Source organism: Oncorhynchus mykiss, chromosome 10 (genome assembly GCF_057628025.1).
Source record: "Oncorhynchus mykiss isolate SJ-2025 chromosome 10, ASM5762802v1, whole genome shotgun sequence".
Classification (NCBI taxonomy): domain Eukaryota; kingdom Metazoa; phylum Chordata; class Actinopteri; order Salmoniformes; family Salmonidae; genus Oncorhynchus; species Oncorhynchus mykiss.
The window spans coordinates 33,642,798-33,931,155 of NC_143031.1; the positions used below are offsets into that span (position 1 = coordinate 33,642,798).

General features: G+C 41.7%; 8 protein-coding genes across 16 annotated transcripts; 7 read left to right on the top strand and 1 right to left on the bottom strand.

The window, feature by feature from the left end:
• Positions 1 to 40,978: 40,978 nt before the first annotated feature.
• Positions 40,979 to 66,565, top strand: samsn1b (SAM domain, SH3 domain and nuclear localisation signals 1b). Of its 4 annotated transcripts, XM_090186389.1 has the most exons (17): positions 40,979 to 41,187; positions 43,336 to 43,494; positions 45,287 to 45,421; positions 45,537 to 45,583; positions 46,893 to 46,936; positions 47,216 to 47,296; positions 48,131 to 48,228; positions 49,498 to 49,560; positions 50,924 to 51,044; positions 51,260 to 51,669; positions 53,667 to 53,747; positions 59,123 to 59,254; positions 62,784 to 62,919; positions 63,546 to 63,703; positions 63,866 to 64,072; positions 64,320 to 64,470; positions 65,593 to 66,565. In XM_090186389.1, exons 7-17 carry the CDS (start codon positions 48,133 to 48,135, stop codon positions 65,781 to 65,783), a joined length of 1,746 nt encoding a protein of 581 aa, XP_090042515.1. In that variant the 5' UTR covers positions 40,979 to 41,187; positions 43,336 to 43,494; positions 45,287 to 45,421; positions 45,537 to 45,583; positions 46,893 to 46,936; positions 47,216 to 47,296; positions 48,131 to 48,132; the 3' UTR covers positions 65,784 to 66,565. The 4 variants fall into 4 exon arrangements, with proteins under 4 accessions (XP_090042515.1, XP_021473796.2, XP_021473797.2 ...); XM_021618121.3 differs by lacking the exon at positions 45,287 to 45,421; XM_021618122.3 differs by lacking the exons at positions 45,287 to 45,421; positions 53,667 to 53,747.
• A 183-nt stretch (positions 66,566 to 66,748) lies between these two features.
• LOC110533678 (glycerophosphodiester phosphodiesterase 2) lies at positions 66,749 to 111,220 on the bottom strand. Of its 2 annotated transcripts, none has more exons than XM_036990086.2 (16): positions 111,050 to 111,220; positions 82,498 to 82,675; positions 74,188 to 74,291; positions 73,893 to 73,986; positions 73,729 to 73,788; positions 73,515 to 73,613; positions 73,330 to 73,423; positions 72,992 to 73,137; positions 72,662 to 72,744; positions 72,120 to 72,270; positions 71,708 to 71,929; positions 71,441 to 71,586; positions 71,098 to 71,245; positions 70,627 to 70,709; positions 69,780 to 69,892; positions 66,749 to 69,517 (listed from the first exon to the last, which is right to left on the bottom strand). In XM_036990086.2, the coding sequence occupies exons 2-16, from the start codon at positions 82,615 to 82,617 to the stop codon at positions 69,441 to 69,443; spliced, it is 1,740 nt and encodes a 579-aa protein (XP_036845981.2). In that variant the 5' UTR covers positions 82,618 to 82,675; positions 111,050 to 111,220; the 3' UTR covers positions 66,749 to 69,440. The 2 variants fall into 2 exon arrangements, with proteins under 2 accessions (XP_036845981.2, XP_021473802.3); XM_021618127.3 differs by having other exon boundaries at positions 110,707 to 111,174.
• Positions 111,221 to 118,638: 7,418 nt separating this feature from the next.
• On the top strand, positions 118,639 to 123,705 carry serpinh1a (serpin peptidase inhibitor, clade H (heat shock protein 47), member 1a). The gene is made up of 5 exons (XM_021618128.3): positions 118,639 to 119,399; positions 120,764 to 121,385; positions 121,510 to 121,608; positions 121,757 to 121,989; positions 122,269 to 123,705. The coding sequence occupies exons 2-5, from the start codon at positions 120,788 to 120,790 to the stop codon at positions 122,569 to 122,571; spliced, it is 1,233 nt and encodes a 410-aa protein (XP_021473803.1). The 5' UTR covers positions 118,639 to 119,399; positions 120,764 to 120,787; the 3' UTR covers positions 122,572 to 123,705.
• A 6,257-nt stretch (positions 123,706 to 129,962) lies between these two features.
• LOC149979996 (tsukushi-like) lies at positions 129,963 to 134,535 on the top strand. The gene has a single exon (XM_090186391.1). It carries the CDS (start codon positions 132,775 to 132,777, stop codon positions 133,363 to 133,365), a length of 591 nt encoding a protein of 196 aa, XP_090042517.1. The 5' UTR covers positions 129,963 to 132,774; the 3' UTR covers positions 133,366 to 134,535.
• A 6,525-nt stretch (positions 134,536 to 141,060) lies between these two features.
• On the top strand, positions 141,061 to 159,293 carry LOC110533681 (alkaline ceramidase 3). Its single transcript, XM_021618129.3, has 11 exons — positions 141,061 to 141,932; positions 147,128 to 147,238; positions 150,580 to 150,632; positions 150,896 to 150,948; positions 151,326 to 151,407; positions 152,460 to 152,495; positions 153,272 to 153,330; positions 153,757 to 153,858; positions 154,227 to 154,331; positions 154,548 to 154,593; positions 156,827 to 159,293. The coding sequence occupies exons 1-11, from the start codon at positions 141,830 to 141,832 to the stop codon at positions 156,878 to 156,880; spliced, it is 804 nt and encodes a 267-aa protein (XP_021473804.3). The 5' UTR covers positions 141,061 to 141,829; the 3' UTR covers positions 156,881 to 159,293.
• A 22,083-nt stretch (positions 159,294 to 181,376) lies between these two features.
• Positions 181,377 to 186,093, top strand: LOC100136017 (collagenase 3). The gene is made up of 10 exons (XM_021618131.3): positions 181,377 to 181,506; positions 181,869 to 182,113; positions 182,377 to 182,525; positions 183,867 to 183,995; positions 184,135 to 184,296; positions 184,475 to 184,610; positions 184,770 to 184,903; positions 185,196 to 185,355; positions 185,459 to 185,562; positions 185,699 to 186,093. Exons 1-10 carry the CDS (start codon positions 181,405 to 181,407, stop codon positions 185,797 to 185,799), a joined length of 1,422 nt encoding a protein of 473 aa, XP_021473806.1. The 5' UTR covers positions 181,377 to 181,404; the 3' UTR covers positions 185,800 to 186,093.
• A 7,917-nt stretch (positions 186,094 to 194,010) lies between these two features.
• acat1 (acetyl-CoA acetyltransferase 1) lies at positions 194,011 to 211,037 on the top strand. Its single transcript, XM_021618132.3, has 12 exons — positions 194,011 to 194,194; positions 194,574 to 194,621; positions 194,769 to 194,886; positions 202,212 to 202,307; positions 202,399 to 202,499; positions 202,911 to 203,054; positions 203,249 to 203,399; positions 203,579 to 203,674; positions 203,997 to 204,110; positions 209,738 to 209,802; positions 210,397 to 210,554; positions 210,685 to 211,037. The coding sequence occupies exons 1-12, from the start codon at positions 194,144 to 194,146 to the stop codon at positions 210,803 to 210,805; spliced, it is 1,263 nt and encodes a 420-aa protein (XP_021473807.3). The 5' UTR covers positions 194,011 to 194,143; the 3' UTR covers positions 210,806 to 211,037.
• Positions 211,038 to 229,411: 18,374 nt separating this feature from the next.
• On the top strand, positions 229,412 to 243,153 carry tmprss2 (transmembrane serine protease 2). 5 transcript variants are annotated; one of them, XM_021618133.3, is made up of 14 exons: positions 229,412 to 229,909; positions 230,059 to 230,109; positions 230,347 to 230,542; positions 230,758 to 230,850; positions 231,134 to 231,250; positions 234,197 to 234,326; positions 236,010 to 236,123; positions 236,277 to 236,317; positions 238,434 to 238,602; positions 238,933 to 239,105; positions 239,534 to 239,629; positions 239,786 to 239,928; positions 242,430 to 242,582; positions 242,791 to 243,153. In XM_021618133.3, the coding sequence occupies exons 2-14, from the start codon at positions 230,095 to 230,097 to the stop codon at positions 242,797 to 242,799; spliced, it is 1,449 nt and encodes a 482-aa protein (XP_021473808.1). In that variant the 5' UTR covers positions 229,412 to 229,909; positions 230,059 to 230,094; the 3' UTR covers positions 242,800 to 243,153. The 5 variants fall into 5 exon arrangements, with proteins under 5 accessions (XP_021473808.1, XP_021473809.1, XP_090042520.1 ...); XM_036990091.2 differs by having other exon boundaries at positions 229,796 to 229,909; positions 230,037 to 230,109; XM_021618134.3 differs by lacking the exons at positions 234,197 to 234,326; positions 236,010 to 236,123; positions 236,277 to 236,317.
• Positions 243,154 to 288,358: the final 45,205 nt, after the last annotated feature.

Consider the following 288,358-nt stretch of genomic DNA (forward strand, 5'->3'; position numbering starts at 1 on the left):
CGCTTATTAGCAGCCCTCACAGTCTGCGCCCTATAACGGCAAAGTGCAGACCTGACCCTCTTCCAGGTGCGCTCGCAACGTTGGACAAAAGCCTGAGCGGAGGGGACGCTGGACTCGGCGAACTGAGATGAGAACAGCGGAGGCTGGTACCCGAGGCTACTCTGAAAAGGAGATAGCCCGGTCGCAGACGAAGGAAGCGAGTTGTGGGCGTATTCTGCCCAGGGGAGCTGTTCTGACCAAGACGCAGGGTTGCGAAAAGAAAGACTGCGTAAGATGCGACCAATAGTCTGATTGGCCCGTTCTGCTTGACCGTTAGACTGGGGGTGAAAGCCGGAAGAGAGACTGACGGAAGCCCCAATCAAACGGCAAAACTCCCTCCAAAATTGAGACGTGAATTGCGGACCTCTGTCCGAAACGACGTCTGACGGAAGGCCATGAATTCTGAAAACATTCTCGATGATGATTTGTGCCGTCTCTTTAGCAGAAGGAAGCTTAGCAAGGGGAATAAAATGAGCCGCCTTAGAGAACCTGTCGACAACCGTAAGAATAACAGTCTTCCCCGCTGACGAAGGCAGTCCGGTGACAAAATCTAAGGCGATGTGAGACCACGGTCGAGAGGGAATGGGAAGCGGCCTGAGACGGCCGGCAGGAGGGGAGTTACCGGACTTAGTCTGCGCGCAGACCGAACAAGCAGCCACGAAGCGACGCGTGTCATGCTCCCGGGTGGGCCACCAAAAACGCTGGCGAATGGAAGCAAGCGTACCCCGAACGCCAGGGTGGCCGGCTAACTTGGCAGAGTGAGCCCACTGAAGAACGGCCAGACGAGTAGGAACGGGAACGAAAAGAAGGTTCCTAGGACAAGCGCGCGGCGACGGAGTTTGAGTGAGTGCTTGCTTTACCTGCCTCTCAATTCCCCAGACAGTCAACCCGACAACACGCCCCTCAGGGAGAATCCCCTCGGGGTCAGTGGAGGCTACTGAAGAACTGAAGAGACGAGATAAAGCATCAGGCTTGGTGTTCTTAGAGCCCGGACGATAAGAAATCACGAACTCGAAACGAGCGAAAAACAGCGCCCAGCGCGCCTGACGCGCATTAAGTCGTTTGGCAGAACGGATGTACTCAAGGTTCCTATGGTCAGTCCAAACGACAAAAGGAACGGTCGCCCCCTCCAACTACTGTCGCCATTCGCCTAGGGCTAAGCGGATGGCGAGCAGTTCGCGGTTTCCCACATCATAGTTACGTTCCGACGGCGACAGGCGATGAGAAAAATACGCGCAAGGGTGGACCTTGTCGTCAGAGAGGGAGCGCTGAGAAAGAATGGCTCCCACGCCCACCTCTGACGCGTCAACCTCGACAACGAACTGTCTAGTGACGTCAGGTGTAACAAGGATAGGTGCGGATGTAAAACGATTCTTGAGGAGATCAAAAGCTCCCTGGGCGGAAACGGACCACTTAAAGCACGTCTTGACAGAAGTAAGGGCTGTGAGAGGGGCTGCCACCTGACCGAAATTACGGATGAAACGACGATAGAAGTTCGCGAAGCCGAGAAAGCGCTGCAGCTCGACGCGTGACCTAGGGACGGGCCAATCAATGACAGCTTGGACCTTAGCGGGATCCATCTTAATGCCTTCAGCGGAAATAACAGAACCGAGAAATGTGACGGAGGAGGCATGAAAAGAGCACTTCTCAGCCTTCACAAAAAGACAATTCTCTAAAAGGCGCTGGAGGACACGTCGAACGTGCTGAACATGAATCTGGAGTGACGGTGAAAAAATCAGGATATCGTCAAGGTAAACGAAAACAAAGATGTTCAGCATGTCTCTCAGGACATCATTGACTAATGCCTGAAAGACAGCTGGAGCGTTAGCGAGGCCGAAAGGAAGAACCCGGTATTCAAAGTGCCCTAACGGAGTGTTAAACGCCGTCTTCCACTCGTCCCCCTCCCTGATGCGCACGAGATGGTAAGCGTTACGAAGGTCCAACTTAGTGAAAAACCTGGCTCCCTGCAGGATCTCGAAGGCTGAAGACATAAGAGGAAGCGGATAACGATTCTTCACTGTTATGTCATTCAGCCCTCGATAATCTATGCAGGGGCGCAGGGACCCGTCCTTCTTCTTAACAAAAAAAAACCCCGCTCCGGCGGGAGAGGAGGAGGGGACTATGGTACCGGCGGCAAGAGCTACAGACAAATAATCTTCGAGAGCCTTACGTTCGGGAGCCGACAGAGAGTATAGTCTACCCCGGGGGGGAGTGGTTCCCGGAAGGAGATCAATACTACAATCATACGACCGGTGTGGGGGAAGAGAGGTGGCCCTGGACCGACTGAACACCGTGCGCAGATCGTGATATTCCTTCGGCACCCCTGTCAAATCACCAGGCTCCTCCTGTGAAGAAGAGACAGAGGAAACAGGAGGGATAGCAGACATTAAACATTTCACATGACAAGAGACGTTCCAGGAGAGGATAGAATTACTAGACCAATTAATGGAAGGATTATGACAAACTAGCCAGGGATGGCCCAAAACAACAGGTGTAAAAGGTGAACGAAAAATTAAAAAAGAAATGGTTTCGCTATGATTACCAGAAACAGTGAGGGTTAAAGGTAGCGTCTCACGCTGAATCCTGGGGAGAGGACTACCATCCAGGGCGAACAAGGCCGTGGACTCCCTTAACTATCTGAGAGGAATGTCATGTTCCCGAGCCCAGGTCTCGTCCATAAAACAGCCCTCCGCCCCAGAGTCTATTAAGGCACTGCAGGAAGCTGACGAACCGGTCCAGCGTAGATGGACCGACAAGGTAGTGCAGGATCTTGAAGGAGAGACAGGAGTAGTAGCGCTCACCAGTAGCCCTCCGCTTACTGATGAGCTCTGGCTTTTACTGGACATGAAGTGACAAAATGACCAGCAGAACCGCAATAGAGACAGAGGCGGTTGGTGATTCTCCGTTCCCTCTCCTTAGTCGAGATGCGGATACCTCCCAGCTGCATAGGCTCAGCACCCGAGCCGGCAGAGGAAGATGGTAGTGATGCGGAGAGGGGGGCAACGGAGAACGCGAGCTCCTTTCCACGAGCTCGGTGACGAAGATCAACCCGTCGCTCAATGCGAATAGCGAGTTCAATCAAGGAATCCACGCTGGAAGGAACCTCCCGGGAGAGAATCTCATCCTTTACCTCTGCGCGGAGACCCTCCAGAAAACGAGCGAGCAAAGCCGGCTCGTTCCAGCCACTGGAGGCAGCAAGAGTGCGAAACTCAATAGAGTAGTCTGTTATGGATCGATTACCTTGACATAGGGAAGACAGGACCCTGGAAGCCTCCTCCCCAAAAACAGATCGATCAAAAACCTGTATCATCTCCTCCTTAAAGTCCTGATACTGGTTAGTACACTCAGCCCTTGCCTCCCAGATTGCCGTGCCCCACTCACGAGCCCGTCCAGTAAGGAGAGATATGACGTAGGCGACACGAGCAGTGCTCCTGGAGTAAGTGTTGGGCTGGAGAGAAAACACAATATCACACTGGGTGAGGAACGAGCGGCATTCAGTGGGCTCCCCAGAGTAGCACGGCGGGTTATTGATTCTGGGCTCCGGAGATTCGAAAGCCCTGGAAGTGGCCGGTGGATCGAGGCGGAGATGGTGAACCTGTTCTGTGAGGTTGGAGACTTGGGTGGCCAGGGTCTCAACGGCATGTCGAGCAGCAGACAATTCCTGCTCGTGTCTGCCTAGCATCGCTCCCTGGATCTCGACGGCTGAGTGGAGAGGATCCGAAGTCGCTGGGTCCATTCTTGGTCGGATTCTTCTGTTACGGTGCGTGAATGAGGACCCAAAAGCGAATTAACGTAAACAGAGCTTCTTTAATAACAAAACAAACGTAGGCTCAGATGGACCGGCAGATTCCGACAGGACAGGACAAGGTTGCAGCAAACATGACGATAGTCTGGTTCAGGCATGAATAACACAAACAAGAATCCGACAAAGACAGAAACAAAAACAGAGAGAGATATAGAGGACTAATCAGAGGGAAAAAGGGAACAGGTGGGAAAAGGGGTGACGAGGTAGTTAGGAGGAGACAAGGAACAGCTGGGGGAAAGAGGGGGAGAAAAGGTAACCTAATAACGACCAGCAGAGGGAGACAGGGTGAAGGGAAAGGACAGAAACAAGACACAACATGACAATACATGACACACATGCCATTTACCACATAGAAGATTCATATGGGGAGACAAGCCTATACACAATCTATATACACACATGCCATTTACCACATAGAAGATTCATATGGGGAGACAAGCCTATACACAATCTATATACACACATGCCATTTACCACATAGAAGATTCATATGGGGAGACAAGCCTATACACAATCTATATACACACATGCCATTTACCACATAGAAGATTCATATGGGGAGACAAGCCTATACACAATCTATAGACACACATGCCATTTACCACATAGAAGATTCATATGGGGAGACAAGCCAACACAATCTATATACACACATGCCATTTACCACATAGAAGATTCATATGGGAGACAAGCCAATACACAATCTATATACACACATGCCATTTACCACATAGAAGATTCATATGGGGAGACAAGCCAACACAATCTATATACACACATGCCATTTACCACATAGAAGATTCATATGGGAGACAAGCCAATACACAATCTATATACACACATGCCATTTACCACATAGAAGCTACATATTTTTACAATTTAATTATAGGTAGCCCTTTTTCTTTTATTCCAGGCTTTATCTAAATATTACACAAACGGAAATACACAATGAACCAAAAAAAAATGGATTTCTCCTCATCACTCAGCTACATAATGCCAGGGTATATCGGGTATGCTTTCTGGAATAAGCGCAAGCGTATATAGTGGTATAAAGGGCAATAGAAGATACAATTAGTTTTGTTCTCTATTTCTTTGAGGTCACAATAGTTACATAATCTTTCCTCTAACAAATGCTAATCAAAATAGTGGTAACACTTTATTTGACCCTGGCTGGCATTAGAACAAAGTTGCCTAGTATTACATGGAAAACAAGTATTATTACTATGGGTATGCATGCATAGCCCAACTACTGCATGGATTGTGCCATTCATATTATTATGATTATTATGAAAGGGCAATATGACTGACCACCTACAATAAGAGTTACCATCATTTTTTACTTGAATAATAACATGTTGTCTGACCAACACAGAGGAAGGCTGGGGGCATGTCTGTAGTCTGTAGTCAAGCCATAGGTCCTCTCTCCTCTGGGTAACCCCAGCATCATAGCAAGGGTAAAGGCTACCAGTGAAGCAGTATAGTGGGGCTAGTGAGGCTAGAGATGCTATAGAGGCTGGAGAGGCCACCAGTGCAGACAATCATTGACCTCTTCATTAAAGTGGACTGGGGCAGACCTCTAGGGTAAGGGCTACACTTCCAAAGTAACTCTGCGGCTCTGACCTCATTTGCAACCAGACAAGCCTATTGTAACAGCAAATATAACAATATTGATTTTGCAAGTCGCAACAGTGCTGTGCGTCTTATTGATCAGGATCAAGCACTTATCACTCTAGAGACCCAGAGTGTGCCAGTGTTAAGCGCAGGTCTCAGGTCTTAATTACGACAGTGGCCTTCGCTGGGTTCCTGCCCTAATGATGGACCAATAATACTACTGCGTTTGACCTTAGCTATTGGCTGCATGACCAATGCATGGGATCAGATTAATATCACCCTACATGCCTGACAGCTTATAGTTCAATATTTGAGTTGATATGTGTTTCTCTGTAACATTGAACTACATCTACAATTGATATACTTTGTCCATGTAGTGTGATTTAGATTGTGAGTGCTAGTGGTCAATGGTGAGAAGTTCCCTTGGCCTTGGTGTATTATCCACATACCATATACAGTAACACTATCTTACTATGGAAGCTCTATGGCACAGTCATGATTTTCTCTTCTATAATCAGGGCTCTAGACTAACTCTGTCCACTACTTTTTCAGTTGATGGCACCAACATATGATTTGGTCGCACCAATTTTTCACCGCTGTGCGACAATAATGACCTGACCTATGTCCCCATAATGTACCTGCATTCCATACAGAAACAGGCTAATAACCATATTTTAAATTAGCATGCCCTTGCAGGGCTTGACATTCATATACATTTGCCAGTGGCACATCGGACCAGTGTCAACTGAAAACTTCAATTCTTTGTTGATGGGGTGGTCCAAAATAGGAGAGAGTTGTCAAACTTTTTTTTTGCTTTGGGGAGTCTTGTGTAGTTTTTTGTTGGGCACAGAGGAGGGTAGTGCGTTTTTTCCCTGGTTTCCATTTGCTCTTTTGCATGTTTTTCTATATAACTTTTATCATCCTAGACACATTTCCTCATCTGCTTGCATGCGCTTCCCCATTATCAAGGTTGTTTTGGTACTTCCCTTATGCGCTACACTTTTTTCGCAAGCTAACTTTTACTATACAATAGGTCAATATAGTCTACCAGTCTAACTGTCTATCCTGCCCTGTATCAAGTGGTGCAGTAGAGTGTATAAGAAGGTATATGCCGTATACCCACTTATTTTTCAGTGGGCAATGCGTATACTCCCTTCTTAATATGCGTATCAAAGTAGTGTAGTGGAGGTATTCGCCCTATCAATTAATGAGGTTGATGCAACAGATTAGAATGTTTAGCTTAAAATGTTGATAAACTATTCATGATTCACATTTTAGCCACAGCAATGTGCACACAGTGGTTGGCCTACCCTTGAATGTTCCAAAGTGCAATTTGCAGGAAAACACTGTTCTAAAATGCGCACCGCACATGCGAACAGGAGATGGGAAATATCACTTAAAAATGTAGAAAGTGTGTGTGTGTGTGTGTGTGGGGGGGGGGGGGGGGGTGAAGATGCACCAGCTATCATGGGTTGCTAATATGACTAAGATAATACCTTTGGCTACTAGACAATGAAAATCAGGATAAAGAAAACCAATAGAACAGGAGAACGCAGACAAGGACGTCTTTGCCACTATGTTTATATGGTGGGATTTTGGCTATAGGCTACTTTGAAGCAAGGTAAGACATGCCTCATAATATGAAGTAAAACGTCCAGGTTTTAAACAATTAAGGAACAATTAAGGAACAGGAAAAATATAGCGATGCTAATAACTGTCTTCTGGTAGATTAACTGCTTTCTCAAATACCTTCTCAATTAAATGTTAACTAGCTACAAAATAGCCCATGCCTACCTGGCAGAATGATATCATGATTATTTTCAACAATCCAATGGCCATTTGTTTTGTAAACTCCATCTCATGTGCTACAGAAATACCACTAACCAAACAACAGTGCAAGGTGCCTGCATACCTGAATTAAATGGTAACTACACTAAGAAATATACATTTCCTATATTTTTTCCGTGGTGGTCTATTAAAGTGGTTTAAGCATAGTTATGGACTTAGAAAATCCAATTTGTTATCCAATTGGTTTATTAATACATTTTCAAATTCATAATTGGGGGGGGGGGGGGGTCCCATAGATGTTAAACACAGGGCACCTTTCCTTTGCTGGGCGGGCCGTTTGGGCCATTTTTGGCAAGAATTGATTCACTGCCTCCACTGTCCAACATTCAGAATGACAATAGCGGTAGGTTGATCGTTTGTCCAGATCTGCAAAAGACTAACTAGCAATCATACCACACATAAAAGCATTCACAACTGCATCAATTTCCAATATGAATCCACAATAACAAATAGGAATAGCTGACTGGCAGCGTAGAGGCCTGGTGCAACATTGTGCATGAAAGAACAGCGAAGACGAGATATGCAGCTCAAAAAGCTCCCCTATTGAGCTTGTTTGGGGACAATAAAACTATCCTACCTAGACTAGCCTACAACACCACAATGCTGTGCATAATTGCGTTATTGTTTTAAAGTGAGTACAAAATCCTACAATAGGCTGCAGTGAAAATGTAATTTGAATACTGGCACAAAAGCCCTGTTATTTGAATGTTTCATCACATTTGGATCAGTTGTGGGTCTAGACTAGAGTGTTGGGCCAGGAACCTAAAGGTCGCTGGTTTGAATCCCTGAGCCGGCAAGATGGAAAAATGAGCTGTTCTGTCACTGAATAAGGCAGTTAACCCCGAACAACAACTGCTCCCTGGGGGCCGATGGTGTCGATTAAGGCAGCCCCTTGCATCGCTCTGATTTAGAGGGGTTGCGTTAAATGTAAAAGACACATTGCATTCAACTGACTAGGTATCCCTTTTCCATCAACAGTTTATAAAGTCAGTCTGGCTGTATTTTTACTTATGATACTGAAGTGGCAAAGTCGATTTAGATTTTTTTAATAAACACAGGGTCGCTACAGTTATTGTTATTTGTGGTCATAAACATTATTTTGAGTTCCTTCTATGAAGAGGAGGGTGTGCAAAAACATTTTAAGTACAAAGGGATTGTGATTGTGAAAATATATTTTTATGTGGGGAGGGGAGTGGATACATTTTTTAAGGCACCTTTTTATTTCACCTTTATTTAACCAGGTAGGCCAGTTGAGCACAAGTTCTCATTTACAACTGCGACCTGGCCAAGATAAAGCAAAGCAGTGCAACACAAACAACACATGGAATAAACAAACGTACAGTAAATAACACAATAGAAAGGTGTGTACCGTGTGTACAAATTAAGTAAGATTAGGCAGGTAAGGCAATAAATAGGCCATAGTGGCGAAAATAATTACAATTTAGCAATTAAACACTGGAGTGATAGATGTGCAGAAGATGAATGTGCATGGACTGGGGTGCAAAGGAGAAGAAAGAAAAAAATATGGGGATGAGGTAGTTGGGTGGGCTATTTACAGATTGGCTATGTACAGGCGCAATGATCTGTAAGCTGCTCTGACAGCTGATGCTTAAAGTTAGTGAGGGAGATATGAGTCTCCAGCTTCAGTGATTTTTGCAATTTGTTCCAGTCAGCAGAGAACTGTAAGGAAAGGCGGCTAAAGAAGGAGTTGGCTTTGGGGATGACCAGTGAAATACACCTGCTGGAGCGCGTGCTACGCGTGGGCGTTGCTATGGTGACCAGTGAGCTGAGATAAGGCGGGGCTTTACCTAGCAAAGACTTATAGATGACCTGGAGCCAGTGGGTTTGGCAACAAATATGAAGTGAGGGCCAGCCAACGAGAGCATACAGGTCGCAGTGGTGGGTAGTATATGGGGCTTTGGTGACAAAACGGATGGCATTGTGATAGACTGCATCCAATAGTTTAACCTTGAGTTGGACCAGCCCAAATAATAGTGAATCAGCAATTCAAAACGTTTGAGTTGATTTTCTGACCGATGCATGTTACATTTGGATTGGTATGGGGTCTGCCGACCGATGCAGTCATATCTTAAACATTTGAATCAGGGGCCAATGCGTATATTGGTATTGCTGTCTAATATAGTACTGTGTTACAGCGGGGGGAAATCAAATAATTTTTCTGTTTGCTAACTTAGCAAGCTATGTAACTAGCTAGGCAGCGAGCTAAACAACTACCAACCACTAACAACCATTTCTATTACTAAAAGTAGAAGAGGTTTTACCATTGGATATCTTTTGTATCTTGATTGTAAAGCCTATTAATTTTATGTCCTAGATAGGGTTGGCTACTAAACAGCAACCCTTACAAAAATGTACTGTACCATGGTACTACTATGGTACTTTCACTTATACCATGGTAGAGTTTGAATCATGGAAATGTACCATGGCTTTAGCTTTGAAGTATGATGGTACTACCATGTTACTGCCATTGCACCTAAATATTACCATGGTATTGCATCATTTATACCATGGTATAGATGTGAATCATGGAAATGTACCATGGTTTTAGCTTTGAAGTATGATGATACTGCCATGCACCTAAATAATACCATGGTATAGCTTAATTTACACTATGGTAAGTGTGGATCATGGAAATACCATGGTTTTAACCTGAATTATACATTCTACCATGGTAACGCACAATTATGATAAATGGTCAAATTATCATGTGGTAGCATCTTTATCAATTGTGCGTTACCATAGTACAATGGCGGTATAATGCATTAAATAAATAAACCCCCCAAGGTCAAAAGAGGTTGGTTGGTATTATATTGATGAATTTACAGTTGAAGTCGGAAGTTTACATACACTTAGGTTGGAGTCATTAAAAATTGTTTTGGGTCAGAAGTTTACATACACTAAGTTGACTGTTCCTTTAAACAGCTTGGAAAATTCCAGAAAATGATGTCATAGCTTTAGAAGCTTCTGATAGGCTAATTGACATAATTTGAGTCAATTGGAGGTGTACCTGTGGATGTATTTCAAAGCCTACCTTCAATCTTTGCTTGATATCATGGGGGAAATCGAAAGAAATCAGCCAATACCTCAGAAAATAAATTGTAGACCTCCACAAGTCTGGTTCATCCTTGGGAGCAATTTCCAAATGCCTGAAGGTACCACGTTCATCTGTACAAACAATAATACGCAAGTATAAACACCAGGGGACCAATGTTTGACTCCCCGTACCTGCTTCTCATCCCCGGCGTCGGTCCTTACAAAATGCAGAAGCCATCATATGAAGCATCGGGGAGTGCTGACGTTCCGGTTGGTGGTGACGTCGGTTCCGGGGCCCGACACCAATGAAACCGGTGGTGCCTAAGCCAGCTCGTCGAGCTGTCACGCCCTAGCTGGCTCGAGAGGTTTCTTGCCCCATTTGGCTCGGAAGGCTGTTAGGCCTCAGCCAGATCATCAGGTTTTTATGCTCAGCCAGCTCGTCACGCCTCCGCCGGATCATTGGGCTCCCACGACTCAGCGGGATCAACAGGCCTTCATGCCTCAGCCGGCTCGCCAGGCTCTCAGGCCTCTGCCGGCTTGTTGGGGGTTCACGCCCAGCCGGCTTGTCCAGCACCCGTGCCTCGGCCGGCCCGTCAAGCTTGCCCAGGTGGGACGCCAGGTTGCACCCATAGAGAGGGGGAAGGGGTACTGTCATACCTGCTCCTGCTCTTCCGAGTGCCAGGCTCCCCAGCATTGCACACTCCTGCCATCATCATTACGCACACCTGCCTTCCCGCTGTCACGAGCATCAGCAATTATCGGACTCACCTGGACTCAATCACCTCTGTCATTACCTCCCCAATATCTGTATGTTTCCCCGCTCTGTTCCCTACTTCAGCATTGATTGTCATATGTCCTTGTATACCCGTGTGCTGACGCTGTTTCTGTCCTGTTACCTGTCTGATCCTATTAAATGTTTGACTCCCCGTACCTGCTTCTCATCCCCGGCATAGGTCCTTACACAATTGTACAGGTTAAAATCTTATTTCCTGCATTTCTATACATTTTGCCATGAGATGGTTACTTTTTGTTGCCATTTTAAAGCACATTTTCTGCAATTCTACACATTTTGTCATGGGTTGCAGAGAACATTTTCCAGTTTTAAAGCTAATTTCCTGCAATTCTACACATTTTGCCATGTCTCATGTGTGTTCATGTGATATTTTAGTGACTCGAACATTACAACAAAATCAATGGGCTAAAAAAACGAGCTAAAAAATGTTAGCTGACATGGGCTAGTTGATCTGTAAATTTATGACGTGTTATAAATAAATCAAATCAAATCGTATTTGTCACATGCACCGAATACAACAGGTGTAGACCTTACAGTGAAATGCTTACTTACAAGCCCTTAACCAACATTGCAGTTTTATTAAAATTACCAAAAAAAAAAAAAATTAAAGTAACAAATAATTAAAGAGCTGTAGTAAAATAACAATAGCTAGACTATATACAGGGGGTACCGGTTAGTCTAGGTAATTGAGGTAATATGTACATGTAGGTAGAGTTATTAAAGTGACTACGCATAGATAATAACAGAGAGTAGCAGCAGCGTAAAGGGGGGGGGGGGGGGGGCAGTGCAAATAGTCTGGGCAGCCATTTGATTAGCTGTTCAGGAGTCTTATGGCTTGGGGGTAGAAGCTGTTTAGAAGCCTCTTGGACCTAGATTTGGCGCTTCGGTACCGGTTGCTGTGCTGTAGCAGAGATAGCTCTCTAAGGTCTGCAATGACTGACATGACAAGAGGAAAACTGCTGATGCACTATCCAATTTTGAAACTGCACCTAGTGCATTCTACTATTACAATTTTCAGCAGTAAGTTTAAAGACAGACTGAGTTTGGGAACCACTGGTTTGGAGTCCATGAACCTTTAGCTCCCACCTCCCTATTGTGAGATGGTTATTTGCAAAGGCTGTCAATGATTTTACCAGTGGTGATTTTAGTATGTAAATCTTGGAGGGGCAAAAATAAATTAACAATACTTTAATTATTCTATAATGGTGACAAACGGTGCCCACAAACTGTTAGGGCAGACATGAAGGTGTCCCAAAAGCAGAGCTTTCATTTCAGCACCATGGAGTGAATCCGTACCACCACTACACATGGCTATCAGCAAAGCCTTGTCTGGCAGCGAAACAGTTCATTCAGCCTCATTTACTGCCTTTTTTAAAAACATAGCTGATATGACTGACTTACTTAAACACATGTGGTTACTACTGACAATTGAGATGTACAAACCATGGCATAAGGGAATGACGAGCAGATAAGAGGCAATCAGTAAATTTCAATTAAGACAATGAGCGAGCTAGGACGGACATAGTCAATATAAGCCTGAGTTCCTGACTTGGAATTCTGAGTTGGATGACTTTTCAAAATGTATTTTCCCAGCCGGGGCTAGTTTTTTTCAGAGTTCCCAGTTGTCTTGAACTCACTGAAGTCTGAGATTTCCCAGTTCCGAGTTTCCACGTGTTTTGAATGCGGCAGAAATCATGCTGGATTGACAGCAAGGCCAATGTATTCAAACTTTTCTGGCCCATGGTGTTGCATGTGAATGTTTATCCTTTTAAGCCTGGAAAGGAGACCCTTAAACCCAGACTTGGACCACACACCCACTCGACTGAATAGCAGGCTAGTTATTGCAGCGCTTGCAGTTAGCTACTGATTCCTTCCAAACCACACATTGTTGAATTTGCGATTTCCAACTTGTTTCGTAATGTTTATGTTCAATGGCCAATGAACACCGAGACGTTTTATTTATATTTTCTCTTCATATGACAAGGATTGAAAAGGATTTGCCAATAGATTGTCAACTTGATTCATGATGATGACTGCTTGTCTAGCTTGCTAGCTAAGATTTTGAAAGTATGATGTTGACATGATCAGTCCAATCAAATATGATGTGATGTAATTTTATCTGTGGCCAATGACCTTGAGCCTTCTTAAATGGGCACTAATGTAAATCTATAGCAAATATTTGTTTTGGATGACAATGAATGTAAAGAGATGTCTCAGTACCAGATGAACCGTATTATGAGAAGAGACCATCCAAATCTCATGAATACAGTATATTTATCTACATTTGAAGCCGGAAGTTTACATACACCTTAGCCAAATACATTTAAACTCAGTTTTTCACAATTCCTGACATTTAATCCTAGTAAAGCTTCCCACATTCCTCCTGACAGAGCTGGTGGAACTGAGTCAGGTTTGTAGGCCTCCTTGCTCGCACACACTTTTTCAGTTCTGCCCACAAAATTTCTACAGGATTGAGGTCAGGGCTTTGTGATGGCCACTCCAATACCTTGGCTTTGTTGTCCTTAAGCCATTTTGCCACAACTTTGGAAGTATGCTTGGGGTCATTGTCCATTTGGAAGACCCATTTGAGACCAAGCTTTAACTTTAACTGATGTCTTGAGATGTTGCTTCAATATATCCACATCATTTTCTGTCCTCATGATGCCATCTATTTTGTGAAGTGCACCAGTCCCTCCTGCAGCAAAGCACTCCTACAACATGATGCTGCCACCCCTGTGCTTCACAGTTGGGATGGTGTTCTTGGGCTTGCAAGCATCCCCCTTTTTCCTCCAAACATAACAATGGTCATTATGGCCAAAAAGTTATATTTTTGTTTCATCAGACCAGAGGACATTTCTCCAAAAAGTACAATCTTTGTCCCCATGTGCAGTTGCAAACCGTAGTCTGGCTTTTTTATGGCGGTTTAGGAGCAGTGGCTTCTTCCTTTTTGAGCAGCCTTTCAGGTTATGTCGATATAGGACTCGAATAACTGTGGATATAGATACTTAAGTACCGGTTTCCTCCAGCATCTTCACAAGGTCATTTGCTGTTGTTCTGGGATTGATTTGCACTTTTCACACCAAAGTACGTTCATCTCTAGGAACAGAACGCGCCTCCTTCCTGAGCGGTTTGATGGCTGCGTGGTCCCATGATGTTTATACTCGTGTACTATTGTTTGTACAGATGAACGTGGTACCTTCAGGTGTTTTGATATTGCTCCCAAGGATGAATCAGACTTGTGGAGGTCTACAATTTTTTTATGAGATTTTGGCTGAATTCTTTTGATTTTCCCATGATGTCAAGCAAAGAGGCACTGAGTTTGAAGGTAGGCCTTAAAATACATCCACAGGTACACCTCCAATTGACTCAACTGATGTCAGTTACCCTATCAGGAGCTTCTAAAACCATTACATCGTTTTCTGGAATTTTCCAAGCTGTTTAAAGGCACAGTCAACTTCTGACCCACTGGAATTGTGATACAGTGAAATATAAGTGAAATAATCTGTCTGTAAACAATTGTTGGAAAAATTACTTGTGTCATGCACAAAGTAGATGTCCTAACCGACTTGCCAAAACTATAGTTTGTTAACAAGACATTTTTGGAATGGTTGAAAAACAAGTTTTAATGACTCCAACCTAAGTGTCCGTAAACTTCCGACTTCAACTGTACATACATACATAACATAACATATACAGATAAATAAATACAGAAAAAAACAGAAGTCATTTGAACCCAGTCTGGCACAAAGAGAAGATTCCTATGGGTAATCTCCCATTTTACAAGCATCTCAATTTGTTTGTCTAGGAACACATCATTTGAGGTCATTTTGTGAAACAAAGCTACTGGTAGAAGCAGGATGTTGGTCATAAAGTCTAGCTGTCACACTAAGAGGGAGCATATGTAGCTCAAGGTTCTGCTGTCAATCGTTAAACCTCAGAACCATGCAGGTCAATCAATCTCTCTCTCTGCACCCCTCTCCCCCCTCTCTCTCCTCTGTCCCAGATCACTGGAGGAGAGGAGAAAAGAAATCTATGGAGTAAAGTAATCAGTGGACGGAAGAAAAAGGGAAGGCCTCAGGCCCGCTTGGCTACCTGAGTTCCATTTCACGCATCAGCAGTTGCAACACAAACACACAAAACTCTACTTGCCTGTCCTTCCATCCTAAACAACACAAGCAGCCCTGCGCAACACACCCCTGTGACCTACTCCTCCCCAGAGGAAACTCCCAGAGCACACTGCAGCACACAAGTCTACTTGCTCCACTGCCTGGTGACTGTTATTGATCTCCAGTCGAACACATCAAACACCCCGATACGACAGGCTTCTCTATAGTATACTTGTACAACGATCTCCTATAATGTCAAGAGGCTGTGGTGCTAGACAACTGCCCCTATCCTCTCCTTTCCCACTCCCCTACTGACATCATCAGCTAATGTACATGAGACAATCTATGCTGCATCTGGTCCGTGCGTACTGTTCAATAGTGAAACGTTTTTTTATGGCCCTACCGTCTGCAAAATGGTTCAGCGAGCCATTTGACGAATTAAACAAAATGGCTCCACATAAAATGTCTCATCACACTCAGTTCAATGGTCCCTGGTACATCCATGATACTATGGAGGAGTGATCTGTGTTCATTCAGTACTTTAGCGGTATATTTCTCCTCTTAGACCAGGGATGTCAAACTTATTCCATGGAGGGCCTAGTGTCTGCAGGTTTTTGTTTTTCCTTTCAATTAAGACCTAGACTACTAGGTAAGGGGAGTTCTTTACTAATTAGTGACCTTAATTAATCAATCAAGTACAAGGGAGGAGCGAAAACCCACAGACACTTGGCCCTCCGTGGAAAGAGTTTGACACGTGCCATAGAATATATCTAATTAAATCCTTTGGCTATTTAAAGTAACATTTTTGGTTTTGAGTGTATTCCTTCTTGTAGTATGTCTTACAGTACCACCATGTGACTGGTTTTATCTTTAGGTGACATGGATGGCTAGTAATGCGTGCAGGGTCACAGTGGGTGGTAGAAGGGTGACTCATGGGTGGGTATTTGTTTAACAACTGTAAAATGCAAATGACTGTATACCCTGAACCACTGTTGTACTAACAAAGGACTTGAGGGAGACGTCAGCAGTGTTTACAAGGGGCCAAGGGAGGAGGGAGGACAGATGGCTTTGGCATTAAATCTCAATTAGATGGATTTAAACACTAGATGGGTTGGGACTATCCATGGATACAACAACAACAACAACAACAACACACATGATCTCACCGTTAATCTTGTTTTCATATATAGTATCTAAACAGACAGTGCCAATAAAATAACATCAACTGAGTGGATACAATGCAAGAGCTGATATGACATCGAATTTGGAATGAACTTCAAAGCGACCAATGGAAACCAGGGTTAGGGTCAATTCCCTTCTAATTCAGTTAATTCAGGAAGTAGGCAAAAATATCAATGTTCCTCACTGAAGTGGAATTGACCCCAACCCTGGTGTAAACATCACATGGTAGCTTAGTCATCTAGTGACCCTCTAAACCAGCCTGTCATCACAGGTGTGACAGACAGTGCGTCTTTGATCGGGGTTGTCCGAATGTTCCTTCCTGCCTCTCTTCACATGGTCCTAATGGGGTCTATATGAGAGGGCAGGTGGACATCACAGGAAGCCCTGTCTCTCTAATCCCATGGACTGCTGTCAGGTCAGGATGGAGCTGCTGCTGCTGCTTTGATGAGCGTTTTGACCACATGGTTCCTCAGAGTCAGAGTCATCCCATTCTTCTGTGTTGTGGGACTGGGAGAGCAACGTGTTCTGTGGAGAGAGGTCGGTCGGCATCAAGGCCAACTCCCAGGGTTTGTGACGGTGGTAGTGAGATTACTCATTGGCGTCGTTTTGTTAAGGCTTTTCTCCAGCTTCAGCAGAACATGTTCCCGAGTGGCTTGCGCAGGGTCACCCTGATCCCTACTTGCCCATTCTCTCCTCCTCCTCCCTCGTTCTCCTCCTCTTCCTTCGTTCTCCTCCTCCTCGTCTCTGTGTTTTTTTGTGATGTTATCTTTTCACTCTCCTCCCACTCACTGCTGTTCCCTGAAGCTGTCTCGGGATGAACAGCTCATTGTTTTTGTCCTTGTGCTGGTTTCCAACACAGCATGCCTAGTCAGGGTGTTTAGCTGTTTCCTACACAGCCCCCTTTGAAAGGAGGACAGGTCAGCAGCAGGCCAATGCCAACTTAAAGACAATTTATCCTCTCCCAGCAACACGCAGGCTGGAGCCTAAATGTCAGTGTTCATTGTCATGCAGCCCTGTTAGCATGTGATGTATAGATCTATGCACTATGCATGATTCATCTTCTTACTGTAAATAACATCTACAAAACACCCTCCTGTTTATAGGCGAGACGTAACATAATGAAATATATGAACGCCTGAACACAGAAGGGTGTACAGCAGTTCAATTGCTTTGCTTTTCTTGTATTACTAACACAGGCAGGCAGTGAGCACAGGGTCATGACAAGATAAAACAAGTCCTCTTTTCAGCTTCATCTGTTCACATAAGTTGTGTCACATAAATTGTGTCTCCTTTTGTCTTCATTTCATTTTCATTCTTTACACAAATCAAGAAGGAATGCTTTGCAGATGGGTTGATGAAAGCAGCTCTCTCTGCTCAGTGGGGGGTGGAGGGGGGCTGAGTGATTGAGGAGAAGACATGTTGCTCCTCACGAGGGCCCTAAAATGTATGTGCCCTTTTGGCGCTGCCAGGGGTGACCTTAAAAATCAGGAACTCTCGACGAAAGGCACGGCCACTGTCTCAGCACTGATCAATCTCCATCCTCAGCTCCCCCTCTGTACCATTCACACACAGATACCGCTACTCAAATAATACAATCTGTTGGTAAAGCTGGTGGCATGTCATTAATAACAGGTTATAGCAACAGTCATGGAATCTTTTGATTCAGGTTAGCAAACCTGCTGTTAGCTTGTTGGGAGCTATCTATCTAGGCTGAATTCTCCAATATCATTATGTCACCTTTGTGTGAAGGTACAGTACCAGTCAAAAGTTTGGACACACTTACTCATTCAAGGATTTTTCTTTATTTGTACATTGTAGAATGATAGTGAAGATATCAAATATCATATATGGAATCATGTAGTAACCCAAAAAGTGTTAAACAAATCAAAATAGATTTTAGATTATTCAAAGTAGCCACCCTTTGCCTTGATGACAGCTTTGCACACTCTTGGCATTCTCTCAACCAGCTTCATGAGGAATGCTTTTCCAACTGTCTTGAAGGAGTTCCCACATATGCCGAGCTGCTTTTCCTTCACTCTGCGGTCCAAATCATCCCAAACCTTCACAATTGGATTGAGGTTGGGTGATTGTGGAGGCCAGGTCATCTGATGCAGCACTCCATCACTCTCCTTCTTGGTCAAATAGCCCTTACACAGCCTGCAGGTGTGCTGTTGAAAAACAAATGATAGTCCCACTAAGCGCAAACCAGATGGGATAGTGGTTTCTTTGCAGCAATTCAACCATGAAGGCCTGATTCACACAGTCTCCTCTGAACATTTGATAATTGAGATGTGTCTGTTACTTGAACTCCGTGAAGCATTTATTTGGGCTGCAATCTGAGGTGCAGTTAACTTTAATGAACTTATGAAAAACATATTTAAACCAGGCAGGTGCGACACGAAAGTAAGAAATCGCGATATAAAAAATGCCTTTACCTTTGATGATCTTCTTCTGTTGGCACTCCAAAAGGTCCCAGTTATATCACAAATGGTCCTTTTGTTCGATGATGTCCTTTATATCCATAAAAACTCAGTTTAGCTGGCGCGCTTCAGGCAATAATCCACCCAGGTTCCCTCCATCAAAATGCACACAAAATGAATCCCAAACGTTACACTCCAATTCACATACCGCCCCAACAGATCCACAGATGACACAATTTATATTGCACTCCACACTGCCCTTTCCCACCTGGACAAAAGGAACACCTATGTGAAAATGCTGTTCATACTACTCAGCGTTCAACACCATAGTGCTCTCAAGCCGTCAGGAAGGCAACAACACCTCTGCCACGCTGACACTAAACATGGGTGTACCTCAGGGGTGCTTGCTTAATCCCCTCCTGTACTCCTTTTTCACCCACAACTGCTTGGCTACACACAAGTCCAACACCATCATTAAGTTTGCAGAGGGCAAGACGGTGGTAGGCCTGATCACCGACGACGATGAGACAGCCTACAGGGAGGAGGTCAGAGACCTGGCAGTGTGGTGCCAGGACAACAACCTCTCCTTCAACTTCAGCAATACATAGGAGCTGATCATGGACTACAGAAAACAGAGGGCCGAGCACGCCCCCATCCACATTGATGGGGCGTAGTGGAGCAGGTCAAGAGCTTCAAGTTTCTCGGTGTCTACATCACTAAGGAATTATCATGGTCCACACACACCAACACATTTGTGAAGAGGTCATGGCAATGCCTCTTCCGCCTCAGAATGCTGAAAAGATTCAGCATGGGCCCTCAGATCCTCAAAAAAGTTATACAGCTGCACCATTGAGAGTATCTTGACTGGCTGCATCACCGCTAGGTATGGCAACTGCTTGGCATTCGACCATAAAGCGCTAAAGAGGGGCCAAGCTCCGTGCCATCCAGGACCTCTATACCCAGCGGTGTCAGAGGAAGGCTCTAAAAATTGCACCAAGTCTGGAACCAACAGGACCCAGAACAGCTTCTTCCCCCAAGCCATAAGATTGCTAAATAGTTAGTTAACCAATTGCTACAGTATGTCACATGTCTAGTTTGTCTAGTTCTATGTTTGGCCTGATATGGTTCTCAATCAGAGGCAGGTGTTAGTCATTGTCTCTGATTGGGAACCATATTTAGGTAGCCTGTTTGGTGTTGGGTTTTGTGGGTGATTGATCCTGTCTCCGTGTTTGCACCAGATAGGGCTGTTTTAGGTTTTCACGTTTCTTGTTAGTCTGTTCATGTGAAGTGCTTTATTAAAGAACCATGAATAGAAACCACGCTGCGTTTTGGTCCGCCTCTCCTTCAACTCAAGAGAACCGTTACAAGCTATCCAGACTATCTGCATTGACCCTCTTTTGAAATCATCATATGCGCTGCTGTTGCTGTTTATTGTCTATCCTGTTACCTAGTCACTTTGTCCCTACCTATATGTACATATCTACATCAATTACTTCATACCCCTGCACATTGACTCAGTACTGGTACCCCGTGTAGACACTGAGTGTACAAAACATTAAGAACAAATCAAATCAAATGTTATTTGTCACATGCGCCGAATACAACAGGTGTAGTCCTTACAGTGAAATGCTTACTTACATGCCCTTAACCAACAATGCAGTTTTAAGAGAATACTAACAAAAATAGTATGAGATAAGAATAACAAATAGTTAAAGAGCAGCAGTAAATAACAATAGCGGGACTATATACAGGGGGTACCGGTACAGAGTCAATGTGCGGGGGCACTGGTGTCAAGGTAATTGAGGTAATATGTACATGTAGGTAGAGTTAGTAAAGTGACTATGAATAGATAATAACAGAGAGTAGCAGCAGCGTAGAAGAGGGGGGAGGGTTGCAATGCAGCCTGGCTATCCATTTGATTAGCTGTTCAGGAGTCTTATGGCATGGGGGTAGAAGCTGTTTAGAAGCATCTTGGATCTAGACTTGGCGCTCCGGTACCGCTTGCCGTGCGGTAGCAGAGAGAACAATCTATGACTAGGGTGGCTGGAGCCTGACAATTTTTAGAGCCTTCCTCTGACACCGCCTGGTATAGGAGGTCCTGGATGGCAGGAAGCTTGGTGCCGGTGATGTACTGGGCCGTTCGCATTACCCTCTGTAGTGCCTTGCAGTCAGAGGCTGAGCAGTTGCCATACCAGGCAGTGATGCAGCCGTCAGGATGCTCTCGATGGTGCAGCTGTAAAACCATTAGAAGATCTGAGGACCCATGCCAAATATTTTCAGTCTCCTGAGGGGGAATAGGTTTTGTCGTGCCCTCTTCACAACTGTCTTGGTATGCTTGGACCATGTTAGTTTGTTGGTGATGTGGACGCCAAGGAACTTGAAGCTCTCAACTTGCTCCACTGCAGCCCCGTCGATGAGAATGGGGGCGTGCTCGGTCCTCCTTCTCCTGTAGTCCACAATAATCTCCTTTGTCTTGGTCACGTTGAGGGAGAGGTTGTTGTCCTGGCACCACACGGTCAGATCTCTGACCTCCTCCCTATAGGCTGTCTCATCGTTGTCGGTGATCAGATACTGTTGTGTCATCGGCAAACTTAATGATGGTGTTGGAGTTATGCCTGGCCGTGCAGTCATGAGTGAACAGGGAGTACAGTAGGGGACTGAGCACGCACCCCTGAACACCTGCTCCTTCTATGACATAGACCAGGGATCATCAACTAGATTCAGCCACGGGACAATTTTTTAGCTGAGCGATGGTCAGGGGCCCAGAACATAATTACAAATAATTTGTAGACTGCATTTGATCGCAAGAATCCCAAACAAATATAATATTTGACTAAAGCATAATAATTTCAAGCCTTGTTATATTTGAATATGATCCCGTGTCTCTCTATTATGTGTGGGAATACTTGGGAACAGATTTCCAAAATTAAAATCACTTGGAGCTGATTTCCTGGTGATTTTACAGTCTTTTACGTCCAACAATAAAATGGCCCGTGGGCCGCCAGTTGGGGAACCCTAACATAGACTGACCAGGTGAATCCAGGTGAAAGCTATGATTCCTTTTTTGATGTCACTTGTTAAATCAGTGTAGATGAAGAGAAGGAGACAGGTTAAAGAAGGTTTTTTAAGCCTTGGGATAATGGATTGGATTGTATATGTGTGCCATTCAAAGGGTGAATGGGAAAGACAACATATTTAAGTGCCTTTGAATGGGGTATGGTAGTAGGTGCCAGGTGCACCAGTTTGCTTCAAGAACTGCAACGCTGCTGTGTTTTTCATGCTCAACAGTCTCTCCTGTGTATCAAGAATGGGGCGGCAGGTAGCCTAGTGGTTAGACTTGTAACCGAAAGGCATGATCAAATCCCCGAGCTGACAAGGTAAAAATCTGTCGTTCTGCCCCTGAACAAGGCAGTTAAGTCACTGTTCCTAGGCCATCATTGAAAATAAGAATTTGTTCTTAATTGACTTGCCTAGTTAAATAAAGGTGAAATAAAAAATAAGATAAAAAATAATCCACCACTCAAGGGACATCCAGCCAACTTGACACAACTGTGGGAATCATTGGCAGGGGGGTGTCCTCAATGTTTTGTACACTAAGTGTATAAAAAACATTTATATTATATACATATTTTTCTCTCTGCATTGTTAGGTAAGTAAGCATTCACTGTTGGTCTACACCTGTAGTGTACATAAAATGTATGTGACAAATACAATTTGATTTGATTCGAATAATCATATTTTTTTCTCCCTGGCCTTGCGTTGCATTGTTACTCGATAATTACTGTGGTCCCTGGAGGATTCTCATTAGGGTGTTGACCTTGAGGAGGTTCATGCACAATTGACATTTTAACTAAAGACCGGAACACTCTTCATTCCATTCCCCAATGCACAGCTCAGGCAGGCAGGGACACACTGATCACATTGTCTGCTGTGAGCCAACTGAAGCGGAAAAGCCAGTGGAAGTCCAGGAAGCATGGATAAAAAAAACTCTGAATGTGATGAGGTGCTGCAAGGGCAAGATGTCTTAAATTACCCCCCCCCCCCCTTCCCCTCTCTTTTCCCTCAGCCCCCCTTTTACCCTGACAGTCCCAAGCACCCATCCCCTACTCATTACTCTCTCACCCCCCATATTTATAGATTTTTTAAATCTCTCAACCTGTTCCAACCCCCACCTCTATTTCTCCCCTCCTTCCACAAGTTTGTTTTTCTGTTATTGGCTTGGTGAGGAGGAACACAGTAGGTTGAGTAATTCTCCCGGTGATAATGCCTTCTGACCTTTCATTAAACCTTAAGCAAAATAAGGACTTTACCGCTCCTTATCCGCCATGACTGCCATTGGTGCATTGTGGGTCTGTGGCTGAGTGAGCCCCTGGAGTCAGGAGGGTCTGGAAGGGGGTGGCTCAGTGCTGTCACAGTGTGAAGCGTCAGGTGGTGGGGTCAGAGGCTGGGGCAAGGGCCCTGGGTGGCATACAGGCTGACAGCAGACAGACCTGCTATTTGTTGGCTGTAATACCTCTGAGCTGAGGAAGATGTCAGCCAGCATCCCAACCGACGGGGCCATCACCTTTCCCCTCACTTCCACCCCCTGCGGCCTTTGGATGTGCTCTGCCTATAATGCAATAAAGATCCTCACCCTTCTATAGCAATAAAAACAAGTGACGCTTTGCACCTTATAATACAATGACCATGGCCCTTTGGATAGCAAACATGATTGGTTCACTGTACTACACCAACGTGATAAATAAACATAGGAGATGATACATACCACATCCATCGTGAATTCAAAGTCCAGAGAGCAATGAACTAACCAGTGATATTATTTCATAATCCGATTGTACAGTATGAATAGTTTGGTCAGTCAGTGCTGTGACAACTAAGATCATTAAGAGTTTCCTGTGTCATGTGGTTCCGATGGAGTGGATAGGAAGGGCTTGTCAAGTCATGACAACCAACCATATAGGCTCCACATAGAAAACAGTCAAGCAGCCAATTCATTAGACCCAACAGAACATATACAGAATATACTCTTTCACTAGCTCAGATAACTGAAAGGAGATGGTGCTGGTTGTAGAGGCTTTTCAGAGAAACCCACAGGGAAGTGATTGGTAGTAGGACTGACTGGCAAGATAGAAAGTGGCTAGCTAAAAGCATTGCTGCCTGCTCTGGAAGAGTGAGTGGCCCATGGGGGTTGGGGTAATCGACAGAGCCCGAGCAGAGGCAAGGCTGTATATACTGTATGTCACAGTCATACAAGGGAAGCAACCCCTTAATTTGAGACCCTGTTTACAAAGCCTCTTTTATGCAGCTTTTCCTAATTTACACCAGGCCAGAAGAATGAGTAATTGCTAACCAGAAAACAGGTTTATTTTGCTATCCTATTAAAACATACATGGTGACAATGACGATGTTCCTCTTCTGGAGAGAGATAAGCAGGGAGGCAGCACTACGACGACAAAGACACACATGGGTGGGACTCTCAAAATTAGAACAGGGATCACATCCGTGGCACAACAAACATCACTTTTGGAGGGAATTGGGTGCCGTACACTTGTGCCTTGTGCTCCTAATTTCCTCCCGGTCCCATAATAACAAACCCCTTTGTCAGTGATTGAGGCTTTGTAGATATTTACACGCCGGGGGAAATATGTTATTTTATTATACCAAACAATGGGGCTGAAATGGGTCACAAACCGATTATAAATCGTTTATGTTTGTTTTTTTGACTTCTTTCATTCTCTATTTTTAGACATAGTAAGGAGTTTTTTTTTAAAAACACTTATTTTATTTTATCTATGACAGAAGATACAGTGGTGAGCAATCAATAAACACTGTTTTTTAAAAATTATTCTCTAGGAACATCTCATAATATGCCATTAAAACAAAAATGTCTGCTGATCCCAAACCATTCATGGACATTCTGTGTGTGAAAGTGAGGACATTGACAGAGCATTATACACTGCTTAAAAAAATAAAAGGAACACTTAAACAACACAATTTAACTCCAAGTCAACCACACTTCTGTGAAATCAAACTGTCCACTTAGGAAGCAACACTGATTGACAATAAATTCCACATGCTGTTGTGCAAATGGAATAGACAACAGGTGGAAATCATCGGCAATTATCAAGACACCCCCAATAAAGGTGTGGTTTTGCAGGTGGTGACCACAGACCACTTCTCAGTTCCTATGCTTCCTGGCTGATGTTTTGGTCACTTTTGAATGCTGGCGGTTATTTCACTCTAGTGGTGACATGAGACGGAGTCTACAACCCACACAAGTGGCTCAGGTAGTGCAGCTCATCCAGGATGGCACATCAATGCGAGCTGTGGCAAGAAGGTTTGCTGTGTCTGTCAGCGTAGTGTCCAGAGCATGGAGGCGCTACCAGGTGACAGGCCAGTACATCAGGAGACGTGGAGGAGGCCGTAGGAGGGCAACAACCCAGCAGCAGGACCGCTACCTCCACCTTTGTGCAAGGAGGAGCAGGAAGAGCACTGCCAGAGCCCTGCAAAATGACCTCCAGCAGGCCACAAATGTGCATGTGTCTGCTCAAACGGTCAGAAACAGACTCCATGAGGGTGGTATGAGGGCCAGACGTCCACAGGTGGGGGTTGTGCTTACAGCCCAACACCGTGCAGGACGTTTGGCATTTGCCAGAGAACATCAAGATTGGCAAATTCGCCACTGGCGTCCTGTGCTCTTCACAGATGAAAGCAGGTTCACACTGAGCACATGTGACAGACGTGACAGAGTCTGGAGACGCCATGGAGAACGTTCTGCTGTCTGCAACATCCTCCAGCATGACCGGTTTGGCGGTGGGTCAGTCATGGTGTGGGGTGGCATTTCTTTGGGGGGCCGCACAGCCCTCCATGTGCTCGCCAGAGGTAGCCTGATTGCCATTAGGTACTGAGATGAGATCCTCAGACCCCTTGTGAGACCATATGCTGGTGCGGTTGGCCCTGGGTTCCTCCTAATGCAAGACAATGCTAGATGTGGCTCATGTGGCTGGAGTGTGTCAGCAGTTCCTGCAAGAGGAAGGCATTGATGCTATGGACTGGCCCGCCCGTTCCCCAGACCTGAATCCAATTGAGCACATCTGGGACATCATGTCTCGCTCCGTTGCACCACAGACCACAGAGTTGGCGGATGCTTTTGTCCAGGTCTGGGAGGAGATCCCTCAGGAGACCATCCGCCACCTCATCAGGAGCATGCCCAGGCGTTGTAGGGAGGTCATACAGGCACGTGGAGGCCACACACACTACTGAGCCTCATTTTGACTTGTTTTAAGGACATTACATCAAAGTTGGATCAGCCTGTAGTGTGGTTTTCCACTTTAATTTTGAGTGTGACTCCAAATCCAGACCTCCATGGGTTGATAAATTTGATTTCCATTGTTAATTTTTGTGTGATTTTGTTGTCAGCACATTCAACTATGTAAAGAAAAAAGTATTTAATAAGAATATTTCATTCATTCAGATCTAGGATGTGTTATTTTAGTGTTCCCTTTATTTTTTTGAGCAGTGTATTTAGCCTGGCTTACAGTGATAATTAGAAAAACATCAATACCCAGCCATTCCCCCTCCTACATGGTGATCCCAAAACAAATCCAACTTGACAGCTTGTGATAACTTTCTAGTGAGTTATAATGATGGATTTTAACGTGTCATTTTTATAAATATTAGATGTTATGCTTTTAGTTACGCACACACACACACAGAGGTATTCATTAATAAATAATGAAGGCAACAAGAACACCACTAACAGAACACTAGACACTAAGGTGCTTTGTCATCCTGAGACATTAGTAGTTTTACAGTCCTCCCAGGCCCACTGTGTGTAATTAGCCTGGCTGTCGCCACATCTCTGGGAATGAAAGGGCACCTCACGACCCCAGGGTCATGCGGGATCAAAGGTCACAGTGGAGCCATCATGAAAACTGGTGAGCACACATCAACATGCACACACACTCAGGCATGCACACACACTGAAGCAGGCAGGCACACATTGGCACACACAAATGCAGGCATGCATTTATCTTAAATGCATGCAATGTCTTTAATGTCCTTAGGTGTCACAGTAAAATATGCAAAGCAAATAAAATAAAACGCAACACTGAACTATTTCAAAGATTTTACCGAGTTACAGTTCATATAAGGAAATCAGTCAATTTAAATAAATTCATTAGGCCCTAATCTATGGATTTCACATAACTGGGCAGGGGTGCAGCCACCCACTTAGCAGCCAGGCCCACCCACTGGGGAGCTAGGCCCAGCCAATCAGAATAAGTTTTCCCCCACAAAAGGGCTTTATTACAGACAGAAATACTCCTCAGCATCCCACCACCCCATCTCAGACAATCTCGCAGGTGAAGAAGCCGGATTTGGAGGTCCTGGGCTGGCGTGGTTACACGTGGTCTGCAGTGAGGCCGGTTGGACATACTGCCGAATTCTCTAAAACAACGTTGGAGGCAGCTTATGGTACAGAAATGAACATTCAATTCTCTGGCAATAGCTCTGGTGGACATTCCTGCAGTCAGCGTGCCAATTGCACGCTCCCTCAAAACTTGAGACATCTGAGCCATTGTGTTGTGGGACAAAACACCATTTGAAGTGGCCATTTATTGTCCCCAGCACAAGGTACACCTATGTAACGATCATACTGTTTAATCAGCTTCTTGATATACCACACCTGTCAGGTGGATGGATTATCTTGGCAAAGGAGAAATGCTCACTAACAGGTATGTAAACAAATAATAATATTTTTGTGCATATGGAAAATGTCTGGGAGTTTTTATTTCAGCTCATGAAACATTGGACCAACACTTTACATGTTGCATTTATATTTTTGTTCAGCGTACATGTAGTGAGCATAGATATTGTGGATTTATGTCCATTTGAATGTGTTAAAATGAATTACATTTTTATGATGGTAGTAGGATAAATGTACATCAAGTTTCTGACATTTACATTTTTAGATACTAATAATAAAGGACCAAAATACCTGCAAAAAAATCTAAATTGATAAGTTGATGCAAAAATGTCATTTCAGCCTGTGGTGCCTCGCCTTAATGAAGCTAAGTAAGGCTGTCCTCTCTTTTACTTCATTACTGTAAGGTTGAAGGGTGAATGTGGCCCTTAGGACAGGGTCAAGGAAATGGTAACGGGTCGACTGTGAGTGACATTTCAGATGGAAATGACATAGATTGTGCCACCCACATGCCCCGTGGCATGGCATTGAATGGAGGCAATGTCAGCCTGATCTTATTTAGCTACAAAAGCTGCTGATAAACACCCCACCCCCAATGACACACACACATACACACGCATGCATGCTTGTGTATATGCTTTAACACTTACACGCATGTACACGTGTGCACATACACACACATCTCTGACACACGTGATTGTCAACCTTATCTCACGTCAAGTGACAATTAACAAGACACGCCACCTTCCAGATGTGAATGCGCCATCCAAGCCACAGATCAGGTTCAGCTGCAAAAGGTTTCAGTGAAATACATTCAGTTGTCTCGTCGCGCTCGATGTCGAAGTACTGTTTGACATGGTAATGGCTGAAGGTCAAGCTGTCCTTGTTTGTGTAAAAAAATAGAGAACAGAAATGTGTTTGTAGAACTAGAAAGTCGAAGAAAACTGTGATCACAATGTTCAGAACAAGTGAAGGTGCTTCTTAGTGGTGCTGTCATCGTGAATATAACTATATTTCTAACAAAATGGGAACAAAACAAGCAAAACACTGAATAACAACTGTTGGGGAAGGAATTCACATCCACCTATAACCTCATAATAACAAAAGAGTACAACATCCAATTACCTTATTCATACATGGAGCAACGACCTTTAGCTGTAACATTCAAATGGTCAACTCCAATATCACTCATACCGTAAAAAGTCACCATAAATAGTTTTCCCCCTCTAACAAAAGCTTATCTTGAACTGGGGCTATGTTTGATATGGGATCTGTTCTACATAAGTCATCTGAACTACAACTCCCAAGGAGAACGGAGATCAGATATGGAGGTCAAGCATCAAGGACAGTGAAGCTATTTAAAGGTAACGTTCTCAGTCAACGCAAAACAGAACGCCAATCTATCTTCCCTGTTTGCTATATCTTCGTGCTTCTTGTTTCATCCCTCTCTCTCCTTATCCTGCTATTTTAGGCTTTCCCCTGCTCTCTCTCCCTCTACCCCCCCCCCCCCCCCCACATGCTGAAGAGGCAGCTGTGAGGAAGCAGGGTAATAAAAAGAAGAGCTAATGAAAGGTCGTAAGGGGTCAGCGTGCTCACATACCTTCACCGGACAAGGGGATGAGAGGTCAGCCATTCCAGGGAGACAAACTGTTTAACTTTTTGACTAGAGTGCGTCAAATGTTCGAAAGGTCGCAAGTAAGGGTACAGGGTCATAACCCCTGGGTTAAGATTCCGAGTGCCCTGCGGGTCAGAGATCAGAGAAGGAATGCTGTGTAATGGGGGGTTGGAAGTTTGGTCTCCATCCTCCTTTTCGACGAATGATCGAAGGCTGCAGTGTAAATGAACAGTTGTCTATCCTTGTTTTACCTCAGTCTCACCAACATCACCATTTGGGATATGATGAATTTGTAATTCGAATGAAATATTTCAATAATGTAGACAGTTCATGGGTATATTGCGAGTATCAATATACTGAAATATTTCCAAATCATAAGGAATTTTTCATTGAATTTTAAATTGAAAGGGGAATAGTAAGAAAACTCATTAAAGCTATTTTAGTTTTACATTTCAATAGCGATTTAGTTATCCCCTGAGACGTTAGTTGAAAGCTTAGTTGAGCCTGACAAAATAAAACAATATTCAAAATTCCTCCACTTAACGTCGCAACAAAAATCACACCCGACAGCTTAAAATAATTTTTATTGTGAAATGATTGACATAAACTGTTGATTTGATTCCAAACAAAAATACTTCTCTCAATACCACACACACCAAAGTGTTTTGCAAGTGACAAGATGTGTATTACATCAGTCATAGTGAAGGTGGATTATTGCCAACAATAAGACATTAAACCCATTTCCCCCTGTGTTCTCTTGTGTTTTAACTATATCTGAGACATGTGACAGTTCAGATCTGCTGAAAAGCAGTAGGGGTAACACTGCCATCTTGAGGAGAACATTAAAAACAGACACCAACATGCAGTGTGGTGCAGAGGTACAACTCCCAGTAGAGGGCACTGCAATGGCACCTACCCAGTCCAATTCAACATGATTTCAACCCACTGCTAACAACAGCATTTAAAAATCTATTTGAAATGTAAAGTCCTTTTAGGAAATCATGCTGTATAAGAGGTGACAGCACACACACAAGTTAAGTGTGTAAGTAAAGTTACTTGGGGTAATTGATATACTTGATACACGGTTGAATTCCTAACATCATTTGCTAATTCTCCTGGCCTGCTTATTGGATCTCAACTGTAGTGAATAACTGGATAAAGCTGAAGAGACATGATACATCTGTGTGTTTCCAGTGGACTAGCCACCTCCTCCTCCTCATCCCAGCTGTCCCATTAGATTCATGAATCAAATTAGCTGCAGCAGATGAGTAACACCGATATGATCATTGGCAAAACATCAGATCAGGATTTGACCATGTACTCTAGCAAGTCTATCCATGTCAAACATACTGTACCAGGGATTAGTCTGTTTGAACCAATGGCAGCTAACTGCCGGACAGCAGCCACTGTCAGTCTGCAATGCTCAGAGTGTGGCATTATAGTAATGAATGGGTTTTAATAACTAACCTACCATATGAACTGCACTCCTCAGCTGTATACTAGCCTAATCAGTAGTCACAACAGAAAACATAGTTAATATTGGGTTTATAAATTGGATTTTCATTGCAGTACTGTTCGCTGACCAATTGATGGGTGTATTTTCTTTGTATCTGACATACTACAGTGCATTTGGAAAGTATTCAGACCCCTTAATGACAAAGCAAAAACAGGTTTTTAGAAAGTTTTGCAAATGTATTGAAAAAAAACTGATTCAGACCCTTTACTCTGTACTTTGTTGAAGGCCCTTTGGCAGCGATTACAGCCTTGAGACTTTTTGGGTATGACACTACAAGCTTGGTACATCTGTATTTGATGAGTTTCTCCCATTCTTCTGCAGATCCTCTCAAGCTCTGTCAGGTTGCATGTAGAGCGTTGCTGCAGAGCTGTTTTCAGGTCTCTCCAGAGATGTTAGATCGGGTTCAAGTCCGGGCTCTGGCTGGGCCACTCAAGGACATTCCGAGACTTACCAAAACCACTCCTGCATTGTCTTGGTTGTGTGCTTAGGGTCGTTGTCCTGTTGGAAGGTGAACCTTCGCCCCAAGTCTGAAGTCCTGAGAGCTCTGAAGCAGTTTTGTTTCATGCTCTGTTCATCTTTTCCTCAACCCTGTCTAGTCCCTGCCGCTGAAAAACATCCCCACAGCATGATGCTGCCACCACCATGCTTCACCGTAGAGATTGTGCCAGGTTTCCTCCAGATTTGACGCTTGGCATTCAGGCCAAAGTATTCAACCTTGGTTTTATCAGACCAGAGAATCCTTTAGGTGCCTTTTGGCAAACTCCAGGCGGGCTGTCATATGCCTATTACTGAGGGGTGTCTTCTGTCTAGCCACTCTACCAGAAAGACCTGATTGGTGGAGTGCTGCAGAGTTGGTTGTCCTGGAAAGTTCTCCCATTTCTACAGAGGAACTCTGGAGCTCTGTCAGAGTGATCATCGGATTTTTGGTCACCTCCCTGAAAAGGCCCTTCTCCACCGATTGCTCAGTTTGGCTGGGCGGCCAGCTCTAGGAAGAGTCTTGGTTCCAAACTTCTTCCATTTAAGAATGATGGATGCAACTATGTTCTTGGGGAGCTTCAAAGCTGCGTACATTTTTTGGTACCCTTCCCCAGGTCTGTGCCTCAACACAATCCTGTCTCGGGAGCTCTACGGACAATTCTTTCAATCTCATGGCTTGGTTTTTGCTCTGACATGCACTGTCAACTGTGTGACCTTATATAGACAGGAGTGTGCCTTTCCAAAATCATGTCCAACCAATTGAATTTACCATAGGTGGACTCCAATCAAGTTGTAGAAACATCTCAAGGATGATCAATGGAAACAGGATGCAGGTGAGCTCAATTTTGAGTCTCAAAACAAAGGTTCTGAATACTTATGTAAATAAGGTATCTGTTTTTTATTTTTTATATATTTGCTAATAAAAAACTGAAATACCTTATTTACATAAGTATTCAGACCCTTTGCTATGAGACTCGAAATTGAGCTCAGCTGCATGCTGTTTCCATTGATCATCCTTGAGATGTTTCTACAACTTGTTTGGAGTCCACCTGTGGTGAATTCAGTTGATTGAAAATGATTTGGAAAGGCGCACACCTGTCTAAAAAAACTGTTTTTGCTTTTGCATTATGGGGTATTGTGTGTAGTTTTAGAATCAGGCTGTAACGTAACGTGGAAAAAGTTAAGGGTCTGAATACTTTCCGAATGCACTGTATGTACACTGAGTTAACAAAAACATTAAGAACACCTGCTCTTTCCATGACAGACTGACCAGTTGAATCCAGGTGAAAGCTATGATCCCTTATTTATGTCAATTGTTAAATCCACTTAAACCAGTGTAGATGAAGGGGAAGAGACAGGTTAAAGAAATGTTTTTAAGCCTTGACACAATTGAGAAATGGATTGTGTATGTGTGCCACTCAGAGGGTGAATGGGAAAGACAAAATACTTAAGTGCGTTTGAACGGGGTGTGGTAGTATTTGCCTGGAGCACCAGTGTGTGTTAAGAACTGCTAGGTTTTTTATGCTCAACAGTTTCTCGTGTGTATCAAGAATGGTCCACTACCCAAATCACATTCAGACAACTTGACACAACTGTGGGAAGCATTGGAGTCAACATGAGCCAGCATCACTGTGCAACGCTTTCGACATCTTGTAGAAATGTTACGATTAATCCAATAACATTATCATGTTATTATTAACATTATCATATACCACGCAATAGACAGCATATCTTACAGTATCTTGCCGTGCAGTGAGCAAAGCTGCTGCTATGTGTGTCGGAGTGAGAGTGATGACAACGGAGTTTGAGTCTTGCTCCAGCACACTAATCTAAATCCTGCCCCCCCAGGCAGAAGGAGCCTAGCGTGAAGGCCACAACACACAGACAGACATGCAACGCTCAGCTGAAGGAGTCATACACAGCTCCAATGGATTTACAAGCGATACGGCTATCTCTCTGAACCCTGACAAATGCATGCATTTTACATGAGTGGAAAAAGGTGACATAAGGTATATAACTGCTACATCACACATTACATTAGCCCGCTTAGCTTAAGACTAGGTACTAGTTCGGTGAGCTACTGCAAGTCTCCAGGTCTCAAGCGACTTCCCAGCAAACCAAAAGTGGTTCTGTGAAAGTACTCGTTCTTTAGATGATATAAAACATTCACCTGATGTTGCAAAACTGTTTTCAAGAACACGTTTAATCTGTTCTATATTAAAACAATTTCATGATATCCAATTGGTAGTTACAGTCTTGTCCAATTGCTGAAACACCCGTACGGACTCGGGCTTCTTGACACATGCTTGCTTATCCTGGAAGCCAGCCGCAGCAATGTGTCGGAGGAAACACCATACAGCTGGTGAACGAAGTCAGCGTGCATGCGCCCAGCGCCACAAGGTAGCTAGGGCGCGATGGGACAAGAACATCCCAGCCAGCCAAACCGTCCCCTAACCAGGACGACGCTGGGCCAATTGTGCGCCGCGTCATGGGTCTCCCGGTCACGGGTGGCTGCGACAGCCCGGGATCAAACCTGGATCTGTAGTGACGCCTCTAGCACTTCAATGTAGTAGACTGCTGCGCCACTCGGGAGGCCCCTAATCTGTTATTTAAAGACTCCCAGAATGTTTCATTAGGTTGTGGGAATAATCTGGTGGGAAAATCGTGGGAACATCACAAAATAAACTGCCAAGTTGTGCAGACAATTCTACAATGTTTATTTTAGGGTGCACAAAACAGTAGCCTGATGTTACAAGAACACTTGTCATCTGTTCTTGAAAAGGTTCCAGTATGTTTCATTAAGTTGTGAGATCCGTCTGGTGAGAACATTGTGAGATATCACAAACGATATGTTCCCAGAACACAAAAACTGTCAAGTTGTGCAGATGATTCTACAATGTTTCTTTTAGGGTGCAAAAACATTCACCTGATGTTTCAAGAACGTTCCCAGAAGCCATTGTGTCTGTTCTTTAAAGTTTCCCAGAACATTTAATTAGGTTGTGGGAACAGTGTGGGTACATGACAAGTGATAGTTTCCCAAAACACAAAATATGCTCAGTTTTGATGACATTCACGCAATGTTTAAGTTAGTTTGCAAAGGACATTCATATAATGTCATCCCCCTCTTCAAAGGGGGAGACACTCTAGACCCAAACTGTTATAGATCTATATCCATCCTGCCCTGCCTTTCTAAAATCTTCAAAAGCCAAGTTAATAAACAGATCACCGACCATTTCGAATCCCACCGTACCTTCTCCACTATGCAATCTGGTTTCCGAGCTGGTCATGGCTCAGCAATGCTCAAGGTCCTAAACGATATCATAACCGCCATCGATAAAAAACAGTACTGTGCAGCCATCTTCATCGACCTGGCCAAGGCTTTCGACTCTGTCAATCACTGCATTCTTATCGGCAGACTAAATAGCCTTGGCTTCTCAAATGACTGCCTCGCCTGGTTCACCAACTACTTCTCAGACAGAGTTCAGTGTGTCAAATCGGAGGACATGTTGTCCGGACCTCTGTCAGTCTCTATGGGGACGACACAGGGTTCAATTCTCGGGCCGACTCTTTTCTCTGTATAGATCAATGATGTCCCTCTTGCTGCTGGTGATTCTCTGATCCACCTCTACGCAGACGACACCATTCTGTACACATCTGGCCCTTCTTTTGACATTGTGCTAACAAACCTCCAAACGAGCTTCATCGCCACACAACACTTCTTCCGTGGCCTGCAACTGCTTTTAAATGCTAGTAAAACTAAGTGCATGCTCTTCAACCGATTGCTGACCGCACCCTCCAGTCCGACTAGCATCACTACTCTGGACGGTTCTGACTTAGAATATGTGGACAACTACAAATACCTAGGTGTCTGGCTGGACTGTAAACTCTCCTTCCAGACTTAAGCATCTCCAATCCAAAATTACATCTAGAATCGACTTCCTACTTCGCAACAAAGGTTCCTTCACTCATGCTGCCAAACATACCCTCGTAAAACTGATTATCCTACCGATCCTCTACTCAGCAAGCTGGATGTAGTCTATCATAGTGTCATCCGTTTTATCACCAAAGCCCCATATACGACCCACCACTGCAACCTGTCTGCTCTCGTTGGCTGGCCCTCACTACATATCCGTTGCCAAACCCACTGGCTCCAGGTCATCTGTATGTCTTTGCTAAGAAAAGCTCTGCCTTATCTCAGCTCAGTGGTCACCATAGCAACACCCACCCATAGCATGCGCTCCAGCAGGTATATTTCACTGGTCATCCCCAAAGCCAACACTTCCTTTGGCCGCCTTTCCTTCCAGTTCTCTGCTGCCAATGACTGGAACGAATTGCAAAAATCTCTGAAGCTGGAGTCTTATACAGTATCTCCCTCTCTTATTTTAAGCATCAGCTGTCAGAGCAGCTTACCTATCACTGTACCTGTACACAGCCAATCTGTTAATAGCACACCCAACTACCTCATCCCCATATTATTACTTACCCTCTTGCTCTTTTGCACCCCAGTATCTATACTTGCACATCATTGTCTGCACATCTATCACTCAAGTATTAATGCTAAATTGAAATTATTTTCACCTCTATGGCCTATTTATTGCCTACCTCCTTACTCTTCTACATTTGCACACACTTGTTCTCAACTGGCCTACCTGGTTAAATAAAGGTGAAATAAAAAAAATACTAAATGTTGTAAAAATGTTGACAGAACACCTGGTCTAAGTTCTTTAAAGGTTCCCATAACATTTAGTTATGTTATGGGAGTTTAGGATGTTACAATAATATTATTATGATATTCACATAGGTTGCACAGAACATTCCCACAATGTTGCACAATGTTCCACAATATCCAAAATAGTCTGTATTTATGTTGTAGATAGCCTGCATTCATGTTCACGCAATATACAATTAACCTTGTCTTGGAGATCCTCAGAACATCTCAAAAACATTTAGTTAATGTTATATTTAAGTTTGACAGACTGTTACTACAACATTCTCAGCATAGAAATGTGTATCTCCATAAAGCATACTCTACCAAAAGAGAAGATGTCTTTATTTCATCCAGATTTATACATCCAGTCAGAAATGCAAATTTAGACTAACTGTAAAATGTTTTAACATTGTGTAAAAGATAGACTGTTAAAAAACACACCTAATATAATTCCAACTTTGAGACACTTGATATGGTCGCCCGTCTTATTTTTCATTATCTGAAAAGTACCTTGTAAATACAGGCCCAGAAGTATGCAGCGTATAAAGACGATGGTTGAGTGATGGTGAATAACCCACTTACCAGTATTTCCCTGGGTTAGTTATGTAGAAGGCTAAAAAAGAAGCATGGAATTCCTGATGTTACAGCCTGAATTTAAAATTGATTAAAATGTGATTTTGTGTCAAACCGCAGAACATGTGGCAAGGAAATTAACTTTTTGTCCGAAATACAAATCTTTATGCTTCGGGCAAATCCAACACAACACATCACTGAATGCCACTCTTCATATTTTCAAGCATGGTGGTGGCCGCATCATGTTATGGGTATGCTTGTGTCGTGACGTTGTATTAGTTAATGTGATGACAGTTGTTCATCGAATGATTAAAGTTGCTATTTGCGTGATTAACTGAATCAAGCAATTATTAACTCATTAACCTGGGGCACCATGGGAAAACTAGTTTTTATTGAGTTTCTATTTCCCAAATTAACTAAAGAATATCAGAATATCGATTTTACAACAGCCTCTAATTAACCAGTTGCCTCTACCAATCTCGTTCTGAACGTCGTATAGCCCGTGAATATGCACGGACCCGGGTCTCACCAATGAGTTCGTACCACACCAATCTTAGTTGAATATTTATTTACTCAAAAGCTAAAATGATGATAAAAGATACACATAGACAAAACACATGATAGGCTATTGATTAGAACTTAGTATAACGGGCCAACACACTATGGCGCGTTACCCACAATGGGGATTTCAAAAGAGAGAGGAAAAAGAAAGTACACAAGAGAAATATACATTTGGGTGAATTTGTCAGCTATGCTATGCTAACCCTAGCCTCGCCCCAAACTGCCACTCTTATGGGTCAGAACAATAATGATGTAATTACGTGGGGATGATCTCCGAGGATTCTCTGCGTAGGCCTTCAGGCTGCTCGATGACGCACTACTCCGGCGCACCTCTCTGGTCGTCCTCCCGATGTCAGTGTCCTTTTGGCTTAAGAGTCTGTTCCCTCACCCTTTGCTCTGGAAGGGGTCTTCTGAAGACAGACAGCTCTGTACCTCAGAGCTCACAGTATAGGAATGAAACCCTTTAGATACCACGATTCGATGCGAGATAAAGGCTAGATGGTTCGACTTGAATTCACCCGCTTAGACACAGCTACTCATCCATAGCTTGGGTAGAAAAGGATTTCTTTGTCTTCAAACTTGCGTTGCATTCTGGGTTCGTTGACTTTTTAGACCTTGCTGCAGCTTGGGTCACGTAGTCTCCGCCTTTAGGGAAATTCTCTGGGCGTACCAAGTTAATGAGGCAAGGTCTAGATTTGATTCAAATCCAATTTTAGACAACTAACTTAACATTTCATCTTCCCCAAAACATTCTCTTTGATTTTGATATTTTCCATACAACGTACAATGTATAAACATCAAACATATACTAGGAAAACTCTTCACATTACAATGTTTTTGTAATAATGTAATCTATTAACCTTTAATAACAAAACAAAAATGACATACATTTTCATATTCCATCTATCGTCATGACCACCATTGTGGCTGACGGAAACCATTGTTCCAAAGTCCCTTTATTTCATGTTTAATGTTCTGAGGCTGGTTCTCCATAGTAACAGGGCAAAGGAATTTGTCTGAGGCCAAGGATTCACCAGCGGACCGAGGGGTCATAAAACCCCCCACATCTTCAGACCCTTAGATCTCTCCTCCTCTGTTGGGGTTGAGAGATAATCTGTAGGGTTGTGGTCTCCTGTAACCTGACCTGGTCAGGACAGTCATGACACTTGTCATCGGCAAGGGAGTTTTTTTAAGGATAGAAATAAACAGAATAGAGCTAAGCACAGGCAAAATCAGACAGAAAAATTCACCTTTCAGCAGGACAATAACATAAAACACAAGGCCAAATATACACTGAAGTTGCTTACCAAGACGAAATGTAATGTTCCTGAATGGCCTAGTTACAGTTTTGACTTAAATAGGCTTGAAAATCTATGGAGAAACTTGAAAATGGCTGTCTAGCAATGATTAGCAAACAACTTGACATAGCTTGAAGAATTTTTTCAAGAATAATGTGAAAATATTGTAAAATCCAGGTGTGCAAAGCTCTTAGAGACTTACTGTACCCAGAAAGACTCACAGCTGTAATCACTGCCAAAGGTGATTCTAACATGTATTGACTCAGGGGTGTTAATACCAATGTAGATGAGATATTTCTGTATTTCATTTTCAATACGTTTGCAAAAATGTATAAAAACATGTTTTCACTTTGTCATTATCGGGTATTGTGTGGAGATGGGTGAGAGAGAAAAACATATTTAATCCATTTCTAATTCAGGCTGTAACACAACAATATCTGGAAAAGGTCAACGGGTATGAATACTTTCTGAAGGCACTGTAGTTTAATGTTCTGGGAACCTTTAAAGAACTCAGAAAGGCTGTTCTATCAAAATTATTGCAACATCAAAGGAATGTTTTGTGCATCCTGATTGTGAATGTTTCTGAATGTCATTCCAAGGATATTTCATTTAAGAGATAAAACAAATCAAATAAAAATGTTCATTATCAAACACATTATTGGTATGTTTTTGTGATGTTATCATCCAAATGTTAGAACAAAACCCTATCTAGAACTTAATGGGAATCTTAGCTAATGTTCTGGGAATGTTCCCGTTTTGCTGGGTTATCATACATATACAGTGAGTGTACAAAATATTAAGGACACCATCCTAATATTGAGTTGCACCCCCCTTTTTTCCATCAGGACAGCCTCAATTCGTTGGGGCATGAACTCTACCAGGTGTTGAAAGCATTCTACAGGGAAGCTGGCCTACAGTATGTTGACTCCGTTGCTTCCCACAGTTGTGTCAAGTTGGCTGAATGTCCTTTGGATGGTGGACCATTCTTGATACACACGGGAAACTGTTGAGCTTGAAAAATGCAGCAGCGCTGCAGTTCTTGACACAAACCGGGGAGCCTGGAGCCTACTACCTCACCCCGTTCAAACGCTCTTAAATCTTTTGTCTTGCCCATTCACCTTCTGAATGGCACATATACACAATCCATGTCTCAAGGCTTAGAAATCCTTCTTTAACCCTTCATCTACACTGATTGAAGCGGATTTAACAAGTGACATCAATAAGGGATCATAGCTTTCACCTGGATTCACCTGGTCAGCCTATGTCAAGGAAATAGCAGGTGTCCTTAATGTTTGGTACACTCAGTGTATGTGTTATCAGTGCTGACAGCAAGACATGTTGTTTTAAATATTTCAGACCTAATTCTGTTGCAGTGACCCTGTCATAGCCAGATGGAAAATGGTGTTACTGTCTGGATTAAAGACAAAGGGGTGAGTGATGAGTAGATGAGAGTAGATGCCCTGTAAACAAATACAGCAGACAACATATACTGTACACCAATTCCCTTGCCTGAGAAGACAGTGACTTGAGGCAGATATGGACAAGAGAATAGGAGGGACGCGGAACAGAAATTCAATACACATGTGCCCAAGAATAGAGAAATGTGCTGAAGTTGTTAGTGATGGAGTAGAAGTACAGTAGAGGACAGGGAGAGGAAGGATTCACAGAGGATTAACCCTGCGCCTCACATCAATAATAATAAAAATAATGTTATTTTTCTGAGGGCAATCCTCTACGGAACCTCTGCTTAGAGTAAATGGGCCATACAGCCTAGTGAAAACAGATATATATATATATATATGTGTCATATCTGTCCTTGGAATGGAGAAATAATATCACTTTAATGCTGACAATTCTATTTAGAGATTGACAGGATTTGTTTAAGAAAGATGTGGACAGTTTATCTGTTTATCTGAGTGGATTGAAAATGGTGGTATCATATCTTATGCGTTTAGTCTTTTGTGTTGTCGTTTCGTTTTATATTCAGAGTAGTGCATGACATGTCTGCTGTGTGTGTCTGCTAACATTGTCCACTATAACTATTGAACAACTGAAATCTAAACATGAAGAATTAACATCAGGGTTTATAAGAGATTATACAAAAGATGGTTTTAATGTCTCGGTTTGCCCAGTCGCATACACATACCAATTAACTTTACATGTAAAAAATGTTTAGCATGTTTAGCAGGCCTGCAATGTTTGGGTGGGGAAAATATTTTCTTGATTATTTAAATGTTTTGTGCCCTCAAGAAGGGTATAATATTGCAACAAATGTAAATACTGTATTTTTTTCTATAAATTGTAAAATATAATTTATGAATAAAATAACTTTGCTAAGTGTTCACTCAGGAATATTAGAATTGTTTTAATTGGCAAAAGTAACCATCTTAACACCTTCACTTATATCACTAAAGCCTGACTAAAAGATCACAACCCCATCAAGTCAAAATCCCAGTAATGACAAAAACATCCCATAACAAAAGCGGCGTGAGCTGCAGCACTGTTTGTTGTGTGCAGTTAGCCAGCCTGAGCCAGCGCCTGCCTGCTGAGAGTGTGATTATGGGTGGCCTGCCTGGTCCAGGCCGGCCTGCCTGTTTGTGAGGGCTGTCTTGGACAGTAATGGTTCACTGCTTCTATTGGATTATGAGAGGGATTTTAAACTGGTACTAAGCCGCAGGGCTGTAGACAGCCTGCGGAGCGCAGGAGCTGTGTGTTTGGGCATGTGTATATAGGGGTGTGTGTTTGTGGGTGTGTGTGTGCATGTGTGTGTTCTGGAGTCCCCAGCAGTCAGCTTGTCTCTACTGTTTTCCATTGTCTGTGGCCAGAGGTGGAGAGAGGCACAGCATCTGAAATATGAACCTATTCTGCTTCTCTCTGGTAAGACACACGCTTGCTTTAATGAACCTTCTCTTCCTTGTATTTTGTATGATTTTTTTGGTGTCTCAAAAACTCTTACATCTCAGACAGGGTTGTGGATGTTTACTTCCTGAATTGAATGAATTCAAATGGAATTGACCACATCGCCAGGACAGACTGTCTTGTCTCAGCGTTCCCTGTCCAGTCCCTCTCATAATCTGGCAGATTGCTCAGTCAGGGAAAGGATAGGTAGCACAGAGATGTTATTGCTGTTGACAGGGATCTGACATGGACTCTCTCAGAAGGAGACATAAAGGAGATTGAGCTTTCAGTTGTACTATGCTTTAGAAAGTTATCAAAAGACATTTGTGTATTGTAGTTGTTGGTCACGTCTGGTTTTAGAGCTGACAGATCATTTTAATAGGAGGATTAAATGTTCTGAATTGATGAAGCGGCAAATGTTTTATTAATTGGTCCTAAAATACAATGTTTCTTTGACAAAGTAGGTTTCTCTTCAAATACATACTTTTATAGAGGTTGACAAAGAGTCAAGAACTTAACATTTCCTTTGTAATGTAACTTGAACTTTGAAGAAAAGTTTAAAATAGTATTATTTGAATACTGTTGACATAGGGGGGTTATGAAAGTGGTTAGGACACAGTTAGAGAGTCCATTTCCCCCATACACATCCTGGATGAGTCTCCAAAAACTGGTTAGCAACCTGTGACAATAGCCCACATTTAAGAAAAAGAAAAAAGCATGACTTGTTTTTATAGAATGGACATTAGATGTCAAATTTAAAATACCTTTAAAAATAAGAAAAAGTTCATGTTTTTTGCATAAATATTTTTAGCCTGTTTGGGATTACTGGGTGAATGTGGTCGACATGGAGCTCCATAGAACAGATCACGGCTCACTAGGTTATGTAGAGAGGAACATGTCCTATTCATGGATTAGGCCAAAGTAATCACCCCAGAGTCAACATTTAATCCCCCATGCTCACTGTGTAAAGTGTCAATGCAGCTACTTCATTTGTTGTTGGCATGTTATGTACACTTCAGGTCTGACTGTAACCTAAGGTAGGATTTAAGACACAGGTAACTAGGTTGGTTTAGCACACCATAGGGATTCATAACAGACTTTAGGGGTTTCCGAGACTAACCAACCCCGAATATGAATACAAAAATTATAGTACTAGAGCAGTGCTCAAACACACTCAAGGGTCAAAGGTCAGAAGGACTGTGTCTTACTGTGTGTCATACTATAATCAGATGTATTTTATCAAGTCTCCTAACCTGACCTGGCTAACCGCATTCCCCCTGATTGGAAGAATCCAGCATGTCATTCCTATCTAAATAACACGTATAGAACTTGCAACTAGACAGTGAACTTGGTGAAATGGTGTGTTAAGATCAGAAAGAAAAAGTGTGGCACTGCAACTTAAAGATTTGACTGTTTTCATCATCATCATGCTTATGACAACCACAGTAACAAGTCACGGAACTTGGCAACAAAAAAATGAACATTATATATTTTTTTACATTAATATCACTAACAACAGATATAACGAATTCTGCGCAAGGGATCTGTGGAAAAAAAATTAGAGGGTGTAAGACAATACAATACAATACAACATAATGAAATATAATTAATCTATAATGTATCTTCGTAACCCTGTGCAACATGGGCCTGGGAGGCTCACAGGGATATTGGTATCCATAGTACTCCATTATACATTTTTCAACTTAATACTTCTTGTGTTACCCCAAACAGTTTAATTTACTTTCTGTTTTACATAAATACACTGTAATTTAAGCTTTAAAATGGCAAAATGATCTCCCTGTCTCATGGCAAAATGTGTAGAATCGCAGGATATAATCTTTAAATATGAAACAACAAAAAGTCTCTCTGCAAAATCTCTCTCTGATGCAAAGAGGTGGGCCTTTAAAATATTACTTCCCAAGGCCCGAATCTTGGTTTGTTCGGTCATGCACTGCCGAAGTCATAGTAAACCTATGAGGGGGTCCATGATGAATTTGCTATCACAAAAGACGTCCTCGACTCCCAAAAGTTTAAGAATCCCTGCTGTAAACCACAGCATTCAGTGTGTTTATACTGTTTTATGTCTTTCCTGTCCCTGATCATGTTGCTCTCTTTCCTCTGGTCTAGGAGGGCTCGACGGACAGCCTGTATGAGCCTGCTCTCAACAAACACCCAGTCATCCAAGAACACAGTTGTAGAGTTCCCAGTCGACACAACAGCCGACATAGCAGCCCTGCTCTGAGGGACAGGGCTAAGTGGAGAGGCTCAGATCCATGTATACCCACAGTGAGTTCTACCAAATATTTAACAAAATATCAATACACTAACTAATGTACTCCCTAACCCTAGAAAATTGTTGCACATCAACACTGTTGCAGTTTCTAGATTGAGCATATATACAGTGCCTTGCGAAAGTATTCGGCACCCTTGAACTTTGCGACCTTTTGCCACATTTCAGGCTTCAAACATAAAGATATAAAACTGTATTTTTTTGTGAAGAATCAACAACAAGTGGGACACAATCATGAAGTGGAAGGACATTTATTGGATATTTCAAACTTTTTTAACAAATCAAAAACTGAAAAATTGGGCGTGCAAAATTATTCAGCCCCTTTACTTTCAGTGCAGCAAACTCTCTCCAGAAGTTCAGTGAGGATCTCTGAATGATCCAATGTTGACCTAAATGACTAATGATGATAAATACAATCCACCTGTGTGTAATCAAGTCTCCGTATAAATGCACCTGCACTGTGATAGTCTCAGAGGTCCGTCAAAAGCGCAGAGAGCATCATGAAGAACAAGGAACACACCAGGCAGGTCCGAGATACTGTTGTGAAGAAGTTTAAAGCCGGATTTGGATACAAAAAGATTTCCCAAGCTTTAAACATCCCAAGGAGCACTGTGCAAGCGATAATATTGAAATGGAAGGAGTATCAGACCACTGCAAATCTACCAAGACCTGGCCGTCCCTCTAAACTTTCAGCTCATACAAGGAGAAGACTGATCAGAGATGCAGCCAAGAGGCCCATGATCACTCTGGATGAACTGCAGAGATCTACAGCTGAGGTGGGAGACTCTGTCCATAGGACAACAATCAGTCGTATATTGCACAAATCTGGCCTTTATGGAAGAGTGGCAAGAAGAAAGCCATTTCTTAAAGATATCCATAAAAAGTGTTGTTTAAAGTTTGCCACAAGCCACCTGGGAGACACACCAAACATGTGGAAGAAGGTGCTCTGGTCAGATGAAACCAAAATTGAACTTTTTGGCAATAATGCAAAATGTTATGTTTGGCGTAAAAGCAACACAGCTCATCACCCTGAACACACCATCCACCCTGTCAAACATGGTGGTGGCATCATGGTTTGGGCCTGCTTTTCTTCAGCAGGGACAGGGAAGATGGTTAAAATTGATGGGAAGATGGATGGAGCCAAATACAGGACCATTCTGGAAGAAAACCTGATGGAGTCTGCAAAAGACCTGAGACTGGGACGGAGATTTGTCTTCCAACAAGACAATGATCCAAAACATAAAGCAAAATCTACAATGGAATGGTTCAAAAATAAACATATCCAGGTGTTAGAATGGCCAAGTCAAAGTCCAGACCCGAATCCAATCGAGAATCTGTGGAAAGAACTGAAAACTGCTGTTCACAAATGCTCTTCATCCAACCTCACTGAGCTCGAGCTGTTTTGCAAGGAGGAATGGGAAAACATTTCAGTCTCTCAATGTGCAATCTGATAGAGACATACCCCAAGCGACTTACAGCTGTAATCGCAGCAAAAGGTACAAAGTATTAACTTAAGGGGGCTGAATAATTTTGCACGCCCAATTTTTCAGTTTTTGATTTGTTAAAAAAGTTTGAAATATCCAATAAATGTCGTTCCACTTCATGATTGTGTCCCACTTGTTGTTGATTCTTCACAAAAAAATACAGTTTTATATCTTTATGTTTGAAGCCTGAAATGTGGCAAAAGGTCGCAAAGTTCAAGGGGGCCGAAAACTTTCGCAAGGCACTGTAGATAATCTATAGGTGACTATCCAGATAAAGCAGGACCTAAAGTAGACCTCATATCAGGCCAACAGCTTCCAACACACTGACGTTAGTCTCCAACAATAACAAACCAGTCAGACATTGCTGGTGACCTGTGACTGCAATCTGCTGCTGAAACTTCAGGTCATTGGATGGGTGCCTGAAGACCAACTTTTCTGTGTAAGCCTATATCAATCTCTAAGTTTAATCAGGGTATTTGGAGATGGCCTACTTGTGCAATACATTATGTGTGCCAGTTCAATGCAGTGTTACATTACATTTATTTTCTTCCCAGGAGCTGTCCGAGGCTCACAAATCCCATTTGAAAAAGAAGAAGAGAAGGTATGGAAGTTTGTATTGTTTACGGCTTTCAGTCAATAAATGCTTTGGTTAAAGAACGAGTGAGGGGTTTAGTTAACCCCTGAAATGGATACTAAGGGGTGCTGCTTACTGTATACCTCCAGGAGATGATGAGTTAATCAGGAGTTCTCAGCAGGTCCACCGTTAATGTTCCTGTCCTTTCATGGTGGCCTTCACTCTCTAAGCCTCCAGGGAGCTGTCTGTTTGGACCTTGGTCCATTGCTCAAGTCCATTAGAGGGCACCTATTCCATAATTTTCACATCGGAACAAGGCCATAGTTCATAGTCTGGTTTGACCGAGGATTGGATTTTTTTTAAATGACCCAATAGAGGTTGAAGTTCAAGGGTGTTCCTAGGGATGTAATGTAATGTTAATTCAAGCAGAAACGCACTGAAAGCTGAAGACTTTTTCTATATATTTGACAAATTACAAGCAGTCTACCTGATCTCCTTCACTTAATTCTACTGTAGTAAACAATTAAAGATTGAACTCTTTTCTTAAAGATGTACTTCTCTCCAAAGATCCACAAACAAATTGGCAAGCCCAGTCCATTTACTGACGTAGGTGGAACATAAAACATGTTTACAGTTGTAAACATGGAGCCTATAGCTAGCCTGTGGTTGTGTTTAACTCTGATATTAGATCAATGGTGTGTATTAGGTGTTAAGGTGCAATTTCACGAGAGTTGGGTGGGATTAGGATTAGATTAATTGGGATAAGAGTTGGGATATATAATATTCTTTCTCGTTTACATTTATTGCATGTACTCACCTATTGTAAGTCTAAAATGTAAGATAAAATATTTCACAGAATGTTGTTGGAAATACAGTACCTTGGATTTGGATTTCCCAGAATTTTTATTTAGGCTAGTGGTTTACAGAATGACACAGACCCAAACTGTTAAAAAAAAAATGCTATTGCATGCAAGGAGATGGGTCAAAATGTAGAATTGTACTGTGGAAATGACTTGTGTAATTTTTGATTGCGAGTGAATCAAACAGTTGTGTTATGACAAATCTTATCAAGCACTTCATTGTTGTTGAAAGATAAAATCCAGTTAGTATTGTGTGTTTCATGTGTTCATATTGCAACCACAGCACCAGACTTCTCCTGAGGTGTTGTTAGAGCCATAATATGTCATCATCATAGACCGTTAGTGACATTTAACTAATATGGTTAAACAACAACATTCTGACAAAATGTCTGCGTATTGAGTGAATGCTCTGCTGGAGACAACTTGTAGAGACAACCTCAACATTGACCGGAATCTATTTTCATTTGTCATTTCAGATCACATGTACCAACAACGTCAACATCGGACAATGAAGCCATAGGTTAGTACAACAAAAATGATTGCAATACACTGACGTACTCAGACATGTTTGAGTGAGCGTAAAATCACAGGCTTCTTACTAACTTTGCTTTGATCCTGCTCTCCAATTTATTTGGAGCTGTATAGTGTGCACCCAATGCTGCACTCAGTATTAGTAACCTACTTGGCCGTAGTAACCTACTGGCTTCTGTACTCTATTTGATTTCACTTGGCTCCCTCTTAGCCTTGCAGCCACTAATATAGTGGCCTCTGTTTTCTTCCCCTGACCCCTCTATTGCAGATAAGACAGACACTAATGTCTACTGGCAGTCACTCAGAGAGAAGCAAGATTTTGTTCACATCAAGAATAATCACAAAGAAGGTAAACGGCCAGAAACATATGTCAGCCAAAGAACATAAACCCCATGTTTCATTTAGGGTATGCTTGCTAAGGCCCGAGAAAGACACTATGTGTGTGAGACAGACTTGTAGGATTTAGTTAATGATGACAGATACAGACAGACCTACTGATGCTCCCCATGCTTTTCCAAAGTCAGTGAGGAAGGAAAAAACCTATCGCAGTGTTTTATGATGAGGGATTATGTTGAATGGGACAGCTGAATGAGAGCAATGAGAGGGTGTCTGTTGGCTGTAAAAAAACTAACTGAGGCTGAGACAAATGGCCCAGACGGTTTCCTTTGGATTCTGGTTCATGAGGCATAGTTACAGTAGGTAACCCTACACCTGCAAATCTCCAACCAAACAAGTCAAGATTGTGGTGTGTGTGTGTGTGTGTGTGTGTGTGTGTGTGTGTGTGTGTGTGTGTGTGTGTGTGTGTGTGTGTGTGTGTGTGTGTGTGTGTGTGTGTGTGTGTGTGTGTGTGTGTGTGTGTGTGTGTGTGTGGGGGGGGGGGGTGTGTGTGGGTGTCTGTTGGCTGTAAAAAACTAACTGAGGCTGAGACAAATGGCCCAGACGGTTTCCTTTGGATTCTGGTTCATGAGGCATAGTTACAGTAGGTAACCCTACACCTGCAAATCTACAACCAAACAAGTCAAGATTGTGGTGTGTGTGTGTGTGTGTGTGTGTGTGTGTGTGTGTGTGTGTGTGTGTGTGTGTGTGTGTGTGTGTGTGTGTGTGTGTGTGTGTGGTACTGACAACAACCTACTGAGTACCAGAAAAGTGGTCTAACCTTGCATTCTTGCCTGTGGTTCCTCAGAGATGGGTCAAGGTCCTTGTCAGAGAAGCGTGCTGGCGGTAGAGGACAGAGTGGAACAGCTGAACTCTGAAAGAAGAGAAAAAGAGCCCACAACTCAGGTAATACTATACATATCATCATCATCATCATCCTCATCATCATCATCATCAACCTCATCAACTGTTTGACAAAAGATCAATTGTAGGCTAGCACGATACCACAAATTCGATTAGAGATATTGGATTTTACTTTTCAAATGACAAAGGCAACTGGATAAACACTTTTCCCCTGAAATGAGCAGCATTGGCTTAATTTACCCAAACAGGTGAGCTCAAATCACCTGGCCTTGCTCATTTCATCAGTGAGGGATATATGGTACACATGCAATATTCTCTAAAAGTCACATTTTGAATTTCCGACAGGCTTTTTCTTCCCTCTAATGCCCTCCCAATCACACATAAATCTCTAAAACGTATTGGCCTTGTTTTTCACTTTCTGTTTGAGATATAATCACTTCCTGATTGAAATGCTCGATCATTTTACTAATGAATTCCCCAGACACAGCTTTTTGGTTGTGTAAACATTTTGAGTAATCTTGAAATACAGAGAAAGCAACCTACAGTCCCTCGATAATTAGCACCATAGCCTACATTAGGCCTACTACAGCTGCAAATATTTAAGGACTTGGTGATGGTTGTGGTGAAGTCCACCCTAGGCTCCTATCCTCTTACCACAAATGTGTTCTTTGTCTCCCGCCAATTCGGGTGCATTAATTGTTTTATTAAAGGTGAATTATCTGTTTATCAATTCCTGCGATTGCCGCTAAATTTACCGTTAATTCCCGCCATTTCTCAATAATCTAGAACGATAGTGTTCGGATAACTTATTATTATTCACGGAATGTATTATCAGTAGGCCCATCACATTCATTTATTTAGTCTCATTCTTGGAGCGGACCCGTTTCCAGAGCTCACAAACCACGATACACTTGTGAGAAATACGTTTTGGAATATTTCATTTCATTTAAGACTTTTCTGTCAATTTCCAATTTTATTTGGAGAGCTCCATGTTTGTTTGCATGTGTCTGGTTCCTCCATCCTGCCAAAATGTTCAGTGATCACACATAGAAATACACACGCATGTCACGTTTGGGAGTCAGTAGGTCTATTGTGAGTTGAGATACATTTGGGAATAGAGATCAATTTGTGAACAGTCATGAAATAGTATGATTAAGTCTGATTTAGATGAATTTACCAACGTAATGCATGATATATAAATAGCCTTTTATGTAGTGCCATGTTGAACATTAGGCCTAACCCTGGTTTTCACTAAAAGCATTGAGGATATAAGTAACTCATTAAACTTGTATTGTTATTTTGTTTATGCAGGGGGTGAACTTCGAGGCCTGGAACCCAAACTATGAGCCCCCTGACAGCCATCAGCAGAACATGGTGAGTGTTATTGTCAGCAGGGGCAGCCAGAGACCTCGTGCCCATTGAATGGTGTATGGTGGTGTACTGATGGTGTACCTTAATACATTTTCAGTATTTATCTGAAAGATATACACAATAAATACAATAAATACTCTCTTGTTTCATGCAGTGCTAAATACTGACCGTATGCTACAATAGACGACACAGTAATTGTAGATTGAGAGAAGAACAATGCACTATGGCATTAGCACAATCTCCTGTGGGACAAGCAGGCAGCAATCACTTTAGCAGCACAGTGATAATTATTAGTAATGCAGTGCAGATGGCAGAGCATGGAAATGGTAATCCCTCACCCACATGGCCCCTGAGCTGCACACAGATCGGTCTCTCTGTGTTAGTGTGTTTGTCTGGATGTGGCACGCGGATCGGTCTGTGTGTGTTAGTGTGTTAGTCTGGATGTGGCACGCGGATCCTTGTCTGTGTCAGGACATGTGCCTTTATGTTTGTTTGTGAGACCAGAAAGGATGTAGCAAGCCCTCTCTGTGCTTCTTTCTCTACATATAGTATACCCAGCAAACCGGCAAGGGGAATGTGAGCACACATGGGTTATTACATGTTGTGTCCGTTTATATGGTTCTTCTGTATTTGGTTCTATCTATTTGAGATTTTGGCACAAAAACCATTGCTGTAGCTGGCATATGTGTATTTATTGGGCTCCCGAGTGGCGCAGCGGTCTAAGGCATTGCGTCTCAGTGCTAGAGGCGTCACTACAGACACCCTGGTTCGAATCCAGGCTGTATCACAACCGGCTGTGATTGGGAGTCCCATTGGGTTGCGCACAATTGGCCCGGTTTGGTCGGTGTATGCTGTCATTTTTAATAAGAATTTGTTCTTAAAACTGACTTGCCTAGTTAAATAAAGGTTACATTTAAAAAAAATATTGAGTGAAATGTACCTTTGCATTTTATTTTGGTGAGGTTTAAAAATGTCCGGTCCATCCATTCCCTCATCCCGCCAGTTGAATTACAACTAATAGATCAACCAACGTCCTCAGGTCTCTGGGAAGGCACCATGTGGTACAGTTAGACCTACTGCCCTGCTGGCCAGGATTGTCAGGGTGGTTGGGGTGAGGAAGAGGTAGGCTGTGAACTGAGGGTAGGAGACGTCAGGTGTGTGTCTGCGGCGGCGGCCATATCACAGACACTCCTCCACTTTAATCTTCATGCTGACTCTATAACCAGTGCAAAACTAAAGACAAATACAAATAAGACAACTTGACATGCCATGTTTTTTTCACTTGACAACTTGAGAGTACTAGGCATTACATAATGCACACTGATATTATGGACACTGATAGCCTACTCATATTATTCTGCTGCAGACTGGGGATGCTGAGGCTGACATGGCTGAATCTAAGGGAAAGCTGAAGAGGTTCCAGAGGCTAGTGAAAGTGAAGAAGGGAAGCCAGATGGGACTAGATGATGGAAAGACTGACAGCAATTGTGAGTTCTAATGGATGCACCTTGGCTCCAAATTCAAAGACAGAGCTGCCTGCCTGCTTGAAACACAACAAATCCTATGAATACAAAACCCTAGAATAATAGGGGCAACTCTCATTAACAATTGAAAGCTGATGATTTTATTGTTCTTTAAAGAATAAATGACGTATCTATGAATGAATAGGACTAAAAAGTCCTTTATTTCTCTTCTTGTCCAGGTCACTTGGCAGACTCTGTGTTCAGTAACGACAGTCCCGTCATCACCTGCATCGGGCTGGGGAAGAAGACAGAGAAGAAGTCCTCGAAGACTGACCCACCATCGCCACAGAAGCAGCAGACTAAGGAGGCCAATGGGAAAGCTGTGGAAGGACCTTGGAGCACTGGGGTTCACGACCACCACTGGGGCCTCACAGAATTCCCTCCACCCTGGGATGTCCCCTACCACACCTGTCACCGGCCCCCAGGCGAGCCCCGGAACTATGGCTTTGACTTCACTCTGCCCCGAGGAACAGCTTGGGACCACTTTGAGAGTCTGGTCCAGGAACTGGACAGCAAACAGGCGCCGCCAGTGTTCTCACACCAACGGGTCATCCGCTCGATCACAGATCTGGACATCTCAGAATCCACGGTAAGATACGGTTCACTTAAAGGAGCTTACATACAGGTCTGACAGAGGTATTGTGGGAAGCTGTGGGACTGGTGTTTCCCAAATGATTGCTTTGTAGGGAACACTTCCCCCTACACAGGCACATTTCTATTTGGTATTCATTTAACAATGAACAAGCTTATTAAGGTAATAGAACGGAAACTGCAATATACAGGCTTTGTGGTAATTCACCCCTTCCTGTGCTCACCAGTCGCTTGGTCACTTCCTCATAATTCATTTTACTGGTTACAGTGAACTATCAAAACAACTATGAAGACAACAGTTTGTGACATAGTCTGAAAAGTCTTTCAACCTTAAAAAAATTGCAATTATGGCAAAAAAATGAATTACTCACATTATTACAACCCCAATCAAGCAGTCATCAATGAGGCTTTCTGGGTGCACTGAGGATTATTCAGTGTCTGTAGCTTGTTGACCAGACTTTCCACCTCCCACCTAAAAGTACAACACATGCATGTCTTTCATCACAGACTGTGTAGAGACAGTCACATCCTGGCTGCCTTAGAGGAAATGTAGCTGCTCTGCACAACTGTTGCAGTACAGTAGGTTGTTGATATGATGATTGGTTAAATAAGCAACAGCACAGTTGTTTTTTATCAACAACAAAAAAACTGACCAGCAGTTATTCAGATTCAGCACTATGCTTCAGAGGAAACCGTCAAATGTCTCAAACAACGACACGAAGAGCAAGACAAAACCAAAGGTGAGATGATTTAAAAGTCCGTTTTTTTTTTGTATAAAATGTGCTTTTCGATTTGCTGTTGTAATAACAAAAAACAACGTTTTATATGGCTGAGCATTTTGTTTAAACATTTTTGAACTTAAAGTACTTGTTGTAATTTAAAAGGAAAAGTTTTAAAACATATTTGCCAAACATTAGGCTGTATTACAGCGGTAACTCAGGATATTGAAAATTAAGATTCACTCAAAAGTTTGAGTTCATTATAAAAGCAATACTAGCATTTGTTGCTCTTGCTATTTGACCATTATTTCTGTTAGAAATCATTAGCTTTCCCCAGTAGGTGACAGTGACTGCAGCCGGCCAAGGTTCACGGTTCACTAACGGTCAGATGATCATTGCGGGGCCACGAGCCAGGGTTTAATGTAACAGATGTTGGATGAGAGCCTCAGAATGACCACAAAAACTAATCTAATGGGCCGCCAGTGAACAACGGACCATTGCTTTTCACACAGTCACATTTTTTATGACGTTTATGCAGATTATTATCTTTCAATTAGCATAGTGCAGATGAGCAGATGACAGGTTTAAGGGCGAACAGCAGGATGTACTAGAATAATAAAATCCATAACAATAACGCTATTATATAACAGGAATACAACACACACAAAAAATTGTAGCACAAGAATGACATGAAATATTATAATATTCAATGTATTACATTGGATTTAGTATAAGAGATTTACATTACATCACTTTACGGCAAACAGCCGACCATAACTGATACAAACTCCATTAGCTGTAGTGAAGCTGAACACCACTCAATACTCATCCATTACCATACAGAAGTACTCATAATACTCATGATATCAATAGTAGTAGTAGTACAAAACAACAATACTACAAAGACAAGGTTTGGTTCGGTAGCTTTAGAAAATACATCTGTAGAGTTCAAACTGAACCTGCAGTTATATCATCAAATCCAATCTTAGTCAAATGCAACATAAGACACAATAAGTACAAAAAAGATTAAGAGAAATCTCATAAAATGCCTTAATGGAGCCTGGTGGTAATACAGACAGTACTATGTAAATACATGACCAGAGGAAAAGCCAGGTTAGATGTATGGTTTACAAGGTATAGGCCTACTACAGACATTACTTGTTTATATTGTGCTGCTTTGAGTTCAACATAAACACGACAGCCAGACAACATGTGTCCTGCTGTTACCATCTCAAACACGTTTTAATCTGTAAAGTTAATCTCTCATCTCACCCAGCGCTCCACCAGCTTTGGCCGATTTGACTCACTCAGACACCAACCAGCCCCAGTGAAGCCAGAGGAAAATGGAGGTGCTTTGGTATGTGAAGCATCTGTCTGATTTTGTCAGCTACTTCAACAAGTAATTCCTTATAAGTGATACTGTAAACTTTCTTCATTGTTTCTAGGGATGTGACGGTCATGGAATTTTGGATGACGGTTATTTGTCAGCCAAATGACCGTGGTCACCGTTATAGCCGTTTGAATAGCAAAAAAAATGAACAAATACATTTTCTCCTCTCCTCCACTCATGACCTATCTATGGCATGTGCTGCCATAGAAATAGAATGACTAGAACGGTCATCCCCATTCAAGTCAATGATGGCATAATGGATGGACTGGGGGCCATTGCAAGCGTACCCATAGCAGAGATAATTTTGAGAAGAGGGGAATCTCACTCGAATCGTATTAACACCCATTGTGTACGTTTCCCATATGTCGTCAATGGGCCACACAGTGTATTATGGGTGATTCTGGGACAGGGAGATCACTCCTTCAAGAATGGGAGTCAATTGGACGCTAAACTAAAAAAAACAGCATTAGCATGAATTACTTGAACAAGAAGTACAACATTACAAATCTTTTCCAAGATGTGAGATAATTAACTTATTCTCTGTAATATCGTACAGCTTTGAAATCATGACATTGCGTACTTTCGAAGAAAATAGGCAGGTTTCTCAACTCATTCCCACAACATGAACGCGATTGGTCGACAGTCTGTTGGGTGGGGCGTTTATACGTGTCTACATTCATTGGCCACTGGGATTCATATCTTCGCCTTTCTAAGTATCTCTGCCCATAGGAAGAAAGCAGTAAGTCATAGCAGGAAGTGAACCCATCAATATGTGCAATGATTTTTTTTATTAAACTCAACTGACATTACTTAGGTGATAATGCCCGAAAAGCCGGTGTTTGGTGGATATATTGGCACGGGTGTTGGCAAACCGTGCCAATATATCCATCAAACACCGGCTTCGAGGGCATTATCACTTTTATACAATGAGTTATATCAACATATCCAAATAATGATTCACATATTTTCATAAAAAACATTATTTTGATGAATTTATTCATACTATTTCATCCTCCCACAAGACATAGTCCCGACATAAATCTAAGGTTGCTACCCAAGCCGACTGGTCGTTCGTTCTATTGGTTCGGTTGACAGAGTAGATAAGTATTTTTGTTCTGTATCTATGGACGCGACCCAGTCGTTCAGTCTTTTTGTTTTGTATATATAGACGTGACCCAGTCGTTCAGGCTTTTTGTTTTGTATATATAGACGTGACCCAGTCGTTCAGTCTTTTTGTTTTGTAGATATAGACGTGACCCAGTCGTTCAGTCTTTTTGTTTTGTATATATAGACGTGACCCAGTCGTTCAGTCTTTTTGTTTTGTATATATAGACGTGACCCAGTCGTTCAGTCTTTTTGTTTTGTATATATAGACGTGACCCAGTCGTTCAGTCTTTTTGTTTTGTATATATAGACGTGACCCAGTCGTTCAGTCTTTTTGTTTTGTATATATAGACGTGACCCAGTCGTTCAGTCTTTTTGTTTTGTATATATAGACGTGACCCAGTTGTTCAGTCTTTTTGTTTTGTATATATAGACGTGACCCAGTCGTTCAGTCTTTTTGTTTTGTATATATAGACGTGACCCAGTTGTTCAGTCTTTTTGTTTTGTATATATAGACGTGACCCAGTCGTTCAGTCTTTTTGTTTTGTATATATAGACGTGACCCAGTCGTTCAGTCTTTTTGTTTTGTATATATAGACGTGACCGAGTCGTTCAGTCTTTTTGTTTTGTAGATATAGACGTGACCGAGTCGTTCAGTCTTTTTGTTTTGTATATATAGACGTGACCCAGTCGTTCAGTCTTTTTGTTTTGTATATATAGACGTGACCCAGTCTTCAGTCTTTTTGTTTTGTATATATAGATGTGACCCAGTCGTTCAGTCTTTTTGTTTTGTATATATAGACGTGACCCAGTCGTTCAGTCTTTTTGTTTTGTATATATAGACGTGACCCAGTCTTCAGTCTTTTTGTTTTGTATATATAGACGTGACCCAGTCGTTCAGTCTTTTTGTTTTGTATATATAGACGTGACCCAGTCTTCAGTCTTTTTGTTTTGTATATATAGACGTGACCCAGTCGTTCAGTCTTTTTGTTTTGTAGATATAGACGTGACCGAGTCGTTCAGTCTTTTTGTTTTGTGTATATAGATGTGACCCAGTCGTTCAGTCTTTTTGTTTTGTATATATAGACGTGACCCAGTCGTTCAGTCTTTTTGTTTTGTATATATAGACGTGACCCAGGACGTGACCCAGTCGTTCAGTCTTTTTGTTTTGTATATATAGACGTGACCCAGTCTTCAGTCTTTTTGTTTTGTATATATAGACGTGACCCAGTCGTTCAGTCTTTTTGTTTTGTAGATATAGACGTGACCGAGTCGTTCAGTCTTTTTGTTTTGTGTATATAGATGTGACCCAGTCGTTCAGTCTTTTTGTTTTGTATATATAGACGTGACCCAGTCGTTCAGTCTTTTTGTTTTGTATATATAGACGTGACCCAGGACGTGACCCAGTCGTTCAGTCTTTTTGTTTTGTATATATAGACGTGACCCAGTCGTTCAGTCTTTTTGTTTTGTATATATAGACGTGACCCAGTCGTTCAGTCTTTTTGTTTTGTATATATAGACGTGACCCAGTCGTTCAGTCTTTTTGTTTTGTAGATATAGACGTGACCGAGTCGTTCAGTCTTTTTGTTTTGTGTATATAGATGTGACCCAGTCGTTCAGTCTTTTTGTTTTGTATATATAGACGTGACCCAGTCGTTCAGTCTTTTTGTTTTGTAGATATAGACGTGACCCAGTCGTTCAGTCTTTTTGTTTTGTGTATATAGATGTGACCCAGTTGTTCAGTCTTTTTGTTTTGTATATATAGACGTGACCCAGTCGTTCAGTCTTTTTGTTTTGTATATATAGACGTGACCCAGTCGTTCAGTCTTTTTGTTTTGTATATATAGACGTGACCCAGGACGTGACCCAGTCGTTCAGTCTTTTTGTTTTGTATATATAGACGTGACCCAGTCGTTCAGTCTTTTTGTTTTGTATATATAGACGTGACCCAGTTGTTCAGTCTTTTTGTTTTGTATATATAGACGTGACCCAGGACGTGACCCAGTCGTTCAGTCTTTTTGTTTTGTATATATAGACGTGACCCAGTCGTTCAGTCTTTTTGTTTTGTATATATAGACGTGACCCAGTTGTTCAGTCTTTTTGTTTTGTATATATAGACGTGACCCAGTCGTTCAGTCTTTTTGTTTTGTATATATAGACGTGACCCAGTCGTTCAGTCTTTTTGTTTTGTATATATAGACGTGACCCAGTCTTCAGTCTTTTTGTTTTGTATATATAGACGTGACCCAGTCGTTCAGTCTTTTTGTTTTGTATATATAGACGTGACCCAGTCGTTCAGGCTTTTTGTTTTGTATATATAGACGTGACCCAGTCGTTCAGTCTTTTTGTTTTGTATATATAGACGTGACCCAGTCGTTCAGGCTTTTTGTTTTGTATATATAGACGTGACCCAGTCGTTCAGTCTTTTTGTTTTGTATATATAGACGTGACCCAGTCGTTCAGTCTTTTTGTTTTGTATATATAGACGTGACCCAGGACGTGACCCAGTCGTTCAGTCTTTTTGTTTTGTATATATAGACGTGACCCAGTCGTTCGTTCTGAATGTTCCATTGCCACACTGGCTGGTAACGTTCTTATCCCTTGCTAGCTAGGTAGCCAACTACGGCTAACTTACAGTCATGTCAAAAAGTGCATCCAGAATAACAGCAAAGTAGCTGCATTTGTTTAAGCTGTTATCTAGTGTTATTTATTTGGATACAGCCACAAAAATGAGGTAATAATGCGCGATTTCGCCTGCATAGAAAATGTGCTCTCTCATCAAGACACTGTTGTTCAGAAGAGCTAGCCAACAAACACAGCTAACACAATCACTTCAAACTGAAGCTGGAAAGACTGCAAACCAGCTGCATTTCATTTAGTTTCACCTGTTTTCTATTGACATTTATTTTTATATATCCATAAAAATTATGCCAGCTGATTCATGAGTTCGACTAGCTGAGAAAAGCTGTCCTACTGTCTGTCTCGTCCCAAACTCCCTACACCTTCATTACTATGGGACAGCTGAAGATCGAATTTCAAAATGTAAACAATGTTGCATGTTGAGGCATACAGCAAGGTTAATACAAATCTCCCTGTTGAAAACCAAATGCTAGTCTAAAATAAATGGGAGATAATGTCTAGATGCTTTTTATAGTGGAGATCTAGTTTATAAATTGCCTGGCAGGGTTGATGAGACAGTGAATTGCGCAGTGAGATGGAACAGAGTAAATGGGCATTTTAATGTCATAGCTGGTGGTAAGTTGTGGAATAATTTTTTAAACAATCATCATCCAGGATTAGATCCACCCGTTGTATAATAAAAATACATTCCATTGCATGAGCCACATAAATTAATTGAACATTCCAGTTGTTGTTACACGTGGTCAGCCACTGCGAGGACGATCAGCTGTCCATCCTGTCTCCCTGTAGCGCTGTTTTAGGCGCCTCACAGTACGAAACATTGCAATTTATTGCCCTGGCCACATCTGCAGTCGTCATGCCTCCTTGCAGCATGCCTAAGGTACGTTCACGCAAATGAGCAGGGACCCTGGGCATCTTTCTATTGGTGTTTTTCAGAGTCAGTAGAAAGGCCTCTTTAGTGTCCTAAGTTTTCATAACTGTGACAATGAAGATCTGTAAAGTTATTTGGATTTTCACAAATTATCTTTGAGAGACAGGGTCCTGAAAAATGGGCGTTTCTTTTTTTTGCTGAGTTTACATTACCATGGAAATTATAGCATCACAATACCAGGCAGCCATTGCGAATGTAACCATGAGTTTACCAGTCAAATTCCAATCCCATTCTATTCATTCTATTTCCATGGGTGCTGCTGCTGAAGTGAAGGGGGCTTTGCCTAGGCAACCAAAGACTTGTTTGCTACAACACCTTGCTTTTGTCAGCAAGGAGCAACAAAGTTTTATCGCATTGTAAAGAGTTCATGTTACCGCAGAAACAGATTCAACCGCATGAATGCCTGGCTGTCCTGTCTTCAGATTGTTCCACAAAAAAAAACGATGGTTTCAAATGGTTATGACATCTGTTTTTGGAGGGGGGGTTGATTGGTCTTCATCCATAATCGGCGGTTACACAGTACGGTTATTGTCCCAGCCCTAATTGTTTCAACATTAGTAGATTTGTATTTATTTTTCCTTTATTTCATCTTTTTAAATTATGTTGCTGTATCGTAGTTTAAGCATTTCAACTATGTAACAACAAGTGTATGTTGATATGTGTGCAGTCTGCAGAGGGGGAGCAGGTTAATAGTGACCAGACCAGATCAGGAGGTATAGGCAAGAAGATGAAGGCCATCTCACTGACGATGAGGAAGAGGATGGGCAGGCAGTACGCTAAAGCCCTGTCAGAGGAAATGGTGAGTGAGACGAAGCACGTTGTGGCAAACAGATCAACTGTGTTTTCTTTTCTTTATTTTTTAGTTTGAATAATTTTAAGCAGAATAGGCACCTTCTGTAGAAAACAACCCCAGAGCCCCTCTCTTGTTATTTTCAGATTTTTACCTGTTGTTTCTTGGTGACGGGGGGAAGTATTGAGTAGCTTGGATGAATAAGGTGCCCAGAGTAAACTGCCTGCTACTCTGTCCCAGATGCTAATATATGCATATTATTAGTAGTATTGGATAGAAAACACTCTGAAGATTCTAAAACTGTTTGAATGATGTCTGTGAGTATAACAGAACTCATATGGCAGGCAAAAACCTGAGAAAAATCCAACCAGGAAGTATAGGTTTCTGTAAAAATGGCTGTATGTTTTTCTGTGACTTGGTGGTGACCTAACATAATCGTTTGTGGTGCTTTCGCTGTAAAGCCTTTTTGAAATCAGACACTGTGGTTGGATTAACGAGAATTGTATCTTTAAAATGGTGGAAAATACTTGTATGCTTGAGGAATGGTAATTCTGAGATTGTTGTTTTGAATTTGGCGCCATGCACTTTCACTGGCTGTTGGTGAGGTGGGACGCTACCGTCCCACAAATCCCAGAGAGGTTAAATCACTGCTTTCACCCAAACTATAGAATTGATTAAAAATAATTGGAAATGGTCAAAAACGTCTCTTATTCAAATATTTGTACCTCTGTCCCAAATGTCCCAATATGTTGCTTACAGCCTGTTTGAATTCAGTGAGTACTTGTCACGTTCTGACCTTAGTTCCTTTGTTTTGTCTTTGTTTTAGTATGGTCAGCGCGTGAGTTGGGGTGGGCAGTCTGTTCTTTTTTCTATAATTTGTGATTTCTGTGTTTGATTAAGAACCATACCAGGCAAGAGGCAGCTGTCAATCGTTGTCCCTGATTGAGAACCATACTTAGGTAGCCTGGTTTCACCTTTGAATTGTGAGTGATTATTTTCTGTTCAGTGTTTTTTATATTCACCGTCCAGGACTGTTTCGTTTCTTTCTCATTAATTTGTTTTGTGTTCATGATAATAAATGATCAATATGGACACTTACCACGCTGCGCATTAGTCCTCCTCTTCTTCCACCAACAATGGCCGTTACAGTACTACTTATTTTCACCGGTGGCTTACCTATTTGTCCACAGGAAGCTTTTCTCTAACCAAAACACCAGATGACAGCCTCTAATATAATATTAGTCCCAAGGCTCAATCCCTCTGTTCGTCATGTGACCTTGTATTGAAACATTAACTTTTTTAAAGATATTGCATTATTAGAGTGCGATCTGAATGCCACTAATATTACCATTCACTTTGTACTTTCACTAGTCTCCATATCTGTTTCCTTCAACTAGGATCCTTTCTTCCCAATAGGAAGACCATCCCAATCACTACTGCTAATACACACAGATCTCAGAAATATTTATATTTTACCCCTATTGTAAGGTTTAAAAACAAAACAAACTTTACAATTTCTCCAAAATTATAAAATACATTGGCCAATAGAGAAGGAGAGAAGAGAACTGGGCTGGCACTGTCTATCAGTCCACCGTAGATAGCATACTCTGTCCATAATATGTCTGGCACCTGAGACAGGATAGACTGGGCCTTAAATTTAGTTAAGGTAACATCTATTAAAACAAAATCAATATTGCACTTCAATTTTTACATTGCAATTATCATTGTACAGTTTTTCTATACATTGCAAACAAAACCGACAACCCCCCCAACCTCAACTGTATTTTTTGACATTCAGTGTACCACAGACCTCTGATAAAAGCCAAACAAGTGAAATGAAAGTTTAACTAAAAGAAAGCTGATGTTTTAACATCTTGAAACTAGAGGGCACTATTTTTATTTTTGGAAAAATAACGTTCCCAAAGTAAACCGCCTATTTCTCAGGACCAGATGCTAGAATATGCATAAAGCTTAGGATAGAAAACACTCTGTTTCCAAAACTGTCAAAATATTGTCAATTAAAAGTAAAAAATAAAGCCTAAGAAAAATCCAATCAGGAAGTGACTCATGTTTTGAAACCGTTGTGTTCCTATGCACCCCTATTGGCCACTGAAAGGGATATCAACCAGATTCCCTTTTCTACGTATTCCCTGAGGTGTCTACAGCATTGTGACGTAGTTTCACGCCTTTATGTTGAAGAATGAGCGTAAACGACTACATTGCGTAAGTGGCCAGCTGAGGGCTCTCAGAGTGATTCTTGCGTAAAAGACAGAGTTAGTCATTTTTCCTCTCGCTCCTACTGAAAAGCCAATTGTCCCGGTTGATATATTATCAATAGATATTTGAAAAACACCTTGAGGATTGATTATAAAAAACGTTTGCCATGTTTCTGTCGATATTATGGATATAATTTGTCGTGACCGCTATTTCCGGTGGATTTCTGAACATAACGTGACAAACAAATGGAGTAATTTTGGGTATAAAAATAATCTTTATGGAACAAAAGGAACATTTGCTGTCTAACTGGGAGTCTCGTCATTGAAAACATCCGAAGATCATCAAAGGTAAACGGTTAATTTGATTGCTTTTCTGATTTTCGTGACCAAGCTTCCTGCTGCTAGCTGGACATAATGCTATGCTAGGCTATCGATAAACTTACACAAACGCTGGTCTTGCTTTGGCTGTAAAGCATAATTTCAAAATCTGAGATGACAAGGTGATTAACAAAAGGCTAAGCTGTGTTTCACTATATTTCACTTGTGATTTCATGAATATGAATATTTTCTAGTAATATTTTTTGACCATTGCGCTATGCTAATTAGTGTGCGTAGTTGATGACAATACTCCCGGATCCGGGATGGGTAGTTCCAATTAATGCAGAGGTATAGGCTGGTATGTAGGAAATGTACAGTAAGACCAAGTCCACATAAATTAACAATATAAAACCAACAGAACAGGAACTTTGGAAGTGAATAGTATAGAATGATAATACAGTGATCACAGAGTGGTAATAGAATACAGTGCATGGCTCCTCAGGAAGTAAAGAAAGGAGGACTATAAATTATGACGAACAAGTTAGGCTTTTAGTCCAGTGACCAACATGTCCAAACACTGGTCAGTACAGGACAAAGACTCATTAACACGTCACCTGGTAACCAACGAAGCTAAAAAGACACAACCCTTCTCTCACAAAGAGAACAAGGGAGGTACAGTCAGAGTAGGTATAGGGGGATTACACACAGCTCCTGCCTATGTCAAGTCTCAGTTATAAATGGCAAGGCAGCTCTGTGTGGATTAAGGACTCAGAGAGAGAGGAGAGAAGCTCCTCTGTGTTCTTGCACAAACTGCCTGGGATACTGAGCCGTTTTGGCACACGGAACATCTTAGAACCCTGCCCCCACCCAGCCCTCTGATTAGTTTAGCTTTCTCCTTTCCTTCCTCCTCAACCGCCATGCTGTGAGAGGAGATGAGGAGTGGCGAAGGAGGGCAAGAAGAAAATTAAAAAACATGACCTGTTCTGTTGCTTTTTTACTGGTAGTGCGACGAGACGGAGAGAGATGAAGAAGGAGAAGGGGATGTTGTTTACGGCGTCCATTCATTTCCAAAAGGACACAGAAAGTCCAGTCACTCTCTGGAAAGCCTCTACAGTCTCAATAGTGGACAAAGCTCCTCCAGTAAGCACACAGCCAACACCTTACTGGATTAAACAAGTTCTCTCTTTACTAATGCAATTTTAGTTTAATCTGCAGTTGATTAAAATCAAGTGTGTAGTCTCATCTGCTAAGGCATGTTGTTGGACCTTGATTTACCCAACAAAGGATGCCTGACAAACATAATCACAGTCAGAAGTCTAAACTGTCCATATTTAATTCACCGCCATAACCATCATACTGTAACTTAATATTATAATTGTTAAGTAGACTACTGTTAGACCAGCATCAATCATAGGAGGCTGCTGAGGGGAGGACGGCTCATAATAATGGCCGGAACGGTGCGAATGGAATGGCATCAAACAACTGACAAACATGTGTTTAATGGATTTGATACCATTCCCCTAATTCCGCTCCAGCTATTACCACAGGCCTGTCCTCCACAATTAAGGTGCCACCAACCTCCTGTGGCATCAACACTCATGAATAGACATCGCATTAAGGAGTAAAAAAACTACCTCACTCTGTAGCATGATGTATGACAACACCTACAATGCTCATCGTAACACATTCGGCCCTGTGTTTGTAAAGGTTGTTTTGAAGCTAACATGATGTCTGTCTCCTACCAATCCAACTGTGCTGCGCCCTAGGTGGGGTTACCAGTGGATCAGACGGCTCCAGTAACAGAGACAGTCTGAGGCTGGATGAGGAGCTGCCCCTTTCCTACACAGGCCAGTTCTGTGGCAGAGCCCGGGTCCACACTGACTTTGTCCCCAGTCCCTACGATACTGAATCACTCAAACTTAAGGTAACCTACCTGACTGAACCACCTGACTGAATTGTCAAACATGTCCTTCAGCACATCCTCGTGGATTTTTAAGCAGTTGAGATAGAGCCAATGTCTTGCAAAGTAGCTTGTGTAGACCTAATACATGCTTTGCTCATGTAAAATGCCAATTTCTTCTTTCAGGTAGGGGATGTGATTGAGATCATCAGCAAGCCTCCTATGGGGATATGGACAGGCATGCTGAACAACAAGGTGGGAAACTTTAAGTTCATCTACGTAGACCTCATAGTAGAGAAGGTTCCTGAACCGCCTCAGAAGATGACACACAGGAGGAGCAGGAGACCCCGGCCCAAAACGCTACAGGAACTCCTAGAGCGCCTCAATTTGGAGGTAAACTGTCTCTCTCGCTCTCTCCTTGTCTCTCTCACACTCTTCTGTCTCTTTCCTCAAACCTGCTGTCACAAACAATCGCTCTCAAAAAAACTTGTTTCCTGCATTCTTAAAAAAAACTATAAATTGCATCTTTAGAGAACCATACATTTCTGATGTCAACACAGTGATGACAGACAGGATTGAGATGTTTTTATTGTAACATGATGGCTTGCTTACCGATTGGTATTGTTTCTCTGTGTTGTAGGAGTATGCCTCCTCCCTGCTCCTTAATGGGTACCAGACAGTAGATGACCTGAGAGAGCTGAAGGAGCAGCATCTGGTGGAACTCAATGTGACTGATTCTGAACACAGACATCGTCTGATGGCTGCCGTCGAGTGCCTCCAAGAACCCCAAAGTGAGTCAGGGCAGTCTTTTCTCTACTTTGATTTCCAGATGGGATGCAAAGGCACTCAAGACAACACCTGGGCCTTCTGGCATCAACATTGCCAATTTAAACAGATAACAATCCATACTCTTAGGTGAGGTGCTCCAGAGCTGCTAGTTCTGACAAAAACTGTAGGTGGGGAGGAGATCATAATTCCCTCTAAGCATATGTTCTGTATTTAGATTGCCAAAGGTCTGGTTTTAGATATCAAGCAGATAAGGAAGGGTATACCGTCAGCGGAGGAAGTGCTGTATCAGGGCCGTGGTATCAGGGACACAGATAAAGAGGCTAATGATAACTGGATAGCCAGCACTTACAGCACAGAGAACACAATAGGACAGTTACCACACATAGTTCAATACAGTCACAACCAATCATTCAGGACAGTTACCACACACGGTTCAAAAGAGTTACAATAAACAATTCAGGACAGTTATAGCAAACAGCTCACAAAAGTTACCAATCACAGTTTAAAACCATTATAACAATACTGATAAATTGGCAAACTGTCTATTATAACAAAGTAATATCACCGCAAGAAGTGAACTTGCAAGAAGTGTGAACTTACACACAGTGTGTGTAAATTACAGGATATCAGCCATCTTGTCCTGGCCATAGCTAGATAAAGAAGATGTCTTACACTGCTAATACCTTTAGAGTCAGTTGCTAGAAGGACATGAAAGGAAAGGCTGAGTGGTAGTCAAGAAACATAACATTGAGTGATGCAAGACAAGACAAGCTACTAACAGGAAATGTAATTTTCAGAAGCAACTGTGGTTTGGGTGTTGCACCAGCCCATATATCTTGTTTTTCAATCTTATGCGAATACTTTGGATCTTTTGAACTTAATAACCTTTAGCTGCAGTAACCAAAAGTAACAAGGTCTCAGACTCAGAGATTCAACAGCCTACATTCAAATTAAAACATACCAGCTGCAATAGGCATAATATTTCAGTTCTTGAGAGAAAAATGAAACTATGAAAAAAGTTATTTCTGCAACTCTGATATTGTGGGAACATGTCAGATTTGTGGACATAACATTTAAATAGACCACTATAAGCTCTCTAAGCCCCCATGTCTGTTCCATTCCAGGTGATGGTCAGAAGGAGGGAGAGTCAAACAAGGAAGCCAAGTCCCCAACTGAGAGTATTAAAGCTGACCTGAACTGCCCCAGAGACTCTGGCTGCTACATGCCTTCTGACTGCTCAGACAACAGCAAGGAGGAGACAGACATCCACGTGCCAGCAGCACTGAACCATCATCCTCCCATGGCTCAGACCTAACCGCCACCAGCAGATACACACTCCTCAGGGCCTTTCAGAAAAATGATCGATGTGGATCCATGCAACAATTGTCTCATGCGAAATGCCCTTTACGTAGGACAAGAGCACTCCTCTTTGCTTTCACACTGCATTCAATATCAGTAGCCTATGTGGCTGGCATTGCAGTTATGCATTAACCCACTATTTGCACATAATTTCAACCCCCAAAAAATCTGTGATGACGGTGAATCAACCTTTAACATACATCCAATGACAATGTTGATTTCACGTTAAATTCACATTAGTTGACAACTCAACCAAATGTAAATCAAAACTAGATGTTGAACTGATGTCTGTGCCCAGTGGCTATCTACTGTACACCAAAGGCAGAACAGGCATTTCCTGAGTTGGCTTGGGTGCTGGTTTGTAATTGTTGATGATGTATCCCAAGCCTTTACAGTTATTCCTCAAGTCTCGTGAGTCATCCTGTCATAGGACCTGTGAAATCATTGCAGTAGGCTAGGCTTTGTTTTTAGCACAATGTGCAATGTCAACATTACGGTGTGTGGGTGTACAGTACATTTTCAGAGGTGCATGTGGAAGAGGGAGATATTAAATGAGGGTTTAAAGCATTTTTCTACTGTATCTCAGATTTATGGTATTATTAAACATTTTGTTAAAGTGATTTGAGAGTTAGCAGCTTACTGACAGTTTTTTGAAAGCTCTCCTTTATTCTAGCAATTGTTTTACCAATGTACCAATGAAACGCAATATTTTTCCAAAAATAAAGTATTATAATTTTCTGCAGCTGTTAAATCATTTCTGGTGAGAATGGCACATGGGAATACATTGTTTTTCTTCTGAATTTTCATCAGGAAGAACAACCAGCAGAGGTACGGCAATATAGGCCTACAATTGGTTGGTAAAATGATTCATAATACAGTAATTTATGAACATTTGCATAGGCATGAAATAAGCACACTGGATACATTTACATTCTTTATTTAAGCAAGTCGCTGATTTCAGATGGAAATCTGAGAGGAACATCACTCCACCCTTACTTCAGAGCAGGAGTCCACATGGTGGAAGTGTTGTCCAAATCCTTCATTAACACCATATATCCTGGATTGGGCCTAATCCAACACAGGCCTATTTATTCCTAAATGTATAATCCTAAACTGAACAGATTTGACCATTCTGTTGTTAGCAGTGTGCCATTTATAATGAATGGAGAAATGTTTATAATAGCACAATCAGGACTATTAAGGAACAGCTCTGTGAAACACTGCAATTTAAAAATATACTTGTTTTGCCAACTCACACAACTATGGGGTTTAATATTGACTAGAAACACTTTAAAAATGACAGTAAGTACATTTGCACAGAGGTAAAAAAAAAAATATATATATATCCATAGTGTATGATGTACAACTACACAGTCATGTTTCCCCAAGATAAAGGGACATCTATTGCTTTATTTCCACATATGATCCACATATACTGTAGTTCAAGTCAAAAGATCTGAAACACCTACTCATTCAAGGGTTTTTCTTTATTTTGACTATTTTCTACATTGTAGAATAGTGAAGTCATCAAAACTATGAAATAACACACATGGAAACATGTAGTAACCAAAAAAAGTGTTAAATAAACATTTTATATTATAGATTCTTCAAAGTAGCCACCCTTTGCCTTGATGACAGCTTTGCACACACTTGGCATTCTCTCAACCAGCTTCACCTGGAATGCTTTTCCAACAGTCTTGAAGGAGTTCCCACATATGCTGAGCACTTTTGCTTCACTCTGGAGTCCAACTCTTCCCAAACCATCTCAATTGGGTCGAGGTCGGGGGATTGTGGAGGCCAGATCATCTGATGTAGCACTCCATCACTCTCCTTCTTGGTCAAATAGCCCTTACACAACTTGGAGGTGTGTTTGGTCATTGTCCTGTTGAAAAACAAATAATAGTCCCACTAAGTGCAAACCAGATGGGATAGTGTATCACTGCAGAATGCTGTGGTAGCCATGCTGGTTAAGTGTGCCTTGAAGTCTAAATAAATCATTGACAGTGTCACCAGCAAAGCACCATCCCACCTCCTCCTCAATGCTTTACGGTGGGAACCACACATGCAGAGATTATCCGTTCACCTACTTTGCGTCTCACAAAGACAGAGCAAGTCTCTTCTTATTGGTGTCCTTTAGTTGTGATTTCTTTGCAGCAATTCGACCATGAATGCCTATTTCACGCAGTCTCCTCTGAACAGTTGATGTTGAGATGTGTCTGTTACTTTAAATCTGTGAAGCACTTATTTGGTCTGCAATTTTTGAGACTGGTAACTCTAATGAACTTATCCTCTGCAGCAGATGTCATGATGGGAGCCAGTCATCATAGCGCTTGATGGTTTTTGAGACTGCACTTGAAGAAACTTTCAAAGTTCTTGAAATTTTCCGGATTGACTGACGTTCATGTCTTAAAGTAATAATGGATTGTCATTTCTCTTTGCTTATTTGAGCTGTTCTTGGTATAATATGGACATGGTCTTTTACCAAATAGGGCTATCTTACGTATACCACCCCTACCTTGTCACAACACAACTGATTGGCTAAAACCCATTAAGAAAAAGAAAGAAATTCCACAAATTCATTTTTAACCAGGCACACCTGTTAATTGAAATGCATTCTAATTGACTACCTCAGGAAGCTGGTTGAGAGAATGCCAAGAGTGTGCAAAGCGGTCAAGGAAAAGGGTGGCTACTTTGAAGAATCTCAAATGTAGATTATATTTGATCTGTTTAACACTTTTTTGGTTACTACATGATTCCATATGTGTTATTTAATAGTTTTGATTATTCTACAATGTAGAAAATAGTAAAAATATAGAAAAAACCTGGAATGAGTACTGTAGGTGTGTCCAAACTTTTGACTGGTACTATTCCTGAAATACTATTTATAGGAGTTGTGTCATATAACAATATAAGTACTGAAACACACTGCCGCTGCAACAGACTGTTATTGTAACATAGCAGGAAACTAGTTTACAAAAAGGCAGCCACGTGAAGAGATAAGGATATAATAACTTCAACCTAAAGCAAACCAATCATGGCATGACAAAATAGGCAGAGAAAATATGATTGCAACATGGACTATGTTGACTATTGAATTCCCTTCATGTTCATACCTGTATAACCACAATGCAAGAACAGTGTACATTCCCAATGATGCTAAATGTCCTTCACACATCGATAGGACGACACACACTACTCATCATGAGAGTGAATTCAGTCTTATAATAGCATACTATTTAGAACACCAAACCATGACAATCCTCTGAGGGAAAAGAAAATCATTGAAAAACAGTCATATTTTAAAAAAATGTACAGTTGAGAAGAAAAAACATCCCATGATCCTGCTTGAAATACAACTTTTAAAAAGGTCACTCCAGCAAGTAGATCAACAGTCTTCAAAACATTGAACATTCACAACTTTTAGAAGTTCAAAGTTCTAACATGTTGGCGGAAACATCTACGTTTAAAGTAGCAGCCATTGTGATTCTGTCTGTTGCAGTCTCCGTGTGATGCCGTCATAAGTGTAGTTAGCACAACCAGCTCAAACAGGTACAGAGACAATTCATCTGTAGTGTGTATTGTCCTGGCCATTCTCCAGGTATACAGACACAGCTCACTTGTACTGCCCAATGTCATAGCCATTCTCTGGATATAAATGTTCATCTGTATTGGTTACTCCATTGCTTACCTCTAAAAAAGGAGAGAGAAAAAAAAAGAAGAGTTCAACTTTGACCCTCACTCTTTTCCATTCTTGATTTGGTTCAGTGGGTTAGTTAGTTAGTTAGTTAGTTGAAGAATAGTGCTGGCAACATCAGGGTTGTGGGGTTGATACATGAATGGACTACATACTGATTATACTGTATGTTTCCGTGTCAACTTCCAACAGTTCTGTCAGTTGCTTTGGATAAAAGTGTCTGCTAAATGCCTATATTATATTTGATTTATTACGGACCTGAGAATATGAGTTTCTCCTTCATGATGTTGACGTCTCGGCTGGGCCGGCGTGTCACAGCACTCAGCATGATCTGCTCTGGGTTGTAGTTCTGCATGCCACTCATCCTCCATCTGACAGGGCGACACCGCACAGTCAGAGACACATTTAGAGTCAATATAAGCATAGTCAAATGATGAATCCATATTGATGAATACATATCTAAAAGAAACAGTGTACACTGAGTACAACCGTTAGAGCTTCAGGCACAATTAAAGCACAAGGACAGAAAACAACAAAGCAACATGGGAGTCACCCCAGTTACCTGATCAAGTGATAGCTGACAGACGCCAGAGTGCAGCAGAGAAACGTAGCATGCAGATCAGGCAGAACAAAATCAGTCAGAACAGATCAGGCAGAACAGAGGACAAATAGGGAAGAACGAGAGAGAGGAGGGAATGAAAGAGGACATAAGAAAAAAATATGATATGGACAAACAGAAGGAGAGAAATTGCCAGATGAGGAGAAGAGAGACAGGGCAGTGAAAGGGAAAGAGCAGAAGCGTCAGTTCAGAAGCAGAAGGCTACGCAACACAAAGTTCAGAACACACAGACCTTTACATTTACACAACAGTCCTAAGAAACACTTAGTACATCAGACTAGACAATGGAGCAGAGCAGACATATCACCGAAGTGTGTGCATCCAGCTTTCATCAGGGATCAGTGTAGTAGAGAACTCTGCATTGTTATTGCAATACTCTGGAAATACTCAAAAGTGTGAGGATGACGGCTATGCTGCAAATACACAACCATTCACAGCTAAATGAAAGGAGATTCAGTTTGATCGTAATGGAAAATGGGTACTTACTTTTGAAAGATGAATATTCCTGTAACTATGGCGATGGAGACAAGATCTGAGGTGATCCAGACTAAGCAGTATTCATATGGGCTCTGGAAACAAGAACAGCTGTTCAGAACCAACATCCACCACTAGATCGCAGCATCACCACAAATATACTGTACCTCTCATCATGATGAACATGCGATGACGATCAGAACATGAATGAAACTACTTGAGTTTTATGTCCTAGTCTCGAGCTGTGTCGTTGGGTCTGCTGCTGTGTCCCCATGCCTCACTTCGCTCTTACCCAGCTATTCTGCTGTTCCCTAGTCACTATCTGTACTCTCCCCTGCGGTCCCCAGCCTCTGTACTGTAGCAGTTAAAAGGGGTACCCAGTCATAGAAAATTGACTGTTACACTCATGGGTATCTTCCATACATCTATACTGTACCAAAAGTGTAGTTAATGCAATGAAGTGGTGTAGACGGAGATTCTTACCATGAGCCAGATGGGGTAGGGCACCTTGCGGAGGACCTGGGGGGCGTCGGAGGAGACAGAAGGCACTCCGCTGCACCACAGCACTGAGTAGAGCCACGGCTCATTCACCGGGTACACCATCACACTCATGTTGTTCACCAGGAAGTCCCTACAAAGATAAATAGTTATTGGACATGCTAGCCTGTGAGTAACCGTAACGCAGGGTGAGGTTAGGGTTAGGGATTAAGATAAGATTCTAGGACTTTTTAGATTACATGTTTGGACCTCCCAGATAACATTTTGGACAATCCCAGCAGGTGAATGGTTAGGGTTAGAGTTTGAGAGTAACAGTAGTATGTCTTACTGAATGTCCTTGTTACTGGCCTGTGAGTAGCGCAGGGTGAGGCTGCTGATGCCCCTGTGTCTGACCTCCTCCCCTGACAGTTTCTCTAAGGAGGTCTGCTGCAGCCCCCTGACACGGCCCCTGTCTGTGTCCGGAGTCCACGTCACCTAAAAAACCACAGGGCACAAGACACAGGGTAAGAGTCTGGACCTGCTTTTTGATTTACACATCTCTACCAATGTTGCTAAGGACTCAGTGACAGATAGATACACAGAAAGTCCTCCTCACCCTCTTCTGTGATATCCCAGACCTCTGGACGGCCCACAGGGTGTCCATGATCCAGGTCTTGTAGTGTGGGTGTTCTGGGGGAGGTCTCTGGAGGTTTAACAGGGCTGAGCGGTTGGCTCTGGCTGTCAGGCGGAGCATCTCTACCAGGCTACACACTGTCAGGTTCCCCATTCGGTTCCGTTCCCTCCCTGTCAGAGACCCAACCGTCCAGTAGGGGTCGCTCTGGAGAGAGAGGGAAGAGAGGTGTTTTATTTGATGAAGTGATGCAAAGTGGAGTGAAAAAATATACTTGGTGTGGGGAGAGGGAAGGGTAGACTAGAGAAGGGGAGAGACTGAGAAAGAGCAATACAAGGAGGGAGAGAGACATATACCCAGTGAGAGGGAGAGAGAGACAGATGGGGGAGAGAGGTACCTCCAAAAACCACTGCCCCGCATTTAGAGAGCGAATCTCTGTCCAATTGAAGAGAGAGGCGTCCTCGTGCTGTTTGTCTGGAAAGACCTTGGCGATGTTAGTGGTCCTTCTCAGGGTGCGGTCTCGCATCAGGAAGGGCACCCCGTCCAGACTGTAGAGGACAGTTGGGACCACAGACTGACATCACTGAACCAGTAACATTTATGTCATTTATGTCACTGCTTTCATAAATAAAATAAAGAGGTTCTGTGGCAATGGGAGTACTAAAATGGGCCTGTAATAACAGGCTATAATGCACTAGTGAAAAGGAATGGATGTGAGATTAAAATTGTCTTAAAACAAGTTGACTATGTCAAAGGCAGGGTCAGAACGGGGGTGTTTAGATTTTCTCCATAACCTTTTACACGCTGTGAATGTTGCTATGGCTTCATTACAGAAAGGCCCACCTGCCGTTACCGGTCTATTGTAGAGAACTCATTACTCCTAACATTAAGGTGGTAGGGTGGGGTTAGGTTATAGGCTGGTAGAGTATGGTTGGGTACCTGACGGAGACGTCGGCCTCCAGGGAGCTGACCCCCTGTTGCAGGGCCTTGTTGAAGGACATCAGGGTGTTCTCTGGAGCCAGCTACAGCACAGGACACACACACACAGGGGGACAGACAGAGAGACAGGAGGTACAATGGGTTATCATGGGTTGTTAGAATTTGATGGCAGTCATTTGAGCTAGAGGTGGAAAGGCAAATTATTTCAGCTTTAAAGAAATAGGAAATAGGTTAGCAGCCGACTGACTACATGTGGAGATTCCTTAGGATCTACATGAAGCGGCTAGAGAGTAGGAGGCAAGAAGATTCTGTAGGGAGACACAGACTCACCATTGGAGCCCCCCGTCTTCCAATGACATCAGGTCGAGGTTTGAGGCTGTTCCTGTCCATGATACAGGGTGAGGTGATGGCAAGGGGAACCATGTAGAGGACCAGCAGGACACTTAGGTAGACAAGCAACACAATCATGTGGAACTCTGGGAAGGAGGAAGACCATAGAGTGAGGACATTAGGTCCCAGATTTCTGACTGCTGCTGCAATCATTGTTCATTATCAAAAATCTTTATGGTTATAATGATAATAATCATGAAGTAATGTAATAATGTATACTATTGGTATCCTGATTAGAGTTACAGTGAAAGCCAATCAAAATCCAACCCAATACTTACTGGTTCTCCCTGCACGGATCACATGTCCAGCGACCAGCCAACCCAGCGCTGTGACAGCAGCCAGAGCTCCTATGTGCAGGAAAGGACCTGTGGACTGAATTACAACACAGAAAGACAGGAGTTTTATAACATTGTTCACCCACACACACACACGCACAGAGAAACCAACAAAGAGAGATGTAGACCTGTAGCGATATAAGAATGATGTCCCATTCGTCCCCCCACACATCACTGATGGAGACCACACCACTGACAGTGGTGATCAAGGCAGCCAACACACCAATCTGTGGGGACCAACATATCAACAGTTTGATTTGTTCTACACATTCCTATGCAGGGCTAACAGTAACATGGTATTCATTTCCTCATCAGTAGGTCAGAGTTCATTTGAAGGCCTACCTTGTGGATCCAGTAGAGGTTCAGCTGCTGTCCCAGTGAAATATGACAGAGTGCTAAAATCTGGATATGAACAGAGCCACAATCAGGTTAGATCTTACTGAACCTGCAGCAACAACATGTGTTTTACTGTGTGTACAGGCATTTAACCAAAACATGAAACTTACCATTAAAAATGTTATGTAACTAAAGCCAACTGCGGTGGTTGCGAGAATGGGGACAGTGCCGTCCTTCCATTCCCCAGAACGGTTGTATAGTAACCTGAGAAAGAGAGACAGAGGGTGGGGAAGTTGAGCCAGTGTCTTGATAAGAGGACCAGCCCTGATAGGACATATTGAAATACGCACACATTAAATTACTAATTGAAAGCTGCTCAAAAAGACAGAGACTGCTTCTGGGGGACAGAAACAATGGTGCAAACTCAGCTCACAGCCACTCTGGTAAGGACTAACTTGCACTCACCAGTTGAATTGGTTGTAGTCATTGTGGGCCTCCAACCAGAAGTAAGCCCAGAAGAGGAGCAGGGAGAAGGTGCTGCACAAGATGATGAACCATGCACATTCCCACTGGTGAACACACAACAGAATTAAGAAGACATGTACTTTCTATAACACTTTTAACATAACGTTCCACAACTTTCAGCTTAAACAATCACACAATGAGTAAAACAAGCCTAAAACAAATCACATCTTAAAACGAAACTGTATAAAAATATTTTTTTTATGAATTTCCCCTTGGTAACCCCTGATTGGTAACATAACTTCCACCTTTCATCTGTCCTCTGGCATGACTGGCTTGAAAGTTTGGTCAGATTACCAGGCACTTCCCCCATAGTAATTGACTGGATTGAGGGGGGTAAAACAGGTCAGGGGCGCATGCAGAAAGGGAACAAGGTTGCAAAAGAGAAAATTTCCCAATTATAATTATTTTATTGAGGGGAAATGTGGTTCTCTCACCTAGCTATCTTAAGATGAATGCACTAACTGTAAGTCACAAATGACTAAAATGTAAATAAGTAATTCTAAAGAATATGGAATAATGTCAGCTGTATTCATGACATCTCTATCTGCCACGTTTTACAACGTTTGCGTACTGAATGTGGCCCAGGTCAGACCACAGCCAGGTGTAGTTGACCAGTAGTCAGCTTTACATCTCATGATGGCCAGACTAGTGCTGCACCTCATCCACATCTCCTACAGTCTATTATTAGAGGCCTGGCGATAATGTGTAGACGCGTGGTAGTTAAGAGGGGAATACCACATTAACACTTACACTGCACTCAGAGGAAAGGCTAGGAATCTCATCAGAGGCCTCACCTTTTTTTAAATTTATTTTTATTTCACCTTTATTTAACCAGGTAGGCTAGTTGAGAACAAGTTCTCATTTACAACTGCGACCTGGCCAATATAAAGCATAGCAGTTTGAACAGACAACAACAGAGTTACACATGGAGTAAACAATAAACAAGTCAATAACACAGTAGAAAAAAAAAAGAAAAAAAAATAGAGTCTATATACATTGTGTGCAAAAGGCATGAGGAGGTAGGCGAATAATAAAAATTTAGCAGATTAACACTGGTGTGATAAATGATCAGATGGTCATGTGCAGGTAGAGATACTGGTGTGCAAAAGAGCAGAAAAGTAAATAAATAAAAACAGTATGGAGACGAGGTAGGTAAATTGGGTGGGCTATTTACCGATGGACTATGTACAGCTGCAGCGATTGGTTAGCTGCTCAGATAGCAGATGTTTAAAGTTGGTGAGGGAGATAAGTCTCCAACTTCAGCGATTTTTGCATTTCGTTCCAGTCACAGGCAGCAGAGAACTGGAAGGAAAGGCGGCCAAATGGGGTGTTGGCTTTAGGGATGATCAGTGAGATACACCTGCTGGAGCGCGTGCTACGGGTGGGTGTTGCCATCGTGACCAGTGAACTGAGATAAGGCGGAGCTTTACTTAGCATGGACTTGTAGATGACCTGGAGCCAGTGGGTCTGGCGACGAATATGTAGCGAGGGCCAGCCGACTAGAGCATACAGGTCGCAGTGGTGGGTGGTATAAGGTGCTTTAGTAACATACCACATTAACACTTACACTGCACTCAGAGGAAAGGCTAGGAATCTCATCAGTGAGGCCTCACCTTCTATGGTTAGAGTTAATGCACAGGGGAGAATGGGAGAGTAGAGGGCTGGTGTTTAAATGATGTCTGGTTTCTGAGGTAACCGCCACACTACTTCTGTTGAGACAGTCAATTACCTGGTCTCACACAATACTTCACAGCCGTGACAAGTGTGTGTGTGTGTGTGTGTGTAGTGCTGTGAAAAAGTATTTGCCCACTACATAGGTTTCTCTACTGTTGTATATTTTTTATATTGAACATTATCAGATCTCCAACCAATATCTAATATTAGGTTAAGGGAACCTGAGTGAACAAATAACAATGATTACATACTTATTTAATTTATTTCATAAATAAAGTTACCCAATGCCCCTGTGTGAAAAAGTAATTGCCACCTGACACACCTGTTTGTTGTGCCACCTTTAACAGCAATGACTCCAATCAAACGCTTCCCGTAGTTGTTGATCAGTCTCTCACATCGCTGTGGAGGAATTTTGGCCCACTCTTGCATGCAGAACTTCTTTAACTCAGCAACATTTGCATGAACTGCTGGTTTCAAGTCCTGCCACAACATCTCCATTGGGATTAGGTCTGGACTTTGACTAGGTTATTCCAAAACTTCACATTATTGCTTTTTAACCATGTTCATGTTGACTTGATTGTGTGTTTTGGATCATTGTCTTGCTGCATGACCCAGCTGCGCTTCAGCTTCAGCTCACAGACAGATGGCCTGACATTCTCCTGTACAATTCTCTGATACAGAGCGTAATACACGATTTCTTCTATTAAGTTTAGATCATCCAGGTGCTTACAGGTGCTTTTTTGGCAAACTTCAGTCAACGTTTGGATGAGATGGGTCCAATTATGTCTAGCGAAAACCAAACATTGGATTCCAAAGTAAGAAACTCCAACGGTGAAGCATGGTGGTGATAGTGTGATGGTTTGCTACCTCAGGACCTGGGTGACTTGCCTTAATAGAAGGAACCGTCTGTGAGCTGAAGCGCAGCTGGGTCATGCGGCAAGACAATGATCCAAATCACACAATCAAGTCTACATGAAAATGGCTAAAAAGCATCACATTTGAAGTTTTGGAATGACCTAGTCAAAGTCCAGATATAATCCCAATTGAGATGTTGCAGTTCATGCATGCAAGTGGGCCAACATTTCTCCACAGTGATGTGAGACTGATCAACAACTACAGGAAACATTTGGTTGCAGTCATTGCAGCTTAAGGTGGCAGAACCCGTTATTGAGTTGTCGTGTCTTTACTATCATTAAATTGAAGACTTAGTTTTTTATCTAAGATTCCTGTAATTAGTATTATGCGATTAAACTGAATAATCATGTAACTGTAATTAACTAGGAAGTCGGGGCACCAAGGAAAGTATTCAGATTACAAAGTTATAATTTCCCAATATAACCTTTCAGATATTTTCATATCTGATCAGTAGTCTTCTGATTAATTATTTATTTGTTTTACCTCACGTTAGTCTCATTCCAAACGCCGTACATTTTTGGTTATCTGCACGAACCCAGTCTTCACTATGAGTCATCCATACATCAATTGTCTTAAGTCATTTATTTATTACTAAGTAATTCACAGAAATGCATAAACAAACAAACACTGTAAATGTGGTTACATGAAATGATAGGAAAATGTGCCCTAGTGGGCTGAACCGGCATAGCGGCTTGTTAGACAAAAGGGGAAATGGAGGAGGGGGGGGGGGGGGTCCAAAAAGTCACTACAGAGTGAGAATTATAACAATTAAAATACTAATCCTTTACATATGAACGCTTACTCATTCGGGAACAATTGCAATCAATATATATATATTTACGCTCAGTGTGTTATCTTGATCGCTGGTGAAAAGTTTGTGTCTTTCGTAGACTTGTCCGTCTCTCTCCCTCTCGGTCTTGGTTAGACGGGGTAGTTCAAATTGACATTCGTTATAGAATGGATGTTTCGGCGGTTGTCGTTCTTTGCATTCAATGATACCGAATTCCTAGCTGCAGACTAGTAATGAATATCAAAGACTTGTTCTCATTCTGTCGGTATCGACAGTCTAAGAGTTTAACCACGTGGTATGGTTAAAAGATTCAGCAATGGTCTACAACCTTTGTCCTCCCCTAATGGAGAAAAACATGGTCTGCTGATAATTTCTCAAAGTTGGGTTTTATTCGGAATGGCAGAAAAGGGCTGTCCCAGGATGTCTGACCCTAACTGGGCTCAGGGGCGGTCCTCTGATTTAGTTAACTCCAATTCCCTTTTTGGGTTTTCCTTTATTAAACAGTCCAAAATCATATTACACAATTTTACAAACAGTATCATACTCACTCATTCATCTTATACAACAATTAGATGTAAACCTTATATCTGGGGCTATTATATAAACATTATATAATATATATATACATAAGTGTTATGGTAAAGTGGCCACACCGTCTCCCATGGGCTTCCCAAGTTGTGACAAACGGACCAGTTTGTAGCTGGATTCTTCACCGATCTTTTACACTTTCTCCGGAACATGAAATTTGTTCGTACCTCAAGTTCTGTGAGGTGGAAGGATTTCCTTTGTCTCCATGAAAAACTACTCTATAACTGTGTGTCCATGAGGTCTTCTCAGGAATTCACGACCTCTGACCACAGCAGCCTAGCTGAAGGAGGCAGGGGGGGGGGGGGCAGGGAGAGGGGGATGGGGTTGCTATACTCCAAGAGGCCAACGTCATGACAGAGTGTAAGGGGGCAATTCATTTTTCACATAGGGGAATTGGGTGTTGCATAACTTTGTTAATTAAATAAATAAAATCAGTACAGTTGTTATTTGTAAACTCAGGTTCCCTTTATCTAATATTTTGGTGGAAGATCTGATAACATTCAGCATAAGTAAAAATATGCAAAAATGTAGAAAATCAGTAAGGGGGCAAACACTTTTTCATGGCACTAAAAGGAGTAAAGTTAGACTCTGGACCTAATGTGACAAATAGAAGTAATAGAAAAGTGACATGGGGAAGGGGCTCTGACAATGTCAGGTTTTATTTAATTGATTTAAGGTCGACTTACGCTGAGGTGAAAGTGCATAGGTGTTTTATTTTCGATTCCTTTAATTCAGGAAGTTAGCTAGTGCTGGGAGACAACCAAGGATAATAATATTTTCTGCACCTTTTCCAGACAACACATTACAGTGGGTGATCATACCTCTCACACCTTTAAAACCCAAGGGAGTAGAAATATCCACACAGTAGTTCCTGAAAACAATGAAGTCCAGTCAGTGACCCCAGCCTGGTTCTTCTCCCTGAGCTCCATAGACCATCTGTGGTTACTGGTTTATCAATAGAGGGATGATGGGGCTCAGAGATAACTCTTTATTTTTACTGAAAACACTCCCCCACTGGACAAACACTAAGTGCACATTAGCACATTTTACAGTTTCTCAACTCTGGTCCGTAGGTACCCCCAGTCATATTGGGCAAACAGGTAGCATCCCTATGCAGAGTCGAAATGAATCATTTTGCAGGCATCTTTTCACCTTTCCAGGTGTAGTCTTTTTTTGCCAATATGTGAGATACACCAACCAGCCCAGTGCACAGCCAGTCACAGTGGAAGTCATTTTACAGTATAGTAGGGCCATTTCAGACACAACCATAACCAACCACACTATCGATGATACAGTAAGTCAGTCTTTAGCACAGTGTCATTGTCACCAAGCTGATGACGTCTAATCCTGACGTCCTTCTAATCCCATCACTTCCTCCTCCAGACTGTGCCTTGGCTTCATTCTCCTTCCCTCTCTAACGTCTTCACAGCCTGCTAATTATAACCCTGATAGACAGTGCTGCCCTACCACACTGTTTCATCTATTGAGAAGGACATTGATTCATCACAATGAAGTAGCTAAATCAGAGAAACCTTATGACTGCCTACCATTTCCGGCAAACCTCCTCAGACAGACGTGTACATCTCACTTCTGTATGATACAGTACTATGCACACTTATTATCCTATGGATTTTGCCATATCAGGTGCATGGTACTACATGAAAATACGCACATAAAAACAGGACAAATATAATTTGTGTCTCAATGACAACTGATGGAGCTATGAATTCAACTCCAGCTAGAAATGTAACTTGTTCAGCATGGGCTGCTTTATGGTTTGCTAATCTTGAGCGAAAGCGTTTCTAGGTCATTAATTACAAAGTTCTCTATGGGCTTGAAGAGCAGGACAGAGGTAACCTGTTTCTGAGAAATAACAACCTACTACTCAAAGTAATACCACTAAGTAACAGAAGAAAAAGCGATGATATACAAACACAGGAGGGTCAACTCTGGGAATCACAGTAGCACTCTCTCAATGGTCAAGAATTAACTCTAATAATAAGAGTCGGAGAGATAGGTATTGTAAGAGAGTTGCATTTAGTATGTGTAGGGATGAACATGTGATTCTCATTGATGTGTATTTGGATGATATGAATGTCTGTGTGCATGAGTGTGCATCGTGTGTGCGTGTGAGTGAGTGCTTTGTAAATGGAGAGAGGGAAAGCAGGTGTGCAGCTGTGTGTTTGTATTTTTCCTCTTGGTCAGCAGCTCATTACTGCCCCGCTCACACATTCCCTACTAACTGGCCTAATTTATGGACAACATACTGGGTTTTTGTAGTCCAATGACAAGTTAAGAACAGCAGGAGCGGCTCTGATACTCCAGTCTGCATCACACACAGCTGGGAGTCTGGGTAGAAGCATTATATTAAAAACACCCCCATTTACTTCTACAACAAGCTTATGGCTACCAAGGCCTGCCACAAACCTAATACTTTACAATGAGCAAAGTGTTACATACCACTATTTACAGAAAATGTCATTTGAGTTACATTTAATAATATTACATTTTTTAAAGTATGCTATTGGATAAATTTAACAATTTAACAAGGACGGTAGCTATAATAAATCTTTCCTGAAAGGTTGAATGCATTGAACTCAGACTTTTGCTTTTGGTAAATACTTACTTGCTTGCTTGCCTGCCTGTCTGTCACTTTTTTCGTGTATGTAGAGGTTTTAGAACATTTCTGGGCCTCCAGAACAGAATCAGACAAATAGAAAACGTTTAAATTATTCCTGAGGTGTGATAAGGTTTCAATGCAGGATGGGCAGAATTATGTTCTGCTAGCCCTTTAAAATGAGTTGAGTTATATAGTACACACTGACCTCTATAGCAATGCACACTACTCACTCTACACTCTGCCCCTTTCTAGACAAGAAAATACAGTACATGCTAACATTTTACAGAAAGCTGACAGGTATAACACTTTATTACTTGTTATAAGCACCTATGAACTATAATGTCTTATTATAAGGCTTATAATATGTTATTTCTCTCCAGGAAGCATATATCTAAGGTAGGGTTCATTCAGGCAGGTTCTTGCCTGGCAGGCTGACTGATATTGTTGTGCTCCATCTCACACGTGTCAGGCTACTGTATCTAAGTCCCCAAAACAATTTCACTGTTCTTTCCCTGCAGGTGATATGGCTCCTGGCTTTGTTTTGCTTACAAACAAGCCTCACTATCAGTTTTGGAAATTCATCTGTCACCCGTGGTCTGGACAAGGCAGTTCTTCAATTAACAGACTTCTGTTGTGTAGTGACATTTTTACTACTGTTGCCAAAGCCCCTCACTGTTCCTAGCCCTACACTGCCCAAATACCTACTTTCATGCCAGTGGCCTAAAATAAAAGCTAAGCAAAGTTTTGTAAAACTGTTCACTGAGAGCAAGGCTAGTTTCATAATTTAGGTCAACACAGCTGCTGACGTTTGCCAAGCTTTTCATTGCTTACACTAAAATCTCTAAGTAGCCGGACCATAACAACACAACGTCAGACGGTAACCAGTTCATGAAAGATCGTTCTGGTTTAAACAGTGATTCCACTTTGGTACTTGGAGCTAAATCAAGTGCTGCAGTAGTGCTAATGACAGCCTAATAAACAGGCTAGCCGACTTTTGTTCTACATCCTGTACAGGGTCACACACACACACAAACTGTGGTTGTGAAGGTGTATCAATCCCTATATCGGTAACTCATCATTATCATTGATGATTTGCGGTCTCATGCTGCTCAGTAAATGTCCGATGAGGAGATCCAAAGCGTTTTCCTATTGAGCTCAAGCCTAGTTATTAACGCAAGCTATATTAACGCAGGCTTTCCAGCCATACATCATTAGCACAGATCCCCTGTTTTGGCCTCAGTCCATGTGGGTAAATAGATATTATGTCTTACAGTCATTCAGTACGGGTTATAGATGTTTTACTCCTTAAAGGGGCATCAGTTTGTCTCAGTTTGATTAGGTGAGTGAAAGGGCATCAGTTCCTTTGGAATTTGATACTGAGGCCTATCTTTCCCCAGTCTGTGTCACACGGCGATGAGAGGAGACAAGACGACAGGTCTCTCTGTACATCACTCCCTTTAATAATAAGTCATTTGACTGATTGAGAACAAGAGTGGTCTTCCGTAACAAGTCCAGGCATGTTGTCAGCATGTGCAATTAAAGGTCAGGACAATCTAACTCTCAGATATTCCATTGATTGGTATGAGAAGAGGACATACCAATACACCCATAATTTGTCCACAACAGAACATCTTGTGACATTTGCAAAAGTCTTCTCGCTCACCTTGGAGCTGTTGTCATGGGAACGCTGGTAGCGTTTCCAGCGGCAGCCATAGATCCCAGTGAGGAAGGACAAACACAGCTGCTTCTCATAGACCTGCTGCAAGGGTTGGTGCTTCACCATGCTCCTTCAGCCTCGGCTCGCCACCGGTCCGCTAGCATCCCACACTGAACAGGGAACACTGCAGGGAAAAAAAGACAGGAGTCAGAAACATATTGAAGATAATTCAAGACTGGATAAATAATTTTTAGAGGAGAAAGTAGAAGGAAAATGTGAAAATATTATAACTTGAAGGAAGATAGGCCAAAAGGAATTTGTTGTCAGAGTGTTTATGTAGAAGACCATTTATTACCATTTATTACATTTTCCAGTTACTCAACATGGTGCTTTTCATTAACTGAACTCCATGGTGATCGTTGTGAGGAACAACAGGAACCCTATAAAACCTGCATGAATACTGTGACTTAGTCATGTAAGGGGTAGTCGGGTTGTGGATCAGTGGATTGGTTGCGCTCTGCTAGGGTTGGGTGGTATCCTGATTTTCATACCGTTCCTGTACCATACTGGGTATACAGTATATATCGCCCCTTGTGTGCACTGACGGTAATACTGTATACCCATTATGGTACAGGAACGAGACATATACATACACACACACACACACACACAGCATATGGAAAGTACTCAGATCCTTCATGTTTTCCACATTTGTTTTCCACATTACAGCCTTCTAAAATGTATTAAATAATTTTTTCCCTCATCAATCTAGACACAATACCCCATAATGATGATGCAAAAACTTTTTAAAATATTTTTTGCAAATGTATTAAAAATAAAAAAGGGAAATATCACATTTACATAAGTATTCAGACCCTCTACTCAGTACTTTGTTGAAGCACCTTTGGCAGAGTTTACAGCCTCGAGTATTCTTGGATATGAAGCTACAAGCTTGGAACACCTGTATTTGGAGAGTTCCTCCCATTCTTCTCTGCAGATCCTCTCAAGCCTTTTCAGGTTGGATGGGGAGTGTCGCTGGACAGCTATTTTCAGGTCTCTCCAGAGATGTTTGATCGGGTTGAAGTCCAGGCTCTGGCTGGGCCACTCAAGGACGTTCAGAAACTTGTCCCAAAGCCACTCCTGCATTGTCTTGGCTGTTTGTTAAGGGTCATTGTCCTGTAATCTCCCAGTCCCTGCCTCTGAAAAACATCCCCACAGCATGATGCTGCCACCCCCATGCTTCACTCTAGGGATGGTGCCAGGTTTCCTCCAGGTGTGACGGTTGGCATTCAGGCCAAAGAGTTCAATCACTGTGTTCTTGGGGACCTTTAATGCTGCAGAAATGCTTTGGTACCCTTCCCCAGATCTGTGCCTCGACACAATCCTGTCTCGGAGCTCTATGGACCATTCCGTCGATGGCTTGGTTTTTGCTCCTTATAGAGACAGGTGTGTGCCTTTCAAAATCATGTCCAAATAAATTGGATTTACCACAGGTGGACTACAAGTTGTAGAGACATCAAGGATAATCAACGCAAACAGGATGCACCTGAGCTCAATTTCGAGTCTGATAGCAAAGGGTCTGCCTACTTATTTAGGTATTAGGTATGCAAATATTTCTATTTGCAAAAATGTCTGAAAACATTTTCGCTTTGTCATTATGGAGTATTGTGTGTAGATTAATTAGAAAAATGTTTATTTAATCAATTTTAGAATAAGGCTGTAACGTAACAAAATGTGGAAAAAGTGAAGGGGTCTGAATACTTTCCGAATGCACTGTATATATATTTATCACTCTAATTTTGGGGGTTGGGGTCCCAACAAATGCTAAAAAATTACTAGAAAATTCCCATAGCGGACACTAGCTAAATGGTAAGAAGCGCAAGCAAACATAAACAAATTGCAAGGACAGACAACCCAGCTCAAAGTTATACAAATATCTTGAAAGGCTACTCACAGTTTGCTGCACGCACAAAACAAATATTAGACAGCAGGGATGTTGATCCAGGAGGGGATTGATTGTATGTTATAACCAAGAAGCTTAATATTGCCATCTAGCCACTTAGCTAGCAAGTTAGAAAACCAAATACCTAGCTGAAATACACCGGTATAGGGCATATACGGTATATCGCCCAAGACTTCACTTGGCAACCAAGCACACATCAGCACATTTCACAACAGCCTGTTAAAATAACAGTATACCCGAGAAAGAGGACCAGCAGGTCCAGCTCCCAATCACTTCATCCTTCCCAAAATATTGGTTATCTTGGTTGTGTTTAAAACGATCCTCTTGGAAAGCTGTCGCGGTCATCCCCCTCTTCAAAAAGGGGGAGACACTCTCGACCCAAACTGCTACAGACCTATATCTATTCTACCCTGCCTTTCTAAGGTCTTTGAAAGCCAAGATAAAAAAAAAACAGATCAGCGACCATTTCGAATGCCACCGTACCTTCTCCGCTATGCAATCTGGTTTCCGAGCTGGTCATGGGTGCACCTCAGCCACGCTCAAGGCCTGAAACAATATCATAACCGCCATCGATAAGAGACAATACTGTGCAGCTGTATTCAACCTGGCCAAGGCTTTCGACTCTGTCAATCGCCACATTTTTATAGGCAGACTCAACAGCCTTGGTTTCTCAAATGACTGCCTCGTCTGGTTCACCAACTACTTCTCAGACAGAGCTTAGTGTGTCAAATCCGGACCTCTGGCAGTCTCTATGGGGGTGCCACATGGTTCAATTCTCGGGCCGACTCTTTTCTCTGTATATATCAATGATGTCGCTCTTGCCGCTGCTGATTCTCTTATCCACCTCTACGCAGACAACACCATTCTGTATACTTCTAGCCCTTTTTGGACACTGTGTTAACTAACCTCCAGACGAGCTTCAATGCCATACAACTCTCCTTACGTGGCCTCCAACTGCTCTTAAATGCAAGTAAAACTAAATGCATTCTATTCAACCGATCGCTGCCCGCACCTGCCTGTCCATCCACCATCACTACTCTGGACGGTTCTGACTATGTGGACAACTACCTAGGTGTCTGGTTAGACTGTAAATTCTCCTTCCAGACTAACATTAAACATCTCCAATCCAAAATGAAATCTAGAATCGGCTTTCTATTTCGCAACAAAGCATCCTTCACTCATGCTGCCACACATACCCTCGTAAAACTGACCATACTATCGATCCTCGACTTCGGCGATGCCATTTACAAAATAGCCTCCAACACCCTACTCAACAAATTGGATGCAGTCTATCACAGTGCCATCCGTTTTGTCACCAAAGCCCCATATACTACCGACCACTGCGACCTGTACACTCGTTGGCTGGCCCTCGCTTCATACTCATCGCCAAACCCACTGGCTCCAGGTCTACAAGTCTCTGCTAGGTAAAGCCCCGAGTCTCAGCTCATTGGTCACCATAGCAGCACGCGCTACAGCAGGTATCTCTCACTGGTCACCCCCAAAGCCAATTCTTCCTTTGGCCGCCTCTCCTTCCAGTTCTCTGCTGCCAATGACTGGAACAAACTGCAAAAATCACTAAAGCTGGAGACTCATCTCCCTCACTAGCTTTAAGCACCAGATGTCAGAGCAGCTCATACATCACTGCACCTGTACATAGCACATCTGTAAATAGCCCATCCAACTACCTCATCCCCATACTGTATTTATTTATCCTTTGCACCCCAGTATCTGTACTTGCACATTCATCTTCTGCACATTCTACCATTCCAGTGTTTAATTGCTATATTGTAATTACTTCGCCACTATTGACCTATTTATTGCGTGACCTCCCTTATCCTACCTCATTTGCACATGCTGTATATAGACTTTTCTACTGTATTATTGATTGTATGTTTGTGTTAATTCCATGTATACCTCTGTGTCGACTGCTTTGCTTTATCTAGGCCAGGTCGCAGTTGCAAATTAGAACTTGTTCTCAACTAGCCTACCTGGTTAAATAAAGGTGCAATAAAATGAAAAAATGAAGAGTTCTTTCACACCCCTCTGGAGAAGATGGAAACATTTCTTCAAATTTTAAACACTTCTGTTCTGGAGTCAATGACTGTCCTTCGTTTGTTGTATTACTCTTTGGTTCAACATTTTCATCTTGACAGTCATTTAAACAGCAGTATACAACATTACCTTTGAAAGTGGCTCAATGCAACTACTGTAGTATGAACCTTTCTCATGGCTTCATATTACATACACACAACAAAAAAGGGTCAATTGTCTGAGTCGATTTTGTGAACTAGTGACCTTTAGTTATCTTTCTAGCTGCAGTTGGACGCACAGCCAAATTAGCCTAGAAGCCACAGACTAGAAGTATTAAACTGTAACCAGAGCACACCTCCAGGAGTTAGTAGTTACAGTACACAAACACCACTCAAACATTTATGAGCAACAAACAAATAAGAAACTGGAGAGGTCCCCTGACATAGCAGAGATGGCAGGTAAAACATACTCACACGATGAATATAAAGCTGGGTAAAGCAGCCTAGTCCCATAGTAAATGAGTGAACAATTTCAAGTTTCAGCCTTCCCATCAATTATTATTAACTCGGCACCCAGAACCAAATTAGCTGAGGCTGTCACAAGAGGCTACGCCAAACCCCATGTGATACACTTTCCAACACTCAATAAAAGTATTGATTACTTCTGAAACAGAACATGATTGCACTTTTGGTCCATTATATCTTCTAGGTGGTGAAATAAAACCAGTCTCACAGCTGGAGATTGCATGTGGCTGGCTAATACAGATACAATTTGTGTGTGACCATCTGGTTGTCTGGGAACCCTAACAACAAACTACAGTATGAACACTTCCAACATTAGTGATATCATCCACACAACGTATTATTAATAAAGGCAGAGAAGCTACATTGTCGAGTTGTCACATCATTCAATAAGAAAAAAAAACTATAGTGAAACTAAAATGTTAAATGAGTGGTTCACTATTTTACATATTTCCTCACCCTGAAAGTAGTCTATGGGCCAGGGGAAACTGCAATCCATGGTTCAGTTGTCTTTAAAACAGCCATTAGAAAACATTAGCTAACTTTAGCCACTGCTAGCTAAAAATCTGGTGATCGGGTCATGTGATCATGTTACAAAAAAATGAAAAATGAAGTCCAAATTGCCTCAAATCAGTCCAAACCAACTCCATATTTGGTTTGATAGTACTTAAGTGATTCAGAAATAAATAAATAAAATGTGCTCACATGCCCCCATCACTTCCATAGATTTTTAGCAAACAGTGGCTAAAGTTAGTTAACCCGAGGTTTTGTGTTGAAGTCAATATACCCAGAAGAGGATGGAAAATAGCTATCCTCTAGATACACCATGGTGCTACCCCAGAGATTGCTGTTGAGGCTACTGTAGACCTTCATTGCAAAACTGTGTTTTAAGCAGTTATTTGGTCACATCTGAATATAGTTTTATCTAAAACCTTAATGTTTCAATATTTTTTTTAAATGAAATTCACTGAGTAGGATGGTCCTTCCCTTCCTCCTCTGAGGAGCCTGGTATGGTCGGTGTCGATACTTTTCTGGTTATCGCCGCAACTCTAAACATCAGCGACATCCTCTTAGTTTCTCGACCTCAAGCTGAAAATCAATCCTACATGAGAACTAACGTTATCAATCATTGCCAACAGCTACATTTCCACTATCTCCTCTACTCTGTTGATTTACCATGCCAGCCTAAATGAGATAAGCACGGAAATATTGATTGGTCTTTTTAATCACACCAGCGGACCGGGTGAGCGTCAGTGAATGGCTGTCACATGAGGACATAGAACAGTGACAAGAGCCCATTTCCTGGGAAATCTTCCCAGACAAAGAGAGCAGTACATTTTCCCCTGATCCTTATCTCCTAACAGACAGTTTCTCAGAACGGAGAAACAGAGAGAGCGTGAGATTGAAGATGTGAGAGGCTGGAAGGTGCACGCGCTTAGAAAAGGTGCTATCTAGAACCTAAAAGACTTCTTCAGCTGTCCCCATAGGTCCTGTGTTGCTCAAATGGAAGAGCATGGCACTTGCAATGCCAGGGTTGTGGATTTGATTCCCACGGAGGACCAGCACAAACTAATACTGTAAGATAATCTGAAAAAGATAGTCTGCTAAATGACTAGAATGTAAAATGAGAAACCTTTTTGGTTCCAGGTAGAACCTTTTTGGGTTACATGTAGAAACCTTTCCACAGAGGACAGCCAAAATACCCTTTTGTAACCTTTTTTTTTATTTCGATGAGTGTAGCTGTATGGTCTGTTCTCCTCAGCTCAGTGAAGTTTGATTACAGCTACTGTACCAGGTCCACTGTTTCCATTTTATTTATTTTCTGGCTGTTTTAGATGTTACTTTGGAATGAATACATGTCACATACCAGTTAAAAATATATATAAATATACAGTGGGGCAAAAAAGTATTTAGTCAGCCACCAATTGTGCAAGTTCTCCCACTTAAAAAGATGAGAGAGGCCTGTAATTTTCATCATAGGTACACTTCAACTATGACAGACAAAATGAGAAAAAAAATCCAGAAAATAACATTGTAGGATTTTCAATTAATTTATTTGCAAATTATGGTGGAAAATAAGTATTTGGTCAATAACAAAAGTTTATCTCAATACTTTGTTATATACCCTTTGTTGGCAATGACAGAGGTCAAACGTTTTCTGTAAGTCTTCACAAGGTTTTCACACACTGTTGCTGGTATTTTGGCCCATTCCTCCATGCAGATCTCCTCTAGAGCAGTGGTGTTTTGGGGCTGTTGCTGGGCAACACGGACTTTCAACTCCCTCCAAAGATTTTCTATGGGGTTGAGATCTGGAGACTGGCCAGGCCACTCCAGGACCTTGAAATGCTTCTTACGAAGCCACTCCTTCGTTGCCCGGGAGGTGTGTTTGGGATCATTGTCATGCTGAAAGACCCAGCCACGTTTCATCTTCAATGCCCTTGCTGATGGAAGGAGGTTTTCACTCAAAATCTCACGATACATGGCCCCATTCATTCTTTCCTTTACACGGATCAGTCGTCCTGGTCCCTTTGCAGAAAAACAGCCCCAAAGCATGATGTTTCCACCCCCATGGTTGGTTGCTGATAATGGGCCTCTGTACGCCTATGTAGATATTCCATAAAGAAATGGTCGTTTCCAGCTACAATAGTCATTTACAACATTAACAATGTCTACACTGTATTTCTGATCAATATGATGTTATTTTAAATGGACAAAGTGCATTTTTTTTCAAACAAGGACATTTCTAAGTGACCCCAAACTTTTAAACCATAGTGTCGTTAGAAAAAAGGCACATTTAGAGAGCCTCCAAAGAGGATGAAAATGTTGATCTAAAAAAAATATTAACAGAACACCTGGAGATTATTATTCCCAACTACAAAACACTATTCCTTTTTTTAGAATTAGAAAAGTTATTCAATAATTATTTCCAAAAATGCACTCAACAATTTACTGGATTCAGTAAAGTGATATGGGATTTTTTTCTGGTATCATGTTTTAATACACCAATAAAAAAATACACTTAGTGATAGAGTTTAGAGAATGAACAGAGTGCATCTTCTGGACATGAAATGTATTATACGTAAAAACATTTTTAAAAACCTTTACCATTACAAATGTATACATACAGGACAGAGAAAAGCAGAGTCCTGATATCATTTGGGACAACTTTAAGGCGTACATTAGAGGGATGATAATATCATACTCTGCACAAATTTAATCTCATTTAGTGATTTCTATTTCTTTCATTTTAAAATCTCTTAGAAAAAGCACATAAAAAATCTTTACAAGGTAAAAAGAACATTCGGGAACTTAACAGTACGATCTTACGATCTTTTACTTTTGAAGAAAGCCTACAACTACAGGTTAACTCAAATAAAGCATACTACTTAATGGCATTCACCTTGTAAACATCTCACAGCTCTCACAAAACAAATATGCTAAACCAGTTATAATTTCTTAAGTTAAAGATACAAGTGGTAATTAGAAACAATAATGTGATTAATGACCATTTTAAAAGCTTCTATGAAAATGTATATAAATCAGAATTAAAAACAGTTGAATGGATCCTATAGCCTTCTTAGACTCAACAACCGAAGCACTTAACAACGGACAACAAAACATTCACTAAAAACAGATCATCCAAGAAAAAAAAATATTAGATACTGTTAAAACATTAGCACAGAGAAAAGCACCAGGAATGGATGGCTTTCCCATAGAATTTTATTCAACATTCTGGGCCAAAGTAACCCCCTATTTACACACATATCACGCAATTCAGTACTTCCTAGTACCACGTATCAAACAATTATTTCAGTTAAATTAAAATCAGGAATGTCTGGAGAGGCCCTGCTGATTATAGACCCATAAGTTGAATACATTCTGACAATAAAATAATAACAAAGCTTATAAGCAATAGAAATGACAAAAGTTTGACTAGACTTGATACATATCAAACAGGGTTTATTAAAAATAGACACTTACAAACAAATACAAGAGCATGTTTCAGTTTAATACAATACACAACAAAAACAAGATATAGATTTATCAATAATAGCTGTTGATGACGAAAAGGGTTTTGACCGTCTTGAATGGCCTTTCCTATTCAAAACTTTGAACTTTCTAGCTGAAATAATAAAAGTAATAAAAAATATTGTATAAAGCAAAAATATACACAAATAATACTTTATCTGATTGAATTGCTTTGGAAAGGGGCAGAAGACAGGGATGTCCTGGTTCCCCCCACCTGTTTGTACTATCAATTGAACCGCTTGCAGAAAGAATTAGACAGGACCCAAACGTAACACGTATCAGTATTGGTAAACATGAATATAAACTAAACGTATTTGCAGATGAACTCCTGATATACCTGACCAATATTGAAAACTCAATGACTCAATGATATTTTCAGAATAAAAAAAAAATCTCAGGATATAAAAGTAATGTGAAAAAAAGAAAGTAATAACTCACTATCTACAGCAATCCTTTAAGTGGACCACAAAAATATTAAATACTTAAGATGCTAAATAAGTAACAACAAATATATAAAGAAAACTGAATTCCATTACGCAACAATTTTATAGCAGATCTAATTCAATTCAATAATCTTCCCATAAACCTTACAAGTAGAATAAACCTCTTTATAAATGGCATGGCGGCCAAAGTTTTAATTTTCGGTAATACCAATTACCTCTCCGAAGACATTATTTTAAAAACTATACTCGGTCATAACAGACTTTATATGGGGAAATAAAATTACTAGAATAAAAATGAAAGTTATACATCTTCCTAAGACTGAGGGTGGTTTTAAACTTCCAGAATTGGAATTGCATCAACTCGCTACCTAAGGCTTTTACTTGCGACATACACTGATTATACAAAACATTAAGGACACATCTTTCCATGACATAGCCTGACCAGCTGAATCCAGCTGTCAAAACTACTTCAATCAGTGTAGATGAATGGGAGGAGACAGGTTAAAGGATGTTTAAGCCTTGAAACAATTGATACATGGATTATTTGTGTGTGAAATTCCGACTGTGAATGGGCAAGACGAAATATTGAAGTGCCTTTGAACGGGGTATTGTTGTAGGTGCCAGGCGCAACATTTTGTGTCAAGTACTGCAACACTTCTGGGTTTTTCACGTTAAACAGTTTTCCGTGTGCATCAAGAATGGTCCACCAGCCAACTTCACACAACTGTGGGAAGCATTAGAGTCAACATATGCCAGCACCCCTGTGGAACACTTGACACCTTGTAGCATTCATGCCTGAACTAATTGATGCTGTCTGAAGGCAAAAGCGGGGGTGCAACTCAATATTAGGAAAGTCCTAATGTTTGATATACTTAGTGTATAGTTAAATGCACTAAAGAGGAACAATGGGTACATATTGAAGATTCTTTAGCTCATTCCCAGAATCTTTTCATGTGTATTTTCAAAGGATAAATCGAAAAACATTAACAACTGCATAGTTAAGAACACTATAACAATATGGAAGAAAATGAAACAAATTCAACAAGAACCAATATCACTTCCTAAAAACACAACCTTATCGAACAATCCTAGGATAGCTTTTCAGAATTCACTGATAAATTGGTCCACATGGAAAACTAAAGGCATAGAAACCATAAATTACTTGGCAACCAGAAATACACTTCTGGGCCCTTTATAACACTTGCCTGGTTGTTTGTCAGTAACCCAGACAGCTTTTAGGTCCATTGCTTGAGTATTTAGATGTAGATAATAAGCTTATTCTAAACCCGTCTTCCCCATAGAAACCCCATGCAACATCAAAGTTCATCATAAATACCTCCCAAACACACATCTCTGGCCTACCATAACCACAATAGTCCTTGTAATTACTTTCCTCGGCACAATTTTTCAGCTAACATATTTAGTAGGCACATTTTTACTAACGTATTTTGTTATTTTCATATTGAATTCCAGGAAGTTGATTCATGCGTGCCGCGAGTCAAGACCTAGGTCGGGACTTCCGAGGTGGGCGTGGTTGAAGGATGTAAACAATCCTTTTCTGTTCTCACTCCCTGACAGTATTTGCTGCCATCATCTAATTTAATTAGAGTAAAGAATGTCAGATCGAGAACAGAGGAAATTGGAGACGTGCCTTATTTTCAGAATAGTACTCGTGCCATATTGGTTTGTGACGGATTATACTGGAGGCTGAGTTATTCCATTTGCAGCTGACCAAGAGAAATTAGCTAGAGAGAGACCAGAAGAAGAAATGAGCCAGAAAGACAGGAGCGAGCAGATGTTGAGGAAACAGGCTTTTCCCAGAACGCACGGTGACTGGTGGTGCAGTTGCGGGAGATGCCTACCTCTACCAACAGACAGAGAATGTCTCAGCTGTCGATAATGGAGGAGGTAGAAAATCAGACTGACAATGCAGTAGAAGATGGCATGTGTGTAATTAAACACTCCGAGTTCTTGTCTCACATCAATCCTGGTGTTCTGGAACCTTTCTTTAGAATGCCCAGGATCAACTGGAAACATTGTGCCACACCTGACAGTCTAAATGGAAAGCTCTCTGAAGCGTAAGTGTTTGGGCTAATATTACTCACAGGCAATATTACCTCTAAGATGGGTGCGTGTGGGCGCCACCCAGAAGAACTATCAGCACGCGCAGAGAAGCACGAGACTGAACTTCACTCAACTTTCTAGTTTTCCCCTTAACACTATTTTTTTCCATCTACTGTGGGAATTGTGATCGAATCAACACAATATCAGCCACTTTTAGTGCAACATAATTTAAAAAATGAACTATGCAAGAAATTTTATTGTGGGCAGGGCGCAATGGAGTAGGATTCTATTGCATTGACAGGCATGACTCAGGCCCATACTCTACACAAACATAACCAATCAGAGCTGCAGTATCGCTATCGGCAAATAGACCATTGTCATGTATGGATCTGTGCCAATCACTTTGAACTGGACTGTGTTTACAGCATGAGTGGTCGCGAGTAGATGCGCTTGTTTTGAGATCAAAGCAAGAAGGACAAGTGGATTAAAAGGTTAATGTCAATCCCTACAAGTTTTTGTTAAAAGTCTCATGGAATGTAGGCCTACATTGAACCCCACACATTTGCAGCTACTGTAGGCTGAATTATAGAACAGCTATTTCAATGTTATAATGTTATGGGATACATTTTCTCCATTGTTTTTTATGGTAGACCACTTACACTATGATCAAATAACTGGAACTTAAAGCGGGTACAGCCTCAGTGTTCACAAGTAAACACGCACCAGTAGTTGCACAGAATTTTCACAACATTCAAGTTTGCGCTCAGCAGACCTGAAATTTTCTCAGTGCAGAAACATTTTTGGGGGAACATTGCTCAGAGGATATTTATAGTACTCTAATAAAAATAATAAAAAATAGCCTACCTAATGACACTCTTCCAACTGTATTTTTGATTATCCTGCCTACACCCCATAATTTATCTGGCTACTGTAGTCCCCTTCAAGTTTGTCTGACAATGATGACATGCTGGTTTGATGCGCGTCATAGAAATAGAATGTATAGGATGCACACTTCACAATATGGGTCTACATAAACAATAATTTATATTACCAAACAGTGTAAGAAGTATAAAGTCATGTGTGCTTGTAGAGAAGAAAATGTTACTTGCAATTGCCAGTCTAGCTTTTATACCAATAATATCCTAATTAGCCTGTAAACCCAAACAAAAGAGAAAGAAAAACAGCTGACCACTAAAACCCTTTGAACAATGAGTTGGCTATACTGTACATTCTGTACAGACAAAGAGAGACATCAATAGTATTGTGGCATGTAGCCTATCAGTTAGAATTTTGGGCCAGTACCTGAATGATTGCTGGTTCAAATTTCTAGCCGATATAGGCAGATTTTTCACTATGTGCCCATGAGCAAGGCATTTAATCCTAACTGTTCCTGTTAGTTGCTCTGGATAAGAGCATCTGCTAAATTACCTAAATGTATGTGCCATCATCAATACGGCTTATAAATTAACATGATTAATGATCCCTGAGCCTGTTATATTTTATGTTGTACAGGCCTAGGCCTATTTATTTTCTTGATTGTTGTACATAACATTGTCATGTATTTATTTTCTGTCTCTCTAGAGACAATACAGACCGGTCTCTTATCGGATCACCCTGGAGTGGATGCTGAGGGGAGAACATCTAGGTCAAGGTCAACGACGGATACTCCCAGCCTCTGTGGTGGCATCCAATGAATTACATCCAACCACCCTGACCCCAACAGCCTCTTCATTGGATTCCAGGAAGTTGAGGAATTTTTCAAGAAATAACATTGTAGTTCAATAATTATTTATAAACAATTTAATGTTAATATAAAACAACAATTACAGTTACTATGCCATTCACGCCGTCACTCAGACGAGGGATTTACAAACATGTTCCTGGGGAGCAGCCGTCTTGTAGGTTTTCACTCCAACAGGTGATGTTGATTAGGGTTGGGTTGAAAAACTATAGGACAGTAGCACTCTAGCTAGAAAGTTTGAGAACCGTGGGGTTATGTAAAACAAAGGGAGGATCCCAATTTGCATCCTCTCTCCTTCTCAAAACACATTGAATGAGAAAGCCAGAGGACCTCTGGCTTTCTCATCCAATGTGTTTTGAGAAAGAGACGAGGAGAGGACGTGAGGATTATGCAGTTGAGAACTTCAAACAGAATCCTACTCATGACTCCATGTGCTGGCTCATGCCTGGGAGGCAGCTCGGTTCCAAATGGAGTAAAACACACCTATCTGGGCGCCCAAGCCAGATTAGTTGAATCCTTTCATTGAATAGAACGGGTGTTCTCATTCAAGACAATGATGGCATAATGGGTGGACTGCCGACCTTTGCGACTGTACCCATATGAGCAAACCAGGAAGTAAAAGCAGAACATGTACAGTGGGGCAAAAAAGTATTTAGTCAGCCACCAATTGTGAAAGTTCTCCCACTTAAAAAGATGAGGCCTGTAATTTTCATCATAGGTACACTTCAACGATGACAGACAAAATGAGGAAAAAAAAAATCCAGAAATTCACATTGTAGGATTTTTTATGAATTTGTTTGCAAATTATGGTGGAAAATAAGTATTTGGTCACCTACAAACAAGCAAGATTTCTGGCTCTCACAGACCTGTAACTTCTTCTTTAAGAGGCTCCTCTGTCCTCCACTCATTACCTGTATTAATGGCACCTGTTTGAACTTATCAGTATAAACGACACCTGTCCACAACCTCAAACAGTCACACTCCAAACTCCACTATGGCCAAGACCAAAGAGTTGTCAAAGGACACCAGAAGCAAAATTGTAGACCTGCACCAGGCTGGGAAGACTGAATCTGCAATAGGTAAGCAGCTTGGTTTGAAGAAATCAACTGTGGGAGCAATTATTAGGAAATGGAAGACATACAAGACCACTGATAATCTCCCTCGATCTGGGGCTCCATGCAAGATCTCACCCCGTGGGGTCAAAATGATCACAAGAACGGTGAGCAAAAATCCCAGAACCACACGAGGGGACCTAGTGAATGACCAGCAGAGAGCTGGGACCAAAGTAACAAAGCCTACCACCAGTAACACACTACGCCGCCAGGGACTCAAATCCTGCAGTGCCAGACGTGTCCCCCTGCTTAAGCCAGTACATGTCCAGGCCCGTCTGAAGTTTGCTAGGGAGCATTTGGATGATCCAGAAGAAGATTGGGAGAATGTCATATGGTCAGATGAAACCAAAATATAACTTTTTGGTAAACAAACACAACGAGTTGAGGACAAAGAACACCATACCTACTCTGAAGCATGGGGGTGGAAACATCATGCTTTGGGGCTGTTTTTCTGCAAAGGAACCAGGACGACTGATCCGTGTAAAGGAAAGAATGAATGGGGCCATGTATCGTGAGATTTTCAGTGAAAACCTCCTTCCATCAGCAAGGGCATTGAAGATGAAACGTGGCTGGGTCTTTCAGCATGACAATGATCCCAAACACACCGCCCGGGCAACGAAGGAGTGGCTTTGTAAGAAGCATTTTAAGGTCCTGGAGTGGCCTAGCCAGTCTCCAGATCTCAACCCCATAGAAAATCTTTGGAGGGAGTTGAAAGTGCGTGTTGCCCAGCAACAGCCCCATAACATCACTGCTCTAGAGGAGATCTGCATGGAGGAATGGGCCAAAATACCAGCAACAGTGTGTGAAAACCTTGTGAAGACTTACAGAAAACATTTGACCTCTGTCATTGCCAACAAAGGGTATATAACAAAGTATTGAGAAACTTTTGTTATTGACCAAATACTTATTTTCCACCATATTTGCAAATAAATTAATTGAAAATCCTACAATGTGATTTTCTGGATTTTTTTTCTCATTTTGTCTGTCATAGTTGAAGAGTACCTATGATGAAAATTACAGGCCTCATCTTTTTAAGTGGGAGAACTTTCACAGTTGGTGGCGGATAAAGCACTAAATAAACTTCAGTTAGTGCTATAAAATTTGATCATATTACTCCAGTGCTAGCCTCCCTACACTGGCTTCCTGTCAAGGCAAGGGCTGATTTCAAGGTTTTACTGCTAACCTACAATCACTTGTGAATGATATATTACCACTTTTGAGTGACCTTTTGAAATCATAGTCGCACACCTCATGTAGCCTAGCCCATAGGCCTATATGTTTTGATAAGGTTTGCAATCACAACTAAAATGGCCAAAAGAAATCTTGAAAATCACATAAATCCGCTTTTCGTCACACCCTGATCGGTTTCATCTGTCTTGTGCTTGTCTCCACCCTCTACAAGGAGTCTCCTATTCTTCCCCATTATCACCTGTGTATTTATACCTGCATTTTATCTTTTGCCAGTTCATCTTGTTTTTTCAGGTCTTACAAGCGTATTTCTCATTTATCCAGTTATTGTTTTCTAGTCTTCCCGGTTCTGACTTTTCTGCCTGTCCTGACCCTGAGCCTGCCTGCCATTCTGTCCCTGATTGACTCTGCCATGGATTACAAACTTTTGCCTGCCCTCGACCTGCCCTTTGTATAATAAATATTCTAAGAACCGAACTACCCGTCTCCAGTGTCTGCATCTGGTTCATATCCTGAGTTGTTATAGTACGAACTGGCCATGACTGACCCAGCAGACTCGGACAAGCTCCACAACACTGTCTCCCTCCAAGGAGCCACCATTGGAAGACACGAGGAGTTACGGCATAACCTTGTGGAGGGACTCCATATCTTGGCGGAACGCCATGACCATGCCTTCCATGCATTTGTGGAACAATTCTGCGGACTATCTACTAGGCAGCAAGCCACAACGGTAACCTTCCAGACTCCCAGTAACCCCTCTACCAGCGGTGCTTCTCTCCAGCCTACCCCAGTTTGCCGAGAATCCCGCTTACCTCCTCCAGGAGCACTATGCTGGGGATCCTGGAACCTGCTGGTCGTTTCTCTCCCAGTGCTCCCTCATCTTCGAGCTATAGCAATCTTTTTTTGCTTTGGATCATTCGAAGATAGCGTATCTTATAACGCTGATGCCCGGGAGGGTGCTCGCCTGGGCTAGGGTGGTGTGGGAGCAACAATCCACCGTTTGCCTTAGTCTGGAGGATTTCATGACAGAGGTAAGCTGTGGGCCATACAGGGAGTCTCCCATCTCCTATTACTCGCATTCCTCTCTAAACCTCTCCTTGTGTCTTTGTGGAGAAGAAGGACAAGAAGAAGAAGGACTCTGCGCCCGTGTATTGACTACAGGGGGCTTAATGACGTCACGGTAAAGAAACATTACCCTTTTACCACTCTTCTCCTCGGCTTTCGAGCCTCTCCAGGGGGTGACCATTTTCTCGAAGTTGGACCTTCGGAACGCCTACCATCTGGTTCGGATACGGGAAGGAGACGATTGGAAGACAGTCTAACACGGCTAGTGGGCACTATGAGTACCTAGTTATGCCATTCGGACTGACCAATGCTCCCGCAGTGTTCCATGACCTGGTCAATGATGTGCTCCATGACATGTTGAAACGGTTTGTGTACGTCTACCTCGATGACATCCTTATCTTTTCCAGTTCGGCTCAAGAGCATGTTCTCCACATCCGACAAGTCCTCCAGCGCCTCCTGGAGAACCAGCTGTTTGTTAAAGCTGAAAATGTGAATTCCATCGCTCCACTCTCTCTTTTCTGGGATACATCATCGCTGCAGGGGATATTCAGATGGATCTTAACAAGGTGAGCGCGGTGGTGGAGTGACCCCAAGCCACCTCCAGAGTGTAGCTTCAAAGCTTCTTGGGGTTTGCTCTTTACTGCCGCTACAGCACCCTGGCTTCCCCCCCTCTCTGCACTCACCTCACTCAAGGTTTTGTTCACGTGGTCCGCAGCTGCTGATCAAGCGTTTTCAGATCTCAAGCATCGATTCACCACAGTCCTCATCTTAATCCATCCGGACCCGTCCCGTCAGTTCGTGGTGCAGGTCGACACCTCGGACGTTGGAGTGGGGGCCGTCCTTTCCCAGCGTTCTGTCCAGGATCAAAAGCTGCATCCCTGACCCTTCCTCTCCCATTGTCTTAATCCCGCTGAGAAGAAGAACTACGACGTGGGAAATTGGGAACTTCTTGAGGTCAAGATGGGGCTGGAGGAGTGGAGACACTGGCTAGAAGGGGCAGAACATCCATTCTTAGTGTGGACCGACCAAAATAATCTGGAATATCCCCGCACCACCAAGCGCCTCCACTCAAGGCAGGCTCATTGGGCTCGGTTATTCACTCATTTTAATTTGACCATCTCCTACTGCCCTGGGCTCATTCCTCTAACCTCACCTGCCATCTCGGCTACCAACCCCGGACCCTGGCTTTCCTCCAACAATGGTTTTGGTGCCCCACCAAGTTACCCTCAGCCAAGGAGACGGCTTAGCTCATGGTCCAGCACATTTTCCAGATCCATGGACTTCCGGGTGAAATGGTCCTCAGTTCTCATTCCGATTCTGGAAGGCGCTCTGCACCCTCATTGGGTCATCGGCCAGCCTGTCCTCCGGGTTTCATCCCCAATCTAACGGCCAGTCGGGGCAAGCCAATCAAGACGACTCTTTGTTGCCTCGTCTCAAATTGTATTATAAACCAATAGGAGAATGGTTAAATTAGCATCAGTTTGACTTTGTTGCATTTAGGCGGTCTCATGTCTCATTCGGGGATCTGAGACCCCCCTGGGCTCCCCGTAATTCGCACTCTGGTGACCATGGTCATTTGGCTGACCAATAACTGTCATGTGTGTCATCATCATAACCAGATGTTATGCGTGTCATCATCATGCGTGTCATCATCATAACCAGATGTGACTGACCTAGCGGACTATGCTAATAAGACTAACCTAGCAATGAGGACTAGCAGATAGTAGTTCTTTGGACTGCATGTTAATAAGAGAGTTATTAAACATAACAAAACCGGATAACTCACTGCCTCGTCTCCATCCTGATACATGACCTTTACATTCCTACTATCATGTCCTCTTTAGAGGTTACATCTCTATCCCAGGCCATATACCATATTCCACCTCTCTCTGGGGACATATTGTTTGTAAATCACTGGCGACCTAAATTCATATAACAAGACTCAGAGAAAGAAATGCTTGAGCATCAGATTATGCAGATCCGCATCAGTCCAATCGCTGTTCATTCATTGTTTGACTTGTATGGGAACACCCCAGCCCAGGGGAAATACTTCCTGGAGACCTAGCCCAGAGTGGCCCACTATGCTGGGGGGAGCTGGGCCGTGGGCAACCTGCCAGAGTCCACATCCCGGGACGGGACCTCAGGAGAGGGTCACGCAGGGCTGCTCAGCATTCCATCACAAGGGAAAGATTTTACCCAGGTCAGGTCACCCCCCTATTGACACACTGTGGCTTTTCAGAACAAGAAATCTGATGACAGGCTAAATATTTGACTCTGTTAGGCTGTTCCATTCAAATGAATAGTTGAACACAAAAGTAAAGGCCTTACTTTTTCTTCTGAATAGGAGTCAAATAGACAGAAGGACATAGAGGGATGAAGTGTCAGCTGAAAAACACTCATACCCTACAATCAATCAAACTGCCTTAAACAGAAACTAAAGTTATTTTTAGCATCAAGTACAAGCACTCCTTAGGGTTTAACATATCAAACTGCCAATGGTTGATGCAGTTAACTGGGAAAAAAACCTATAACAAAGCCTTTCAAGCTATTTGGAATGTAACATTGACCCTGGGCAGGAAAAAATCTCTGCTAGTAAGACTTTGGATGCCTTTAAAGGATCGCTGCTGGGAGTTTCATAACTGGCACCTTTCTGTAGCTACCCACTGGGCACACACTCGTTGAATCAACGTTGTTTCCACGACATTTCCACAACTACCTAAGAAGACTCTGGTTCTCTCTCTGGGTGTTTCTCTTCCTTTACAATCGGTTTTAGAATTAGCTTCTCAGACAATGTTTTAGAACCATCCCCTCAAACGATATCAGTATTTTATAAACGGCCTCTAAAACGATAGCGGTTTGCTAGAATTGGCCTCAAGCAATAGTACCAGTCGGTATTCACGCAATAATTCCCCCCCATTGTAAAAAAAGAGGTAACTTCGTCATTAATTTTACACAGAAATAACAAAAAAAAATGCAGAAAAGCTGCTGTGTACATGTAGCCAGGTAAATAATCCCGACCTACGGTTTGCAATGCTCCCACTTAGGGAAATAGAGCTTGCAAGAAGAGCCCTTAGGCTTCAGGCTATTCGATGTGGGAGAGTGGGAAATGTGGGGACTCGGTGTCCAAGTAGGCTACACGAAGCTGCGTGTGTGGAAAACATTTCATCACAGGTAAGATATTTAACTTGTTTAGTACAGTCTGTTTGTAACTCCACTCACTACTTGTAGCTGTATAGTCTGTTTGTTGGTGTTGTTGGTCTTGGCCCACTTAAAGTGGAACTGGCAGCATTTTAGCAACATGAAATCTTATAAAACCTGTTCATATACACCCCCAGGAAGAATATTACACTTTTTAACCTTTTCATATGTGAGTTCCAAATATCTCTAACGATCGCCCCAGCGGGAGTTGTTTTATGTACGTGATGTCAGAATGCATTCACTGTTCCAAAATGTGATTGTTACGCAACAGGACAGTTAATTAGCAGGCAGTGCGTGTTACCTATAGGCTGTTTCAACATGTCAATTTCAAATTATTTTCTAACAAGTTGTATTTTCTAACAACAGTTTGAATTGAGGTGTGTTTTGCCTCATTAATTCACATACAAGTAGCCAATTTCAGTGTTGCGGACAATTTATGTTTGAGGCTTTCCCTCTTCGAGGACAGCCCTTACCGATTTTGTCCACACATCAAGTATGCAGACTTGCACGAACTGGCACATTTTCTGGCTGGTGCTCACTTTGCCACCATTGTTGTTTTCCTTACAAATAATAACTGTGTGCTTTTCTATCGAAGTGCCTTATTTTCTCTATATCATGCGGTCTGTAGCATGAATTATGTATGTATGTATGCATGTATGTATGATAATATATTTACAGTTTTATTCACGTTTTCAATTACTTGTGACAATTATTACATAGATTGTAACGGACACCTATGATGTATGTAAAATACTTTTTTGAAGGTTGTACTGATCATAATGAGCTAATGCTAAGCTATTTGCCAGCTATGTGTGGCGCCATGTTTGCTGACATTATACAATGGATTTTGGGTGTCACGTAAAAGTCTGTCAGACCAAAGATGTTATAATGATGTGAAGGACTGGTTCACTCATCTTTCAGGTAAACTTCCCGGAAATGAATTAAGGGAAGTGAATGATTGTAGACGACACAGCCCCTTCGACACACGTACTGCAAACAGACAACTCATCTCGTGTCCTCTTATTATCTTTGGTTAACGCAAAAAACAAGCGTGCACAAACCCATTGTTGGATTACTTTCGATTTCAAGAAAGTGTTTTACTCAATTATTTAGATCAATGTTGAGCTCAACCGTAATGTGACGAATTATAAATAGTAATTGCCATTAACTAATTCATATTGTGTTTTCTGTCAGCTAAGCGTTATCTAAATATCACCGCTAGTGTTATGTCAATATTTCTTCAGTTAGCGCTAGGACTAATGTAGCTTACATTTTCCGGTTTGGATGACTGTGTATGCTGTTGGTACTTCTGTGAATGTCTGAACATGGCATCCAAAAATAAACTTCTCATATTCAGGACATAATTTTATAAAAGGACTGTGTTTGTGCAAAATGTTTCTGTGAAAAAAACAGTGTGGCTAGCTCAAAAGCTGACTGTCCAGTTTCGATTGACGCAATAATCTAAATAAGTGTTCTAATGCTGCAGGGACCACTGTAGAATGATCACTCTTTTGTTGGGATTTACAACCTGATAGCAATATTTTTTGGACTACCAAGAAATGTATTGGTGAATTATATTAATCATGCATTGAACTGCATCCCTCTATTCTGCCAACAATGCCTTAGTGTACACCATGGAATGTTGAGTCAAATATAACCTATTTTTAAAACCTTTTATAAAGTTGTATTTTTTTTAGCATAAACTGGGATTTTTATCTTTTTGACTGATATTATGATTGCCAATATGAAACAGACAAAGTAATTAAAAACGCTGGCAGTTCCACTTTAATGTTCTGGTCTAGCATTTTCTTAAACAGGGGCACGAGGGAAGCCCTACAATATTACATTTTTCTAAGTAGTGAGAATGCTAGGCAGCAGCCGATGTTGAAAATAATCTTTAGACATGTTGTACTTTTCTTCAATGTAGTTTTGCAACTGACTAAAACTAGCAGAAAACACAAAAATTGCACTTGAAAAAGGTCAAGCTTTTGCAGTGAGCCACCTGGGTAACCTAGGTAACCACATATTGTTTTCCCCACAGCTGGGCAGTGTCACTATGCTCTAATACAGACGGGGTCTATAGCAGTTTTCTAGAATGGGCCTCTGATGACAGCAGTGTTCTAGAATTGTCCTCTCAGACGACAGCACATTACAAAGTTGCCTGTGTCATTAGAATCATCAGCCCATAGTTATTCATAGAATAATCCACTGAGTTTCAGCCATGGATATGTCTAAAATTAGCCCTTTATATCGGTCAGTGTCACTTATTTCCAAGCTCCTCCATTATTCATTCATTCCCTCATGAAAAATATATCACACATGAATTATTCATCCCTGGATCTCTCATTCAGTATATTCACTGCCCCACAATAGGGTTTGAGCAATGTTCTCATTAGCTACTCATCAAAGGGATGGTAGGACATAACACATTTACTATTGCCCTCATCGTGAAAACAAGGCTTCAGACATGACCCATACATGTCAAATCAATCATCACTGAGGTGGCTGGTGCCAGAAATAGCCTTTGCTGACACCGTGTTATGTACCTGACTTTATCAGATGGTGGGAGGATGTGACTTTTAATGGCTTAATGAGATGTTCCTCAGTAGCAAAGCTGTATAACCTCTTGGCCAGCATTTGATAATTTATGCAGTCTCCCAAGTAGCGGCCTAATCATTCATTCATTAATGATGATTCAGACCTGACAGATGACGTATGTTGGGAAAAGCAGAACACAACAGAGTCTGGAAAGTGTTGTTACAAATGCAGTGACTATATAATATCTCTACCAGAATATCAAATGCAAAAAGACTGACAATTTCATTTAACAGAGACCTTAGAGTTACTATGACTGAGATGTTACAACTGCCCTGGTGCATTTGGCTGCTGTGATAACTTAAGAGCTCATCCCAACCTTCTCTCTAAACTTGAATATATTACTGACCAACACACAAGACAAAGATAGGAAGAGATCCACATCACAATATTGTTGGCCAACACCTGCTCAAAAGATTTCAGACAGTGTATAACCTTCTAGAAGGTAAAACTGTCAAAACAGGCCTATATTTTTATTGTATTCAAATACCAAGCTAGATGGTTGCATTCATGTCTTTACTGGCTATTTCTTCATTTGGCCTTTCATTTATATATTTGGTTATAGATCAGGAGACGGGGAACATTTTGCATGAAGTTGCCCTTCTGCAATCTGTAACTATATTGCACAGTGAGTCACATGATTCTAGCTTATCCCGGATTAAACATATTGAGAGTGTTACAACTATCCTGTGTTAGAACCACATCAGCTGTAAATACTCAGCTGTAGGCCTAAACTGTACTTTCAGACAAGGTGTATAAAACTAAACTAGATTTGAAGCAACTGGGCCAGTTCTTTTTTCATTAGTTACTAGTACAGTTACTGTGTGGTTATTTGGTAATTATGCAAGTGAATACAATTTAACTAGGTATCAGTGCAACTTCATGTATAGTGAGAAATTAGGTAGGTACAGTATGATGATGGTGATGAAATATTGTGAATTCTTATACATTTCAAATCATTTTTAAACAGTGCAGGTCTGGTCAGCCACTGTGGGCTAGCTGACCTAGGCCAATTAACATGTTTTAAATAAATTAGGGGACATCGGGATGGTTCTAACACAGGATAGTTGTAACACTCAATATGTTTAATCAGGGACAAGCTAGAATCATATGACTCACTGTGCACATGGTCAGTTTAGTCCTCAACGCTCATCTGAAGAAGCAAGACCCTGTGATAAACTGCAGATTTTAATGACATTAATCTGATTGAGGTAAGAAATACATTTTTTTTCACCAAATTTGTTTTTGCGCTGGCATCACCTGCTTTGTCGTTAGATTCACCAAACTGTGATCAGGTTTATAACCAGCGTGTGTAGACGTAGTTGATGTAAGTTAACAATGCTAAAGTTTGAACATGTAAATAAATTGAAGATAGCTAATGGCTGCAAGGGTCAGCATTAGTTGTGATGCGCCTAAGGAGGTCTGGATGCTGGGAATGAAATTGATGGACCCACCAAGCCCGTACCCAGGGACTACCATACCACTGTCACAACAGTGAGTCTGATTGAGTGAACATGTCCAACATTTCCTCTCACAGACACAAAAAACACGTGTTTTTGGAACACTTCACATGTGACACAGTGCTTTTAACAGTGTTTTCATCTTACATATTTGACTACATTGTGTATGTACAGTTTAAGTCGGAAGTTTACATAAACCTTGGCCAAAAACGTTTAAACTCACTTTTCACAATTGCTGACATTTATTCCTAGTACAAAAATGCCTGTCTTAGGTCAGTTAGGATCACCACTTTCTTCAACTTGCAAGCCTCCCCCTTTTTCCTCCAAACATATCGTTATGGCAAAACAGTTCTATTTTTGTTTCATCAGACCAGAGGATATTTCTCCAAAAAGTATGATCTTTGTTCCCAATGTGCAGTTGCAAACCGTAGTCTGGCTTTTTTTTATGGCGGTTTTGTAGCAGTGGCTTCTTCCTTGCTGAGCGGCCTTTCAGGTTATGTCGATATAGGACTCGTTTTACTGTGGATATAGATACATTTGTACCCGTTTCCTCCAGCATCTTCACAAGGTCCTTTGCTGTTGTTCTGGGATTGATTTGCACTTTTCGCACCAAAGTACGTTCATCTCTAGGAGACAGAACGCGTCTCCTTCCTGAGCGGTATGACGGCTGTGTGGTCCCATGGTGTTCATACTTGCGTGCTATTGTTTGTACAGATGAAGATGGTACCTTCAGGCGTTTGGAAATTGCTCCCAAGGATGAACCAGGTCTTGACTAATTTCTTTTGATTTCCCCATGATGTCAAGCAAGGTTTGAAGGTAGGCCTTGAAATACATCCACAGGTACACCTCCAATTGACTAAAATTATGTAATTTAGCCTATCAGAAGCTTCTAAAGCCATGGCAATTTTCTGGATTTTCAAAGCTGTTTAAAACGTCTTAGAGCTGCAATCCCGTTAACGGGATGATATGACAACAGCCAGTGAAAGTGCAGGGTGCCAAATTCAAAACAGAAATCTCATAATTAAAATTCCTCAAACATACATGTATTTTATACCTTTTTAAAAGGTAATCTTGTTGTTAATCCCACCACAGTGTCCGATTTCAAATAGGCTTTACAGCGTAAGCACCACAAACGATTATGTTAGGTGACCACCAACTCACAGAAAAACCCAGCCATTTTTCCAGCCAAAGAGAGTAGTCACAAAAAGCACAAATAGAGATAAAATGAATCACTAACCTTTGATGATCTTCATCAGATGACACTCATAGGACTTCATGTTACACAATACATGTATGTTTTGTTTGATAAAGTTCCTATTTACATAAAAAAAACTGAGTTTACATTGGCGCGTACGTTCACTAGTTCCAAAAACATCCAGTGATTTTGTATAGCCACATCAATTCAACAGAAATACTCATCATAAATGTAGATGAAAATACAAGTTATACACATGGAATTATAGGTATACATCTCCTTAATGCAACCGCTGTGTCAGATTTCCAAAAAACTTTACGGAAAAAGCAAACCATGCAAAAATCTGAGACAGCGCTCAGAAAATAAATATAATTATCCGCCATGTTGGAGTCAACAGAAATCACATTATAAATATTCCCTTACCTTTGATGATCTTCATCAGAATTTACTCCCAGGAATCCTAGTTCCACAATAAATGCTTGATTTATTTGATAATGTCCATTATTTATGTCCAAGTAACTACTTTTGTTAGCACGTTTAGTACACAAATCCAAACGCTCGTGCAGGTCCAGCCGAACATCGGACGAAAACTTCAAAAAGTTATATTACAGGTCGAAGAAACTTTTCAAACTAAGTATAGAATCCATCTTTAGGGTGTTGTTATCATAAATCTTCAATAAAGTTCCAACCGGATAATTATTTTGTGTGTAGAGAAGCCATGGAACGCAGGTCGCTATCATGTGAATTGCGCGTGACCAACCCTTGGCTCTCTGCCAGACACCTGGCTCATTCAGCTCCCATTCAGTCCCACAACACAGTAGAAGCCTCATTCAAGTTTCTAAAGACGGTTGACATCGAGTGGAAGGCCTAGGAAGTGCAACTTCATCCATATCCCACTGTGAATTCAATAGGGGCTGGGTTGGAAGTCGACCAACCTCAGATTTCTTACTTCCTGTTTGGATTTCTTCTCAGGTTTTTGCCTGCCATATGAGTTCTGTTATACTCACATCATTCAAACAGTTTTAGAAACTTCAGAGTGTTTTCTATCCAATACTACTAATAATATGCATATATTAGCAACTGGGACTGAGGAGCAGGCCGTTGACTCTGGACACCTCTGGGCACCTTTCATTCAAGCTACTCAATACTGCCCCTGCAGCCATAAGAGGTTTTAAAGGAACAGTTAACAGTGTATGTAAACTTCTGACCCACTGGCATTGTGATACAGTGAATTAAGTGAAATAATCTGTCTAAACAATTGTTGGAAAAATGACTTGTGTCATGCACACAGTAGATGTCCTAACAGACTTGCCAAAACTATAGACCCGATACCAAATTAACTGTAAATTACTGAAGAGTTGTCCAGTGTTTTCTGTTTTTCTATATTTTGTAGAGCGGTTAAAAAACAAGTTAACGACTCCAACCTAAGTGTATGTAAACTTCCGACTTCAACTGTATATTTATACAGTAATTATTATTTAATGTGTCATCATCTGGGATTTGAACTCACAACTTCTTGGTTGCCGGCATTATGATATTTCTGCTATGCCACCACACCTGTATTCCTGCACTTGTTAAATATACGCTCAAGAAAAACTATGATATTGTATTTCTCATAATGATTCAGGAGTAACATTGAAACAACATACAGAATACCCTCAAATTGCTGAAATATGTCAATTAAATCAACGATGAGAGAAAAGTCAGATTAACTGATAACTAAAAGAGCACTGCAGATGGCACTCTCAATGCCTATAATAAATCTATGCACAGAATGTGTAGGGGAATGCTACAGACATTATTGCTCAGCAGAAAGATCAGCACACCTAAAATCCAGAAAGTGGGAGTCCAAATCCCAGGTGGGGTTATATTTGAGATGGAACAGCATACCACTTACTTTAAAACCACCATACCATTACTTTACTTATAATGGTTTGGGACTATCTGGGACCATTACATAACATTTGTGTGCTTAATCTACGTCACTTTTGTTTTCAGCAGACTTCGCAATGGGCTTTGAACGGGGCACCTGGCTCACTTCCGGGAGGCAGCCCAGTTCCAAAATGAATGCAATCACTTTTTACCTGGTGTAACAATGTCTCTTCCGTCCCTCTCCTCGCCCCAACCTGGGCTCGAACCAAGGACCCTCTGAACACATCAACAACTGCCTCCCACAAAGCATTGTTACCCATCACTCCACCCATCACTCCACAAAAGCTGCAGCCCTTGCAGAGCAAGGGAAACAACTACTTCAAGGTCTCAGAGTGAGTGATGTCACCAATTGAAACGCTATTAGCGCGCACCCCGCTAACTAACTAGCCATTTCACCCCCCTTTCATGCAGCACCCAGTGATCCGAGTCAACAGCATCAATGTAACAGTTCTGCTTCTGTCCCTCTCCAACCTGGGCTCGAACCAGGGACCCTCTGAACACATCAGCAAAACCACTGGGCAGATAGGATAGTGGTTAGAGCGTTGGGCCAGTAACAGAAAGGTTGCTGAATCGAATCCCTGAACTGACGAGGTGAAAATCTGTTGTTCTGCCCCTGAGCAAGGCAGTTACCCCACTGTCCCCTGAGTGCCAAAGACATGGATGTCAATTAAGGCAGCCCCCCATACTTCTCTGATTCAGAGGGGTTGGGTTAAATGTGGAAGACACATTTCAGTTGAATGCATTCAGTTATACAACTGACTAGGTATCCCACAAAGCATTGTTATCTATTGCTCCACAAAAGCCACGGCCCTTGCAGAGCAAGGGAAACAATTACGTCAAGATCTCAGAGGGAATGACGTCACCGATTGAAAAACTATTAGCGTGCACTCCGCTAACTAGCTAGCCATTTCACACCTGTTACACTGGGGCAACCTGTGTCAGATAATCAAATCCCTTCAATATCTAATGTGAAGTGTTCCAAAAACACATTTTCATATGTGAAATGTTACATGAAGTGTTCCAAAAACATGTTTTCATATGTGAAACGTTACATGAACTGTTCGAAAAACATGTTTTCACGTGATCACATTAACTTCACATAAAATCACATGTCATCACACAAGATCACACGTGTTCACATGTGGAATTCATTTGTTTTTTTCCCATAAGGGACACCACAAACATTCAATTGTTTAGTCCAGATGTTGTAGTTTAGAAGGGCCAGTTAATGGAACGTAAAAATAATAAACATTTTATTAATTCGGCTGTTCTCATGTTCTCAATAAAAGCTATCAATATGTCGTTGAATGTCGTGATTTATGCATTTATTCAAACTGTTACATTTCCCCAAGCTCTGTTTCAACTGACCCGAAGGCGGGGTAATGTTTCCACAGAGCCACAATTTATCTGTTTTATTTAGAGAGATAATACCTATACCCATGTGTGGCAGACAGATGGAAGCTGTTCCTATCACGTTTTGAATGTAGTAGCTCAAACAATCTATGAGAAATTGACAAAAATGTCAGAAGTGTTACAGCCATCACCGGGTCTCCCCCACAGTACAGTCTGACCAGTCTACAGTCTGGTCATCAATGTCTCATTAGGACTCATGAAATGATCGCTGGTAAACAAGGCAAGCCACACAGTAGGCTGTGATATTGGTCGGTTTAACACTCACCTTCCCTCCACGACTGCGTATCTTCTCCAAAGCAAAAGTTATAAAACTAGGTAGCCTATTAGATATATCTGTCATAGCCATATTCCCGTGATAGTACACCGATACTTGTCCCCTCGTTGAAGTTATTGCGGGTTCGTCCGAATTCAAATAATTCGCTAAACTTTGTGGTTCGCGAGAATTAGGTTTCGGGTTTTGTCGGCAAACCATCGAATGACAAAATATGACATTTAGGGTACATAAACTACAGTCGTGGGCGCACCGAGAATGCTCATTTCCAATGACAATGTCCGAAGTGAATTTTCATTGGAATTCTAACAAAATAACTCACAGGATTGTGACTCACCGAAGGTTTACACACTTCTCAGAAAGGATAGAACCTTAATCCGTCCTACACGGTGTGGGTGGAGCTGCAGTGAACACACTTTGCTCTGAGAGACCTGTTACGAAAAGGCTATGTATCCTCTGCCCGGCACTAATTCAGGGTATGGGCTTTAGAAACTAGCAGCCTGGTCTCATAGGTTAGACGTAACATAGTACACATAAACCAGGGACTGTCAAATTATACTGGACAAAAATATAAATGCAACATGTAAAGTGTGGTCCCATGTTTCATGGGCTTAAAGAAAATATCCCAGACATTTCCATACACACAAAAAGCTTATTTATCTCAAAGGTTGTGCAAAAATGTGTGTACATCCCTGTTAGTGGGCATTTCTTCTTTGCCAAGATAATCCATCAACCTGACAGGTGTGGCATATCAAGAAGTTGATTAAACAGCATGATCATTACATAGGTGCACCTTGTGATGAGGACAATAAAAGGCCACTCTAAAATGTGCAGTTTCGTCACACAACATAATGCCACAGTTGTCTCAAGTTTAGAGGGAGCGTGCAATTGGCATGATGACTGCAGAAATGTCAACCATTGAATATTCATTTCTCTACCATAAGCTGCCTCTAATGTAATTTTAGAGAATTTGGCAGTATGTCCAATCAGCCTCACAACTGCAGACCACGTGTAACCACGCCAGTCTAGGACCTCCACATCCGGCTTCTTTACCTGCGGGAACATGCGACCAGCCACCCAGACAGCTGATGAAACTGAGGAGTATTTCTGTCTGTAATAAAGCATTTTTGTGGGGAAAAACATATTCTTATTGGCTGGGTCAGGCTTCCAAGTGGTGGGCCTATGCCCTCCCAGGCCCACCCCTGTCTGCGCCCCTGCCCAGTCATGTGAAATCCATATATTATGGCCTAATGAATTTATTTCAATTGACTGATTTCCTTATATGAACTGTACCTCAGCCAAATCTTTGAAATTGTTGCATGTTGCGTTCATATGTATGTTCAATATAGTATGATATGTTATGTTAGGTATGGTTATATAAGACAGTAGGTTACTTACTTCAGGATAAAAACGAAAGTAGGGCCTAAAGGTTGTGTGTTCGAATCTCATCATGGAATTTAGCATTTTAGCTAATTAGCAATTAATTAATTACAATTAATTACTACTTGTTAGCTAACCCTTCCCCTAACCTTAACCCTTTAACCTAACGCCTAACCTTAACCCAAAACCCTTAGCCTAGCTAGCCACCTAGCCACCTGGCTAACGTTAGCCTCAACAAATTGGAATTCATAAAATATGATACATTTAGCTAAATCATAACATCTTGTATGATTGTAATTTGTAACATATTTTTAAGAATTGCAATTCACAACATACCATACAAATTGGAATGCATACCATATCATACACAATATGGACATCCAGAAATTAATACATATCAAATTAAAATGTAACTTATCATACTAATTGGAGTGTAATGGATTTACATTCACTATGTTATGTCTACCCCTGATCTAGGTTGCAGCTAGTGACTGACAATGAGCATCTGATATATGATCAGATTAATCAGAATAAGGCCCACACATTGGATAGGTAAATAAAAGTGCACAATGTATAGGACATTTTCCAATAAGGACTCAATTACTGAATGATCAATTATTTTCCATAGGTTCCCTGGATAATCGTCCTAAATCATTACGGCTGGTCATTTTTACAGGGTGAATTTGGTATTGATGCTTGAATTAATTTTTTATTTAACTAGGCAAGTTATTTAAGAACAATTTTTTATTTACAATGATGGCCTACCCCGGCCAAACTCGGATGACGCTGGCCCAATTGTGTGTCACCCTATGGGACTCGCAATCATGGCTGGACGTGTGATAGTTTGGATTTGAACTAGGGACTGTAGTGACACCTCTTGCACTAAGATGCAGTGCCTTAGTGCTGCGATACTCGGGAGCCCTAATTGACATGTCCTGCACTATTTCATAATTTCCATCACTTAACATTTCAACTGTTCTCCTTGATGATGTCTATGGTACCTCCAAGAATCAGGATGGCTGCCCTTCGCAGGTGCCATCTAGCACCAACCCCTGTTACAGCTCTGAGGCAGTGAGCCAACACCAGGCACAGGGAGGGAGTGACATCCAGCAGGAGATTTATTCCAGGCCTAACGGCCACAGATTAAACCCCTGGTTTGGGAGATGTTTGTGTCAGGTACCTCTAAACTTGTGTAACTGACAAGTGGAGTAAATTTACTTAATCTTGTAACAGAAGTTGGTGAGCAAAGAAGGTTAGGTGGGTCTACACACTTTCTGTGTCTCTCTGTTTCTGAGAGCACTATTCTGTAGATTAACTGCACTGATTTATAAGGGGGTTTAGAAGGAGTTTATACTGTTAATACATTTATTGATTGTTTTCTAACTGTTTATTACAGATTTATAAACTATGGTTGAAATTGTGTGACTGTCACTGGAAAAAAACAACATATATCTCAATCCTAGTCAAGAGAGTTACAGAGCTTGTGGCTGCATGAATAATTCCCCAGCACTTGGCAGCCCCTGGTGGTGAATCATCATCATCTCCTGTATTCATTTGATGATTTTCATCCACCAGAGGAAGCTATTGCCTTCTGTATCTCACACAGCTAACTTGAGGGCCTCTCTTTACATTTGTCCAGTTCCAAATGTAAACTAGTCCCTAATAGACACACCGTCTGAAAGGACTGTCTACGTGAGTAAGCAATATGATGAAAATTACACCTATAATTTATGTCTGATACTAATTGTCTACACAAACTCCATTCGTCAGTGTAGTGGTCTTCAATCATCATTCAAAATACCTACTGTGTGTGCAGGATTTTGCTGTAGCCCAGCAATAACACACCTGATTCCTCTAATAATATCAACTAACCCCTTGATTAGAATCAGATTTGTTAGTACTGGGACGGAACAAAATCCTGCTCAGTGGGTCTTCAGGGACATGATTGAAGAACACTGCATAAATGGGATCGGAATGAACTATATCAAAATATCTCTAAACCCTTTCACGCCTTCCAGACAGGCACTAAACTACTGTACCAGAGTTTGTACAGTAAATCACATATTTGAGTAGGTTTGGCCATAGTTGGTGATATTAAAACAGCTGAAGGTTGCATCAGCATGCAGGGCAACCTTACTGAGGTCTTACATCATAAGAAGATCAGGCAACATTCCATTACTAACAGAAGAATACCCCCACACTGTGACCTGCTTCCTCACAGCAGAGAGCTCAGATTTGAGACAAAAGTTAAGGTTTGCTGAAAAATAGTTTACAGCTGAAGAATAAGGTGTCTCTTGGGGATGCTCTTCTGCTTCAATACATGAGAACTGTGAGCTATATTAACATATGGAAGTTGCCATTCTCAAAATAGAGGATTTACAAAAAAATGTTTTACTCATCCTCTAAACCAGAGTATCCAAAACTTGGTCTCTTGGGCAAAAGGCTAAATGTGCACCCAGGTGGGGCCCCAGGACAGAGTTTTGGATACTCTGGTTTAGAGCATGAGTAAAAAAATGTTTGTCAATTCTCTGATTCAAATAACCAACTCATCATCAAGCTTTGATTATTTTAATCAGCGCGGTAGCATTAGGGCAAAAACCCAAACATGCACCCCTGTGAGGCCCCAGGACCGAGTTTGGGAAACCCTGCTCTAAACTGATGGTTCTTTTAAAGATAAAATAACTGATGGTTCTCTCAAACAAAAAAGTACTTTATTTGATACACAAAACATGAAAAAAAACCTCCCTTATTAATGAGTTAATTTAATTTAGTAAGTGCAGCTAAGGTGCTGAAACCTGTTTTCGCTTGAATGCTTATTTTCCCCCCTCCATGATCTGTGTCTCCACTCCTATGCTACGTGTTATTTCTGGATGTGGAAACAAGGCAGGCCATCACAGGAAGCTGTACAACATGGAGACGGATGCACATCCTGTTCCCCTGCCCCTTTTCCCTACTGTATGTTGATGGGATTCCCATGCTGCTATTGTTGCTATTTTTACATGCATCTTGCAATAATTTGCAGGCAGTAACCAAAGTGAGCTATGAAGTTCTATGTGAAGGTTTATTCAATCCAGTCATCCAATAATGATAGAGAACATTGTGTTTGCCTTTGTCTATAAGATCTTAGTTGGAGACTGCACTTTATAGCCCTTTATATACTGTACACAGCCTTACCACAATGAAAGCAATAACGGACTGGTCTGTAAGAATGTGTAGAAATGTGTGCAAAAACCACAAGATGTTATCAACCATTACAGTATGTAAAGAGGGTCTCTTCCATCAAGTTCAACAACTGAGACATAAACTGAACAAGTTCCACAGACATGTGACTAACAGAAATTGAATAATGTGTCCCTGAATAAAGGAGGGGGTCCAAATCAAAAGTAAGTCAGTATCTGGAGTGGACACCAGCTGCATTAAGTACTGCAGTGCAACTTCTCCTCATGGACTGCACCAGATTTGCCAGTTCTTTCTGTGAGATGTTACCCCACTCTTCCACCAAGGCACCTGCAAGTTCCCAGACATTTCTGGGGGGAATGGCCCAAGCCCTCACCCTCCGATTCAACAGGTCCCAGGCGTGCTCAATGGGATTGAGATCCGGGCTCTTCGCTGGCCATGGCAGAACACTGACATTCCTGTCTTGCAAGAAATCACGCACAGAACGAGCAGTATGGCTGGTGGCATTGTCATGCTGGAGGGTCATGTCAGGATGAGCCTGCAGGAAGGGTACCACATGAGGGAGGAGGATGTCTTCCCTGTAACGCACAGCGTTGAGATTGTCTGCAATAACAACAAGCTCAGTCCGATGATGCTGTGACACACCACCTCAGACCATGACCCTCCACCTCCAAATGGATCCCGCTCCAGAGTACAGGCCTCGGTGTAACGCTCTTTCTTTCGACGATAAATGCGAATCCGACCATTACCCCTGATGAGACAAAACCGCGACTCGTCAATGAAGAGCACTTTTTGTCAGTCCTGTCTGATCCAGCGATGGTGGGTTTGTGCCAATAGGCAACGTTGTTTCCGGTGATGTCTGGTGAGGACTTGCCTTACAACAGGCCTTCAAGCCCTCAGTCCAGCCTCTCTCAGCCTATTGCGGACAGTCTGAGCACTGATGGAGGGATTGTGCGTTCCTGGTGTAACTCGAGCAGTTGTTGTTGCCATCCTGTACCTGCCCAACAGGTGTGAGGTTTGGATGCACCGATCCTATGCAGGTGTTGTTACATGTGGTCTGCCACTGCGAGGATGATCAGCTGTCCGTCCTGTCTCCCTGTAGCGCTGTCTTAGATGTCTCACAGTACGGACATTGCAATTAATTGCCCTGGTCACATCTGCAGTCCTCATGCCTCCTTTCAGCATGGCTAAGGCACGTTCACGTAGATGAGCAGGGACCCTGGGTATCTTTCTTTTGGTGTTTTTCATAGTCAGTAGAAAGGCCTCTTTAGTGTCCTAAATTTTCATAACTGTGACCTTAATTGCTTACCGTCTGTAAGCTGTTAGTGTTTTAACGACCGTCCCACAGGTACAGTGCCTTGCGAAAGTATTCGGCCCCCTTGAACTTTGCGACCTTTTGCCACATTTCAGGCTTCAAACATAAAGATCATGAAGAATCATGAAGTGGAACGACATTTATTGGATATTTCAAACTTTTTTAACAAATCAAAAACTGAAAAATTGGGCGTGCAAATTTATTCAGCCCCTTTACTTTCAGTGCAGCAAACTCTCTCCAGAAGTTCAGTGAGGATCTCTGAATGATCCAATGTTGACCTAAATGATGATAAATACAATCCACCTGTGTGTAATCAAGTCTCCATATAAATGCATCTGCACTGTGATAGTCTCAGAGGTCCGTTAAAAGCGCAGAGAGCATCATGAAGAACAAGGAACACACCAGGCAGGTCCGAGATACTGTTGTGAAGAAGTTTAAAGCCGGATTTGGATACAAAAAGATTTCCCTAGCGTTAAACATCCCAAGGAGCACTGTGCAAGCGATAATATTGAAATGGAAGGAGTATCAGACCACTGCAAATCTACCAAGACCTGGCCGTCCCTCTAAACTTTCAGCTCATACAAGGAGAAGACTGATCAGAGATGCAGCCAAGAGGCCCATGATCACTCTGGATGAACTGCAGAGATCTACAGCTGAGGTGGGAGACTCTGTCCATAGGACAACAATCAGTCGTATATTGCACAAATCTGGCCTTTATGGAAGAGTGGCAAGAAGAAAGCCATTTCTTAAAGATATCCATAAAAAGTGTTGTTTAAAGTTTGCCACAAGCCACCTGGGAGACACACCAAACATGTGGAAGAAGGTGCTCTGGTCAGATGAAACCAAAATGTAACTTTTTGGCAACAATGCAAAACGTTATGTTTGGCGTAAAAGCAACACAGCTGAACACACCATCCCCACTGTCAAACATGGTGGTGGCAGCATCATGGTTTGGGCCTGCTTTTCTTCAGCAGGGACAGGGAAGATGGTTAAAATTGATGGGAAGATGGATGGAGCCAAATACAGGACCATTCTGGAAGAAAACCTGATGGAGTCTGCAAAAGACCTGAGACTGGGACGGAGATTTGTCTTCCAACAAGACAATGATCCAAAACATAAAGCAAAATCTACAATGGAATGGTTCAAAAATAAACATATCCAGGTGTTAGAATGGCCAAGTCAAAGTCCAGACCTGAATCCAATTGAGAATCTGTATAAAGAACTGAAAACTGCTGTTCACAAATGCTCTCCATCCAACCTCACTGAGCTCGAGCTGTTTTCCAAGGAGGAATGGGAAAAAATGTCAGTCTCTCGATGTGCAAAACTGATAGAGACATACCCCAAGCGACTTACAGCTGTAATCGCAGCAAAAGGTGGCGCTACAAAGCATTAACTTAAGGGGGCTGAATAATTTTGCACGCCCAATTTTTCAGTTTTTGATTTGTTAAAAAAGTTTGAAATATCCAATAAATGTCGTTCCACTTCATGATTGTGTCCCACTTGTTGATGATTCTTCACAAAAAAATACAGTTTTATATCTTTATGTTTGAAGCCTGAAATCTGGCAAAAGGTCGCAAAGTTCAAGGGGGCCGAATACTTTCGCAAGGCACTGTACATGTTCACTAATTGTTTATGGTTCATTGAACAAGCATGGGAAACCGTGTTTAAACCCTTTACAATGAAGATCTGTGAAGATATTTGGACTTTTACGAATGATCTTTGAAAGACAGGGTCCTGAAAAAGGGACGTTTCTTTGTTTGCTGAGTTTAGTACAAAAGCACTAAACATGTAGCTGAAAGCTATGCTTTTCATGTTGAGGTTGAAGATATGGTGTGGGGTTACTTTTTTCATCCTCAAACCAATGTTGGCTCTATGTAAGTAGTTCAGTAATCTAAACATCAACAGAACATGCTTCTTATACATAGCCTTTTCACTCTAGCAGTGCTGAGGCGTAGCCAATGTAATATGACCTAATTTCTAATATGATGTCACAAATTCCTTGGCACCAAACACTGGGCTACTGTGGCATGTTGAGTGATTTCCTAAACTTTATTGCTGCTCAGTAGAAACACTACTATGTTTGAGAGTACCTAAATGGGTGCTTTTTAGACAAGGAATAATTGGATATACTGCATGTCCACAGAGGAAAAAATTGTGCCCATTTTTGGGAAAAGAGAATCAAACTATGTGCCGTTAGACACCAGGGCATTTTAACAATTTGGCATGGCCCAGCATTGAATGGACACATCCCCCTCCTGCATCCCACGCTACAAGCCTCGCAAATCAGACAGACACAGCCGCAAACGTGGCACTGGGAGGAAGAGGTGGACAGTAAAACCTTCGCAACTAGAAAGTAAACTTTACTAAATCATAACAATTATAATACCGAAGTACTTTCTACACCCTAAAAATGATTATTCTTCAGCCTTCAGCCTTGCAGTAGGGCTATGGTAAATCATGTTGCATGGTCTAAAACTGTGTACAGTATATTAAATAAGTATAATTTCAGAATACAGAACTATGAACTTTACAGAAACTCTGCCAGATGTCTGTCGACAGTGTGAATGAGCACTCAGTGTGTCTCAGGCTTTAGGACCTGGAGGGGGAAAGTCCCTCTGCATAGCTGCTCCACAGTAATGGGATACAGTGGGAGGGTCCAGCTCAGCTCACTGTGCATGGAAAATCACTGCACCTCATTGAAATACTTATTTTCCCAACTTCCAGAAATTCATTTCCCACGGTTTATAGACCAGCTGAAGATCTGTCCGTGTGGAAGCTGAGAGAGATACTAGAGTAAAACTGCTGAAAGAGCCTGGTAAGTTAAAGGGGGATGAGATGAGAGTGAGAGTGGGGGAGGGATATTCACTGAACTGTGTTAACTGAAGGAAAATGTCTGACCAGGAATGTGAAAAGTCCCTCCATTTTGGGCTTAGGGTTATAAAATGCCTTTAGAGAATGTAGTGCTGCATTAGAATACAGCTTCACGTTGAGCATGTTGTAGGCCAGTTGAATGGAAAAGATGCATGTGAAAAGTTGACAGGCTAAAACATACTTCTTCTTCAGTGTTCACGCTTAGTTAATGGATCACATAACAGTGAAAATGTTGTGATGATCAATTAAAAGTGATTATCATTTGAGTGGCAATGCTGCTTTGAACTGTGCCTTGTCTGTAGAGTAGGCCTATCTTATTAGTAACGGCCCCACCCAGCAACAGACTATCTGTGCTCTGATCTAACGCACAGTTTGCTCTGCCATGGGGCATCTCTCTTTACATGGTGGTAGAGAGTGTCGAGACTCGAGAAAGCATCCGATCGATTACGCAGAGGTAAATGAGCTGTGTAATTTATAAACATACTGTATGTTCAGACAGATATTAATGATGATGATGATGTAAACTTGAATATCCCTCCTCCTATAGACTCTCTCACACTGTGGCAGTGCTGATTGGTCCGTTTTCTGAAATGATAGATATAATGCAAACTGAGAATGTATTGAAATCATCTGTACTTCCAACAAAACTTTGAACACATCATCCCTATAGCACAGACATGACAGCCTGAGTAAGCTGAAAGATCAAACCTTCTGTTAAGACAGTGAAACATTTGAAACCTCGCACCTACTTAAAAGGTCACTCATTCCAGGCCTCAGAGGATGCATACAATCCTTTTGTTTAGATTCTGCAGTTAAATCTGACCCTGTTGAGCACTTGTCTGTGTAGTCTTCCTGTAGGGCAACACTCCTTCGAGTAGCAAGATAACAAAAAAGTGATTGGTCCACCAGATGAAGCGAGAGCTTGATTGAAACAGCTGCAGTATAAACGTGGCTCTTGAGTCTTGCCTTGAACTTGGCATGGGCAAACCTGCTCTCAGATTCTCCACCAATGAATTACATTACAGACCGCATACTGAAAGCTTAGTATACCACACAGCATGTCTATTCTGCATCATTCAGGATGAATAAAGGACGAGTGGTATTCCACGTGAATCTCAGCAACAGGTTGGAGAAGTGGGTTATCTCCTTAACTCGTGCTATGACTGGCGAGAGTAAGGAGAGAAGTCCTACAAAGGTTTTCTGTTCTCAAAATCCAGGGCAAATTTCATTTAATTTTCCTCTGACACTAAAGATTTGAGACTCTGTTGCTCTGTAATTGCTCTGATGCTCTATCATGTCCCCTCTCAGGTCTTTAATGATCGTTCTGACACTATGTGTGTGACTAACCTGGTAGCCATGGCCCTACTGGCCACCGCAGCCTCCGCTGCTACTGCCACCTTGGCAGACAAGGTCCTAAGTAACCACGCCACCCTGCTGGCCAACAACAGCGCCAGCCTGGCCTTTAGCCTCTACCAGAACATGGTCAAGGAGAAGGACCTGGAGAACATCCTCATCTCCCCCGTGGTTGTGGCCTCTTCCCTGGGCCTGGTGGCCCTCGGGGGCAAGGCCTCCACCGCCTCCCAGGTAAAGACCGTGCTGAGTGCCGACAAGGTGAAGGACGAGCAGCTTCACGCCGGCCTGGCCGAGCTCCTAGAGGAGGTCAGCAACTCCAAGACCCGCAACGTCACCTGGAAGATCAGCAACCGCATCTACAGCCCCAGCTCGGTCAACTTCGCAGATGCCTTTGTCAAGAGCAGCAAGAAGCACTACAACTATGACCACACTAAGATCAACTTTAAGGACAAGAAGAGCGCTGTGAAGTCCATCAACGATTGGGCGGCCAAGTCCACCGACGGCAAGCTGCCCGAGGTCACCAAGGATGTGGAGAGGACCGATGGGGCCATGATCATCAACGCCATGTTCTTCAAACGTGAGTTTGATCTTACAAAGCACCAGCACTTAGGAGATACTCTTCTCTCTTTTGCCTTGTTTTTTCATCCATTCACATATTTACTAATTTACAGTCAATTGTATTTTACTTTCAATCTGAACAGCCCATTGGGATGAACAGTTCCACCAAAAGATGGTGGACAACCGTGGCTTCCTGGTGTCCCGCTCTCACACTGTTGGTGTACCCATGATGCACCGCACAGGTTAATCAATTACAACATGTCCCTCAACATAATATTAAACAGTATATTTAAACTGAACTGGGGTGTTTTAATTTCAGTTTGAAGGAAGATGTAAAGAAAAGCTCTAGAAATGTCTCTGAGTCTGTACTCATACTGGTTGTACCTGCAGGTCTCTATGGTTTCCACGAGGATACAGTGAATAAGCTTTTAATCCTGAGCATACCCCTGGCCCATAAAAAATCCAGCCTGGTGTTCTTCATGCCCTACCACGTGGAGTCCCTGGAGAGGCTGGAGAAGCTGCTGACCTGCAAGCAGCTGGATGACTGGATGGGCAAGCTGAAGGAGACGGCTGTGGCTGTGTCTCTGCCCAAAGTCAGCATGGAAGTCAGCCACAACATCCAGGTACTGGAAAAACCTAGACATGGCACAAGTCATTGGTGAAAACCACATTTATTAAATGTTTATGAGATGCAAGTTTGAATAACATGTTAGTATACACTAACTATACAGTACACATCCCCGATGCTCTTAGGTGGCTGAACTCCTTTACAACTCTCTCTCTCTCTCACACACACACACACACACACACACACACACACACACACACACACACACACACACACACACACACACACACACACACACACACACACACACACACACACACACACACACACACAGAAACACCTTGGGGAGCTGGGTCTGACAGAGGCTGTGGATAAGACCAAGGCGGACCTGTCCAACATCTCTGGGAAGAAGGACCTGTACCTATCCAACGTCTTCCATGCCTCTGCCATGGAGTGGGACACTGATGGGAACCCCATCAATACCAGCATCTTTGGCACCGATAAACTGAAAAACCCTAAGTTGTTCTACGCTGACCACCCCTTCATTTTCCTTGTGAAGGACACCAAGACCAACTCCATCCTCTTCCTCGGTAGACTGGTCCGACCTAAGGGCGAGAAGATGAGAGATGAATTATAACAACTTTGAGTCTTAGGTGAAGTGTTTTTGTATGCACAGGCATTTGTGTGTGTGTGTATGTGTTTGTATTTTCCTATGCAAAAGAGAGGAGGGAGAAAATGAATTGTACATTTTATAACTCAAGAGTACATTCCCATTTCATCATCTATGTGCCAACATTCATGCCTGTTTTTCACAATGCATGATTCAGAAATATATTTTTGTGTATTTTGTCCTGTGTTGTAAGAAACAAAGCATCATGTACTCCAAAAAAACATTAACTTCACCTTAACATGGTATCATCATCAAGCCTGCAATCCAAACTGAATAGAAAGCGATATTCGGTTTGGATTCCAGGCTAGTTAGTAATCACCATCACCACGTGGCATGTTTGAGTATTTTAATTAAGGGCAGATCACAGGATGGATACTTACATTAAGTATGATCTCCCAGACTATCGCCTTAAATATAAAATCAGTGTTACTCTCAGGGTTTCCTCTCCTGTCTGTCTGTCAGTCTGGGATCCCAACTGAATGCACGCTCTGTTTCACTATTGTTTCACTTTACTTTGAATTCCAGACTATTTGTTTCTACCAGTTTACTTGAGATTAAGTCAACATCAAATGACTATTGTCGGGGTATTCATACTCTTTATTAAAAATAACTAATTGTGTGATAATCTCATTCAAATGTGCTGAGCAAGTAAACTGTTTCTGTTTTCTTTACAGGTTTTGCTATGATTACCGTGTACCCGTCACCAAATATCACATTTTTAGTTTGTGAAATTCGTGTGGGTTCCAATATCTTTAATGTAAAAAAAATGTTTTTTAATTCACAAGCCTTTTCACAATCTTACTACATGGTGCTAGCCTATTGTTCACTCCCCCAAAGCACATGAATCTATGACCCAGGGGACGCGCCTCTATTTGGCTTTTTACTGATCCGCACTGAAAGCACTGCTCTGTACTCTTTAGCTAACTAACCTCGGAGTGAAAGAAAGAAAGGTGATATCTGTGGAAGACTTTTGATTAATCAGCCTAGCCCTGTCTCAACACTGTCACGTTTTGCCACAAAAAAATATGCTTTTTTGGAACAATGGAATGGTATGAGATAGTTAGAAGTTTTCTCTTTTTCCAATAAAATGGTAAAACAAAAGAATGTTGTAATATGACTTGGTTCAAGGGCGAACTTATGGTGACAACTAGGATGGAATGGCAGGGTTTGTGAGGTCAAGTGCAGGAGCTAATAGGAGTTTCCAGCTGATCGGCCAAAAGGAATTACAGCTATACGACTTTAGAAAATTCACAAGGTTCTGCTACCAAAGGAAATTAATATCTTTCAAATGTTATGCTGAAACACCATCTACTGTATGTATTGTGAGTGGCTTTGCATAACAGTGCATGTCATACTCTCCAGTGCCACATCTCCAAACCGTGACAACCTATGCAGATGTCTATAGCAGCTACTATGTCCAGATCATAGCCTTATATAATTATTGGTCAGATGGAGTGGGATGCCATAGGCAAAGAAGCCCACAGGATTCCCACCCTGGGCCGATTGAGTGTTATGGGACCATTCACATATCCAAGTTAGGTTTGCATCCCAGCAGCATACCACCCTGCATCCCACTGCTGGCTTGCTTCTGAAGCTAAGCAGGGTTGGTCCTGGTCAGTCCCTGGATGGGAGACCAGATGCTGCTGGAAGTGGTGTTGGAGGGCCAGTAGGAAGCACTCTTTTGCTCGTCTAAAAAATATCCCAATGCCACAGGGCAGTGATTGGGGACACTGCCCTGTGTATGGTGCTGTCTTTCAGATGGGATGTTAAACAGGTTTCCTGACTCTCTGAGGTCATTAAAGATCCCATGGCACTTATTGTAAGAGTAGGGGTGTTAACCCTGGTGTCCTGGCTAAATTCCCAAGCTGTCCTTTATTCCATCATGGTCACCTAATCATCCCCAGCTTACAATTGGCTTATTCATCCCTGTAACTATTCCCCAGGTTGTTGCTGAGAATGTGTTCTCAGTCAACTTACCTTGTGAAATAAAACATCCTGTGGCTCTCTTTAAGATGATCAGGTCAGACAGTTGTTGGGATTCAATGATTTGCTCCTACACCTGTGTATTAACTTGAAATATGTTGCTACTGTAGTAATTCATTACTGAGTTATTAAATAGGTATAAGAGCAAGTGTTTTCTAGTTGGTCAAAGGAGTAAACTGAAATCTACAGTAAGTCTAAGTGTTTTATAATTCTAATAGGCTCCATGCATGCCTATCTGTAATCATGTGGCACTGGGGATCATTTAGGCATCTCTCTCCATCTATTGGCTTACAATGTAGGCAAACAAAATGTAACATCCCATGGGCTCAATGGGCTTACTATTTCTCCCTTAGATCAAGAATAAGTATTGTTTTGCTTACATTTATATATTTTTAAATGCGGATAAAATGTATCCAGCTTGCATTTTTTTCATACAAATTCAAATGATGAAAAATACTTTTGACATCTTCACTTATTAAATAGTTGGTTCTCATATGAAAACATATAACATATAAATAGCTATAATGCAATTACGATCACACATCAATCTCATGATTTTCAGGGCCTGGACTTATTTATAGTTCATTTCTGTGTGTTGTAGAGCGTTGGTCCCACAGGCTGGCTTTTGCATTAATGCACCATGGCACAAGGCCACGAAACTCTGCTCCAAAGTAATATGACAAAAAAAGATCTGAAAAGACAGAGGGTTGAAGCTAGACAGTACGGGTACACTGCTTGAGTCACAGTGGTTACACGGAAGGGACTGGAGAAATGTTATGGAAGGGGGATACTTAGTCAGTTGCACAACTGAATGCATTCAACCGAAATGTGTCTTCTGGATTTAACCCAACCCCTCTGAATCAGAGAGGTGCGGAGAGGGGGCTGCCTTAATCGGCATTCAAGTTATTGGCGCCCAGGGAGAAGTTGTTGGCGTTTAATCAATCATATTCAATCAAATGTATTTATTTATTTTTACATCAGCAGATGTCACAAAGTGCTATACAGAAAAACAGCCTAAAACCCAAAAGAGCAAGCAATGCAGATGTAGAAGCACGGTGGCTAGGAAAAACTCCCAAGAAAGGCAGGAAACTAAGAAGAAAACTAGAGAGGAACCAGGCTCTGAGGGGTGGCCAGTCGTCTTCTGGGTGGAGATTATAAGAGTACATGGCCATTAAGGCCAGATTGTTCTTCAAGATGTTCAAACATTCATAGATGACCAGCAGGGTCAAATAATAATTGCAGTGGTTGTAGAGGGTGAAACAGGTCAGTACCTCAGGAGTAAATGTCCCTTTTCATTACCGAGCATTCAGAGAGAGTCAAAAACAGCAGGTCCGGCACAAGGTAGCACTTCCGGTGAACAGGTGTGGGTTCCATAGCCGCAGGCAGAAGAGTTGAAACTGGAGCAGCAGCACGATCAGGTGGACTGGGGACAGCCAGGAGTCATCAGGCCAGGTAGTTCTGAGGCATGGTCCTAGGGCCCACAAAGATCTCCTCCACCACACGAGCCCGAGGGGGCGCAAAACAGGACAGGAAGATCACGTCAGTGACTCAACCCACTCAAGGGACCTACCCTTCCTAGGAAAGCATGGAAGACCACTAGTAAGCCAGTGACTCAGTCCCCGTAATAGGGTCAGAGGTAGAGAAGCCCAATGGAGAGAGGGGAGCCGGCCAGGCAGAGACAGCAAGGGCGGTTCGTATCTCCAGTGCCTTGCCGTTGACCTTCGCACCCCTGGGCCAGACTACACTCAATCATACTGAAGAGATGAGTCTTCAGTAAAGACTTAAAAGGTCTCTCACATAGATAGGCAGACCATTCCATAAAAATGTAGCTCTATAGGAGAAAGCCCTGCCTCCAGCTGTTTGCTTAGACATTCTAGGGACAATTAGGAGGCCTGCGTCTTGTATGTGTTGGTATGTATGGCAGGTCCAAATTGGAAAGAAAGGTAAGAGCAAGCCCATGCTTTGTAGGTTAGCAGTAAAACATTGAAATCAGCCCTAGCCTTAAAAGGAAGCCAGTATAGCGAGGCTAGCACTGGAGTAATATGATAAAAAATGTTTGGTTCTAGTCAAGATTCTAGCAGCCGTGTTTAGCACTAACTGAAGTTTATTTTGTGCTTTATCCGGGTAGCCGGAAAGTAGAGCATTGCAGTAATCAACAAGTGACAAAAGCAAGGATGAGCTTTCCTGCAACATTTTTGGACAAAAAGCTTCAGATTTTTGCAATGTTACGAAGATGGAAAAAAACTGTCCTTGAAATATTCCTGATATGTTCGTCAAAAGAGAGATCAGGGTCCAGAGTAACGCCAAGGTCCTTCACAGTTTTATTTGAGATGACTGTACCACCATCAAGATTAATTGTCAGATGCAACAGCAGATTTCTTTGTTTCTTGGGACCTAGAACTAGCATCTCTATTTAGTCTGAGTTTAAAAGTAAAACATTTGCCGCCATCCACTTCCTTATCTGGAACACAGGCTTCCAGGGTAGGCAATTTTGGGGATTCACCATGGTTCATCGAAATGTACAGCTGTGTGTCATCCGCATAGCAGTGAAAGTTGACATTGTGTTTCTGGATGACATCACCAAGAGGTAGAATATATAGTGAAAACAATAGTGGTACTAAAACAGAACCTTGAGGAACACTGACACTTACTATTGATTTGTCAGAGGACAAACCATCCACCGATCTAAACCAGGCAAGAATGTGTCCATGTAGACCAATTAGGGTTTCCAATCTCTCCAAAAGAAAGTGAGGATCGATGGTGTAAAAAGCAGCACTAAGGTCTAGGATCACAAGGACAGATGCAGAGCCTTGGTCTGACAACATTAAAAGGTCATTAACCACCTTCACGAGTGCAGTGTTATGATGGGGTCTCCATCAATCCTAGGTCCTGGCAGTTCTGTTCAGACTCTGAGCTTTGGAGAAATATGCAGATTCATAGAGGAGTCTGTAATTTGCTTTCTAATGATAGTGATCTTTTCGTCAAAGAAGTTCATGAATTCATCACTGCTTAAGTGAAAGCCATCCTTTCTTGGGGAATGCCTATTTTTAGTTAGCTTTACGATAGTATCAAAAATAAAATGTGTATTGTTCTTGTTCTCCTCAATTAGGTTGGAAAAATAGGATGATCGAGCAGCATTCGGAAGATTTCCAAGCTAGTCGGAAGATTTCCAGTTTGGTGGAGGGCCCTTTCCGTTACAATTTTCTGGAAGCTTGCTTCAGGTCTTGGGTATTTTCTGTATACCAGGGAACTAATTTCTTGTGAAATGTTTTTTGTTTTTAGGGGTGCAACTGCATCTAGGGTATTACACAAGGTTAAATTGATCCTCAGTTAGGTGGTTAACATATTTTTTTACTCTGACATCCTTGGGTAGGCAGAGGGAGTCTGGAAGGGCATCTAGGAATCTTTGGGTTGTCCGAGACTTTATAGCACTGCTTTTGATGATCCTTGTTTGGGGTCTGAGAAGATTATTTGTTGCGATTGCAAACATAATAAAATGGTGGTCCGATAGCCCAGGATTATGAGGAAAAACATTTAGATCGACAATATGTATTCCATGGGACAAAACTAGATCCAGCAGACTGTGGCAATGAGTAGGTCCGGAGACATGTTGGATAAAACCTCCTTAGTCGATGATGGCTCCGTTAACTGCCTTGCTCAAGGGCTGAACAGCAGATTTATTTCCACCTTGCCGGCTAAGGAATTCGAACCAGTGACCTTTCGATTACTGACCCAATGCTCACCTGTCATTTTCGTGCAGATGGGGGAAGCAGACAAAGTAGCAAACTGTTAGCAATAGTTTTTAAAACTGCGATTGCAACAGGATTTATCAAAAGCTATCGGCTGAAAAAGTGCAACAAACGTTGTACAATTTGGCAAATAACCCAGAGAATGTGTCCAGAACTTGTCAAAAGTCAGTTAACATGTAGCACTTCTAACTCTATGTTCGGTCTATGGAGTTACATTTTTGTTATGTCTTTTTGTTGGCTTTTGAAACATTGTTAACGCAGCATTCCTTAAAGTATGGGTCGCGACCCAAAGTGGGTGAGGGACCTGTTAATGGTGGGTCGCGACGATGTCTAATTACTTCATTAATTACTGTAATTGATTTGGCCAAGTGCAACTGCGCTCTCCGTTCAGTGCGCTCTCTGCTTATCAGCGGTCTCTGCTAAGTTTGGCAGCTGCGTGAGTGGGAGAGGTAGAGGGAGATAGATGCCCGTGGTGCTTCGCCGTTCACCGGATCATTTTTCTGTAGTTTTCTTGAAGATCACTCCGCGACCCACACGTTGCAGCGCTATCGTTCAAGCCACTGACTTGTTATTACCACTCGCCATCACTAACTGCTGTCATCAAAAGGGCTCAAGCTAGCCACAAGTTCTGACTGAGCTCAATCGTGATGAAAAGCAAATAGAACGATTACTCTCTCTCTTGGTTTCATACAAACTTCGAGAAATAACGATGAGCGCCCACAATATGTTTTGTGTGGGGAAGTGCTTAGTAGGGTAGTGCATAGTAATGAGTCTCTCAAAACGAACAAATTAATAAAACGACACGTCCTGACCACACATCCAGGCACAACATGACGGTAAACCCAGGGAGTTCTTTAAGAACAGGGCAGAATGCTTCAGGAAACAGTGCTACGAAAGTAGAAAAGTCAACTAGCAATGCATTGTTGTCATTTTAGAACAGATGATAAGCAGAAATAGGGGAGTACTATCTCTCATAGTAGTAGATGTGAGTTTCTCTTTCAAACAATTCCCTGGCCTTGTAACGTTACACAGCAAATAGCTAACATTAGCCAAAGCAACCCCAAGAAACAGTACAGATGAAGATGAAAAATGATCAGGCCTACTATACATTTTACTGTAGAAATTATTGTTGAAAACAAGTCTAGGTTGGAACTGTTGCTGTTACAAGTAATATGTTTTATTCTGAACTGGAATAAACTGATTGAAGCAAGATGATTTTTGAGACAAACACTCACAGTTCTGAGTTGCTCATCTACAGGAAGAAGCAGTCTCCTGCCTGACTGAGAAAGCAGTAGATGTTCTGATCCAGTTTGCACCACATACCTAATGCAAATCAGGGTTCTCAAGTACAGTGTTAATGCTGACCATGACCTCAGTGTTGCACTGTCAGAAACTGAGTCCAGAATAGACATGCTTGTTGAAAACTTCAACCAGTTACACACCTCTCATTAGGACTATGTATGTGTGTTTTCTGGTCTGTGATGTGATCAATCACTTTATTCCAGTTCAGAATAAAAAAGGTATTTTAAGAGCCACAGTTCCAACCTAGACGTTCAACAATAATTTATACAGTAAGATGTACAGTAGGCCAGATTTTTTAAATCTGTATTGTTACTTTTTTACTTTTTTTTTTTTTTTCACCTTTATTTAACCAGGTAGGCAAGTTGAGAGCAAGTTCTCATTTACAATTGCGACCTGGCCAAGATAAAGCTAAGCAGTGTGACAAAAACAACACCGAGTTACACATGAGATAAACAATCATACAGTCAATAACACAATAGAATTAAGAAAGGAGGTTGTTGGGTGTTGCTATGGTGACCAGTGAGCTGCGATAAGGCTGAGCGTTACCTAGCAAGGACTTACAGATGACCTGGAGCCAGTGGGTTTGGCGACGAATATGAAGCGAGGGCCAGCCAACGAGAGCATACAGGTCGCAGTGGTGGGTAGTATATGGGTCTTTGGTTACAAAACGGGTGACACTGATAGATTGCATCCAATTTGCTGGAGGCTATTTTGTAAATGACATCACCGAAGTCAAGGATCGGTAGGATAGTCAGTTTTACGAGGGTATGTTTGGCAGCATGAGTGAAGGAGGCTTTGTTGGGAAATAGGAAGCTGATTCTAGATTTAATTTGGGATTGGAGATGCTTAATGTGAGTCTGGAAGGAGAGTTTACAGTCTAACCAGACACCTAGGTATTTATAGTTGTCCACATATTCTAAGTCAGAACCGTCCAGAGTAGTGATGCTGGGCGGGCAAGCGGGTGCAGGCAGCGATCGGTTGAAGAGCATGCATTTCGTTTTACTAGCATTTAAGCAGTTGGAGGCCACGGAAGGAGTGTTGTATGGCTTTGAAGCTCGTTTGGAGGTTTGTTAACACAGAAGGGCCAGATGTATACAGAATACTTTGGGTTGCACGATCAAAAAGCCTGTGCGTGTGTGTTCTGTTATACATCTGTGTGATGTGATTAATCCTTTATTCCAGTTCAGAATGAAATTATTTATTGAATTTTAACAGCAACAGTTCCAACCGAGCCAGATATGTAAGAGTGTTTTTAATGGGGAAAAATAAACATGAAAATAAATTCATGGGTATTTCATTGTTATTTGTTTTTGTCTATATTGCATTTTTTTTTAAGGCATAATGGCAATTAAATGTACCAATATTTACTTATAGTTGCATATTTTCCTAAGCTTAGGTCCCAGGAAAGCACAGAATTTCTAATTTGGGTCCCAGGCTGAAAAAGTTTAAAATTACTGGCTTACTCCACATCTATCTGTAGAGGCTGTGAAAGGAGGAATGTTGTCAGGACAGTCAAGATAATGCACTCTGTATACGCACTCATTTTCAAATAAGTCTGTTAATTAATTAAATTAATTTATACCCTTCAAAGTCAAAGATAAGGTTGCGCTTAAAATTAGTGAACAAAGATACTGTGTCCATTTCCTAAATAAAACCAAAATGCAGTTATTGTCTTAGTCATGCTGGCAACAAATCTGTCCCCCCAACATTTAGAACAACACCCTCCTGTTTTATGTTCTCTCTAGCAATTTCACTGCCAAGTGTGGTTTAAGGTTTCCAAGTAGGAATATTCTATTGAAAGAGAAAAGGAAAAAGGCATTTAGACCTATGTGTGTACTACTACAATAGTTTGAGTGTACCAACTTTTTTGATCTAATATGTCACCAAATAATACACAAAATAATGCTAATGCAAAAGTAATGCTAATGCAAAAATACTAAGTTAATTTAGGAACAGCTCATTCATGTTCCAGAGTTCAGATAGGGTTGGTTGGCTTATAGTATATGGAAGATTTCAGTGAATAAGCTGTGCTGTGTACAGCCACACCTGGTGCCCCATGCTGCCCCCTGGGCAGGTATTTCACCATGACGCCACAGAGCTTGCACACACACACACACACTGCACAGCTGATCCCTTCCAGGAACAGAGACTGGGACAGGTGTGACCTCTCCGGTTGACATGATGAGACATCTGAGCAGTGTGATGTTCTCTAGAGCACAGGGCCACAAGAATGACACATGTCTAATGTGCTTTGTATTCACACTGCCCTTGCCTTTGAATGAGGACTCAACTCTTTTGCCAGTTCACTGGGTTTTTACAAAGTGCAGGACAAGCGATTCAATTAGAATGCGTTATCGGACAGCTAGATATACCTATGTTAAAATATGAGACACAATACTTGTAATCAGATGATACTATTAACATTTACATTTGATTGTTAACAGAATACATAGAAACATAATAACTTCAGAATAAATAATGCTGTAATTGAAAATTGTACACCCAAAAGTAGGCTACTGCCCCTTTAAGAGCTAGAATAGATTTTGTACCCTATGTTGTAAACCTCTCCAAATATGTTTTGTTCTCACACTATCAATAAACCGTTTATGAAGCTCTCTTAAGCTATAGATCACATATGGCAAACAAATAATCTGAACTAAAAACTCCATACATTTTGGAATTTCTGTGTATCCTTGACAATCGCTAATCAATATCTAGAAACAGCACGCATTTTTTCAGGGAACCTGCACATCATCAACTTCTCTCTTTTGTAGCATCAATGTGAGGGTTTATGGCAGGGGAAATGGTGTTGCGGTAGTCAAGTGTGGTACGGGAATAATAACAAGCGAACCTGGGGAGCTAAAAAAGGGAACCAACCGTGGAATTCAAGCGAACTGAACTCAGACCACATCTGGAGATTGTCTCAGTTTGTTTTTTTCCTCTTTTGAGGGGTCTGAGTTCCATTTGGAGTGTTCACACTGCACAAAAAAGTAAGCGAACTGGACTGAGTTCAAACAATTAACTGAAACGCTTGAAAACAACCTAAGATACATTGACAGCCAATTGTGCGTCGCCCCATGGACCTCCCGGTCGCGGCCGGTTACGACAGAGCCTGGGCGCGAACCCAGAGTCTCTGATGGCACAGCTGGCGCTGCAGTACAGCGCCCTTAACCACTGCGCCACCCGGGAGGCCAGGGTTTGGTTCTTGCTCATCCTTCACTACGTGGCTGCAGCGACAGACTGCCACCCGGGCTGTCTCTGTGAAGTGGAGAGCTTCAGTCTGTTCGACAGCTTCAGCCTAACCAGGGTGGACCGTAGTGGGGTGGGCCGAGGTCATGGTCTGGTGGTCCCCATTTCCATCCCTCTGGATTCCTTCCCTGGACCTGTCCTCCAGCGCCATCCACACGTCTCTGGGCCAGGGTACACCACCCTGGTCAGCCTGGACCTCAGCAACAACCTCCTCTCCAGACTCAACAGCAGCACCTTCTTTAGGCTGCGCTACCTGGAGACCATGGACCTGAGCCACAACACCCTGGAGGAGCTGGCCCCGGGCTGCTTCTCTGGCCTGCCCCTGGCTGATGTGGACCTGAGCAGCAACCAAGATCTCAGCTTGTCCAACAACCTGCTGACCACGGTCATGACTAGGGATCCACAGGTGTTGAGCCCTCCTAACATCCAGATCCTCAATCTGGCAAAGAACCTTTTGAGGGCCATGCCCAAGCTGTAGGGCCTTCCACTGAGGATTATGAGCCTATGATTATGGCCCAGATTCACAAAACACTTCTTATGCAAAAAGTTAAGCAACTTCTTAAGAAAAAAAAAAAGTTCATAAGATAGTTAGTAAGTGCAATTCCTCAACAATCTTAAGATTTCATAATTTTCTTTGGAACTTTTTAAATATCTTCTTACAAATCTTCTTAAAATGTTTGTTGCTAGGCAACCGTTTTAGCTAGTTATCTAGCAAGCAATGGCAATCATGCTACCATATTTCTTACTGAGATTACTGTAAATAATCAATACTAAAACTTTCAGATTAAGTTTGTGTGAATTAAACATAAACTAACACAATAAAATAACGATGCTATATACAGGGGGTGCCAATGCCAAGTCAATGTGTAGGGGAACTGGTTTGTTGAGGTCATTTGTACATGTAGGTAGGGGTAAAGTGACTATGCATAGATAATAAACAGCGAGTAGCAGCAGTGCAAAAATAAAGGGGGGGCTGTGGTGTCAATGTAAATAGGCCTGATGGCCATTTGATTAATTGTTCAGTAGTCTTATGGCTTGGGGGTAAAAGCTGTTGAGGAGACTTTTGGGCCTAGACTTGGCGCTCTGGTACTGCTTGCCGTGCGGGAGCAGAGAGAACAGTCTATGAATTGGGTGACTGGAGTCTTTGACTATTTTTTGGGCCTTCCTCTGACACCACCTAGTATATAGGTCCTGGATAGCACAAAGCTTGGCTCTAGTGATGTACTGGGCCGTACGCACTACCCTCTGTAGCGCCTTACGGTCAGAGGCAGAGAATGTTGCCATACCAGGTTGGTGATGCAACCGGTCAGGATGCTTTTGATGGTGCAGCTGTATAACTTTTTGAGGATTTGGGGACCCATGCCAAATCTTTTCAGTCTCTTGAGGGGGAAAATGTGTTGTTGTGCTTCATGATTGTCTTGGTGTGTTTGGACCATGATAGTTTGTTGGTGATGTGGACACCAAGGAACTTGAAACTCTCGACCCGCTCCACTACAGCCCCGTCGTTGTTAATGGGGGTGTGTTCGGCCCTCCTTTCCCTGTAGCCCACGATCATCTCCTTTGCCTTGCTCACGTTGAGGGAGAGGTTGTTGTCCTGGCTCCACACTGCCAGGCCTCTTACGTCCTCCCATCATTGTTGGTGATCAGGCCTACCACTGTTGTGTCATCAAACTTAATGATGGTGTTGGAGTCGTGCTTGGCCACGCAGTCGTGGGTGAACAGGGAGTACAGGAGGGGACTAAGCATGCACCCCTGAGTGTCCCCAGTGTTGAGAACTGAACTAAACTTGCAGAGAGTTATGTCAAGAATGCTGTAGAAGGCTTACCATTCATCAGATGTTGGTTGACTTACTTTTCTCAAGTTCAAGATGGTCCATCTTAATACCATCTTGTTAACATCATGATGAAGATCTAGAAGGACAAGACAGAAATTATTACCTGCATTTTATGCAGATGAGTTGTACCAAGTTTTCAATCCCTCTCCTATTTTTCAGTGTACCTATAAACTGGTATTTCTGGCTAGTATGTCACAGCTTCCTGAGTCCTCTATTTGTACTGGTCATCTAAACCTTTGTAAGGAACAAAGCAGTATAGGCTATATTTCCCAATAAATGAATAGAATACACTTAAAGGGGCAATCTGCAGTTCAATCAATAACAAATCATCGCCCAGCCACTGTTTTGGTAAAAGGATACGTGATGGGGCTGGAGAAATGTAACCATTTTCAAATTCATAGACAGAGCTATGGATGCAAGGACTGACCATCGATGATATCAAAATGATAGTTTGAACCATGTTTTAAGACTATATAGTGTTTGTTTACAATTAGGCCTGTATTGTTAACGAACAGTAGAGTAAAACATGCCTATATTTTCGGTTCTGATGGAGAACGACAGTTGAACTAAGCTCATGGGGCACTTTAAAGTGTCAAAAATGATTATGGTATATAAATCACCCGTTTTTTAAAAATGTATTTAATTACATGGTTTAAAGTTAATTACACAGTAATAACATGAATGAATTAAAAGCACAATCATTGTTGTACCATTTGCCAGGATGAGAACCCGAAAGTGGCCTATACCACTGATACATTTAAGAAAACACTGTTGTGAATATCGGTATGCTTCTGCAGTAACCTGCCCAAGCAAACCTCACCTGTACCAGGTTGGTTGTAAACCAATGATGTGTATAAACCCTGGAGTGCTTATGCTATGTAATGGCCAATGAGAGACTTCATAGCCACCGGCCACCATATTGGTACTCCTCAGTAGGAGCAGTCCGCCATAGGAATGAATGGAATTCTACAGTATTTCAATCAAATGTATTTAGGTGTTTTTGTTGTTGTTGTAGTGAGCAGCTAACCGATCGCTGCAGCTGTACATAGTCTATTGGTAAATAGCCCACCCATTTTCACCTACCTCATCCCCATACTGTTTTTATTTATTTATTTTTCTGCTCTTTTGCACACCAATATCTCTATCTCTACCTTTACATAACCATCTGATCTTTTATCACTCCAGTGTTAATCTGCATAATTGTAATTATTTGCCTACCTTCTCATGCCTTTTGCACACAATGTATATATAGACTCCCCTTTTTCTACTGTGTTATTGACTTGTTAATTGTTTACTCCATGTGTAACTCTGTGTTGTCTGTTCACACTGCTATGCCTTATCTTGGCCAGGTCGCAGTTGCAAATGAGAACTTGTTCTCAACTAGCCTACCTGGTTAAATAAAGGTGAAATAAAAAAAATAAAAAAACAGTAAGGTATTCTTACTATTCCCAAAAAATATATACAGTACCAGTCAAAAGTTTGGACACACCTACTCGTTCAAGGGTTTTTCTTTATTTTTACTATTTTCTAAATTGTAGAATAATAGTGAAGGTATCAAAACTATGAAATAACACATATGGAATCATGTAGTAACAAAAACAAGTGTTACACAAACAAAAATAAATTTTAGACTCTTCAAAATAGCCATCCTTTGCCTTGATGACAGCTTTGCACACTCATGGCATTCTCTCAACCAGTTTCACCTGGAATGATTTTCCAACAGTCTTGAAGGAGTTCCCACATATGCTGGATGGCTGCTTTTCTTTCACTCTGCGGCCCAACTCATCCCAAACCATCACAATTGAGTTGAGGTCGGATGATTGTGGAGGCCAGGTCATCTGATGCAGCACTCCATCACTCTCCTTCTTGGTCAAATAGCCCTTACACAGTCTGGAGGTGTCTTTTTGGTCATTGTCCCGCAAAAAAAAAAAAAAAAGATAGTCCCGCTAAGCTTAAACCAGATGGGAGGACATATCACTGCAGAATGCTGTGGTAGCCATACTGGTTAAGTATGCCTTGAATTCTAAATAAATCACAAACAGTATCACCAGCAAAGCACCCCCACACCATCACAACCCTCCTCCATGCTTCACGGTGGAAACCACGCATGGAGATCATCCGTTCACCTACAGTGCCTTGCGAAAGTATTCGGCCCCCTTGAACTTTGCGACCTTTTGCCACATTTCAGGCTTCAAACATAAAGATATAAAACTGTATTTTTTTGTGGAGAATCAACAACAAGTGGGACACAATCATGAAGTGGAACGATATTTATTGGATATTTCAAACTTTTTTAACAAATCAAAAACTGAAAAATTGGGCGTGCAAAATTATTCAGCCCCCTTAAGTTAATACTTTGTAGCGCCACCTTTTGCTGCGATTACAGCTGTAAGTCGCTTGGAGTATGTCTCTATCAGTTTTGCACATCGAGAGACTGACATTTTTTCCCATTCCTCCTTGCAAAACAGCTCGAGCTCAGTGAGGTTGGATGGAGAGCATTTGTGAACAGCAGTTTTCAGTTCTTTCCACAGATTCTCGATTGGATTCAGGTCTGGACTTTGACTTGGCCATTCTAACACCTGGATATGTTTATTTTTGAACCATTCCATTGTATATTTTGCTTTATGTTTTGGATCATTGTCTTGTTGGAAGACAAATCTCCGTCCCAGTCTCAGGTCTTTTGCAGACTCCATCAGGTTTTCTTCCAGAATGGTCCTGTATTTGGCTCCATCCATCTTCCCATCAATTTTAACCATCTTCCCTGTCCCTGCTGAAGAAAAGCAGGCCCAAACCATGATGCTGCCACCACCATGTTTGACAGTGGGGATGGTGTGTTCAGCTGTGTTGCTTTTACGCCAAACATAACGTTTTGCATTGTTGCCAAAAAGTTCAATTTTGGTTTCATCTGACCAGAGCACCTTCTTCCACATGTTTGGTGTGTCTCCCAGGTGGCTTGTGGCAAACTTTAAACGACACTTTTTATGGATATCTTTAAGAAATGGCTTTCTTCTTGCCACTCTTCCATAAAGGCCAGATTTGTGCAATATACGACTGATTGTTGTCCTATGGACAGAGTCTCCCACCTCAGCTGTAGATCTCTGCAGTTCATCCAGAGTGATCATGGGCCTCTTGGCTGTATCTCTGATCAGTCTTCTCCTTGTATGAGCTGAAAGTTTAGAGGGACGGCCAGGTCTTGGTAGATTTGCAGTGGTCTGATACTCCTTCCATTTCAATATTATCGCTTGCACAGTGCTCCTTGGGATGTTTAAAGCTTGGGAAATCTTTTTGTATCCAAATCCGGCTTTAAACTTCTTCACAACAGTATCTCGGACCTGCCTGGTGTGTTCCTTGTTCTTCATGATGCTCTCTGCGCTTTTAACGGACCTCTGAGACTATCACAGTGCAGGTGCATTTATACGGAGACTTGATTACACACAGGTGGATTGTATTTATCATCATTAGTCATTTAGGTCAACATTGGATCATTCAGAGATCCTCACTGAACTTCTGGAGAGAGTTTGCTGCACTGAAAGTAAAGGGGCTGAATAATTTTGCACGCCCAATTTTTCAGTTTTTGATTTGTTAAAAAAGTTTGAAATATCCAATAAATGTCGTTCCACTTCATGATTGTGTCCCACTTGTTGTTGATTCTTCACAAAAAAATACAGTTTTATATCTTTATGTTTGAAGCCTGAAATGTGGCAAAATGTCGCAAAGTTCAAGGGGGCCGAATACTTTCGCAAGGCACTGTACTCTGCATCTCACAAAGACACGTCGGTTGGAACTAAAAATCTCAAATTTGGACTCATCAGACCAAAGGAAAGATTTCCACCAGTCTAATGTCCATTGCTTGTGTTTCTTGGCCCAAGCAAGTCTCTTCTTATTGGTATCCTTTAGTATTGGTTTCTTTGCAGCAATTCGACCATGAAGGCCTGATTCACGCAGTCTCCTCTGAACACTTGATGTTGAGATGTCTGTCGGTTTTCCTTTCCTGTGACGGTCCTCATGAGAGCCAGTTTCAATATAGCGTTAGAAGGTTTTTGCGACTGCACTTGACTAAACATTCAAAGTTCTTGAAATGTTCCATATTGAGTGACCTCAATGTCTTTAAGTAATGATGGACTGTCATTTCTCTTTGCTTATTTGAGCTGTTCTTGCCATAATATGGACTTGGTATTTTACCAAATAGGGCTATCTACTGTACACCACTCCCATAGACTGAGGCCTATACCCGGAAGTGAGGCTGACCGTGACCCTAAACTTCTCCATGAAGGCTCTCCATACCCGTGATGTGACTTGGGGGACTCGAAGCAGACTCTGTCCTTCGAAAGACCAGAATGTCCGAAGCCCTGCTGGAACAGTGCTTCAGCGACCTAGAGAGCAGTAGGGAGACCAGAGAGAGGGATCCCTTATCACCGTGGGAACGTAGATGCGCTCAGGAGGACAGGTAGTGGGTGCGGGTTCCCTCTCCAGAGCCTGGCGAATGTCCACATCTACGTCCTAGACCACAGGGGCTAAGACTCTAGGGGATGGGAAAGCAGGTCCTCCCGGCATTCGGGTGACCAGTCCGTGATACTCATCCTTGACCAAGAGATGTTGGGGTTGTGGCGTTGGAACCTTGGGAGGCTGATCTTGTGAGCTGGTGCACTAATGATGAAGACGGGAATGTTTTCCTGATGAATGGACTCCACGGTTAGGGTGAGTGGTGTGGTGATGTGTGTGATGATTCCTGATCCTAGTGGCCAATTATCAAGGCCTTGAAACAGAGAGCAGAGCGGGTATGAGGTGATGTTCAGAGAGGAGGCAAGGGTCTGATCAATAACGTTCCCCGCCACACCGGAATCCACTGCTTGTAGGTAAGCATTTCACTGTAAGGTGCATGTCACAAATAACATTTGATTTGATGTATTAACCAAAAAATTGTTAAACAAATCAAAATGTATTTTATATGAGACTTTTCAAAGTAGCCACCCATTGCCTTGATGACAACTTTGCACACTCTTGGCCAATCAGAGTGGATCCCAAGTTGGGACGTACCGGACAATGCTGAAGCTGGTGCCCCCCTTGACCACAATAGGGACAGAGCCCCAGCTGTTTCCGTCTGCGTCGCTCAGGCGCGGGGAGGCGTGTGACCCCAACCTCCATGGGTTCAGGGTCTGATACAGAGTGGTCACTGAGGGAGGGAGAGAAGCGATGAGGGTACTGATGTTCCCGAAGTAGGTTATCCAGGCGGATGGCCATCACGTTCAAGGAGAGGTTGACGTCTCTACATGCCAGTTCCGTCTGGACCTCCTCGTACAGTCCTCTACTGAATAGCATATGGAGCCCCGGCTCATTCCATCCGCTGGATGCTGCTATTGTCCGGAAGGTGAGCGTGAACTCGGCAGCGGTCTGGTAATCCTGCCACAGTTGGAATAGACGCTCACCCCCCTCTCTGCCCTCCGGTGGATGATCGAAGATACCTCTGAACAGAGCCATGAACTCCTAATACGAAGCCAGTTCCTCCTCTCCTCTCTCCCAGACGGTCGTAGAGTCAGCAGAGAAATAACCGTGGCAACTTTGGTCCTCTCGTGGTGGGGAGTAGGAATCCACGGCATTTCGATGGGGTTCTGTCATATTTATCTGGGAGGGATAAACGGGCATCGCTGACCTGGGCAGACTGCTGAATGGACTGGTGTGCTGGCTCGCTGGGTCTGCCGGTTGGCAGAGTATCCTCCACTAGTTGAAGGCAACGCCTCTCGGATATGTTCGAGACGTTGAAGACTGCGAAGAACCTCTTCCATAGCCTTCTCCAGTTGTGCCAGCTGGTCATGGTGTTGACAAAGTAGGTATCCCTGTTCGTCGACTGTCTGGGAGATATCCTGATTTCCTGCTGCTTCCATTTGTCAAGGCAGTATTTTGTAAAGGAGATGCTGGGAGTCAAAAAGTGCAGGGGGTGAGTTTAATAATACAATAAACATAGATCGATACAAAACAAGAGTAGCGTCTGGACATGAAACACATAACTAATACTGCCAGGGAATGAAAGGGATTGACAGATATAGGGGAGGTATTCAGTGAAGTGATATAGTCCAGGTGAGTCTCATAATGAGGCGCAGGTGCGCATAATGATGGTGCCAGGTGTGCGTAATGATGGTAGTCAGAGCCAGGGATTAGTAAACCTGCGACATTGAATGCTGGAGAGGGGGAGCGGGAGTAGACGTGACACCTACCTTATGACAACACAACTGATTGGCTCAAATGCATTAAGAAGGAAAGTAATTCCACAAATTAACTTTTAACAAGGCACACCTGTTAAATTAAATGCATTCCAGGTGACTACCTCATGAAGCTGGTTGAGAGAATGCCAAGAGTGTGCAAAGTTGTCATCAAGGCAAAGGGTGGCTACTTTGAAAAGTCTCAAATATAAAATACATTTTGATTTGTTTAACAATTGTTTGGTTACTACATCAAATCAAATGTTATTTGTGACATGCACCTTATAGTGAAATGCTTACTTACAAGCCCTTAACCAACAATGCAGTTTAAAGAAAAATGCCTCCTAAGTAAAAAATAAAGTAGATAAGTAAAAAATAAGAAATAAAATAATTAAAGAGCAGCAATAAAATAACAATAGCGAGGCTATATACAGGGGGTACCGGTATATGATTCCATGTGTTATTTCATAGTTTATGTCTTCACTATTATTCTACAATGTAGAAAATAGTAAAAAAAAAGAAAGAAAAACACTGGAAAGGGTAGGTGTGTCCAAACTTTTGACTGGTACTGTATATATTTTACTATAGTGTACCAAAATGGCGGCGCAGTGGCTTCAAAACAGCGCCCCCTGTCAGTCATCTAGGGTTAATACATACAATTGGTTGTAACTGAGGGGATGGAGGGCGCCTTTCGGTCATAATTCGTTAGTACTAAAGATGCTGCACTCCTCCTTAACTCACACACACACAAAAATCATTCCTTCCTCCCTCGCTCTGTAAGTGTATACTTGTCAGACGTCATGATACGTCATCAGAAGTGTCCACTTCATTTGAGGGCTGAGGGGATAGGGTGTGTCTTTTAAGTGTTTGGACTGCCAGCCACACAGAACTGCCCGATCGTTTTTTCCATCATGGCTCCATCCGCAGACAGGCTGGGATACTGGGGGCGGCCAACCTCAACGCTAGATTGGTGTGAGGATAATTATGTCGTCTCTTTCTACATCGCAGAATTCTGTAAGTACAGCTGACACCATGCTTATTGAAAAACTAGTAATAGAAAACAAAAATGAATGCAATAAATACGGATGTGGCTCGGTGCGGAAAGCCGTCTCAGAAATAGCGTAAACATTATGCCTGGTGGTGCCATTCCCGTACGCTCGCGCCAGAAGGCTAGATCATGCCTGTTATTTCTACATTTAAATACAGCTTTGATGTTTTTATACCGGTAAGGTAGAAGTTACCATTAGTGTCGTCACCTCGACCGTGCTTCTTGCCTAGGCGGATGCCAGACCCGCCAATGAGTCACAACTTCACTTGCACCTGCAGCAGCACCGCGCTCTTTCAAGTAGGCCTAACTGTTTACAAGTATGCTACTGTAATAGGCTATCTATACCGCACATTAAAAAGTCGCTTTGCGCATGTGTACAATGAAATGCGCCACAAGATGGCTTCAGCATATAGGCTCTCTCGGCGGCAGGTAGCCGAGTGGGCCAGTATCCGAAAGTTTGCTGGATCGAATCCCAGAGCTGACAGAGCTACCACTTCACCAAATCTTTCCCAAACATGACTTTTCTGGCCCTCTTATTTTCAACTCTTCAGCTTTTCTCTTATTGAATTAAACTCCGACATTTTCCCTTTTGCCTCTGTGGAGTGACGTAAACTTGTTCTGCCCGCTCCCAAAAACATTTGGCGATAGGCGTGAAGACTATTTGGCCTGCATACAGTTTGACCCTAAACCTTAGGCTTACGCACTAATGCCAGAGAGCCTAAAATAATGAAAGAAAAACCTCAATGTAGCCTATAGATATAAATTGCACAAGAAATGTACATTTCTGGATTTTTTTAATGTACCTTTTTCTCTTTATTCAACCTGCCCGCCGCAACACACGCTCTTCATCCAAACAATTTTGAATGACACTAAACCCGTCAGCCCAACGGATATAACTGGGGGGGCCTGCGGGTTATGAGTCAACCCACGCATCACTAATTCACACCCCTAGACTTTTTCCGTATTTTGTTGTTACAGCCTGAATTTAAAATTGATTAAATGAGGTTGTTTTTTCACTGGCCTACACACAATAATCCACAATGTCAAAGTAGAGTTATGTTTTTTGATTTTGTTCTACAAATGCAACAAAAAAAATGAAAAGCTGAAATGTCTTGAATCAAAACAAAAAAAAGTACTGTATTCAACCCCTTTGTTATGGCAAGCTTAAACAAGTTCAGGAGTAAAAATGTGCTTAACAAGTCACATAATACGTTGCATGGACACAATAATAGTGTTTAACATGATTTTTGACTGACTACCTCATGTCTGTACCCCACACATACAAGTATCTGTAAGGTCCCTCAGTCGAGCAGTGAATTTCAAACACAGATTCAACCACAATGAACAGGGAGGTTTTCCAATGTCTTTCAAAGTAGGACACCTATTGGTAGATGTGTGAACATGAAAAAGCAGACATTGAATATCCCTTTGCGCATGGTGAAGGTTGGAGGGTGTATCAATACACCCAGTCACTACAAAGATACAGGCGTCCTTCCTAACACAGTCACCAGAGAGGAAGGAAACTGCTCAGGGATTTCCCCATGAGGCCAATGGTGACTTTAAAACAGTTAGTGTTTAATGGCTGTGATAGGAAAAAAATGTGGATGGATAAACAACATTGTAGTTACTCCACAATACTAACCTAATTGACAGAGTGTAAAGGACAGAATACAAATATTCCAAAACATGCATCCTGCAAGAAAGAAATAAAGTAATACTGCAAAAGATGTGGAAAAGCAATTCACTTTTAGTCCTGAATACAAAGTGCTATGTTTGGGGAAAATACAACACATTATTGAGTACCACTCTCCATATTTTCAAGCAGAGTGGTGGCTGCATCAAGTTATTGGTATGCTTGTAATCGTTAAGGACTGGTGAGTTTTTCAGGATAACAAAGGAATGGAGCTAAGCACAGGCAAAACCCTAGAGGAAAACCTGGTTCAGTCTGCTTTCCACCAGACGCTGGGATATTAATTCACCTTTCAGCACGACAATAACCTAAAACAAGGCCAAAATCTACACTGGATTTGCTTACCAAGAAGACAGTGACATTTCCTGAGTGGCTATGTTACGGTTTTGACTTTAATCGACTTGAAAATATATGGCAAGACCTGAAAAATGTTTGTCTAGTAATGATCAACAACCAATTTGACAAAGCTTGAAGAGTTTTGAAAAGAACAATGGGTAAATGTTGCGCAATCCAAGTATGGAAAGCAAGACTTAGAGACAACCAGAGACTTATAGCTGTAATCACTGCCAATTGTGATTCTAACATGTATTGACTCAAGAGGTTTGAATACTTATTTAATGAAGAAATATTAGTGTTTTGTACAAATTAAAATCAAACTTTAGAATTTTTCTTCCACTTTGACAGAGTAGTTTGTGTAGATTGTTGACAAATAAAGACAATTAAATACATTTTAATCCTACTTTGTAACACAACAAAATGTGAAAAAAAGTCAAGCTATGTGAATACTTTCTGAAGGCACTGTAGGAATGATTGGAATTCTACAGTATTTAAGTAAAATGTTTCAAGGACAAAAGTACATGTATTTAAGCATTTTTGTTGTAGTGTGGACATTAGCAATAGTACTTCAAAAATATATATACTTTAAGGAAAATGTTTTAGTATATTTCAAAAATGCATTTTTATAGCTTCTAAAATATGTTTTACAATGGTGGGGGAGTACCAAGATGGAGGCCCTATAGCTTCAAAACAGCGTCCCCTGCTAGTCATCTAGTGTTAATATAAATCATTGTTTCAACCACACCACACAACCACACTCGCATGTTGAACGAGCATCTGCGTAGCCAACCGCTAAAATAAACTCTGGGTGAAAATTCTACAAAGAACTAGCTAAAAAGAGGACCATATGCATGTCAGGTAAAATAACACCCCAATGTTCATCTCCCAGGACAAACTAGCTAGAAACAGCTAGCTAGCTAATGTCTATAAATGTTTCATGTGCGTTTCGACCTGCCCCCAAATTGATGTAGTTGGTTCACAATTGATTTTGATATTTTAATCTGCGTATCATGATCGCGTCTGGTGTGGATGGACAAAATCAACATCCATGCGATGGCGCACACGGACTCACGTGCGGGGCTGGTTTAGTCAGCATGTTACACAGGCACCGCAACATTTTTCTATTCATGATAATTATCTTTAACACTAAGAGCTTCATTCCATTGCAAGATAAAAACCTGCAACTCAGCATTCGTAATTTGCTTTTGGATACCCTTTTGAATGATATGAGTGATAAATGATTGTGAGTGCAGCGGTAAAACTCCTTCTATGCTAGTTCTATCTCACTCGATTTACGAGGGGGTCCTTGGTGAATTTGCTATTACAAAAGAGATCCCTGGCCCCAAAAAGTTTGAGAAACTCTGCCCTACAGGCTTTCTGAGAATCCAACGCCCACTGTCCTGTTATGGCAAAACTCCATGATAATACAGTTAGTTGGCTTTATTATGTTTTTAATGATGACAATTTTCAAACTGCCAAGTGGGTCAGAATTAGCTGTGTTTAACTACTGCTCTTTTAGTTTTCTCTCGCTATCTCTGACTCACCCATGACCCACATTACACTGACCCAACACTCGTCTTCTCTCCTTGACCTTGGAAAGGTGAAAACACTAGATTAAATGACTATTCACATGCATAATATGAAGGAAACATTTTTTTAAATTAAAAAGCATCTAACCTAGAACTAATACTCTGATAACAGAACACTTGCTCTTACGTAGCTTTTATAAATGTGTCACTGATACTCCACACGACCAGTAGAGTTTGAAGCAATGGTTGGTTTGACTCTTAAATTGGGTCCCAAGTTGTAGAATAAAAGGCCTGGAATGTGCAACGTCCAATACATCTAATGTGGAATACAGACCAAGAGGTAACCACAATTTTTTTTACCCTCATTGTGTGGCATACATGTGCTATATCTCAGTTTTCAGAACCTCAGCAGAGCTGAATAATAGTAGCGCTGCTTGCAGCATCGAGGGAGGTCAGAATACATTCAACAGGAGATTCTCCTCACGTTTGCTTAAAGTTAAACTAATGAAAGCGTTAAACAGGAAAGTTCTTGGCATTGTACTGACTACAGCACCTTGGGGAATGGCTAATGCTATTTGACCTGAAGTCAGTCAGCCTAATGTACAACACAACTTACTAATGTAGGGCACCAGCCTAATGTTAAACATAAATATTGTGCAACAGACATCAAATATTCCTTAGTCTTGTACATATATTTGTAACAATATGATTTCAAGAATCCTTTACTTTTGTATCCAGCAGCTAAGCAAGCAACAAATACAGTACAGCAGTGTAGCAGTGTTAACTGAACAACGAACTGAGTTAGCCCTCAGAGCTCTTGCCTCTTGCATATAAGCCCCAACTTGAAACAACATTCTAATCATTAGCATCGTTAATCATCAACCATCACTTGGTGTTGTGAAATCTTCAAATTAAATATGTTACCTTTATTTAACCGGGCAAGTGAATTTAAGAACCAATTCTTATTTACAATGATGGCAAGAGGCAAAATGCCTCCTGTGGGGACGGAGGCTGGGATAGAAAAAAACTATGGAAGACAAAACGGGCAACACAGACAGAAGACACTGGCGACTGCACAAATACAACAGCAAACAAACAGTGGATGTGTGTGTGTGCAGGCATGTTTGTTTGTGGTGCGTGTGAAGTAAAACAACATGCTTCGTTACATAAGCAACTAGTGACATCTAGTAACATCTAGTAACAACTACATGTCTTAACAACCTGTTCATCTATTTGTCCTTTGACCTCATCCAGGGACACCAGGTCCTGTAGTTTTAGGTTGGCTTGGAGGAGATTCCAAGACCAGGGGGCTGAGAAATTAAAGGACCATGCTTTTATGCATTTTCCTTTCGAGCCAGAAGACAGCATAGATAAAATGGCAGTTTTCCTAAAATGGCCTTATAAATAAAAACTCATTTCACCAGTCTAAATCTTACTGATTTTATAAATTTATAAACACTATTCTTTCTCTAGTTTTCCATCTGCTAAGAGACACACTATTAGAAATTCTATCAGACATCAAATGATTGTGGTTGTTTGCTATCATACACTACACGTTGTCTTGTCTTCCTCTGACAGTTGCTCAGTTTGTTATCTTGTTGTACAGGGAACACTGTCAGCAACCTCATTATGATCCTGCCTCCCATCTACGGTGCCATCCAGACGTATAAAGACGGCCTAGAGTTCCGCTACGTCTACTCTTTTCTGGGACTGGCAGGTAGGTGCTCCATACACATCAGGAACTATTAGTATGATTTACTAATATTTTATAATACAAATGAGTTTATTTCCTAAATGCTATACCCATTTTTCCCCATGTGTTTTTTCATCAGAAATCGTTGCCTATGGGTACATTTTAAATATGTATTTTTATTTTTACGCTATACATTATATCCATTGTTTAGCTGGAATGGAATGCTCGATCCGGTATGCTGAGTATACAAAACATTAAGATCACCTGCTCTCTCCATGACATAGACTGACCAGGTGAATCCAGGTGAAAGCTATGATCCCTTATTAATGTCACTTATTAAATCCACGTCAATCAGTGTAGAGGAAGGGGAGGAGACGGGTTGAATAATTATATTTAAAGCTTGAGACAACTGAGACATGGATTGTGTATGTGTGCCATTCAGAGTGTGAATGGACAAGACAAAAAAATGCAAGTGCCTTTGAATGGGATATGGTAGTAGGTACCAGATACACCGGTTTTATTAAGAACTGCAACGCTGCTGGGTTTGAAACGCTCAAAAGTTTCCCGTGTCTATCAAGAATGGTCCACCACCCAAAGAACATCCAGCCAACTTGACACAACTGTGGGAAGCGTTTGAGTCAACATGGGCAAGCATCCTTGTGGAACGATTTCGACACCTTGTAGAGTCAATGCCCTGATGAATTTAGGCTGTTCTGAGGGCAAAAATGTACAGTACTAGTCAAAAGTTTGGAAACATACTCATTACAGGGTTTTTCTTTATTTTTACTGTTTTCTACATTGCAGAATACTAGTGAAGACCTTAACTATGAAATAACACATATGGAATCATGTAGTAACCAAAAAAGTGTTAAACAAAAATATATTTGAGATTCTTCAAAGCCACCTTTCGCCTTGACAGCTTTGCACACTCTTGACATTTTCTCAACCAGCTTCATGAGGTAGTCACCTGGAATCCATTTCAATTAACAGGTGTGCGTTGTTAAAAGTAAAATAGTGGAATGTCTTTCCTTAATGCGTTTGAGATAGCCCTATTTGGTAAAATAGTCCATATTATGGCAAAAACAGCTCAAATAAGAAAAGAGAAATGACAGTCCATCATTACTTTAAGACATGAAGGTCAGTCAATACAGAACATTTCAAGAACGTTAAGTTTCTTCAAGTGCAGTCGCAAAACCCATCAAGCGCTATGATGAAACTTTCTCTCATGAGGACTGCCACAGGAAAGGAAGACCCAGAGTTACCTCTGCTGCAGAGGATAAGTTCATTAGAGTTAACTGCACCTCAGATTGCAGCCCAAATAAATTCTTCACAGAGTTTTTAAGTAACAGACACATTTCAACATCAACTGTTCAGAGGAGACTGCATGAGAGAGACATCTCCCTCAACGTCAACAAAACGAAAGAGCTGATCGTGGACTACTGGAGACAGCAGAGAGAACACTCCTCCATCCACATCGATGGAACTGCAGTGGAGTGGGTCAAAAGCTTCAAGTTATTCCGCGTGCACATCACTGAGGACCTAAAATAGTCCCTCCACACCGACAGAGTGGTGAAGAAAGCACAACAACAGGGCTCTACGCTGACCTTTTTTACAAGGAGCATACGTGTGCATAAGTTGGAAAATGTAGGCGCACACAAAGAAATGTAGGATTTCAATGAAAAATATGAGGTAATAAAGCTAGAATCCTTCATTCTTCTAGGGGCACTGGTGCGCCTAAATAAAAATTCCAGTTCGCACAGAAAAATATTTAGGCCATTTGCGAGTAATATGGTTGCCCTGTAGAGCCCCGAACAGACCCTTTTCGACCTCAGAAATGTTTCAGCCCCTAAGACCCTCACAAATGTCTACAGATTCACTTTTGAGAGCATTCGGTCTGACTGTATTACTGCCTGGTACGGCAACTGCACTGTCCACAACCGCAAGACTCTCCAGAGGGTGGTGCGGTCAGCCCAACGCATCACTGGGGGCACACTGCCTGTCCTCCAGGACATCTATAGCACCCGGTGTCACAGGAAGGCCAAGAAGATCAAGGACCTCAGCCACCCGTGCCACGGCCTATTCACCCCGCTACCAGGCATAGACAGTACATGTGCATCAAAGCTGGGACCGAGAGACTGATCGAAGCTGTTTATCTCCAGGCCATCACACTGTTAAACAGTCATCACTAGTCGGCCTCCGCCTGGTAACCTGCCCTGAACCTTACACTGTCACTAGTTGGTTACCACCCGGTACTCTACCCTGCACCATAGACTTGCTGCCCTATGCACCTAGAGTCATTGAACACTGGTCTACTTGAATGTTTTCATACTATTTTACCCACTGAGTGTACCAAACATAAGGAACACCTTCCTAATATTGAGTTGCACCTCCCCCTCTTCCCTCAGAACAACCTCAATTTGCCTGGGCATAGACTCTACAAGGTGTCCACAGGGATGCTGGCCAATGTTGACTCCACTGCTTCCCACAGTTGGCTGGATGTCCTTTGGGTGATTGACCATTCTTGATACAAGCGGGAAACTGTTGAGTGTGAAAAACCCAGCAGAGTTGCAGCTCTTGACACAAACCTGTGCGCCGTGCACCTATTTCCATACCCCATTAAAAGGCACTTAAATGTTTTGTCTTGCCCATTCACCATCTGAATGGCACATATACACAATCCATGTTTTCATTGTCTCAATGTTTAAAAATCCTTTAACCTGTCTCCTCCCCTTCATCTACACTGATTGAAGTGGATTTAACAAGTGACATAAATTAGGGATGATAGCTTTCACCTGGATTCATCTGGTCAGCCTATGTCATGGAAAGAGCAGGTGTTCTTAATTTTTTGTATACCAAGTGTTCAGTATGTATATACTGTATTCTAGTCATGGCTCATCTTATATAACTACTGTTGTATACACATGTTCTATTAATATACTGTCTATACATTCCATTTATTTTATATATTGCTCGCTCTGATAATATTATTTTCCTTAATTTTTTGATTGTGTGTATTGTTATTGTATTGGTAGATATTAATGTACTGTTGGTGCTAGAAACATAAGCATTTCGCTGCACCTGCAATAAAATCTGCAAATCTGTGCAAACGACCAATACATTTTTATTTGATTTACTTGTACATTAAGCTGCCTCATACTCCAGAAACAGGAGATGGGCTCCTGCTCCTATGAGCCGTTCCTGCTCGTACAAGCCAAGGCTTGTGTAAGGCTACTTACAGTACTTACTCCTACTTAATAGTATTTTAAAAGGACATCATCAAGATGCCTTTCTGTTTATTTGAGTGAATGGTTTGAATGTCTGTGCTTCCTGCTGCTTGTTTGATGTGATCTCTTCTTCTGTTCCAGCTGTTGGCATCGGTTCCTGGTGCTTCCATATGACGCTGCAATATGAGATGCAGGTGAGCTGACTTTTAGTATCTAAAAATAAATTGTGATTCGTCAGCACACTGTATGCATCCACCATTGAAGAGTTGTGTTCTCATAATCACATGGACCTTTTCAGCTGTTAAGGACATAAAAAATTATACCTCATCATTTCCTGAAGAATGCACATGCGGTTCGGTCAGACACTGGAGTCAACAGAAAACAATAGTCCTGTCTTGGCTCGTGCCGACCATCCCATTATACATCACTCTCTGTCTCTGCTGTCTGACCCCCACAGTTGCTTGATGAGCTGCCAATGATCTACAGCACCTGTGTCTTTGTCTACTGTCTGTAAGTACCCAACATAATGGATTTACGCTCTTCAGCTTTCACAGTGCCAATGCCATTGAGCAGCTCAGGTCAAAAGCTCACTGAAAGTAATTTGAGGGCAATATAAAATGTAATGTGATACATGAAAAGTGAATCCAACCCTCCAATTGATCCACCCTAAGAAAGCACATATTATGTCTCTCTCGTGGTTGTAGATGCCATGTAACTGAGCTGATGTCTATGGATTCAGCGGCACTTAGAGTTCCTCCATTTCAACTGGGGCATCTTTCATCATCTTGCTCTCCATCCTTCTCAAAAGCCTTACTGTATACAGTATGTCTATAATTACAAATGTGTTTCATGAGAGGAATGATAATTTAATTCATTTTTTGTTACAGATATGAATGCTTCAAGCAAGAAAACACTCTGAGTTTATTTCCTATCACATTGTTATTGTTCTTCAGTGTCTCAGTCAGTGTGGTGAGTGTCTCATAAATCCCACAGTCAGGTCAAAAATTATTGGTGCCCTTGATACAAATTATATTATTCTAATGCATTTGCTCAGACATATATATATATATATATATATATATATACCACTACAGCTGTAGGATCTTAATTTGATCACTATTTTATTGCTGAGAATTTTCGTGCACCGCAGGAAATGCAAAAGTGTAGTGGATTCAAGGTTTAAAAAGGCTTCTAAAGTTTGTAATTTCCACTTTAAAATGGCAGACTTGATTTGCCCTACTGAAAGATGTATCAACCCCTCCAACATTTTTTCATTAGTTATAATCCACATAATAATTCATATTTCCTGTTGCTGCAGTATTATTTTCCTACTGTACCAAACTGGCTCATATTTAAGATCCTACATCTATACCACTATTAGGGCAACAATTCAGTTTAAAACCACTGGAACAGTGGTAAACTTTCCTGGTATTGGATGAAAGTGTATCTTGTCCCCACGTACAGTAAGGAAGACGGTTCGGGAGGCAAAGGGCCAAAGCTGGAGAATTACAGTTTTTTTTTTCATGTATCTTCCGGTGACCAAGTTTACTCCACCTCCATGCTCTCTGGAAGGGGTGCCAGAAAAAATACTTTATTGAGAGCGAACAACAAATGTAAACGCCTGGAGTTTGCTAAAATGCATTGGCACTTGGATTGGAACTGGTGTTGTGGTCAAATAACATGAAAATAGAGCTCTTTGGCCACGCACACCAGTGGTGGGTTTAGCATCGAAAGAAAGATGCATATGCAGATTATTTTCGATTTTTATTTTTTGCTTGTTGAACAAAATCTTTCTCTGAGCAATTGTATTAGTATAAAATAATAGAATTTAAAAAATGTGCATACAAAATACTGAGCTATTTGTATTATTTATTTTATAAAGTTTTTTTCCCTCTTCTTTACCAAGGGTGCCAATAATTTTGGACCTGACTGTAACTGTTGTGTCCATTTTCATTCCATTACTCTATGTCAATAATTAATGTCACTATCTGCATTCTCTTTTTTCTCTTTTTTTCCCCCAGGTGTATTTACAATGGAAAGAGCCAGTATTTCACCAGGTAAGAGAGAGTACATTTGCACTCTTCAGTGAGCATGCTCTTTGTTTGGTATTAGGTTTCACTGTTTCATTAGTAAATATTGCCCCTGGCTAAAAGTGGAAACAGCCAGACATGAGGTCCTGTTAGATTGCTATTGTGGCATGTCACTTCAGATGTCTCTGTGCAGTTGTATTCAGCAATGCAATATATTTCAGCGTTGTCACTTGTCGTACAACATGTCATACACCACCTATTTGACTATCTCTTTGACTAATCTTATATGCCCAGGTTACACTTATATAAACTCCTATCTAGCATACCACCACAATAGCCAGTGTTGCTGTGGATATTGAGAGTCTAGAGAAGTGTCTGTGTTGCTCGACAACAACGGAAACAAAGTGACAAAGCAGCCTTTGTTTACACTTCAGAGCCCCCTCTGCTTAACCTACTGCTCCATGGTGGCACACGTTTAGTCATAAACATGCCCTCGAAGGTCTGTTTTGGAGGACGTTATAGTGTCAGCATATTGTTTCAACTAGTTAGTGTTTCACACCAAGCTGATGCATGTAGTTTGATTTGCTACTCATTTAGATACAACACACGAACTGTGACCATCCATTTATACGTCTCATCAACCATCACAAAAGAGCAGTCTGAAAACGTGTGCATTATACACCTCATACTTAATTTCACCTTTGTTCTAGTGAAAACACCAGAATTTGGCTACTTTAAAATATGACACAGATCTGAATTTGGTTGCTTTTCAAAACTAAAGATTCTTCTTTTTGTGTCCTTAGGTCATGTATGGTGCGCTTGTAGCCTGCTTGGTGATGCGTTCTCTCTTCATAGTTACATGGTATGTGGCAATGTCGTAGCATCATGGCTCAGTAGTTTGGGAAACTAACTGATAACTAAGAGGTCAACAGTACATTTGTTGTCCTTACAAAGTTTGAATTGTATAATAGCCCCTCACCATTGGATACTGCTATTATGCTGATATTTGTGGTTCTGGATGACAACGTTTTCAGAAACCACAGTACGAAGTAGGGCAGAGGAGGCTGGTGGGAGGAGCTCATTGTAATGCTCATTGTAATGGCTGAAATAGAACGGAGTCAAACGTGGTTTCCATATGTTTGATGCGTTTGATACCGTTCCATTGATTCCATTCCACCCATCACAATGAACCTGTCCTCCCATAGCTCATCCCACCAGCCTCCTCTGAAGTAGGGCTATGTTATAACATTGTTTATACATCTCATATGACTTTGTATTTTAACTGCAGGGTCTACCCCTGGCTCAAACCTATGTGTTACATCTCCCTGAGTGTCTTCCTGCTGGGGTTCCTGTTGTGGAACATTGATAATCTGGCATGTGACTCACTCAGGTAAATATACAAACAATTTGCACATGCTGACATCAGAATATGGTCATCCATTTCCCTAGATGTAGGATCTCAATGTTGAAGGAGAACTTTCCTGCAATGCAATTTTTTTTTTATAACTTGGCCTGTATTTGAGGTTTAAAAAGACTTCTGAAGTTTGTAATTTCCACTTTAAAATTTCAGACTTGAATTTCCTTTAACATTTTTAATCAATCTCTACAAAAATGGCCAATATTTATAATCCACATAATAACGACTATTTCCTGTTGCTGCAGGATTATTTAGCTGCTGTAGCAAACTGTCTCAAATTAAGATTCTACGTTTGTAGACAGAATCAAATGTAAAACTCTCTACTCCTCACTCTCCTTTAGATCCACCAGACAGAGATTGCCCCCTGTTGTTGGGGCGGTGACACAGTTCCATGCCTGGTGGCACATCCTCACAGGCCTGGGCTCCTACCTACACATACTCTTCAGGTAAACTATCCACTGAACCGTCTATATTCTATAGGTCTTATAAAGCTTCTACTGTGTTTGTTTGCTCATTGTATTTGTTCCCACTAAAATTGATTTATTCTGCATGAAGAACATAATTAGATTAAGAACAGACTGGTATCTTGAGTAGGGATATGGTCAGATGATTTCTACAAGAATGTGTTACTGAAAAATGTAGTATGTTCTGTTGTCATGTAGCCTCCAGATACGGTCAATCTACCTCAAACACAGACCAAAAGTAAAGGTAAGCGTGCTCTCATCCTCCCAGTTCTTCAACACATCCCAGTTCTATGCTTGTGTATACAGATGTAGGCTCTACAAGTTTTACTTGCGACAGGGTGACCAAATCAAGACCCCACACCTAGAGAGCGTGAGGTTTTGAGCAGAAGATGACTCTGCTATCACCCCTCTTCAGTGTGTTGTTGTTAAGTTGTCCTGTACAGTCCAACAATATTTATACTGAACATTCCTCTTTAAGTAGATTATTGGTGTTGGGAATAGAAAATATAGTTGAGTATGTGTAGTGTGACATTCAATCAGTCATAACTAAGTTCTATGGTATGCATTTATGGACTGAGGGTTATGATAAGGACATTTTTGGGGATGCAATTTCTATACAATAGCTATCTTCATATACATAACGGCTGCATGCAGGGCCTTGCGAAAGTATTCGGCCCCCTTGAACTTTGCGACCTTTTGCCACATTTCAGGCTTCAAACATAAAGATATAAAACTGTATTTTTTTGTGAAGAATCAACAACAAGTGGGACACAATCATGAAGTGGAACGACATTTATTGGATATTTCAAACTTTTTTAACAAATCAAAAACTGAAAAATTGGCCGTGCAAAATTATTCAGCCCCTTTACTTTCAGTGCAGCAAACTCTCTCCAGAAGTTCAGTGAGGATCTCTGAATGATCCAATGTTGACCTAAATTACTAATGATGATAAATACAATCCACCTGTGTGTAATCAAGTCTCCGTGTAAATGCACCTGCACTGTGATAGTCTCAGAGGTCCGTTAAAAGCGCAGAGAGCATCATGAAGAACAAGGAACACACCAGGCAGGTCCGAGATGCTGTTGTGAAGAAGTTTAAAGCCGGATTTGGATACAAAAAGATTTCCCAAGCTTTAAACATCCCAAGGAGCACTGTGCAAGTGATAATATTGAAATGGAAGGAGTATCAGACCACTGCAAATCTACCAAGACCTGACCGTCCCTCTAAACTTTCAGCTCATACAAGGAGAAGACTGATCAGAGATGCAGCCAAGAGGCCCATGATCACTCTGGATGAACTGCAGAGATCTACAGCTGAGGTGGGAGACTCTGTCCATAGGACAACAATCAGTCGTATATTGCACAAATCTGGCCTTTATGGAAGAGTGGCAAGAAGAAAGCCATTTCTTAAAGATATCCACAAAAAGTGTTGTTTAACGTTTGCCACAAGCCACCTGGGAGACACACCAAACATGTGGAAGAAGGTGCTCTGGTCAGATGAAACCAAAATTGAACTTTTTGGCAACAATGCAAAACGTTATGCTTGGCGTAAAAGCAACACAGCTCATCACCCTGAACACACCATCCCCACTGTCAAACATGGTGGTGGCAGCATCATGGTTTGGGCCTGCTTTTCTTCAGCAGGGACAGGGAAGATGGTTAAAATTGATGGGAAGATGGATGGAGCCAAATACAGGACCATTCTGGAAGAAAACCTGATGGAGTCTGCAAAAGACCTGAGACTGGGACGGAGATTTGTCTTCCAACAAGACAATGATCCAAAACATAAAGCAAAATCTACAATGGAATGGTTCAAAAATAAACATATCCAGGTGTTAGAATGGCCAAGTCAAAGTCCAGACCTGAATCCAATCGAGAATCTGTGGAAATAACTGAAAACTGCTGTTCACAAATGCTCTCCATCCAACCTCACTGCGCTTGAGCTGTTTTGCAAGGAGGAATGGGAAAAAATGTCAGTCTCTCGATGTGCAAAACTGATAGAGACATACCCCAAGCGACTTACAGCTGTAATCGCAGCAAAAGGTGGCGCTACAAAGTATTAACTTAAGGGGGCTGAATAATTTTGCACGCCCAATTTTTCAGTTTTTGATTTGTTAAAAAAGTTTGAAATATCCAATAAATGTCGTTCCACTTCATGATTTGTGTCCCACTTGTTGTTGATTCTTCACAAAAAAATACAGTTTTATATCTTTATGTTTGAAGCCTGAAATGTGGCAAAAGGTCGCAAAGTTCAAGGGGGCCAAATACTTTAGCAAGGCACTGTATGTATGCCTGCCCACTGTTGGGCAGAGGCCCCCTCCATCCTTCTCTAATACTCATCATACCTGAAGATCATTCAGAATCAGAACTGCCTTCAGGTTATGATACACAAGAGGTTTTTCAAATTAAGATCCTACATCTGTATGGCACCATAATATCAACAATAACCTAACACTTGTCCACAATGTGTTCAATCAGTTTATATGTGGAGTGTGGCCCACGTTGCACATGGAGGCTCAGAAGACAAGCTGAGTGGCTGGAGACCATGAAGGAGGGTGACTACCATACAACAGGCATCAGCAAAGGGACCTGACCTGCTAGTCTGCCAACTCCCCCTCTGCTGTCTCTGGGACACATACTGTACACCCCACTACCAGAGGTCTGGCAGGTCACCCCCCAACCTACCACTCCAGGGACCCTTTTGTTTCACACTGTGTGGATTTGCCAAGTACAGCATAGCGTTGAGAGTTGATATGGAATGATTTTTCTCTTTCATCGATCACAATCGGATTTTCATGGTGATGTTGTAGTGTTTTTGTTTTTAAGTTCTCAAACATTTTGAATGCATTAATGTACATACTTTCCTGTATGTCGATGCATATATGATATGTAGCTGCCCTGCCCGAACATGGATATTTTCTGGAATAAGATTAGGAAAAAAGACAATAGTCATAAGAACACATCTAAATTATATTAGTGTATGTATTTTAACATTCAATATGATACTTTAGCATATTCACAAACCATAATAATGTCAGATGGTCAGGTTGAGCTGGCTGTATTTTTCATTGGTTATGTTTAGACCCGGGAACTGGTTTATACTACCCTATTTTTTTCAATATAAATGAGCAGGCGCTCTTATCCAGAGAGACTTAAGCCTTCCGCATGCTTTGGTTCGGCTGATGCTTAGCCGAACAAGTGTTCATATACTCCCTTAAAAGACCTTCGCTTGAGCCTCCCGAGTGGCGCAGAGGTCTAAGGCAGTGCTAGCTGTGCCACTAGAGATCCTGTTTTGAGTACAGGCTCTGTCGCTGCTGGCCACGACCGGGAGACCCATGGGGCGGTGCACAATTGGCCCAGCGTTGTCTGGGTTAGGGGAGGGTTTGGCCGGCTGGGATGTCCTTGTCCCATCACGCTCTAGCGACTCCTGTGGTGGGCCGGGCACATGCACGCTGACACGGTTGCCAGGTGTACAGTGTTTCCTCCGACACATTGGTGCGGCTGGCTTCCGGGTTAAGTGGGCATTGTGTCAAGAAACAGAGCGGCTTGGCTGGGTCGTGTTTCGGAGGACACACTGCTCTCGACCTTCGCCTCTCCCGAGTCTGTATGGGAGTTGCAGTGATGAGACAAGACTGTAACTATCAATTGGGGAGAAAAAGAGATTTGAAAAAAATGAAGATCTTTAAAAAAATAAATGCCCTTCGCTTGAAAAAAGCAGCAATTACTACTGTTTGTCCATATTGAAACTCCGTAGCCAGTAAACACATTCTCAAAATAGTCCAAAATTAATGATAACTCAAGAAATGTTTCATTAATTTTGACATTTTTTCTGAGGAGATCTTAGTTGCTCAACTTTACATCTAAAATGTTTGGTGCAGTATTTCTCAAGTGAAATAATTAGCATGAAAACGATTAATCTCTAGTTGAGTGACAGCAAACATGAAGCATTAACAATGACAGCATTGTAGAATCCCTACTGTTGACCAATCACCGACGAAGAAGCGTAAAGTTTGGTTACCAACTTTGGCTACCGACTTTGGCTTCCATCTAAAAATGTTTGTGTGCACGAACAGCCCAAAAAAACCTTGCCAAAGACCAAAACAAAGAAAAAAATCATAACTGTTTCGGATGGGAAGCCTGCAGACACCGTTACAGTTAGTGCATTCATCTTGAGATACCTAGGTCAGACAACCGCATATCACAGTCATAGTAAGTACATTTTTCCTCAAAGAAGTTATCAGCAAATGTCAGTGCTAGTAGGAAAACACAAGTGCATAAGCATGAATTAAATGTCTTATTTAAGATACTTTTTGAAGAGGTAGTGTTTCAGACATTTTGGGAAAATTGGCAGGGACTCTGCTGTCCTGACATTAGGGGGAAGCTTGTTCCATCATTGGAGTGCCAGAACAGAAGAGTTTTAGGGGTGGGAGGCCCAAGACACCAGAGGTGGCAGAGGTTCCCTTCTCTAAGGGAATCTGGTCTAGATGATACAGTGTGTGCTGGTTACAGACAGGACTGAAACAGAGATGGCAGGGAAAGGTATAATAACTCAGTTATATTGACTACAGTCATATGTCCTCTGCAACGTCTTGGTAACACAGGAACACTCTTTGACTTCAATGACATGTAATGTATGCCAAGACTGCAGCTGCATTATACTTGTTGTTTAGATATTTTTACATTTACATGTCCATGTGTTTTATGATTTACTTGATTAATATTAACAAATCGACAGGAGATTATACAAGTTAAGGATTGTTCCATTTCAAAAAATACAGTCACGTTGTTATCATAGTGGGAATTTCAAGGATACAGGGTAATTATAATTATTTAATTGTAATTATTTTTTCATGTGTATGTATTTTTATTTGCCAACGCAAAAGATCATGAAGAAAGTTTACCTGAAATAAAGATATCTGCACAAGCCTTGGTGTTGCTGCCAAAAGGAGGAATGAGAAAATAGTGTTTTGACTGACCACTGAACATTTCTGACCACTGTTCTACAGACTGGATCATCTGGACATGTATGTTTTCAGATGGATTTGCCATTTAATATCCATTATTTAACTATCTAGCAATGAATACAGGTGTCTGCATGTCTGCAATTAAATAATTATCATTGTCCTGTATTACCACACACACATATTTGCTTCAAGGATGAGACCTCTGAACCTGTTTACCAGTCTGTTCGTGCACTGCAGTTCTAGTGATGGATTCCAACACGCTCTCATTCCTTATGGCCACTAGATGGCAAGGATTGCCATATTTCAGTTTGAGGCTATATGTACATTTACCAAAGGATCCTGTTCTGTGAAACCCTGGATAAATGCTGTAATTTACAATGCCGTATTCTGGGGATTTGTCTATGTGAAACTTTGTGTGAATTTGATCTTAAATGTAATGTACTTACAGTACCAGTCAAACGTTTGGACACTTACTCATTCAAGGGATTTTTCTTTATTTTTACTGTTTTCTACATTGTACAATCACAGTGAAGACAAAACTATGAAATAACACAGAATCATGTACTGTAGTAAACAAAGACGTGTTAAACAAAAATGTATGAGATTCTTCAAAGTAGCCACCCATGCCTTGATGACAGCTTTGCACACTCTCTCCAGCTTCATGAGGAATGCTTTTCCAACTTGAAGGAGTTCCCACACACGCCGAACACTTGTTGGCTGCTTTTCCTTCACTCTGCAGTCCGACTCATCCCAAACCATCTCAATTGGGTCGAGGTCGGGTGATTGTGGAGGCCAGATCATCTGATGTAGCACTCCATCACTCTCCTTCTTGGTCAAATATCCCTTACACAGCCTGGAGGTGTGTTTTGGGTCATTGTCCTGTTGAAAAACAAATGATCGTCCCTCTAAGCCTAAAACAGTTGAGATGGTGTATCGCTTCAGAATGCTGTGGTAGCCATGCTGGTTAAGTGTGCCTTGAATTCTAAATAAATCCCTGACAGTGTCACCAGCAAAGCAACCCATACCATGCTTGTGTTTCTTGGCCCAAGCAAATCTCTTCTTCTTATTGGTGTCCTTTAGTAATGATTTCTTTGAGGTAATTCAACCATGAAGGCATGATTCACGCAGTCTCCTCTGAACAGTTGATGTTGAGATGTGTTTGTTACTCTGTGAGGTGCAGCCAATTTCTGAGTCTGGTAACTGTAATGAACTTATCCTCTGCAGCAGAGGTAACTGGGTCTTTCCAACTTGCGGAATTTCCTATGATTCAGTGCCCTCGAAATAATAATGCTCACCGCGCGCACGACTTTCTGCATCACATTCTGTAAGTCTAGCCACAAGTGCTTCCTGATGAATGATACATTGAAAAGTAACAAATTCGGGAATATGCTCTCTTTCTCATCAGGCCTATAAGTACCTTCTCCTTCCCTCGCGTGTTTGGGGTCGCGTCAGTGCACAGAGATGCCAGATTTAACTAGTCAATATTATTATCAGCAAAAAATGTAACAAGGGCTTTCAGAATATCCTCTCCTCATGTTTGTCTCTGAAGGGGCAGTAAACATAAAAGTTCCTCTCTGAACAACTCGTTTTGAGGGAAGTGGACCCAAACACATCATTAGGCAATGTCACTTACATCAGTGCTTTCGTCAAGCACGATGCTAAAACACAGCGCTACAGATACAGTGGGGCAAAAAAGTATTTAGTCAGCCACCAATTGTGCAAGTTCTCCCACTTAAAAAGATGAGAGGCCTGTAATTTTCATAATAGGTACACTTCAACTATGACAGTCAAAATGAGAAAAAAAATCCAGAAAATCACATTGTAGGATTTTTAATTAATTTAATTTGCAAATTATGGTGGAAAATAAGTATTTTGTCAATAACAAAAGTTTATCTCAATACTTTGTTATATACCTTTTGTTTGCAATGACAGAGGTCAAACGTTTTCTGTAAGTCTTCACAAGGTTTTCACACACTTGCTGGTATTTTGGCCCATTCCTCCATGCAGATCTCCTCTAGAGCAGTGATGTTTTGGGGCTGTTGCTGGGCAACACGGACTTTCAACTCCCTCCAAAGATTTTCTATGGGGTTGAGATCTGGAGACTGGCTAGGCCACTCCAGGACCTTGAAATGCTACTTACGAAGCCACTCCTTCGTTGCCCGGGCAGTGTGTTTGGGATCATTGTCATGCTGAAAGACCCACAGGCCTCTCTCATCTTTTTAAGTGGGAGAACTTGCACAATTGGTGGCTGACTAAATACTTTTTCTCCCCATTGTATCTCTGCTGCAGAGGATACGTTCCTTAGACTTAATTACACCTCAGATTACAGCCCAAATAAATGCTTCACATAGTTCAAGTAACAGACACATCTCAACATCAACTGTTCAGAGGAGACTGTGTGAATCAGGCCTTCATGGTCGAATTGCTGCAAAGAAACCACTATTAAAGGACACCAATAAAAATAAGATACTTGCTTAGTCCAAGAAACACGAGCAATGGACATTAGACCGGTGGAAATCTTTTGATCTTTTGATCCTTTGATCTGTTGAGTCCAAATGTTATATTTTTGGTTCCAACCGCCTTGTCTTTGTGAGACGCAAAGTAGGTGAACGGATGATCTCCGCATGTGTGGTTCCTACGGTTAAGAATGGAAAAGAGGTGTGATTGTGTGGGGGTGCTTTGCTGGTGACGCTGTCGGTGATTTTTTAGAATTCAAGGCACATTTAACCAGCATGGCTACCACAGCATTCTGCAGCGATACACCATCCCATCTGGTTTGCGCTTAGTGGGACTATCATTACGAGAGGACATCAATGCATTATGTGCTAGTCTCGAATTCAGCCAACATCAGATTGATGATCTAAGGAAAGAGAGCACGGTGCTGAAAGGTACTGTAGACTCTATTCATAGCAAGGTGGAGGTGGTGCAAAGGGAGAACAAACAACTTAAAGAAACATTGCTTGATGTACAGTGTCGATCAATGCGGGAACAATCTAATATTCTCAGGGATACTGGAGAATGACAACAGCAGAGGCTGTGAGGACACAGTCCGAGACTTTATGTCAACTCAACTAAAACTGCCCACTGATGTTGTGAGTAATGCCACTTTCTCCAGAGTCCATAGAATAGGTAAGGCCTCTGAAAATAGGCCACGGGATATTATTTCATGTTTTGATAAATTTAAGCAAAAGGAAATGACGAAGAACATGGGCAGAGAACTCAGAAACACTGATTTTGGAATGAATGATCACTTCCCCACCGAGATCAATGAAAGGAGAAAAAAACTATATCCCATCATGAAGGAAAAGCGTTGCCTGAATCAACGAGTTTCCATGGTGATGGATAAACTTTATATCAACAGGCAATTGTGTCAGGACTCTAGAATAACTTTCTGGTTATTTTAATTCAATGTTTAAAACTGAGTTTGTGTGTTGTAGTGTATCATGACAACTTCAACTATAACAAATACATGCTATATTGATCTTCACTTGATAAGGAAAGGGCTGCATATAGCTCAGGTTAATGTATGTAGCCTTCCTAACAAAATACATGAGGTTTTTAACTTGGTCCACATAAATAATATTCATATTTTGGCTTTGACCGAAACGCATTTAGATGCATCTGTAAATGATGGGCAAATTAACATTCAATGATATAGTCTACTGAGAAGGGACAGGAATAGGAATGGTGGGGGTGTTGCACTGTATATTCAGAATCATATACATTTTAAGAGGAGGGATGACCTTAATGTAGGTCAAATAGAGGCACTATGGGCTCAAGTACATCTGCCTCACCAGGCAGCCATATTGGTAGGATGTGTGTATAGACCTCCTAGCTCTACGGTGTCCTATCTGGATGACTTATGTACTGGGTTTGACCAGGCCACAGATAGCAACAGAGATGTATTTATCTTGGGTGATTTTAATATAAATTGGAAGGATCACAATCATTCGAATACAACTAAATTGATGAGATATGCTAAGAACTGTGGTTTGAAACAAATGGTTAATGATACTACTAGATCTTCAATTAAGTTGGGTCATTGTTCAGACACATGCATTGATCTGATTTTCTGTAATATACCATTGCAATGCTTAAAAGCCAGATCAATGCCAGTGGACTGGACAGACCATAATATTGAAACCATAACCATGAACACCAAGGTTCCAAATAAACCCCCTAGGATTGTGGTCAAAATCAATTTTAAAACATTTAACCATGAGTTATTTCTAAATGATTTGGCTGCTGTACCCTGGGAGCTCATTTATCTAGAGGATGATTTAAATCACGCTACAGAATGTTTTATTGATTTGCTCACTGAGGTAATGGACCACCATCAAGAGTACAGTTGGTGCTCGTCCATCTCCATGGATTGATGATGAACTGGGTGAGGCTTTTTCTCAAAGAAATATGGCAGAAGTCTTAGCAGCCAAGTCAAAATTAGAAATTGATTATAGAATTATAGAACATTGCGTAATTGTGCAGTTAAATTGAATCGAAAGAAAACATTTTTATTTTACAACAATGCTTTTATTGATTGTAAAAATTATTCTAAAAAGGTATGGAACACAGTTAAGGGCTTACTTGGTACAACTATCTCATCATGCCCATCTAGTATGGAGGTTGACAGGAGAATAATAACAAAACCAGTTGATATTACCAATCATCTTGCAGATTTTTTTACACAGAAAATTAAATTACTGAGCAACAATGTAGACATACATTCTTCCAAACAAGCTATTGTCCAATGGATTGATGATCATATTATGAGCAATAAGATCTGATCTTTTAGTCTACAAACGGTGTCAGTGGAGGAGGTGTTTGCTTCGCTGTGCTGCTCCTCAGATTGCAGTTCCACTGAGATACATATTTAATTGGTCACTGGAAAAGGGGATGTTTGCAAATGTATGGAAGCATGTGAAACTGTGTCCTATTCCGAAAGACAGCAAAAAAAACATTACTCCTGCCAACAGTCGACCAAATAGTCTACTCCCTACACTTAGTAAGATATTGGAGGGTATTGTGAGTAGACAAATGTGAGAGAACATGGAAAAGAATGATCTGATTACAGCCAATCAGCATGCTTATCGCAAAAACCATTCCACTACCACTGCATTGGTTGACATGACTGACCAGTGGCTCAATGCCATGGATAATGGCAAATTTGTAGGTGTACTATTTTTAGATTTCAGTGCAGCATTTTATTTAGTGGATCATGAAATAATTTTGACAAAATTAACGCATTATGGTTTTAAGGCGGTAGCATTGCATTGGGTACAGCCTTATTTAACTGACAGGAAACAGTCCATCTATATCAATGGTTCATTTTCTTCCCATAATGTGTTAAACTGTGGAATACCGCATGGTAGCTGACTTGGTCCACTTCTTTATTTAATATGTACCAACGACCTTCCATATGCCTTGGTTGAAACTCAATCTACTATATTTGCAGATGATACTACAATTTATGCAGCAAGACAATCGGTTCAACAGGTACGGCATGCTTTACAAGGAGATTTGGAGAATATCAGGAAGTGGGTTTGCCAAAACAAACTTGTTTTAAACACCAAGAAAATCAAAGTTATGTTGGTCTGTTCAACTAGGAAAAGGCAAAAACAGCATGGGATACAATTAAGTATGGGAGGAGTACAAATTGAAGAAGTGGCGGAAACCAAACTATTGGGAGTGCAGCTAGACAACTGCTTATCATGGTCGTCTCAAATAACTAATCTATGTCAAATAATTATTAAAACAGCATGCATAATCAGAAGGATAGCTAAATATTTAACAGGAAAAACTATTCAGCAAATAACACAAGCATTAATTGAGAGGCAGGTGAACTACTGTTCGGTGGTCTGGGGAAATGCATCATCTAGGGAAGTTAGGAGGCTGCAGAATGCACAGAATAAAGCAGCAAGGATTGTTTTAAGGTGGAGATACGGTTCTTCTGATGCAGTCATGTGCAGTGTTCTTGGTTGGTCATCAATCGACAAGGTAATTGAAAAAAACATGCTTATTTTATTTTATAATATACATCATTTAAAACGGCCAAGTTCTATTCACAATGGTATTCAGTTGGTAAGAGACAGACATTCCGTAAATACTAGGAATAGATTGTCCACCATCTATGCGTGATCCAGACAGAAAAGAGAAATAGGCAAATTAACATTTTGATTTAGAACAATACAGAAATTGAATAAATTAACTGAACAAACTAGAAACCTTTCAATATAGAAATGTAAACGTTATTTTAAAATAATTTAAATATAGTATATAGAAATGTTGTGGGACTATAGTAGATGAAGAATCAATATTTTTTAGATTTAATATTTATTAGGTCATTATGCTAGTATATTATGTATGTTTGTAATAGTGTGTTTGTTATATGTGAAAGTGTGTTTGTATTATAAATTGTATTTTAATGTTTAAGGACTCTTGGAAGATTAGTCCAAATGGGGACTAAAATAGATCCAAATAAAATCAAATAAAATCATTAGTTTTTCAACAGGACAATGACCCAAAACACACCTGCAGGCTGTGTAAGGGCTATTTGACCAAGAAGGAGAGTGATGGTGCTGCATCAGATGAGCTGGCCTCCACAATCACCCGACCTCAACCCAATTGAGATGGTTAGGGATGAGTTGGACCGCAGAGTGAAGGAAAAGAGGCCAACAAGTGCTCAGCATATGTGGACATACACGACTGTTGGAAAAGCATTCCTTATAAAGCTGGTTGAGAGAATGCCAAGAGTGTGCAAAGCTGTCACCAAGGCAAAGGGTGGCTACTTTGAAGAATCTAAAATATGAAATATATTTTGATTTGTTTAATGCTTTCTTGGTTACTGCATGATTCAACATGTGTTATTTATTTCATAGTTTTGATGTCTTTACTATTATTATACAATGTAAAAATAAAGAAAAACCCATGAATGAGTAGATGTGTCCAAACTTTTGACTGGTACTGTATGTTATCATTATGGGGCATAATTCTAACTAGTCAAACATACAGGTCACCAAAAAGAAAGGAGGACCAAGGCACTCTTCATATAATTAAAATGCCTTTATTTGTATGGCACGTTCAATAGAAACAAAGTTTAAAAATCTGACGCGTTTCGGCTGCATGGCCTTCGTCAGGGAGTACAAAGAAATAATACAATGTCCTCTTTTGAACAGCTTTTCCAATTAGCTCTAATTTGAAGAGGGAGTGGTTACAAAATTGATTGGACACACCTGGTAAGCAATACTATACACATTAAAAAGTTAAATAGTGTAGCTATGTTATCAAAAAACCTTAAGGTTAGAACTACCTTTCTAGGCGTTCTGATACTTGTAGCTTGGAGTTTAATTTTTTGATAACACAGCTACAGTATTTCACTTTTTAATGTGTATAGTATTGCTTACTGGAAATGAACATCATTCAATATGTACTAAAGATACATTTGTGAGATTTGATCTTTCTTGAGTCAGTGGCCTATTTTTCAGAGCTTTATTGAGAGAAGTGTTGAATAATTTGCAGTTCACAGGCTAGGTGTAAATACATCATGCTGCTTGGTTAGCAAGTGTCACTTCCTCCTGATTTAGTTCCCATCAAGGCTTGAACCCAGGACTTCTGCCTTTCTAACACACATGACTGCCCTCCTGAAGCATCTTACCAGTTGGCACCATGTGAAAAGCTAGTAATTTGCTGGCGCAAATGGGGACACTTCAGGCTGAGTAGTAGCCTAAGTGCTGCATTGGCAAGGTTGAGTCACTGAATCCTATTGGTGTATGTAGGAGTATAACGATCTGGCTCTTGTGTTCACATGAGAACATGAAACCACAAAGTGCTTTGGAATTCCCACAGAGCAAGACACTATTGCCCAAGGTAAACAAAGAGTGTGTGTTTGTTACGAGTATGCGTTATTCAAGAGTCATCCAAAACACTTGATGCAATCCAAAACTTTACAATTACTATTTTCTTTGAGTCACCATGCCCTTAGTCTAATCAGACAAGTCTGAAACTTGCACTGGGTGACAAAAAAATGTTTTGTTGTGGAATATTTTCCTGCATAGCAGGAAATGCAAACTTGTAATGTGTATAGGTTTAAACAGGCTTCTAAAGTTTGTAATTTCCACTTTAAAATGTCAGAATTGATTTGCCCAAACGTAGCAACACCTACAAAAAATTTTCAATTAATTATATAATCCACATAATAATTCACATTTCCTGTTGGTGCAGGAAACTGTCTCAAATTAAGATCTCTCATCTGTACCTGTAAATGTTTGGTAGATGTATAGGGTTATATGGAAGTGTTTACAGTACAGACTAGACTAGAGACAAGTCAGGACAAAGCTGTTCCACCAAAGAATGACAACACAGCTGATCTGCCCCAGCTCCTTCTCGTCTAATCAACAAGCTGTTCAACACTAATTTCAATTAGATTTTCCCATGTTTTGTGTATCTCAGTTTTGTCCCTGTTTTTAGTTGAGCAAGTACCAATGCACATCTGTAGAAGGTGTATACCTGTGTGTAAAAAAAGGGAAAACACCTCAGTGAGGTTTTCATTAGTGGTGACTAATCTGAAAAAGTCCCTGAGACATTTTTCCTGTTCCTGTTAACACTCCCTGCTCTGAGACGGTAGTATCACTGGGCAGAGCTCTACCTGTGCACATGGTGTTTCAGTTAATATGTAATCTAAGGATCAGCTAAAAACAACATTGTGGAGCTAGAATAGGTTCACTCACATATAGCAGCCTAAACATGCCAGCTGCTTCGCTCAGTGTTGTTTGTTTCTTATGAAGTCACATGTTTTGTTCCAAGTATTTATTCGTTATATGTTGCACGAAATGTGCAGTATCTTGTGCTTGAAATTACATTTGTGCAACGCAGGCGCATATCTATAGGGGAGGCATGTTCGGTGGGAAGCAATGGATCTGTTCCATCAGGCGATGCCTCCCCATTAAACCAGGCCTTCCCTCTTTCTAGCATCATAGGCATTGTGTAGGTACACAGTGCTACTGTAGGCTATGTCACAGTCTGCAGAGCAGCCACAGATCCACTTGTTGTGTCTTTAGGGGTTACTATCGCAAGCTTATTGCATGCCAAGAGCTCAGCCAACATTTTATTGGGTGTAATGAATGCATAATGAAGGCCATTAGCAAAGAATAAGACCCAGCGTTTCCTGTTTCACATTGATTCAGCTTTACAACAAGACAGACAACTAGCTATCAGTTTGTTTTAGTGGCCACAGGCTCTTTGCTTGGCTGTCATCCGTCTGAGCTGATTTTCTAGGAAAGCGTGAGTAAGACAGTGGTGAACCAGTCGTTTATTGAGAACTTGCAAAGTAGGGACTGAGTCATGTCTGGAATACCTTGATTGTTCAAATAGTTAATTGCTTTGATAAATATATTAATAATGGTAAGGTTGATAGGTTTATTTTGAATTGTACACCATTTCAGAATACAGTAGGTCTACGTAAGTAAGTAAATAAAATATTTGATTTTGTGTGAATTTACTGGTAATTGAGATACAATATTACAGCTAAGCAGCATTAAGCAGTCTCACAAAGGCATAGGGCTGTTGTAATATCTGTCAGTCTAAGTAGGGGGAAGCGTTTGTTTGTGACTGAATCGTGTGGATCTGCTAATGTTATGGCCTCTTGTCTGAGGCAGCCATGTTGCAAGCCAACTGACATTTACTCCTGAAGTGCTGACCTGTTGCACCCTCGACAACCACTGTAATTATTATTATTTGACCCTACTGGTCCTCTATGAACATTTGAACATCCTGGCCATGTTCTGTTATAATCTCCATAGGACTGGCCACCCCTCATAGCCTGGTTCCTCTCTAGGTTTCTTCCTAGGTTCTGGCTTTTTAGGGAGTTGTTCCTAGCCACCATGCTTCTACACCTGTGTTGCTTGCTGTTTGGGGTTTTAGGTTGGGTTTTTATACAGCACTTTGTGAGATCAGCTGATGTAAGAAGGGCTATATAAATACACTTGATTGAAATTTGATTGAAAGGATCTGCAGAGGTGGTTGCGCTGTGAGACCTGGGTGCCATACTCGAGCCTGGACGGACAAAGCAGTTAAGGGCTGTTGTTCCCTTAAGCAAGGCACTTTAAACCGAAGTGCTCCAGGGGCGCTGTTTGGCAACAGGCTCCCAGCCTGTGACGTGTGTGTTATGTCAGGGTGGGTACTGTCTGTGACAGTATAGTTATCCTCACTATACTGGTAAGAGTCTGATGATTGTAAGACTGTAAAATTGGTATCTGACAACAACCTTACACTCTAAAAATAAAGATATTTTAGGGGTTCTTCAAATTGAAACTGTGTTGGAACCTCTAAGTTCTTCGAATAATCATTATTATTACTATTAATAACACAATATTTTTGTTTAGTGGCAAAGCAGAATTTAAAAATCTAAATATGAGGTAAACTCCGAGCAGAGCTCCAAGTTCAATCAGTATATCCTCTGGTGTGTTAATGTGTTGATATCCTTCATATCCATAGCCAGAATGATTTTGCAGTGCATGGTGAACGAAAAGGTTTCCAGTTATATTCATCAGAGGTGTAGGGAGGGTGAAGTCTGTGAATACAAAAATAATAATTAATAATTATACAAATGATTAACAAAACATGCACACGGCAGTATTCATACCATCGGTTTTGGGGTAAATGTGAAGGAAAAAAGTGGTTGGCTTTTGACAACGGTTTTCATACACATACCTTGTCCATAATGTAGAGACCTCTGGGATCTTCATTGTAGAGGTCAGGGAGAAGGAAGATGGCTGCTGTGACTGAGTCCTATAAGGTTTTAGAGAAACCATGAATAAATGATAGCCTACATGTCACACCCTGGTCAAAGTATTTTGTGTTTATCTTTATTTATTTGGTCAGGCCAGGGTGTGGCATGGGTTTGTGTATGTGGTGTGTATGTATGGGGATTGTAGCTAGTGGGGTGTTCTAGCTAAGTCTATGGCTGTCTGAAGTGGTTCTCAATCAGAGGCAGGTGTTTATCGTTGTCTCTGATTGGGAACCATATTTAGGCAGCCATATTCTTTGAGTTTGTCGTGGGTGATTGTCCTTAGTGTCCTGATGTCATTGTTCTGTGTTAGGATACACAAGTATAGGCTGTTTCGGTTTTCGTTAAGTTTATTGTTTTGGTAGTGTTTGTGTTTAGTGTGTTACTTCATTAAACATGGATTGCAATAGACACGCCGCATTTTGGTCCGACTCTCCTTCTCACCAAGAAAACCGTTACACTACATGTGATCTGCATAACATTATGTGACAAACCAATACCAATTGTACATACCTTTGTGTGCCTCATCAGTATACCTGCAGACACAGACACACACAAATAAGTGGGCAGTTCAGTCACCTGTGCCCAATGCAGCTATAGCCTTCAACATATTCTTACCTCTTTGTTGATTAACATCCCATTGAATTGTGTCCATTTTCTGTTTTAGAAAGAATTTTAAAAGCCACAGCTATTTGCACAAATATGAAAAGATAGATGGTATCATCATAAAACAATATCAATGTAGATCAGATAAGGGAGAAACCTTACCTTTAATTGAGGAGATCTTAAAAATGTTCAGCTAAGTGCCTGCACCTGCTGTTTTCTCAAATTCAAATCCACATGTTTCAGTTGGGCAGTTAGGTTCCTGCAAGAACCCCCAAGAACTGAGGTTCCTCGATGAATCCCACCTTCTATGGTGTTCTTGGAAGTACCTTTTAGAGTGTGTCGTCTAACAGGCCATCTAATCCAGCTCTTTCAGATCAGTGAGAGAAGGTGAGATGTAGAGGTTATTTTAAATACACAGTAGCAGCAGCTCCTATAATGTGTGCAATGTCAACACTACTTGTTCAATAAAGAGCAGCACTACAGCACTAGTAAGAGACTTACTGCCTCTTGGGGCTATCTTTGTTCACCTGAAAAACAAAGATACAAAACTGGGATTGAAATTAGATATTTTTTGACCAATGACTTAGCTGCCTTACAAGTCTCAGAAATGTCTTGACATTGCCTGAAACATAGACAATAAAACAATCCCTCTATTTTGTTTTCCTGTTTTTCTGCACAGTATACCTATAGCATGTAAAACTGTCTAGAAAGGCTGATCAGACTTTCAAAGTTTTTCATGTGATTTTCCACCATATAGCTATTTCAAACTACTACCATGGTCCATTAGCCAACATTTCCTGCTACATAATGCAGGATATGACTTCATCCCTAGGACGTAGGAACACTGATTCTATCATTCCATACCGTCCCTCATCATAATTGGGACATTTTCTGAGTCATCCTCAGGGTACAAGGTCAGATTGTGTTAACAGCTGAAAAAGCAGACACATATGGAGGGATATGTAGAGACATGTCCAAAGTGATTATGTGATTTTGACATGTGCGTACGTTTGTAAAAGTGTTTGCTTAGTCATTGCAAACATTGTCATGCTCTGTCTCATTAACTGGAAACTATAGAGCAGATCTAGAGCTAATATTAAAACTGTATAAAACTTGACATGAAGATTATGAAGCCTTCAGAAATACCCTTGTTAAGCCTACACAGATTGTTAATAAAGAGTTTATGACAAAATGACATATTATATATTACCATAACCATCTCTACCCATCATGGCCTTATTTACATCAACATTTATTGTGTTCCACAAGTCTAGTCATACATCAACCAATAGATTCTGGCAAATACAGCAGCAGCCAATTGGCTGCTATTGTACTAGACTCTGATATGGGAATGTATACTGTTCTGTATCTGCGGGCTAAAGCCTAATCTCACTCCCAATCTTAGTTTTTACCCCATTATTATCCTGATAGCATACTTTCACAATGCTGCATACCTCTCTGTATGCTCATCCACAGATAACCACTTGTTAACATGTGGGTAGGTAAACCAATCATTTTGTGGTACCTTCACGACACCTGGAACTGTCATGCCTGCTCCCGCTCCCCTCTCTGACACTGGAGGGCGTCAGGCTGTCCATCAGTACGCACATCTGTCACTATCGTTACTCACATCTGCGCTTCATTGAACTGACCTGGACTCCATCACTTTATTGATTGCCTCCTCTTTATCTGTCTATTCCTCAGTTTGATCCCCGTGTCAGCATTAATGTCGTTACGTTTCCCTTGTCCAGACGCTGTCCGTGTTTTGCTTCATGTCTGTTATTTATTAAATATTCACTCCCTGTACTTGCTTCTCTCCCAGCGTCTGTCCTCACACAAACATAATTCACAGTATGATCTAGGTGGTCCCCTACTCCATACACTGTAGACACAGCACTGGAAAAGATGATAACCAAGAACGAGAGCAATAGGCCTCGCCTCTGCAGAGTTTGAGTCGGTGGGACATCGTAAGGCAGGGGGACAACCTGGTTGACCGTCCAGGCTCTGATGCAGCCCTGCCTGATATGAACTTTTCCCCTCTGACCCCCAGGTCGATCCCCAGACAAAGACCCAGGGCGACCCCTGAGAGGACCATCAGATACTGACCTGGAGTTTGCGGAGGTATTTATGAGAGGAGGGATAGGCTGTTACCCCTGGTAAGACAAGCCTCTTAGACTTACTATTGCATTTTAGAGTGCTGCTACTAATGAGAGGTCAAGTTTGAGATGGTTTAATTGGCAGGCTTTTAGAGGCTCCTACAAAGGCAGTGAGTGCAGCCTTGCTCAGGTGTGTTGCTGGTTCTACTGTTTGAACAAGCGCTATTCTTTAATAGGTTGACCCTATTACTTCAGAGGTGATCTTGTGATTGACTGGGCTGTAGTGGAGCGGGTCGAGAGTTTCAAGCTCCTTTGTGTCCACATCCCTAAACAAACTATCATGGTCCAAACACACCAAGACAGGAGTGAAGAGTGCATGACAACACCTTTTCCCCGTCAGGAGACTGAAAAGATTTGGCATGGGTCCCCAGCTGCACCATTGAGAGCATCCTGATTGGTTGCATCAGCGCCAGGTATGGAAACTGCTTGGCATCCGACCGTAAGGCGCTACAGAGGGTAGTGTGTGCAGCCCAGTACATCACTGGGGCCAAGCTTCCTGCCATCCAGGACCTATATACTAGGCGGTGTCAGTGGGAGGCCCAAAAAATTGTCAAAGACTCCAGTCACCCAAGTCATAGACTGTTCTCTCTGCTTCCGCATGGCAAGAGGTACTGGAGCGCCAAGTCTAGGTCCAAAAGGCTCCTGCTACACGCTGTTTATTATCTATGCATAGTCACTTTACCCCTACCTACATGTACAAATTACCTCAACTAACCTGTACCCCCGCACATTGGCTCGGTACCGGTACCCCCTGTATATAGCTTCATTATTGTTAATTTATTGTGTTACTTTTTATTACATTTTTTACTTTAGTTTATTTAGTAAATATTTTCTTAACTCTATTTCTTGAACTGCATTGTTGGTTAAGCGCTTGTAAGTATTTCACGGTTGTAATTGGCGTATGTGATAAATAGCATTTGATTGTACTCGATACCATCTACTGCATCTTGCCTATGCCGCTCTGTACCATCACTCATTCATATATCTTTATGTACATATTCTTTATCCCTTTACACTTGTGTGTCTAAGGTAGTAGTTTTGGAATTGTTAGTTAGATTACTCGTTGGTTATTACTGCATTGGCGGAACTAGAAGCACAAGCATTTCGCTACACTCGCATTAACATCTGCTAACCATGTGGATGTGACAAATAAATTTGATTTGATTCGAACATATAACAAGGTGTGTTATGCTTCATTATGTTTAGTTTCATTACATTTTTTACATCTGTGTCTTTGATTACAGTGGGAGCTGTGTACAGGTATCGTAACTGAACCTACTGAGAACAACCACAACTACAAGCTTACAGTCAAACTGCCTGACCATTCATTTAGATGTTAAGTCCCCTATATACGGGACTTTGAGTGGTTCTGGATCGGTTCCGACTGATATTTTAGCTCTCTCAACATGAAAAGATACTAAATAATTTCACAGATTTGAAACAAGACCGCTTTCTCTTGGTCACAGACGGACAAAGTGACTTAAAGCTGAAGTAACGCATCTACAAACATTTGATTGGTGTCTCTGAGCCACTCAGTGGGTGTTGTCAATTATATGAAATGCTACCAATATTGTATAGTAAATCATTTAACATCTGATTGTTACTCTATTTAGAAAGCATGACAGTCTTTTCAAGCCCTATTCCACCACTTTTGTTGAATAGGAAAAAAAGTATATATGATATTTCATATTTTCATAACATTTTTCCTATGTACTTGAGCTTGTGTCCTCAAAAGTGAATGCACATCAGCGATTTCTATATATATATTTTTTAACCAGAATTGGGAGTTTCAGAGCTACGAGTGAGAAGCGCTACAGGTGAGAACAGCTACCCTGAGCTACAGGTGAGAACAGCAACCCTGAGCTACAGGTGAGAACTGCAACCCTGAGCTACAGGTGAGAACAGAAACCCTGAGCTACAGGTGAGAACAGAAACCCTGAGCTACTGGTGAGAACAGCAACCCTGAGCTACAGGTGAGAACAGAAACCCTGAGCTACAGGTGAGAACAGCAACCCTGAGCTACAGGTGAGAACAGAAACACTGAGCTACAGGTGAGAACAGCAACCCTGGGCTACAGGTGAGAACAGCAACCCTGAGCTACACGTGAGAACAGCAACCCTGAGCTACAGGTGAGAACAGAAACCCTGAGCTACAGGTGAGAACAGAAATCCTGAGCTACAGGTGAGAACAGCAACCCTGAGCTACAGTGCCTTCCAGCTCTGTAAAAAAAACGGTTCCCTCCCCTCACCCCGAGGATCTCCAGCTAACGTCCAGCCATGAGGTCCTCGCAGATCAGGAGAGCCTTCAGAGGGGCCTTGAAGATCTGAGCGAAGGTCATCCCCAGCCGGTTCCACCGGAGGAGCAGAAGGGACTCTGACATCGTCATCGCCTTCCACAGTGAAGGTGAGCTCTCTCTAGGGAGGCCAGCAGTGTGCCGTCTGTACATACAGTGTGCCGTCTGTACATACAGTACACTATGGTATGTTTTCCTGGACACAGATTAAGCCTATTCCTGGACTAAACAGCAAGATATACTTTGTTCTGGACTAGGCTTAGTCTCAGTCCTCAAAGCCCCTACATGTCTGATCCTGTCCTAGAGTCATGCATTGAATGCAACTACATTGCCTTAAGAAAGTATTCATACCCTTTGACTTATTCCACATTTTGTTAAGTTACAGCCTGAATTCAAAATGGATAAAAAAAATAAAAATCACACCCTTCTACACACAATACCCCATAATGACGAAGTGAAAACATGTTTTTAGACATTTTTTCAAACATTTTGAAAATAAAATACAGAAATATCTCATTAACATAAGTATTCACATCCCTGACTCAATAGTTTGCAGAAGCACCTTTGGCGGCGATTACAGCTGTGAGTATTTTTGGGTAAGTCTCTAAGATCTTTACACACCTGGATTGTACAATATTTGCATGTTATTCTTTTTAAATCTTCGAGCTCTGTCAAGTTGATTGTTCATCAATGCTAGACAGTCATTTTGAAGTATTGCCATAGATTTTCAAGCCGATTTAAGTCAAAACGGTAACTAGGCCACTCAGGAATATTCAATGTCATCTTGGTAAGCAACTCAAGTGTAGATTTGGCCTTGTGTTTTAGGTTATTGCCCTGCTGAAAGGTGAATTCGTATCCCAGTGTCTGTTGGAAAGCAGACTGAAACAGGTTTTCATCTAGGATTTTGCCTGTGCTTATAGTTGTATTTTTTTTTATCCAAACAAACTCTTACAGTAAGTCCTTCCCGATGACAAGCATATCCATAACATTATGCAGCCACCACCATGCTTGAAAATATGAAGAGTGCTTCTCAGTTCTGTGTTGTGTTGGATTTGCCCCAAACATAACACTTTGTATTCAGGACATTTTTGATTTATTTATTTCCCCTTTATTTAACCAGGTAGGCCAGTTGAGAACAAGTTCTCATTTACAACTGTGTCCTGGCCAAGATAAAGCAAAGCAGTGTGACACAGACAACAAAACAGATGGAATAACGCATGGAATACGCATGGAATAAACAATAGACAAGCCAATAACACAATAAACAAGTCAATGACAAAGTAGAACATAAAGAAAGTATTTATACAGTGTGTGCAAAAGGCAAGAGGAGGTAGGCAATAAATAGGCCATAGGAGCAAATAATTACAATTTAGCAGATTAACACTGGAGTGATAAATGAGCAGATGATGATGTGCAAATAGAGATACTGGTGTGCAAAATAGCAGAAAAGTCAATAAAAACACTATGGGGATGAGGTAGGTAGATTGGGTGGGCTATTTACAGATGGACTATGTACAGCTGCAGCGAAAGGTTAGCAGCTCAGATAGCTGATGTTTAAAGTTGATTTCTTTGCCACATTTTGTGCAGTATTATTTAAAAGCCTTGTTGCAAACAGGATGCACGCTTTGGTAATATATTTTCTTCTGTACAGGCTTCCTTCTTTTCACTCTGTAATTTAGGTTAATATTGTGGGGTAAGTACAATGTTGTTGATCCATCCTCAGTTTTCTCTTATCTCTTACTCTTCTTTGCGAGGCATTGAAAAACCTACCTGGTCTTTTATGGTTAAATCTGTGCTTGAAATTCACTACTCCATTGAGGGACCTTACAGATAATTGTATGTGTGAGGTACAGAGATGGGGTAGTCATTTAAAATTATATTAACCACTATTATTGAACACTGAATGAATCCATTTAACTTATTATGCCATTTGTTAAGCACATGTATACTCCTGAAGTTATTCAGGCATGCCATAACAAAGGGGTTGAATACTTATAGACTCAAGACATTTCAGCTTTACATTTTTTATTAATTTCAAAAATGTTCTACAAACACATTTCCACTTTGACATTATTGGGTATTGTGTGTAAATCAGTGACACCAAATCTAAATGTAATCAATTTTAAATTCAGGCTGTAACACAACAAAATGTGGAAAATGTAAAGGGGTGTTGTCACGTTCTGACCTTTATTTCCTTTGTTTTGTCTTTATTTAGTATGGTCAGGGCGCGAGTTGGGGTGGGCAGTCTATGTTTGTTTTTCTATGTTGGTTTTTGTGTTCAGCCTAATATGGTTCTCAATCAGAGGCAGGTGTCGTTAGTTGTCTCTGATTGAGAATCATACTTAGGTAGCCTGGGTTTCACTATTGGTTTGTGGGTGTTTGTTTCCGTGTGAGTGTTTGTCGCCACACGGTACTGTTTCGGTTTTCATCACATCGTTTATTGTTTTGTATTTCAGTGTTCAGTTTGTTTTTAATAAATTGTCATGAACACTTACCATGCTGCATCTTGGTCCGATCCTTACTCCTCTTCAGACGAAGAGGAAATTTGCCGTTACAGGTGTGAATACTTTCTGAAGGCACAATACTGTATATAAATGTGGGGTGTGTGAGGAATTTTGTTAAGATGTTTGAGTTCTAGACCATAAGCATGGCTCTCCTTTTGATGGAAATTCAGAAAGTATTCAGACCCCTTTACTTTTTTCACATTTTGTTACAGTACAGCCTTATTCTAAAATGGATTAAACAGATTTCCCCCCTCATCAATCTACACCCAGTTACCCATAATGACAAAGCAAAAACTGATTTTTAGAAATGTCTGCAAAAAAAATAAAATGAAATATCATATTTACATAAATATTCAGACCCTTTACTCAGTACTTTGTTGAAGCACCTTTGGCAGCGATTAGTCTCGAGTCTTCATGGGTATGACGCTACAAGCTTTGCACACCTGTATTTGGGGAGTTTCTCCCATTCTTCTCTGCAGATCCTCAAGCTCTGTCAGGTAGGATGGAGAGCGTCGCTGCACAGCTATTTTCAGGTCTCTCCAGAGATGTTCGATCGGGCTCAAGTATGGGCTCTGGATGGGCCACTCAAGGACATTCAGAGACATGTCCTGAAGACATTTCTGTATTGTCTTGGCTGTGTGCTTAGGATCGTTGTCCTGTTGGAAGGGGAACCTTCCAGTCTGAGGTGCTCTGGAGCAGGTTTTCATCAAGGATCTCTTTGTACTTTGCTCTGTTCATCTTTCTCTCGATCCTGACTAGTTTCCCAGTCCCTGCTGCTGAATAACATCCCCACAGCTTGATGCTGCCACCACCATGCTTCACCGTAGGGATGGTGGCAGTTTTCCTCCAGACGTGATGCTTGGCATTCAGGCCAAAGAGTTCAGTCTTGGTTTCATCAGACCAGAAAGGCTTCTTAACAGCTTCTACCCCCAAACCATAAGACTGATGAACAGCTAATTAAATGGCTACCCTGACTATTTTTATTGACCCCCTCCCCCCCCCCCCTGTTTATTATCTATTCATAGTCACTTAACCCCTACTTACATGTACATTACATCAATTACCTAGACTAGCCTATACCCCCGCACATTGACTCGGTACCGGTACCCCCTGTATACAGCCCCGTTATTATTATTTTATTGTTGCTCTTTTATTTTTTTACTTTAGTTTTCTTAGTAAATATTAATAACTCTTATTTTCCTTAACTGCATGGTTGGTTAATTCAGCACACTTCGAGCAGAGTTTGTTGAATGAACAAACTTTAACACATTAGCTCAAATTCTTGTCCATTTGAAGTCCACTCAATTCACAGAATAATGCTGATTAAGCAATTGGTTAACTTGGCTTTTTTACAGAGTACTGTGTATCATAACCTGAGGGCAGTTCTGATTCTGAATGATCTTCAGGTAGAATGTCATCACACTCCACATACTCAATTATCTTTTCTATTCCCAACATAATTCATCTACTTCTTCAAGGGGAATGTTAAGTAGAAATATGACCCCAAACTCAAACATGTCACTGCCACAGGGCCTGCCAATGGGTTGTAGGAGTGTACAGGACAATTTAACAACAACACACTGAAGAGGGGAGATAGCAAAGTCATCTTCTGCTCAAAATCTCACGCTCTCCCTTAACCCCAGAGACGCTTGTCCAAATTAGGGAAGACTCAATAGAGGAACCGAGTCAGATGCATGAAAGAGATGTGGCATTTTGATCTGGAAACAACCACAACAAGTTGGTTTACATCATTACATAGACTCTGCAATGCCTTATTACAGAATCCCACAACTTTTAGCGATGAAACATTCTGTACGCAGGATAGCTATTGAAATGCTTGGTTGAATTGACAGTATGCTGCCCGCTCAGGGAAGTGAAGAAAGGTGTTGCATGGTTATTTGATGTGACACAACCTGATAATGATGAAATGATATAATAAATAAAGTGTAATGCTATAAAAAGTCTAATCAGGGTTAAACCAGATTACAAGAAGTCTAATAAAAAGTGGCACTATAAACAGTGGCACTTGCCTCACCAGGAGCATTTGTTTTGTTTTGTTTTTTAGGAAATGAGCAACCAGTGTCATGGTTAAAAAACACAGTACATACTGCTGTTCTATCACACATGCAATGATGTCTGTGTGAAAAAAACATTGTTTGAAGTAACATCTTGTAACAACAATGTTATTGTAATATTGCAAACGGATGTGTCAGTTTCACCGCTATGGATTACAGTTCAAGGTTGACTAATGCTATTGACTATCGCAATTACCTGAGACCATTGAGTCATACAGTACAGTATGTGGGAAGGATAGTTCCTCTTGTTGCCCCATGTTGGAAGATTGCTGACTGAAACATAAGGAGTATTTCTTCACAGCTGGATTGTGTACCAGGTAACAATGAATGAAATCCAACTGTGTTAAAATTACCTGGGGTGTTGACAGCCTAAGTGTCAATGTAACTTCATTATTTCATAGTTATGCTCCTGTAAGTTAGCTAAACTGCTCTAGACTATTTGAATCCTTATTTAAATGATTCACTGCATGTTTCTTTGCTGTAGGTAGTTGGCAGCATAACCCATAGTGACAGGACTGATGAGTAAAGGTTGGCATGCTACTAATTGAGAGTAGGCTACTATGAATCTGTGGGGTTGCCCTGGCGATGCCAACTTAGCGTGACTCTGTCTGTCTGACTGTCCTAAGCACTGCTTATTTAAAACCATTACCTTCACTTTACATACTCCATGGTCATAATCAGTTGTTCAGTTCATTATTGATGTATCTATGTAAATTACAATAATGTATCTATTACACATATATTACACTAGAGGCCCAGAGGCTAGAGAAGAGGACCAGTAGCCGGAAGGTTTGAATCCCAGGCTGGGCATTAAAAATGAACTGACAACCAGAATGCACCTGGTATTAGATCTCCTCCTTAACCTCTTTAACCCAACCATAGTGCCAGAGGCACTGCACTGCAGCTGACCCTGTGCTACTCCCAAAGTATGGTATTTTTCCACTTCTGATGGACTATAGTGCTACAGGTGGACGTTTCTTGATTGATGGGCATCATGGGTCGTTGCACTAAAGTAGTTTGGGGCCGGTGTCTGTGAAATGGGACAGCAGCCAACTAGCCAAGTCCATGGGCTGCATCGGTTTCCTCTCTCTTTCTTTTTAATAACCAAATATTATATTGACTTTTGTTTTGATAAATCAATGTCATATCACTCTTTTACACTTGACTTAATATGATGGAAATAATCATTCCCTCCTATACATGCAATAACACATTTTTCTGAGAGAGTGGTACATTCTATAATACTAAGTACAAAAAGTGTTTTTCGCAATAACTTAGTAATTTAGAATGTGAAATACACAATAGATTGATGTCAGCAAGTAAGACAAATATAAATCAATATACCAATTATTTAGAGGATATGACTATTGATAACACATTTATTTTAAGCTTGTTGAGCTTTATTTCTGTGTCTGAATACAGTTTTGTGGGTATTTCTTTCTTCCAATTTATAGTACATTACAGTACATTGTGAAAAGTAATTACGATTAAGGCAGTGTTTTTGTCTGTCATAATGTATTTGGTGTCTGTCATCACCTTGATTTCCTTCCTCTTGTTTGATGAGGGTTTTACCAGTGATGACTCACTGACATTGCTCAACTCTACGGGCTTTGAGCGTATATAAGACGTCTCCTGGCCACAAACCACACAAAGAAGACACTCTTGAGGAAGAAGCATCATGAAGACTTTCAATCTGTGCTTACTACTAATCAACCTGGCAATAGTGGTTCACTCTTTGCCAATCTCGCCACCTAGTGAAGAAGATGAAGCCCTTGCAGAGGTATGCTTCTTGTCACATCTTTTGCTAGAAGGGCCTATATTGGGTTTTACAACTGAAGTGATTGTGATGGAACAGATGTGCACGTGTAACTTCATATGGCTTGGTCAGTTTGTTATTGTAAAAGAGGATGTTGATAATAAAAATACATTGGACTTAGTTGTGTTGAACTATTGATGTGCAAGAACTATTGAAATACTTGCTTAGTTAGATACTATACTCATAACACAGTAAAGTCATTGTTTATTTTAACACTTGTTGTGTGAGCCTTGTACACCTACCATAGGATATTATATTCATGACTGTAGTAAAGGTCACCATAATGTACTATCATATTAACATCATGCTTGCTGTGTTTTCTGTAGACGTACCTGAAGAGGTTTTTTAACCTGACAGAGGAGACGGGTCCTGCGTTCAAACGGGGGCCCAGCCAGCGGAGCAGGAAGGTCAGCGAGATGCAAAGTTTCTTTGGCCTCAAGGTGACAGGAACCTTGGACGCTGAGACTGTGACGATGATGAAGAAGCCACGCTGTGGGGTACCTGATGTCCAACTCAGCCGCTTCACCACCTTCGACAATCGCAAGTGGCAGACCAACCAGGTTACCTACAGGTGAGAGGAGTGAGAAAGACTCATTAGACCATGGTGAATTTATGCTAAGAAAAAATAAGGCTTGTCATGTTAACATTTAGTTATGTGTGTTTATTAATCAGGTGGTCTTTAAACTTTGACAAAAACATAAAGGCAAGTATCCACTTAGTGTGGATAATAATGTTTTTGTATTTGCAAACATCAAGTTATGTACAGAGACAGTGATGATAGCCCTTTGAGGAATGTTTTTCTAATGTTGACTGTTGGTGTATTGTGTTCTTCAGGATTGAGAACTACACCCCTGACATGACTGTGGCTGAGGTGGACAACTCCATAGAGAGAGCACTGCAGGTGTGGGCCAAGGTCTCCCCCCTGAGGTTTACCCGCATCTACAGTGGCATCGCTGACATCATGATCTCATTCGGCACCAGAAGTAAGAAACTTTTATCCTACCTAACACAATGAAACAGAAAAATACTGTGAAACGTTTATTGTACATTATGATGCATTGTGGGAACATTTTGTGGGTAGGGAAGGAAATGCTATATTTCGAGTGGTACTGTAATTACATTGCACAGAATACAGTACCAGACCGTATTTTTGGAGTGCCGAAAGCCTTTTGTCCACTCGTGAGTAAATGGCATTGTTGTCTGGCTGATTAACATATTTTGAGGTGTGCCTTGTAAGAGTCTATATTTGTTGCACCCATTAGTGAGAATGCTGTACCAATTTAACTGGTATGTGGTAATAGTGCCCCATCAATTTACAATGTATAGGGGACAGATTGGAGTGGCAGCAAGTCTTAAACCTTTAATTGTCAACCTCAAATTACCTGGCAGCCAACCTGCTGGCACCAACCCCATGTAATTACAGCAAAACACAAACCTTACCTCCCCTAATTGAATATCATTCATTCATCCATTGCAGTATTGTACTGTGTGTAATTACACAGTACATGCTTTGATACTGTATTTATATTACAGGTGGTATATTGCAATATGAAATACTGTAACTTACTAACCACTTGCTGCTTGTGAGTTACTGTCATATTCAGAGCAACCCCTTTACAGTGTACTATAATTAGCTAATAAGCTGATGTACCAAAATGTCATACTGTAGATGTTCACAAAGAATGTATCCATTTAAAAAGGGAACATAAAGTACTGTATGTACTGTACAGTGCTTTGTTTTGAAAGACAGACGGTCACTTCAAAGGCTCTCAGGATGTTTTTGTATAGCAGAGTTAGAAATGGAGGGATGCAGGGAGATACCTGTAGACAATCCACTGTTTACATTCCTCCTGTCAGAGTGTAGTACAGGTATAGACCTATTCAGGGGCACCCTCCGCTACATGCCACTTACATAACCAACATCACCATCACTCACAAACACAGACATCCACAATGGTCTCGGTGGCATTCTGCTGCACTTTAATCTCTTTTACATGGTTTGATGTGCTGACAGAATGGAGAGACACCTAAATACCACTTACATGACCATCACCACCACTCGTAATCTTAAACACATACATCCACAGTAGCATCAATATCATGTCACTGCTTGTCCCTCGCTGTAATCAGTATTTACAGTTTGATGAGTTGAAGGGGTGTTATTAGAGCCACTCTGCCTTATTTCACCCTCTGAGGTTTTTACCAAGTGTATCAGTTTTAAGAAACTAACATTCTATATAAATCATTTGAGTATAAATGTTTATACAGTATGCACTTGTCCTTATCTCTGATGGCTCAAATGATGATTTCTCCTGTCTGTGTAGATCATGGTGATTCTTACCCCTTCGATGGCCCTGATGGCACCCTGGCCCATGCCTTCTCCCCCGGTGCTGACATTGGAGGAGATGCTCATTTTGACGATGACGAGTCCTTCAGCTTCAGCTCAACCAGAGGTGAAACCCTCTATCACAACAATATGTGGAACATGACTTCATTTACGCTGTTTCAATTGTAGGACAGTCCTGAGTGACATGTCATGATAATTGCCACAAAAGAGTAGAAGATCTGTAATTATGTATTGTCATCATAAAGGGTACAACCTGTTCTTGGTGGCTGCCCATGAGTTTGGCCATTCCCTCGGTCTCAGCCACTCCACCGACCCTGGAGCACTGATGTACCCAGTGTACAGCTACACAGACCCCAGCACCTTCTCTCTGCCCCGCGATGACGTCAACGGTATCCAGCACATCTATGGTCAGTATTCAATTATCTTTTCTCTTTCTGCCCAGTTTGCTTCAGCTTTATATTGCTAAATTCCACTTTGTTTGCTTTTGACTGATCAACAAAAAGGCTCAGGCCAAATCATTTATATAATTGATCTCCAAGTCATTTTATACTGGAACTTGAATTAATGAGTATCTGTGTCCTCCAGGTCCAAACACAGATGTGAACCCCAAACCAGACAAGCCAGATCCTACACCCCCTTCCACCCCTAATGCCTGTGACCCCACCCTAGTTTTGGATGCTGTCACCACTCTACGTGGGGAGAAGATGTTCTTCAAGGGCAGGTACAGCAAATCATGTAGCCTAGATCAAATGTTCAGTGACTTATGGTAACCTACAGCTCAAAAAAAGTCAATGAATGACACGGTTTCCCAGGAAAACAGGTTGCCTGTTCATCTGTAATCAAGAGCTTTAACGTCCTGATGTCTTCCCTCCATCCTCAGGTTCTTCTGGCGTAGCTACTCTCAGAGCAGCAAACCACAACAGAGCCTCATCAAGAACTACTGGCCCGAACTCCCCGACAACATCAATGCTGCTTACGAGAGCCAGCTATCTGACAGAGTGTTCCTCTTCAAAGGTATGGCAGAGTCACCAAATGCCTCAAATTAGCCCTGGTATGGCTGTAGTCTCCATAACTTGTCTAGAGACATATCAGAGCTAGCCTCATACACTACAGTGGCTTGCGAAAATATTCACCCCCCTGGGAATTTTTCCTATTTTGTTGCATTACTATTCACCCCCCCCAAAGTCAATACTTTGTAGAGCCACCTTTTGCAGCAATTACAGCTGCAAGTCTCTATAAGCTGGCACTATGGCTGTAATGAATACTGTGTGAATATGTCTCAGCAATACATTCTCTGTCCCTGCAGATAGTCAGGTCTGGGCTCTCTACGGCTATGACATCGTCCCCGGTTATCCCAGAAACCTGAAGAGCTTGGGCCTGCCCAGTACCGTGAATAAAGTTGACGCCGCCCTGTACGATGAAGATTCTCGCAAGACCTTGTTCTTCGTTGATGACAACTACTACAGGTTAGTGGAGTCTGTTTAATCATTACAAGTTATTGCATTTTTATTCATTTTTCCATGTACTGTGTATTGCCATTAGATGTCACTAATATTTCTGTTACCGTAGTTACGACGAGGCAATGAAAAGGATGGACAAAGGTTTCCCCAAGCGTGTGGATGAAGGGTTCCCAGGCATGACAAGCAAAGTGACTGCAGCCTTCCAAGTCCGAGGTGAGTGTGATACAGCATCTAAACACATTACAAGCCAAGCATATGGAAATGAACAATGACGTGGAAAAAATGTTGATTCAACCAGTATGTGCCCAGTAGGATGTCTCTAACCTCTCTACTCTATATGGTTTTACAGGCTTTACCTACCTCTATAGTGGCTCCTATATGTTTGAGTACAGCATGAGGACCAGGAGACAGTTACGCGTGCTAAGAAACAACTACTTCCTGCCCTGTTAGAACATCAACACTCATGAGCCGTTTAAAGTAGTAACCATGAACAACAATGAATGCAGCCAAATATTTTTTTATAATATTTAATATAGTTGTTGTAACTTTGAGATTTTAAAGATTTGTTTTCTAATAAATATTTTTGTCACATGTCTATTTAAATATCTATTCATGCATCTCAATTATTTGATATGTTTCTTGATTAAATTGTAACCTAAATAATCTGAAAACATGAATGTATTGAATGAAGGCCAAACAAGTTTTTACACTTTGCATATTCAAATAAATTCCAAGTTATTGAGATTTTTTTTGCCTTTTACTATGGTGTACTTATGGTGGAAACATTTTGGAGAAAAGATGCGTATTTGATCCATTGCTTCAAATGACATTACCAAACAATTCACTTAAACAAATATACAACCCACAGAGGGTCCTACTAATCACCCAAAACAACTGCAAACAACTACAGAACAGGTGTCCCAAACAACCCGCAACAACCACAAACAGATACAACAAACAACCCAAAACATCCACAAGCTACCACAAACAGATAACGCAAACAACCCAAACCCAAACAACCACAAACAGGTACCACAATTAACCACAAAAACAGGTAACCAAAAGAACCCCCAAAAAACACAAACAAGTACCCAAAAGAACCCAAAGGTACCCTGCCCCCAAATAATGAGAAGCATCCAGCTGCAGAGTATGCATGCTGAGGCCACCTGTTATGAACGAAACCTCAAAGTGCATTGTCTGGCGTATTTTTGCGTCTCAGTTGGTATGTGTTCACTATCTCTGGTCCAAGGCATAGCTAGTAGCTTGCTATGGTCCCCACTCGCTCTGGTCCAGGGCATAGCTAGTAGTGCTGGTCCGCTACTAGCTAGTGTGGACCAGAGCTAAACCAGAGTTAATGTGGATCAGAGCTACTAGCTACTAGCTATACACTGGACCAGAGCAAGTTAGTGCGAACCAGAGCTAGACTAGAGTTAATGTGGACCAGAGTTCATGTGGACCAGAGCTAGTTATTTACTAGCTACGCCCTGGACCAGAGCTAGTGCGGACCAGCGCTACTAGCTATGCCCTAGACCAGAGCTAGTGTGGACCAGTACTAGCAAGCTACTAGCTATGCCCTGGACCAGAGCTAGTAACATATTATAGCTCTGGTCCAGGGCATTAGAGCACTGCACAAATACCAACTCAGACGCAAAAATATCATCTGAGACGCAAGCGCATGCTCTTTGAGGTTTGCAGACCTGGTGGCCTCAGGGTACATAATCTGCAGTTTGATGCTTCTTGTTGGTTGGGGTACTTTTGGGTTCTTTTTGGTACCTGTTTGGGGTACTTCGGGGTTATTTTGGGTACCCGTTTCTGGTTGTTTAGTGATTAGTAGGACCCCCAATGGTACATGAAATTGAATGGATATAATAACAGAGATGGAGAATAACAATGAAGGAACTCAATCTTCTACATGCCACACTGATTTAGTTTACCACAAGGTATAACTAAACTAATTATTTAGGGAAATCATATGGTGAGACTTAGATCTGGTCTGCCTAGACTGCTAGATATTTTGTTATTTTCACGGTAAAATATAGATGAGAACATTTCGAAGAACCGCTCTGCCATATAAAGCAATGATCCTCTTGTAATGAAATACAAAGGCCAATGAGTATTATGGTCCAAACACACAAAGAAAGTCGTGAAGAGGGCACGACAATGCCTTTTCCCCCTCAGGAGACTGAAAAGATTTGGCATGGGTCCCCAGATCCTCAAAAAGTTCCACAGCTGTACCATCGAGAGCATCCAGACCGGTTGCATCACCGCCTGGTATGGCAACTGCTTGGTATCTGACCGTAAGGAGCTACAGAGGGGAGTGCGTAAAGCCCAGTACATCACTGGGCCCAAGCTTCCTGCCATCCAGGACCTACATATATACTAGGCGGTGTCAGAGAAAGGCCCAAAAAATTGTCAAAGACTCCAGTCACCCAAGCCATAGACTGTTCTCTCTGCTACCCCATGGTAAGCGGTACCGAAGAGCTAAGTCTAGGTCCAAAAGGCTTCTTAACAGCTTCTACCCCCAATCACATGGCCACCCGGACTATTTACATTGACCCCCCCCCCCACCCTGCTACTCGCTGTTTATTATCTATGCATAGTCCCTTTACCCCTACCTATATGTACACATTTCTCGACTAACCTGTATCCCCGCACAAATACTCAGTATCGGTACCCCCTGTATATAGCCTCGTTATTGTTATGTTGTTGTATAAAAAATGTTTTTTTGCTTTAGTTTATTTAGCAAATATTTTCTTAACAATTTTTCTTAAAACTGCATTGTTGGTTAAGGGTTTGTAAGTAAGCATTTCACAGTAAGGTCTACACATGTACATGTGACAAATAACATTTGACTTGATTTGAGCAATGGAAAGAAACCATGAGCTAGCATGACAGTCCCCAGGCTACATGAGAAAATGACACACATTTGGCAAATATTCTGGTTTGCTTGATCTAACCCCCAGTATAGTCCAGTGACACAGGAGAAAATGATATGTTATGACACATCAAAAACAGGTAATCAGTTGTCACATCAGTATGAGCCATGCTAACGATACACAAAGAGGCTAGTCTCCTCTCGTGACAGGTGCAAGCTAGGAGTCAAGATCCTCCCCTCTTGCCAATTAAGTTTTTACAATTGCCTAATCCCCTGTTTCTGCTCTTTGAGCTACAATTAAACACATACATGGACGTTACAGTAGGTCAACATCAGTTTAACTAGTTTCTCCCGTAAGAAAATATTCCACAGTGATTAATAAAAATGTTGTATATGTCTGAACGCTTGCTTGGATTGAATTAATCAGCCACTTTAAATAATAAGTGAATAATAGTCCAAATAATAGAGTTCCTCTCAATCCTTTTCCTATGTTTTAAGTGGTCAGCTTCAGTGTACATCCAGTAGCTTATGTTAGAAGCTGTCTGCAAACTTTCTGTATTCTGCATCAGGACGTCCGTACATAGCAATAATTATGGTAATGCATCCTTAGTCCCTAACACCACCATGCTTCACCGTAGGGATGGTGGCAGGTTTTCTCCAGACGTGATGCTTGGTATTCAGGCAAAATAGTTCAATCCTGGTTTCATTAGACCAGAGAATCTTGTTTCTCATGGTCTGAGAGTCCTTTAGATGCATTTTGGCAAAGTCCAAGCAGGCTGCCATGTGCCTTTTACTGAGGAGGGGCTTCCGTCTGGCCACTCTACCATAAATGCCTGATTGGTGGAGTGCTGCAGAGATGGTTGTCTTTCTGGAAGGTTCTCCCATCTCCACAGAGGAACTCTGGAGCTCAGAGTCAGAGTGACCTTCGGGTTCTTGGTTACCTCCCTGACCAAGGCTATTTTCCCCCAATTGCACAGTTTGGCCAGACAGCCAGCTCTAGGAAGTTGTTAATGTCTAGGAGCAACAACGGCTGAGTGGGGAAGTGGAAGGCCACACAAGCTCGCACAACAGGACCGCCGAGTGCTGAAGCGCAACACTACTGAGTTCCAAACTGCCTCTGGAGGCAACGTCAGCACAATAACTGTTCTTTCTGAGCTTCATGAAATGGGTTTCCATGGCCGAGCAGCTGCATACAAGTCTAAGATCACCATGCGCAATTCCAAGCGTCAGCTGGAGAGGGGTAAAGCTCGTTGCCATTGGACTCTGGAACAGTGGACAAACCTTGGCGGATGCCAGGAAAACGCTATCTGCCCCAATCCATAGTGCCAACTGTAAAGTTTAGTGGATGAGGAATAATGGTCTGGGGGCTGTTTTCATGGTTCAGGCTAGGCACCTTGAAGGGAAAACGCTACGGAATACAATGTCATTGTAGACAATTCTATGCTTCCAACTTTGTGGCAACAGTTTGGGGAAGGCCCTTTCCTATTTCAGCATGACAATGCCCCCGTGCACAAAGCGAGGTCCATACAGAAATGGTTTCTCGAGATCGGTGTGGAAGAAGTTGACTGGCCTGCAGAGAGCACTGTCCTCAACCCCACAGAACACCTTTGAGATGAATTAGAACGCGAATGTTCCAACATCTAGTGGAAAGCCTTCCCAGAAGATTGGAGGCAGTTTTAGCAGCAAAGGGGGGACCAACTCCATATTAATAATGCCCATGATTTTAGAATTAGATTTGTGATGAGCAGGTGTCCACATACTTTTGGTGATGTAGTGTATTTGTAGTGCATCTGCGTTGTTTACAGCAAATTAAGCATAGAGGGCAGAACAAGCAAGGAGGTAGGCAAAGGCAAGCACGAGCTAGCGAGATCCTATTAGTGTGTTGTAGCATGTATTTGATATTTCCGTTAGGGAAACTCAATTCGACCTTGGAATCCTCCTAAACATCACAATTTTGTACAAATTTGGCAAAGCATCAAGTCTATAAATCTTAGTGCACTGTGTCCATAAAAGATTCCAGTTTAGGGAAGAGAAAAATGTATTGAGATCAGATGTTTCATCGATAAGAAAATTAGCAGAACATTGGCCCAGTTTCACCTAGTTCCATCCTCTCCCACTAACCGTGACTGGACTTCCTCTCACTACCATATTTAGTGATAAGAAAACGTTCTTCTTCTTATTCGATAGGCTTTAACGGCGGTTGGCATCCAATGTTAATGGTGCAATACTGCCACCAGCAGGTTATTGAATAAGAAACTAAAAAACCAAAAGGGGGAAAACATCATTATACAAAATACAAAATTAAAACACGTCAACTAACAAAACTCACCGCACTTCTTCAATCACAGTCCACTCCAAAGTACATCCCTACACAAGCTCAGTGGCCTGCAATGGCGGGAACATTCACTGACAGGGGGCATAAAAAAATGGTGCTGATAGATAGGGCAGCCGTGCTTCAAGCCCCTATGCAACTTTGCAGTCTTTTGTTGTCTTATGTGTTATTTCTTATTTCTTCATTATTAGCCCAGAAAAATGTTTGTGTTATTACACACAGCCGGGAAGAACTTTTGGATATCAGAGCGACGTTAACTCACCAGCATTACCAGCATTACGACGAGGAATATGACTTTCCCGAATCGGATCCTACGTTTGTTTCCCCTAGGGCAATTGAACTGATCCCAGAGGCTGATCCTAAACACCGTCGGTGGAGAAGAGGTATTCGGAGGGGACTTCTTGTCCGACTCAGGAGGCACGCACACCACCCACTGCTTACGAGTATATTATTCGCTAATGTTCAGTCTCTGGATAATAAAGTTGATGAGCTCAGGGCGAGGATTTTCTTCCAGAGAGATATCAGGGATGGTAACATACTCTGTTTCACAGAAACATACTCTGTTTCACAGAAACATTCGACCACTGCTACTCCAAATCCCGGGATGCCTACAAGTCCTTACCCCGGCCTCCCTTCAGCAAATATGATTACGACTACATTTTGCTCTTCCCTGCCTATAGGCAGAAACTCAAACAGGAAGTACCCGTGCTAAGGACTATTCAATTCTGGTCTGACCAATCGGAATCCAAGCTTCAAGGTTGTGTTGATCATACAGACTGGGATATGTTCTGGGTAGCCTCCGAGAATAACATTGATGAATACACTGATACGGTGATACGGTGATACGGAGTATATCAGGAAGTGTATAGGGGATGTCGTACCCAATGTGACTATTAAAACCTACTCTAACCAGAAACCGCGGATAGATGGCAGCATTCGCGCAAAACTGAAAGCGCGAACCAAGCATTTAACATGGCAAGGTGACTGGGAATATGGCCAAATACAAACAGTGTAGTTATTCCTTCCGTAAGGTAATAAAACGTCAGTATAGAAACAAAGTGGAGTCACAATTCAACAGCTCAGACACAAGACATAAGTGGCAGGGTCTACAGACAATCATGGACTACAAAGAGAAAACCGTCCACGTTGTGGAAACCGATGTTTTGCTTCCGGACAAGCTAAACACCTTCACCCGCCTTGAGGATAACACAGTGCCACCGATGCGGCCCGCTATCAAGTACTGTGGGCTCTCCTTCTCTGTGGCCGACATGAGTAAATCATTTAAGCGTGTTAACCCTCGCAAGGCTGCCAGCCCAGACGACATCCCGAGCCGCGTCCTCAGAGCATGTGCAGACCAGCTAGCTGGAGTGTTTACGGACATATTTAATCTCTCCCTATCCCAATCTGCTGTCCCCACATGCTTCAAGATTGCCACCATTATGCCTGTACCCAGGAAAGCAAAGGAAACTCAACTAAATGACTATCGCCCCGTAGCACACTGCCTCAACCCCTGGTCCTGGGTCTCAACCCTGCCCTGTGCAACTGGGTCCTGGACTTCCTAATGGGAAGCCCCCAGATGGTGAAGATAAGAAACATCTCCACTTTGCTGATCCTCAACACTGGGGCCCCACAATGGTGTGTGCTCAGCCACCTCTTGTACTCCCTGTTCACCCATGACTGCATGTCCATGCACGCCTCCAACTCAATCATCAAGCTTTGATTGGATTTTGACAGGATTTCTGCCATTTATCTGGGTTGCCCTGTCTTTCTAAAGTCTTTGAAAGCCAAGTTAGTAAACAGATCACTGACCATTTTGAATCCCACCATACCTTCTCCGCTGTCCAGTCCAATCCAGTTTCCGAGCTGGTCATGGGTGCACCTCAGCCACGCTCAAGGTATTAAACGATATCATAACCGCCATCGATAAAAGACAGTACTGTGCAGCCGTCTTCATCGACCTGGCCAAGGCTTTCGACTCTGTCAATCACCACATTCTTGTCGGCAGACTCATTAGCCTTGGTTTCTCAAATTATTGCCTCGCCTGGTTCACCAACTACTTCTCAGATCGAGTTCAGTGTGTCAAATCGGAGAGCCTGTTGTCCCAACCTCTGGCAGTCTCTATGGGGGTACCACAGGGTTCAATTCAATTCTAGGGCCAACTCTTTTCTCTGTATATGTCAATGATGTCGCTCTTGCTGCGGATGATTCCCTGTTCCACCATTCCGTATACATCTGGCCCGTCCTTGGACACTGTGTTAACAAACCTCCAACCGAGCTTCAATGCCATACAACTCTCCTTCCGTGGCCTACAACTGATCTTAAACGCTAGTAAAACTAAATGCATGCTTTTCAACTGATCGCTGCCCGCACCCGCCCGCCCGACTAGCATCACTACTCTGGACGGTTCTGACTATGTGGACAACTACAAATACCTAGGTGTCTGGCTAGACTGTAAACTCTCCTTCCAGACTCATATTAAACATCTCCAATCCAAAATTAAAGCTTCCTATTTTGCAACAAAGCCTTCTTCACTCATGCCGCCAAACATACCCTCATAAAACTGATCCTTGACTTCGGCGATGTTATTTACAAAATAGCCTCCAACACTTTACTCAGCAAACTGGATGCAGTCTATCACAGTGCCATCAAAGCCCCATATACCACCCACCACTGCGACTTGTATGCTCTCGTCAGCTGGCCCTCGCTACATATTCGGCGCCAGACCCACTGGCTCCAGGTCATCTATAAGTATTTGCTAGGTAAAGCTCCGCCTTATCTCAGCTCACTGGTCATGATAACAACACCCACCCATAGCATGCGCTCCAGCAGTTATATCTCACTGGTCACCCCCCTTAGCCAACACCTCCTTTTGTCGCCTTTCCGTACAGTTCTCAGCTGCCATTGACTGGAACGAATTGCAAAAATCACTGAAGTTGGAGACATATCTCCCTGACTAACTTTAAGCATCGGCTATCTGAACAGCTAACTGATTGCTGCAGCTGTACACAGCCCATCTGTAAATAGCCCATTCAACTACCTACCTCATCCCCATATTGTTTTTATTTACTTTTTTTCTCTATAGCACACTAGTATTTCTACTTGCACGTCATCATCTGCACATCTATCACTCCAGTGTTAATTTGCTAAATTGTAATTACTTCGCCACTATGGCCTATTTATTGCCTTACCTCCTCACGCCATTTGCACACACTGTATATATATATACTTTTTTTCTATTGTGTTATTGACTGTACGCTTGTTTATTCCATGTGTAACTCTGTGTTGTTGTTTGTGTCGCACTGCTTTGCTTTATCTTGGCCAGGTCGCAGTTGTAAATGAGAACTTGTTTTCAACTGGCCTACCTGGTTAAATAAAGGTGAATTTTTTTTTTGCCCTTTTGTCTGTGGTAGATTCCTTTAGATAACTACAAGTTGTGAATCGTTTTTACTACAATGACCACAATGCGCACTGACGTTTTGCAAACACACCTCTCGTTCTGATTGGTCCATTGGGTTGGCGCTGTACTAGTCGGCTGAAGGTGAAATAGGTCCAACTTTGCGAACAAACCTCCGTTGCAGTTCAACATTATGTCATCAAGTGGACTTTTAACCATGCGTTCTCAAATTTGCAAGCGTTTGGTAAGTGGGGGTGACCAAAATCAATGTGGGCACTTCAAACGGGAAGCATTCCTTCTCATTTTTATCGGCCGCATGCACATGCTAGCTATTGTTGTTTTGACAGCCGGTTACGATAGAAAAGGCCTGCCTTGTAAACTTCGCTATCTATCTGATATAGTTAACTAGCCACAGCAATCCCTGTAATGTGTTAGCTTGCTATATATTGTTAGTTGACTCCTAGAAATATATTGCTCTATCTACACCGCAATAATAGCAGTAGTAGCTAATCAGATTGCTAGCTGGGTGAATGTGGCATAACGTTGTCGTCCCCCCTCACACACTGACCGTTACAAAACAGTACCTAGCTGCTAATAGGTATATCCCTCCTCTGCCCTTGCAGGCTCACAAGTACCTGTCAAGGACATATTCAACTCGCCCTTCTTTAAATGTGAGTAAGTGACTGAAATGTTTTGGAACATAATTTACCCTTTTCAGGATCTTTGCAGCTAACTTGACACATTGAACTGACTGAGTGAAAGTGAGAATGTAGTAAGCTACTCAAGGGTTTTTGCCAAACTTTGATGGGTCATTTCAGGAAGTGGTCATCGTCAGTGCCGTCCGCACCCCGATGGGGTCCTTCAGAGGGAGCCTGGCAGCCGTACCGGCCACCAAACTGGGCTCCATCGCCATCAAAGGAGCCATTGAGAAAGCAGGTATGGAAGTGATATGAAGACTTTACGTAATTCCATTAATTCACAGTAAAATGATTGACAATTAGATGCATGTTTTGACACCGCAGTAGTGCTGAGCGATTAGTGCTTTTTGAGGTCGATTTGATTGTTAAAAAATAATAATGGTTTTTGGTTTTGATATATTTTTTTAAAGATATGCATTATGTAGGTTGTGTGCTGTGACACATACTAAAACGGTTAACAAAAGTCCATTGATGGTAGTGACTGCCCATTATTGCTTGTTGCTTGCTAGCCCTCATTATTGCTTATTGCTTGCTAGCCCTCATTATTGCTTATTGCTTGCTAGCCCTCATTTATTCACATTACTTTAATACAATATTTAGGTTGTGTATATTACATTTGTTTTGTTTGATGACTTTATTATTTAATTCCAAGTCATCTTCTCATCTCTATAGAGTTGCTGTCTGACAAAATCACAATTTTAGTTCTTAAAAGTAAATAAGGCATACTTTTATCACTGCTGAATACCAATTATCAATCACTTAGATCATGTATTTTCTGGTAGAGATACCTTGCGAAGCAACTGCTCTCTATCCCTTAATCGCACATTCTTCTGTCTCTTTTACGTAGCAGGTGTAAAAGTAACATAGACCGGATAAGTAGTTGTACAATAGATTATGGTCATTGTCGTTAATTGTCAAGTTTTCTGCACTAAAGTATTGTAGAATATCAAATCAAATGTATTTATATAGCCCTTCGTACATCAGCTGATATCTCAAAGTGCTGTACAGAAACCCAGCCTAAAACCCCAAACAGCAAGCAATGCAGGTGTAGAAGCACGGTGGCTAGGAAAAACTCACTAGAAAGGCCAAAACCTAGAAAGAGACCTAGAGAGGAACCAGGCTATGAGGGGTGGCCAGTCCTCTTCTGGCTGTGCCGGGTGGAGATTATAACAGAACATGGCCAAGATGTTCAAATGTTCATAAATTACCAGCATGGTCAAATAATAATAATCACAGGCAGAACAGTTGAAACTGGAGCAGCAGCACGGCCAGGTGAACTGGGGACAGCAAGGAGTCATCATGCCAGGTAGTCCCGAGGCATGGTCCTAGGGCTCAGGTCCTCAGAGAGAGAAAGAGAGATTTAGAGAGAGCATACTTAAATTCACACAGGACACCGGATAAGACAGGAGAAGTACTCCAGATATAACAAACTGACCCTAGCCCCCCGACACATAAACTACTGCAGCATAAATACTGGAGGCTGAGACAGGAGGGGTCAGGAGACACAATATTAGCCTGTTGGAAACTACAACTCCCTACTACATCGCATATTTCGGGCTTGATCTGATTTATTTCTCTTACTATTGTAAAATACATTGTGTCCATAAAATGTATATAGTATGTATAAGCTGGAGGTAGAAGCCTAAGTGTTGTCTGTTTACTCCAAATAGGGGAGGGGCGGTAGGGTTGGTGGAAAATTATATATTTTAAATGTATCTATCCTATCTACAGTGCATTCGGAGAGTAGTCAGACCCCTTGACTTTTTCCTTATTTTGTTACTTTACAGCCTTATTCTAAAATGGATTCAATAGTTTTTCACTCAATCTACACACAATACCCCATAATGACAAAGCAAAAAAAAAATGTTTAGAAACCTTTGCGCCGTTCATCTTTCCCTCGTTCCTGACTAGTTTCCCAGTTCCTGCCGCTGAACAACATCCCCACAGCCTGATGCTGCCACCACCGTGCTTCATTGGAGGGATGGTGCCAGGTTTCCTCCAGACGTGACGCTTGGCATTCAGGCAATAGAGTTAAATCTTGGTTTCATCAGATAGAGAATCTTGTTTCTCATGGTCTGAGAGTCCTTTAGGTGCCTTTTGGCAAACTCCAAGCGGGATGTCATGTGCCTTTTACTGAGGATTGCTTCTGTCTGGCCACTCTACCATAAAAGCCTGATTGGTCAAGGGGTCTGAGTACTTCCCAAATGAACTGTATAGTGTGTGTGTGCCTCTGGGATAAAGTCTATCATGCTGGCTGCACAGAGTCTGATGTGTGTGTATATACACTACTGTTCAAAAGTTTGGGGTCACTTAGAAATGTCCTTGCTTTTGAAAGAAAATCACTTCTTTTTGTCCATTAAAATAACATAAAATTGATCAAAAATACTGTGTAGACATTGTTAATAAAAAAAAAAATTCATGGAATATCTACGTAGTCTTATCAGCAACCATCACTCCTGTGTTCCAATGGCACGTTGTGTTAGCTAATCCAAGTTTATAATTTTAAAAGGCTAACTGATCATTAGAAAACCCTTTTGCAATTATGTTAGCACAGCTGAACACTGTTGTTCTGATTAAAGAACCAATAACACTAACCTTTAGACTAGTTGAGTATCTGTAGCATCACATTTTATTAGTCATGTGAAATGCTTACGAGCCCCTAACCAACAATGCAGTATAAAAAATAAATACGAATAAGAAATAAAAGTAACAAGTAATTAAAGAGCAGCAGGTAAATAACAATAGCGAGACTATACGGGTGGTACCGGGTCAATGTGCGGGTGCACTGATTAGTTGTCATTATATGTACATGTGGGTAGAGTTATTAAAGCTTTATCTTGGCCAGGTCGCAGTTGTAAATGATAACTTGTTCTCAACTAGCTTACCTGGTTAAATAAAGGTTAAATAATATTTTTATTTTATTTTTTAAAGTGACTATGCTGATAACAGCAGAGTAGCAGTGGTGTTAGAGTGGGGCAATGCAAATAGTCTGGGTAGCCATTTGATTAGGTGTTCAGCAGTCTTATGGCTTGTGGGTAGAAGCTGTTTAGAAGCCTCTTGGACACAGATTTGGTGCTCCGGTTCTGCTTGCCGTGCGATAGCAGAGAAAACAGTCTATGACTAGGGTGGCTGGAGTCTTTGACAATTTTTAGGGCCTTCCTCTGACACCGCCTGGTATAGAGGTCCTGGATGGCAGGGAGCTTGGCCCCAGTGATGTACTGAGGCAGAGCAGTTGCCATACCAGGTTCAGCTGTAGAACCTTTTGCGGATCTGAGGACCCATGCCAAATCTTTTCAGTCTCCTGAGGGGGAATAGGTTTTGTCGTCTCCTCTTCACGACTGTCTTGGTGTGGTTGGACCATGTTTAGTTTGTTGGTGATGTGGACATTAAGGAACTTAAAGCTCTCAACCTGCTCCACTGCAGCCCCGTCGACGATAATGTGGGCGTGCTCGGTCCTCTTTTTCCTGTAGTCCACAATCATCTCCTTTGTCTTGATCACGTTGAGGGAGAGGTTGTTGTCCTGGCACCACACGGCCAGGTCTCTGACCTCCCTATAGCCTGTCTTGTCGGTGATCAGGCCAACCACTGTTGTCATCTGCAAATGTAATGATAGTGTTGGAGTCGTGCCTGGCCGTGCAGTCATGAGTGAACAGGGAGTACAGGAGGGGACTAAGCACGCACCCCTGAGGGGCCCCAGTTTTAAGGATCAGCGTGGCGGCTGTGCTGTTACCTACCCTTACCACCTGGGGGCGGCCTGTCAGGAAGTCCAGGATCCAGTTGCAGAGGGAGGTGTTTAGTCCCAGGGTCCTTAGCTTATTGATGAGCTTTGAGGGCACTATGGTGTTGAACGCTGAGCTGTAGTCAATGAATAGCATTCTCACTTAGGTGTTCCTTTTGTCCAGGTGGGAAAGGGCAGTGTGGAGTGCAATAGAGATTGCATCATCTGTGGATCTGTTGGGGCAGTATGCAAATTGGAGTGGGTCTAGGGTTTCTGGGATAATGGTGTTGATGTGAGCCATGACCATCCTTTCAAAGCACTTCATGGCTACAGGCGTGAGTGCTACGGGTTGGTAGACATTTAGGCAGGTTACCTGAGTGTTCTTTGACACAGGCACTGTGGTGGTCTGCTTAAAACATGTTGGTGTCACAGACTCAGACAGGGAAAGGTTGAAAATGTCAGTGAAGACACTTGCCAGTTGGGCAGGGTATGCTCGCAGTACACATCCTGGTAATCCGTCTGGCCCTGCAGCTTTGTGAATGTTTACCTGTTCAAAGGTCTTACTCACATCGACACAGTCTTCCGGAACTGCTGGTGCTCTCATGCATGTTCCAGTGCATTATACCTCGACGCGAGCATAGAAGTAGTTTTGCTCGTCTGGTAGGCTTGTGTCACTGGGGAGCTCTCGGCAGTGTTTCCCTTTGTAGTCTGTAGGGCTTTGCAAGCCCTGCCACATCCAACGAGCGTCAGAGCCGGTGTAGTACGATTCAATCTTAGTCCTGTATTGACGCTTTGCTTGTTTGATGGTTTGTCGGCGGGCATAGAGGGATTTCTTATAAGGTTCCGGGTTAGAGTCCCGCTCCTTGAAAGCGGCAGCTCTAGCCTTTAGCTCAGTGTGGATGCTCCCTGTAATCCATAGCTTCTGGTTGGGGTATGAACGTACGCTCACTGGGGACGACGTCATCGATGCACTTATTGATGAAGTCCATGACCTGATGTGGTGTCCTCCTCAATGCCATCGGAGGAATCCCGGAACATATTCCAGTCTGTGCTAGCAAAATAGTCCTGTAGTTTAGCATCTTCTTTATTTGTCCACTTTTTATTGATCTAGTCAGTGGTGCTTCCTGCTTTTGTTTTTGCTTGTAAGCAGGAATCAGTAGGATTGAATTATGGTCAGATTTGTGTTAGGAGAATTATGTTCTCATGTTCATTAACCAATTAAATTAAACTACTCAGTCTGCTCTATCAGTATTTGTAGGATACTGATAGAAATGAAAGCAGACAGAGGCCCAGCCTACTATAGTCAAACGTTTATTAACGGAACGTTCTGGCGTACACAGTACAAAGACGTTAATTTTATAGTGACACACATACTTCCACACAAAACATTAGGTATCCGACGCCCACACTGTCCTGCTACCCAGCCAACAGAGATTAGGGGAGTCAGGGAGAATAACTTCTTTCCGCCCTCCCCCAAGATAGGGAGACCCTGGGAAGTTCTCAGTGCCCCAGTCAAGGTCGACCCCGAATCTTGCTCAGACAGTCTGTTATCACGATACTAGGCATATTGTCTCCAAAACATTAATTCTGACCAAAAACTACACTCCCGGATATATAATTCTACTGACTAAACCCACACACAGCATTAAAATAATCCAATGATTCTAATCAATTTCATACAATCATATGGTTTCAGAGTTATGGTTTCCGAGTGTAATATTCTAATCATTTATTAAAACATATCCCATTAACAATTTGCCAAGTGGAGTGAAGGTGGTCCAGAGTAAAAAAAAAAAAATCCTCTGGTGGCACATTTTAACATGCTTTACCAAAGAAATTTGGTAAAACAGATTTAAGTTTCCCTGCGTTAAGTCCCCGGCTACTAGGAGTGCCGCCTCAGGGTAGAGGTTTTCTTGTTTGCTTATGGCGGAATACAGCTTATTCAATGCTGTCTTTGTGCCAGCCTCTGACTGTGGTGGTATGTAAACTGCTATGAAAAATACAGATAAACTCTCTCTGTAGGTAGTGTGGTTTACAGCTTATCATGAGATACCCTACCTCAGGCGAGCAATAGCGCAAGACTTCCTTAGATATCGTGCACCAGCTGTTTACAAAAGTACATAGCCCGCCGCCCCTTGTCTTACCAGACGCCGCTGTTCTATCCTGCCGGTACAGCGTATAACCAGCCAGCTGTGTGTTGATAGTGTCCTCTTTCAACCACGACTCCATGAAGGATAAGATATTACAGTTTTGAATGTCCCGTTGGTAGTTTAATCTTGCGTGTAGGTAATCTATTTTATTCTCCAAAGATTGCCCTTTTGCTAGCAGAATGGAAGGAAGTGGGGGTTTATTGGATCGCCTTCAAATCAGCATTAGTGGGTTCGATTACAGGCTCAAAATGGCCAGAATCAAATACCTTTCTTCTGAAACTCGTCAGTCTGTTCTCGTTCTGAGAGATTAAGGCTATTCCATGCGAGAAATTGCCAAGAACCTGAAGATCTTGTGCAACGCAGTGTACTACTCCCTTCACAGCGCAAACCGGCTCTAACCAGAATAGAAAGAGTAGTGGGAGGCCCCGGTGCACAACTGAGCAAGAGGACAAGTACATTAGTGTCTAGTTTGAGAAACAGACGCCTCCCAAGTCCTCAACTGGCAGCTTCATTAAATAGTACCTGCAAAACACCAGTCTGAACATCAACAGTGAAGAGGCGAATCCGGGATGCTGGCCTTCCAGGCAGAGTTGCAAAGAAAAAGCCATATCTCAGACTGGCCAATAAAAAGAAAAGAAAGAGCAAAAGAAGCAAAAAAAAAAGCAAAAGAACACACACTGGACAGAGGATCTCTGCCTATAAGGCCAGCATCCCTGAGTCCCCTCTTCATTGTTGACGTTGAGATTGGTGTTTTGCGTGTACTATTTAATGAAACTGCCAGTTGAGGACTTGGGAGGCGTCTGTTTCTCAAACTAGACACACTAATGTACTTGTCTTCTTGCTCAATTGTTGCACCGGGGCCTCCCACTCTTTCTATTCTGGTTAGGGCCAGTTTGCGCTGTTCTGTGAAGGGAGTAGTACACAGAGTTGTATGAGATCTTCAGTTTCCTGGCAATTTCTCGCTTGGAATAGCCTTCATTTCTCAGAACAAGAATATACTGACAAGTTTCAGAATATATATATATTTTTTTTCTGTCCATTTTGATCCTGTAATCGAACCCAAAAATGCTGACGCTTCAGATACTCAACTTGCCTAAAGAAGGCCAGTTTTAGTGCTTCTTCAATCAGAACAACAGTTTTCAGCTGTGCTAACATAATTGCAAAAGGGTTTTCTAATGATCAATCGTCCTTTTAAAAATGCTAAACTTAGATTAGCTAACACAACGTACCATTGGAACACAGGAGTGATGGTTGCTGATAATGGGCTTCTGTACGCCTATGTGGATATTCTATTAAAAATCAGCTGTTTCCAGCTACAATAGTCATTTACAACATTGAGAATGTCTACACTGTATTTCTGATCAATTTTATGTTATTTTAATTGACAATTTTTTAAAAATTTTCTTTAAAAAACAAGGACATGTCTACGTGACACCCAAACTTTTGAATGGTAGTATATATGACAAACACACACTCACATGATTTATCTCTAGAGAAACTTCTCAATGTGCGCATTGAGCTCACAAAAAAACGAACAAACATGGAATTCAAATAATTGAACTGACTTAATCGCTAGGCAGTATACAGCACAGTTAGGCTAGTAAAATATTGTACATTTCATCTGAAAGGAGGTGTCAACTGCACAGTCAATTTGTTTTATCTGTAAGGGTATGTATATTGTGTGATGGTGGCCAGGTATTCCAGTTGAGGAGGTGAAGGAGGTCTACATGGGAAATGTACTGCAGGCTGGGGAAGGACAGGCCCCTACAAGACAGGCCCTGCTTGGTGCAGGTATGTTTAGAAACACACACATATATATACACACACACACACACACACCACATTATCAGGTGTGCTAATCGACTGCTACTTACCCCCCCAGGGCTGTCCCTCTCCACTCCAGCAACAACAATCAACAAAGTCTGTGCCTCTGGAATGAAGTCTATCATGCTGGCTGCCCAGAGTCTGATGTGTGGACACCAGGTACAGTAACATAACAGCTCACTGTGTTACCATAACATGACTTGACACCAGACTTAGCTGCTATTACCCCTGCTCTGATCATCTGCAATATCACTGTGTTACTCAGTTTGCCAAAACATTATGGTAGGTATGCCCATATGAGGTCATGGAAGAACACTGGATTTTACTACATAGAGAAGAATAAAACCCTAGTGGCATTGCACTCACAGAATACAGATGTGCGGTGAAGGTCATTGTGACCTAAATATAACCATGTCGTTAATCTTTATCTAATAAGCCCATTATTTTTTGATGGAAAGGGTTGCATCATGTAACATAGGAATAATCTCCTAAAAAGTGTTCAGGTTTTTGCTGAGAAACAAATCTGGTTGCTTTCATTTTTGTTTCTCCCACTAACTCTGACTGTGTCAGGATGTGATGGTGGCAGGCGGTATGGAGAGTATGTCCAATGTCCCCTATGTGATGACTAGGGACACTCCATCCTACGGAGGCGTGAGGATGGAGGACCTCATCGTAAAGGACGGCCTCACTGACGTCTACAACAAATTCCACATGGTATTTTATCACTGTATTAAATATTTAAATAGAGCAAATGTTCTCTATAGGAGTGTATGTGTTGGTGGTGTTGCTGGCCGCTGTCCGGACATTATTATTTCCATTAATTTGGAGACAGAGTAAGCAATGGTTAGTAGTTGAGTTCTTGACTTTTGAAGAGGATATAATGTGTTTTAATGGAATTTAATGTGTAGGGAAACTGTGCAGAAAACACAGCCAAGAACAGCCAGATCAGCAGGGAGGAGCAGGATGCCTACGCCATCAGCTCATACAGCCGCAGCAAAGCAGCATATGAATCAGGAGTGCTTGCGAAAGAGATTGTCCCCGTTAGCATCCCCCAGAGAGGTAAAGGATGGTATCCTATAACATATAACCTCAATAACTAATGTGTAACTAAATAAACTAAACCAAACCATGTTACCTAATGTGTAACTAAATAAACTAAACCATGTTACCATGTTTATCCATAGGTGTATTATCAGTGGTCAGATGCATGTAGCTGACACAATGTTGTTCCTCTGCAGGCAAGCCTGATGTGGTAGTGTCAGAGGATGAGGAGTGGAGGCGTGTGGACTTCAGCAAAGTCCCCAAACTAAGAGCGGTGTTCCAGAAGGAGAATGGTAAGCACCGTAGTCCAAGTTGATAGGCCTCTGAACTGGTGTCTGCTGCATGTTTGCTTATATATTACTGAGTAGGAGGGCATCTGAGCTTACAGAAGCCAAAAATAGATGTCTGTTTTTTCAACTCTTGGTTCGATATCCTTTTTTCATGGTAGCCCAAGGTAATCCATGATAATGGGCATAAAGAAAACGTCTTCAGAAGTAAAACTACTGTGAACGGTGTTTGCATAAGGACCGAGACAGACTCAAACATTCACTGATGTGCTTGAGAAAACCTCTGTGTGCAGATTAAGTTGATTCTGATTGGTGATTTGGATTCCAGGCACGGTTACTGCAGCCAATGCCAGCACGCTGAACGACGGGGCCGCCGCTCTGGTTCTCATGACGGTCGACGCAGCAAAGAGACTCGGCGTCACCCCATTGGCCAGGATCGTCTGTAAGACACCACCCCCCCACGTAGCCCAGTACCAGACTGTAGTTACATGATGCTATGGCACATAGTGTCTTTGTAGAGATGACAATCTAGGGGGATTCCCAGGAACATCATGAACTTTCACCTTAAACCTCTTAGAGCTACCCCCTACTTTTTTCAATTTCCGCCCGAAGACATACCCAAATCTAACTGCCTGTAGCTCAGGCACAGAACCAAGGATATGCATATTCTTGGTACCATTTGAAAGAAAACACTGAAGTTTGTGTAAATGTGAATTGAATGTAGGAGAATATAACACAATATATCTGGTTTAGATAATACAATGAAAAAAAAACATAAGATTTTTATTGTTGTATCATCATCTTTAAAATGAACAAGATAAAACAAACATTCAGATAGGATGATGGGGACAATTTCAGTGAAAAACATAAGAGGGCAACAGTACTTGTGCAAAGTTTCAGAATGATAACTTCCAAAATGAGTGTGCTACATGACATTTATCATGAAGTCACCCAGGTGTCCCACACAAGTAGTCCAAATGTGGCCAAATTGGTGAATTTATACATTTTGAATTGAATAACCATATACCCCCCCCCCCCCCCCCCCCCCCCCAAAAGAGAAGAAAACAAAAAACATTTACAAAATAACACTTTCAATATTTGGAAGACCCTCAGTCCTCTACAATATTGTGCTGCTGATGCCAGGTGCCATAGCACATCCATGCCTGCAGAAATAAATTTGGGCAGATGAACACCACTTGTGGCAGGAGCTGGATGAACCAGCTTGAGTGGGGGATGAACACATTGGCACTGGGGGCTCCCATTCGGAATTCAGTGTCACTGTGAAAGAAAATGTTCAGTTAGAATAGTTTCACATATGAGCCCTGTATGAACAGGTATAATAAACAGATATGTATGGAGTACAGGGAACATAAGGTTGAATATATTATTATAGACCTGCTAGATCTACAGTCTCATATTATGACATTTCACCTAGATCTACTGTCTCATAATATAATAGACAGACCAGCTAGATCTGTCTTTATTATATTACAACAGACCAGCTGTATATACTGTCTCCATTTCACTTTGGCCATTGTTGTGGGCCTGCCCTCCCCTCAACAGCCTCAAATAGGCTATTTAATTTCACAAATAATATTTTATATTATTAATTTCAAACAACGGCATTAGCATGAGGAGAACTTACCAGTCCAAAACGATGTCCTCTCTGTTCAAAAAATATTCCTCCATTTGGGAATCGCTAAATGAATCGTCCTCCAACAATCTGTCTAACTTTCTCGATCAATTTCTTCTAAAATTGTGTGTACATCTGTATATCTAAGATGTAGCTTTCCCTGACTTAGTCGCCATACTGATTGATATATAAACAGTTGGAGATGCGCTTTACCAAAACAATTCTGTGCGTAACATGCGTGGCTCCTTCCGGTATGAATCTTTAATGGCGAATGAACTTCTTTACACCGGAGTTTACTACATGGGTTGGTCTTCCAACACATAAACATTACATATTGCCATTTACCTCAGCTCATTGGCTATCTACCCAGCTAGATTTCAAGACGATCAGTGGTCATTGGGTTAAAATACAGTCAATCAACGAAACAGCGGGCAATTCATTGTGCGGGCATTCATTGTGTAACAATGAGCATTAGGATTGCAAACAGAGGAAGATTGTCAAAGGTAAACAATTTATTTTATTGCAGTTTGTGATTTTGTTACGCCTGTGCTGGTTGAAATAGTTGTTTTTTATGGGGCTCTATCCTCAGATAATCGCATCATATTCTTTCGCAGTAAATCCTTTTTTAAATCTGACAACGCAGTTGGATTAGCAAGATTGTAGGCTTTCGAAACATGTGAGACACTTGTATTTTCATGAATGTTTAATATGACTATTTATGTAGCGAGAGAGGTTAACGGTGCAATATGCAGAAATCGCTCTGGTTGATAAAATTCTAATAGTTCACCTGATTTCATTTTGTGATAAAACAAACAAGTTTAGTGTAGAGAATCATTGTGCCATCAAAACCGCTGTGAAATATATTTTCATTAACCAAAAATGTTGTACAATGCATTCGGCAAGTATTCAGACCCATTGACTTTCTCCACATTTCTACACACAATAACCCATAATGACAAAGCAAAAACAGGTTTTTAGAAATGTTTGCAAATGTATTAAAAATAAAAAAAACATGTACCTTATTTACAAAATTATTCAGACCCTTTTCTATGACACTGGACGTTGAGCTTAGGTGCATGCTGTTTAAATTGATCATCCTTGAGATTTCAACAACTTGATTGGAGTCCACCTGTGGTAAATTCAATTGATTGGACATGATTTGGAAAGGCACACACCTGTCTTTATAAGGTCCCACATTTGACATTGCATGTCAGAGCAGACACCTAGCCATTAGGGAAGGAATTGTCTGTAGAGCTCCGAGACAGGATTGTGTCGAGGCACAGATCTGTGAAAGGCTACCAAAACATTTCAGCATCATTGAAGGTCCCCAAGAACACAGTGGCCTCATCATTCTTAAATGGAAGAACTTTAAACAACCAAGACTCTTCCTAGAGCTGGCCCCCAGCCAAACTGCGCAATAGAGGGAGAAGGGCCTTGGTCAGGGAGGTGACCAAGAACCCGATGGTCACTCTTGACACAGCTCCAGAGTTCCTCTGTGGAGATGGAAGAACCTTCCAGAAGGATAACCATCTCTGCAGCGCTCCACAAATCAGGCCTTTATGGTAGTGGCCACACGGAAGCAACTCTCAGTAAAAGGCACATGACAGCCTGCTTGCGTTTTGCCAAAAGACTCCTAAAGGACTCAGACCATGAGAAACAAGATTCTTTGGTCTGATGAAACTAAGATTGATCTCTTTGGCCTGAATGCCAAGTGTAACGTTCGGAGGAAACCTGGCACCATCCCTACGGTGAAGCATGGTGGTGGCAGCGTCATGCTGTGGTGATGTTTTTCAGTGGCAGGGACTGGGAGACTAGTCAGGATTGAGGGAAAGCTGAATGGAGCAAAGTACAGAGATCCTTGATGACAACCTGCTCAGGATCTCAGACGGGGGTGAAGGTTCACCTTCCAAAAGGACAACGACCTTAAGCACCCAGCCAAGACAACGCAGGAGTGACTTCGGGACAAGTCACTGAATGTCCTTGAGTGGCCCAGCCAGAGCCAGAGCCTGGACTATCATCTCTGGAGAGACCTGAAAATGGCTGTGCAGCGATGCTCCCCATCCAACCTGACAGAGCTTGACAGAGCATGAGAGGATCTGCAGATAAGAATGAGAGAAACTCCCCAAATACCAGGGTGTGTCAAGCTTGTAGCGTCATACCCAAGAAAAATTGAGGCTGTAATTGCTGCCAAACGTGCTTCAGCAAAGTACTGAGTAAAGGGTCTGAATACTTATGTAAATGTGATATTTTAAAAATTCTAAAAACCTGTTTTTGCTTTGTCATTATGGGGTATTGTGTGTAAATTGAGGGGAAACATCAATTTCATCCATTTTAGATTAAGGATGTAAAGTAACAATGTGGATAAAGTGAAGGGGTCTGAATACTTTCCGAATGCAAAAGGTCAAAGATGAAAGTAAACTTATTTTTTTTCTTTTTAAATGACACTAAAAGGGAACATTGTTACATCCAATGCCTCTTTGCCTGAGACTGATGCCACGTAAGTGCCTCTACACGCGTATACACTCTGTTTCGGGGAGGACTGTGGAGGGGTCTTGGATGGTTGAGGGGCAGCTCTCAGGGGAGCTTTGATGGTTGCTGGCCTGGGGGTTGGGAGCTTAGGCCGGTGGCTGAGAGGTTGCTGGTTCGGGTTGTTAGGGTTCGTTCCTTACGTCCTTCTTTGTCAATCATTGGTGAAATTAGCATTATTATTATTATTATCTTTAATTAAATAATTCCAAAACCTTTATTAATGCAATTGCAGACAGAAGTTGACAAACAGGAACACGCATGCATGTTTCTGAGTAATTTCTGCATCAAACAAAAGGTCTCAAGTTGTTTTATAAAACCGAAGTCCCGCCTTAGTGTTGTCACTGACTACGTCATTACATTTTTACTCCTGAGACCAAAACCCTGCATCCACAGCTGTACAAACATAGAGTTTCAGTGTTTATCTAAAAGCTAGGCAATAATTGTCCCCTCCCCAAAGTTTGATTTATTGTGGAACGTCTGAGTAGTCTCTTATCGCCCACACTCCCCTGCAGAGTTCTGTCTCAGTCACACATTTCTAAGATGGGTTTTCTTTATAAAAGAGAGAAAGAAAGAGCAAACAACTTGGTCCACAGTTGTTTGCTCTTTCTTTCTCTCATAAAGAAGACCCATCTTAGAAATGTGTGACTGAGACAACTCTGCAGGGGAGTGTGGAAGATAAGAGACTACTCAGACTTTCCACAATAAATATATATATATATATATCTCTCTCTCTGTAGTCTAGGACCCTATAAATGTAAGGAGGGAGGGGTCTGATAACACCTCCCCTTCTATTAATATAACATAAGCATAATCAATTATTCTAATACATCAAACATTTGTACAGCCCCAAATCATGACCGCTAGGTGAATCCTGACAGGGTCCCCGATTTGCTGTGCTCTTGGGCGGGGTGCTTGACCCTGGTTGCGCCTGTGGGTCGTTCTGGATGGGAGTGTATGCTAGATGACCGACTGTAATGTAAATGTTGAGTGACTTCACTGCACTGTTTATTTATTTATTTTTAAATCAATAAATTAAAGCATAGAAATGGCGCACATAGAACAGATCTACCGCTTCTTAGACTTGCTTTCAATGAGTGGCAGATCACATTTCTATGTGAATTTGGTCCGGTCGCCCAAAAAGTTACATATTGCAGCTTTTAATAACACATTAAAAATCTGCTATTCATTTTACAATTCAGGTTAAAGTGATACGTTTTATAAAGAGCAGTATTTCCCCTTTATGCATTTAGCCACTGCGCACTGCCGCTGCTAAATCGTGGCCGCCACTGTGGGATGGTTAAAACGTTTTCAGTGTAAACTTGCACAATTAAAACCAGATATAAATTATGTAGGAAAGATAATAGCAATATATATTTTTTGGGGGGGAAGTTCTTATAAACATCAAATTAAAAACTAGCCAGTAAAGGAGAATGTAAAATTCAAAAAATGGCATGGCATGGGGCCTCCCAATTTTTATTTTATGTTTTGAGTCACTCCGGTAGTCTAAGAACAAGGCATGCCATGGCAAAATGTGTATAATTCCAGGAAATTTGCAAACAACTAAATGTTTTCTTTCCTGCCAAGAGGGCCTCTAAAACCGTGCCATTGGCCATACCCACTACCATGCCCCCCCCCAAATGTCAATCACATACCAGTAATTTTTAGAATGCCGCGTGATGCTGCTAATCAGTTGTTACCGCAGCTAGCTGGTCCAGCTGTTGTCTCTACAACGTCCTGTATTACGATTGAGTCTCATTAGCGATGTTGACCACAATAGCAAAAACATTAGTAAAATAAAACTTCTTCACGTATCTGAAACGTGTGTTTTTTGGATTATGATCAAGTTGCAAAGTTATGGCTTAAATATTACATGTTGCTCATTTAAATAAAATGTCTTCATTTTCCAGCTTTTGCAGATGCAGCTACCGCTCCCATTGATTTCCCCATCGCTCCTGCCTTTGCTGTACCAAAGGTGAGTCTGAGTGTTAATGGGAAATCTCTAAATGTTTAAACTCCCTATTCATCTCCAGCACTACCCCCAATATCAACATATGTGAAAATACAGCATTTTTATGTTTTGTAGTACAAATACATTTTTACCCAGTCGTAGGCAATGCCTACTCATCATTGGTTGAAGTCACATGATGCATACCTGATGATGCCATTGGAAAATTGTATCTTCCTTTATCTTTTTGACTACAAAACATAGAAACATGCCGTTTTCTCATACAGTATGTTAATGTTGGGGGTAGTGCTGGAGAACTATATAAATTAAATTTGTATTTTATTTTTTATGTCCCTTTAACAAAATGACTGCTGTAGTGGTTGTTTCAAGTGTCTTGTGGGTCTCATCACTGTACCTTTTTAGATAATATGGGTTATCAGAGATCGGGACAGTAACATGACTCATGAATATAGCTTCTCACGGTGAAAAAAGCATCTGTCTTTGTTAAATTTAATTGAATGACAGCACATATTTGCTGTAAATGATCACGTATTCTCAGTCAACCTCTGTAAAATAAGTGTGAAATTTAAATAAATAAATGTACATTTTTATGGTCCTCAGGTCCTGGCAGCTGCAGGGCTAAAGAAGGAGGACATTGCCATGTGGGAGATCAACGAAGCCTTCAGTGTTGTGGTTCTGGCCAACGTGAAGATGTTGGACATCGACCCCAGCAAAGTCAATGTCAATGGAGGAGCTGTCTCCCTGGGACACCCTATTGGGTAAGCAGCATTGCCAGAGAGTGCTATGCCAAAAAAATCCTGATGATGAACAAATAAAAGCCTGATAGTAAGGGAGGGAAAAGCCAAATCTTTGTGATGCTTACTTTCTGTCATTCTGTCAACCTCTCAGGATGTCGGGGGCGAGAATCGTGGGACACATGGTACATGCTCTGAAGTCTGGCCAGTATGGCCTGGCTGGGATCTGCAATGGTGGTGGTGGAGCCTCCTCTATCATCATCCAGAAGTTATAGGAATCTTTTCTCTTCCCCTTAAAGGTTATTAACAGACAAGCATATAAACTGCCTGAACTGAGCTGTTAAAACACTTTTGGATGTACTTGTCATGTTTTAGACTATGCCTTATCACTCTCGATAATATGTCTGAAATGAACAACCTCCAGTCTGGCAGCCTTACTGGTCACCTCACGTACTGAACTAATATTATAACTCCCATGTTTAAGTCACTCCTGTTGAATGTTTGTTGCAAGAGGCAATTTTATATTTAACTTTTCGACTGTAAAGATTAATAAATAGTTTATGAAAAAAGAGCCTTCTATCTTTGGTTTCTTGTCTTCATTGTTATACATAACCGATCCTTACTGTAAATGTGTAGCCACTAAACAATGACCGTTTTGGTTGAAAGAGCTTTTCATGATAAGATGAATCGTGTCAAAACATAGCGGTTTATATCATATGTCATGGTAATATGATTTACAATTAGATGCACACATTTTCTGAGGCCAACCCAAGAACACTTGGAGAGATGTCCAGGCAGAAATGACAGAGCTGCCTCAACTTGAAAAACATCCCCTGAACCGATTGAGAACATTCTTCAATGGCATATGCTCCTTATAGGAAGTGTCACGTAAGTGGATACATGTTTATGTTTTAAAACTTTTGAATAAGACAAAAAATGGGTGTCTGTCTGCCTATAATAGTCAGAGGCCTTGGCCACAGATTAAAGTACAGTGCTTTCGGGAAGTATTCAGACCCCTTCACTTTTTCCCACATTGTTACATTACAGCCTTCTTCTAAAATGGATAAAACATGTTCCCCTCAATCTACACACAATACCCTATAATGGCAAAGCAAAAAGAGGTTTACACATTTTTGCAAATGTATTAAATATAAAAAACGATCGCATTTACATAAGTATTCAGACCCTTTACTCAGTACTTTGTTGATTCACCTTTGGCAGTGATTTCAGCCTTGATTCTTCTTGGGGATGACGCTACAATCTTAGCACACCTGTATTTTGGGAGTTTCTCCCATTCTTTGCAGATCCTCTCAAGCTCTGTCAGGTTGGATGTAGAGCATCACTGCACAGTTATTTTCGGGTCTCTCCAGAGATGTTCTAGGCTGGGCCTCTCAAGGACATTCAGAGACTTGTCCCGAAGCCACGCATGCGTTGTCTTGTGCTTAGGGTTGTCCTGTTGGAAGGTGAACCGTTGCCCCAGTCTGAGGTCCTGAGCGCTCTGCAGCTGATTGGTGGAGTGCTGCAGAGATGGTTGTCCTTCTGGAAGGTTTTCCCATCTCCACAGAGGAGCTCTGACAGTCACCATCGGGTTCTTGGTCACCTCCCTCCCTTCTCTCCCGATTGCTCAGTTTAACTGGGTGGCCAGCTCCAGGAAGAGTCTTGGTTCCAAACGTCTTCCATTTAAGAATGATAGGGGCCTCTGTGTTCTTGGAGACATTCAATGCTGCAGGAAGTTTTTGGTACCCTGCCCCAGATCTGTGCTTTTACACAATCCTCTCTCTGTGCTTTATTGATAATTCCTTTGACCTCAGGGCTTGGTTTTTGTTCTGACATGCACTGTCAACTGTGGGACATTATATAGACAGGTGTGTGCCTTTCCAAATCATGTTCAATTCAATCGAATTTACCACAGGGGGACTCCCAAGTTGTAGAAACATCTCAAGGATGATCAATGGTGTCCAAGATGGCGTAGCAGTCGGACGTGTGTTTGTCTTGTCCTGTGTTAATTAGTCTGTAAATAGTCTTTTAGTTTTTTTTGTATATATTTTAATCTCACTTTCCATCTATGAACTAAATATTACTTCCTGCAACCCGCCTCAACCAATGTGATACGGATGTGCTTTTTTAATATACCTTAACTGGAAACTCCATCAGAAGCTAGCCAGCAAACTAGCTACTAGTCATTGTTTGCTACTACTAGTGGTCTTCACCTTTAGCTTGGACACTAGCCAGCTTTAGCTCGGACAATTACCTGCCAGTCTGCACAGCATGATATCTACTCAGAGCATATCAGACTGCTTTTCTCCACCACATCACCGGATTCCTGCCGCAAGCTCTGGACCATTACACCGGATCATTGCAGCTAGCTAGCTGCAACCGAGTGGCTACTGTTGGCTAACGCCTCGGTCCCGAAGCAAGCACCAGTTAGCCTTCAGCTCTCCCAAGCCGGCCGACGGAGTATACCAGCAAATTCTTGGGCTACAATACCTCTTTTGCCACCTTTTATTGTTGGCACGGAGCCCCGCCGATCCATCATGACTGGTCTGCAGATGTAATTGTCCAATGCGGTTTCAACAGGCCTTTCTGTTGCGATGTCGCCGAAGACCCATCTGCTAGCCCCGGCCCACTAGCTTTCTGAACGTCATGACTCCCGCTCGCCCATTACAGTAGCGACTACCGAACGGCTCCCTGACTCACCTATTGCTGCTCATTGGACCCTATGATCACTCGGCTACACAGCTGATGACTGCTGGTCTGTTCATTAACGCTGTACCTCATTTTGTTTCTGTCGGCCCCAGCCTCAAACTCAGGTCCTGTATGTACCTAATTGACCCTCGCTGCCAATTCATCGCCATTTACCTGTTGTTGTCTTAGCTCTCACGACCAACACCCATGATTTGCTTTATGCCTATTTCTAATGTTCAAATGCCTTGTCTACTGCGGTTTTGGTTAGTTGTTTTATTTCACTGTAGATCCCCCAGTCCTGCTCAACATGCCCACCCCCCACGCATGCGGAGACCTCACCTGGCTTAACTGGTGCCTCCAGAGACGTAACCTCTCTTCGTTTCTCAATGCCTAGGTTTACCTCCACTGTACTCACATCCTACCATACCCTTGTCTGTACATTATGCCCTGAATCTATTCTACCACGCCCAGAAATCTGCTCCCTTCCTTCTGTTCCCAACGTGCTAGACAACCAGTTCTTAACCCAGGCCCTGTAGCCCCCAGTTCTACACCTATTCCCCAGGCGCTCTCATTTGTTGACTTCTGTAACCGTAAAAGCCTTGGTTTCATGCATGTTAACATCAAAAGCTTCCTCCCTATGTTTTATTCACTGCTTTAGCACACTCCACCAACCCTGATGTCCTAGCCTTGTCTGAATCCTGGCTTAGGAAGGCCACCAAAAATGCTGAAATTTCCATCCCTAACTACAACATTTTCCGTCAAGATAGAACTGCCAAAGGGGGCGGTGTTGCAATCCACTGCAGAGAGAGCCTGCAGAGTTGTCTCTTACTATCCAGGTCTGTGCCCAAACAGTTCGAGCTTCTACTTTTAAAAACCTTTCCAGAAATAAGTCTCTCACTGTTGCCGCTTGTTATAGACCCCCCTCAGCCCCCAGCTGTGCCCTGGACACCATATGTGAATTTATTGCCCCCCATCTAGGGGGAGTTTGTACTGTTAGGTGACCTAAACTAGGACATGCTTAACACCCTGGCCATCCTACAATCTAAGCTAAATGCCCTCAATCTCACACAAATTATTAAGGAACCTACCAAGTACAACCCTAAATCCGTAAACATGGGCTCCCTCATAGATATAATCCTGACCAACTTGCCCTCCAAATACACCTCTGCTGTCTTCAATAATTTCCTGCGTCCGTAATGGGTCTGCGGTCAAACAACCACCCCTCATCATTGTCAAATGCTCCCTAAAATACTTCAGCGAGCATGGCTTTCTAAAGGACCAGGCCCGGGTATCCTAGAAGGATATTGACCTCATGGTTCTTTAAAAGTGCTTTCCTCACCATCTTAAATAAGCATGCCCCATTCAAAAAAGGTTGAACCAAGAACAGATGTAGCCCCTGGTTGACTCCTGACTTGACTGCCCTTGACCAGCACAAAAACATCCTGTGGCGTACTGCATTAGCATTGAATAGCCCTTGCGATATGCAACTTTTCAGGGAAGTGAGGAATCAGTATTCACAGACGGTTAGGAAAGCAAAGGCTAGCTTTTTCAAACAGAAATGTTCATCCTTTAGCACTAATTCCAGGTGTCTTTTATACTGATAACAAGTTCAAACAGGTGCCATTAATACAGGTAACGAGTGGAGGACAAAGGAGCCTCTTAAAGAAGAAGTTACAGGTCTGAGAGCCAGAAATCTTGCTTGTTTGTAGGTGACCAAATACTTATTTTCCACCATAATTTGCAAATAAATTCATTAACAATCTCTCATTTTGTCTGTCATAGTGTACCTATTATGAAAATTACAGGCCTCATCTTTTTAAGTGGGAGAACTTGCACAATTGGTGGCTGACTAAATACTTTTTTGCCCCACTATCTTTATTATAAATATTTCTTGTTATCCGAATACAACCTAATAGAAATCAATACATGCATTTAAACTGACTTTTCTAGGCCTACATCAGAATCATAACTCTTCTTATCAGGATTTTCTTTACAATCTTCAAAGAAACAGTCTAACATCAAAACAAGAAACAACCTAAAATCTCTAAACATCAAAAATGGTCTCATCTAACATAGGCTCCTCGTATGTGAAGGATCCGGATTCATTTACTAGGTCTGGGGCCATGTATTCATCATTCCACTTGTCAGAGCTTGGAATTGGTCCGTACCTCACCATCTGTTGTGTCATCGATTTCTCCAGAGTCCTGTAAATGAGTCCTCGTAAGCACAGAATCAGACAACAGCTGCACAAAACTAACACTGCCACACAGGTGAAGGTAGCCCACAATAGTGATCATGACATTTTTTCATTTTCCAAACATACTGTCAACTCAATTAGTCAGAAGTATCCACCCCAGAGTTTCCTGCCAACACTTGAGCTAGGGTGGTTAAACCAGCCAGGGCTTTGGTCACTGATCCACCCGGAGCACGCAGACCCCTCCTTTTTCTGCCAATAACATATCTAATGCGATTCTATTCTGCCAAGCCATCAGGCTGGTCGCTTCGGTCTGTTCTGCCAATCCTTTTATTGCATCTCTGATATAATTGATGAAGCGCTGTTGATTTATAATAAATATAATTGATCCAGTCCACATTCTTATTGAGAGTGGACCACCAGAAAATACCTGACCACAATCCTGCTAGGATCTGATTTCTTGCTTTGAACTTGTCTGGTACCCCCCGTGGATCCCCAATGTTATCAATATATACTCTCTCGTCAAAAGATCCAGGTTCGGCCAACTCCATGTCATGGTGTTGAATGAGTGTGAAAGGCATTCCCAAATGCACGAGAGCGCATCGGCCTGTCCAATCCGTAGGTAAATTTGGCCATAACATCATTCCCCCACACAACCACCATGTCAGCCCTGGGCCACATTATCTACTGAAATCCCCAGAGCTCAACCAGCCTGTCAGATCACTCATAGTTTCATCAGTAGTAACATTCTCTGTCCTATTGCAGGTACTAACTTCCCCTACGTATTTCCCATAAGTACTGGACCGGGCCAAACAGTAATAGTCTCCCCCTGCCACTGAAGGGAGGAAGCCTAGATTTAAGGGGAACCTGTGGGTATAAATAGTGCAAATCAGTGCAACTGTCATTATCTGGCTTTCCTGCTTTCAAGAACAGCTTTACCATACAGGCCATTCCCCTAGGTGAATTAATTCCATTGAGTGGAAAAGGGATGGTTGTTAACTGAGGTTTAGCTGTGGCACAGGCATAGCATTCTTCTTTAGCTACTGATCTGGCCGTATATTGAATCCATTCTAACCAGAGGTTGGAATCCCTTAACCCAGTCTCCACCTCAATCACTTCCTTAAAGTTTTTTGTCTGAACTATTTACACCGGTCCTTGGCCCTGGATGATTACACTAGGAATACCCGTTGTGTTAGGGAGACTGATTGAACTCTGGCTGACCATAGTACCCTTAACAGCTCTTACCTCTGCCACCTGGAATGGTGCCATAGTATCGGTTGAAAATTGATCAAAACCAATCTTTACAGTTTTAATGGTAATTCTTACCTTTATACAATACCTCCCCTGCTCAGGAACACAATCAGAAACTCCCACCTTTACTAAACTCCATCTGTTCCATATTGAGTGTGTGGGTTTACATAGCCACCCCTCTGTGTGAGCTATGACTTGATTCCATGAATTACACAGTGATTTACACAAATACCTTCCCTAGAGACCCATTGTTCTAGACTGCCAAGGAGTGAAGGACCCCAGTTGGTCTACATAGAACTCAACTGAGATATCCTTCCCCAACTCCACTCTCACTTCCTTACTAGCCAGTTTCAGTGACCTCTTGAGATGCTTTGGTAATATCAATTTCCCCTAGTCTACCATATGAGTCCAGTTACCCTCTTTGGCCTTCTCGGGGGGTTCATGGTGTATCAGGAATATGGCTCCCACAATCAGGCAACTCAAGACGGCCAGCACACCTGTTAAGCCCCACCCTCTCCCAGAAAACGTATCACCAGCCAGAGGCCAAGCCATACTTTGGGTATAAGGGAATCTTCAGTAGAGAGTTAACCTCCGAACCCTGTTGGTTATGGTTCTGCTCCTACCCCTTTGATTGTTCGACAGTGTCAGTGTGTTTTACCCTCTTACAATGTGTGATACGCACCCAGGTAGCTCGTTCAGTTATCCTCACCGCGAAGGCAGTCACCAGGAGTACTTGGTATGGCCCCTCCCACCGTGGCTGTTTCCAGTCTTTTTTTTTTTAGTGATTGGATCCAGACCCAGTCTCCCGGTTGAATCTTGTGTGCAACCTCCTTCTGTAGTTATCCTGTTGGGCATAGAACCTTTGACATACGGGTTTGGTTAATGAACAACCTCATGTGTTCCACCATACTGCTTTCTACTTCTTCATCTGCTTGCTCCAATCGTCCTAATTGGATCATTCTATAGGGTCTACCAAAAACCTTCTCAAATGGAGACAGTCCCTCCCTATCAGGGGTTATCCTAATAGTCATTAACACTATGGGCAAGCATTTTACCCAGTTCATTCCGGTACTTACGTGTGTTTTCCTTAATCTATTCTTTACCGATTGATTCATGCGCTCGATAAGGCCCACGCTCTGCGGATGATAAGAACAGTGTTTCTTCGTATTTATATTCAATTTCTGACCTATACAGTCTGTGTGAATTCACGGTCATACCTAGAGAATGCCAGAACAGTGTCAATTACCTGATTAGAAAAATGGGACCCGTTGTCGCTATAAATAGTTTTTGGCTGTCCAAATCGCGGGATAATCTCCTGACATAATGCTCTAGCCACTGTCTCTGCATCTGCTGAGGATGTAAGAAACGCCTCTATCCATTTAGTGTATTTATAAATAATTGTTAAACACCACTTCTTACTTTCGCTTTTAGTTAATTCAATGAAGTCCATTTCCAACTGTTGGAATGGGTACTTAGCCGCAGGGTATTCACCCTGTGGTGCCCTCACTTTACCTTGGTGATTACTCTGTGCCCATATAGCACAACGTGAACAAAAGTTTTTAAAATAGTTATTCCATATGCTACAAAGTGTTGTCTACTTAAACCTATCATACCCCCTGTTGATACATGGCTATGCCCATGTAACAATATAGCAACATATTTAAATAGTGACTTAGGTAAAATAGGTAGTTCCCCTTGTGTCAGATTCCTCCTTTATCAACGGCTCCCATTTTGACCCATCTAGCAATTTCCTTAATGGGGGCTCTAAGCTGACTTTCCCTCAGTATCTCTGTGTCAATATTAACTTCCTCCTTTAAGTGCGAGTCTGTGTGTGAGTGTGGTTTTCCCCCGCTCTCTTCGCTTCCTCATCTGCCCGTCTATTACCAATACTGACGCTGTCCATGCCTTTAGTATGTGCCTCGCATTTACAAATGGCTATTTTTTTTGGTAGTAAAACTGCCTCTAGTAAATTCAAGATTAGCTGCGCATGGGTAATGGGTTTACCCGCTGTGGTAACCATGCCCCTGTTTCTCCACTGAGCTGCAAATACATTAATAGTATTAAAAGCATAAGCACTATCAGTATGTATCGTAATGCATTTACCCTTTCCCAATCCACAAGCCCTGGCAAGGGCAACAATTTCAGCTTGTTGAGCAGAGTAATTCTTTGGTAAAGCTTCAGCTTCAAGCACCTCAGTGAGAGTCACTACTGCATAACCCGTAGCATTTGAGCGATCTGGGTTCTTTCTGGAAGAACCATCAACAAACATAGTTATTTCAGCATCTGGCAAAGGCAGATCAGTTAGATCTGGTCTGGGGAGAACTACTTTCTCCGTCTCTGCTACACAGTCATGGGGACACCCATCGGTGGCTATAGGAATTAGAGTGGAGGGGTTCAAGGTAGGACATCGCTCAATTGTGAGATTTGGCATATTTTAACAGAATGATCATACAAGACAAGTGTCTAGCTGGCGACATGTATGCCATTTTATGTTCCAATAAGATTGAGACAGCATGTGGTACCCTCAAAGTCAAATCATGGTAAAGTACTACAGAGGCTGAGTCCTCCACAGCCCGTGCTGCAGCCACCACTGACTGTAAACACAGGGACATTGCTTGCGCCACCTCATCAAGACGGGAGGAATAATTGGCCACCGGCTTATTCTTCCCTCCGTGTCTCTGAGTCAACACTGATGTCATGAACCCCTCCCTGCAACTCCACAGTCTGTGTGAATTCACGGTCATACCTAGAGAATGCCAGAACAGTGTCAGATATCAATAGCTGTTTAATAGCCACAAACTGTTTATCTGCCTTACCATAAATCAAATCACTAAGTAACCCAGTATGCAATGCAAAGTGTGGGACCCACGCCCTACAATAGTTAATCATTCCCAAGAAACATCATTTGCTTCTTATTAAGTGGTTTGGGTGCTTCTAGAATGGCTGTCTTTCTGGTTGAATTTAATGTTCTCCCTTCCTGAGTTATGGTGTGTCCTAAATAGATAACCTGTTCCTGCCAGAGATGTAACTTCGTCTTATTAACTTTGTGACCTTGGTCTGCTAGAAAGAGGAACAGAGCAAGAGTATCTGCTTCTGTGAGGAATTTGACAACAGAATATCATCAACAAATATCAATATTTGGCTCTCCTGGGGAGGGTCTAATTTTCCAAGATTCCTAGTAATTGCCTGACTATAGATAGTAGGACTTTATAAAGAACCTTGAGGTAAACGGCTATACGTCCATTTTTCACTTAAAAAGGTGAACCCAAACCACCCCTGGCTGTCTGGGTGTATCAGAATACTAAAGAAAGCATTGGCAAGGTCTATCACCGTAAAGTAAGCATTCTCAGACTTCAGTTGGTTTAACAGAGTGTGCGGATCTGGTACACAAGGTGTTCTGGGTATCACACTGTTATTGAGGTCCATTACCATTCTCCAGTCAGTGCCTTCTTTACTGGAAAAAGAGGTGAGTTAAAGAACGCTTCATCCCCTGGTATGATAACTTCATGCTATAAATTCACAGACAACACAAAGATTCCTTGATGTCCTTCTAGACTCCCTCTGTCTACCCAAGGACGCCAGAGGACAAAAATCAGTTAACCACCTAACTGAGGAACTCAATTTAACCGTGTGCAATACCCTAGATGCAGTTGCACCACTAAAAATTGTAAACATTTCTCATAAGAAACTAGCTCCCTGGTATACAGAAAATACACTAGCTCTGAAGCAAGCTTCCAGAAAATTGGAACGGAAATGGCGCCACACCAAACTGGAAGTCTTCCGACTAGCTTGGAAAGACAGTACCGTACAGTATCGAAGTGCCCTTACTGCTGCTCGATTATCCTATTTATCCAACTTAATTGAGGAAAATAAGAACAATCCGAAATTCCTTTTTGATACTGTCGCAAAGCTAACTAAAAAGCAGCATTTCCCAAGAGAGGATGGCTTTCACTTCAGCAGTAATAAATTCATGAACTTCTTTGAGGAAAAGATCATGATTATTAGAAAGCAAATTACGGACTCCGTAAATCTGTGTATTCCTTCAAAGCTCAGTTGTCCTGAGTCTGCACAACTCTGCCAGGACCTAGGATCAAGAGAGACACTCGGGTGTTTTAGTACTATATCTCTTGACACAATGATGAAAATAATCATGGCCTCTAAACCTTCAAGCTGCATACTGAACCCTATTCCAACTAAACTACTGAAAGAGCTGCTTCCTGTGCTGGGCCCTCCTATGTTGAACATAATAAACGGCTCTTGAGTGGGTTGAGTCACTGATGTGATCTTCCTGTCTGGGTTGGCGCCCCCCCCCTTGGGTTGTGCCGTGGCGGAGATCTTTGTGGGCTATACTCGGCCTTGTCTCAGGATGGTAAGTTGGTGGTTGGAGATATCCCTCTAGTGGTGTGGGGGCTGTGCTTTGGCAAAGTGGGTGGGGTTATATCCTTCCTGTTTGACCCTGTCCGGGGGTGTCATCCGATGGGGCCACAGTGTCTCCTGACCCCTCCTGTCTCAGCCTCCAGTATTTATGCTGCAGTAGTTTGTGTCGGGGGGCTAGGGTCAGTTTGTTATATCTGGAGTACTTCTCCTGTTCTATCTGGTGTCCTGTGTGAATTTAAGTATGCACTCTCTAATTCTCTCTTTCTCTCTTTCTTTCTCTCTCTCGGAGGACCTGAGCCCTAGGACCATGCCTCAGGACTACCTGGCACGATGACTCCTTGCTGTCCCCAGTCCACCTGGCCGTGCTGCTGATCCAGTTTCAACTGTTCTGCCTGTGATTATTATTACTTGACCATGCTGGTCATTTATGAACATTTGAACATCTTGGCCATGTTCTGTTATAATCTCCACCCGGCACAGCCAGAAGAGGACTGGCCACCCCACATTGCCTGGTCCCTCTCTAGGTTTCTTCATAGGTTTTGGCCTTTCTAGGGAGTTTTTCCTAGCCACCGTGCTTCTACACCTGCATTGCTTGCTGTTTGGGGTTTTAGGCTGGGTTTCTGTACAGCACTTTGAGATATCAGCTGATGTATGAAGGGCTATATAAATACATTTGATTTGATAACCCCTCCCTTTCTTAGCTGTTCAAAAGTGGGTGTTATTCCTTTAATCGCTTCTGGCTTTAATTGGTATTGCTTTTGGTAAGGTCTTTAATTTGATTTTGGAACAACTTGCACCGGAGTTACTCCTTTAATTAATCCTACATCCGCGGGACCCTGAGACCACAGATACTCGGGTATTCCCTTTAAATCTTCTTCCTGTTCTTCTGTCAACAGGTACTCTGCTTCTCAGAAATCCCCTCCACTCTCACTCATGTGCACTGTGGGTGTACAGTTAGCTCTCCAGTTCAGTTTGCGTCTGTATCTGTCTGTGGATGGGCTATGTTGCAAACCTCTCTCCCCCGTTACCCAGTCTGTTAGCCTTTTCCCATTTGTCACCCAATATCCCATATCCTTCCACTGCCCAGAGGGCTCTTTAGCTAGGGACACATGGGGGCTCCATTTTTCTCTGTAAAGAGCCTGGATATGAGTAGGCAGTTCCACGTCCACCGCTGCATCAGTAGTCATAGTGAACCCATTTCAGACCAATGGTTTGTTCAGTGGTTTTTAGAAGTGCCTCCTCATATACCAGGTTGGGGCTGGGGTGTCTGTTATACCACTAGTAATACAGCTCCCCTTCCCCACAGATTACCATGTTATTTTTAACAACCTGGGCTTTCATACCTTTGCCTGTCGGTGTTATGGCAATATTCAAGAGTTTCATTACATATCTCCCCAACAGATTTACAGGAAACAATTTTGATATGAGTACTGGGACCGTCGCCTCCCCCTCAGTCATTTCATGTCTGAGGGTTATGGGAGTCGAGAGTCTTTCTACACAATGGTGGCCAGACGCAGAACGAAAAAAAAAAATTCCCCCGAAGATTGAATCCCTTTTGGTGCATCCTCACTGCATATAGCAGTCCTACATGCCCCCGTATCATACAGAAATGTGATTATTTTTCCCATGACTGCAAGTGTCAAAAATGGTTTCTCTTGAGCGAGAGCCAGGTCTACTGTTGCTAATTCAAACACCTCAGTTTCAGAGTCCATCTTATCCAACATATCAAGGTCTAAATTGTCACAATAGTCACTGTCATTTTTGCTGTCCAGTACACTAACTCCTTCCTGACTATCTTAGCGGTATCAGTCTCTAGTCAGGATTCATCATCGTCGCTGCCTGAGTCAGGTTTCGGGCGCCTCTCTCCCTTCCCCCCCCCCCCCCCCCCCCCCCTTTTCCTGTGGTTTCTGTTTACAATCGCTGTGATTATGTCCCTTTTTAACGCAATGTACACAAGGTGCTTTATATTCTCTGGCGTGATGTCCTTTTTTGTTACAATTAAAACATACTCTCTCTCCCTTTCTCCCTTCCCCTGACTTCCCCTTTCTGTCTGTCCAAGTCCTGTTCTCCCTGTCCTTATCTCCAGTAGCTCTGTCTTCTTGTACTGCCATTAAGAACTCATCCTTCCTATTCTCCCTTTTTCTTTTTTCTGTCTGTCCGTGCTGTTCATGATGGACAGCATATCTTTTTATCTCCGCTAGGGTTGCCAACCCCCATCCCACTAAGTTTATTTTTACCTCCTTACTGATTTCAATGCACATTCCGGTTAAAAAGGCCATTTTTAATTGCTGATGATAAGGGGTATTTTGATCACCCCCGGGGGCTGGTTCTGGCGTACCACTGTTGGCATTAAATACATATTTTAAACGTTCTAGGTACTGACTGTCTCACTTTCTCCCTGTCTACATTCAGTTACCTTAGAGAAGTCGACGTGTCGGTGGTAATATTCCGTTAAGTTAGCGCATAATTCTGTAACTTTTGCTCTGAATGGTTTCCCAACTCCAGCGCTCCACTGTATAACGTTCCCATCATTCCCCATTGGTACCCAGGCCCCGCACGCAGCAAACCAATCTTTCCCACAATGGTTCTAACTGCTCTTTCCACTTCCCCTGCGTTTAGCCTGAAACTGGACTCAAATCTCTCTCGAAGCCTGCCATCCCTGTCTTTGGGTGGGGGATTCCTTCTACTGCTTTTTCTACATCTCTCTGCGTCCTGGGCCTGTAGACCCGAACAATAGGTTCATGATCACCCTCCCCAGCCTGGGGGTTGGGTAATTATATTAGGGGATACTGATCCTCTCTCTCTGCACTGACTTCTTCCCCATTATAATTCTGGAAATCTCTCCTAGGCATTTTTTTCTCCTATATCTGAGGTTTTTCTGATTCGCCCTGATCGGTTCTGATTTGGTGAATGTGTATGATATTTTCCCCTCCCCGATCTATCTATCTCCTTCGCTGCCTGAGCCTCTATCCATGCCCTTTCCAACTCCACCTTTCTCAATGATGCCCTAACCCGTTCCTGCTCCCTCTCCATGTCTTCCTGTCCCTCTGGCCTCACACAATCCGCTCCCAAATCATACGCTGGGGGAGGCCCAGGTCGGAGAGGCAATTGCACTCTTCTTTGAGCCACCACCACCTCATCGTCGGGATTACCTCGGTATGATTGGTCTACTAGAGAAGGATATAGTTTTTGACCCCCTCCCCCGCCCAATTGGTTAACTTTTTCAGCTGTGGGAGCGGAGGGCAGCATTTCTTGGGGGTCTTTCTTTTTCCTATCCCCTTCTACTCTTTTCCTGGCTTCCGAAAGCCAGACTCTAGCTGTGTACAACCTCTGTTTATTCAGCTTTTTCACATCATTACCACACTCCTTATGTATTTGTTTTATAAGTAATTCTAGCTTTTCCACATCCAGATGCCCATCGAATCCATACTTCTTTCTCCATTTTGGACAGAATTCAATGTTCCTTTTATCTTTAAGTTCCATATAGCGCTGATCTCCCGTTAATTCCGGGACCTCCTTTGAGGATTTACTACCCATGTTTGATAAATCCTTGCCATTGCTAGTAGTTATGGTATTTATCACTATTTATGTGTATGTCTTTATATGATCTATGCAGGTGTTGTTTATTGTTACCTGGTTACTATAGTTATGTTCTCCTGTCTGACTATGTGTGTGTCTCTTTAATGTTTACCGTCTATGTGTGTGGATCTCTATATGTGTTTCTCCTTTCTGGAACCTTTTGTCTATAGATTTGGCTTTTATCCCACCTCTAGATTAGGTTTCCCTCTCCTCCTGTTTGGATATTAATTTATTTCAGCATTAAATAGGTTTAAGTTATCCTGCTCGCATAGAATTACCTTCTTTCTCACCAAGCCTAGTTTATATCCTCACCTATTTTAGTATATCTACCGCTACTTTTCATAGTCAGACTACTTCCCATATACAGATAGACTACTTAGGTTAGGACTTTATTTAGGTATGTCTTTTGAATTAATGGCTGTCCTATTTGTACAAAATGACCGTCCTATTCTAACAACACCTACTATATCCTCAAGGTCCTAAACGATATCTTAACCGTCATCGATAAAAAAACATTACTGTACAGCTGTATTCATTGATCTGGCCAAGGCTTTCGACTCTGTCAATCACCACATCCTCATCGGCAGACTCGACAGCCTTGGTTTCTCAAATGATTGCCTCGCCTGGTTCACCAACTACTTCTCTGATAAAGTTCAGTGTGTCAAATCGGAGGGTCTGTTGTCCAGACCTCTGGCTTTCCTTCCAGTTCTCTGCTGCCAATGAATGGAACGAATTGCAAAAGTCACTGAAGATGGAGACTTATATCTCCCTCACTCACTATAAGCATCAGCTGTCAGAGCAGCTTACCGATCACTGCACCTGTACACAGTGCATCTGTAAATAGCCCACCCAACTACCTCATCCCCATATTGTTATAATTTTTTGTTGTTGCTCTTTTGCACCCCAGGATCTCTACTTGCACATCATCATCTGCACATCTATCACTCCAAGGTTAGTGTTGAAATAATTACAATTTAGCATTATGGCCTGTTTATTGCCTTACCACCCAAATCTTACTGCATTTGCACACACTGTATATAGATTTTTCTATTATGTTATTGACTTACGTGTCTATCCCATGTGTAACTCTGTGTTGTTTTTGTCGCACTGCTTTGCTTTATCTTGGTCAGGTCGCATTGGTAAATGAGGACTTGTTCTCAACTGGCCTACCTGGTTAAATAAAGGTGAAATATAATTTTATTTTATTTTTTATTTTTTTTATTTTACCTTTATTTAACCAGGCAAGTCAGTTAAGAACAAATTCTTATTTTCAATGACGGCCTGGGAACAGTGGGTTAACTGCTTGTTCAGGGGCAGAACGACAGATTTGTACCTTGTCAGCTCGGGGGTTTGAACTCACAACCTTCCGGTTACTAGTCCAACGCTCTAACCACTAGGCTACCCTGCCGCCCCAGAAATATAATATAATAATAAATATAATGGAAACAGGAATATAAATATAATGGAAACAGGAATTACCTGAGGTCAATTTCTGGTCTCATAGCAAAGGGTCTGAATACTTATGTCATTAAGGTATTTCTGTTTTTTATTAGAAATTTGAAAAAATGTCTAAACCTGTTTTCACTTTGTCATTATGGGATATTGTGTGTAGATTGAGGAAAAATATGATTCCACTTTAGAATAAGGTTAACGTAACAAAATGTTGAAAAAGTGAAGGGGTCTGAATACTTTCCGAATGCACTGTAAGTATTGTAGTTCTCTTTGGCTTAGCCTTCTGAACACAGGCAGTGATTGGTGAGGGTATAGGCCTATGGCTTTTTAAATGTGCAATTTTAAAGAACATTTCTGTTGTCAGTATTACACTGTTTGTTGTGACAAATATGATTTTATCGTAGTCAACTCTCAACACCAGTAAGTATGTATGTATGTATGGATGGATGGATGATGACAACTACTATAACATATGGCCACCTTTCCCTCCAAGTAATCGTAGGAAAATCTGCCTGTTGCTATCAAGATTGCCTTGAAAGCCCATCTTCTCGCATTCCAACAGTTGATTTAGAGACCAGATTTGGTAGGATGGAAGTGAGACGTAGCCCAGTGTTTCTTTTTGAGATTTCCATGCATAGCCATCATATCATAAGGAACTTAGGAACTGACTTGTCAGTAAAAAAAAATCCTTCATTACCTCAGTCCCTCTCATCTATGGTTATATTACATAAAACAACCAGTTGACTTACCTGAGAGAAGAAAGCTAAATTTCAGCCCACCAATGGCAAAGAACAGTCAAGTGGTTCTGTCCCATTAGGCCCATAGTAAATCATCTTCTATCCAGGCAGTGAACAGTCATATGGCATGTTAAATATTGACTGGGCACTTAGTGTGTCAAAGTCCTGAGGCCATAAAGTTTGTGTGGAGACATTTCAAGGGCCTGTTATGTGTCAATATCCTCTCAAAGACATGGTCATAATGCATTGCCTGTTGATTAACTGCAAAGAAGAAAGATGACATGGGCAGAGAACCAGGGGTTCTTGTTTAGACATTAATAACAATTTGCCATCTTCACTTCATTCTATTGATTGCATTTAAGTCATCTAAAGGAGTACATTATATTATCTACACAAAAGTAAGTGGACACCCCTTCAAATTATTGGCTTTGGCTATTTCAGCCACACCTGTTGCTGGCAGGTGTATAAAATCAAGCACACAGCCATGCAATCTCCATAGACAAACATTAGCAGTAGAATCAGTCAGTTCATCAAAGTTCTGCCCTACTAGAGCTGCCCCGGCCAACTGTAACTGCTGTTATGGTGAAGTGGAAACATCTAGGAGCAACAACGGCTCAGCCGCAAAGTGATAGGCCACACAACTCACAGAACAGAACCGCCAAGTGCTTTAGCGTGTAAAAATCGTCTGTCCTCTGTTGCAACACTCACTACAGAGTTCCGAACTGTCAGCACAATAACTGTTCGTCGGGAGCTTCATGAAATGGGTTTCCATGGCCAAGCACCGCACACAAGCCTAAGATCACCATGCGCAATGCCAAGCGTCGGCTGGAGTGGTGTAAAGCTCGCCTCCATTGGAAACGCGTTCTCTGCAAAAGCTTCAGCATCTGGCAGTCAAATCAAATCAAATCAAATGTATTTACATAGCCCTTCGTACATCAGCTGATATCTCAAAGTGCTGTACAGAAACCCAGCCTAAAACCCCAAACAGCAAGCAATGCAGGTGTAGAAGCATGGTGGCTAGGAAAAACTCCCTAGAAAGGCCAAAACCTAGGAAGAAACCTAGAGAGGAACCAGGCTATGTGGGGTGGCCAGTCCTCTTCTGGCTGTGCCGGGTGGAGATTATAACAGAACATGGCTAAGATGTTCAAATGTTCATAAATGACCAGCATGGTCGAATAATAATAAGGCAGAACAGTTTAAACTGGAGCAGCAGCACGGTCAGGTGGACTGGGGACAGCAAGGAGTCATCATGTCAGGGGCATCCTGGGGCATGGTCCTAGGACTCAGGTCCTCCGAGAGAGAGAAAGAAGGAGAGAAGGAGAGAATTAGAGAACGCACACTTAGATTCACACAGGACACCGAATAGGACAGGAGAAGTACTCCAGATATAACAAACTGACCCTAGCCCCCCGACACATAAACTACTGCAGCATAAATACTGGAGGCTGAGACAGGATGAGTCAGGAGACACAGTCCGATTGACAAATCTGGGTTTGGCGGATGCCAGGAGAACGCTACCTGCCCAAATGCATAGCACCAACCGTAAAATTTGGTGGATGAGGAATAATGGTCTGGGGCTGTTATCATGATCCAGGCTAGGCCCCTTAGTTCCAGTGAAGGGAAATATTAACATTACAACCTACAATGACATTGTAGACGATTCTGTACTTCCAACTGTGTGGCAACAGTTTAGGGAAGGCCCTTTCCTGTTTCAGCATGACAATGCCCCCGTGCTCAAAGAAAGGTCCATACAGAAATGTTTTGTCGAGATCGGTGTGGAAGAACTTTACTGCACAGAGCCCTGACCTCAACCCCATCGAACACCTTTGGGATGAATTGGAACAATGTAATGTAATAAACTTACTTGTAGATTAAAAATCTATATACACTAAACATGTATGTGATTAAACATTTTGTATAACCTTTTTTCTTCCCTGGCCATTTACAATGATAAACAGTATTGTAAGTGAATTGGAGCAGGTTTGTGGGTGGAAGATTTTGGCTATTCAACCTACAAAATCTACAAAAACAAACAATATACTGGGCTACTGCCCAGTTAAATATTTTTGCGTACCGTACATTATCCTCCACAATGCTGTTTATTTTTAAAGGTTGGTCATTGTGTCTTCAAGTGTGCAGGTTTTTTGGATGGTTGACTAGTTATTCTTCCCGCATGACCTGGCAGAGATGATCACTAGGGTGTTAGGGAGATTGCCATGCAATAACAGTCCAAACAGAAAAACTTTTCATTAAAACATAGTTATAAAATGTATCTGTTTTCACAGACATTTTATACTTCCTTCCCTTTTGTTAGCCACATTACCGTATACTGTGTTTCAATCTCACAGAATTGATCATAATGCAAATTCTATTCCTAAAAGCAGATGTGCATAAACATTACATTTTAGTATTGTCACAACAAAATTCCTTGTAAAGATGTTTAACAGAAGTAAGCTGTTTTGTTTTAGGAAGGTAAAGTGCCATGTAGGCTAATCATTGCATGTAAAGTAATGATTACACTTTTTGCAATTCAGTATTTTAACTCCTATTCTCAGCAAAATTGTTGTCAACATGTATTTATTTCCTGAGTTTTCATATAGATCTCCTCATTTAGCAAGTACATTTACACACCCATAATTTGCCTTAGTGGGAAGATGCTGCCAGTAATGGACAATATATAAACAAGATACTTAGACATCATATAGAACATACAATATCAGAACAGTAACCATTAAACTCTGGAGTATAGGCTGATTGCAGTGGGAATATACAGAGGGGATATATCTATAAGCTGAGGGAGGGATACTGCCATGGCAAATATATACAGTGTTGTGCATAGTGCAGTATAGTGTAGATTAGTATCTGAAGTCATTGATGACAAGGTGCAGTATTCGGTCTAGGCCTAGACCAGGAAATCACAATGTTATTTATGTTAGTGTTATAGCTTAAATAATTGAACCACCCTTCAAGTCATGCTGTGCGCACAAGCTAAGGTGTGGTCATGGCTGTTCATTACCAGGAGCAAAGGGAGAAATGGCCTGAGGGAGAGAAAAAAGAAAGGACACCGAATCAGTATTTGAAAGCAACAGTTGAACTAATCCAAGGTAAGTCTGGAAAACAGTACCTGAAATGAATCTGCTTTCAAAAAAACAGTCATACAAGGCTTTGCTGTACATTTGTATACATTTTTTTTTGTTAATAAATATTAAACTGTGGCTAAAATGTTTTTAGAAGTTACTTCAAACTTTTTCAGATTTGATCTTATCAGTACGCTGAATGTGGTGTCGACATGAACAATAACCAGGTAACTTCAGTTGTATATCTCTGATTTGATTTTTGTTTTCTCTTTGGGAAATGGGCAGCCACGTACATTGTTCATACCAGTCATTGATGTTTTGTGGTGATTACAATACTGGTGTAATGTACCATGGACTATGTTCAACATACCATGGAAAAACCACTCCAACTTATCAAATACTTTATGGATTTCCATCATTGTAGTTAAACGGAAAACCATTATCCTTCTCTCCGCTTTCTCCAGACACCAGGTCCCCAGTATGTGAACCGTGGGTTTCAACAAGGGGAGGGAAGACCCCCTCCTTACGCCTCTGCCCCAAAGATGCACAATGTCCCCCCCTCTATTTGTCCTCAGTACGCTCCCCAGTACGCTCCCAAGACCATCAATACCCACCACACGGTCACCCCTGGACTACCACACCCAGTCCCAGAACAAAAAGGTACAGTATTTACCTTTCTACTGATATTCCTCTGTTGATAAACATCAGATGCCACACTTAAATGCAAAACAATCCTTGCCATGATTACATGCTTCCAGGGTGACACACAGATGTTAAGAGGGGCTAATGGTTGAGAGTCCTTTCATGGTAAAAAGTAGAGCAAAAAGTGTTATTGTTTGTATGTTGAGTGTTATTTTGTTTCTGCTCTCTTTCAGCGGTGAAGAAATGTCACTGTAAATGTATTGTGGCATCTATCCTCAGTGTCTTAGTTTTCCTTGGGGCAACAGGAGCGTTGGTTTGGTATTTCCGTACGTACAGAACACAGAATCCTCATACAGTAACTGTTTCTTAATTGATGCTTTGGTTGACATAAGCTGACATTAATATTAATAATGTTGAAATGATCAATGTTTTCTATGTCACTGCTTGCTACACAGTGTAAAAAGACTAGTTGACATTGTAATTAGAGGCTAAGGAAAATTACCATGTAGTTCTTATTCAGTAATTTAAAAGGACAGCAAGCGTAACCTTATAGTCATGGTCTCGTGTGTGTGTGTGTGTGTGTATGTGTGTGTGTGTGTGTGTGTCCAGTGTCCAGCCAGTGTGTGTTGGGGAGGTCCTGTAGGCAGGGTTGTGTGTATCTGAGTGCATCCAAATGGTGTGATGGCATCAGAGACTGTCCAGGAGGAGAGGACGAGACACAGTGCCGTAAGTCTCCACTCAATCATTTTTGGTTTATCATTACAGTAGACTGTTGATCCCTCAGATCTTAAGGCATTATTCTTTTAGTTGTTCCAAATGTCAGAAACGTTTGGTTCTAAATTTGACAGGAACTACAGTGCCTTGCGAAAGTATTCGGCCCCCTTGAACTTTGCGACCTTTTGCCACATTTCAGGCTTCAAACATAAATATATAAAACTGTGTTTTTTTGTGAAGAATCAACAACAAGTGGTGCACAATCATGAAGTGGAACGACATTTATTGGATATTTCAAACTTTTTTAACAAATCAAAAACTGAAAAATTGGGTGTGCAACCCCAAAGTCCTGAGTCAAGATGTAGATCACAGTAGGATACCAGTCTAAAGCCTGTGTGGCTCAGTTGGTAGAGCATGGTGCTTGCAACGCCAGGGTTGTGGGTTTAATTTCTCTCTTAATTAATTGCACATTTTTATTCATGTTTGTCTTGATTTTATATTTGCATAGAAGCGAGTTGTTTTGAATCTTTCTCACCTTTTATAGTTTTATTTGTTAACCCTCATATTACCAACATATTTTACATACGGATATGGATTACCAACCAACATATCAACTTAATTATTATTAAAACATAATTAGACATGTAAATAATTATATCTGAAAAGAAATAAATACAACAGACTGTTATTTTAGCAAAATAAAAGTTAATACAAAAAGCCATATCTCAGACTGGCCAATAAAAAGAAAAGATTAAGATGGGCAAAAGAGCACAGACACTGGACAGAGATATGGCTTTTTCTTTGCAACTCTGCCTGGAAGGCCAGCATCCCGGAGTCGCCTCTTCACTGTTGACGTTGAGACTGATGTTTTGTGTGTACTATTTAATGAAGCTGCCAGTTGAGGACTTGTGAGGCATCTGTCCTGTTAATATTATGTCTCCAGAGAAACCTGGATTCAAATATATATATATATACAGTGGGGCAAAAAAGTATTTAGTCAACCACCAATTGTGCATATTCTCCCACTTAAAAAGATGAGAGAGGCCTGTAATTTTCATCATAGGTACACTTCAACTATGACAGACAAAATGAGAAAAAAAATCCAGAAGATTTTTTATGAATTTATTTGCAAATTATGGTGGAAAATAAGTATTTGGTCAATAACAAAGTTTATCTCAATACTTTGTTATATACCCTTTGTTGGCAATGGCAGAGGTCAAACGTTTTTTGTAAGTCTTCACAAGGTTTTCACACATTGTTGCTGGTATTTTGGCCCATTCCTCCATGCAGATCTCCTCTAGAGCAGTGATGTTTTGGGGCTGTTGCTGGGCAACACGGACTTTCAACTCCCTCCAAAGATTTTCTGTGGGGTTGAGATCTGGAGACTGGCTAGGCCACTCCAGGACCTTGAAATGCTTCTTACGAAGCCACTCCTTCGTTGCCCGGGCGGTGTGTTTGGGATCATGTCATGCTGAAAGACCCAGCCACATTTCAACTTCAATGCCCTTGCTGATGGAAGGAGGTTTTCACTCAAAATCTCACGATACATTGCCCCATTCATTCTTTCCTTTACAAGGATCAGTCGTCCTGGTCCCTTTGCAGAAAAACAGCCCCAAAGCATGATGTTTCCACCCCCATGCTTCACAGTAGGTATGGTGTTCTTTGGATGCAACTCAGCATTCTTTGTCCTCCAAACACTACGAGTTGAGTTTTTATCAAAAAGTTTTAAGACCATATGACATTCTCCCAATCTTCTTGTGGATCATCCAAATGCTCTCTAGCAAACTTCAGACGGGCCTGGCTTAAGCAGGGGGACACGTCAGGCACTGCAGGATTTGAGTCCCTGGCGGCATAGTGTGTTACTGATGGTAGACTTTGTTACTTTGGTCCCAGCTCTCTGCAGGTCATTCACTAGGTCCCCCCGTGTGGTTCTGGGATTTTTGCTCACCGTTCTTGTGATAATTTTGACCCCATGGGGTGAGATCTTGCGTGGAGCCCCAGATCGAGGGAGATTATCAGTGGTCAGTTATCACTTCCATTTCCTAATAATTGCTCCCACAGTTGATTTCTTTAAACCAAGCTGCTTACCTATTGCAGATTCAGTCTTCCCAGCCTGGTGCAGGTCTACAATTTTGTTTCTGGTGTCCTTTGACAGCTCTTTGGTCTTGGCCATAGTGGAGTTTGGTGTGTGACTGTTTGAGGTTGTGGACAGGTGTCTTTTTTATACTGATAACAAGTTCAAACAGGTGCCATTAATACAGGTAACGAGTGGAGGACAGAGGAGCCTCTTAAAGAAGAAGTTACAGTTCTGTGAGAGCCAGAAATCTTGCATGTTTGTAGGTGACCAAATACTTATTTTCCACCATAATTTGCAAATAAATTCATTAAAAATCCTACAACGTGATTTTCTGGATTTTCTTTTCTCATTTTGTCCGTCATAGTTGAAGTGTACTTATGATGAAAATTACAGGCCTCTCTCATCTTTTTAAGTGGGAGAACTTGCACAATTGGTGGCTGATTAAATACTTTTTTGCCCCACTGTATATATATTTTTAACGTTTGTCCTAAATTAATTACTTTTCGTAGAATACACACCAGCACAGCTCTCTATGTAGATTCAGAGCCTATCGGAGTTCTGTATTGCAGTTCTGTCAAGTATTTATACTATTGGCAGACTTTGTATACTATTGTAAGATTTTTGTATTTATTGTAGGCGGAATTGGGTGTTTTTGTCTGTAGTCAAAAACTACCCCAGTTGGTAGAATGAGGGTTAAGCACCTTGAAATGCATTTTTTTTTTAAATAAATGTGCTTAAGTTTGATTTGATGCTGTGTCTAGGAACACTCTGTTAGAATTCAGGTAGCTATGTTTTTTTTATATGATTTGTGCCCAAACCCCATCCCACCCAATTTGAACACTATTCGTCAATCAATTGTAATATCTACTTTCTTCTACCAGTGCGCCTCTATGGGTCTGGTTCTGTGCTGCAGAGTTACTCATCAGACAGTCAGACGTGGAAGCCAGTGTGTGCTGATGACTGGAATGACAACTTTGGCAGGGCCACCTGTAAAAAGATGGGATACAGCAGGTGGGCCACCATGAGAAATAGGTTCACATACGTGTCATAGAGTATCTGTAATTGTAACTGTAATCACAGTTCCCACTGTGACTATTAAAACCTACCCAAACCAGAAACCGTGGATAGATGACAGCGTTCACCCAAAACTGAAAGTGCAAGCCACCGCATTTAACCATGGTAAGGTGACTGGAAATATGGTTGAATACAAACAGAGGTTATTCCCTCCGTAAGGCAATCAAACAGGCAAAATGTCAGTACAGAGACAAAGTAGAGTCGAAATTAAACAACTCAGACAAAAGACGTTTGTGGCAGGGTCTGCAGACAATCACAGACAACAAAGGGAAAACCAGCAACGTCGCCCCGTCGCACTCACTTCTGTCCTCATGAAGTGCTTTGAGAGGCTAGTTAAGGATCATATTACTTCTACCTTACCTGACACCCTAGATCCACTTCAATAGATCCACAGACAATGCCATCACAATGCACACTGCCCTATACTGTCTGGACAAGAAGAAAACCTCTTTAAGAATCCTGTTCATTGACTACAGCTCAGCCTTCAACCCCATAGTACCCTCCAAGCTCACCGTTAAGCTCCGGGGCCCTGGGTCTGAACCCAGAAAAAGTGCCTCTTCAAACTCAGGATGCTGAAGTAATTTGGCTTGGCTCGTAAGACCCTAACAAACTTTTACAGATGCACAATTGAGAGCATCCTGTCCGGCTGTATCACCACCTGGTATGGCAACTGCACCACCCGCAACCGCAGGGCTCTCCAGAGGGTGGTGCGGTCTGCTCTCTAGGACACCTACAGCACCCGATGTCACAGGAAGGCCAAAAAGATCATCAAGGAAAACAACCACCTGAGCCACGGCCTGTTCACCCCGCTATCATCCAGAAGGCGAGGTCAGTACAGGTGCATCAAAGCTGCGACCAAGAGACTGAAAAACAACTTCTATCTCAAGGCCATCAGACTGTTAACTAGCCATCACTAGCCAGCTACAACCTTGTTACTCAACCCTGCATCTTAGAGGCTACCACCCTATAAACATACACAAGGAACCACTGACCACTTTAATAATGGAACACTGGTCACTTTAATAATGGAACCACTGACCACTTTAATAATGGAACACTGGTCACTTTAATAATGGAACCACTGACCACTTTAATAATGGAACAATGGTCACTTTAATAATGGAACACTGGTCACTTTAATAATGGAACACTGGTCACTTTAATAATGGAACACTGGTCACTTTAATAATGGAACACTGGTCACTTTAATAATGGAACACTGGTCACTTTAATAATGGAACACTGGCCACTTCAATAATGGAACACTGGTCACTTTAATAATGTTTACATACTGCTTTACTCATCTCATATGTATATACTGTATTCAATTCTACTGTATTTTACTCAATGCCACTCTGACATTGCTCATCCTAATATTTATAAACTCCATTCTTTTACTTTTAGATGTGTGTGTATTGTTGTCTATTGTTAGATACTACTGCACTGTTGGAGCTAGGAACACAAGCATTTTGCTACACCCGCAATAACATCTGCTAAATATATGTCGGTGACCAATACGATTTGATTTGGTAAACTCTGTACCGTACATACAGTATAATGTGCATTACATAAGGGCTATTTAAGGGGCATGTACTGACCAGGTCTATCTCTGCTTCCAAGTGGGTCCTACGTTCGGTCCTCACAAAGAAACCCAGGCTCCTTGGCTTCCGAGGGCTATTTGAAGCTGTCTAGCTTTGACCCCCAATCCCTTCTACAGAGGCAGCTAACTGGAAGGTGAGTTTAACATGAATGCACTCTCTTATTCAATCAAAACAAACAAAATGTTGTCTATACAGATTTTTGTTGAGTGGTGAACAATACATACAAAATGGAGTTCAAGTACAGAATTGCTTCCATAAACTTTTGTGACGTCACTTCTGCCTGCAGTCCCTACTGCTCAGCACAAGCAGTCTCCCTGCAGTGTATTGGTAAGCCATTACTTTTCCCTTCCACTAATTCTCAGTACAGGCTCAGATTACCTTCAGGTTAGAGATTATAGAAACACATTCAGGGGAACAAATCTCAAGTCACATGATCACTGTTACATTTACATCTGTTATTGCTAGGCAGGAAATTAAGTGATGCGGGGGCCATAAACTGTTCCTTCTCCATTAATGTGACCTGACCTTCCTCACTAAACCACATCTCTCCACCCTTATCAATGCCTGGTACGTGATTGCCCTTCCTTTACTCAAAACATTCCCCGTACAGATAACCATTAACTTCTGGTGTACAAACTAGACTATGGCACTCAATATTTCAAGGTGATAATTTACAACATTAGAACTCATCATCATTCAGCAGACTCTCCAGAGTCACTTACAGTAGTGAGTGCAAACACCCCCCCCGGGAATCAAACTCACAACGCTGGTGTTGCAAGCACCGTGCTCTACCAACTGAGCCACATGGGACCGTGTTTAGACTGGTTTACTACTGTGATCTATATCTTGACTAGGGACGTTGGCAATGGCGGTCAGTGGCGTTTAAGATTAGGGAGGATTATGTTTTTTTCATGAGCATGGCCTTATTTCTATTACAGCATGTAAAATGACTCTCATTCATATTACATTCACTCAGTTCAGTGATAATTCAGTGATCGGTTTACATGATACTCAAATTTTCCCTATACCCATCATGAGGTTGCTACAATCTAGCCTATGAATGAAAGTTTACAATGTAGGTGCACACAGGTCGAGAGACAAATTTGAGGTGACAGACAGTGACATATGGACTCTTGCTTGCATCTATCTGATATAGGGTGTAATCATTAGTCCAACAGTTGCAAACAAGAGTTTCTATTGGTCTAATTCAGGTCTGTTTATCCCCATTTTGTTCAGTTTGCTTCCGTTTAAGAAACGTTTTTCAACAGAATTGGCGGATTGAACACATCCCTGATCACGTGTAAACACAGTTCACTGTCATGGCAGCCATGTCCTATGCACTCTCCTTCTCTCACCACTTGCCTTTGCTTGTGGAGCGAAACACATCAGTTGTATGTGACCAGGCGAAATAAAATTTCCAAGCCAAACCGCTACACACAGCCTACATCGTTGTCACCACATTAGCTAAAGTAACGTCATAGTCAGCATAGCTAATAGAACTAACAAGTTAGTAAACCCGCTGCAATCATGCAGTAACGTTACAGTGTACAGTCAGTAAGTAGTTACAACGGCTGACCCCGGTGGCAATAAATGAGTAATACCAAAAGCTTACCTTGACTTGGAAGAGTTCCAGTGTTGTATTGGAAAGTCATAGCCAGCTAGCTAACATAGCATACCTCTGTTTGAGCAGGGTGTTTCAGTAGGCTAAACTAGTTAGCTGCATTTGCTAGCTAAGTAAGTGAAACTGAACATCTCTCTCGCTCTATTTCTCTCTTGCTTCTCCTTCATTTTGGAAGAAAATAATTTGTTCAAAACTATTAAACTATTGTCTTATCTCTCTTTAAGTCAACTACTCACCACATTTTATACACTGTAGTGCTAGTTATAGCTATTTATTTCAGTATTAGATTAATTCTCTGATCCTTTGATTGGGGGACAACATATCAGTTTATGCTGCAAGAGCTCTGATTGGCTGGCGGACATCCTCCAGAAGTTGTCATAATTGCTGTATAAATCTATGGAAGGGGGGTGAGAACCATGAGCCTCCTAGGTTTTGAACTGAATTCAATGTACCCAGAGGAGATGGTGCTACCCTACAGAGTGCTGTTGAGGCTACTGTAGACCTTCTTCGAAAAATAGTGTGTTTAAATCAGTTATTTGGTGACGTGATTATATTTAGTGTAGTTTTATCTAAAAATGATACATTTTTAAATGTTTTACAATTAAACAATTTATGAAATTCACTGAAGAGGATGGTCCTCCTCTGAGGAGCCTCCACCAGACTTTGGGGTTGGCTATGGAAACATAGGGATGCTATATCATTTCTACATAATACATAGCCAGATATAAACCCTGTTGTGTTCATCTTGAGCCAGACTGGCCATGCAGCTCTCTTTGCCCTACAAAGTTAGTCTTTGAAATGTGTGTGTTGGATTGCTTCCAGACTGTGGTGTCAGTATAGCAGCTCCTTGGAGCCGAATCGTAGGGGGGGATATAGCAGTGAGCGGTGCCTGGCCATGGCAGGTCAGTCTGCACGCCAGGGGCCAGCACCTGTGTGGAGGCTCCATCATCAGCCCTGAGTGGATCCTCACTGCCGCCCACTGCGTAGAAACGTGAGTTTAACTGCAACTTATTTAAAGGGAATAAAAACATGTTTAATTAGCCATTTCAATTTTAAAAGCATACGTTTCACACCAAACATCATCTGTTCCTCTCAAAGAAGTCTTCGGCAATGAAGCAGAGGAGGATGGATCTCCTAAAAATGTTACAATATAATAAAAACAAACAAAATAAAAAAACATACAACTATTCAAAGCATCCTTGTGAATAAAACAACACTATACAATAGCATGATTGTGTGGTGGCAGCATGACAACCATGAAAAAGCAAAGATCACCTGAGGACATACTGTTGTCTGTTTTCTCTCTCATTGTGTATGGTAGGCTATCAAGGCCCAGTCAGTGGACGGTGTATGCTGGCTATCTGGCCTTGACCCAGATGGATTTTGCCACTGGGAATTCAGTGGGACACATAATCTCTCATGAAAAGTACGACAAGCAGACTAGTGATAATGACATCGCTCTCATGAAACTCAGCACACCCCTCACTATGTCAAGTAAGTCTGTGTTCCATTTCAGACATTTGAAAAAGCATGATCCAATAGAAAATCCCTTTTAGGGTTTGGAAAAAGAAGAGTATCATAAAGTGACTAGGCATAAAGTGACTAGGCAACGGGATAGATTATCAATAGTAACAGCAGTGTATGTGTTGAGTCCAAAGAGTTAGTGCAAAAAGGGTAAATGCAGATAGTCTGGGTAGCTATTGGTTAAATCTTTAACTAAATATGTAGCAGTCTTATGGTTTGGGGGTAGAAGCTGTACAGCGTCCCTGGTGGTTCCAGACTTTGTGCATCGGTGCCATGAGGTAGAAGAGAGTACAGTCTATGACTTGGGTGGCTGGAGTCTTTGACATTTTTTAGGGCCTTCCTATGACACCACCTGGTGTCGCAACCTTCTGATTGCCAACTATGGTGTTATGTTGCAGATACGGTGAGACCAGTCTGTCTGCCCAATGTCGGCGTGAATCTGACTCCCCAGCGAGAAGCCTGGATCTCTGGATGGGGGTCCATTAGGAGTGGTGGTAAGACATCTCTTATTACAGGACCAATGACTGTCATTATTAAACACAAGTCAAAGGTTTTATGATTGATGTTATAAGATTTAAAGAATATAATGAATTTGTTGTAATGAAGCCGTATGATTGACTTATGATTGCTAATCGTTTTTATGGCTCCAGGGTCGTCGTCGGGAAACCTGCGTCAGGCCCAGATCACCATGTACAGCAGAGAGACATGTAATGCATCGTTGGTGTATAATGGACTTGTAACCGCCTCTATGATCTGTGCTGGGACACTGGCAGGAGGAGTGGACTCATGTCAGGTCAGATTCACACATAGAACCAACATACATGTGCAGCACATACTGTAGGCTATCTAATCCTTGTTTAGGGGAAGGTTTTTGTGGTTTTTTACTTACTGCATGTATTCTTTATTATTTGATTGAATGTTTTGTTGGATTAGTTGTTTTCTGATTGTGTTATTGTAACCGGTGTGAAATGGCTAGCTAGTTGGTGGGGTGCGTGCTAATAGCGTTTCAATCGGTGACGTCACTTGCTCTGAGACCTTGAAGTAGTGTATATGAAGTATACTCATGTTTTTGAAGGTACAATGCAATCGGAAAGTATTCAGACCCCTTCACTTTTTCCACATTTTGTTACGTTACAGCCTTATTCTAAAATGAATTCAATTGTTTTTTCCCTTCATCAATCTACACACAATACCCCAAAATGAGAAAGCAAAAACAAGTTTTTAGATATTTTAGCAAATTTATATAAAGAAATATAATCATAATCAAATGTACATACGTTTTCAGACCGTTTACTTTGCTGAAGCACCTTTGGCAGCGATTACAGCCTCGAATCTTCTTGGGTATGACACTACAAGCTTGGCACACCTCTATTTGAGCAGTTCCTCTCAAACGCTGTCAGGTTAGATGGGGAGCGTCGCTGCACAGCTATTTTCAGGTCTCTCCAGAGTCCGGTCTCTGGCTGGGCCACTCAAGGACATCCAGATACTTGTACCGAAGCCACTCCTGCGTTGTCTTGGCTGTGTAGTTAGGGTCATTGTCCTGTTGGAAGGTGAACCGTCGCCCCAGTCTGAGTTCCTGAGCATTCTGGATCAGGTTTTCATCAAGGATCTCTCTGTACTTTGCTCCATTCATCTTTCCCTCGATCCTGACTAGTCTCCCAGTCCCTACTGCTGAAAAATATCCCCACAGCAGGATGCTGCCACCACCATGCTTCACAGTACATATGATGTCAGGTTTCCTCCAGGCGTGACACTTGGCATTCAGGCCTTTAGGTCCTTTAGGTGCTTTTTTGGCAAACTCCAAGCAGGCTGTCATGTGCCTTTTCCTGAGGAGGGACTTCCGTCTGGCCACTCTACCATGAAAGCCTGATTTGGTGGAGTGCTGCAGAGATGGTTGTCCTTCTGGAAGGTTTTCCAATCTCCACAGAGGTACTCTGGAGCTCTGTCAGAGTGACCATCGGGTTCTTGGTCAGCTCTCGGAAGAGTCTTCTTCCATTTAAGAATGATGGAGGCCACTGTGTTCTTGGGGACCTTCAATGTTGCTGAAATGTTTAGGTACCCTTCACCAGATCTGTGCCTCGACACAATCCTGTCACGGAGCTCTACGGACAATTCCTTCGACCTCATGGCTTGGTTTTTGCTCTGACATGCACTGTCAACTGTGGGACCTTATAAAGACAGGTGTTTGCCTTTTGAAATCATGTCAAATCAATTGAATTTACCACAGACTCCAATCAAGTTGTACAAACATCTCAAGGATGATCAATGGAAACAGGAAACAGGAGTCTCATATTAAAGGGTCATATGTAAATAATAGTTATGCAAATAAGGTTTCTGTTTCTAAAAACCTGTTTTCGCTTTGCCATTATGGGGTATTGTGTGTAGATTGATGAGGATGTTTTGCATTTTTTATACATTTTAGAATAAGGCTGTAAAGTAACAAAATGTGGAAAAAGTGAAGTGGTCTGAATACTTTTGTTTTATTTTGTATTTATTTATTTAACATTTTATTCAACAAGGCAAGTCAGTTAAGAACACATTTTTATATACAATGATGGCCTACCAAAAGGCCTCCTGCGGGGACGGGGGCTAGAATTAAAAATAAAAATATAGGACATAACACACATCACGACAAGAGAGACACCACAACACTACATAAAGGGAGACCTAAGAATGGCAGCAACACATGACAACATAGTATGGTAGCAGCACCACATAACAACAACATGGTAGCAACACAATATGGTAGCAGCACAAAACATGGTACAAACACTATTGGGCACAGACAACAGCACAAAGGCAGGAAGGTAGAGACAACATCACGCAAAGCAGCCACAACTGTAAGCAAGAGTGTCCATGATTGAGTCTTTGAATGAAGAGATGGAGATAAAACTGTCCAGTTTGAGTGTTTCTTTGCAGCTCGTTCCAGTCGCTAGCTGCAGTGAACTGAAAACAAGAGTGACCCAGGAATGTGTGTGCTTTGGGGACCTTTAACAGAATGTGACTGGCAGAACGGTTGTTGTATGTGGAGGATGAGGGCTGCAGTAGGATTATCAGTTAGTGAGCGCTAAGAGGGTTTTATAAATAAGCATCAACCAGTGGGTCTTGCGACTGGTATACAGAGATGACCAGTTTACAGAGTAGTATAGAGTGCAGTGATGTGTCCTATAAGGAGTATTGGTGGCAAATCTGATGAAGTTGACTGTACATTCCAAATGCACCATATTAAAGTTATGGTCCCATTTTGTAATGCTAACATAGGAGGGGTAGCGGGTAACTTCTTGTGTCTTGCAGGGGGACAGTGGAGGACCAATGGTGGCCAAGGAGGGTTCAGTATGGTGGCTGGTAGGGGACACTAGCTGGGGTATAGGTTGTGCCCTGAAGAACAAACCAGGAATCTATGGCAATGTCACCCACTTCCTCCCCTGGATATATGAACAAATGCAGGTAGGTACTAACAGTAGGACAATGATAACAGAAAGTGAATTATTGTAAGAAAAGATAGGCAAAGAGGATATATACATTTATTTTATTTTTTTTACATAAAAAAAAAATGTAAATCATTGAGTCACCAATCAGTGCAGCATATATAGGACCAATACAATTAAGATTATTACTTTAAAACATGTTTTATACATTTTGAATTTCCTTGCAGAAGAATTGATGGAGATGCCAATGAAGACGCACCCTGTTGCTTATCAAATTCACCTGTCTGAAATAAAGCTTTTAAATACATTACATGTACACTGCTTTCAGATATTTTTTGTGCCTGTTGACTTCTAATATTTAAGTTTTCAGGGAATATCTATTTGACATTTTTTTATTAAGATATTTTTATCATGTTGAGGAAAGGTATGCAGGAATTGTTATTTTGAAAGGGAGTACTGTACTCTGCATACTTGCACACACATAAATCCATGTTTTGGTCATACCTTTTTTGTTTTACATGATCAGAGCCTTTTCTCATTTTTATGAACCTGTGTATGATAATATAAAGTATTAATTGACACAAAATAAAGTGTTATGTTTTTATGTACATAAAATATTTTTGCAGTGTTTATTAATTAAAACAAATGTGTTAGAGTGAGTCAGACACTGATACATGTACACTTGCACATTGAATACAGCCAGCCCAGGTAAAAATAATGAATACATACAGTACCAGTCAAAAGTTTGGACACAACTACTCATTCAAGGGTTTTTCTTTATTTTGACTATTTTCTACATTGTAGAATAATAGTGAAGACAGCCAAACTATAATATAACACACATGGATAGTAACCCCAAAAAAATCCACCCTTTGCCTTGATGACAGCTTTGCACACTCTTAGCATTCTCTCAACCAGCTTCATGTCACCTGGAATGCATTTAAATTAACAGGTGTGCCTTGTTAATTTGTGGAATTTCTTTCCTTCTCAATGCTTTTGAGCCAGTGTTGTGATAAGGTAGGGATGGTATACAGAAGACAGCCCTATTTGGTAAAAGGCTATATTATGGCAAGAACAGCTCAAATAAGCAAAGAGAAATGACAGTCCATCATTACTTTCAGACATGAAGGTCAGTCAATCTGGAAAATTTCAAGAACTTTGAAAGTTTCTTCAAGTGCAGTCACAAAAACCATTGAGCGCTATGATGAAACTGGCTCTCATGAGGACCGCCACAGGAAAGAAAGACCCAGAGTTACCTCTGCTGCAGAGGATAAGTTCATTAGAGTTAACTGCACCTCAGATTGCAGCACAAATAAATGCTTCATGGTTGAAGTAACAGACACATCTCAATATCAACTGTTCAGGGGAGACTGCGTGAATCAGGCCTTCGTGATCGAATTGCTGCAAAGAAACCACTACTAAAGGACACCAATAATAAGAAGAGACTTGTTTGCCAGGAAACACGAGCAATGGACATTAGACCAGTGGAAATCTGTCCTTTGGTCTGATGAGTCCAAATTTGAGATTTTTGGTTCCAACCGCCGTGTCTTTGTGAGACGCAGAGTAGGTGGACGGATGATCTCTGCATGTGTGGTTCCCAACATGGAGCATGGGGGAGGAGGTGTGGGGGTGCTTTGCTGGTGACACTGTCAGGGATTTATTTAGAATTCAAGTTACACTTAACCAGCATGGCTACCACAGCATTCTGCAGCGATACGCCATCCCATCTGGTTCGCGCTTAGAGGGACTATCATTTGTTTTTCAACACGACAATGACCCAAAACACACCTGCAGGCTGTGTAAATGCAATTTGGCCAATAAGGAGATTGATTGAGTGCTGCATAAGATGAGCTGGCCTCCACAATCACCTAACCTCAACCCAGTTGAGATGGTTTAGGATGAGTTGGACCGCAGAGTGAAGGAAAAGCAGTCAACAAGTGCTAAGGATATGTGGGAACTCCTTCAAGACTGTTGAAAAAGCATTCCTCATGAAGCTGGTTGATAGAATGCCAAGAGTGTGCAAACCTGTCATCAAGGTAAAGGGTGGCTACTTTGAATAATCTAAAATAATATATTTTGATTTGTTTAACACTTTTTTGGTTACTACATGATTTCATATGTGTTATTTCATAGTTTTGATGTCTTCACTACTATTTTACAATGTAGAAAATAGTAAAAATAAATAAAAACCCTTGAATGAGAAAGTGTGTCCAAACTTTTGACTGGTGCTCTGTATCATGGACATTCATTTCAAATAATCATGAAAATGCTTTCCAACACTTCTGTCTACAGTATCTGCCCCTCTTCTGGCAAGGCTCCAAATTTGTCATTATGAAATATTCTTGGGTCATCCTGCATAATCTGGAACAACCCAACAGCAAAACGTGATCTTAATCTGATCACCCTGTTGTTGCAGGACATTTCCTATTGGAAATTTAAAAAAGCTTCTTAAATTTGTAATTTCCACTTAAAAGTTTCAGACTTGATTTGCCCTAACTTGTATCAACCCCTACAAAAGTGTCCATTAATTATAATCCACACAATAATCACATTTCCTGTTGCGGAATTATTATTATTATTATTATATTATTTTCCTGCCTTGAGAAACTGGTCAAATTAAGATTCAACGTCTGTTTTACATGACATACTTACAGCACAACAATGGCCATTTGACTTTTAAAGTCTAAGTGTGTGTGTCTACACTATTTATCAGCAGTGGAAAATGGACCAACCAACAATGAGTTCAATTATGGCTTTACCTTCTCCCTATTGATGTTGTCAGGAAAAGTGACACCTTTGTCACTCAAGAAGTGTAGTAGGCGCTACCTCTATTTCCTTCTTTGCCTCTGGACTAAACCTGTTTCAAATAGGAAAAATAAAAACCTTGTGTGAACGTCTTGGAGTTAGATACTGTAAGTATATAAGTAAATGATCTGCTGTAAACATGGTGCATACGTGGTGTCACTGTAGAGCATCAGACATAATATAAAGCACGTGTGATTTTCAAATACCTTAGGCGACATACAATACCTACCTGGAGGTTGACATTCTTAGTTCCATGCAACTTAAGTTCATACAGTTGTGGTCTTCATGTTCACAAAATGTTCTGTCAACATACTGTAATGCTCACGTACTTCTCATTTGTAAAATACGTCAACAAATGTTGCCATCAGCACAAAGGAGACGTTTGGAATATTGTGCATGAAGTTGACCAATGCCGCTGAGTTATCCAGGCCTATATGTTCCAGGCAGAGGCAGGACAAGCAGTGAATACCCATGTTGACAAGTATGTTGGTTATTAATGATCAACACCCAAACACTGACCCTGCCCCCCTCATGTGTGCTACACAAGGTGTCCTCATCATAATGTGTTCCACATCCCACAAGGGGGCCGTCGTAAGCCAACAGGGCTCCGTAGTTAATGTGTGGTGAACCATAATGGAGGACGGTTTATGCTTGGTAACGTACATGCTTCAGATCAGGAAGTCTGGCCTGCCCCTTTCCATTCTTAGATCTGTTGTTTTTTACATCCCTTATCCCCTCTTAAGTTACAATGCAGTAGGGGCTGTGTGTTTATTGTGTCACGTGACTCTCATGATGGTTAGATGAGATCTTTCATAACGTGATAATCATCATAGTAATACAACCACAGAGAATAGAAATGATCCATTTCATAGATGATATCTGTGATTTTTGAAAAATGTTGCACAATTCTGATTAGTCAGATTGGCCTAGGAGTATCTTTTCGCCCAACATCAAATGCAGCTGTATCTATCTTTTTAGGATCTCTGTGTTAGTATGAAATATGTTCACCTCTAAAGTTACAATAAAGATCTCATAAGCTGACAATCTGGACAATCCTTACCATTGACAGCAACAATATTCACCCCCTTGCCAATATTGCGATCCCCAATAATACTGCTGGAAAATAATATATTATATTGTTAATGAGTTCATTTACATGTAAATCAATAAAAATCCAAACTTCTGGTTAGAATTATCAATCTTACACTATATAAACTATTCATAAATGTATTATACACAAATAAATAAAAATGATAAGCAGAGGCATGCAAATGTTTATATCTGTGATTAATGAGGGAGATGTGGGAATTACATTTCCTGGAGCTGTTTCTGTATGAGACAAACATGACTACTTCCTTGTGTAATTGTGCCCCAAGATTCAGACTGAGAGTGACTCAGCAGAGTTCTGTGATCCCTCCCTCTCAGACCGTTGTTTTCAAGGTTTTTTAGTTCACCTATTGAAGGGTGAAACTCCTGAATGTGTTTCTTAGGAAACTATTTAAGGATATTCTGTACCATTTATTTTATTTGTATGCTTATTAATATGACAAGGAAAACACAGCAGGGATTGGACCATTACAAAGCCTGGTTGTTTCTTAATACAGTTGTACTTTTTACTATAGAGGTCATAAGTGAAAACTGACATTTCATCTTCAAAACAGACTCATGAGTGGCCACAATCTTGAACGCAAAGCTTCCTGGGAGGAATGGAGACAGGCTGTAACACATCTGGCTTGCTGTGACTTTAAAAAGTAACATAATTATTTTAGGTAACAACAGTTGGAGTCGGAAGTTTACTTGCACCTTAGCCAAATACGTTTAAACTCGGTTTTTCACAATTCCTGACATTTAATCCTTCATCACGTTCTCTGTGGGTCAGAAGTTGACAATTAGTATTTGGTAGCATTGCCTTTAAATTGTTTAACTTGGGTCAAACATTTTGGGTAGCCTTCCACAAGCTTCCCACAATAAGTTGGGTGAATTTTTGGCCCATTCCTATTGACAGAGCTGGTGTAACTGAGTTGGGTTTGTGCTCGCACACGCTTTTACAGTTCTGCCCACAAATGTTCTATGGGATTGAAGTCAGGGCTTTGTGATGGCCACTCCAATACCTTAACTTTGTTGTCCTTAAGTCATTTTGCCACAACTTTGGAAGTATGCTTGGGGTCATTATCTATTTGGAAGACCCATTTGTGACCAAGCTTTAACTTCCTGACTGATGTCTTGAGATGTTGCTTCAATATATCCACATCATTTTCATTCCTTATGATGCCATCTAGCTAGTGAAGTGCACCAGTCCCTCCTGCAGCATGATGCTGCCACCCCCGTGCTTCACAGTTGGGATGGTGTTCTTCGGCTTGCAAGCCTCCCCCTTTTTCCTCCAAACATAATGATGGTCATGATGGCCAAACAGTTCTGTTTTTGTTTTAACAGACCAGAGGACATTTCTCCAAAAAGTACAATCTTTGTCCCCATGTGCAGTTGCAAACCATAGTCTGGCTTTTGTATGGCGGTTTTGGAACAGTGGCTTCTTCCTTGCTGAGCGGCCTTTCAGGTTATGTCGATATAGGACTCATTTTACTGTGGAAATAGATGCTTTTGTACCTGTTTCCTCCAGCATCTTCACAAGGTCCTTTGCTGTTGTTGTTCTGGGATTGATTTGCACTTTTCGCACCAAAGTATGTTCATCTCTAAGAGACAGAACACGTCTCCTTCCTTAGCAGTAGGAAGGCTGTGTGGTCCCATGGTGTTTATACTTGCGTACTATTGTTTGTACAGATGAACGTGGTACCTTCAGGCATTTGGAAATTGCTCCCAAGGATGAACCAGACTTGTGGAGGTCTGCAATTTTTTTCTGAGGTCCTGAGAGGCCCTGAGTTTGAAGGTATGCATTGAAATACATCCACAGGTGCACCCCAAATTTGACTCAAATTATGTAAATCAGCCTATCAGAAGCTTCTAAAGCCATGACATAATTTTCTGGAATTTTCCAAACTGTTTAAAGGCACAGTCAACTTAGTGTATGTAAACTTCTGACCCACTGGAATTGTGATACAGTGAATTATAAGTGAAATAATCTGTCTGTAAGCAATTGTTGGAAAAATTACTTAAAAGTCCTAACCAACTTGCCAAAACTATAGTTTGTTAACAAGAAATTTGTGTAGTGGTTGAAAAACGAGTTTTAACGACTCCAACCTAAGTGTATGTAAACTTCCGACTTCAGCTGTATAACTACATACACTACATTCATCTGATGTCTTCCAGGGCCGGCACTGCTTTGACCTGGCTCGTTCTGTTCTCTTTCTATTCTAGGGAAAAGGTGGCACCAAAGTACCAGGCAAGACCACAGAAGATTTGCGGACTGTACACTGACACAAACCAGGCAACTGCCATAATTGACAATCATGGTTATGCTAGAGTAGGAAAGTTAATTTAAAAAACGAAATACATTTGATGTTCAGATGGTCTTAAAAAATGCAGATGAACATCAGATGAACATTCAGAAAAGACAATGTCTCATAGTAATGTTGTGTGCAGATCTATGATCAGGTCCCCCCTGTCCATATAATCATTTTTATTATGATCAGCACCTACCCTGAGACGCTTTATGAGGGCCCTGGAGGATAGGATAAAATGTCAATCGATACTGTATAGGCCTATTAGCCCATCTAACCTCAGGGTGGTGCTCCAACATCTATACTAAGAAACATTTGATTTTGCTGTGCATACCACCTAGTCAACCCTCAAGCCCTATATTGTGTTCTGCTGACCTAAATATTTCTAGCTCTCCCTTCTCTCTTTTCCACTCCGCTCTCTCCGTCTTCTCCTTTCTCTCCCCTTTTCCTCTCTCTCCTCTCTCTCCTCTCCCTCCTCCTCCCTCTCCTCTCTCCCCTCTCTCTGCTGATTCACAGCTCATTGAGCCTGGCTTGCTAATTGGCAGATGCTCAGTCACAGAGGCTGCATCTGCTACCTGTTTGTACCAATTAACAGGCCCATGACACAGCACTGACACCTCTTCAATGGCTTAACAGATGCTGCAATTAGGCACTAATTTGAATGGCCGCCTGTTTAGCATGAGGGCCCTTGTTGGCGCTGCATCATCCAAGCCAGGGGACCACCCGCTTGCCTTTCATCTATGTGCTGTTTTTGATGCCTCTCTCTCTTAAACGAGGCACGGGAAGGCATGGAAGGGAAACCCTGGTGTGTTGACAAACAAACGCTCAGCGATGGGCTAGATTAGCCCTCTACATATTTCATAATCGTAAGTGGTCACTGGTTAAGTTAGATGGGTATACAGTACATTCGGATGGGTAGAGAAATGGAAAAGGTCAAAGTAGTTATGTGCCATCTGTTTTCTTTGGTCCCAATTGGCCTCTATACAGTGCATTACTGTAACATGGCCATCTATGCGAAGGTCACAGGACCAGTCTTCCATGGCCATGCATTCTCACCAGTCTTCCATGGCCTGCATTCTCACCAGTCTTCCATGGCCTGCATTCTCACCAGTCTTCCATGGCCTGCATTCTCACCAGTCTTCCATGGCCTGCATTCTCACCAGTCTTCCATGGCCTGCATTCTCACCAGTCTTCCATGGCCTGCATTCTCACCAGTCTTCCATGGCCTGCATTCTCACCAGTCTTCCATGGCCACGCATTCTCACCAGTCTTCCATGGCCACGCATTCTCACCAGTCTTCCATGGCCACGCATTCTCACCAGTCTTCCATGGCCTGCATTCTCACCAGTCTTCCATGGCCTGCATTCTCACCAGTCTTCCATGGCCACGCATTCTCACCAGTCTTCCATGGCCTGCATTCTCACCAGTCTTCCATGGCCACGCATTCTCACCAGTCTTCCATGGCCTGCATTCTCACCAGTCTTCCATGGCCACGCATTCTCACCAGTCTTCCATGGCCTGCATTCTCACCAGTCTTCCATGGCCACGCATTCTCACCAGTCTTCCATGGCCACGCATTCTCACCAGTCTTCCATGGCCACGCATTCTCACCAATGCATTTATTTAAATTGACTGACTTCCTTATATGAACTGTAACTCAGTAACATCTTTGAAATTGTTGCATGTTGCATTTATATTTTTGTTCAGTATAGATGTATGCCGACTTGCAGTTCAATGAAGGTGCATGCATTTTAAGAAAGAAATACAAATGCAAGGGAAATGTAAATAAAAGTTCAAGAAATTGTCTCATCAGTCAAACATATTATTTAAACATTATTATTCATTAAATTAACCATGTTTATTTATCCATTAAATTCAAGTTCTCAAACAATCATCTAAAACAGATTAGAATTTGTGATTACAGCACATTTTCACTTTCTATCATTTATAACAACAAGTTATATAGGATAATGGTTGCCTGTTTTGAAACCACCTCAGTAGAAAGAGAATAATGTTGACATTGAGTATGAAACACCCTGGCTGAGATGAGTACTAACAAAATTACAACACTGTACACAGGGCTATATGCTAATCTTGAGTAAATAATTCAGAGGAGATTTAAGTAAAGAGTGGCTCATGGGTGTGATTCTGCCCCAGTTCTCAACAGCACTTTGTGTGTGTGTCATTTAGTCTAGAGGGTATGGTCAAACCAACGTACATTCCTCCACAGCCAATGAGGAGACAGCGCTTGTTACTGGGCAGTTATGGGTTTATTTTTTTCTCCTGTTCTTTTATGAGGTCGATGTCACGCGTCAAGCCTCATAGAGTCCCAGAGCAGCGTGAGTTTTTACCACACACAAGAGTCCTGCAGATGTGATGAGCATCACTGGTTTTGCAGGTCAACCAGTATTGAGCTATGGGTGCAGCTCAGCTCCCACCACACAGCCTTGTATGCAGTAGTTTAAGACAACGTACACATCTGTAAGGTCACACTATACCCGTGTATTGGTAAGGTGGTCATCACTGGAGTTTTTATTAAAAGGGAATTATTGTTTTATTTTACACAATTGTATGGTCTATTGATATATGCTTTAGTGACTTTGTCCAATGAAAAGTGGCTGAATTTGAAAAAGAAGACAAAAAAGCAAAAAGACCATGTCTGTCTTGCTGTCTTCACTGCAATATATTTGGAGAAAAGAAAAGGCATCCCTGCTTCCCTCATTTGATTTAGTCTCTTCGTTTCCTTTTCTTTTGCAGTCCCACTCGTGACCAGGGGAGGGCACTTTTCTGCATTGACATACAGTAGAAGGACTCTACTTTATAGTAGAGAGCACACGCACTGTCATGATTGTCTTTACTGGGCCAGTGAATCTTAATCTTCAGGAGCTCCATAAAGTGTTAGATGACGTGGTTACTCCGTCTAAGAACAATATCAACAATAATAACAAAAACAACTGTCATCGCATAAGAAAATGTAAACAACAATGGAATTAGACGTTAATGGCCCCCCACTTCCCAAGCAAATCAACACATGAAGCTTTCCCCTTTCTAAAGAAACTTCAGATTTTTTATTGAGATGAAGGAATAGTGAATTCTAAAAATTTGGAGACCTTGGTTAATATTTGACTACTGGTATTTATTTCCCCAGTGCACTCTTTTAGCTGGTCAATGTGATGCTGTCCACAGTTTTAATATTTAGGTCAGTGTGGCCCCCTCAGGGCCTGACAAACCACTTTCTCCAAAGAGTCACAGTGATTGACACATTCTCTGATGGCAAGTGAAGTCCTTGGCTTCTCAGGCTTTGAATTCTTGATGAGTAACATGGTATAAAATACTACACAGGAGACGGTTGTTGCTACTTTTCAATCATATTGTGTTTTACGTAAAGGGCAATTCCACCACTTTTCAACCTCATATTCATCATCTCCAGCATCAAACCAGCCTCTACATATGTGAAAACAGCGCATTTCTATGATCTATGTGTTAAAAAAGATAAGGTAAAGGTAAAAAAAATATAATTCTCTGTGACATCACAGGGTAGGTCTAAAAGGGAAAAAACGGTGACCTGGAACAAGTTTCTAGCCCAAGGGAGGGTCTTTTCTTGCTCCCCATGTCATGTCACCGTGAATCTCATAGCATTTGAAAATCGCTATTTTTTAAAAACGTTTTCAGTTTTGATGAAGTCATTGGGTAGAACTTTATATTTGTTTCTACAAAATATAGAAATGCGCCGTTTTCACATATGTTGCCACTGGTATTGTGCTGGAGATAATGACAATGAGGTTGAAAAGAGTTGCCCTATAAGATTTTTTAAAGATTCCATCAGTTGAAGTGTTTCAGCCTTCAACCACAAAATGGATACGCGGAACTTGACCGTGAACAGAAATTATTTTTCCTCTAATATCTTTTGAATCTTTCCTCCACAAACGTTAATCCGTCAGTTCCTCCAATCCCACAAACACACAGATGTCCCAGTCAGGCAGTTTTGACCGTCGGCAGCATTGAGCCGTGATGTTGTCCACCTGTTGTCCCCTGCCTGCCTCGCGCCACTGCACAGCGTTTCACCATCACCACACCACACCACACCATGCAATGTAGTCATAATCAACAGCCTGGCAAAAAACAGCATTACCAGGACATCCACTAAGCATATAATACCTGTCTTAGACCGTGGGCATCTGTTGGCATTTCCACACGATATTGGATGCAGAGTAATTACAGGCTAGGGGAAGAGGAGGAGGAGAGGGACAGACTGGGATTAAGGAGGAGAGGGAGGAGGAGAGGTATGGGCTGACAACACGCTCCTCCTGTCGTAAAGCTTGTTTCCTCTGGCCCTTTGCTCTGTTGGACTCTAGATGGCCATTCCAGGTCAGACCTCCCTCGGTGGTGCTCCTCCGACCTCTTTGGTGCGGTCTACATGCAGTCATCATCACCATGGTCTCTCTCTCTCTCTCTCTCTCTCTCTGCGTATGAGTGGTAAGGTAACTGACTGCAGACGAAAGTCAAGGAGTGAAGTTGGGGGAGGTGCATCTGTGACAGCCGAAAGTCTGCCGTTAATGTGGTTTTCCAACAGCAAGGCTCAGATCAACATAGCAGTGTTGCCATTATAACCCCATATCACACACACTCAAAAACTGAAATCAAATGTGTGTACATTGTATAGTGAGAGAGACTTAAATATCACATTCATTTGTATCCACTGTCGCGGCAAAGTGGGTTCCAATCGCGGCAAAGTTGGTTCCTGTTTCAGTCATCTTCGAATATGTGAATATGTGGACAACTACAAATACCTAGCTGTCTGGCTAGACTGTAAACTCTCCTTCCAGACTCACATTAAACATTTCCAATCCAAAATGTAATCTAGAATCGGCTTCCTATTTTGCAAACAAAGCCTCCTTCACTCACGTCGCCAAACATACCCTCGTAAAACTGACTATCCTACAGATCCTCGACTTCGGCGATGTCATTTACAAAATAGCTTCCAATCAAATCAAATCAAATCACATGTATTTATATAGCCCTTCTTACATCAGCTGATATCTCAAAGTGCTGTACAGAAACCCAGCCTAAAACCCCAAACAGCAAGCAATGCAGGTGTAGAAGCACGGTGGCTAGGAAAAACTCCCTAGAAAGTTCCTCTCTAGGAATTAAACCTAGAGAGGAACCAGGCTATGAGGGGTGGCCAGTCCTCTTCTGGCTGTGCCGGGTGGAGATTATAACAGAACATGGCCAGGATGTTCAAATGTTCATAAATGACCAGCATGGTCAAATAATAATAGTCACAGTAGTTGTCGAGGGTGCAGCAAGTCAGCACCTCAGGAGTAAATGTCAGTTGGCTTTTCATAGCCAATCATTAAGAGTATCTCTACCGCTCCTGCTGTCTCTAGAGAGTTGAAAACAGCAGGTCTGGGACAGGTAGCACGTCCGGTGAACAGGTCAGGGTTCCATAGCCGCAGGCAGAAGCAGCAGCACGGCCAGGTGGACTGGGGACATCAAGGAGTCATCATGCCAGGTAGTCCTGAGGCATGGTCCAAGGGCTCAGGTCCTCCGAGAGAGAGAAAGAAAGAGAGAATTAGAGAGAGCATACTTAAATTCACACAGGACACCGGATAAGACAGGAGAAGTACTCCAGATATAACAAACTGACCCTAGCCCCCGACACATAAACTACTGCAGCATAAATACTGGAGGCTGAGCCAGGAGGGGTCAGGAGACACTGTGGCCTCATCCGATGATACCCCCGGACATGGCCAAACAGGAAGGATATAATCCCACCCACTTTGCCAAAGCACAGCCCCCACACCACTAGAGGGATATCTTCAACCACCAACTTACCATCCTGAGACAAGGCAGAACATAGCCCACAAAGATCTCCCCCACTGCACAACCCAAGGGGGGGGGGGGTCTACTCCGCAAACTTGATGCAGTCTATAACAGTGCCATCCGTTTTGTCACCAAAGCCCCTTATACCACCCACCACTGCGACCTGTATGCTCTAGTCAGCTGGCCCTCGCTACGTATTCATCACCAGACCCACTGGCTCCAGGTCATCTGTAAGTCTATGCTAGGTAAAAGCTCCGCCTTATCTCAGCTCACTGGTCATGATAACAACACCCACCCGTAGCACGCACTCCACCAGGTATATCTCACTGGTCATCCCCAAAGCCAACACCTCCTTTGGCTGCCTTTCCTTACTGTTCTCTGCTGCCAATGACTGGAATGAATTGCAAAAATCGCTGAAGCTGGAGACTTATATTTCCCTCACTAACTTTAAACATCAGCTAACCGATCGCTGCAGCTGTACATAGCCCATCTGTAAATAGCCCACCCAATCTACCTACCTCATCCCCATGTTTTTGGGATCTGCTCATCTATCACTCCAGTGTTAATTTGTTAACTGGTGTTAACCAGTGTTAATTTGCTAAATTGTAATTACTTCGCTACTATGGCCATTTGCACACACTGTATATAGACTTTCTTTTTTATCTATTGTGTTATTGACTATAACTTGGTTTATTCCATGTGTAACTCTGTGTTGTTGTTTGTGTCACACTGTTTTGCTTTATCTTGGCCAGGTCGCAGTTGTAAATGAGAACTTGTTCTCAACTAGCCTACCTGGCTAAATACAGGTGAAATAAAATTTAAAAAAAAAATCTTTGGTCACGTTCGTGTTGGTCAAACAAAAACACCCCAATGATTGATTGGCAATAGAGCCTCCCACAATGCAGGCAATGGCTGTAGGATGAAGTTGGTGAAGAGCAACTACAGAAAAAACTTGTAGTCGATTGCAGTCAAGTTCATGACCTTTGATCACCAGATTTTTGTCAAGTTCATGCAGTCGACAAGTTGGACATTTTTATCCCCATAATGCAACACACCTTGAAAGGTGGTGACCAACGATGGTCACCGACTTCAAAAAAGAGATCTGCTTGAATCCTCTCTCTCTTTCGGTCTCTCTGCAGGCCTTAAAGTTATTTATAAGAGATCATACAAAATGTTTTTTTCAGGACTCTTTTGTTGAATTATTTTGTTCTGATGTATATACGGAGGATAATCCAGATGCAGTACTTGGAGTATTTGTAAAATTATTCTAGCCAATTGTTGACAAACATTCACCTTTTAAGAAACTAACTGTGACAACTGTTAGAGCCCCCTGGATCAGTGACGAATTGAACATTTGTATGGTTCAAAGAAATTATGCAAAAAAAGGTGGAAACAAGTCAGGCTGCTCAGCTTATTGGTGACATACTGTCAATTGAGACATTTGGTGACTAAACTTAACAACAAAAAAGTAAAATTTATATTTTAAAAAACTATGGAAAAATACTTTGGAGCACCTTAAATGATATTATGGGCATAAAACCCATTTAAATCCCATCATTCATTGAAGTTGAGGAGTCATTTATAACAACACTTTGACATAGCCAATCATTTCAGTGACTATTTCACTGGTGAAGTGGACAAACTGAGAAATGAAATGACAACATTGAACAGTGAACCATCATAATTGTGTATCGAAAATCTAAAAATGAAAGAGAAGAATTGCTGCTTTGAATTTGGTCAAGTTGGTGTTGAAGAGGTGGAAAAATTATTGTTTTCCATCAATAATGATAAGCCACCAGGTATAAACCTAGATATTAAACTTCTGAGAATGGTAGCAGACTGTATTGCCACCCCTATTTGCCATGTCTTTAACCAAACCCTAAGGGAGTGTGTGTGTCCACAGGCGTGGAAGGAAGTCATTCCACTACCTAAAAATAGCAAAGCATGCTTTGCTGGCTTTAACAGCCAACCAATCAGTTTGCTGCCAGTTGTATTGGTCGCGTACTCACATTTTGCAGATGTTATCGCAGGTGCAGCGAAATGCTTATTTTTCTAGCTCCAACAGTGCCATAATACCGAACAATACACACAAATTCCCCAAAGTAAAATGAAAGAAATCAAGACATTTCAGAATGAGCAATGTCAGAGTCTGGAATATAAATATACACTGAGTGTACAAAACATAAGGAACACCTTCCTAATATTGAGTTGCACCCCTTTTCCCCACAGAACAGCCTCAATTCATCTGGGCTTGGACTCTACAAGGTGTCAAAAGCATTCCACAGGGATGCTGGCCCATGTTGACTCCAATGCTTCCCGCAGTTGTGTCAAGTTGGCTGGATGTTCTTTGGGTGGTGGACCATTCTTGATACACAAAGGAAACTGTTGGGCATAAAAAAATCCAGCAGCATTTCAGTTCTTAACACATTCAAACACCTACTACCATACCCCGTTCAAAAGCACTTAAACATTTTGTCTTGCCCATTTACCCTCTGAATGGCATACATACACAATCCACGTCTCAATTGTCTTAAGGCTTAAAAATCCTTCTTTAACCTGTCTTCTCCCCTTCATCTACACCAGTGGTACTCATTACGAGGCCCACAGGCCAAATTTGCAGCTCACTGTGATTTTCCTATTTTCCTTTCATAATACATAGCAATGATACAATTTCAATTCAATGTGTTTAATGCAGGCCTGAATCACTTCATTGAATATATATATATTGTGCCCTGGACGGCAGATAGATGGCAGTATAGCGCAGCTGTTGAACAGAAAGGCAGAATTAGAACGTTTTCTGAAATAGAACGCAACTGCTCAGCAACACATATCAGTTTGCTACTAGCTCATTTTGTAGTCTGGTCGACATGGATCGATTTATTGTAAAAAAGAAACGTAAATCTATCGAGAATGATAATGAGGGGAAGAGCTGGAGAACAACTTGACAACTTTGAACAAACAACCACCGGAGAATCAAGAAGATGGCGGCGGAGAAATGCAGCTAGCTAACGTGGCTTCGGTGGCCAAGAGAAGGATCCGGTCGAATCAAGAAGAACACAGAAAGTTCCAAAATAAATGGACAGACAAGTATTTTTTTGTACTGCATGATTGGACTAGCTCACTTTGTCTAATTTTCCAGAAAGCAGTCAATTGTTTTAAACAAGCAAATTTAGAGCGACATTTCCAGTCACACCATGCCCACTTTGACAAAACATATCTGCCACAAAGCAACCTCAGAAACAAAAAAATAGCACAACTCAAAGGACACCATAATTTGCAAATAAATTCATTAAAAGTCCTACAATGTGATTTTCTGGATTTTTTTTCTCATTTTGTCTGTCATAGTTGAAGTGTACCTATGATGAAAATTACAGGCCTCTCTCATCTTTTTAAGTGGGAGAACTTGCACAATTGGTGGCTGACTAAATACTTTTTTGCCCCACTGTATCTGTAGCGCTGTGTTTTAGCATCGTGCTTGATGAAAGCACTGATGTAAGTGACATTGCCTAATTATGTGTTTGGGTCCACTTTTTTGGGGGGTCCACTTTTAACTTTTATGTTTACTGCCCCTTCAGAGACAAACATGAGGAGAGGATATTCTGAAAGCCCTTGTTACATTTTTTGCTGATAATAATATTGACTAGTTAAATCTGGCATCTCTGTGCACTGACGCGACCCCAAACACGCGAGGGAAGCAGAAGGTACTTATAGGCCTGATGAGAAAGAGAGCATATTCCCGAATTTGTTACGTTTCAATTTATCATTCATCAGGAAGCACTTGTGGCTAGACTTACAGAATGTGATGAAGCAAGTCGTGCGCGTGGTGAGCATTATTATTGCGAGGGCATTGAATCACCGGCAATTCCGCAAGTTGCTGAAGGAATACCAGACAGAATACGGCGACTTGATATTTCACAATGAGGTGAGATGGCTGTCTCGTGGCAGAGTTTTGTAAAAATGTCTCTCTCTCCTCCCTCAAATCTGTGAATGTGTTGCAAACAAAGGGAGAGAGGAGCCAGAGATGGATGATCCACAGTGGATATTAAAGCTGGCATTTTTTAACTGACATCACCTGCCACCTGAACACGGTGAATCTCCAGCTCCAAGGGAAAGATAAAACTCCAGGAAAAATGCTGCGTGTGGTCACAGCATTTCAAAAATAAATCACCACACTGTTTATACCTGACAGACAGTTTGTCCATTTCCCAAAACTCAGAGCACTCACCACATCCAACCCAGACATACTGCAACATTTTAGCTATGATGCATTTGTGTGTGTGTTGGAAGAGTTGGAGTTTGAGTCAAGATTCAAGGATATCATTGTTAAGGGAATTTTTTATCAATGATGACTAATTATGTATACATTTCAATCAGGACTGACTAATCAGAATACTATTATGTTACTGTATATGTAAGAATTTTCTTTTTAATCCTAGTACTGAATATAATGTGTGTAAATATAATCAAGAATTAGAACAATGACTGTCTGTACCATGCTAGAAATGAATGAACTTATAGCCAGTCTGGCTAGAAGGCTTATCTACCTACACAAGCTGACCTTGGCTCGGTCATATATTATATTAATAGGGAGAGACATGTGAGAACCATACAGCCATTGTACTAGAGCGGAGATGACACGGGCTAGTACTGAAACTAATGACGTCATTTTCAGTTTATAACCTGTGGTAAAATGTGTAATGGGCAGTACTCTCGTGAATAAAAGCTGCTGATTGACTTTAAGACTGGGCTCTGTCCATTTTACACAAACAGGAGTCATACACATTCTTATGAATTGACAGAGTGTTTAATTTGAATTAGGTATTAAAACAGAGGAATTTAATTCCTGCAACAATCATGGAGTACAAGGAGTTTTTCAACTTCATTGAGAATCCCTTTCATGTGCCAGTGTCATCTCTGACCCCAGTCATTGCAGCCCTCTGTCCTGACCGTGCTGGAACAGAGAGTGAGATAGTGGAGCTGCAGGCAAATGACACATTGCAAGGTGAACTAAGATCAGGTGTTACCCATTTCTGAAGCCTTGTGTAAGACACAGAGTATCCACTTCTGAAGCAGTGTGTGCAAAAGGTGACTTCATTATTTATCAGCACTTATTCGTGTGAAGCAACATTTTCAACAATGAACATTGTGAAACAAAAACAGAGAAACAGACTAGCCACCTGAGCAATGGCCTGTTAGCCCCATTACCATCTAGGAGGTGGAGACAGTACAGGTGCATCAAAGCTGGGACCGAGAGACTGATAAACAGCTTCTCTCTCCAGGTCATCAGACTGTTAAATATTCACAACTAGCCAACCTCCGCCCGGTACCCTGCTATGAACTTAGTCAGTGTTATTAGCCGGCCAGCACCCGGTACTCTACCCTGCACCTTAGAGACTGCTGCCATATGTGCATAGTCATTCAACACTTTAATCATGTTTACATACTGTTTCACCCACTTCACATGTATATACTGCATTCTAGTCAAGTCTCATCCTATGTAACTACTGCTGTACACACCCTTTCTATTCACATACTGTCCATACTGTCTATACACACCATCATATACATCTACACTAAGTGTACAAACCATTAGGAACAGCTCTTTTCATGACATAGACTGACCAAGTGAATCGAGGTGGAGCTATGATAGCTTATTGATGTCACTTCTTCAAATCAAATCAAACTTTATTTGTCACCTGCACCGAATACAACAAGTGGAGACCTTACTGTGAAATGCTTACAGCCCTTAACCAACAGTGGAGTTCAGGAGTTAAGAAAATATTTACCAAATAAACTAAAGTAAAAAAGTATAAAAAGTAACTCAATAACATAACAATACCGGGGCTATAATCCACTTAAATCAGTGTAGATCAGTGTTAATCACTATGTTTTGTAAGGAGGCCACTTTGGGTTGAGACAATCATTCAGAGGGCCGCACAGATCTTTAATTTGTTGTACTTTGTCTTCCAATATTATCAATTATCAATTGAGAGGAAATTCAGAGCAGTAGAGCACATGCAATTGATTTGATGTACAGCACATCACAAACATATACACATGCACATCAAATAGGCTACATCACATGTATAAGACCCATATTAAGGGTTACATCAGAAGTTGGATGAGCAAAAATGTTCCTTCTGCTCCTTGACTTAATTAATTCTAAATGTATAGTCTGTTGTTGCTATCCTTGTGAGGAAATCCAGGTATGCATTGTTCAGGGGGTCCTTGATGATCTTCTTGGCCTTCCTGTGACACATGGGTAGTGTAGATGTCCTGGAGGACAGGCAGTGTGCCCCCAGTGATGTGATGGGCTGACCACACCACCCTCTGGAGAGACCTGCAGTTGCGGACGGGGCAGTTGCCGTGATACAGCCTGACAGGATGCGCTCAGTTATGCATCTGTAGAAGTTTGTGAGTCTTAGGGGCCAAGCCCAATTTCTTCAGCCTCCTGAGATTGAAGAGGTGCTGTTGTGCCTTCTTCACCACACTGTCTGTGTGAAGGGACCATTTCAGGTTGTCAGTGATGTGCAAGCAGTGGTGGAAAAAATACTCAATCGTCATACTTGAGTAAAAGTATACATACCTTAATAAAAAATGACAAGTAAAAAAAAAAAAGTACAAGTGAAAGTCACCCAGTAAAATACTACTTGAGTAAAAGTCTAAAAGTATTTGATTTTAAATATACTTAAGTATCAAATGTAAAAGTATAAATCATTGCAAATTCCTTATATTACAGAAACCAGAAGGCAGAATTATTTTGTTATTTTATTTACTGATAGCTAGGGTAAACACTCCAACACTCAGATATAATTTACAAACTAAGCATTTGTGTTTAGTGAGTCCATCAGATCAGAGACCGTAGGGATGACCAGAGATGATCTCTTGATAAGTGCGCGATTTGGACCATTTTCCTGTCCTGCCAAGCATTCAAAATGTGATGTGTACTTTTGGGTGTCAGGGAAAATGTATGGAGTAAAAAGTACATTATTTTCTTTAGGAATGTAGTGAAGTAAAAGTTGTCAAATATATAAATAGTAAAGTAAAGTACAGATACTGAAAAAAACTACTTAATGGCAAGGCGATCCCCTAGGAGAACTCCCCCCCCCCCATTCAGCTGAAAAGGTGGCGCAGGGAATTCAAAAATATTCTTTAGAAATATTTTACTTTCACACATTAACAAGTCCAATACAGCAAATGAAAGATAAACATCTTGTTCATCTACCCATCATGTCCGAATTTTTAAATGTTTTACAGCGAAAACACAACATATATTTATGTTAGACCACCACCAAATTTTAAAAAACACAGCCATTTTTCCCAGCCAAAGATAGTCACAAAAGCAGGATTAGAGATAAAATGAATCACTAACCTTTTGAAAATCTTCATCAGATGACACTCATATAACATGTTACACAATACATTTATGTTTTGTTCGATAATATGCATATTTATATCCACAAATCTCGGTTTACATTGACACCATGTTCAGAAATGCCTCCAAAATATCCGGAGGAATTCTAGAAAGCTATGCCAGATAACAGAAATACTCATCATACAGTGCCTTGCGAAAGTATTCGGCCCCCTTGAACTTTGCGACCTTTTGCCACATTTCAGGCTTCAAACATAAAGATATAAAACTGTATTTTTTTGTGAAGAATCAACAACAATCATGAAGTGGAACGACATTTATTGGATATTTCAAACTTTTTTAACAAATCAAAAACTGAAAAATTGGGCGTGCAAAATTATTCAGCCCCTTTACTTTCAGTGCAGCAAACTCTCTACAGAAGTTCAGTGAGGATCTCTGAATGATCCAATGTTGACCTAAATGACTAATGATGATAAATACAATCCACCTGTGTGTAATCAAGTCTCCGTATAAATGCACCTGCACTGTGATAGTCTCAGAGGTCCGTTAAAAGCGCAGAGAGCATCATGAAGAACAAGGAACACACCAGGCAGGTCCGAGATACTGTTGTGAAGAAGTTTAAAGCTGGATTTGGATACAAAAAGATTTCCCAAGCTTTAAACATCCCAAGGAGCACTGTGCAAGCGATAATATTGAAATGGAAGGAGTATCAGACCACTGCAAATCTACCAAGACCTGGCCGTCCCTCTAAACTTTCAGCTCATACAAGGAGAAGACTGATCAGAGATGCAGCCAAGAGGCCCATGATCACTCTGGATGAACTGCAGAGATCTACAGCTGAGGTGGGAGACTCTGTCCATAGGACAACAATCAGTCGTATGTTGCACAAATCTGGCCTTTATGGAAGAGTGGCAAGAAGAAAGCCATTTCTTAAAGATATCCATAAAAAGTGTTGTTTAAAGTTTGCCACAAGCCACCTGGGAGACACACCAAACATGTGGAAGAAGGTGCTCTGGTCAGATGAAACCAAAATTGAACTTTTTGGCAACAATGCAAAACGTTATGTGTGGCGTAAAAGCAACACAGCTGAACACACCATCCCCACTGTCAAACATGGTGGTGGCAGCATCATGGTTTGGGCCTGCTTTTCTTCAGCAGGGACAGGGAAGATGGTTAAAATTGATGGGAAGATGGATGGAGCCAAATACAGGACCATTCTGGAAGAAAACCTGACGGAGTCTGCAAAAGACCTGAGACTGGGATGGAGATTTGTCTTCCAACAAGACAATGATCCAAAACATAAAGCAAAATCTACAATGGAATGGTTCAAAAATAAACATATCCAGGTGTTAGAATGGCCAAGTCAAAGTCCAGACCTGAATCCAATCGAGAATCTGTGGAAAGAACTGAAAACTGCTGTTCACAAATGCTCTCCATCCAACCTCACTGAGCTCGAGCTGTTTTGCAAGGAGGAATGGGAAAAAATGTCATTGTCTCGATGTGCAAAACTGATAGAGACATACCCCAAGCGACTTACAGCTGTAATCGCAGCAAAAGGTGGCGCTACAAAGTATTAACTTAAGGGGGCTGAATAATTTTGCACGCCCAATTTTTCAGTTTTTGATTTGTTAAAAAAGTTTGAAATATCCAATAAATGTCGTTCCACTTCATGATTGTGTCCCACTTGTTGTTGATTCTTCACAAAAAAACACAGTTTTATATCTTTATGTTTGAAGCCTGAAATGTGGCAAAAGGTCGCAAAGTTCAAGGGGGCCGAATACTTTTGCAAGGCACTGTAAAATTTGACTAAAGATACATGTTCTACATATAATTAAAGATACACTGGTTCTTAATGCAACCGCTGTGTCAGATTTTTTTTTTTTACCATGCAATAATCTGAGACAGCGCTCAGACGTAAATATATTTCTCCGCCATGTTGAAGTCAACAGAAATACGAAATTACATCATAAATATTCCCTTACCTTTGATGATCTTTCATCAGAATGCAGTGCAATGAGTCCTTGTTCCACAATAAATCGTTGTTTTGTTCCATAATGTCCAATACTAGTGTCCAATTAGTTGCATTTGCTAGCACTTTCAGCTCACGTGCCCAAAAGCTGATGCTGGTCCAGAAGAACTCGGACGAAAACTTAAAAAATATATATTCCAGGTTGAATAAAATGGTCAAATTAAGTAGAGAATCAATCTTCAGGATGTTATTTTCATATATATCCAATAACGTTCCAACCGGATCATACATTTTCATCTGCAGCCAAATGGAACGATGGAACGTTGATAGTTTGTATTGTTAGATTACAGTGCAGCAATTGATGTTATTGATCATCATTTGTTATTGAAAAAACGAACTTGTGATGGCTTTACATCACCTGCCTTCAGGATAGTTGGAGGGTTACTTATCCAATAGAATCCAGAGAGTGTTCTTCAATGGAAGCCTCTAACATCAGATATGTGCAGTGCGGTATCCCTCAGGGCAGTTGCCTTGGACTGTTACTCTTCTCTATTTTTACAAATGATTTGCCACTTGTCCTCTGTAGACAGGTGATTGCACACTATACACATCCGCACCTACAGCCAGTGTGCTCACTGAGACTCTTAGCAAGGAGTTGCAGTCAGTGTCAGAATGGGGAACTAACAATAAATCGGTCTTAAATACATCTAAAAAAAGGCATTTTATTTGGTTCAAAGCATTCTCTTAGACCTAAACCTCAACTGGAGTTGTGCATATATGGCGTGATAATTATGGGGTATTGTGTGTTGATGGTGTTTTTTACATGTTTTAATCCATTTTGAATTCAGGCTGTAACACAAAATAATGTGCAATAAGTCAAGGAGTATTAATACTTTCTGAAGGCACTGTATAATGGTCAAGACATATTGACAAGGGTTTTGTGAAGATGGGGAGAGTTTTTGTCCCATCTGGATTACTGTCTGGTAACATAGTTGCAGCAAAGAAAGACCTAGCAAAGCTGCAGCTGCCTCAGAACAAAGTAGCACACCTTGCGCTTAACTACACACACATAACTAACATCAACAACATGCATGATAGTCTTTCATGGTTGAGGTTTGAGGAGAACCTGACTACTTCTCGTGTATTCTTTTTAAGAAACATTCGTGTTGAAAATGCCTAACCACTTGTAAAATATATTTGCATACACTTCAAACAGACATACATACCCCACCGGTCATGTCACTATAGGTTTTTTCACTCTACCCAAACCAAAAACAGATTTAATGCGTCGCTCAGTTATGTATAGAGCCATGTCATCATGGAATGAGTTGCCACCAGATGCTACTTGTAATCACAGCACCTCTCCTCTTTCTAAAGATCTAATTGAACTGTACTGTATAAGATTATTTATATGTATTGTTACAGATACAGGTATCCTGTGTGTGTATTTCTTTTCTCTCCTTCTCCCCTCACAGGTGGCAATCATCATTCCCCAATCAGTCAACATGCAGTCATCAATCAGAAGACACACCTCCTCATTTTCCCTTACCCTATCACATTTCCTTTCCCTTGGTTTAAAAACCCAATCCGTTGTTTTCTCTGTAGCTCGATCTCTTTGTGTCTCAATATCGCTCTCTCTCTCGGCCTCTGGATTGAGCGCTTTTGTTTTAGCACCTCCATATCACTTTGTCCCCACCTGTGAGTATTGTGTTTGATGGTGGGAAAAGGGGGAACCAAGACAAGTTGCTCATGGGCATACACTACCCGTAGGACTGCTTAGTCTGAGAACACTAGTTAGAACTGGGTGGACTACCCACTGTATTTTTGGTTAGTTAGCTGTATGGAAGTAGGCTAGTCTAGCTTAGGGGTATTTTTGGATATTTGTTTGACGGTAGTAGTTGTCTGTGGTTATTTCGTTCTCACCATTACTTTGTCACTATCACACTATGCATTAGTTATGTTACGGGTCTCGATACCATCGTCCGTCCCCCCCCCCCCCCCCCCCCCCCCAGACTGCCGAGCCAAATAGCTGAATAATGTATAAATTGTATTTTTGTTGTCTCTTGGTGTCTTTTCAACATATAACTCTAATTGAATTTTTCTTATTAATTTTGATGTAATATCTTATTTTCTTGTCTATGACTGTTCTCTACTTTGTCATGCATTAAGTTTTATGTGGACCCCAGGAAGACTATCTGCGGCATGTGCAGTGGCTAATGGGGGTCCTGAAACTAAATTCTTTCTCTCTCCCTCCCTCTCCCTTTCCCCCTGCTCTGACTGTCCTAAATAACCTTACCCATCTTTGGGTTTACGGACTCGTCTTGAGAAGCCTCCACCTCCTGCAGAGATAGGTAAGGGTATCTCAGCTGATTGGGTCAAAAACACACACACACATACAGTTGAAGTCGGAAGTTTACATGCACCTTAGCCAAATACATTTTAAACTCAGTTTTTCACAATTCCTGACATTTAATCCTAGTACAAGAATCCCTGACTTAGGTCAGTTAGGATCACCCCTTTATTTGAAGAATGTGAAATGTCAGAATAATAGTAGAGAATTATTTATTTCAGCCTTTCTTTCATCACATATTGTTCCAAATCAGTTATTCATGGGCTTTTTAGTTAAGGAATTTGATTATGGTTGACTTAAAATGAAGTTTGTCAGCCAATCTGGGAAAATTTAATCTAGTCTGTTTTGGTAACATTACAGTTAATGCAGCGATAATAAACTCAGGCTTATCTTCATCTAAGTAATTTGATTCCCGTTATTGATTTGTTTATTGACACAATTACTATTGGTACTTTTGTGGAGAACAATCTACTGGAAAGCCTCTCTGGGAGTCATTCTCATGGAGAGTGTCACATTGCCATTGTTTCTGCCGGAATTATGAGTAGATGCTTAGTTCTTAAACTAGGGGACTAGATACAGTGGGAAGAACAAGTATTTGATACACTGCCGATTTTGCAGGTTTTCCTACTTACAAAGCATGTAGAGGTCTGTAATTTTTATCATAGGTACACTTCAACTGTGAGAGACAGACTCTAAAACAAAAATCCAGGAAATCACATTGTATGATTTTTAAGTAATTAAAAATCATACAATGTGACTTTCTGGATTTTTGTTTTTAGATTCTGTCTCACAGTTGAAGTGTACCTATGATAAAAATGACAGACCTCTACATGCTTTGTAAGTAGGAAAACACTGCTGATTTTGCAGGTTATCAAATACTTTTTCTCCCCACTGTAGATAGACACTATGCTTTCCCCTACTGTACCTGCCTGCCTTCACCGCCTGTCCCCTGACGCGCCTCGCACACGTCCTGAGCAATCTGCGCCCACTGACCTGGCTGACTGTCAGCCCTGAGGAGATGGAGTGCCCGGCTTCATGTGGCGGGATGAGGGATGCATGGCCATCCTAACATCTGTGTGCCCTGTGGGAACTACGAAGCAGCACTTTGCAGGAAAGTCAGACTAGTGGTGTGATACCCTGAGCCCCAGTAAGGATACACTGACAGAAAGAGTAGAATAGCACTTAGCACAACAAATTGTTCAGGGTGCTGCTCTCTGCTCTGGAGACCTATTGTTGGATAAAATCATATTTGTTTTCTTTCAAATGTTTAGCTGTGCTTGATTGGGTTTGTTTGGCACTGTCACACCCTGATCTGTTTCACCTGTCCTTGTGATTGTCTCCACCCCCTCCAGGTGTCGCTGATTTTCCCCAGTGTATTTATTCCTCTGTTTCCTGTCTCTCTGTGCCAGTTCGTCTTGTATGTTTCCAAGTCAACCAGCGTTTTCCCATTTCTCCTGCTTTTTGCGTTTCTCCTTTTTCTAGACCTCCCGGTTTTGACCCTTGCCTGTTTCTGGACTATGTACCCGCCTGACTGACCATTCTGCCTGCCTCTACCACAAGCCTGTCTGCCACTCTGTACTTCCTGGACTCTGATCTGGTTTTGACCTTTTGCCTGTCCACAACCATTCTCTTGCCTACTCCTTTTGGATTAATAAAAATTGTAAGACTCCAACCATCTGACTCCTGTGTCTGCATCTGGGTCTGGCCTTGTGTCATGATAGACACAATGGAACCAATGGAATAGTCCGAAGCGCAAAACCCTGCCTACAGTATCTGGCAAGCTCAATTGAATGCTCTAATTATTTGAAAGGGAACAAATAGTATTTTAACCCATGTCTGGTTCTCTGAGGCTACTGTAAGACACCAGGGTAGGTCTCAGGCATAATACTCAGATCCACAGGTAAGATATACCAGCAACAAATATGACATTTAGACAGAGGTGGAAAGAACTAAAATATCCTAATCTAGTAGAAGTGCTGTTACTATAATGACATTTTACTCAAATATGAGTGCAACTACAGGTGTAAAAAAAAAAAAAAGAAGTAGCTCACTTAAAGTAACGTTGGTACTTTCAAAATAAAAATTGACCTTGATAATTAACTAATTTCCCTAAGGTTACCTGGACTTTGACATGATCTTTTTCATGCAGTAAATAGAAAGGAAGAGAAATATTCACTCACTCAATGCCAAATGAAGAGTGCCAGGGCACACTGGACATGCCTAAAGGATTTGATGTCAAATTAGCTCTAGAGGCAACGACTTAATCTCATGTACTGTAAATGCAAAGCTTTGAGACCCCCTGAAATAGAAAGGGGGATAAACTAAAGGCTACGTGTACAGAGTACACTAGGATATGTTGTGTTCCTTCAGAAAAAAACAAAGGAATTCTGTTTTAACTCCTCTCTAAACTTGCCGTTTAGTTTCAGCTGGAGCAGATTTTCAAAGTGAAACAAGTCTATCCTGGCTCGCTTTGCAGTAAAGACCAGTCCAGCACAGCTAAAACAAAATGCTTACAGGCAGCAGAGGCAGGTGGGCCTGTGTTCAGTTTGAGACAGATTCTTTATGTATGGAAAGGATTGAAGCATGTCAATCTTGTCTGATACACAGGCAAGGTACCCATCCAGCTCCCCTGTACCTTGTGACCTTTTGGGCATCAGTGATAAATCATATTTAATGGCTGAAGAACATGTGCACATCCAGGTATTTTTTGCAGGTGCTGGAGTTATAAGTGAATTCCTGAAAAATAGAAAGGAACACTCCGCACGCTGCTGCTCATGCTCCCAGGTGATTTTATTTTAATGTTTCTACCATTAGGTCTTCAAGCATCCATTATCCCAGATAGGGGTGGAAGGTCCTATATATAAGGGCAGTTCTCAGTGACATCACTTCTTGAAACAGAGTAAGCCACCTCAATATTTCTAGCCTTAGGTGATGTCTGTCTAGGTGCTGATCCGTCGTCAGTATTGTGGAATAATTCTAAATGTTAAGGTAAGATTTGAATCCTTTCAATCCTGTCAGTATCAACACATGCCTCAACGACGCACGTAGCGAACATTCTCTCTGCGTGGTGTTTTGGGAAACGCAAGTTACATCTTCGGCAACTGTAGGTAAGATGCATCGCTGACCCCTGTAGGTCTTAGCTTAATAGATATTGCGATCTAAGGGCTAACAATTGTTTTGGAAGATGGATATAAAATCTGTTATTTAGCCATTTGATATAGAATTTTAGGACTCCTGTAGGTATAAAAGCAATACTTTAAAAAATTGTATGATAAAATATTGAATTTGGCCTTTACTGCTATAGTAACGATGGAAATCAACAACTGACTGTCTTCACCTGATTCTTTCTTGTAAGCATTTTCCCATTCTGGACTATGAGATCAAATCAAATTTTATTGGTCCCATGCATATATTTAGCAGATGTTATTGGAGGTATGGCAAAATGCTTGTCTTCCTAGCTCCAACAGTGCATTAGTATCTAACAATTCACAACAATACACACAAATCTAAAAGTAAAATAATGGATAATTATAATAATGAATAAATATATAAATATTAGGACGAGCAATGTTGGAGTGGCACTGACTAGAATAAAGTAGAATACTGTATATACATATGAAATTAGTAAAACAGTATGTAAACATTAAAGTGACCAGTGATTCCAAGTCTATGTACATAGGGCAGCAGCCTCTAGGGTACAGTGTTGAGTAATCGGGTGGTAGCCGGTTAGTGACAGTGACTAAGTTCAGGGCAGGGTAGTGGGTGGAGGCCGACTAGTGATGGCTATTTAACAGTCTCATGGCCTTGAGATAGAAGCTGTTTTTCAGTCTCTCTGTCCCAGTGTTGACCGCATCATCCTCTGGAAAGCCCTGCATTTGCGGTTGGTGCAGTTGCCATACCAGGTGATGATACACCCTGAGAGGATGCTTTCAATGGTGCATCTGTAAAGGTTTGTGAAGGTCTTAGGGGCCAAGCTGAATTTTTCCAGCCTCCTAAGATTGAAGAGGAGCTGGTGTGCCTTTTTCAACACACTGTCTGTGTGGGTGGACCATTTCAGAGTGTCAGTGATGTGTACACAGAGGAACTTGAAGCTTTTCACCTTCTCCTCTGCAGTCCAGTCGATGTGGATGGGGGCGTGCTCCCTTTGCTTTCTACTGAAGTCCACAATCAGTTCCTTCGTTTTGTTGACATTAAGGGAGAGGCCCCTCACCTGTCTCGTCATTGTTGGTAATCAGGCCTCCTACTGTTGTGTTGTTTGCAAACTTGATGATTGAGTTGGAGGCGTGCATGACCATGCAGTCATGGGTGAGTACAGGAGGTGACATACCTTTGTGGGGCCCTTGTGTTGAGGATCAGCGTAGTGGAGGTGTTATTTCATGTTATTTCATACATTCACCACCTGGGGGCGGCCCGTCAGGATATCCAGGACCCAGTTGTACAGGGCGGTGTTCAGACCCAGGGCCCCGAGCTTAATGATGAGCATGGAAGGTACTATGGTGTTGAAGGCTGAGCTATAGTCAATGAACATCATTCTTACATAGGTATTCCTCTTTTTCTGATGGGATAGGGCAGTGTGCAGTGCGTTGGTGATTGCATTGTCTGTGGATCCATTGGGGCTGTATGCAAATTGAAGGGGATCTAGGGTGTCAGGTAGGGTGGAGGTGATTTGATCCTTAACTAGCCTCTCAAAGCATTTCATGATGACAGACGTGAGTGCTACAGGGAAATAGTAATTTAGTTCAGTTACCAGTTACCAAGGGTATTACGTGAGACACACCCAGTATGTTAACGTAAGCTAGCTACCTAGCTACTTCTGTACTTGTGTCAACACAAGCACTATTATGGAAACACAACCACTAGCTAGGTAGCTAGCTAGGCCTAAATGATAGAAATCCCCATGAAGTAATAACACAAAAGACATCCAGTAGAATTTATGTATCCAAAAAAGCTAATAGCATTTAAAACGTACTTTCTCTCTCACTTTGTTTCTTTTGCAGCAATCTTTCATGTCTGGATTTTGCACACCGACCTTTCTCTCAACCCCCTTCTTTGAGCACTGTTACATGATGTCAATGCACATTCGAGGTCATCGTTATTCTGAGCGTGTTTCGCAGATGGGTAGATCTTGACACGATGGCTTAATTCCTGGGATAAATAAATAATTGCACCAATGCATCCCATTCAAAAGTGAGAATGTTCCTCAACAGTGAAACCCTTGCAAGGTTACATAATGGAATAAGAGGTTGTCTTAGGACCATTTTAAATGCATTTATAAACCATTATTCAATCAAGCTTAGTAGGCTTACAATTTGGCAAGCACGAATGAATATCTCACAATTTTAATCATAATTGTTTATTAATGTGCCTAAAAATATTTCATTGATGGGTAAAGTAATTGTCCCATTATCAAATGGCCCATTCAGTGATTTTACAATATAAACTATTTATTTGACGTGAACCTTTGTGAACCCACTCCAGATCTTTATTGCAGAGTTGTGTCAATGAGGTGTTCTGGTTTCAATTGACTAACACTTATCAACTGGTTTGTACAGGCTGAAATATGGTGCGTTGGGATGCTATCGGAAACTTTTACATTAGTTACAAGCATTCGTTGTTACTCCTGTGTAATAAAAAAAAATGCAATTACCAACATTTACATGTTGTTAAAGTGTAACTATGAGTTATTACAATTAATTCCAATACTTTTTACAGTGTAATTACAGTGTATTTGGAAAGTATTCAGACCTCTTCCTTTTTCCACATTGTGTTACATTACAGCCGTATTCTAAAATGGATGAAATAAAAAATCTACACACAATACTCCATAATGACAAAGCGAAAACAGGTTTTTAGACATTTTTGCCAATGTATAAATAAATAAATAAAAAATAACAAATATTTACACAAGTATTCAGACCCTTTGCTATGAGACTTGAAATTGAGCTTAGGTGCATCCTGTTTCCATTGATCATCCTTGAAATGTTTTTACAACTTGATTGGAGTCCATCTGTGGTAAATTCTATTTGTTGGACATGATTTGGAAAGGCACACACCTCTCTACAGTATATACAGTGCCTTCGGAAAGTATTCAGACCTTATTCTAAAATGGATTAAATTGTTTTTTTTTTCCCTCATCAATCTACACCGAATACCCATAATGACAAAGCAAAAACAGGTTTTTAGAATTTTTAACAAATGTATTAAAAATAAACAACTGAAATATTACATTAACATAAATATTCAGACCCTTTACTCAGGACTTTTTTGAAGCACCTTTGACAGTGATTACAGCATCGAGTCTTTTTGAGTCTGACTGTATTTGGGGAGTTTCTCCAATTCTTCTCTGCAAATCCTTTCAAGCTCTGTCAGATTGGATGGGGAGCGTTGCTGCACAGCTATTTTCAGGTCTCTCCAGAGATGTTCGATTGGGTTCAGTTCCGGGTTCTGGCTGGGCCACTCAAGGACATTCAGAGACTTGTCTCGAAGCCACTCCTGCGTAGTCTTGGCTGTGTGCTTAGGGTCATTGTTCTGTTGGAAGGTGAACCTTCAGCCCAGTCTGAGGTCCTGAGCCCTCTGGAGCAGGTTTTCATCAAGGATATCTCTGTACTTTGCTCCATTCATCTTGCCATCGATCCTGACTAGTTTCTCAGTACCTGCCACTGAAAAACATCCCCACAGCATCAGGCTGTCACTGTCACGCCCTGACCTTAGAGATCCTTTTTATGTCTCTATTTTGGTTTGGTCAGGGCGTGAGTTGGGGTGGACATTCCATGTTTTGTGTTCTATGTTTTCTATTTCTGTGTGTTTGGCCGGGTGTGGTTCTCAATCAGAGGCAGCTGTCTATCGTTGTCTCTGATTGAGAATCATACTTAGGTAGCCTTCTCCTACCTTTGTTTTGTGGGTAGTTCTTTTCTGTTTTGTGTGTCTGGCTCAGACAGAACTGTTTCGTTTGTTCCGCTTTGTTGTTTTTTGTTCTAGTGTTCAGTTTTATTAAAAATCAGGTTACAGTCACCACCATGCTTCACCATAGGGATGGTGCCAGGTTTCCTCCAGGCGTGACGCTTGGCTTTCAGGCAAAATAGTTAAATCTTGGTTTTATCAGACCAGAGAATCTTGTTTTTCATGGTCTGAGAGTCCTTTAGGTGCCTTTTGGCCAACTCCAAGCAGGCTGTCATGTGCCTTTTGCTGAGGAGTGGCTTCGGTCTGGCTGCTCTACTATAAAGACCTGATTGGTGGAGTGCTGCAGAGATGGTTGTCTTTCTGGAAGGTTCTCCCATCTCCACAGAGGAACTCTGAAGCTCTCTCAGAATGACCATCGGGTTCCTGGTCACCTCCCTGACCAAGGCCTTTCTCCCCCGATTGCTCAGTTTGGCCGGGTGGCGAGCTCTAGTAAGCTTTGGTAGTTCCAAACTTCTTCCATTTAAGAATGATGGAGGCCACTGTGTTTTTGTGGATCTTCAACGCTGCAGACATTTTTTGGTACACTTCCCCAGATCTGTGCCTCAACACAATCTGGTCTCGGCGCTCTATGGACAATTCCTTCAAACTCCTTTAGGTGCCTTTTGGCAAACTCCAAGCGGACTGTCATGTGCCTTTTACTGAGTAGTTGCTTCCTTATGGATGCTCTACAATAAAGACCTGGAGTGCTGCAGAGAAGGTTCTCCCATCTCCACAGAGGAACTCTGGAGCTCTGTCATAGTGATCATTGGGTTCTTGCTCACCTCCCTGACCAAGGCCTTTCTCCCCGATTTTGAAATGTTTTAAATTTTATTTCACCTTTATTTAATCAGGTAAGCTAGTTGAGAACAAGTTCTCATTTACAAGTGCGACCTGGCCAAGATAAAGCAAAGCAGTTAGACACATACAACAACACAAAGTTACACATGGAATAAACAAACATACATTCAATAATACAGTAGAAAAAAGTCTATACATAGTGTGTGCAGATGAGGTAGGAGAAGGGAGGTAAAGGCAATAAATAGGCCATGGTGGTGAAGTAATTACAATATAGCAATTAAACACTGGAATGGTAGATGTGCATAAGATGAATGTGCAAGTAGAGATACTTGAGTGCAAAGAAGCAAGATAAATAAATAATTATGGGGATGAGGTAGTTGGATGGGATATTTACATATGTGGTATGTACAGGTGCAGTTATCTGAGAGCTGCTCTGACAGCTGGTGCTTAAAGTTAGTGAGGGAGATATGAGTCTCCAGCGTCAGTGATTTTTGCAGTTCAGTCCAGTCATTGGCAGCAGAGAACTGGAAGGAGAGGCGGCCAAAGGAAGAATTGGCTTTGGGGGTGACCAGTGAGATATACCTGCTGGAGCGAGTGCTACGGGTGGGTGCTGCTATGGTGACCAGTGAGCTGAGATAAGGCGGGGCTTTACCTAGTAGAGACTTGTAGAAGACCTTGAGCCAGTGGGTTTGGTGGCGAGTATGAAGCAAGGGTCAGCCAACGAGAGCATACAGGTCGCAGTGGTGGGTAGTATATGGGGCTTTGGTGACAAAACGGATGGCACTGTGATAGACTGCATCCAATTTGTTGAGAAGAGTGTTGGAGACTATTTTGTAAATGACATCGCCGAAGTCAAGGATAAGTAGGATGGTCAGTTTTAAGAGGGTATGTTTGGCAGCATGAGTGAAAGATTCTTGGTTGTGAAATAGGAAGCCGATTCTAGATGTAATCTTGGATTGGAGATGTGAGTCTGGAAGGAGAGTTTACAGTCTAACCAGACACCTAGGCATTTGTAGATGTCCACATATTCTAAGTCAGAACCGTCCAGAGTGGTGATGCTGGACGGGCGGGCAGGTGCGTGCAGAGATCGGTTGAATAGCATGCATTTAGTTTTACTTGCATTTAAGAGCAGTTGGAGGCCACGGAAGGAGAATTGTATGGCATTGAAGCTCGTCTGGAGGTTAGTTAACACAGTGTCCAAAGAAGGGCCAGAGGTGTACATAATGGTGTTGTCTGAGTAGAGGTGGATCAAAGAATCACCAGCAGGAAGAGCGACATCATTGATATATACAGAGAAGAGAGTCGGCCCGAGAATAGAACCCTGTGGCATCCCCATAGAGACAGCCAGAGGTCCGGACAACAGTCCCTCTGATTTGACACACTGAACTCTATCAGAGAAGTAGTTGGTGAACTAGACGAGGCAATCATTTGAGAAACCAAGGCTGTTGAGTCTGCCAAAAAGATTGTGGTGATTGACAGAGTCGAAAGCCTTGGCCAGGTTGATGAAGATGGCTGCACAGTAATGTCTCTTATCAATGGCGGTTATGATATCGTTTAGGACCTTGAGCATGGCTAAGGTGCACCCATGACCAGCTCTGAAACCAGATTGCATAGCGGAGAAGGTACGTTGGGATTCAAAATGGTCGGTAATCTGTTTGTTAACTTGGCTTTCGAGACCTTTAAATGGCAGGGTAGGATAGATATAGGTCTATAGCAGTTTGGGTCTAGAGTGTCTCCCCCTTTGAAGAGGGGGATGACTGCGGCAGCTTTCCACTCTTTGGGAATCTCAGACGATTTGAAAGAGAGGTTGAACAGGCTAATACTAGGGGTTGCAACAATTTCGGCAGGACATTTTAGAAATAGAGGGTACAGATTCTCTAGACCGGCTGATTTCTAGGTGTCCAGATTTTGCAGCTCTTTCAGAACATCAGCTATCTGGATTTGGGTGAAGGAGAGATGGGAGGCTTGGGTGAGTTGCTGTGGGGGGTGCAGGGCTGTTGATCAGGGTAGGGGTAGCCAGGTGGACAGCATGGCCAGCTGTAGAAAAATGCTTCAATCATAGTGGATTTATCGGTGGTGACAGTGTTTCCTAGCCTGTGAGCAGCTGGGAGGAGGTGCTCTTATTCTCCATGGACTTTACAGTGTCCCAGAACTTTTTTTGAGTTTGTGCTACAGGATGAACATTTCTGCTTGAAAAAGCTAGCCTTAGCTTTCCTAACTGCCTGTGTATACTGGTCCCCACTTCCCTGATAATTGCATATCACGGGGGCTATTCGATGCTAATGCAGAACACCACAGGATGTTTTTGTGCTGGTCAAGGGAAGTCAGGTCTGGAGAGAACCAAGTACCTGTACCTGGTTCGGGATTTTTTGAACGGGGCATGCTTATTTAAGATGGTGAGGAAGGCACTTTTAAAGAATAACCAGGCATCCTCTACTGATGGGATGAGGTCAATATCCTTCCAGGATACCCGGGCCAGGTTGATTAGAAAGGCCTGCTCGCTGAAGTCTTTTAAGGAGCGTTTGACAAGTGATTAGGAGTGGTCGTTTGACCGCAGACCCATTACGGATGCAGGCAATGAGGCAGTGATCACTGAGATCTTAGTTGAAAACAGCAGAGGTGTATTTGGAGGGCAAGTTGGTTGATATCTATGAGGGTGCCCGTGTTTACGGATTTGTGTTGTACCTACTGGGTTCATTAATGATTTGTGTGAGATTGAAGGCATCAATTTTAGATTGTAGGATGGCCAGAGTTTTAAGCATGTCCCAGTTTAGATCACCTAGGAGCACGAGCTCTGGAGATAGATGGGGGGCAATATATGGGGGGCAACACATCACATATGGTGTCCAGGGCACAGCTGGGGGCAGTGTGGTCTTTAGCAAGCGGCAACGGTGAGAGACTTGTTTCTGGAAAGGTGGATTTTTAAAAGTAGAAGCTCGAATTGTTTGGGCACTGTATAGTAAGACAGAACTCTGCAGGCTATCTCTGCAGTAGATTGCAACTCCGCCCCCTTTGGCAATTCTATCTTATCGGAAGATGTTATAGTTAGGGATGGAAATTTCAGGGTTTTTGGTGGTCTTACTAAGCCAGGATTCAGACACGACTAGGACATCCGGGTTGGCAGAGTGTGCTAAAGCAGTGAATAACAAACAAACAAACAAACAAACTTAGGGAGGAGGCTTCTAATGCATGAAACCAAGGCTTTTACAGTTATAGAAGTCAACAAATGAGAGCACCTGGAGAGTAGGGGTGGAGCAAGGCACTGCAGGGCCTGGATTAACCTCTACATCACCAGAGGAACAGAGGAGGAGTGGGAGAAGGGTACGGCTAAAGGCTATCAGTACGTTCGGGAACAGAGAGTAAAAGGGGAGCGATAGAATAGATTGCTCAGTTTGGCCGTGTGGCCAGCTCTAGGAAGAGTCTTGGTGGTTGATGAGGGAAATAAACGATTTAATCTATTTTAGAATAAGGCTGTAACGTAACAAAATGTGGAAAAGTCAACAGGTCTGAATTCTTTCCGAATGCACTGTACATATGTAATTACATTGTAATAAGGACACTTTCAAATGAAATGTTACCAAACCTTTTCTCTATTTCATGACACGTCTCTCTAACTAAGTTATTTTTGCCTTTTTGAAAATCTTCTGATCATCATCATTTGGTTTGTGTGCACAGCTTGATTTGATTGGCCTGTTTTGAACTTGATGCAAGATTTTCTTTTTTTGATTGGTCACTGACTAAACAACAATAAAAACAAATCTGGGTCCAAGGGGCTCCCGCCCTCAAACTTTCTGTGCCATCATGATTTACTATCTTGGATAGCCTACAAAGCTGTACTCTGTAACAGATGGTTTTAGAAAGGTAGCAAAGTAAAGCACTTAATTCAAAACATACTTAAGTAAAATTTCGGACTTAGAAAAACACTAAGTACTCGGAAAAGCTACTCAATTACAGTAATGAGACTATTTGTAATTCGTTAGTTCCACCCCTGCATTTAGGGCCACCGATAGTGTGGATTTGCAATACAATGAATCAAACCGTGTCACCTCATATGAAGGGCCTTTAAAAAAATAATTTGATAGATTAATACAGTATGTCTTTAATATGACAAGCACATGACATCACACTCCACATCAGGGAATAAGTGACCAATCTAAATGTCATACTCTCTCTCAATCCCACAGCAAGGGCTTTTTTGAAACGCATTATTATTTTCAGCATATCAGATCCTTCCAAAGCTTGATGTCCAAATAGGCTGAAAATCCTACAGTGTATTCAAAGTCAGTATGGTCCTACCTCCCTTTTCTCTCACTCTCTCTGTGTGTGTGTGTGTGTGTGTGTGTGTGTGTGTGTGTGTGTGTGTGTGTGTGTGTGTGTGTGTATGTGTGGAGGAGGGGTGGCCTCTCATGGCTGATGTGTCCATCCCTGAATGTTGTTCCCCAACAGCCACCCTGCCGACTGCTTGTTACAGTCTGTGACTTGTGTCAGATAGCCCATCATTACCACCACTGCCCCTCACATACGTACACTCATGCACAGACAGACACACACACACACACAAAATCATGTGCACACCATAGAAATAGAATGAATAGAAGTCAATGATGGCTGAATGGGTGTACTGGCATTTTGAGAGTACCCATTGGAGCAGAACAGGAAGTAAAAACAGGAAGTGAAAGCAGGAAGTGTACACATCAATCTCTGCTGTGTCAACTGACATAGCAAAAAAATACATTTGATTGAATGAGCCACATCAGTTATCATAATTTGAATGATCTTTGTACACTACCATGTAAATTATTGCATCACAGTACCAGAGAGAGACTACAAGGCAGAGAAGGAATTTAGTAAAATAAATACTAGGCCTTCATACATTTTTATGACCACATCGATAAGGTCAGCCATGTGCTGTAGTTACTAAGCAACGCTGCTGCCACCCGGTGTTGGACAATTGCAAATTGGAGAAGTCAAACTCAAACATATGTATTGCAGCTGGTAGTATGACAGCACAGTGGGTACACCACGTCATTTCAACGTGGAGAATTGGGTAATATTTAGTAGATACATTGATCAATGAGATTCCAACATCTTTTCACCCACTCAAAAACACAGCCAAAACTTTGTTGAATTCCCAATATGTTATTACTATGCTTTCAACCATCTAAAAGCACAACCAAATTCCAATGGAAAATCCAAGTCAGATTTTTGGTTTAATTGTCACCTGAATGTGTTATCACTGCACTTTCAACCATTTAAAACAGGGACTGGCAACTTTGACGAGGATGGGGCGATAAAAAAGATGAACTCATCATGAGGGGCCGCAATGATTTACAGGTCTACATACCCACATCCATACCAACACATGCACTCAGAGCCGGCCCTAGCCTTTTGGGGGCCCTACGTAAAATTTGGTTGTGAGCAAAACATTTTAGCGGCCCTCCTCTTGACAGCGTAGAGAACATTTTTCAGTTTTAAAGCAAGTCTGCTGCAATTCTGCACATTTGCCATGGAGCGGAGAGAATATAATGCAAATGTTTAACTAATTTCATGCAGTTCTATGCATTAATTTGGCAGGTAGCCAGGTGGTTAAGAGCATTGGGCCAACACCAAAAGGTCACTGGTTCAAACCCCAAGGTGGAAAAATCTGCCCTTGAACAAGGCAGTGAACCCACAGCAACTGCTCCACATGTGCCAATGATGTGGATGTCAATTAAGGCAGCCCCCTGCACCTCTTCTGCATTGGGTTAAATGCAGAAGACACATTTCAGTTGAATGCATTCAAATGTGCATCTGGCTAGGTATCCTCCACTCCCTTACAAAAATGTACCATGGTACTTCCACTTATATTGTCCTGGGTAGCTCAGTTGATAGAGCATAGATCAAATCAAATGTTATTGGTCATATACACATATTTAGCCGATTATTATTGTGGGTGTAGAGAAATGCTTGTGTTCCTAGCTCCAACAGTGCAGTAGTATCTAACAATACACAAATCTAAAAGTAAAAGAATGTAATTAAGAAATATATAAATATTAGCACTTGCAATGTCAGAGTGGCATTTACTAAATACAGTAGAATTGAATACAGTATATACATATGAGATGAGTAAAGCAATATGTAAACATTATTAAAGTGACTAGTGTTCGATTATTAAAGTTGCCAGTGATTCCACTACTGGTCAAAAGTTTTAGAACACCTACTCATTCAAGGGTTTTTCTTTTCCTTTACTATTTTCTACATTCTACAATAATAGTGAAGACATCCAAACAATTAAATAACACATTTGGAATAATGTAGTAACCAAAAAATAATCAAAATATATTTTAAATTTGAGATTCTTCAAATAGCCAACCTTTGCCTTGATGACAGCTTTGCACACTCTTGGCATTCTCTCAACCTCCTTCATTAGGTAGTCACCTGGAATGCATTTCAATTAACAGGTGTACCTTCCTAATATGTTGATTTCCTTCTTAATACATTTGAGCAATGGACATTAGTCAGTTGAAAATCTGTCCTTAGATCTGATGAGTCCAAATTTGAGATTTTTGGTTCCAACAGCCGTGTCTTTCTGAGACGCCGAGTAGGTGAACGGATGATCTCCCCATATGTGGCTCTCCCCGTGAAGCATGGAGGAGGAGGTTTGATGGTGTGGGGGTGGTTTTCTGGTGACACTGTCTGTGATTTTTTATTTTTATTCAAGGCACTCTTAACCAGCATTGGACCACAGAGTGAAGCAAAAGCAAAAGCAAGTGCTCAGCCTATGTGGGAACTCCTTCAAGACTGTTGGAAAAACATTCCTCATGAAGCTGGTTGAGAGAATGCCAAGAGTGTGCAAAGCTGTCTTCAAGGCAAAGGGGGGCTTCTTTCAATAATCTAAAATATATTTTGATTTGTTTAACACTTTTTTGGTTACTACATGATTCCATTTGTGTTATCCATAGTTTTGATGTCTTCACTATTATTCTACAATGTAGAAAATAGTAAAACATAAAGAAAAATGTTGAATGAGTAGGTGTGTCCAAACTTTTGACTGGTATTGTACATGTCGGTTATTTTGCTCTAGGAAGCCCACAGGTCTCACAAGACTCATCTGAAGGTCCCCTGGTACCAGTTGAAAAAAATGTATGTAAATATACAGTGCATTCAGAAAGGGATTCAGACCCCTTGACTTTTTCCACATCCAGAGGAAAGGGTGCTTCCTACTGGCCCTTCAACACCACTTCCAGCAGCATCTGGTCTCCCATCCAGGACCAACCCTGCTGAGCTTCAGAAGCAAGCCAGCAGTGGGATGCAGGGTGGTATGCTGCTGGATGTACTATCAGATAAGAATGATCAGTCACACAACACAATCAATCACAATATAGAAATAAAAATAGAATGCCCCGGGTATAGAGTGCACTTTTAAAACTCAGTCACTGCTCTGTTCAACTTAGCAAGCTTGCAAGCAAACGTTGACACGTTGGAGCTCAATGAATGTTGATAAAAGATGAATGATTCAGGAAATGAATGGAAAACCAATGTTAATCACGGTACTATAGCGAACCCCTTGAAACAATAATTCTAAGGCCAATGCCTATCTGTAATCCATTGGGAAAAATGCCCTGCATGCAATAGAAAATATGTCCAGCGTCATAAAAGAAGTCCTCTGCTCGTCTCGGAACAAAGCCATCCTCTACAGCTCCTGATCTGACGAAGCCAGGATAGCTCCGGTTGCAACGTTGGTTAATCCTCCACACAGCAGTCGAATTCAGGTCATTTCCATAGATCGATATTTAACTAGACTTTCTCTAGACTTACAGTATAAGAGGTAAGTATGATTTAGCAAGTCGCTTAGTCTACCCCCTCCTTTTTCGAACATTCTGTTAAAAATCGCGCAACATTTCAGCGTCCTGCTACTCATGCCAGGAATATAGTATATGCATATGATTAGTATGTGTGGATAGAAAACACCCTGAAGTTTCTAAAACTGGTTAAATCACGGCTGTGACTATAACAGAGCGTGTGTTTCATCGAAAAGCGCAAGAAAAACTGGTCACTGAAAACTGAAAAAAATATCCATGCGCCACTTGCATGAATTGTTTAAGGGACACCAAATTAAATGGGGCCGAGATTGCAATTCCTACGGCTTCCACACGATGTCGTCAGTCTTGTCAATTTCCTGTGAGTTATTTCTTGGTCAAACAAAGGAGAGAGATTCCATTCCATCCGGTCTCCGACAGGACGTCTTGGAAGAGAGATTTCCCGAACATGATTTGAAGACGTGGAGCTGTTGAATACACATCGCCCGTGTTCAATTTGATAGATTATTAACGTTTACTAATACCTAAAGTTGGATTACAAAAGTATTTCGAAGTGTTTTGTGAAAGTTTATCGTCGACTTTTTTAATTTTAAAAAATGACGCTGCGTTTTGAAACTGTGTTTTTTTCTGAATCACACAGTTTCCATAGATTGATATTTTGGGTATATATGGACCGATTTAATCGAAAAAAATACCCAATAGTGATGTTTATGGGGCATATAGGAGTGCCAACAAAGAAGCTCGTCAAAGGTAATGAATGTTTTATATCTGCTATTTGTGTAGCGCCGGCTGCGCTAATTCTTTTGTTTACGTCGCCTTCAGGTATTTTGGGGTGTTGCATGCTATCAGAGAATAGCTTCTCATGCTTTTGCCGAAAAGCATTTTAAAAATCTGACTTGTTGGCTAGATTCACAACAAGTGTAGCTTTAATTCAATACCCTGCATGTGTGTTTTAATGAACGTTTGAGTTTTAACGAGTACATTTAGCATTTAGCGTAGCGCATTTGCATTTCCAGGTGTCTAGATGGGACGTCTGCGTGTCGGGTGGGAGTAAGAAGTTAAATGCAATTTGTATCTTCACAGATGTAAAAGTTAAATCTCAACAACAGTGTTGTCTCTCTTCTCCTGATGTTACAAGCAGCATCACCAGTTCGAGTGACAAAAAGGCACAAAATAATTAGGTGAACAATACAATTATGAACTTCTTAAAGCTGCAATATGTAACTTTTTGTGCGACCCGACCAAATTCACCATCTGTGGATCTGTTGGGGCGGTATGCAAATTGGGGTGGGTCTAGGGTTCCTGGGATAATGGTGTTGATGTGAGCCATGACCAGCCTTTTAAAGCACTTCATGGCTACAGACATGAGTGCTACGGGTCGGTAGTCATTTAGGCAGGTTACCTTAGGGTTATTGGGCAAAGGGACTATGGTGGTCTGCTTAAAACATATTGGTATTACAGACTCGGACAGGGAGAGGTTGAAAATGTCATTGAAGACACTTGCTAGTTGGTCAGCGCATGCTCGCAGTACACGTCCTGGTAATCTGTCTGACTCTGCGGCCTTGTGAATGTTGACCTGTTTAAAGGTCTTACTCACATTGGCTGCGGAGAGCGTGATCACACAGTCTTCCGAACAGCTGAGCCAGTTGTAATTTTCTAATTTTTAAGTTTCTCTTTGTGCACCTGCCTTGTTGATAGTGTTGTTATGAAGGCAGAGCAAAGCTTTATTATGGGCAGACTTCTCCCCATCTTAGATACTGTTGCATCAACATGTTTTGACCATGACACTTTACAATCCAGGGTTACTCCAAGCAGTTTAGTCTCCTAAACTTGCTCAATTTCCACATTATTCAATACAAAATTGAGTTTAGGTTTAGGGTTTAGTGAATTATTTGTCCCAACTACAATGCTTTAAGTTTTAGAAATATTTAGGACAAGCTTATTTCTTGCCACACATTCTGAAACTGACTGTAGTTCTTTGTTATGTGTTGCAGTGATTTCACTCACTGTAGTAGCTGACGTGTATAGTGTTAAGTCATCTGCATACATAGACACACAAGCTTTACTCAGAGCCAATGGCAGGTCATTAGTAATGATTTTAAAAGGTAAGGGGCCTAGACAGCTACCCTGGGGAATTCCTGATTCTGCCTGGATTATGTTGGAGAGGCTTCCGTTAAAGAACACCCTCCATGTTCTGTTAGACAGGTAACTATTTATCCACAATATAGCAGGGGGTGTTTAAATGGCACGTTATCATTTTAAAAGGCTAATTGATCTTTAGAAAACCCTTTTGCAATTATGTTAGCAGAGCTGAAAACTGTTTTTCTGATTAAAGAAGCAATAAAACAGGTTTTTAGACTAGTTGAGTATCTAGAGCATCAGCATTTGTGGGTTTGATTACAGGCTCAAAATGGCCAGAAACATAGCACTTATTTCTGAAAAAAAGTATATTCAGTCTATTCTTGTTCTGAGAAATGAAGGCTATTCCATGCGAGAAATTGTCAAGAAACTAAACATCTCGTACAACACTGTGACCTACTCCCTTCACAGAACAACGCAATCTGTCTCTAACCAGAATAGAAAGAGGAGTGGGAGGCCCCAGTGCACAACTGAGAAAGAGGACAAGTACATTAGAGTGTCTAGTTTGAGAAACAGACGCCTCACAAGTCCTCAACTGGTGGCTTCATTAAATAGTACCCGCAAAACACCAGTCTCAACGTCAACAGTGAAGAGGCGACTCCGGGATGCTGACCTTCTAGGCAGAGTTCCAAAGAAAAAGCCATATCTCAGACTGGCCAATAAAAAGAAAAGATTAAGATGGGCAAAAGAACACACACTGGACAGAGGAATTCTACCTGGAAGGCCAGCATCCTGGAGTCGGCTTCTTCACTGTTGACGTTGAGACTGGTGTTTTGAAAATAATCAGTTTCCAGCTACAATAGTCATTTACAACATTAACAATGTCTTCACTGTATTTCTGATCAATTTGATGTTATTTTAATGGATAAAAAAATGTGCTTTTCTTTAAAAAAATGACATTTCTAAGTGGTCCCAAACCTTTGAACGGTAGTGTATGTTTTTTTCCAACAGCAGACTATGATCAATAATGACAAAAGCGACACTGAAGTCTAACAAAACAGCTCCCACAATCATTTTTACATCAATTTCTCTCAGCCAATCAGTAATTTGTGTCATTTGTGTAATTGCCGTGCATGTTGAATGTCCTTCCCTATACGCATGCTGAAAGTCTGTTGTCAGTTTGTTCACTGTAAAATAGCATTGTATCTGGTCAAGCACAATTTTTTTCCAAAAGTTTACTTTTCTTCGGTAGCAGAATTACTTTTGCTTCCCTCCAGGTCTGAGGGTACAAACTTTATTGTAGGCTTAGATTGAAGATATAGCAAATAAGAGTGGCAATATTGTCTACTATTATCCTCAGTCAATTTCCGTCCAAGTTGTCAGACTCTGGTGGCTTGTAATTGTTGATGGACAACAATCATTTTTTCAGCTCTTCCAAGTCATTTTCAAAATCAAAATTGCAATGCTTGTCTTTCATAATTTGGTCAGTTATACTTAGATGTGTAGTGTCGGCATTTGTTGCTGTCATGTCATGCCTAAGTTTGCTAATCTTGCCAATTAAAAAATAAATAGTAGTTGGCAATATCAGTGGGTTTTGTGATTAGTGAGACTTCTGATTCAATGAATGATGAAGCTTTAGTTTGCCATTTGCCCAAAATTTCATTTAAGGTGCTCCAAAGCTTTTTACTATAATTCTTTACATCATTAATCTTTGTTTCATAGTACAGTTTCTTCTTCTTCTTTTTATTCAGCTTAGTGTACGTTTGCCAATCGGTCATGCAGCCAGACTTATTTGTCATTCCTTTTGACTCCACCCTCTCAAACATACAATTTTTCAATTCCTCATCAATCCACAGGGATTTAATCGTTTTACAGTCATTGTCTTAATGGGTGCATGCTTATTCGTTACTGGAATAAGCAATTTCATAAATGTGTCACGTGCAGCGTCTGGTTGCTCCTCATTACACACCACAGACCAGCAAATATTCTTTACATCATCAACATAGGAATCACCACAAAACATTTTGTATGACCTCTTATACACTAGATTAGGCCCAGCCTTTGGAATTTAGGTTTTCCTAGATATGGCTACTATATTGTGATCACTACATTCATTGGATTTGGACAGAGCTTTAAAGCAGATTTCTGCAGCATTAGTAAAGATGTGATCAATACATGTTGATGATTTAATTACTGTGCTGTTTGTAAATACCCTGGTAGGTTGACTGATAACCTGAACCAGATTGTAGACATTGGTCACAGTTTGAGGCTTTTTCTCTTTTTCCAGTTCCCAGTTCTTAATTTTAGTTTCAAACCTCTGATAATACAATATTATGGGTTATGGAAAATATATTTCACAGCAGTACAATGATTCTTTACACAATGACTGTGTCACGTTCTGACCTTAGTTATTTTATTATGTCTTTGTTTCAGTATGGTCAGGGTGTGAGTTGGGTGGGTTGTCTATGTTCTTTTTTCTATAATTTGGGATTTTCTGTGTTCGGCCTGGTATGGTTCTCAATCAGAGGCAGCTGTCAATCGTTGTCCCTGATTGAGAATCATACTTAGGTAGCCTGGTTTCACTTTTGAGTTGTGGGTGTTTATTTCCTGTTTAGTGTTTTTTCATTCACCTTACGGGACTTTTAGTTTGTCGTTTGTTGTTTTGTTCAGTTATTTTATTAAAAACATGAACACTTACCACGCTGCGCTTTGGTCCTCACCTTCTTCCACCACAGACGATCGTTACAGACTGCTTGTTTTGTCACAACCTGAAATTAGGTGAACTGTTTGAAATTTTGCAAGCTATTTCTGCATATTGCACCTTTAAAAGATTGACTTGTCATTTTTTTCAAATGTTTGCATATGAAAGCAAGACATTATTTGAAGCAATGCATAACAAAATAGTCTCAACAGCAGAGGTGGTAGTAAAACATAGTGTTTCTAATATATGGTTTTAACAGGGTATTACACACATTTCAAATTGAGCTCATTCAAATGAATTCTCCATTACTGGAGAATGCCCTCCGACGAACCATCAAACAGGCAAAGCATCAATACAGGACTAAGATCGAATCATACTACACCGGCTCCAACGCTCGTCGACTGTGTGATCATGCTCTCCGCAGCCGATGTAAGACCTTAAAAACCTCTTAAGGATTGGACCCTTATTTTGAGTAAGACCTTTAAACAGGTCAACATTCACAAGGCCGGAGGGCCAGACGGATTACCAGGAAGTGTACTGACCATAATGTTGTCCTCCTGATTCCTGCTTACAAGCAAAAATTGAAGCAGGAAGCACCAGTGACTCGGTCTATAAAAACGTGGGCAGATGAAGTAGCTGCTAAACTACAGGACTGTTTTGCTAGCCCAGACTGCAATATGTTCCGGGATTCTTCCGATGGCATTGAGGAGTACACCACATCAGTCACTGGCTTTATCAATAAGCGCATCGAGGACGTCGTCCCCACAGTAACTGTACGTACATACCCCAACCAGAAGCCATGGATTACAGGTAACATTCGCACTGAGCTAAAGGGTAGAGCTGCCGATTTCAAGGAGCGGGACTCTAACCTGGAAGCTTATAAGAAATCCCGCTATTCCCTCCAACAAACCATCAAACAAGCAAAGTGTCAATACAAGATTGAATATCGAATCAGACTACACCGGCTCTGACGCTCGTCGGATGTGGCAGGGCTTGCAAACTATTCCAGACTAGAACAGGGAAGCACAGTCGAGAGCTGCCCAGTGACACGAGCCTACCAGACGAGCTAAATAACTTATTTGCTCGTTTCGAGGCAAATTGCACTGAAACATGCATGAGAGCATCAGCTGTTCTGGACGACTGTGTGATCACGCTCTCTGCAGCCGATGTGAGTAAGACCTTTAAAAAGGTCAACATTCAGCATGCGCTGACCAACTGGCAAGTGCCTTCACTGACATTTTCAACCTCTCCCTGTCTGAGTCTGTAATACCAACATGTTTCAAGCAGACCACCATAGTCCCTGTGCCCAAGAACACTAAGGTAACCTACAGCTCAGCGTTCAACACCATAGAGCCCTCAAAGCTCATCAATAAGCTAAGGACCCTGGGACTAAACGCCTCCCTCTGCAACTGGATCCTGGACTTCCTGACGGGCCGCCCCCAGGTGGTAATTGTAGGTGACAACATATCCACCAGGCTGATCCTCAACACGGGGGCCCCTCAGGGGTGCGTGCTCAGTCCCCTCCTGTACTCCCTGTTCACTCATGACTGCACGGCCAGGCACGACTCCAACACCATCATTAAGTTTGCTGACGACACAACAGTGGTAGGCCTGATCGCCGACAATGACGAGCTAGCCTATACGGAGGAAGTCAGAGACCTGACCGAGTGTTGCAAGAACAACAACCTCTCCCTCAAAGTGATCAAGACAAAGAAGATGATTGTGGACTACAGGAAAAGGAGGACTGAGTACCCCCCCATTCTCA

Excerpts from the sequence above, each read along its gene's own strand:
- samsn1b (XM_021618121.3), top strand. The coding sequence starts at position 41,164 with ATGAACCTATTCTGCTTCTCTCTG. Across the intron at positions 49,561-50,923 it reads ACAGCCATCAGCAGAACATG|ACTGGGGATGCTGAGGCTGA; the intron begins GTGAGTGTTATT and ends ATTCTGCTGCAG. Across the intron at positions 64,073-64,319 it reads TAGAGCGCCTCAATTTGGAG|GAGTATGCCTCCTCCCTGCT; the intron begins GTAAACTGTCTC and ends TCTGTGTTGTAG.
- LOC110533678 (XM_036990086.2), bottom strand. The coding sequence starts at position 82,617 with ATGGTGAAGCACCAACCCTTGCAGCAGGTCTATGAGAAGCAGCTGTGT. Across the intron at positions 74,292-82,497 it reads CCCATGACAACAGCTCCAAG|TGGGAATGTGCATGGTTCAT; the intron begins GTGAGCGAGAAG and ends TGTGTTCACCAG. Across the intron at positions 73,789-73,892 it reads GTTACATAACATTTTTAATG|ATTTTAGCACTCTGTCATAT; the intron begins GTAAGTTTCATG and ends GTTCATATCCAG.
- serpinh1a (XM_021618128.3), top strand. The coding sequence starts at position 120,788 with ATGTGTGTGACTAACCTGGTAGCCATGGCCCTACTGGCCACCGCAGCC. Across the intron at positions 121,386-121,509 it reads CAACGCCATGTTCTTCAAAC|CCCATTGGGATGAACAGTTC; the intron begins GTGAGTTTGATC and ends CAATCTGAACAG. Across the intron at positions 121,990-122,268 it reads AAGTCAGCCACAACATCCAG|AAACACCTTGGGGAGCTGGG; the intron begins GTACTGGAAAAA and ends ACACACACACAG.
- LOC149979996 (XM_090186391.1), top strand. The coding sequence starts at position 132,775 with ATGGCACAGCTGGCGCTGCAGTACAGCGCCCTTAACCACTGCGCCACC.
- LOC110533681 (XM_021618129.3), top strand. The coding sequence starts at position 141,830 with ATGGCTCCATCCGCAGACAGGCTGGGATACTGGGGGCGGCCAACCTCA. Across the intron at positions 141,933-147,127 it reads TTTCTACATCGCAGAATTCT|GGAACACTGTCAGCAACCTC; the intron begins GTAAGTACAGCT and ends CTTGTTGTACAG. Across the intron at positions 150,633-150,895 it reads CGCTGCAATATGAGATGCAG|TTGCTTGATGAGCTGCCAAT; the intron begins GTGAGCTGACTT and ends TGACCCCCACAG.
- LOC100136017 (XM_021618131.3), top strand. The coding sequence starts at position 181,405 with ATGAAGACTTTCAATCTGTGCTTACTACTAATCAACCTGGCAATAGTG. Across the intron at positions 184,904-185,195 it reads CAGAGTGTTCCTCTTCAAAG|ATAGTCAGGTCTGGGCTCTC; the intron begins GTATGGCAGAGT and ends CTGTCCCTGCAG. Across the intron at positions 185,356-185,458 it reads GTTGATGACAACTACTACAG|TTACGACGAGGCAATGAAAA; the intron begins GTTAGTGGAGTC and ends CTGTTACCGTAG.
- acat1 (XM_021618132.3), top strand. The coding sequence starts at position 194,144 with ATGTCATCAAGTGGACTTTTAACCATGCGTTCTCAAATTTGCAAGCGT. Across the intron at positions 202,500-202,910 it reads GTCTGATGTGTGGACACCAG|GATGTGATGGTGGCAGGCGG; the intron begins GTACAGTAACAT and ends TGACTGTGTCAG. Across the intron at positions 210,555-210,684 it reads TCCCTGGGACACCCTATTGG|GATGTCGGGGGCGAGAATCG; the intron begins GTAAGCAGCATT and ends TCAACCTCTCAG.
- tmprss2 (XM_021618133.3), top strand. Across the intron at positions 230,851-231,133 it reads AGCGTTGGTTTGGTATTTCC|TGTCCAGCCAGTGTGTGTTG; the intron begins GTACGTACAGAA and ends GTGTGTGTCCAG. Across the intron at positions 239,929-242,429 it reads GAGGAGTGGACTCATGTCAG|GGGGACAGTGGAGGACCAAT; the intron begins GTCAGATTCACA and ends TGTGTCTTGCAG.